At 43.0% G+C, this 241,213-nt stretch overlaps 18 protein-coding genes across 27 annotated transcripts; 9 read left to right on the top strand and 9 right to left on the bottom strand.

The window, feature by feature from the left end:
- Positions 1–4,849: 4,849 nt before the first annotated feature.
- Positions 4,850–22,487, bottom strand: lrrc9 (leucine rich repeat containing 9). The gene is made up of 32 exons (XM_071527778.1): positions 22,431–22,487; positions 21,699–21,917; positions 21,309–21,449; positions 20,957–21,020; positions 20,787–20,857; positions 19,386–19,568; positions 19,094–19,249; positions 18,781–18,989; positions 18,521–18,652; positions 18,223–18,402; positions 17,878–17,995; positions 17,380–17,515; positions 17,169–17,286; positions 16,937–17,057; positions 15,475–15,630; positions 15,248–15,367; positions 14,441–14,632; positions 14,175–14,300; positions 13,623–13,763; positions 12,507–12,684; positions 12,117–12,337; positions 11,860–11,982; positions 11,619–11,749; positions 11,337–11,445; positions 11,104–11,243; positions 10,353–10,489; positions 9,649–9,866; positions 8,743–8,811; positions 7,649–7,774; positions 5,450–5,636; positions 5,005–5,161; positions 4,850–4,889 (listed from the first exon to the last, which is right to left on the bottom strand). The coding sequence occupies exons 1-32, from the start codon at positions 22,485–22,487 to the stop codon at positions 4,850–4,852; spliced, it is 4,476 nt and encodes a 1,491-aa protein (XP_071383879.1).
- A 1,200-nt stretch (positions 22,488–23,687) lies between these two features.
- On the top strand, positions 23,688–44,743 carry rtn1a (reticulon 1a). Of its 4 annotated transcripts, XM_071527727.1 has the most exons (9): positions 23,688–23,910; positions 32,377–33,069; positions 33,249–33,977; positions 41,599–41,806; positions 41,955–42,093; positions 42,253–42,322; positions 42,979–43,025; positions 43,132–43,190; positions 43,289–44,743. In XM_071527727.1, exons 1-9 carry the CDS (start codon positions 23,688–23,690, stop codon positions 43,329–43,331), a joined length of 2,211 nt encoding a protein of 736 aa, XP_071383828.1. In that variant the 3' UTR covers positions 43,332–44,743. The 4 variants fall into 4 exon arrangements, with proteins under 4 accessions (XP_071383828.1, XP_071383829.1, XP_071383831.1 ...); XM_071527728.1 differs by lacking the exons at positions 32,377–33,069; positions 33,249–33,977; XM_071527730.1 differs by lacking the exons at positions 23,688–23,910; positions 32,377–33,069; positions 33,249–33,977 and adding an exon at positions 36,853–36,980.
- Positions 44,744–44,823: 80 nt separating this feature from the next.
- tdrd9 (tudor domain containing 9) lies at positions 44,824–70,096 on the bottom strand. The gene is made up of 37 exons (XM_071527742.1): positions 69,969–70,096; positions 67,055–67,317; positions 64,512–64,517; positions 64,324–64,410; positions 64,112–64,182; positions 63,326–63,547; positions 59,729–59,851; positions 59,246–59,326; positions 58,994–59,158; positions 58,798–58,901; positions 58,559–58,678; positions 57,285–57,369; positions 57,149–57,206; positions 56,954–57,058; positions 56,751–56,848; positions 56,491–56,622; positions 55,698–55,860; positions 55,504–55,567; positions 54,307–54,370; positions 54,152–54,196; positions 53,589–53,642; positions 52,707–52,823; positions 52,067–52,174; positions 50,479–50,579; positions 50,176–50,346; positions 48,754–48,865; positions 48,311–48,526; positions 47,844–47,933; positions 47,457–47,714; positions 46,543–46,710; positions 46,101–46,171; positions 45,899–46,008; positions 45,707–45,803; positions 45,476–45,614; positions 45,253–45,371; positions 45,070–45,142; positions 44,824–44,922 (listed from the first exon to the last, which is right to left on the bottom strand). Exons 1-37 carry the CDS (start codon positions 70,094–70,096, stop codon positions 44,824–44,826), a joined length of 4,287 nt encoding a protein of 1,428 aa, XP_071383843.1.
- rd3l (RD3 like) lies at positions 67,051–68,378 on the top strand. The gene is made up of 2 exons (XM_071527732.1): positions 67,051–67,364; positions 68,015–68,378. The coding sequence occupies exons 1-2, from the start codon at positions 67,051–67,053 to the stop codon at positions 68,376–68,378; spliced, it is 678 nt and encodes a 225-aa protein (XP_071383833.1).
- Positions 70,097–70,534: 438 nt separating the features above from the next.
- On the bottom strand, positions 70,535–84,087 carry kif15 (kinesin family member 15). The gene is made up of 35 exons (XM_071527754.1): positions 83,981–84,087; positions 83,497–83,527; positions 83,013–83,199; positions 82,753–82,829; positions 82,107–82,144; positions 81,916–82,013; positions 81,590–81,769; positions 81,239–81,448; positions 81,025–81,150; positions 80,270–80,392; positions 79,989–80,142; positions 79,263–79,354; positions 78,946–79,155; positions 78,341–78,518; positions 78,095–78,236; positions 77,161–77,302; positions 76,569–76,745; positions 76,319–76,447; positions 76,047–76,152; positions 75,795–75,960; positions 75,487–75,637; positions 75,295–75,380; positions 75,101–75,179; positions 74,900–74,986; positions 74,688–74,792; positions 74,392–74,514; positions 73,874–74,020; positions 73,664–73,759; positions 73,408–73,572; positions 72,651–72,754; positions 72,481–72,547; positions 72,362–72,399; positions 72,084–72,216; positions 71,313–71,444; positions 70,535–71,210 (listed from the first exon to the last, which is right to left on the bottom strand). Exons 1-35 carry the CDS (start codon positions 84,012–84,014, stop codon positions 71,136–71,138), a joined length of 4,188 nt encoding a protein of 1,395 aa, XP_071383855.1. The 5' UTR covers positions 84,015–84,087; the 3' UTR covers positions 70,535–71,135.
- Positions 84,088–84,370: 283 nt separating this feature from the next.
- Positions 84,371–91,363, top strand: tacc3 (transforming, acidic coiled-coil containing protein 3). Of its 3 annotated transcripts, none has more exons than XM_071527763.1 (17): positions 84,371–84,478; positions 85,345–85,504; positions 85,964–86,091; positions 86,176–86,222; positions 86,309–87,455; positions 87,595–87,646; positions 87,738–87,915; positions 88,209–88,267; positions 88,366–88,496; positions 88,619–88,706; positions 88,801–88,950; positions 90,006–90,073; positions 90,160–90,203; positions 90,313–90,473; positions 90,622–90,728; positions 90,821–90,941; positions 91,050–91,363. In XM_071527763.1, the coding sequence occupies exons 2-17, from the start codon at positions 85,346–85,348 to the stop codon at positions 91,113–91,115; spliced, it is 2,706 nt and encodes a 901-aa protein (XP_071383864.1). In that variant the 5' UTR covers positions 84,371–84,478; position 85,345; the 3' UTR covers positions 91,116–91,363. The 3 variants fall into 3 exon arrangements, with proteins under 3 accessions (XP_071383864.1, XP_071383865.1, XP_071383863.1); XM_071527764.1 differs by having other exon boundaries at positions 85,345–85,510; positions 88,822–88,950; XM_071527762.1 differs by having other exon boundaries at positions 85,345–85,510.
- Positions 91,364–92,375: 1,012 nt separating this feature from the next.
- Positions 92,376–119,095, bottom strand: LOC139650957 (fibroblast growth factor receptor-like 1). Of its 2 annotated transcripts, none has more exons than XM_071527770.1 (7): positions 118,843–119,095; positions 117,981–118,076; positions 102,550–102,822; positions 96,260–96,346; positions 95,602–95,886; positions 94,548–94,901; positions 92,376–94,058 (listed from the first exon to the last, which is right to left on the bottom strand). In XM_071527770.1, the coding sequence occupies exons 2-7, from the start codon at positions 118,063–118,065 to the stop codon at positions 93,616–93,618; spliced, it is 1,527 nt and encodes a 508-aa protein (XP_071383871.1). In that variant the 5' UTR covers positions 118,066–118,076; positions 118,843–119,095; the 3' UTR covers positions 92,376–93,615. The 2 variants fall into 2 exon arrangements, with proteins under 2 accessions (XP_071383871.1, XP_071383872.1); XM_071527771.1 differs by having other exon boundaries at positions 119,027–119,071.
- A 1,931-nt stretch (positions 119,096–121,026) lies between these two features.
- Positions 121,027–147,888, bottom strand: zfyve28 (zinc finger, FYVE domain containing 28). The gene is made up of 15 exons (XM_071527751.1): positions 147,600–147,888; positions 130,853–130,993; positions 128,232–128,369; positions 127,792–127,994; positions 127,549–127,638; positions 127,282–127,371; positions 127,063–127,164; positions 126,735–126,934; positions 125,327–126,692; positions 124,916–125,011; positions 124,002–124,165; positions 123,781–123,897; positions 123,433–123,534; positions 123,132–123,235; positions 121,027–122,976 (listed from the first exon to the last, which is right to left on the bottom strand). The coding sequence occupies exons 1-15, from the start codon at positions 147,633–147,635 to the stop codon at positions 122,845–122,847; spliced, it is 3,081 nt and encodes a 1,026-aa protein (XP_071383852.1). The 5' UTR covers positions 147,636–147,888; the 3' UTR covers positions 121,027–122,844.
- A 1,102-nt stretch (positions 147,889–148,990) lies between these two features.
- On the top strand, positions 148,991–153,423 carry cfap99 (cilia and flagella associated protein 99). The gene is made up of 15 exons (XM_071527784.1): positions 148,991–149,104; positions 149,223–149,367; positions 149,485–149,579; positions 149,714–149,826; positions 149,926–150,103; positions 150,308–150,388; positions 150,936–151,004; positions 151,238–151,327; positions 151,444–151,532; positions 151,787–151,991; positions 152,202–152,343; positions 152,429–152,580; positions 152,667–152,872; positions 152,978–153,167; positions 153,316–153,423. The coding sequence occupies exons 1-15, from the start codon at positions 148,991–148,993 to the stop codon at positions 153,421–153,423; spliced, it is 1,977 nt and encodes a 658-aa protein (XP_071383885.1).
- A 1,167-nt stretch (positions 153,424–154,590) lies between these two features.
- LOC139650966 (cysteine repeat modular protein 1) lies at positions 154,591–162,480 on the top strand. Its single transcript, XM_071527782.1, has 9 exons — positions 154,591–154,761; positions 156,042–156,215; positions 157,007–157,145; positions 157,277–157,365; positions 157,960–158,023; positions 159,556–159,644; positions 159,832–159,944; positions 160,029–160,185; positions 161,676–162,480. Exons 1-9 carry the CDS (start codon positions 154,713–154,715, stop codon positions 161,831–161,833), a joined length of 1,032 nt encoding a protein of 343 aa, XP_071383883.1. The 5' UTR covers positions 154,591–154,712; the 3' UTR covers positions 161,834–162,480.
- Positions 162,481–163,222: 742 nt separating this feature from the next.
- mrpl35 (mitochondrial ribosomal protein L35) lies at positions 163,223–165,113 on the top strand. The gene is made up of 4 exons (XM_071527783.1): positions 163,223–163,275; positions 163,636–163,792; positions 164,158–164,302; positions 164,863–165,113. The coding sequence occupies exons 1-4, from the start codon at positions 163,245–163,247 to the stop codon at positions 165,049–165,051; spliced, it is 522 nt and encodes a 173-aa protein (XP_071383884.1). The 5' UTR covers positions 163,223–163,244; the 3' UTR covers positions 165,052–165,113.
- Positions 165,114–165,286: 173 nt separating this feature from the next.
- Positions 165,287–173,181, bottom strand: reep1 (receptor accessory protein 1). The gene is made up of 8 exons (XM_071527761.1): positions 173,150–173,181; positions 171,280–171,352; positions 171,070–171,146; positions 170,794–170,914; positions 170,262–170,375; positions 169,816–169,978; positions 168,238–168,506; positions 165,287–167,567 (listed from the first exon to the last, which is right to left on the bottom strand). The coding sequence occupies exons 1-8, from the start codon at positions 173,179–173,181 to the stop codon at positions 167,496–167,498; spliced, it is 921 nt and encodes a 306-aa protein (XP_071383862.1). The 3' UTR covers positions 165,287–167,495.
- A 1,460-nt stretch (positions 173,182–174,641) lies between these two features.
- Positions 174,642–177,952, bottom strand: chmp3 (charged multivesicular body protein 3). 2 transcript variants are annotated; one of them, XM_071527760.1, is made up of 6 exons: positions 177,781–177,952; positions 177,204–177,264; positions 176,687–176,796; positions 176,262–176,342; positions 175,904–176,018; positions 174,642–175,702 (listed from the first exon to the last, which is right to left on the bottom strand). In XM_071527760.1, the coding sequence occupies exons 1-6, from the start codon at positions 177,823–177,825 to the stop codon at positions 175,563–175,565; spliced, it is 552 nt and encodes a 183-aa protein (XP_071383861.1). In that variant the 5' UTR covers positions 177,826–177,952; the 3' UTR covers positions 174,642–175,562. The 2 variants fall into 2 exon arrangements, with proteins under 2 accessions (XP_071383861.1, XP_071383860.1); XM_071527759.1 differs by having other exon boundaries at positions 174,643–175,702; positions 176,262–176,383; positions 176,617–176,796; positions 177,781–177,943.
- An 889-nt stretch (positions 177,953–178,841) lies between these two features.
- Positions 178,842–187,960, top strand: hspa4l (heat shock protein 4 like). Of its 3 annotated transcripts, none has more exons than XM_071527739.1 (19): positions 178,842–179,201; positions 180,400–180,457; positions 180,651–180,791; positions 181,060–181,182; positions 181,274–181,373; positions 181,943–182,076; positions 182,153–182,397; positions 182,498–182,574; positions 182,673–182,824; positions 183,186–183,292; positions 183,444–183,577; positions 184,109–184,305; positions 184,788–184,862; positions 184,993–185,133; positions 185,787–185,912; positions 186,049–186,156; positions 186,403–186,522; positions 186,838–186,999; positions 187,107–187,960. In XM_071527739.1, exons 1-19 carry the CDS (start codon positions 179,095–179,097, stop codon positions 187,293–187,295), a joined length of 2,496 nt encoding a protein of 831 aa, XP_071383840.1. In that variant the 5' UTR covers positions 178,842–179,094; the 3' UTR covers positions 187,296–187,960. The 3 variants fall into 3 exon arrangements, with proteins under 3 accessions (XP_071383840.1, XP_071383839.1, XP_071383841.1); XM_071527738.1 differs by having other exon boundaries at positions 184,990–185,133; XM_071527740.1 differs by lacking the exon at positions 184,788–184,862 and having other exon boundaries at positions 184,990–185,133.
- Positions 187,961–188,531: 571 nt separating this feature from the next.
- Positions 188,532–195,167, top strand: plk4 (polo-like kinase 4 (Drosophila)). The gene is made up of 15 exons (XM_071527769.1): positions 188,532–188,647; positions 189,445–189,540; positions 189,885–189,980; positions 190,322–190,436; positions 190,600–191,578; positions 191,671–191,762; positions 192,078–192,424; positions 192,549–192,653; positions 192,834–192,936; positions 193,023–193,172; positions 193,290–193,518; positions 193,611–193,713; positions 193,823–193,960; positions 194,063–194,169; positions 194,799–195,167. The coding sequence occupies exons 1-15, from the start codon at positions 188,618–188,620 to the stop codon at positions 194,911–194,913; spliced, it is 2,805 nt and encodes a 934-aa protein (XP_071383870.1). The 5' UTR covers positions 188,532–188,617; the 3' UTR covers positions 194,914–195,167.
- A 562-nt stretch (positions 195,168–195,729) lies between these two features.
- On the bottom strand, positions 195,730–226,216 carry itpk1b (inositol-tetrakisphosphate 1-kinase b). Its single transcript, XM_071527772.1, has 10 exons — positions 226,109–226,216; positions 221,328–221,352; positions 213,448–213,573; positions 209,666–209,783; positions 203,800–203,898; positions 203,360–203,400; positions 202,819–202,984; positions 199,572–199,639; positions 199,277–199,439; positions 195,730–198,860 (listed from the first exon to the last, which is right to left on the bottom strand). The coding sequence occupies exons 1-10, from the start codon at positions 226,201–226,203 to the stop codon at positions 198,529–198,531; spliced, it is 1,233 nt and encodes a 410-aa protein (XP_071383873.1). The 5' UTR covers positions 226,204–226,216; the 3' UTR covers positions 195,730–198,528.
- Positions 226,217–230,047: 3,831 nt separating this feature from the next.
- LOC139650961 (putative E3 ubiquitin-protein ligase UBR7) lies at positions 230,048–233,401 on the top strand. Its single transcript, XM_071527774.1, has 11 exons — positions 230,048–230,170; positions 230,528–230,661; positions 230,810–230,870; positions 230,975–231,070; positions 231,197–231,250; positions 231,376–231,481; positions 231,594–231,748; positions 232,217–232,414; positions 232,616–232,772; positions 232,951–233,012; positions 233,286–233,401. The coding sequence occupies exons 1-11, from the start codon at positions 230,048–230,050 to the stop codon at positions 233,367–233,369; spliced, it is 1,230 nt and encodes a 409-aa protein (XP_071383875.1). The 3' UTR covers positions 233,370–233,401.
- A 3,276-nt stretch (positions 233,402–236,677) lies between these two features.
- Positions 236,678–240,786, bottom strand: LOC139650959 (BTB/POZ domain-containing protein 7-like). Its single transcript, XM_071527773.1, has 7 exons — positions 240,713–240,786; positions 240,115–240,275; positions 239,863–240,006; positions 239,205–239,394; positions 238,193–238,371; positions 237,595–237,999; positions 236,678–237,464 (listed from the first exon to the last, which is right to left on the bottom strand). Exons 1-7 carry the CDS (start codon positions 240,723–240,725, stop codon positions 236,688–236,690), a joined length of 1,869 nt encoding a protein of 622 aa, XP_071383874.1. The 5' UTR covers positions 240,726–240,786; the 3' UTR covers positions 236,678–236,687.
- Positions 240,787–241,213: the final 427 nt, after the last annotated feature.

Here is a 241,213-nt window from a genome sequence, read left to right as displayed (position 1 = left end):
ACAAATTAGGGATTTAAGTAGTTGTCCAGAAGAACAATAAAACATTTTGTTGCTGTTGTGATGTAGGGACCCATTTTGGGTTCTGAACCATAAAAACACTTCATAAAGGCAATCAAAATGGAAAATAATATCTAGGGAATAATATCTAGGGGTTGAGATTTCTTTTATCAATATTTGAGTAAATCAAAAATTCATAGATAAGTGGAGGTCACCTTACATAATTCAGAATTAAAATAAGGCTGTCAATATGATAAGATATGAGAAGGTAATGCTGTCAAGTCAGCCCAAGAAGACACATTTTACTGTTAATGTCAGAAGTGAAAGTGCAAATTAAATTCACATGTATTGTATAGCTCCATTAGAAGCTATTGTAATGAAGAGTTGAGAAAAATAGACGATGAATACTTTTTTCTGTCCTCCCACAGACAACAAAGGGTTTTACCACTACAGCTTTCTTTCTACTGAACAATGAAAAGAACATCCCTCTTTGCAATTATAACGACATCAAATGACACACCACATGCGACTGTTTATGGTCCTTATCCTAAGTATTTTTCACCTTGGCACTTGCCAGTATCTTTAAATCCTGAAGCTTAAGCGCTTAGGCTACCCCAAAAACCGACATAGGATTAGTAATATTAATATTACATTCTAAATCCTTGTTATCATCTTTTTAATACAAAAGAGCAAATCCTAAGAGTATTTTATTATTTCAATATAATGAAAGTGATTGTGGTTAAGTGTCTCTGCCTCTCCCAAATGTTGATTTACTTTGAGTGACAGAAAGGAGGAGGGCAAAGAGGAGGATCATAAAGTGATCAAGTAAAAAGGCCACAATATCAACACAAAGAAAGACAATAATCTGGAGCAAAGGAGATTAGAACTGTTGTTGTTGTTGTTGTTCTTATTCTTGGCTGGGGCTGAGGGGATAAGGGTGGACAGGAGGTTATGCTCCCTTGTCATCTTGAAAAAAGCAATTTCTGCTGTGTGTAGGACACGATAAACAACAATAACAAAAAAGCTCATCAGTCACGACAACGTACACTACACCCTGTAATCCTCCCGCAGCACCACTTGTGTGTATCGTTGCTCCAATTGTGTTAGGACTGGCTGGTGAAGAACATCCACTTGAATTAAGACTTAAGGGTCGTTAAAGGAGAAACACAAATGCAAATATTGTGGAGTGAAAAGGCCTACACACCATATTGGCCTATCCACAAATGGCAGACCATTTCAGGATACTCTGAAAATTGATTTCTGATCCACAACCAGAGAACTGCTTATTTGTCTATTGCTTTGTTATTGTGTTATCGTGTTTCTGCAATTTCATCTGAGCAACAGGTTTTGTGTGATTGCAATAATGTGATAAATAACACACAAGTCCAATAATGTGATAATCACACACAAGTCCAGAAATGAATAGCGGTTAAGATTTAATGTGTGTACAAGGTGTAGCTCGTTCTGCTCTCAGCAGAATGTCTACACAAAATAAAAGCATTTTCCTGCTCATTCTAATTATTACTGTCACTCCAATCTTTTATCTGTATTTTCCCCTCTCTCTCCTTCTTTTCCTCTATTTTATTCCAGGGAGCCTGACAGGAAACAAATTACAGGAAAATGACAAGCGACAAGGATAACTCAATGACATATTTTTAGAGAGGCAATATGGCAAGATTGTTTTTGAATGAAGAATGTATTTGTGGGGCTGAAAAATGAACTTGGGACATAATATGCACCTTCTGAAAACAAAATCATTCGCATTTTGATGATGACCCGCATTCGGTCGTCCATCAGCGCCCAAAAGACCATTTCATGTTCACACTAGCAATTCTAAGCCAAGTGATTGATGTTGATGTAATTGCAACCTCTCCTGAAGCCCTTCTTAAAGTTAATGCAAGCCGCTAAATGTGTAATGCATGTGCGGTGTGTTGCTGTTCATATATTACTCATACATAATGCCTGGATAATAATGCACAAGACACTGTATTATCTTTGTGACTGGCCTCAAACATCAATCAACGTCCTCATGCCTCTCACTTCACCCACAACCTCAACCCCCAACACTGGAACCTGAGTAGATAGCAGTGAAAACATGGTCCATTCAGCAATTATTCACAGAGTCTTGGACTAATGGCGCTCTGAATGCACAGACACAGCAGAATGTAGGGAGTCAGTGGACCAGTAGTAATGGCCCCATACAGAGCATGTGTTTTTGTGTGTGTGTGTGTGTGTGTGTGTGTGTGTGTGTGCGTGTGTGTGTGCGTGTGCAGTGGGGTTGGGGGAAAGAGCATCATCTCTAACTGATGCACAACAAGCGCAAACATGTCTAATTATGAATCCAGACTAGAATTGTAGAGACTAACTCAACCTCTCTCTCTCCCTCTCCCTCTCTCTCTCTCTCCCTCCCTCCCTCCCAGGCTAGGCTCCATATCAGGCAGATGAAAACATAACCTGTCACATTCCATCCCATTAAACCAGCTATGAACCATGTGGTCTACTCACATGGGGGAGAGAGAGGGGAGGGAGAGATAGAGAGAGAGAGAGAGAGAGAGAGAGAGAGAGAGAGAGAGAGAGAGAGAGATGGCAGCCCAGTGCATCTGGGTTCACTCAAGACTAATGAATTATTCACAATCTTTATGCTAATGTCATTTTAATGTTAAAAATACTGACAGATATGCAGGGAGAAACATACTGTATGAGGTAGTGTTCTCGCTACAATCCTACTATACGCGCATAAATATAATTCCATGAAAACAGTTACATTTATCACATATCCATACTGGACATACTGTACACAAATATAAAATGTGTAATTATCCTTTGCAATACCTAATGCATTACAGCACTCTCATTGAGCCCCCAAATCTGTGCATTAGAGAGGTTTTTTTTTTTTCAGCGTGAGTCCATCAGCTGCCATTTGATGTCAGGCAGAGCAAGGTAATGACAGCGCACTCACTTGCACAGTCATTAGCCCCGCTTAATGCTGGGAATTAACACAAATTGAGTGAAGTTAAGTACATGCATTAGAGGAGCTCGTTAGGGGAGAGCCTTTCACTGTTGCTGCCTAGAACTGGCTGTCGCTCCACATGTTCAGCAGAGACGACACTAGCTGGAAACACAACCTGGAGCATAACCCTGAACCTGAGCTTCAGCTGATACATTACTACCTCAAAAACAAGAGGTAAATTCATTGAGGGCTGATTAGTTGTGTCATAAATGGAAGAGCTAATGGCGCACTAAGGACACCTAGTGGTCAGACTGACACCGCCGATGCACAAAATCAGAAGTTGAAGTTGGTGGAAGGGATAAAAAAGAAAAGCGTACCTCTGCTTCCAGGTTTATTACTGTGTCATGTAAAGCAGTGATTCTCAAAGTGGTTTCTGGAGGTGTTGTGAGTGAAATGCTGAACAATTCGCTTTTGCTACTATTTTATCTTATAGTTAGTGCAAAGGGTATATTCCCCCCAAAACTGGGTCCCAAGCCAATTATTCTGTCGTTTTAGGAGTATGAGAAAGTCCAAGTTCATCGGCAAAATGAAAAATATTTAAACTTATTCAGACAGATAGCAGCAGTCTGCACAGTGTGAGAATGCATGAGACTGGCTATTTCCATTATATATTTCTCTCTCCCCACAATAATATTCCCACCTGTAGGGTGATGGATGGGTATGGGTGTCTCATTGTCAGAATCTTTTCAGATGGAGGTCTCTAGCCTATTGAATATCAATTTGAAGGTCCTGGGATGAAAAGGTTTCAGATCCCCTAATGTAGGCCATTTCTTTCACATTTAAGACTAAGGCAGTTTGGCTCGCAGTATGGCTCGGACTGGTGTTTGTGTTAACCACATGACTACAAGGTTAGACTGACAGGAAGACAGGGGGGATTATAATGTCATATTCTGCAGAACTAACGTCATCCAAACAGTCAAGTGGAGTAGGTGACTGGTTCATTTCCCGTTACTACACATGCAGTTTGCCCATTAGTGGGGAAATCGTGGTGGGCTTTTTGAAAAGAGGCTAACATGATGAAACTGACAATCTCTGCAATCCATTTGGACCTCATTCAAGATTACATCTTTATCTGAGTGACTGCAGATTATTGTCCACAGAGAGGTGTGCTAAAGCTGGATTATCCACTTGTTGGGGATCCATTTGACCCGATGGACGCAGCATGCCAGCCTCACACGCCCTTGCATCTGTGGGTATTTTTTTTTCACTTGTTTAGGGGCAAGGATGGGATAGCAGTGGAAATGACACCAAAACCTCTCATCCTCAGATTACCATGGTTAGTGATCCACATATGTGGATAGAAAATGGCAGTCATAGTCATTATACACGCATTTACAAGGGATGTACTGCATGGCCCCAGCAGTTTTAACCAGAATTCAGCAAAGCAGCAATGTATGACTCATTAACATGTACATTGAGACATTTTTTAAAAAGTCCACAGCAAGTCTTCTGTCTTCAAGTCAGAAAACAAGACATTAGGCACTTGTGCTGCCTAATGTCTCGCCATTTTTCCTCATTAATATGCAAATGTATGCAGCGAGGCACAAAATCTAATCAGATCATCTACTCTGTAGGGGGAACCTGTGGTTGAAGCATGACGTTTCTATCATGTATTGTTCTTGAGTTATGGTGTTCACAAGAATGTGTCTACACACTGAGAGACACGGGCACCACCACATGTACCATGGTGGCAGTACATAAAAAGTCTATGACAAAATAAAATGTAAGGCAGTTAGATAGCTACAGTCATGGCTATTGCACATGTGTTCGCCTTTGGTTTGTATTAACAACGAGCATCAGTGTGCTCCACCTCTTGGTACCAAGGCTTTCCTCCCAGGGCCGCTACATGGGCGGGGGTTTAGGAGCAGCACCATTCGGGAATCTGCAATAGAACAACATGTGTGAGGAAACAGTGTATTGTATCTTCTTTTGCACAGATCTCTAATATTTTAAAGAAACGTAATCACAGAAACCCAAATCTCTTGAGCTTTACCGACCTGCTGTCTTGCTCCTGATTGGGGTAAGTGATGATGACTCTGTTTCCATCAGCGAGGAGACCTGTGGTTGGCAGGCTGCTCCCTGTTCTTCTCATGTGCCTGAAGGTGATCTCTGCTTGGCTACTGCGGGCGGCGCTACCGTGTTTGTGCTTCTTATCTGAGATTGGGAATCAACACAGTGGTGTGGATTAGAGTGCCTGGACCAGGGTAAGAGTGTCAAATGTTGAGTGGAGGGATCATAGAACTTAAATAATCCCATGCAGAGACTGACCTCATGCACTCTCTGGACAGTTTTCGCTATCGGTATATCATAGCACTGAAAAGTCAGCTTCCCTCTCCCCATTTCAAAATAGGCTATACAGTGCTTCTCTACAGCTTGGTGTTATGCCCAATCATATATCAAGACACTCATCATGAGCTGTGGGAGTAGAAGTGTCACACTCACACTTGGATACGTCATGAGGTTGGGCCTCGTCCGCGTTACACGGCAGGATGTCATGCACCAAGAAGTTCTGCAGTCCTCCACTCAGACCCATTCCTCTTAGAGGGGTGTTACGAGACATGAGGGGTAGCAGTCCAGGTAGGCTTAAATCCATGGCAGGCACAGAAGCCCCGGGGCACTGGGAGTATGGCTATGTGAGAGATATCACATAAGGAGGGAAAGGGAGGCAGAGTTAATACTGCAGGAATGAGCTGGAGAGGATGAGCACATATTCAGATAATGTGATAGAATGATCTCTTGTTCACTCAAGGTCTTTGGCCTACTGATATGTGTATCCTTGCCCTGTAACGGTTTGTATGTCTCCTGCCTCCTATGGCTCCCATTGTCATCACTGTGTGTCCACTGCACCCACACCCGTGGAAAGAGTACGGATGATTAAATTGCTGTTGTTCCAGATATATAAGCATCTTACAGGGGAATGATAATGACTACTCATCAATAACACTGTTCAAATTAAAACAAAAAAACAGAAGCAGGCCTAGGCATATGGCTGAACTGACAGGGATATGGGGGTCAGTGGGGGAGGTTGTGTGTTTATGTTTTTAATGAGAAAGCCCAGGATCTCTGCTCTGTCGTTCCCACATCTACTATTAACAAGCAGAGGGGGTCGTGTTGACCTGGCTAATAGGGGGTAAATCCACTGGTGCATTATCGGCCGGGCACATTTCATCTAATCAGCAGGATGAAGCCAGCAGGCTTAGGCTGCTTTTAATTCAGAGCTGGAGGAGCATTACTGCCCTGCTCTCTCGTTACGTGGACATCAAATCAGTCAGACTGAAAGAGTTTGATCCATGTTTTTTTGTTTTTTTTTGGTGGCTGCTGTTTGGTTGTTGTCTCTCTGTCCACTGTGTGATTTCCAGTTGGATTGCATTTCACATGATAAGGCCCATTATGGGCTTTTACATAAACGAGGCCTTTGTTGATTTTTAGGTCAGTCACATAAGAGTTATATAGAGATAAGAGCTTCCTTTTTTGCAAACTGTTGTAGAACGCTGCAGGACTCTAGTACTTCTGTAACAACTCACGACACAATACATGATACAGTATCATAACTCTCTCTGTTCTATATTGCATGTATTTTTAATCTGTCAATGCACATCTATTTTTTCCTTAGCATTATATCGTAATATAGTAAAATGTAATAAATAAAGTGTCTGCTGCTTTCACTGTTTTTATATTTTATATTTTTCATGTATTCTTTTTCTTTCTTAGTTTTAAATGCAGTTAGTTTTTCCTGAAACTGTATATGAAATCTGGTACATAAATGAAGTTTACATTAATGAATGTATTTCCAGTATCCAAGAGCTAATTATTACTATCATTATTATTATCATTATTATTATTATTACAGACACAGAGAGTACCTCTATGACTGTAATAATAATAATAATAATAATAATAATATAAAATAATAAATTATTTATATAGCACTTATCTAAAAACAGAATTTACAAAGTGCTTCACATAAAAACAGAAGAAATAAAATAAAGATAACTAACAAGGAAACAAAAGAAGTAAAAAAGATAAAAATGAATAAAAAGAATAAAAAACAAATCAATATAAATCATCACATAAAAGCCAGTCTATAAAAATTAGTCTTAAGCATAGTTTTAAAAGATGCTATGGCTCTAGCAAGCCTGAGTTCCTCAGGCAGGTCGTTTTACAATCTAGTTGCCCTGATGGCGAACGCCCTGTCAGCTTTGGACTGGAGTGCAGACCGAGGAACCATCAGCCTTGCCAGAGGGTCTCAGGCTGCACTCTGGTTCATCGGGGGTTGACAAGTCTGTAATCTAACTAGGGGCCAGATCTTGCTGGGCTGTAAAACTAATGAGTAAGATCTTAAAATCAATTCTAGCTCTGACTGCAACCAGTGTAAATATGGTAGAATTGGTATCAATATGGTCTCTGCGTTTAGCAGCAGTTAAAATCGTAGTTGCTCACGTTCTATACAAACTGAAGATGAGAGATCGACTTTTGACTGAAGCAGGTGTAAAGGGAGTCTAATCGGGATGATACAAAAGCATGAATGACTTTCTCCAACATGGCTGAGGATAAAAACATACATTTTTGATATATATGTATGTGTGCATATGTTTCTGAGTGTGTTTCTGAGTGTGTGTATATGCATGTGTAAGTTCTCACTGGTGCCTCTGTACAGAGGAGTTCAGCCCTCGTCCTTTCCTCCAGGGTGACCATCACTCCATCCAGCACCTGCAACCTGGAGAGACGTAGCACTACTGTTGGCCTGTGGAGGGAACGCCGGGCCACCTGGGAGAAAAAAACAAACACCTGTCCAATGAAACAACCTGGAAATAACTTACACTGACCCTAACTATCATCAAGCAAAAGCATGTATGGAGCCTGAATGAAGCCTGTCCTGAGACATCTGGTGTGAGTGTGATGCTATGTGGGTCCCATGCACCTCCCTGAGGCCCCCAACCCCCGGAGACCATGTTCCCAACAGCTATTCCAGTGACCCAGCTGATAGCTGCAGATAGCCGTTCCCTTCTCCCTGCCCAGCTGAGGGCACCCTCTGGCCGGGGTGCACACCCAGCCTGTCCAGTCACAGAACTGCGTGTTCCTGCAGGACACTGCTGTGATCGAGCGAGGAGTGCGTGCCAATGGATGTGCAGCTGAGAGGAGGAGACAGAATTTGGCTAGAGAACACGGGTGAAGCAGTGATCTCATGCGGTCGACAGCAGGAGGTATTGTCTCGAGGGTGGCTGTTGGCTTCTACCCCCTGGCAGGATTAAGCCCCCTATGGGAAGAGAAGGGGGATGGGCGCTGTGGGGTAAACAGGCTACCACAGCTGAGCATGGCCCCACGGATGACAGGGAGGCCCTGGGCTGCGGGCTCTGCACAGGCCTGATCCATGAGCTCCAGATGGGTGCTGTACCCGGGCCAATCGTGCCCTGCCATTTGGTCAACGGATTTGTCTCTGATGCCGGCCAGTTTGAGGCACAGCAGACGGCCCATCATGTAATCGCTTAATTTAGAACCACAGAGTTGCACTGGGTTAGTGTTTTGGTTTGCGTAAGTGAGAAAGTGAGCCCGTGAGCATGCTTTTGATAATTTTTTTGTAAGTGAAAAAGAGTTCAAAGAACATTGTGACCTCCACCAACAGCTAGTGGAGTCAATTCAATTAACAGACCTACAGGTAATCATGGAAAAAATCTATATCAGTTCACAAGGCCTCATTGTGTACTTTGAGGTAGACACACATTGGTAATACTCACAGGATTGCCAACAACAGATAGTTCAGTCAGTGAGGGAAGCACTTCTAGTTTCTCAAGATCTGCGATGTCCTACGGAAAGTAGAGAAACAGAGATTAAATAATAGTGCCCCAGTTATTTTTCATTCCCTGCCTACCCTTTTTTTTTTTTTTTTTTTTACTTTTCTCTCCCACTGGTGGTGACCTGCTGTGTGTTGATCACGGAGACATATGCATTATGGCTGAACCTTTCCATAATTTTGGTGTAGCGAGGATAGAAGCAGCTGATGGGGGAGATTACACGTGTGAGCTCTCGTTAATCTCATGAGAGAGTTTGGGCACGCAAAGGGACATGAGGGTGTCTCTCTCATCCCCAGGTTTATGACTGGACTTGGCCGTGATTCAAAGAAGCCCCTCATTGCGATGACTGGTGTGTTGGGATGATTGCTGTATGTTATGCCTTAATTGAATGCATGAAAACATTAAGAAAGAAGCAACTGGAAACAAAAGTGCAAATCACTCGCCCGGGGTGAGAAGGAGATGTAGACTGAGAAGCTGATTACACGTTGCCTTGATTGTTCCTCTCTCTCTTCACACATAAAGCCCTGACCTTCAATCAAAGTTGATTCTCCTTAATACTACCTCATGCATGCCACAGTGGGGTGGTAACGACTCATGATTACTATGTTTCATGTCTTAGTTTGCAAACGCAGAGGAAAGTAATACCGCTGTAGGTTGAATAAAATACATTCTCAAACATCTGACACATTTTGCATATGAATCAAACAGTAAAAAGTCAGTGGTAAATCAAAAGCTATACAAAAGCCGACTGTGACCTTGGTAGTCTCCTCAGGAAATCAGCATGGTGTAAGTGAATTCCTCTCATTAATGAAAACCTCAATACATAGGCACAGATCCAGGCTGGAGTACCTGTAGCTTGTTCATGCCGAGGAACAGCTTGCGGAGCTCAGTCAGGGGCTCCAGATGGTTGAGCTCCCGGATGCGGTTCTCCGCTAGGTGCAGCTCTAGCAGGACATTCTGGGCTATAAAGGAGTTCTCCGTCAGGACCTTGATCCGGTTCCTGTCTAGCACCAGCTCTCTGAGCCGGTAAAGGCCCTCCAAGCCCTCCACCTGGCTGATCTCGTTACCTGGAGAAAGGGCAAATCTCAAAAAATAAGAAAGTACCAGATTGAGGTGGAATAATGTGAACTAAATATCTGGAGTCTATTTTTTTCTAAAAATGAAATGGAAAAGTAAAATGGCATTCCTCAAACAGTGTGAAAATGTCAGCATTTTAAGGTAATATAAAAATTTGCAGGGTATGTGTTATTTACTCCTTGTGTAAAGAGCACCAAAATGATGAGACATATTTGAAAAGTTTCTAAGCAAAAAGCAAGACCAGACAAGTAAGGTCAGCTTTGTGGGGCAAATCACCCCGATAAAGCAAAACACAATCAAAAGCCATCAAATGCAGTTGAAAAGGAAGTCGGTCTTTCTTTTCTTCAAGCCTCATCTCCCACCTGGCCTAAGGTCTGAGGAAGACTTTGCTCTCTGTGCTTGCCTTTTCACAGGCTCTATACACTGCGCTTTTCACAGGCTTTGTAAGGGAGGGGTGGTACATCGCCCACACGTACCTTGAAGGAAGAGTGCTTTAAGATTGGTGAGCCTGCTGAGCTGCAGATTGGCCATATTGGAGATGCCATTGTGACTCAAATGCAGCACCTCCAGGCTGCCCATCAGTGGCTCCAGGCTGTCCGTGGTTCCAGCTTCCCTTAAACACAGTCACAGAATGGGAGCTCTGACGGTTTGTTGCCTCTGTGGTTAAATGAGCAGCTCTTTCTCCCCCCGCTGCCTCATTTAACTGGTCGGGCCTCACAGGTGCAGACCAACTCAAGGCAATCACAGCCAGGGCAAACAAACACTTGGCAGTCGGTGCAATGCTTATGACATCCACTTTATCTATTGCTTTCTACAATAGGAAAATGCAATTGTAAAATACATTTTTACAACATACACCAAAAATACAGAAAATTAAAATTTTTCAATTTATTTTAGGGATAAATTCTTCAAAAAGTTGGAATATTGCCTCCATTGAAATTTTCTATTTTGTGAAGAGAAATGGAAAATAGTACTGCTGATGCTGCTATGACACTGACCTCGCGCCCTCCAGCACTTCAACTAGTCTGACAAAAATCTTCATTGTCAAGAGAAAGTAAAATATGTGCTGGTCAGTGCTGCCCCCTAATGGTTGCAGTCTGCAAATTCAATTCAAAGTCCATACTCCACACACAGCTGCAACAATGTGAAACAGAGAAATAAACTGGCAGGTCTCAGTTTTTTCTGGAAAGCCTCTTTGTCACATCCGAATGAGAACTGTGTCTGTACCTGTTGCCTTTGGATGAGCTCTGCTGGCCATAGCCACTGGAGTTGACTTTGTGGTAAAGTATCTGTCTGTTAGTCAGGTGGGCCTGGGCTTTCTGCCTGGGCAGGATGGACTCGATGTGGTTATGATTCAGACACAGAGCCTGCAAGAAAGAGAATGGAAATAATTTATTTGTCCAAGGCCCAATCCCTCATTTCAAGCCAGCCTGCTGAGTTGTGACATTTAGTCTAATTACCTTGATGTTGGGCAGGTAGATGAGGCCCGAGAAGGAGGTGAGATTGTTGTGCTCAAAGTTGACGCTGCGCAGGTTGTGGAACAGGTCTGCTGGAGCCAGGTCCACCATCCTGTGGGAGAGGAAACCGCTTTTTTTACTAGCCTTGTCTCTCAATTTGAGTGAGGCACCTGTACCTCACTGTTATTAGTAGATACTTTTCAGCATAATGAAAAATTACAATCACGTTCATTTCCGCTCTTGCCTGTGTGTCGTGTTTAGATGTCTACTGAGCCAGGTCATTACCTAATAGAGCAGGACTGCAGGGTGAGGTTGGTAATGTCTGAGTAGTTTGAGTGGCCCAGCTTCTCTGCCACCATGTCAGGGGTGAGTCGTCCCCCAAACACATCCTTTGCATTCTCACACTCAGTCACTTCCTACAGAAAACAACCAGGTCTTTCAACATTAACTGTGGGATAAAAACTCATTATATTACCACCACTACAACATTTGATCAGTTATATTGGTTGTGGTTATTGACGCATACCACCGCAATCCCATCCAGTGCTTTTAGGGAGGGCAGTTGGAACACCACGTATATCCGATAGTTTTCCAGTTTCTCCACTAAAGGATTCCCATAAAGATCCAGAATGATGAGGCTTGTCAGTCCCTGTAGAAAAGGAAAAGTATATCTTCTCAGACAATACTATAAAAAAAGCAAGTAAATTGAAAAACCTACGGTCCTAATTTATCTTCAAGGTCAGAGTGTGCGTTTTTTTTTTTTTTTTTTCATCAGATACTCACCTTCAGATAGTAGATGTCTCGTGTGGTAGAAATGTGGTTGCCGCCGATGTAGAGCTCAAGGAGGGAGCGAGCCCTCTGGATCCCATGCATGGATCTGATATAGTTGTTCTCCACCGACAGAAAGTGCAGGTTGGGCAGCTGGTCCAGGACTGAGGCATTCAGACAGGACAGCTGGTTCCCATTCACCCTCAGCCTGTTCAGACAATGCAGTTTTGACAGTCCTATGGGAAACACAGAGAGACAAAATCACTATCTATCTATTTTACAGGTGATTCTACTGTAAACCAACAGGGTTCTGAATAACATCGGTGTTGAATTGTTGCCCTTCCTCTCTGTAATGTCGTTTTGTAATGTCTCCACTTTCATGCTCAAATTGAGAGTGTGACTGACCGTCCAGTGTGCTGATACAGTTGTTGTTGAGGGAAAGCTCCTCCAGGTGCAGGCAGTTGTCAAGCCCCTCCACTTTAGAGATGTCATTGTCATTGAAGGAGGCCCAGCGCAGGTTGACCAGCTTGTCCAGATTGGTCAGCTTGGAAATCTTCTGACTGTCCAGGTTCAGGGCTGTGATCTGCTCCAAAGTCAGAGGTCACAACTGAATTCAAAATGTATACAATATTAAAGACGCAGTTTGTAAGATTTTATGTATTGAAGTATCTCTAAAATGATGATTCAACAGAGCTAAATAAATCAAGCACCACTGTGGAAAGCCTGTAATCAAAGAAGGCTGCTTTGTCTTGCTATAGTTTATATAGTTTACTTCCAAAAGCAGCTGCTGGTGAACCTTGTTGTTTCTGTAAAAATAATGAAATCACAGCATTGACTACTGCAATATCCAAATTACAGGGGGCTTTACAGAAGGTTTTTTTTCTTAGGGGAAAAAGTGTTTTAACCAGTCAACAAATCAAGTTGCAGGTACACAGCAAAATTGTCATTGTTAAAAATGAACACTATGCCAGTGTTAATATTAGTCCACACCCATCAGTTTCATCAGAGTTAACTTAACACTTCATCGTTTTGAACACCCAGCCCAGAGCCATATCAACTTCTATGAGTGGACAAACTCTCTAATCAACACTTGTCGACTCCAAATTATAGTCACTGAAAACACTTATGAACAATGGAAAATTTACTGTGGATGTGACTTTTATGCTGATTACAGCCACAATTTGGCCTCATGACTGATTTTCATCATCAGTGCTCGGAACAGATCCGAATCCATAAATTTTTTCATTTTCAAATTGAGGAAATTCTAAGCAAACCACACAGACACACAAAATGTGAGAATTTTGAGAGTTTTGAAAAATAAATTCTTATATAAAATAAATAAATAAATAAATTGCCATATTATCAGTATCATGTACCTGTCATCCCCTGGAGGTAGCATTTTCCTAAAAACTTCTCTTTAATAAGTAGGCAGATGTACCTTTGTAATCACTCCTTCACAGAGAAACCAACATGCCCGCATTGCTTGTACAGTGAAGAAAGTTAGCTGTGGACAAAGCTCACCTTTGCAGTCCAGCCTGGTTCCAGCTCTCTGTTGAGGCCCCAGGGTGCTGGACTGAGTTGACACAGGAGCTGGGCTGCTGAAAGCAGGCTGAGGCTGCGGGGACGTTCACTGTTGGTGCGGGAGTGAGCCAGAAGAGACGCCTGCAACCAGAGTGTCAACAGGTCTGACTGAATTACAGCCGTACCAGATTGTCACCTACTGTGTCCTTCACTGGAGCATGTTACTAATCAATCAAAAATATACGCTGTCTCCTTTACAACTTAAAATTTTCCCCACAGTTAGAAAAATACACATACAAGAGAAATTCATCATTTGGCCTAGTTGCTCAGCCCCTAGTTGCTCAGCCCAGGACCAGGAGCAAACCTGGGTCTCAAAACCAAAATTACCCCCAACACCTACAGGAAATTCTACAGGAATATGAAATATGAAAAAGTGGGATATTATATTTTCTCTATACTTGTGCTCATATGAATTGAAATTCATATTCACAATTGTTGTCCACAGATATAACCATCCACACATGCTGCAAAGTGACCTGTGTATTTCCTAACCTGGTTAATTTTGGACCCAGCAGCCATCTGAACAGCAGCAGCAGCCTCCTCCTCTGCTACCAGCACATCATCCAGGTGTGTGAGGGTCATGAGACGGCCCAGTATTGTCATCCTGACTGACTCCGGCTGGAAGAAGAAGAGCAGCTTCACTGTATCAACCCACTGTGTCTTATGCAGTGTCATTCATTTCAGGTCATTGATAATACTGTTGAACCTAAACCTGATCATATTTATAGATTTGATTAATTTTCGCTCACAGCACGTACCCGGTGCCAGGGGTTGTGTCGGGTGTCCAGCTTCAGCAGGGCAGGCGTGTGTTTTCTCAGCACAGCCATCTCCTCCCTTGCCTTGGTCAGCTTGTTCCAACGCAAGTCCAGCTGTTTCAGCCGTCCCAGCCCCCTCAGCCCGTCTAGGGTCACTAGGTGGTTAAAGCTAGCATCCACAAACTCGAGGTTGGGCTGGAATTTCAACAACACAGGAAATGCTTGTTAAAGTCACAGTGAAATAAAAAAACAAAAACGTTTTCCCCTTGTTCGGCAATTCTCCACTTAACAATGTATTTTATTTTTATATCAAAATCCTTTTACTTCCTGGTAAACATATTTTTAGTGGTTACTTCATTGTGTACCAGTACATATACATAAAAATCCCAACAATACTGTCAGATTTTTGAAAAATCCCCCTCAGCCACTCTCATCATATAAAACCTGCAACTTCACAACTTTCAAAGTCACAAGAGTGGCAACATGGTACAGTGTACAACATAGTACACCATAGTTGCGTCCCACTAACTGTAATTTATTCATTTGGACAAATCTGGAATTTTTGACAGTTCAAGATTATGCACAAAACTTTTCACAGTGGATTGCTTCACCAATTACACCAAGTTACACTGCGTTTCTCCAAACTGCCTAATCTTGAACAGTCCCTCCTTTCCCATCCTAGCATCTTGCTTCAACCGATAATATGTTGCATTACAGAAGCAAGACACAATCGAAATGCCATTCCCTTGTGACTTTAAACACAGTATGTAGTTTCAGCACAGTAATTTCATTATCTTCTCTCACTCTCACCATGTGTGAGATGTCATCCAGGCGTGTGAACTCATTGAAGCTGATGGTAAGATGCCGCAGAGCCGTCAGGCAGGAAATCTCCTTCAGCTTGTTCAGACTGTTGCCATGGAGGTTCAGCACCTGGAGGTTCAACACATCAGCAATAACTCAGGGAAGTGCTAAATTCATTGTGAGTGCATGATATAGCTTCAAAATCAGACTCTCAGTTTAAAGGCCCAAATCCTTACAGTGATCTGACTGAGTACGTTGGCTCTGGCCACATTAAGCAGAATTTTCTCATCCAGGCTCAACATCTTGGGCCGTGGTTTCAGCATGGGCTCCATGTTGAGGACCTCCTTGTCCAGGCTGATATCATTGGGAGGAGGTTCATCTGTGCCGTGGTCCTAATAACATAGCACATATCAAAAGGTTTAAAGTAGTATTTTTGTCTGTTGAAAAGCCAAAAAGCATGTGTATTGTTGTTTATAATAATAATAATAATAATAATAATAATAATAATCTTTATTTATAGAGCTCTTTCTAAAACAAAGTTACAAAGTGACAGATAATAAAACAGGAAGAACAATGAGGTAAAACAGCAATAAAGCAAAATAAATAGTTTTTAAAACAAATGGAATAAGTAACAAGTAGTAAGTAATAAGTAATAATAGACAAGGCAAAAATGATAAAAATGAGTAAAAAACAAAAAACAAAAAAAACAGCGGACCCTGAAATACCAATGCACTTCCTCAATCTATCAGTGAGAATAGCATGGTCTACAGTATCAAATGCAGCACTAATGTCAGGCAGCATTAACACAAGTATATCAGGATATTATTTACAATCTTGACAAGGGCAGTTTCAGTGCTGTGCTGCTGCCGGAAACCAGACTGGAGTTTTTCAAGTATGAAATTACTTTCCAAAACTTCCAGCAATGTCTTGATAAAAGCTTTTCCACTACTTTAAAGATGAAAGGTAATTTCGAAATAGCAGAAGCAATAGCAGAAGGATCAATACTGGGGAGGCTGAACACAAGCAGTGTTAAAGCATTCAGGGACACAGACAACCAGAGCCAGAGGACAGAGAGCTGCTGTCAAGGAGGGGCTAGAAGACAGTCCCATGAGTGAAATAGGTCTATAATCTAGGTCTAAAATGTCTATTAATTCCTTAAGAGAGATTAGCCTAAACTGACTCAGAGTATCTAGATGAAGACAGGATACATCAGTAAAGAAAATGGGGTGGGAAATCCCAGACCTGATGTCCTCAATCTTATCTTAAAAGACAGTTACAAAACTTTTCACATTCAGCATTTGAGAGACACCAGGGCAAGCAGGGATAACAAGGCGATCAGTAGTACTAAGCAAGATCTTGGGATTATACTGATTGGCAGAGATTAGCTCAGAGAAATAATTTGCTCTTGCATCTTTAATTTTTTGATATTAGGATAGTACTAAGTTCTTCATATGTTGGTAATGGACCAGGATCTTAGTAATTTTCCACATTCAGCTCTTCTACAATCTCTTTTTAGACAATAAATGCTTTGATTTATCCAAGGTTATATACTGATAGATTTGGATCTGAGGATGAAGAACAAAGGTCACTGAAGAAATTGAACAGATCATTTGTGTGGGAAAAACTGAGCTAAAATATGACAAGAATTTGCAAACATTGAGGAAGGTTTTTGAGCACTTTAACCTTTGAATTCATTACCGTGGCGATGTACTCAAAGTCAATGATGTACTCAGGCAAGACCAGCTCACGGTCAAACACAAACCACTGTCTCCGTCTGGGACTGCACTCAGGACCACTGTGTGTTTTGGAGGAGTTAGGTCTCTCTGAATGAAAAACACACAGAAGTGCAATGTCACTGTGCAATGTTCAGTGAAAAACGGTTCCAATTTATATCTTTTGACATATACCTTCGCTCATCATAGTTCTGCACTTAGTGTTCATATTGCGATACACAGACTGGGCTTTGGGATAGTTGCTGCTGTCCACTGGCTCTCCTTGTCGGACGGGGAGGCTATGGCCCAGAAACACTTTGGAAACGATGATCTGACCTACAAGCAAAAATAAATACCAGTTCAGTTATTCAACAAAAGAACACAGCACAAGAGAGGAATATAAGGATGCGATGAGCAGAACTCACAGACCGTGTCTGAAGGGGATTCTGTCCACACTTTGCTTGGAGTTGCCTTGGCTGGCCTGACGCAGCGTGTACTCAATCTTGGGCTGTTCAGTCACACTCAGGCTGTTGGATAAGGGTACAGCACTCTCTCTTCCCAAGGCCTGGTACAAAGACAACATGGTAAAAATCTGCAAAATTTGGAGCTCATGTGAAAACAAAATCAAGTATAGATTCTGTTTAGTCCTACAGCGATGACGTGTAGTTCTTTCTGAATACGAGAGGAAGGTTTGGGAGTTTACTTCCTTCTTTAATTAATTAGATTCTGCTCAATAAACAACAGACATGATTTGTAGAAAATTATTTTCTCAAATGCTGTTCATTGTAATAAAAATTAAAAGTTCACAGGTATAGAGTCTCACATGTGACTGACTGCCCTGAATTTTCCTCATGATGCTCACAGTGCAGTAGCATAAAAACGCTGTGGGGAAAAAAAAACTTGGAGCTGTTGTAGTAATATACATACCTTATACTTTTCTGCTGTTTTGAAGCCTTCCTCTGGAATGTACAGGGTTTCGTTCCTCTCACCGGTTCTTTCAGGGTCAGATACGTAGAACAGGTACTCCAGCCAGCGCTTGTAATTCCTGCTGGCAAAGTTTAGATTAAATTCAAACAGATGTCTTGTAGCTATTACCACAAGGTTTCATTTTGGGTACCATTTTGTCTTGTAATAACATGCTCCCAGTTGGTCATACTGAAGACATAACTTTTAACCGCATTGCTACAGTGCTGATGATAATACACAGTTTAAAATGTCTGTTAACCCACTGATAAATAACTCTGTTTTTTTTTTTTATTACAGTTCACTCACTGTGAAAACACAGCAGACTCTTCACTGGCTAACAGGGTATGAAGTTTGTCCTCAAAACAAAGCCTCAAAGCACGGTTGTGGATGCGGATAATACGATTGATCTTGATGCCAGTGATGCCGTGAACCTTGTAGTCCGTGGCAGAGAAACGGGACAGCAGGAGGTCGTAACAGGGAATAAACCTGTTGGGCACATAACAAAAAAACTATAGAGTGAATTCTGCATTTGATTTCACATTTCTAATCTCAAGTTCCATGGTGTTTTTAGTTATAATTACTATAATAATGCCACAATAAATACCAGGGGTCTGTGGAACAGCCCTCTTCAAAACGAATATTTCCAACAGTCTCCAGCTCCATTAACAGAAAGTGGACCATATACTCCTTCCTGTTTGTGGCATGGGCCAATTCCTGCTCATACCACGCCTCAATCCTGAAGAAAGAGAGAGCATAGAGTATGCTTTACTGGTCAGAAGCTTATGTGTACAGAAAGGTATGAGATTGAATTCCAAAAAGACTTGCTAAATTCTCTCTGTATCTTCTCCAAATACACAAACTCACTCCTCCAGTCTCCTGCTCCACACTCTCAGCCTCTCCCTCAGCGCTTCCATCTTGCTGAGCATTTTGTGCTCTAAGGTGGGATCGCGGCTGATGTCAGTGGATACGTCACCGCTGTCCACTGAACCTTTCATCAGCGCGGACGCTCCATCCTCACATGTGCGGGCAGACGTCCTGCAACTGGCCTGCACCTCTGAGAGCTCACACTCCAGCTGGGAGCGGTCACAATTAAAATGTATGTCAACTTTAAACAAAGCTGCAACTGAAGATGACACCTAAATAACTAATCTGCACATATTTCCAGGATTGTACATACATTTTTGAGGGCATAATTGAGTGTCCTGATGCACTCCTCAGGTAACTGCAACAGAGTCTTCTTCTGCTCCATCAGACTGGCCTGGGTCTCTGCTAGGTTCCTTTGAGCAGTGCGGACACGCATGTTGTAGTACATCATTTTCTTCATTACTGTGGACTGGGAGGGGAAAGCAGAGTATGCTAAAAATCTAGCAGGCCAAACATACTGTATAGATAGGATGGAATGGAATACTCAAATGAAGGGCCAGAAAAACTGTATTCTCTACTCTAGACCCTACTGGTCTTCTCAATACCTCAGCTGCTTCCTTCACTTGCTTGCTTGAGACGTCATAGGTATCGAGTCGCTGGAGGCCTGGCATGTGGTAAAGGACATGTGTGGCGTAGTTACACAGCAGACACACTGGGTTTGGGGTTGACTGGGGGTCCTTCAGTCCCAGCTCTCTCAGGTGAGGTAAATGGGCCAGGAGGGTCAGCTCCTATTACAACAACCACAGAGGAGACAGGCTAGTTTGTTGGTAGGGGCTATTTCATCTCTAAGCACTACTGTTCCTCAAGAATGAATCAAGCCTTTACATTTATGTTTGACTGTATAAGAGCCTACAGATGTAGCAATCATAGAAGTCAGAATTTTATTGCACTGCCTCCAAGAGAAAATTGTTTGGAATATTTTTTCTCTCTTAGGCTGTCAGAAGGCAGAAGAATGATCTGGCAACCACTTGACAGACATGAGTTTTATGTTACAATATGCCGAATCAATCATAGAGCATAGATGCATGATGGGGAGTTTTACGATGGCAACTTCTGTGGGCAAAACGGATGAAAAGAAAACTCAAATTGGTGCATTGTGTTCAACGAACTACCCGCAATCCCAGACTTGTTGATTGCACGCTGCAAAGGAAGCATACAAATTGGACACATGCCATTTACATGGCTCAATAAGTCAAACACTCCTTCTGGAAATTGTCTTTTCCTTTCTTCTTTTTTTTCCATACTCAGCAGCTAAAGAAGAATTGTCACATCATAATGACAAAGAGAGCAGAGACTTTGACGAATTGAAAAACACTTAAAAGCAGCACATCTTTGAATCCACAGTTGTAGCAATATACTAGGCACTGAATCCATTGAATGACTATAATTTAATTCTTTACAGCAAAGGCTGAGTTGGGACAAAAAGGTGGATTGCAAGAAGATGAATAAGATTTGAGGTATTAACTCCCATCAAGGCAAGACTCACAAAACCTCTAGTGTCCTTGACCAAGACAGTGACTCTCTATAAGCTGCTCAGGATAAGAGCGCCGGCTATATGTCTAAAATACTAAAGAAAATGTAAATGAAGCCCACATATCAAAATCACCAACATAGTCTTTTTAAGATTCCACACAGATCAGAGTGATTATCAGAGTGATGAATTTTTTAAACAGATGCAATCATGACTGCATATCACTCTATCTGGAATAAAAAAAAAAAAAGAAATTATGTCGCTTTATACTTCAGTGAAGGCCTTGTCACAGAGCAGTGGACCCAGCTTACTGCAGAAATGAATTAAAAATCTGAACTGGTCAAGACCCTGACATTTCACAAGAATTTTGAAATACTCTCTTTTAAGACCAAGGATTTTAATAATACTTTTTTTATATAATAAACAAGAAAACTTTTTAAAGAAGGAATGTGGAAAACATTTTTTTCTGTCTTACCTTAAAGGAGCTGATCTTGTTCCCAGACAGATTAAGGTTTTGAAGGTTGACATTAGGATCAAAGCTATGACCTTAGAAGGAGTTAACAAATGATTCAATTATTTTTTTTTCAAAACAACTCAATAACAATCTAACTTGGCAGAAAAAAAGTAAACAGTTCCTAAACATACCAATCTTCTCAATATTGTTGTCAGCAAGGTTTAGTTCTTTCAGTTTTTGAAGAGTATTCAACCCCTTTAGGAAAAAACACAAACGAGACATCTGATCAAAAATGGGAGCATGCTACTTAGACAAAACACACACAGTAATAACACTGTAGTAGTTCTTGGCGAGCAAAATCAATCTCACACATTAAAAAATAACGTACATAGGCTAGTGTACAGTATGATAAACATAAAAACTGATAGACAGACAGACAGATAGACAGATAGATAGATAGATAGATAGATAGATAGATAGATAGATAGATTCTCCCTTCAACTGTAGTTGTTGAGGGAGGGGGAAACAATTCAGAATCCAAACCTCTATGTGAGTTATGCAGTTGTTGTTGAGCCACAGCACTTGTAGGTTGATATTCAACTCCAAATTCTCAATTTCACTGATTTGATTATCATATAGGTATAGTTTATGTAGTTGAAGGCAATTCTGTAGTCCAGATATTCCCTGCAATATAGAGAAGGCAGAGCAAATTAGATGTGTCTAGGGTTCACTAATACAGTTTTTCTTAAACTGTGGGTTGTGACCCAAAATTGTGGTTACGGTCTGAAAAGGTTTAAGAACCTGTGCAATAAAACAAAGTTGAAATCGCAAAATCAGCTATAATGAACCCTAATGAATCTAAGAATTGGTAATTATTGTAATCAATGGAACCAGTTATTCTTATTATAGTTATCATCAGCGTGGCAAACTCACTGTCAGTCGGCATTCGACCAGCCAGAGCTCCTGGAGCAGAGGGCAGCAGTCAAGGCCTTGAATGTGGCTTATGTTCTGGCCTACTACAGTGAGCTGGCAGAGCCTGGGGAAGAAGGAAAGCCCGACCATGCGGGGATAACCTGAGAAGAAGACCTCCAGGGAGCTGACGCTGCTCCCATCTTGTGCTATTTTTTCATAGGACACTCCATTGGCCATGCACTGTTGGGGAAAATAATAATGTTCCAAGATGACATTTTTTGTAATTAATCATAGTTTGGAAGGAAAAATCACCACCTGCAATGGAATAGCTGTGCAGAGAAGAGGGGTGGATGTAGTATAGAAAATAAATATGACATAGTACACTGTATATTTAATACATGCCCTCATAATACTGTATGACATATGTTGCCATGCCTTGTCAGTGTTTTTATTTAGGCTGTATTGCAAGGCTGTAAATGAAAAACCACTTGTATATTTTTTAATCAAATGACGGTCTTGAAATAGTCTTTGAAAGAGTCCTTTAGTATGGAAGGCCTTTCATTTGGTTTAGTAACCTAAAAGTTTTTTTGGTTTTTTTTATTGCTCTGAGGCCATTGTTTAAGATTTACACTGCAGTCAAATCAAACAAACCAAATATTATCGCATATCAATCGTACAATATGGCGCAGTATTGACTATTAACAAGGCATACTGTACTTCTTCATGAGTAATGAGTCTGAATTTCAAACTCACCAGTTCTTTGACGACCTCCTCGTCACCACGGAGCTTTTGCTTTTCACTCTGTATCATAACTTTCTGCCCTGAAATGGACAGCAACGAGTAACGTTAACTTTACACCAAGGGCTAACAACAAACAGTTATATTAGAGGTAACTCATATTTTTTGGACAGCAAACCTAAATTTCTAACGTTAACCTATGTTAATTCATACATGAAAACATTATAGCTTGCAGAAAGCTAACATCGAAAGTTAACGTTTAAAAAGTTGAATTTATCTGTAAGCTCATAAATTAGGTTTGCAAACACAGAGTTAATGAGTACAATGATGCTAACTTAGCTAGCTAACGTTAGCTGTTAAGGTTCTGTTACCCACTGTGCAGATAGCTGTGTTAGCTTATGTTAGTTATTCTAAATTACTTAACATGTGTTGTTGTGTAATATTTCAATAAATTGAAATGTTAAACCCAACCTTGCATGGTAAACAAAGTTAACTATTTTTTCCAGGACGGAGGCCATAACAACTGCGAACATCTGCTCGAAGTCTGTCCCAGATCAGCTCAGCAATGTTTGGCACAGGCATCAGTCCGTTTCTAGGCACGAGCGTCTGGTTGCTAGGGAGCCATGTTGAAACTTTTTAATCCTGATACTTTGAGCTACCACACGAGGGCGCCACGCTGCAAGCCAAATCTCCACAAGAACGCCAAACCTTTCTTAAATATATTGTTATTTTTTTAGACGCTCGGTTATCAAACATTACACATAAAATACCAGTTTCCACCATTTTCCATTCTCATTCCCCAAACCTGCAATTTGCATGAGGTTTATTAGTGCTATTACTCTTGAGCCATGCCTCCAATTTAATTGATTTGTGCGAATACATGTTTCACATCACAAAGCGTCATATCGCTTGATGACAGCGTACGACACTGTCACTGTCCGATACTTAGCTTGTTTTGCACGCCGCAGATGAAATGGCTTTCAGAATTGACTCTGCCCCAAATAAGTGCCAACCATGAGCTACACGGACACCATGACGTCAGCGTTGAAGCACTGAACTAAAACAATCAACCTCACTCCTCTTCTGCTCCCCGACCGGACCGCCTTATCTGTGGCATTTAGAAACAACAAGCCGAGTATCTACACAAGAGAAGGCAGTCAGGAGTTGCGTTATTTGTTTCCATTATCCAGCCTAGCGCAAGGGTGCCACCGCTCATTTACAGTACAGCCCGCGTTACAGAAGCCTAGTATATCCTCTCGCCAACAAAACAGCATGTCTGCTAAGCCCGGTGAGGAGCTAGGCTCGGAGGGGAAGTGGTTCGGGGATGACTATGAGAGAAACGGCCTGTTTGGGAGCACACCGCCCCGGTTCGACGAGCTACGTGAGGAATTGAAGCCGAGAGGCGGCGAGGTGGCGGGCGACCTGGATCAACAATTTCATCGTTTTCAGGACGACGGGAAAAGGCCTCCCGTTGCTATGGAAACTGCATCTACAGGTAAAGCGGGCGATTGATAACAGTTACTACTTATATCGTAATAGATGTACCACTTCACGATATTTTGGACACACTGGGATTCGTTCTGTTTTAAGAGGAACCCACATACACATTCCGGGCGCTGTACTGTGAGAAACAAGCAAGTGGGGCCATTTGTCACAGATTTAACGTTAGCGTTACAGATTAGCCTGTGTCTTTCTTTGGAGTTTAAAGTTGTGGGTTTTAAAAACCCAGATAAAATGGTACAAGTGAATAACTTCCCTAATTTGGTTTTAGGGGAATTACATCAACGTTGCCACAATAGTGATAGCCAACTTAAAAGGAAAAACACATTGAAACTTAGTCCATGAAGACTTACTTAACAATTCCAACCTATGTTAGTTATGAAACATCACACAGAATCCATTATGCCTCCGATTAGTCTGCACAGTTGTTTTGTCGACTAGATGAGCCTGTTTCCTGTGTGGAGGACTCGGGTGGGATGCAGCATGCATTACCAAATAGCCTGTTGAACTTTGAATGGCCCACTACTGTACCATCTCCCACATAGAGATGTTAAAATGGAAAATAAGGCATAATCTGCAGTCTTGATATTGCATGGAGATAAAAAGATTATTTTAATAGGTTGCAGGAAGCTGTTTAGCTTTCATAACCAGTGACTGGATAGAAAATACATTTAGGCTCATATTAAGTAAGCAGTTTCCCCATGTGTAACGCAATCTCAATTAACTTGAGAGAGCTGATCAGAAGCTTTTATTAGACCTAGAGTAGTCTGCGTGATTATGACAGGATTCTTCTATTCCTGTAGACAAGGCTGATCAGTTGTTGTGGTTGCTGGCTGCTGGAAGCAGTATTTTCGTGGGAGCATCATTCATACTTCAGTGCTAAGTCCGTCACTCTCCTCAGCAGAGCTCAGCTCATGCTGCTATTTTTAATCCTGAAGAAACAGGGCTCACCATTCGCTCGGCGAGCAAAACTGGAGCCCTGCACTTTCATTCACGGGTCCACTGAAATATTCATAAGATGGTGTTTCAAAAAACCACTGCCTAGTTTCCTCTCTTTTCTGCTCAGGCCTTTCTCCTTTCATTAGCTCCTTCCGCTGATACAAAACAAGCAAAAATTGTCTCTTTTTGGTACATAAACAGTAAACCAGAGTGTAATCTCAGTTATGTAGTATGAAACTGAGCATTGTAAAATTCAAAGCAAAAATGTTATGAGTGTAGTAATGAAAAAAAGGCCTATGCAAAACTGGTCTATAACATAAAAATTGCCCTGTTGAACCAGTATGAGTGTTAAATATATGTGAAATGATGAATTGGCTACTCAGTCTTTGGCTTCACATTCTAGAAAGAGTCAACAAAGCACGTGCTCTACTTTCACAGTAATGTGCCGGACATGCACAAACTTGTGCACACACACACACACACACACACACACACACACACACACACAGGTTATCTTTTTATCACTAAAAGAGAAAAGTAGCTGTCTCCTATTCCCGTGGCTCCCGCTGAGCCGTGCCCACACCAGGGAAGTAATGCACTCTGTCACTTGTGGTCTTGGTCGGCACAGTGCAGATCTCGTCATAGCTTGCAGGACAGAGTGGACGTTTGGCTCTGGAAAATACGCTCTAGTCTGCCCTGATCTCTGTCAAAGACCTCCGCTCCAGACAAGCCCCTCTGCAACAGTTCACTCATCTTGCCTGTTCTGCTTTGCTCTGGATATCCTGGTCAACACAACATTATAGTCCAGGTTTGAAAAGCTTTAGAGTATTTCACTAAGGCTACAGAAGGTGTTTGGCCTTGGGAACAGTATGAGCAGCGAAATTGTACCCCTTCAAGATGTCTAGAATTGCCTCTTTAGGTAATCGATCCATACCTGTCCTAAATCTTCACAACAGTCATCTGCCCCCAGGCCTCTGATAATGCTGATTTCAGCTGTATCGAATTACCACTGTTTAGCTCCAACAGTTCCCATCCTGTCTAAGGTTCATGAAGCATGAGTAAGAAAGATGTGGAGGATATTGCTGCATCATGACCAGGTCTGAGCATGCTGGGAAAAACCCACAGAGGATATTGTTAATAGCAGACGGTGCGTCTAATAGGCCCTCCAGCCCTCAGACATAGAAGAAAACAAATAAATAAAATAAATAAGTGAGGGTGTGTAAATATCTATTTACTTGCACACAAACAATGACACGTCATTTTGACATCCTTCTTTTTCCAACAAGCTTCTTATTGTCCTCTAATAATACATTTAAAAATTTTAAAGGACAGCATCACTTTATTTATAGCTACCATCTTTTGACATGTCGAGCACATCAGTCACGGGCAGCAAGCTCTCCCACAATCCAGTGCCTGATAGGTGGATTAGGTTTTAGCCTCTCTCCTGTACAGCATATCATCAGAGACAAGGATGAGACAGCATAGTGTCTGGCTGGGTCTTTTCCATATCTTAGAGATACAGACAGCACTTAGTGGACTCCGCTGGACTGCATAAGCCAACACAGTGCATTTGCGTCTTTAGCTAGTGAGAGCTCTCCTCCTGTTCCCAGGGGGGCAAGCAGTGCTCCGTCTTTTCAGAGTCGATGATAAAGATGCAAGATAATATGGGGGAGGAGGAGGGGAGCCGGCTTGTGACGGGAAGGCCACCAGTTCTAATGCATAGACTGTCGGGCAAAAGCAACATGGAAACTGATTACGAAAAACTGTCTTTCCCTTCACATTCACAAATACCTTCAAAGCTGCTCAGTGGCCAGCAGTGCAGGACCGGGCCGCTCCCAGGTATGAGCCGGTGTGTGCAAACCTGTCTTCCTCTGCAAATACTTCCATCAGCTATTAGGCTTTCAGGCACCTAGCATGATTGAGTAAGACTTAAACTATATACAGTATATGCCAGTGTCTCTGATAGTGCTGCATTACAGAATGATTTGGACGTCACTGCTCATCCTGAGTCTCACCTGCCAGCTTTCCAATCTCATTCATCTTCCCCAGCTTCCAGGACCAATTAGCTAATGCTGAGGGAAGGACACAGATAAAGGCAGGAGGGAGCAAGCCAAAAAAGCCCCACTGCAGGAGACAACAACAGAGAATGACAGCTATCATGATATCCGTACATAATTATTTTGAATGTCATTTAGTCTCCCTCTGTTCACCCCAAAAAACAATCAAAACTCAGTCCAGTTCACTGGGTTGTGGATATACAGTAATCCCCATCCAGAGTCCTACGAACATGCTCATTGATTAGACCTATCAGCAAAGGCTCTTGCAAACATTGTAGTCCATCCAAATGTGTGTGTATAGATTACTCTACACGTGCCTATCTGTCTGCCTCTGTATTCTTGAGGGCAAGGGTCTGTCTGTACAATGAAAGTGAAATGCCAATCCAAAATCATAGGTAATTGACAGCTTTAACCCAAAGCAGACAGCTTGCAGGCACTCAGTCTGGATCCTCCCGCATCCTGTCCATCCGTCCATAAAGCTCTATCCAAGCAAGAAAAATAGGATCGATACAGTGGAAGGCAGGTACGCACCACGGCTTCAGGATCTGAATGGGGACAGATTAGCCTTTATTCTACATACTTTAAGATGGCTGTACTTTGATTTTTCCTTGTCAAAGGCCACTGGAACAACAGCATTTGTCCTGTGTGGACTTCAGTAAGTTTTAAGGACAGTGAATACACTGAGTTTTCTTACAATAATTGTGTTTCATGGATCAATGTAGTTCAGAGCAATTATATCCACCCCCTATCCCCCCATAGCTGTTTTCCCATCGACCTCTCCTGGTATTCATGCTTTACCTCAGCTCTCAATGTGGGCCTTCATTTCTTTTTCCTTACTGACATTAAAGTAGAATAGTTCTTATCACACATATTCACATATAGTATTACTGCGGCCTAGGATAGTGTAATCAATATTTTGTGAAAGTCAACAACCAAACCCAAAGCGAACTAGAGCACTAAGACTCAGACCATTGACAGTAACTTAAGTGCTGAATATAGGGCTGGGCAATAATTTAATATTTTAATTTGTCTTTCAGTAGAATAATATTGTGATAAAATGGTATTGAGTTTTTGCGATACACAATTCTATTGTCTAACTTAATGATAAAAAGCAAACACAATTAAAAAATCTCACAAAATGAGATGTGAGTTTTATCGTACTTTATATTACCATGCAGTTTAATGTGATGAACATCAATTATTGATTATTTAGCATGTGATTTTGTGTAATAGCAGATGTCATTATATATTGTGATATTCATTTTGTCTTGCCCCAACTGACTATGAGGACTGTTTTTTGTAGTATTATGTGTTGCTTGGCTTAACAGTTCTACACCCCAAAATATATTCCACTTTCTGAATGTTTTATTTATTTTCAAGTTCAAAATACCTGAATGTACAAGAAATTGAATATAAAAGTGCAACAATACAGAAATAACACAACAATAAGAGCGTTGTTACAGCTAAAAAAAAAAGAAAACTATATTTGAAGTCAAAGGCACAGTTAATTCTTGTAAGAGGAGCCCTGTTAGCATCTTGGTGGATTGGCTTTCTCTAGGTCAAGGAGTGAAAGAGAACTCCTGTAAGGTGACACCAAAATTGAGAGGGTCATGTATGGATTAATGACATCATTACCAAACGCATTAGATTGGCAGATGTTTACGTGTAAAGTATCATGCTGTAATTCTGCTGGGAGGAATGACGGTGTAGGGCCTGGACAACACAGCCTGACAAATATGGTTCATTTGAAAGTCAATACAGCTTGTTGTTGGAGAGGGTTGTAGAGGTCTCTGACCTGCTGAGCCAGCAGCGTCTCTTGTGTCTCTGCCTGGGACTGATGGAGCAGCAAGCCTACATGCATGTTGTTGAGACTAAACAGAGGTGTGGGAGAGAGATTTAGTGGTGATGCACAGATATATCGGTCGAATATCAGAAATGGCCGATTTTTGCATTGTTGACTACAATCGGCTCATCAGCCGATAAGATTAAATCCACCGATGGCAGTGGCCGATACTCATTAACATATATTGCGTCACTAATCTGTTCCAAAGACGTTCAAGTTTGAGTGGAAGGACAGCCTATCAGCGTGAGGTAACAAAATGTTATTTGTTTATTTTAATTAAAAAAGGCATTTTTTATTATGTGAAAGAATATTACAATAAAAGATGTTCCTTAAATCTATATGTTCATTTGCTTTCTATTTATTTAGTTCAATTTCGAAAAGGGCATTTTTGGTTATGTGAAAGTTGTTACAATAAAAGCTGATCCTTAAATCTATATTCATTGCAAAGTATAATGAAGGGCAGAATGTAGATTATTTTGGCAAGGCACAAATGGGTCAATACGAAACAAAATATCGGCAGGCTATCTGTATCGGCCGATTGTGGTGTTTGAAAAATCGGTATCAGCCCAAAATTTACATATCGGTGCATCCCTAAGATTTAGCAAAATTCCTCTTTGCACCTCCCCCTTGGATTTGGAATCCCTTTCTGTTGTAATTCAGAAGAAAAAAATGTAAACATTAAAACTGCAGTAGATCAATAAGTGTCTTGTAGAAGAAAACCCTGCTGTGCATCGAGTCCTCCACGCAACTCAGTAAACCCTTAATTAAGCTGTAATATATTCCTTTTGCCACTCCAGCTCTTTTGATATCGTCTGCGCTCACATGTTTTTGTCTCTAGCCTGATAATTAGAGGCCCATGCCTGGCTTAGCAGAGATTGTCAGGCTGCATTAGTTTAGGAGCTGCACCGGCTGCATAGAGGACAACAAAGGGACTGCCCCTTCGCAGCACATCCACCAGGACTTATTTATTTAACTGCACCATCCTTTCAGTGGCATGATTATGTTATGTGGCAACAATGTGAGCTGAGAATTCCTCTGTTGTCACGTCCAATCCCATCTGAATGGAGTAAAGCATTTGTTTCGGCCTTGTGGGGTTTTTCCAGTGCTACGCCACATCAGCAGATTCAAAATGCCCTCATCTCAACACGCCAAGTTTGTTAAGTAGCTTCTCCGAGCTGCTGCCCTCATGGCAGTTAACGACAGGCATCCATCCTCTTCATTTGTGCAGATGCCCCAGGCAACTGCTAGTTAGTGTACATTATAGAAAGGGTTGATATAGAGAGGGAGCGTATTACCTGCAGCTGGGAATCAACAGGACTACTGGCAATTCACAGCTCCAGAGATCGCCCCTCTTCACAGCGTGTAGTGGCTCTGAGTGCTTCCCACATCTGCACAGTAGGTAGTTGTACAGTGAATCAGTGAGTGTTAGATCATGCTGGTGTTGCCAGGGTGATGACTGAGAGGACCTATACGATGGCAGTACCCTAAGAGGATTATATATTCGCTGGGCTCTAGCAGCACGTCGAGGGCCTTCATGTCACTGAACTCAAATCGGCCGGACAGCTGCTCCCATCTGCTTTAGAAACAGCTTGGATACATAGGCAGAAGCTGCTTTGCCACACATTTGAGTTATTATTATTATTAAACACAAAAGTTAACCGAAGCTCAAGAGTGCCTGGGCCTGCTTTGCTTTTCCACCATGCCATGTCTCCCCTCCCCTGTGTCCCAGCATGGGTGTGTAGTATTTATGCCATTGTGCTGCGGTATGATGTATTGTTAATGACTGTGTGCAACAGCGTGAGGAGAGGGAGCAGCAGCAGGGAGGAGAGCAGAAGGGAAGGGTGGTAGGGATTTTCAGAGGAAGGAGAGGGAGGGACGGGACGTCCTGACCTGTAGGGTCCTCTGTCAGTCAGCCCGCGTCCTCCAGGGCTAGCCCTAAGGTTGCTATTTTAAATCTTCCCCCTCACCCGGCCCAGCAGCTGGACCCAGCCTATTTATAGCTCCACCGCTGCCCTGGGAGAACAGGGCTGGAGAGCGGGAGGAGGAGCCCAGTTTGTGGAGGTGTAAACTACGACTTGTGCACAGCAAAGCAGCGACACAACACAGATTTTAGCATCGGGTGTCTCGTGATGTATAGGCTACAGCTGTGTTTGTGTGTGTGTGTTTGTGCATTTGTGTGTGTGTGTGTGTGTGTGTGTGTGTGTGTGTGTTTATTTTTTGTTTTTTTGTCTGTGTGTGTTTGTCAATGGAGTCACATGACTTGGACCACGTCAGACAAGAAATAGGCAAATTTTAAGACTTGAGACATGACTTGGTAGAAAGGACATTGCCTTGACCTTGACTTCTGACATGATGACTTGAACATAATATTTCCATCGAGTGTGTCTCTTCCTGTGTAGCAGATCATGTTTATGATTTTCCTTAATGCTTCTCTGCTGCACTGTAATAAATTATTCAGTGAGACATTAAGTGATATTTCACTTTAGCAGACACAGTCAGGCACTAGTATTGACTGTACCTAGGCTAGTAGTGATGCCACTCTGTTATTTTCATTTGGAAGAACTAGTTGAAAAAGTCCACTAACACAAATATTAACTACGATGTATGACCCTGATTATTCACTGTTTTTTTTCTTGGCACTTATCTTCAGCCTTGAAACATGACTTGAAACCAACTTGTGATTTGATGAGCTGTTCCCTCTTCTGTTGTGTGTGTGCATGCGCATGTGTGTATACACCCACACACTCGTGCACTGAATACAGCACTTATTTAGCATGCCAAGTTTAAAATAACATTTATTTTTGCCTACCTTGTTGAGCAGTTTTATCAAGGCTAAGTGCTCTGTGTAAATATAGCCTAGCCTAATCCTATTTTCATATTTCATTTTTGGATGGGCTAGATGCCAGCTTGCATGCATACTGTAGCCGACACGCAAACAAGACAACAGATGCCACTCCGCGCTTGGATGTTAGACGATGTTCAATTCATGTCTTTACTGCAAGACCTGTTCCACATGGATATCGCTGTCAACAGACAATATGTACCGAACTGTTTCACAAAGACACACAGTCATATATGTGTGTGTGTGTGTGTGTGTGTTTGTCTTCATGGCACTTGTGTGACTTGTCAGGGGAGATGTATGACTAGTGATTACTGAGCAGACTAGAGACAACCCATTGCCTGCATGATTTAGAATAGACTGGCCATGGCACCGTGGTTTTTGGGGTCTGAACAATCTCCCTTTGTCCAGTGCCGGGTACAAGTGCCCTCTGTTACTGCTGCCTCACTGATCTGCACAGCCGCCCCACACATACACACACGCCCCCACAAACACACACACACACCCCCACCCCCGTCTGCCACAGCCCCTCTCCCTATCAGCAGCACCGGCTCAAGCACAGCCTTGTTTATTGAGCTGGCCGTTGTTATTAATTGAACAGCTCGGGCACAGCAGGCTGATGTGATCTAGCCGTGTGACGCAGACAGTGCTGTCATTTGTTAGTTTTCTTTTATTCACATAACCATCCAATTAGAAAATGCGGATAAGCCTATTTGTTGTGTGATTCTGTATTGTGACACTGTGTTACCTCACTGTGTTTCATCTCTCTCTCTCTCTCTGTAGATGACCCCATGTCTGGCCTGTTTAGGAAGCCTATGAATGATGATGGTGATGTGTACACCTCCCTGCTGTCCAATCAGAGCTTCTCGTCGAGCCAAGAGGCCTCCTACCTGTCGGATGACCTGAAGCCCACCAAGTCTTCCTCCCAGGACCCCTTCTCCAGCGACTCCTATGGCATCTTCAGCTCCAGCACCAAGGTGACCTCCGACCTGACCGGCCTGGTTGATGACATGCCTAAATCTCTGTTGGGCTCGGAGAAGACAGAGGGGTACAACTACATGGACATCAGCCACGGAGACACAGCCTCGTCTGGCCGTGACTCCCTGGGCGGCTACATGGACAAGACCCCCGGAAGAGATGAGGAGGAGGAGGATGAAGAGGAAGAGGAGAACCTAGGTCCGGCGCTGGGCTCACACTCCTTCCCGTACGTGGAGGAGCCGTCTGACGAAGAGCTGTCGGACTACCGCTCCTACAGGAACCTGGGTGGCACCCCGCAGACAGCCAGCCCAGTGAAGATCACCCTGACCCAGTCCCAGCCCTCCGGCGCCAAGGCCGAGCCGCAGCAGCGCCCCTCTCCGGTCAACGTGTCGGACCGTGAAAACGTGCTCAGCGTGGGCTTGCAGGGCGTTCCCACCGTGACGCTGTCAGAGCCAGAGGACAACAGCCCCGCTTCCACTCCCAATGCTTCACCAACAGGTACACACAGCACACAAAACCTGTTGTGTATCTGATGCAATTCATGTAAATGTTTTTGAGCCCACAATGAATGATATGAAAATCTGCTTCACTACTTGTCTTTGAGAGATATGCACAGTCATACCTGCTTGTGTAATTTGAAGGAAGCAATTTTTCTCTCTCTATTTCTTTGTGTGCAGAAAAAGAATACCCTTCCCATGACATGTTCAAGGCCGATGTGGTGAAGCCCGCTGCTCCCAGCAGCAGCCCAGGAGCCAAGCCCAACAGCAGGGAGCATGATGGCAGCAGCGCAGAGTCTGGAGACTCGGAGATTGAGCTGGTGTCCGAGGAGCCCCCCCTCTGTGAGACCGGCCCTGGCACCAAGGCCAGTAGCAACCCATTTGCCCAGCCTCCTAAAAGCAAGGGTCCTTCCAGCCAGCCTAACAACCCCTTTGACAATCCCCCGGCCGCCAAGGGTGGTTTCGGCCTGACTGGCAACCACGCCCCGCCCACAGCCTACAGCATTCTGAGGGAGGAGAGAGAGGCAGAGCTCGACAGTGAGCTCTTCATTGAGTCTGCATCTGAGGAGAGTCCCAAGAGAGAGCAGGGTTCCGGTGGCCCCAAACAGGGCGTCAGCACCCCCTCTCCCCTGGTTCCCAGCGTCGCCCCTCCCCGCAGCGCCCCGGAGGTGGTGCCGGCCGAGCCCTTGATCAAACCATCCGCTGAAAAGGTCAAGGCCCCAGTGAAGGCAGAGGAGGATCGCCCCAGCAAGCCCAAGCCCCCCACTGCCGCTGTGCCCCCAGAGGTGCGCCCGGAGCGCCCCCCCCAGGATGACCCGGGGAGCAAGATCAAACACACCAGTGAGGGCAAGGGAGACTTAGGCAAACCTGCTGCCTCCATCTTCATGGAAGGCTTTGACAAACAAAAAGGTTAGTCCACTATCTCTTTAGTCCTCTGTTTCCTTTATTTTTGACCATGCTTATCAGTCCTTCGGAGTACAATAGGTAGGTAGGCAGTTACCTTATGCACAGAAAAGTAGTGATAAACCTAGTTGCCATCTCTGTGGGAATATTTTGATTTCATAACACCCTTTTGTAATCTTTTTTATTGTTGCAGTGGTTTCACCTTGGCTTATAAGCCACTATCATCCATTACTGGCTTTCCAGAAATAGTGCTATCAGCTTGTGGAACAGGTAGTGTCGTATCTGCCGGTGTGCCTCCGTGTCTGAGTGCAAGAGCCATCGCATGTGCATTTGCCTTGTGTTCAAAGCCTTTCCCCTCATATCTAAGGGTAAAAAAACAGTGTTTGAAAATAATTGATAGTTCTAATCAACCTGCTGCCGGCACAATGGACTTCCACTAATGCAGCACTTGTGTTTGTTTACCTCCTAATAGTTATCTGCATGGTGTGTTGTTGCATTGTCTTGTTGACAAGGCCAGGAAATGAAAAGGGTTGCTGTGAGAGATGGGCTGTTCCACTGCTCTGTGTGTCTCTGTGCCAGGGGTGGGAGGGAAGTGTCTGTGTTGGGGCTGTGCTATCACAAGGTCTGCTTCCCCCTGGTGGTACACCGGAGAAGAAAAAAAACAGTGAGGACGCATTGATTCACATCATGGCAATCCATGGCGACAGAAACCCGACAGCTACTCTGCCAAAGCTGTACACAGTAATCTCTGCTCTCGGTGGGAAACAGGCACAAGCCAGTCGCTAAACCGTGAATGTCTAGAAAGACCCTCACACTCTCACATCACAACTGACCATCTGTCTCCCAGCATCGCTCTTTAACGTCCTGTGGTCAAATAGCTCAGACATGACATTCACATTCAGCTGGAGTTGATGCTGCCTAAGCTGGACATTTGATGTTGGCACTGGTATTTTGACTTCTATTGGATGTTCTCTCTGTCCTTGTAAACAGTGGGTTTACATAATCCTGCGATGTCAAAACTGGGGCACACTCCGACTTAGGGGCTTTGAACGATTCCATTTGAATTTCAGATGGATCCAGTAATAAAAGAGATCGCATCTGAGTATATATTATATATTATTATTACTTTACATATTGTTCGCACTGACCCCTCTGTGGGCTCCATAGATACAGGTGCATGGCTCTCCTGAAACTGCATACAGTAGTTGATGCTCCTTGGTCCAACTGGAGGGGACGATTTGTCATGTAAATAGTTATATTTGTATATTTGTTTGAAATGTATCATTTCACAAGCTTACGTGATGGAACAGCAGCTGAAAAGATGCTCCTCTTGTTTTGTTTACTAACAGATTGTAAGAAGGTTCTGGAAATGCTAAAAAGCAGGTCATGTGTGTTGCAGAGATAGTGTTTTCTCCGCCACTAGAGGGTGCAGCGCACCACAGAGTTTGCCACTGCCACTTGGTTGAAGACTAGCAGATATCATGTTCATCAGTCTGTGCACTTCCACAGCAGTTGCCATGGCAACAGCGATGGGGGAGCGTGCTCAGGCTGGCTCAGAGAAAAATATTTTTTTGCGTCTTACTTGTTATTGGCAGTGAGGCCTGTCAAGGTTGCAGTGAGCAGAAGGTGTGAGGAGGGGCTCTCTGCAGGGGGGGGGGCACCGAGGGGACAGGACTAATGACTTTGGCAGCATCCAGATTCATGTTAACCCCACACTGAATGTTTAGGAATTGTTTTCTGCTAGATGCTGTCACCACGGAGACTGTACTGTCTGTCTCTGCTGCGCGTAGCTTTCAAGCATCCTACATTGCTCTTTCATTAGTAGATTTTTTTGTGGGTCCATTTGCATTACAAATACATTCTGGGGAGGAAATCGTAAAACACAGACATATACCCATATGTCCTGAAGCCACTAAACAACGACCATTGTGCTATACTGCACAGTGTCTAATCTGTCTATGTTTATGAATTATTAAAGAACAAGCACTTTGGCTCTTCAATAATCAGTGAGGCATAGTTGAAATAGCTATTTGAATCTCTGGCTACAAGCTTAAATAGTGTTCTGTGCAAATAAATAACAGTGGAGTTGAACGTTTGCCTCATTTTCCGTTAGCAGCGCATGGTCTCAACTGTAGCCATACAGAATCGCCAGTAAACATTGCTATTGCGCCCTGTCTGCTGTGCAGCATGACGTCAGATTGTTAAAATTATTCTGTTGCCATTTTTAACAACAGGCTATTGTATTCTTTCTGGTCATACAGCTGTGGCAACATACCATATTATTAGCCTATGTTGTATATTACACTGATGAATATAATTTTATCACACTGATAAAATAACAAGCCACAATGAAAGCCAGAGGGGCATGCTAGCAAGTATATGACAGTGCATCCGCCTGCTTTGGTGTCTCATCAAAGGATATGTGGGGTAACCCTTTCACTGCCTCTACCCCCCCACACTATTACCAGTCTATTCTGAGGCTCTGTTGGGACTTTTATTGTGAAAAAGAGCTTACCTCCCCTTTTAAGAAAAAGCTTAGCCTCCGTCCACCACCCCCCACCTCCCCCAGGCTCTTAATCATTGCATGGATGGTTTGCTGCAGTAGCAACTGTGGTGTGGTGTTTACAATTCAATCACCCCCCCAACACACACACACACACACACACACATACACATACGCACTTTCTCTCCTCCTTCTGTTCTAGCCAGCGCTGCTCCACAGCATCAGTCTGTGTGCTCCGCGAGCCGGCAGCACCTTGGAAACCTTACCTCCCTCCCTCCCTTCCTCCCTCTCTGTCATCGCAGCCTCTCGCCCGCGTCCTTCCGACCATTCATGCCTTTCTGGGATGAGTGAGTGAGTCAGTGCTGCTGAAGAGGGAGACAAAGAAGAAAACGGAGAAGATACAGAGAAAGAGAGAGAGAGAACAGGGACATAATTGATCACCAGCATGCAGGCCACTGCAGACGTGACCAAGAAGGAATGCTCCTGGAGCAGCTGGAAGGGCCAGGGTACTGATGTGTTTGCTGTGATTTATGTGTCGATTGTCTTACTGTGTGTGTTTTGGCTGTGAAAGACGAGCTGTTATCTCTGCATGTAGGTTAAATATGCGTGGCAGTGGGGGCGGGGTGAATTTGTGTGTATGTGCGTGTATGCCTTGCATGTATACATAGTCACCAATTGTACTGGTTTTGCACGCATGGGGAATCAAACAGCGCTGTTTACCTGCACCCTCTTTCACACGGACACGCCCTGATGGCAGATCCTTTCTGCTGTGTGTGTGTGTGTGTGAGACAAAGAGGTGAGGGTGTGTGAGACGGTGGTGGGTGTTAAGGAGGATAAATGTATACACACCCGCACGCTGTGAGGCGTCTGCTTTGTGTGCATGTTAATGTGGATGCCAGTGTTGAATCAAGGCGTGTCATTGTTATCGCCCTCCCCGTCTTGCGACCCTGCGGGGGAGCTGGTTTTATATGGCGTATGGTCTGAGCCTGTTTTTGTGTCGAGGCAGTCAGAGCATCCGGACGGCACTGACAGACTGTCTCCATGGTAACCAGGGCACACCCATCCTGATTACATCAGCCCTCTCTCCTCCACGGCTGCCATGGCACCTTGCAGAGACTGGGCCGGAGAAGAGCATCCTCCGTCTGTCTGTTTCCATAGCATGGAGGGCTGTTTCACTGACAGAAAATGGCTCCCCTTCCTCCTCACTGTGTGTGTTTAAGTAGCTGCCACGCTCTCTGGTTTGGCTGGGGAGCGGAAACGCAATAGAATGGTCTGTTCATTGTATCCCAACACAGGCCCGAACAGTTGTTGATTTTAGGATGCGAGGCCTAATAAAAATATGACGACCCTCAATGACAAAACCCACAGCACATTCCTCTGACTCATTTGGCTTTTGATGTGGCCTAAATGAGTGTCTGAGACTGTATGACATAATAGCCTATCTGATGGGGTCCGTCCAAAGCTGATTCACTCTCGCTTTATTCATCACCCGTCATTAAGTTTATACAGTCAGCACACCAGAGGGTGAATTTGAGCAGATATATTTTCTTTCACTTGTATCTTGGCACATCACATCATTTTGCATGCTTAGTCATTCCCATTAAAAGCATAGTTTGGGGTCCATTTAATACTGATTCACTGCCCTTTAATCTTCATGTCTCTGAATTAAGGTTTTTACTATCAGCACACCAGATCAGTTGAGCTTTCAGCACAGTTAGAGAGTGTTAGTCGCAGTCGTCCCTTTGCATGTTTGCTCATTCTGGCTGAAGGCTTGGATGTCTTCGGTGATTTAATGGGGTCAGGCTAAACTAGTTTCACTCCAAAAAAGGAGGGTGGGGGGGGGGAAATCATATCGTTGTGATCAGTGCTAAACATTTGCTCTGGTTTTTGCTCTGTGTGTGTTGAATATCAGAGGCTAGGATCATACCAGCAACCAGGGCTTGGCAGGCAGCATCTGTACTTCCTGTACGCTCTGATTCAACATCCTCTGTTCTCTCTGTATGGGATTGAATTCCTCAGGGCTGCACTGAACCAAAAAGCCTGACGTAAAAACCTTGACCATGTTGTGTTCAGTCCTCGCTACTGTCAAAAACAAACTGGGTTTTCTATATACTGTGCAGGCCATGGAGAGGGACAACTGAATGACACCCTAGCTATCATCTAGTTTAAACCAATTGCACTAAACAAATTAAGTACTGAATTATTTGTATGCACTGTTGAGTTCAATCAATTAGTAACCAGACTCAATTAGGTGAAATCTAAGATTGTAATGTCTGACTCGATCAGTTCTTCACTCTTTAAATCCTTTCTACATGATTTTTCTCACTTGTTTACATAGACTTGACAACTGCTGGCCTGGTGTCAAACTGGCCATTGTCCTTTTGTGTTCCACAATAAAGGGAGTGGCTGTCTGGGTCTGTTGGGGTGTGGAGACACATTATGTGCTGCTGATTCCCCAGATTCAGAGCAAATGAGTCTCTCTCTGTTCCCAAAGGAGCGCTCTTTTCTCTCCCTCCCTCTTCCTCTCTCAGCCCCTCCCTTCCTGTCTGTCTCCATCTCTCGGTGAGCAGAGGGGAGAAAATGGAGCACGGTAACTATGGTAACTGCATCAGGCAGGTGCTCAGCAGATCCTCGCCACTGAAGCATTTTAATGGAGCGGTAGAACACAGCCACGGCTTGCATGTTTCATCGCCGCGTAACGTCCCTGTAGTTCTCTCATCTGTCTCCACGCGAGGCTCTGAACAGCCAGCGATGGATCTACTCACATGATACAGACTTTACACACACAGAGAATTATTAAAACGACTGCAAAGGACTCCAGCTTCTTCTTCCCATCCACCATTTTGAATCGGATGCACTGTCTTTATTTTAGTCCTTGCTTGGCAGTCTTTGTCACTTGTCAGTGGGGCTGTGCTTAAAAGCCAGAGCATAAAAGAGCTCACAGAGAGGGTGTGTGTATGTATGTGTGTGTGTGTGCTGGATCGCAATGTGGTTCTTTGGCAACCGCTCCCCTCAGCCACCCCCCTCCTCCTCAGCCCCCCCTGCTCAGGCGGATGATGATTTGCTGGTGTGGCTGTGGCCCCTCCCCTCCTGTGCAGGGGGGACTCCCCCTCCACTGCTCTCCTTTTGTCTGTGGATAAAGCAGCTGCCTCTTTCCCTGTTCAGCCATGGGAGCCGCAGGTCAGTACACGCTTCTACCGCACTAGCTAAAGCTTTTCAGTGTGCGCGCAGCCTGTGCAGCACATCACCGGGCACATTTTGCTGTCGCTGGTCAGCGCCCGTCTCTCCTGCAGAGCTGTGCTGTCTGTCTGTCTGTCTCTCTGTCTGTCTGACTGATGTTACAGCTGCTTTATCTGCTACCTGTGCCTGCTTGTGTGTGTTCCTCTCAGAGCATCTCCTTTTAAATCAGTGGAAACATGAGCAGTTTGTCAGTGAGGACGGCTTCTGTGGGGAATGGTACTCCAACAGCTGTGTAGGGAGAGATGTTAAGGGCACATGGATCCAGTCCTACGGAGTCCAATCCCACTGCTGGTGAATGAGTAGTGTCATTGATCGGGGAGGGGAGGGGAGGGGAGGGGGGCAGATAGGTAAGTCACTATTGCTACTGATAAGGGAGGGGCAGTCTATAGGTTTTATTCCACAGTATAGGAACAGTCAGTAGAGAGCAGAGATTTGTTCTTACTCAAACGAGTGTCCTTTCACCACCTAGTTTTAGCTTGCCTTTTTGGCATCCATAGATGCCTTTTGGTAGAAAGTAAAGATGGCCGTCATCACTATGCTGCTCACAGCTCCACAGCTAAAATTAGAGCAGGCAGGCAGGCGGACAGGCAGGAGGGCTTAGGGAGGAAGAGGAAGACACCCAAGGGAGCCCGGCAGCGATTCACTCCTCTGCACGGGCACAAAACTCGCCGGAATGTACCGGTTCTGTTCTCCTACCTCCGTGACACGCAGGATGTCCAGGTGTCCGTATCAACAGATGAGTGGTGAATTAGAATGACTGCAAAGACTCGCTGTGAGCTGCAGTCATGGTGGGGGAGGCAGTTAGTCGAGCAGAGGTGAACCAACCAACCGACAGTTCTCATGGAAACAGGCCCGTGTTTCCAGCCAACACAGACTGCTGCCAGAGGAGGACCATGTCGGCCACTGGAGCTGTAATGGTACACTGGGCTAATCCTTAGTTATCACATCTCCCTCTCGTCTTTGGTAGTGGCTTTGAATTACGGCTCTCGCCTCCCAAAATAAAGAGGGAACGTTGTAGCTGAATGGAACATTCAAATTTTATGAAAATAGTTGGCAGCAGGATGTGCAAGAGCCTGGGTGCTTATTTGATATTGTAAATTCTAGTGGTTAGTTACCACTATGCTGTATGGGTGAGGTGATTAGGCTGAATCACATGGTCTTTCAGTGCATTAATGGGATATTGCACTGAAGCGTCGTCATCCTTCAACGCTGACCACAGAGTTACTTGTCTGACCAGGTCACTTTGAGCTGTTATCTGTGAACTCTGCTGATAGTGCGTCTATTTCTGCCACTGTCTTTATAGGGCTATAGGTTACTCATTAATTCAGCTGTGTAAGCGGGCAGTGCAGGTGTACCTTGGTTGTAGTAGGGTTCTACGGGTCTGCTTGTATGTATGTGTTTGTGTATGTGTGAGACCAGACCAGGTGCTGGCCAACAACGATAACCACACGTCAGATGCAGATAAGAAGTCCCACTGGTCTGGAGTGTGGCACTTGCTCAACAAGTGAGAGTCAGCTATTATCTTTTGGAAAGGTCGCACTATATATAGGGGTAAAGAAACCGAACGAACGAGTTCTCACTCTGACACCTTCACGCCATTTTGCAATTCTGCAGCTCAATCAAACCTAGTGAAAAGCTAGGTTAGGAAGCTGGGTTAAAATAGGATCACGTGACTGCCAAGGCTCTCTGAGGACGTCGAGTTGTGAACAGCTTCCAGTTATTTGACCCAAATGTGTGGTACGCAGGAGCCTACTCCACTTTGAAAGTGACGGATGCCCAGGCCTACGTCTCATCGGGTGGGGGGTTAGGTCATGCTGTCACAGTGTCAACGTTGGGGCTGTGGGTCCTAACCCTGCTGTCCTTGTTCTGTCCCCCTCTCCACAGCTATTGACCTGCTCTACTGGAGGAACGTGAAGCAGTCGGGGGCCGTGTTCGGCAGCGTGCTCCTGCTCCTCTTCTCCCTGACCCAGTTCAGCGTGGTCAGTGTTGGAGCCTACTTAGCCCTGGCAGCGCTCTCCGCCACCATCAGCTTCAGGATCTACAAGTCTGTGCTTCAGGCTGTGCAGAAGACCGATGAGGGACATCCATTCAAGTGAGTAAAGCGGAGGGATGATGATGAACAGTCTGTGCCCCCAGGAGAGTGTTTCTCATTGAAAGGCATACGGCTTTGACCTAATGAGGGTTTCACATTTCCATTAATCCACTTTTTTTTCTGTTTCTGTGCCTGCATTTCTCATCAGAGCCTACCTTGAGGTGGAAATCGCTCTGTCCCAGGATCAGATTAGCAAATATGCTGACAAAATCCTGCTGTACACCAACACCTGTATGAAGGAGCTTCGCAGGCTGTTCCTGGTACAGGATCTGGTCGATTCGTTGAAGGTTCGCCTCACACACATACTGTCAACTAAAATGATCATTTATGCACATATGTCATAAAACTCTAAAATGGCAGAATGTCAAAAATCTGATCATGGATACATACTAAGTCACACAAGCAGGTTATTCGGATTAAAACCATGTTGTGTTTTTCTGTTTCAGTTTGCTGTTCTGATGTGGCTGCTGACCTACGTGGGCGCTCTCTTCAACGGCCTGACACTGCTCATCCTAAGTGAGCCTCTTCCTGACTCCCTATCCGTCTTTTACTCAGCTGCCAATCTCTCTACTACAAACTTTCCTAGCGCTGTCAATTTGACTCGCACACACTCGGGCATTTCAGTTTCACCTGGTTATCTTTTCTGCATCTGAAGCTCAACGTAAACCTCGCAAGACTCTGTGACGGTTCATATGGTGAACAGCATGCACATAACAGAGCCCTTTTATGTCAATCATTTATGAGACCAGGGCAGCATGTTCCCCGTGTATTGACAAGATCAACGCAAACAGGCAAACTTGTTTCATTACAACATATGGTTCATAACCCAAGAGCAAAATATGTCTCATCTGAGGTTATACTACATACAGTTTTGAGAAGGAAATGTATGTACATCAAAGCTGATTCTCTAAATTTGTTGGACATGTTTAATTCACTGTCAAACATGTACAGTATCAATTGACTTTTCCTGTTTACTCTAGATAAGGGTAGTGGTTGGGCGGGGCTGGAGGGCCTGTTGACACAAGCGTGTTCCTATTGGAGCATATTCCCACTGTAGGTCAGAATACTGTAACATGCCGTCTCTCTCTCTCTCTCTCTCTCTCTCTCTCTCTCTCTCTCTCTCTCTCTCTCTCTCTCTCTCTCTCTCTCTCTCTCTCTCTCTCTCTCTGCAGCCGTGGTTTCCATGTTCACCATGCCTGTGGTCTATGAGAAACACCAGGTAGGAATAGCAGCTTCACTTTCTCTATATTGTGTTATCTCAAGTCAATCCTGGTGTGGGAAATGTAATCCAATCTCTGTCCCCTTCCCTTTATTTCTGCTTTCAGGCACAGATTGACCAATACGTGGGACTAATACGGACCCAGGTCAACTCTGTGGTGGGGAAGTGAGTGTTTGTTTTTCATTCATGTGCAGACACACTTGGATAATCACAACTTCATCAAGAAGATTGTGTCGATATTAACACCTGCTTTCTGTTTGCAGGATCCAAGCGAAGATCCCCGGGGCCAAGCGAAAGGAGGAGTAGACCTGTCTGTCTCACCGTAAGCTCGACAGTCCAGTCCAGCTCAGAGGCAGGCAGCTCGCTCGCTGTTGGAGAGCCCAGTCGTCATCTGTGGGGCGTAGTGCTATGTCATCTTGGTGTTCTCTAAAAACCATCCACTGGAGAAGCCCTCACCCTAACTGTCTATAGCAGTTAACACACTAACACACACACACAGTTATTCACAAGTACATAATCCTGTTTCTAGGTAGACAAGTACACAACTCGAAACAAAAAAGAAACAAGACTTTTTTTCTTTTGTGTTGCTTGTTATGAAGTGCATGAAGTCAAGCCTTGGGTAAATAATATTTGATATCTTTTGTGCAGTTTTTAAATCACGCTACATTTTTGTTTTGCAGTGCTTACAACAAACTGGAAGGTTTGGCACAAAAAAAGCTAAATGCCCACAGAAGTGCTCTGCTGCCAATGTTAAATACTGCTTCATGTTTCTGAGTTAGCTGGTGGGGCTTCTCTCAGTATATGTCAATATATATAAATATCAAAAATGATTTCCTTTTGGTGTTTTCAAGCACAAAATAATTTGACAATATGCGTCTTAGATGTGGTAATTGTAGGGTTTTTGCTTTTGTATAACCATAAGGAACAATACACAAGCTCATGTTTTAGGTACTGGTGTTCGACTACTATGAAGACAAGGAGTATCTGGTGATATTTAGCTTGTTTGAATAACTGTCCAACTTTGTACTATGTTCAACTATACTCAATGTAGTTCTTAGACCCTGGACTCTTTAACTATTTGCACTTACAGTATGTATTTTAATTACAAGAATAAGAAAAATAAATGTACCTTGATGTATAACATCTCCTCAGACACCTTACTGAGAAGGGTTCACTGGTTGGGGAAGTTGAGCTTCTGTATGAGGCCACAGCTAACTTTGAGGTGTTAACACCTAATGGGGGTAAACAGCGTGTGCAGTACAGAGGGGAAACCTTTGGGTGGGGGAGCTATAAATACATGCTATAAATACAAGCCAATTCTTACTGGCACAACCTTCACTTTAGGTGTGTGTGTGTGTGTGTGTGTGTGTGCTGAGGTGACAAATTTAACTTGGCTCTCAGGTCACAATGAGACTGCTCCCATGTTTGAATGGAAACTGACTGACAAGCCTTGTCTGCTGCAAACAGAAGTATTTTTATTGACCCACTGCTGAAGCACAGTTACAACAAGCTATACAGCAACATGAACATATCAGCAAACTTTAGCATTCTTTAATAACAGCCACTCATTTAACCTGGGAAAGACCAAAACGAGTGAGGACCACTAACAACAGAGGTGTATGACTGTGGATTTTGCTACTGAAAGCTACAGTCCCATTTGAATTTAAAACAAAAAAATACTTCTCTCAAAATAATCCAATGAAATTAAATTCCAGACAATGCCAGTATGATTTTTAAGGTTGGAATCAGTGTCATAAATAAAAAATAAATAAAATAAAAGAAGAACCACAATGGCTGTTTAGTTGTTGAGGAGAGTGACTGGATGTAGCTGGAAGAGAACACCTTTGGTCTTTCCATCTCCAGGCTGAACAACATCCATCTTCATAGTGGGATCCACCTGCAGGTCCAGTACACACACAGACACAGACACACACACACACACATACAAAGAGCTATCATGCTTTGAAGTAAACAACACGCAGCAGGGGTAATGTTCAAATGCAATTACCACAAATTAATGAATGAGCACTAATGTCCACCAGACCTGGTTCCATTTCTCTGGTTTCACATAAAACACTGGAACGACATTTTCTCTTGGCGGTGACTTGGCAAACAGCCTGCATAACACAAAGTTAAGTGGAGATTAATAACTGCCCGCTTACATTGTTTGGGTATTTACAGTTATTAGTGGTTTCAGTGTGTGTGTGTGTGTGTGTGTGTGTGTGACCTGACGACGCGCTCTCGACAGTCTTCCTGCAGGTGGGCGGTCCTGTCGGGCCCCAGATGCAGGGTGCCACTGGACCCCTCGCACGCCAGACGGTTTATAGCCACTCGCAAGGCGTTGATCTGACCAGAAGGAAAATACAGCATTATATTTATAGAATAGGTGTAGTATGTTTTCATAGAAAGGGTAAAGAAGGACCATGACTGCTGACCATACTGATTGTTACCTCAGTGATGTCTTCAACGTCGAACTTGACATCGAAGGCAACCTCAGTGTCGTGCTCAGGTAGGACGGCCTCCTGCGTGTGACTGTTCCACCCCAAGCCACAGAGGGCGCCGGTGTAGCAGGTCCTCTCTGCGTTGGTGCTAAAGAGGGCAGAGAATATCAACAAAGGTCTCTTGAATAAGTAGGGCCTTTCTGAACTGGTGATAAATGGTAATCTGTGCATCTGACTGACCGTAACTCCATCACAGGGGTGAAGAGCATGGTGATGAGTGCAGGCAGGCCGGGGATGTCTGGCATTAGGGTGGTCTCATTCAGCAAAATACGTGAAGCTGCAATACAACCAAACACACACAGGTTGGGAAGTAATGGCCATTTAGCCTCCATCACAGTGTTTGTATGTATGATGAATTGATCTGTCTGGTACCTGTGCTGTTGACAGCCACAGATCCGGCCACCAGCATCCTCTGATGTTTGTTCTGAGGGTTTTCGTTCAGGACGATCGAGTTGATGCTGCCCCTCTCTATGGTCACTGTCCTGGGAGGAGCGCACACTCGTGAGCAATGAGGGAAGGCACATGGTAACTTGCACTCTGAGTTTAATCTGATGTCTGCAGACATGATGCTTACTTGTAGTGGGTGACGTGGCTCAAGCTGTGGAAGGCGATTTTATGAGGACTGCTTGGTCCGTGCACATGAGCCTGGGGGTATCAGAAGCGAGGCAGAAGTGGGACATGGCATTTAACAGCAAAATCATATCATCACAGGATGTATTTGTGCACATTTCATTTATTTTGATTAACAGGTATAAAAACCCTGCTGTCATTGTTCAGGGTACCAGACAGAATGGGTGTGGCTCTGGCTTACAAACAACAAAATGAACACCAGCACATGAGCTGAGCTACTGAAATGGCTCCATCTGCTGGACAAGCTGAGACCAACAGACAGTGCAGACATGATGCCATCGTGTGGCGAACCCCATTAAAGACACCATTTCCATCAGGCTGACAGGCCCTAATGATTTGAGGGCTAGTGAACTATCAAATCGACTGTAGGCTGTAGCGTGTCTTGCCTTGGTCTTAGGACTGGACTGGGAGCTCTTGGAGAAGTAGGTGAGCAGGCTGTCAATGAGCTGCTTCTCCTCCACCTTGCGGTCCTTCCAGGAGCTGCTGGTGGCATTGGGGATGTATGTGCCTTTCTCCAGGTCCTTGTACAGGGACACCAGCACCTCATGGCTTTGCTGCAAGAGGAGCACACAAACATCAGGCATCCAGACTGTGAAGGGCACATAGCATTGGCCTGGATCTTTCTGGATCTGGGTTAGCATGACTGACATCTACAATAGGTTTTCATCAAATGTCATAGTTGAATGTTTTGTCTTATCTACACCCTCAGGGTTTCCCGCAGTGCTTTATAGTGAAGGTGGGCTGCCTTAACTGGAAAATCCTAAAAATCCATAATTCTATTATTCATGCTTTTATTATCATTGAGAGCAAAGCAATGTTGATCACAGTGTCCAAGCGCAACATCTGCTGGGGAAAAGTGGCATTGCGACCACTGAGGAGAATATTTTGGGAGTATCATTGTGTGAGAAATGCAACATTGTTAGAACACACACAATGCCATAATATCACCAGAACCTGTCTAAAATGTTTGTAGTAGCAAGTAAGATAAATATCACAAATGATTTATTTTGTGCCATTACAAACCATGACTTTGGCTCTACCTTATTCTCTGCATTGGTAATGGTATCTGAATGGTAGCCGTCATTAGCCTCCAAGTAAGCTGCTATGAATTTGACTTGTCAAACACAATAAAAACTAGTTGATTGGAGTTTATTCCTTTGCATATTAAACAGAAATGGCAGACAGAACGCATTAAGTTGTGCATGTTATGAATTTTGTTTAGTTTACTCCTCTATCACCCTAACTGATACATTTCCTGAGGGTAACTTGACCTTTCCACCCTTTCCAACTGTTGTGCTACCTTGGAATCATAGCTCTCCTCAGCCTTGATGGCATGTCCCTCCTTCACCAAGATGTCGGTCACGCTGCTGTTTGCTGTCTCTGTGTTGATGAGCAGCTCCACGCGCATGACACCGTGGAGGATGGAGTACAGGGACACAATGAGCGAACGACCCTTCACCAGCGTGATGAAGCGGTCACGGGCGCGGCTGCTCCACTGGTTCCCCAGGATCATGGACTGGGCTGAGGGGTGCATGCCAGCAAGACGGAACTCCTGCGCCTGGGACCACAAGTAGGGTTTAAGTGTGTGCGTTACTGTCAGCTCACATTTCTGGGGGTGGGATGACATTGTGTAACTTATGTATGCAACGTTTTTCTTCATCAACCTCGCCATATGAAGTATTGCTACCTGGAATGGGTGTGACATGAGGTCAAAAGGGAGCTCCCTAAGGCTGCTGCAGGACACCAGCGTTGTGTTGCCAAAGTCCATAAAGAACACCTGCAGGAAGACAGGAAACATACTGTGCACTGGTCCATCATGTATGATCCACAACAACTGCATCACACTCCTCTCTCAGTTATTAATAGTGATTGGTCTATGTTCACATTTACATTTTAGTAATTTAGTTGATGAATGACAATGAGTGCAACAGTAGAATACACACTATAAACACTATAAGCAACCAACTGTAAGGAGTGCACATGTGAAAGCGTGTGTGACCATAGAATGCTCATGTAAGCGACAAGTGCTAAGAAAACAAATGAGAAATCACAGAAGACAGAGGTAGAAGAGATTTTTTTAAGAGAACACAGGGGAGCGGGTGCTGTGAAGTACATCTTGACACAATGAGTTTTCTATGTGTGAGCGATGTGCACCTCCACTGAGTTGCCACGCAAGTGCAGGATCTTGGCACGGTAGTACAGGCACTGCTCGTTGCTCTCGGAGTAGGGAGCCAGACACAGCAGGTTGGGGTAGAGGGACACGGTAACAGGAAGCAGCTCACGCATGTTAATCTCTGCTGTCAGATGGCGCTGCCTCTCCATGCTGGCCTCGTCTGCCTGGAAGCCCCAGAAGTGACCCACCTCCACCACCTGGAGCACAGACCCAAATTAAGAGAGGATGAATCCTTAATGGCTTCAGAAGTTCAGTCAACACAACCTCCTATAATTTTAAAACCCCAAACGTGAAGCTTTATGATAAGATGGGGCAACTGCACACAATCATGTTTTACTGGGATTTCTCATTCTTGAAAATAACTTTTAATGCAACTCCTCTGAAATTTAGCTGTGTAGGACCAAGTTAGAGCTGGAGGACTGACCTCTGTAATGCTGACCACAAACAAGCGGGTAGGAGGCAGCCTGTCTGGGTCAATGGTGCTGCTCAGCACTCCCATTGGGCAGACGGAATGGCTCTGGAAATCCACATTCACCCTGCACAGCAACAGCACACAGAGGACTAGGAGGGTCAGGGCTTTAACATTATGGGTAGATTCCTTTACATTTCTCCTTGTAGTCTTTAAAATAAAAGTTAGAGACAGCTGGGAAGCTTTGAATGGCTGTAATAAACCTTGTTTATTTTGCACTTGCCAAGTAAAACTGTTGCTCATGGAATGAAATCAGATTGGTAGGGAAACAAGGAAGCACACAAATCTGATTGGCTGGGGATGGCCGATGACAGCAAAAAGTTCAGCCGTGGCCAACTTTTCTCGGCCAACAAGCTTGTTGGCTCTTCACACATCGGCCGAGTTTCTCTGGTCACTCGGCATTACAGGAAATGAATGGACTTCTGCAGATTTGTTGAGCATGTTGCTCGCAGTGTGAACGCACGGTCAGAGCCCTTTTATAAACTGCAAACATTCTCTTCCATAAACATTGCCTTGGCTCTTCTGATGCTGTGCATGTTCATAAGAAACTGAGTTACAGCTTTAATACTAATAGTGCTGATACTTTATTGATTCCCTGAAGGAGAAATTCTGTTTTCGTTTGCCCCATCCACAGGGAGTTGAAGCACAGGGTCAGATACAGACCAGCACCCCTGGAGCTGGTAGGGATTCAGTGTCTTGCTCAAGGACACTTTAGCAGGGTGGATACTCATCAATATGGTGGCTGAAGCCCCGGTCCTCTAGTTGAAGGGCGGTCTCCCTTCTCACTACAGCACCCTGCTACCCCAAATATTAGGCCAACGAGTAACAGTGGAAAAGCTAATTGAGATATCAAAACATGCCAGCAGCTTTAGTTTTAGGTAAATGGAAGTATCACTGTTAGAGGAAAGTAATAGGTCAGAACAGTCAGTGTGCTGCGTCATTGTTCTAATGGCTGTGTGCCAATGTCACCCCGTCTCCCAGTGATGACAGGCCTGTCTTCGGGAAGGAGGGAGGAAGAAGCTGGAGCTGTCTCTGCCTAAAACCTCCCCTATCTGAGTCCAAGTGATTGCTGTGGAGAGTCATGCAGAGTGCTAGGATGTCAGATTACATTAAGGCTCAGTGCAAGGGCATTGAGCAGTGCAGCCTGTGGGTGCAGGGGGTCCCACTTTCCAAAAATCCAGACGGTCACTGATGGGACATCTCGGCCCCCAAAAGACAGAAATAGCCGAACGTTTGTGCTCTTCTGAAATTTCCTGCTCATTGAGCAAGGGTAAGAAGGGAATGTTTTAAAATCAATGCAGCAACTGTATTCACTCACTCAGACAGGGAGAAAGCTACAGTGCTTTTCAATGATGTGTGACTAGATAAACTCTGTACCGTGTGTATTTCATGTGAGATATGGTTCTGCCCCTGGAACAGATTTCCACTGCTTCACTGGGGTACACAGACAGATCCAGGGGCAGCTTCTGATTGGACAGGAGGAGGGCCAGGGACACCTCTGGCAGCACCGCAGAGTCCTGGGATGTCCTGTAGAACTCCAAATAAGCTCTGAGGACACAAACACACACACAGTTATACAATGATGAGTTTGCCCTTTTCATTGTTCTTTGTAAGAAGACAGGTTAAAACAGATGAAGCGCTGAGGCATGATGTCTGATTTGCTGCACTGGTTCCAGGTACCTGGAGCCGTCAAAGTATATGGCTTTGACCTGGCCACACTGCCGGAATAGAGACTGCAGCTGCTTGTAGTACAGGAAACTGTATGGTGGGAGGTTCCTCACCTGGGACCGAACACACAGCCTGACATTAGTTTGACAAACCCTAAACTTATCATGTACTGTATATAAAAAGAAATTCATCACATATAAAAACAGAACATATACAGTGCTACACAGACACATTCATGTCAGACACAGTTGATGGGGAAGGGGTTCCTGTCAGTCCTAAACTAAAAGGATCCTTTGTTTCCGGAAGCCACTTGCCCAACTATCCTAGATTGAGTCCTACTTCTGGCCCCACACCCTGTCTAGGGAATCGGTGCAAAGGGTTAATTCATTCAGATAATGTCATTAGGGCTGGGAACTGGTTTGATTTGATCAATTCCAGTTCCAATTCTTATTCATTTCACTCCTTATCAATTCTCAATACCAATTCTTTTGATGGTGCTTTTTGTAAGAATAAAATATTTCTAGAAAAAACAACATTTTATTACTTATATAATTAGTATATTGTAAATCATAATTAGGCCTATAACAAATAAGTCTCTTCTCACTACTCTTTTAAAGGAAGCTGCAATTGGCCAAATCAAGCGAGTAATAAAGATGGTAAAATATTTGTGATGCTTTTGCTTTCAGATAAAGGCTAGCAATTTAGGTTAAAATTTCCCCAAATTGCATAATTGCCTCTGTCCAGCTGAAGTGAACAGAGTTTGCCCTTCAGTGCATGTGCAGGAGGCGGAGCCTAGGAAGTTGTAGCTGCTTGGCTATCTAAGGGCGTTTTCACACCTATAGTTTGTTTGCTCTGGTCCGAATCAGTGGATGAGTTTGTAAACTTGGAGCGTTTTCCCCTTGGTTCGGTTTCTTTTCACACGGACAAAAATCCACATGTAAAGGAGTCGGCATTTGCTCATAACTGTTGTAATTATCTGGGCAATATACCAGGTAAAACTGTACCAGCAGAATGCCGAATGCACTTCGAGGAAACGTCTTGAAAATGCTATACTGGCTATACCTGGCTATGTAGTTGGGTCGGATCACGTTCCCACCACAAATTAACCGCTCCAGAGTTCGTTTGGGACCGGACCGAGACCACCTCCTCTAAAGGGTCTCGGTGCGGTTGTTTTGGTCTGCACCCGAGTGCGATTACTGTGTTCACACTTGCCCAAACGAATTGCACCAAGGGGGAAAGCGAACCAGAGTTAGATTTAACTGGACTAAAAGCGCAGGTGTGAAAACGCCATAAGAAAAATACGTACCAGTGGAATATGTTAATTCATACTTGTCACTTACTTATCTGCATACAATAACAAAGGCGTGGGATTTTTCAATGTCAAGTATGTTGGAGGAAGCTCACTAGCAATGCTCTGGTTACGCGCTACAGTTCTATGGTGACGTGAGTAGATGATGACTGAATGTTAATTTTGGGGTGAACTATTTGTTTAAGTAGAGATAAACAGAAGAAAAAGTCACAGCTTTTTATGGATCCACAATTCTATGAAATTGATTCCAAATTGTATCCGGCTCTCGGATCCCAACACTAAATGTCATACCATCACTGTTGTTTTGGGGTCATAGCCATTCAACTCTCTGGAGGCCAGCTCCTCATCCATTTCCCCCTGGGCAAAGTAATTGGGGTAGTAGGCACCAGCGATGACCACCTAAGACAAAGGGAGAGAAGATGTGTCCCGAAACAGGTTGAGGGTACCAATGCAGCTCTTGTTGAAGTTTAGGTGATTATATACGACAAATAAATATTTAATCAGGGTTCATTAAGTTGGAAAGTTTAAAAAGAGAGCTTGAAGAGATGTAGGTTACAGCCTTGCTCGCAGAAACTTTTTTTGAAAGACTGTTCAAAGTGTGATGGATTTGCAAGAAACCAATTGTACAAGACACAAGGAAGCAAAGTCAGAGGAACCCCCGACTTCACTGCCCCCTCCAAGGATCTGCCATGAGATATGTGAGCACATCAGAAAATACTTCTGACTTAGTGGATTGCAATTTGTTATTTTTCAAGATAGGGCACTGTGAAGTACGAGTCTCTGCTCTAATTTAAGAACAGATTATTTAGCTGTAGTTATAACATATTTCACTTGGCTAGGTTGGATATGAACATTCAGCCTAGTTGTAAAAACTATGCTAGGTGATTGCATGGGAAATTCTTAACATGGCCATCCCTGCAGTAACACTAACCTGAAGGATGAACTTCTGTTTGTGCATGCTGGTGTAGTCCATGGGTTGAGGGTTCTCCGTCACGTGCATGTTGAACATGGACACACGCATCTTCAGGTCATCATAGAGCTCTGCAACCTGCACAGTCAGTCACTGGTTAGGAAGTCTGGGGCTGCATTATTTTAACCCTAACCACAAAATTAACAATGCAATTTGACATTTTTGCCATTACATGAGGAAAAGTCTGCTCAATTTAGCAGCTTATCTTTAGAACTACTAAGGGCTATCAGAACTGGCCACCAACCAACTATAATCACAAGCTATTGTATTCAATTTCACCTAAAACCTGTCACTGAACCAACAGACTTTCAAACTTTGTCAATACTACCTAGATGATCAGACAGAAGCATAGTGCCACAACAAAGGTCTCTTGCTCGGTTTCTGGGTTAAGCTTACCTAATATTGTAAACAAACTACCTACTGTCGATAGATATCATTGTGGCAATTGCTATTGAATACAACACTGTGGCAATTTTTCAGGTTGGTTTTATGCACTATTGCTACTGAAAAATGGCACTGCCTTATACAGACAACATACTTTATCTCCAGTGCTACTGTATCAACTTCACTGAAGCATGTAAGTCACCATGACTTTGCCTGTGAGTCATTTCCCAGAAACAAGTTCCATTCTTGCTAACCCCTGACTACAGACATTACAAGTAGAGTAAGTGAGGATGTCCTAAAATGAAGACAATGATTTCCTTCTGTAACGGCAGAATGGATTTTTCCCTTCTTTGGCTGATAATCTAGGATGGGCAATTAAAAAATGATCCTGTAATGTGGTTCCAGGAACTCGTGTGACACAACTCCATATGGTCCTGATGCTGGGAGTAGTCGCCATACCTCTCTGATCCTCTTGATCTGAATGAAGTTCTCTTTTCCCCAGTCCAGCTCGTCCTAGGACAAGCAAGCAGCATAGACAAAGAAAACATATACTGCAAGCTCACTGTAGACATCAATAGAAAATGCAGATGAAAGAATACTAGACAAATGTATAACATTTATTGAAGAAGTTAAAGTATTACTCTTGTACAAAAACTCCTGTACATAGAGACTATCTCAAATTTAAAACACACTATCCACAATTAGACAATCTCATGGCTTACAACATATTATTTCCCCTTAGTATTGGCTCTCTGTGCTACAGTAATTTTTTACGTCATTCACACGGTGCTATATTAATTCTTTACCAATGCGACAGAGAAATCATGTGCAGTTTGATGTTAATTTTGAAAACAACTTAGGATAATTAAATTCATTGTTAAATGCAGTGTTAAGTGACTTGTTACAGAACATTAGTACTATGTATTTCTTTCATATTACTTTCCACCTCTGAAAATACACTGTCCAAGTTTTAAGCATGTGCTTTTACAAGGAGCTCATGTTTGACTGTCGTCTTTCCTCACCTTTGGGTGTCTCAGCTGTCCCTTTTTTTTGGATGAGTGCCACGCCTAACAGTAAGAGACAACAGGAAAGAGACTTGTAAACAACAGCTATTAGGCTAATATGTAAACCCCTCAAACAACATAACATGCTGTTGAGTTAGCATCAAACATATTACCTTGAAGGCATTGACAAAAGCCATGGCATCACTTGGGGTGCCACGGGCAAAGGCCAGCTTGCTCCTGGAAATTCAAATATTCATTAGACAACAGAAAAATAAACATACCATAAATGGTGGCTTTCTGGAGCTGATGCAGGTTGGTTCTGGTTAAAAGGATTCATTCACATGATATACAGATAGTTCTTTGGCCTGAGAGTAGGCTATGAACCAGGTGAAACTGGAGTACATCGCTTGGCTCTATTTCTGCAGAAAAATTAACCACGCTGAGCTACCACCTTCTACACCACATCAAACTTGTGTTTGTTAAATGGGGATGATGAATTCTGTTTCAGATGTTATATTTCTCAAGTAATAATTCTGTTTGTTTGACTCTTTATCCTCACTGCAGTTAGATCACTTAATTTGCACATGACATGATGTAATGTCTCATGCCTGTATAGATACTTTGCATTTTGCACTCATGAGCTTTTCTGCACTATAATGAGCTACCGACTCCCTGTCTGGTCATGTCAGCTGATGTCTGTATGCTATATGGGGTCTGCTCCAGCTTGCCAAAACATACTCGCCAAGATTTTGAGAAGACAGAAACTTTCTACTGACCAGCTTGGACGGTCACTTGCTCTTACTTACTAACAGTCCATTTCGCTGAGTGCTGGGAGTGACTCTATTACAGTAACGCATACGTTAGAAAATGTATTTGTCAGAGTTTCTGTTCCCATAATAATGTGTAACGGATCCCTTTGCTGTTAATTGATTTAGGTTGAAATTAAATATATATCATATATGTCCTGTCATAATCATGATATATTAAACATAACCAGGTATGCTAATGAGAACATTAATTAAGCTAATTAATTAACAAATTAACATAATACTAAGACTTCAATGCTAACATACTTGTCTTCACATTACACATGGGTGGTATAAATATGAACTCTGAATTTTAAAGCATTAAGGAGTTATAGTTATAGTTATACTGTAGTAGTTTCAAGAAAATCAGTTGTTTCTCATTAATATGTAATTTATGCAGCGAGGTGCTCCGAGATCTAATCAGATCAGCCAAACCCACTGGGGAGCTAAGACTGGAGAATGACTGTTCCTGAATTCTTACAGAGATGCACATGCAAGTGAAAATGTTCTACCAAAGTGAAATATCACGTTACTGAGTTAGTGAAGCTGCTGGGTGTGACTCACCTGTGGCCCGCCAGCTGCTGCAGGGATGGGATGGCGAAGAAACTCTTCAGGGAGTGCGAGGCAGCTGAAGAGATATGAGAAGGGTTCTTATTATGCTTTATAAGCAAACACATGCACAGAGTTGAGTCTCTGGAACTATAAACATGCATGCTCAGTAATTGAGGCCCATTCCAATAGTATGATGACAGACTGACCTATGATGAGGCACTCGTCCAGACAGCCAAACACGTGGCCCAGCACAATCATCTTTCCTAGGTGCAGGTCCACCGGGAGGTGAGCCAGCACCAGGCCCAGGAACGTCAGGTCACCGTCCTCATTTTGACCTCTGCCCTTGTTTTTCACAGATAGCGCACCCATCTACAGAATGAAATATCCATCCAGTGTAAAGATGATGGGAAATTTTCATTTTTTTCCCATTTGTTCAAGTCTTTTATAGTCTGTTTTCGCAAGGCTTTCTTGTTAATATTCACAGATATTAAACTCCTAATACCTCAACTCATTATACAAGTTTTTAAGTATGAAACCAATACTTGGGCACATAAATGACTGATTTGAAATTAAGATGACATCTGATCACACCAACATTTCATGCAGAGAGCCTAAATCTCTTTTTCTCAGTGACAAAGCAAAGTTAACACACACTTGTCCCTCTTTCCCTTACACACACACACACACACACACACACACACACACACACACACACACACACAATGCAATGACACAACACTGCCCTACATTACTCTCACCTAATAGACTTGCAAACCCAGTGACAGTGCTAACACTGGCTGACACAAAGCTCCTGACACAGCACTACAGGTCACCCTCTCTAATGCACTGTGACAGAGTTGGGTGGTCAGCTGCCCACCCAAATACCTAACACTCATCATTACAGCACATGTTTATCTCTACTTGAGCAGTGAGGATGACATTAATGGCACTCTCAGGAGGGGGGAGGGGGGGATTCATCAATCTGCAGTGTTTCAGGACCTCTTTGAGTTGGAGCACGGTCCTCACTATGTCGCTGAGATTGGGGGGTGAGAGGGCTGTGGACAGGAGGGCGCGGGGGTCTCCCATGTCCAGCAGCTTCACTTTCAGCATGATGCTGGCCAGGGGGGCGCACTGAGAGGAAGGCAAACAGCAGGGCATGGATCGGTATCAGAGGTGGGGTCAAAGCGGCTTTACAGTCACTACATATATCAATAAGTGCTTCTTCTGGAAAATCTCTGGTCATCGGCACATTTTCTTACCAGCATCTCGGGGATCATGTAGTCCGGGATCTCATTCTTCCAGAATTCTTTGGTAACCAGCCGGTAACAGAAGCCCTTAGACACTCGCCCTGCCCTACCTGACAGAGACAAGGAAAGAGGGAGAGAGGACAGAAGTGAATAGATGCTTTGTTGTTCGAGTTCTGGTCCTCTGTGGGCATCTGCTGCACTGTAAGGCGTCATACCTCTGCGCTGGTTGCAGTTGGTCTTGGATGCCCAAGTGAGACGTAGGGACTGGTAGTTGGTCTCTTTGTCACAGACCAAGTGACGGGCCAGGCAAAAGTCAATCACTGTAAAAACAAATAAACACTGTGAAGTTTAACCAATTGTGATTTTGTAAAACCACACACTGAGCAGAGCAAAACCCAAGCAGCAACTACCATATTTGACGTCCGGAACGGTGACAGAGCTCTCTGCGATGTTGGTGGAAAGGATGATCTGTGGAGATGAAGAGATCATCAGTACACTGGGCACTGAGGGCACATTGTGAGGCAGAATAAGGTAAAGGGCTCTTACCTTCCTGTATCCAGGGACAGGGACCAGAAACACGCCGTTCTGCTCCTCCAGAGTCACAGTGGAGTGGAGAGGATACACCTGCAATCTGAGGAACAGCAGCACATTCACCATAAATGTATTAACATTCACCGTGTAGGTAAAGTAATGTAGGTAAACAAACAAAATGAACATCAGAAATGCTAATGCAGACTGATGTTCAAGTGAAAGGTTTGTAACTGACTAAAAAATAGAAAGCCAGCAAAGCAAGTGACTAAAATATAGAAAGCCAGCAAAGCAACTGACTAAAAAATAGAAAGCCAGCAAACCAGACATAAGTGACAGGTATTACCCTCTGTGTGCACCGGGCACTACTGTTCTAGATAGCATGCAGTACAACAGATGCTTCTGTCAATATTATCAAAAAGTTTGCGCTCTTGACTCAAGGCTTACCAAGGAGTGGGCCAGGTGCGAGAGGCCAGCATAACAGTCTAATGTAATCAGAAAAAGCCTGCACACTGACAAAAACTACTATGATTTATTTACATAGTGTCATAGATTGTCATAGATTATTTTGTATACTTGTATAGCTGCCTATTGTAATATGTATTCATGGAGTAAGTCCTGTATGTGAATTGTATCTGACATTCTTCTATAAGCCAACCTATTTCTTCTTAGTATAGTATAACAATGTTTGATCTATTCTTAATCTATGATTATCTGTATATATATTTTGTATGGGTTGTGTGTATTTCCTTGTAGGCCTCTTGGCCACAATATGGCTAATGGGCAGATTGACTGATTGATTCCACCCATCAGCCTCATTCCTATTGGCTACCGCTAATAGGCTGGTTGCCTATTTAGAGCCAACATGAAAAACATGGTAGTGCTGATGATCGTCTGAGGACCGAAACGTTCACCTTTATTCTCACTTAGTCACTTTTTCTCACTATGTAAATAAATCATCTATTTTTGCATCCAATGAGCCTCAATAGTTTTTGTCAGTGTGTGGGCTTTTTCTGATTACAACAGATGCTTCTGTGAAATAATGGTTGTGGCTCCGGCTGTTGCTATGCAATTACTGAAAAACACTCTCACACTTGGTGCTCTGAACACTTAAAACATGCTAAACTCTCAACACTCTCTAGGACACTCAACAGTGTGCCCTTTCCATTCAAAGTAATGAGAAAAGGCTGCTGCCGCTGTGAAGAGAGGTTGTAACCTAAATCATTCCCATATGTGCTCAACATTGTACAATTCATGATCAAGAGAATAAAGAGGCAAACTCAAAAGCTCACCTTTTGCGGACCAGCTTGGCCAAGGCCTCCTGCATGTAGCCTATCTCCCTTATACCAGGGAGGAAAACCAGAACACTACCTCTCTCTGACAAAGCCATGCCGCCCCCTTTCTCTGCCTTGCTGCTGGCACACACACACACACACACACACACACACAGAGTGAATGAAAGGGTGACAATTGTGTGTCTGTTTGATTGTTTAAGCAGTCAAGTGCTCAAAGAAACTGGGAGAGTCTTCACCTTGGGTCTTTGCCCTCCATCTCGTCAAAGCTCTGGATGAGACTGATGGCCAGGTTGTACATCTCCACTGAGATGTTAGGGTCATCTAATTGTGGAGACTGAGCCTGTCAAAATAGACACATACATACAAACTATTGGGCTTTGCAATATAGAAAATAACAGCATCAGCATCAGCAAACGATTACCTACTCCTTACCCTGTATGGAAACTGGCTGTGAAGGTCATCAAGGTAAAACTCTTCAATGGCATAGGGGGCCCCCTCGACTTCAAACACATAGGCTGGGTTCATCGTGCCACGAAGTGGGGTGCCAAAGTACTCAGCAAACTGTCTGCAGTTTATGGTGGCTGACATGAGGATGATCTGGGAAAACACGGACACTGTGAGTGACAGTTCAACTGCCAGCGACAGAAGCTGGAGGAGGGAACCTTATTCGGATCTTGCGAGTACCTTGACGTAACGAGAGTTGGAATGGAGGAGCTTTCTCAAAACCAGCAGGAGGAAGTCCATCTCCTCAGTCCGCTCGTGAACCTGGGACACAGAGACAGACAGGAATGGCTGATTCGGGACCAAGTTGTCAAGAACGATTAGGTAAGATTAGATGAAACTCAGATGATCCCACAGGGAAACTGAGCCACTGCAGCAGCACAGAATAGGATATAGATAAAAAGCGCAAAAGAGCAAAAAAACATATTAGGCATAATATAACAAATAATTACAACAAATAAAATATAATGAAGGTGAAGACATGACAACAAATAAAACATACTGAAAATAAAGATATAATATAGTCACCTTTAAACACTGTACAATTAGTGATAAAGACAACAAACACACAGACTCAAAAGCTCACTTTTTGGGTACCAGCCCATAATGACAATGCTACGACAGAGAGATCTACATTAAAACTGATCTTGTTCATGTTTTTTGCACCTCGTCTATGAAGATGTGGGAGTACTCCGTGAGGACCTTTGCTGACACCAGTTTCTGCAGCAGCACCCCGGTAGTCATGTAGATGAGTCGAGTGTGCTCAGTAGCCATCTTCTCCAACCCCACCTGAAACACAGATATGCGGAGTAGTGCTGAAAAATTTTAACAACAACACACATATCTTTAGACCTGTGCATAAGATAGAAACAAGTTGCCAGTGTAACCCTGCTGTGTCTGAAAAACTACTGTCTGCCACTGCAACATGACTATTGACAGTCAGTCTTGGAGAGAAAACAAGTGACCTGTAACAACATCCACCGCTGCCCCCCCCCCCCCCCAGGGAAATAAATACTCTCTGGTTCTCCAACTCTCCGAGCACAAAAACTCCCTCCGCTCACTGACGACATGACTTTCACAAACTAAGAGAAAAATGGGAAAGGGAACGAGGGAAGAATTGGGGAGTGCAAACATCCACTCTACTCCCCTTGAGGCAAACAGAGATAACAGTATAAAAGCCGCTCTCATGATCATACTGAAAGGGCAAGGTCACTGTGAGAGAGGATAATACCATACTACTCTCTTCAGCACTTCAAAGCTGATATTCCATCTACTAGTGCTGTTTTGTCCTGCAGCTATTACAATGTGCAGTGTTGCTACTCTATGAAGGAAAACATGCACTTACTCTGAGGTAGATGGATAGCAACCATAACCTGTCTGTAAACGAATAACACATGATATACACTCACCGAGCACTTTATTAGGAACACCTGTACAACTGCTTATTCATGCAATTATCCATTCAGACAATCATGTGGCAGCAGTGCAATGCATAAGATCATGCAGATACAGGTCAGCAGCTTCAGGTAATGTTCACATCAAGCATCAGAATAGGAAAAAAAATTTGATCTCAGTGACTTTGACCGTGGCATGGTTGTTGGTGCCAGACGGGCTGGGTTGAGTATTTCTGAAACTGCTGATCTCCTGGGATTTTCACGCACAACAGTCTCTAGAGTTTACACAGAATGGTGCGAAAAACAAAAAACATCCAGTGAGCGGCAGTTCTGCGGACGGAAACGCCTTGTTGATGAGAGAGGTCAGAGGAGAATGACCAGACTGGTTGGAGCTGACAGAAAGGCTTCAGTAACTCAGATAATCTATTTACAACTGTGGTGAGCAGAAAAGCATCTCAGAATGCAACACATTGAACCTCAAGGCGGATGTCACTTTGGTAGCCGGTTGACACTGAGCTGAAAGCTGATACATACCCAGTATTAGTATGGTATTCCTAATAAAGTGCTTGGTGAGTGTATATTTTCAGAACAAAGATACAAAATATTTTACTATAAAACAATACAAAAAAACCATAGCTTGTTTACAAAAGTGTATTTTAAAAGATAAATACTTTAACACTGTTAAAGAACAGTTATTTGTGATGTAACTTGCATTTTTGGGCCCATTTTGTTGTTTGGTGATGTATTGTTCTTATTTCTGTGGATAACTGGCCAAATGTAGATGACATGGCGCCACATCAAGATATTTCCAGTACAACTACAATGGAGTTGGATAGCAGATTTATTTTTGCCATTTTTATGCTTCATTCAACAGAGTTAGTGAGAGAGAGACAGGAAGGCATGGGGAGGACGGGAGGACGGGAGGACATGCAGCAAATGACCGCGGGCCGGATTCAAACGGGTCGCTGCGGGAAGCGTGAGACTGAGCCTTATGTGGTACGCTCTCTACTCGGTGAGCCACCAGGGCGCCCTGAGCAGATTTTTTTTCAACCATCTAAAACATCAAAAGTAAAAGGTGATGGTTTTGGTGTCAGCCCCTCAGAATCAAAGAGCAAGAGGTTCTTTCTAGACTCAAATCGATTGTAGAAGGGGAAGAAATACCAATTTCTCCACTGATGTGTGATGATGAATATGTCACGTGTGAAACCAGATATTTCTATTTTGGTTACTACATCAAACCAAGTTAGCTAGCTAGCACCTAGCTTGCATATATAGGCCCACCAGCTAGATAGTGGGACATACATTAGCTTCTTCACATCGATTGTTACAGCTAGTTAATGTGGGATACTGCAGCAAAGTAACGTCTAAATCTACTTACTGTAAAAACTGGAGAGAAGAACCCTAAAAGTATCTGTTAGTGCAATTTACTGCAGAGCAAGACACCATTTCCCTTCAAAACCTCTCATATGAATGATCTAGCTAATCACGTGCACTGGACTAATCTAGAATTAGTGTGTGAGACATCTATGGAAAAAAGAGCATTTCTGGGACTGGCCTGAGAGTTCACTGAGAATGACAACCAGCTGTCATTCCAGGATTGACTTGTCCTGACACGTCCATTTAAATATCTTCAAATATCCTCTACATAGCACAATCACCCAAGGGAAAATCTATTTATTGTATTGGCTTTGTATTTTGACACAGACATTTGGCCCGTGCTCCGTTCGGTTACACTGTTGTTGGCGGGGTTTAGAATTGTAGTGAAACCAGCCTGAAGAGGGCAACAGAGCCCATATGGCTTCAGGTTTAAACCACGGATTCCATCGCCCTGGTGAGACTACGGTGACTTAAAAACTGTGTATACTGTAATTCCTATAAGCAGTACGCACCACAAAATGCGTTACGCACGAACGCAGAAACAAATAAACATACAGAGCCTGGCTCTTTTAATAGCTCCTGGAATGCATTGAACACCACAGATTGATGATATATAACAGTGTAAGAGCTTCTGAGGGTGGATTATTCCTTTAAGAATTTATTTAAAACATGACAGTGACGGTGCCAGCCTAAGCTTCTCAGGCAGGGCCTCCAAAGCCAGTGGGCCTGGATGGCAATGGCAAACACATTTAGTCTTTAGCCTAGATGGGGGACACGAATAAAAAAAAAATGCCCATGAGGTATGCAAATAGGGCTGCGCTATATGCTGCATATCTTAACCCTATCTTCACAGTAACTGTGATCGCAGTCCTGAAGTCTGCAGGAGCAGGCGAGCAGAGGAGCAGACAGTTATAATTAGACACACTGTTTCAGAGCTCCACACAATTCAGCCAGACAGCCTGGTAACAATGCACACACACAAGAGCGCGCCAACACACACACTGCTAGAGTTGTGAGAGAGATGTCAAGTGTGCTTTTTGTACAGAGCCTCATCTAAGGTGAATCGCTCCAGGTTCTACGCTCAGTCAGTACACAACTATTGTTACACAACATCTGCACAAAGGTCTCTGTACAGTCTTTCTCTACTTGCCATGAAAAGACAGAAATTAGGATTGTCTTTGGTAGCTGGGTGAAAAATAGATGTCCTCCTTCAAATCTGTCTCAAGTAGTTATTGTTTCTTGCCATAAACCAACATCACAGCCCTCTATGGGATCAAAACGAATTCTAGAACATATAGGTTTTCTCAAAAGGTCTATCATTATTGTGCTAATTTATCGATTATCTTTTGAAATTATAATCTTTGAAACGATACATTTTTTAATCTTTGAAAGGCCAGTATAGGCTGATATTATTTGCACACTAATATATTCACATGTATCTAATTGTTTATGCAGATGAAGTAAATCAGGTCCACCAAAATTTTGCACCAACCTGATATCCCACCAAACTACCCAGGGTACACTTTCGCTCTGTGGCAACCCATCGGGCGATGCTGGTGGCCCCGATTTTGCGTGGCTGGGTGACCACGATGTTGCATGCGGTATTTTTCTCAGTGTAGTGGTCCAGGATGAACTGGGGCAGCTGGGTGGTCTTGCCACTGCCTGTGGCTCCACGGATGATCACTACAGAGTTGTTTTCTATCAGGGAAATGAGCTAGAAGCGCACACACACACACACACACACACACATACATGTACACATAGACATAAACACAGATGCACGCACATGCATACAGTTGAAACAGACACAGTGGAAACTATATAAAAGAGAAGCCCCGTGCCATATCAGTGTCATAAACAATAAGAATAAGAGCAAAAACTAATTTTAAAAAAAGTAAAAGAAGAATTTGAAATTACAGAACAGATGGATGTGCTGGCTGGCCAAACTAAGCTGATTTGTGACAGGCAGTACAGACTGTATAATCTGCCTTAAGTGAGTGCAGCTTAAATGGCACTGCAAACTCCTAAAATATACACAAACCACTCACTGCTAGTCGACAGGCTTTTGGACAGGTGAATTTAAAGTTCCCTGCTTGTTGTCCCGGTGGCAACATTACATAATATTGTGCTTCATCTTGAGCAAACACAAAAAAGCTTGAGTGGAGTAATGACCCGAGGAGGTGATGACGATCTCTGTAAGACTCCTGACATGAGACTGTGCACTTTCAGACTGTGTGTGGTTATGTGTGGGTGTGGTATATGGACAGTCAACTTTTACCTCGTGCCTGTTTTTGGTTATGGGTAAGCTGGGGTACTCATAGCTGGCTAGTGGAGGAGGAGGAGCAGCACCTGAGAATTCAGAATTGAATGTACATGAAACACAATGTTGTATGCAAATCCCTGTACATTCATTTTGCTTGACAATTTTTGTACATGTAACATAACAGAACTTTGGAATTAAAAAGCTCATATTCAAAGCGATTCAAATACTTACTCCCCCCACGTTCTGTTCTTTTGGTCCGCAGTCCTCCATCTGAATTTTTCTGGCTGCCCTGATCAGCAGGTCCTTGCGATGGGCTGAAAAGAAACAACATTAAAGGGTCATTAAGAAATGTATGACATGTGGACCTCTATCAGCGACCAAGGAATTGTAACAACAGTCCTCTGACACAGCTTACGATAGCCTGTAATGGACAGAAATATAAAAGTCAAATTTTCACAAAAGAACAAATAAGCTAGCTAGTTAGAGCTGAGACCCAACAAAGACATCTAATAAAGACGTAATATATCATGATGCAGAATAATACTTTGTCATCTGCTCAATCTCAGCACCTGGATAAGTAAATTCTGAGTTATTGGTACTGAGCAACAATCCTACCAAGCCCTGTAGATATATTATGGCCATTTTCTGCTATGGGATAGTAAAATCTTACTTCACGCACATTTATGATTAAAATGTGTGTTCTTTCAATATGAAACTTATCCCTGAGTATTACTGATATTGATAGAAGTGCCAAAAGTTAAGGGAGAGGAAAAAAATATTTTAATCTCCAAAATACTTTGGCATTGTACAGTGCAATTATTTGAAAAAAACCCAAACTAATAACCAGTGGGCGGCAGAGTTGCTCTGCCCCTTCGTTTGTTTTTTCCCCCCCGTTAGCGTGGGTTTCCTCCCACATTCCCAAGACATGCAAGCCAGGTGGATTGGAGACTCTAAATTACAGTCTCTCTAAATTAAGGTATGAATGTGAGTGTGAGTGATCGCTGTCTATCTGTATTATTCCTGTGATGGACTGGCAACCTGTCCAGGGTGTTTCCCTGCCAATCCGCCCAATCCATGCTGGGATAGGCTCCAGCCCCCCGTGACCCTGAACAGGAATAAACGGTAAAAGAAAATGAAGAAAAAAAATAACAACCACAGAATTAGTGTACAGCAATCTATTCACTTTCTGCTCATATGTGATAGCCAAAGCTTCTTCTTAGTTTCTGCTCATATGATAGTCAAACCTTCCTTCTTCACCTATTCACAGCATTGAATAGGTGAAGGATTCAGTTTGACACTGGCTTAGCTTACAATTACAATTACAATTTCACATTTGGCAGACGCTTTTATCCAAAGCGACTTACACATGAGAGTTTCATACAACCATGCTGGGACAGCTTACACATGCATGTTTAGTCTCAGCAAGCATGCTAGCCAAAGGTAATACTGTGGCTCTGTCACTGTGGGCAAAAAATAGTAATGCTAATAGTGTGCTTCCTTCAGGTGCATTTGCGCTCCACCAAATAGCAAACTCCTTCTCACTCTCTTGTCTTCATTACCCCCCTCCCCCACCCCCACCTAATGCCATTCAGAACTTGCTCCGACTTTCTGCCTTGTCTCGTCTTTTCCTCTGGCCACCTCGGCCAGGCCCGGAGCACTGTTGCAGGGAGAGCATTCCCATTTGTCTCAGCCTCTCTCTCTCTTGGTGAGGGGAGGACTTTATCAGCACAGCAGGCAGAAACCCTGTCAGAACTAAGAGGAGCTCAAATACAACACAGACACACACACACAAACACACGAGGCTTGTGCGCACACACGCACTCTCGCCCTCTCTTTCTCTCGAATGCACACAATTCGTGCAAGCTACAAAGCAGCTGACCTTACAACAAAACTGCACACTGCACAGAGGAGAGTGGGGTGAAAGGAGAGGAGAGGTGACAGCTCTTAGTCAGAGAGCAGTGTGTGACTAACTCTCCTGGAAACAGTCCGCATGACAGGAGCAGTGGGAGGGATGAAAAGGACAAGACAATAACTACAACAGAGAGAGAAAAGCGTTTGCTACAACCACGGCAGTGGAGGATTGCTACCGCCACTCAACTGATCCACTCCTTTGATGGCATTTGACACAAGAGGATGCAGTCGACAGCGAGGGAAGGAATAAAGTTCACATGGACTGACCCATGGAGGCAAGGAGCTAGAGGCTGTACTCTATGAAAAGCTAATTTTTCCCCTTGACATATTCTGAATATCTCACAAAAGCGTCAGCAGTGCAGTTCTCAATTGTAAGTACTGATCATTCATCTTTTCTTCCACTTTTCAGCCAGATGTTAGTGTGATGATTCCTCTATAAACATGCAAGAAGAGACACACAGTTGCTCAATTACTGGTAATGTTTTTGAGTATTGGAGCAAGAGCCAAATCAGATACTAGAAAGGCTATACTTTGCAACCTTACAGACAATAAAGGGGGTTTGCTTCCTTGCCAATTGCATGCTGCCAGACATACAGTTTCAGCAGCATTGTGTTTAGTGAGGCTGACCTCTGACCCTTCAGGCTGTGTAATCCGTCTGAAGCCCAGGTGTGAGCTGCGTTGAAACCATCAGTCTGAAAAAAGAGCTACGTACACACACCTGGGACATCGTCCTCAGTAGAGCAGGAATAGAGCTGAAGGCAATCATAGCACCGATCAGACGGGGACCAGAGGTTAGCTAGTGAGGGGGTGAAGCATTGATCATCTTCCAGTGTGTCAGATCGTTAACTTTAGTATTTTAATCAGCACTTCAGAAAAAAATTGTAGAATCTAGCAAGGCTTTTTAATGAAACTGTTAAATATAGACTAAGCTTTGAACAATCCTATGTTTATGAGAATAGTGCTGGAGGGAAGTCATGAACCCATCATGTTACAGAATAACACAAATAATTCTAGTTTCCCCAGGATCGTCTGTGGTGTCCGCCATGCCCCTGTTCAGCTGGATGAAGTGGTCGCATGAAGCGGGGGAGCAGGCGCAGGACGAAGCGGCATCTCTGAAGACCCCGGGGGTTGTACCCAGCCGCATGCTGATCAGAGAGCTCCTGTGGCATGTGGAGGAGCGCGAGCGGCTGGCGCGGGAGCTGGAGCGGGAGCACAGGCTGGCCCACAGCGCTCTGGGTTTCCACTGGTTCCAGAAGTACCCCAGGTTACGGACCCTCATCCCCACATCGGAGCTGCACCAGCTGGAGTGCCTGTGTGCCCAGATCCCACCCATCCACACAGCCACCGTGCTCTCCAGGTGTTTGGTAGTAGCCGTACCCATGCTCCGTCTTCACATTAACATGCTGTCAACAGTGGCTAGCAGACACTGCACACACAAAGGCTGACAGTAGGCAAAGGAGAAAAGACCCAAAGGGAAAGGGAGGCAGGGCAAGCTGCCAAGGAAGCCATTATGTGTTACTGTCACAGAGGCAGGCTATGTAGGGTGTGAACATGTGAAGGTGAAGGATGCCCTATAAGGCTGAGAGAAGCCAGACAACTGCCAGCGATTACACTCATCAACATCAGCCCCATTTTAGCCATACTGAAGTAAAAAAAAATGGTTGTAATGTTGTTCTACATGGTTGATCATTGTGACCTACTTATGACCCACTTATTTTCCATAAAACGAAGGGCTGCTGAATGTTTGCATAACATTATGAAACAATATTTTTTTTGATTAGATACATGTATTTAATAGCTTGCCTTGCGTTTTTCTACATTTTTCTCTGCTCTTTCACTAAAGAGTGGAGTGAGAAAATTACAAATTTTGAAAATTTAAAAATCTTATAATAATAATAATGTAAATTTTTTATACAAACTAGGAGATTTAACAGTTGGAAGAGCATAATTGTCCTTGTTACCTTAACAAGTTTATTAATGAATTCTATCCTTTGAATCCTTCCACAGGTTCCGAGAGGTGCTTGCAACGAACAACATACTGCCCTGGGAGCTGGTGTGTGTCTTCAAGCAGGTGCTGAGGGACTTCCTGAACAAAGAGGATTGTGAAGAAGAGGAGGAACTCTCAGTGCAGCCAGCACGGCTCCGACCGATGGAGGCTTGGACCAACCGCTACCAAATGAAGCAGGGCTTCGTCACACCTACAGTACCCAACTGTGGAGAGCACCCAAGAGAGGAGATCCCAACAATCTCTGGATACGTGGACCGTGCCATGCGGCACTCCAGTTCCTTCACAGCCCACAGGGAGTGGGATCTTCCATATTACTATCCAGTTCCTCTCAGGCCCACAGGGGCGTACAGCACTACACTGTGAGAGGACACACTCCTCACACTCCTGTGGTTTTGTGCTTAATCCCGGAAAAGACCATTTTACCACATCCAAGGCATGGAGATTTCATGCAAAGACTTCTAGATTGGTTGTATTAGCTTTAGATATCTTGTAGCTTATAGCTATTGCAATATGACCCAAAAAGTGAAGATGACACTAGGCTACATTAAAAATGTACTGAAATACTTAATTACAAGAACTGGTCTGTAACCTGCTCTTTATAATGCCTAATTAGTGGTATTCTAGTCCAGGCTTGCATATGACTATTAAGCTTTCTGTAGTCGGGTGTATTTCACAGGTACTTACTTTATTTGTTTATTTAACAAATAAATAGCCGGCTTGCCAGAGTAATGTCAAGGTGGTGTCAAGGAAATGAAAAACAAACATGCAGTAGAACAACATTTCCCTGAGGTTGTTCTGAGTCAGTAGCCAATCAGCTGGGGATATAAACAGAGAACAAAACACTTTAAGGCAACAGCCTTACTGATTTTCTCCATTGCCTTAGGCAAATTGTGCAAACTAGTGTTCAGTAAATCCTTCATTCTGTTTGTTTTGCATATGTATCTCTGCAAGCTCCCTTTAGGGGCTTTGAGGACTGGGGGCCACTATAAAATCACATGAACCAGGAGAAATCCAACTTCAGATTTTAACACCATTATGATAATAACGACAACTTCAACATGAATCCATATTACCATCCATATGCTGATACTGTAAAAACGATTAGTGTTTATAATAAGGACTTATGAATGGTTAACTTATTCCCTTATTTACAAGCTGAAAGGCCTTGAATTTGTTTCAACTGATCCAGCCATCATCTATAGCTGGCTACCACACACTGGAAATCATAAGGCTAATGACAGGCATATAGATGCTGGATGTTCATCACAGCACTGCCACTGGGTTGCTGGGCCTGAACAAATAGCCTACTTGACGTTAGAAGGTTTCAATTACAGGAAGGGAAAATGTATGTGATTGGGTTAAAAACTCAGTGTGAAAATCCATGAACCCTCCACTGGCAATTTGCCAAAAAATTATATTACAAAGTGCAATTCAAAGCATGTCTTTAGCAGGCCACAGCGACCAGAAGGTGCGCTAACACAGCTAACGTAACGTTAGCTGGGAGACTTTGCTTCCACACAGGTAGCTATCCTCCTATCTGTAACTTCTGCCACGGACACAAGTAAACTTTCTGTCAGTTAGCCTAACCTAGATCCATTTAGCCAGTCAGGTCATGCTTCTATTTGTGGCTACAATAAAGAAAGCGACACCTACAGAGAAAAATATTTGTGTGAAACTACAGAACTGGAGAAAATGTGTATTGTACTGGATAAGACATAGCAGTTGTGTGTGTGTGAGCTGCTTGCCTGCAGCAGAGTTCAGTTTTAGCTGGTGACATCACCTGCTGCTCTGTCTGAGCAGTCCATCATTAGTGTGTGTTGGGTTTTTGGAAAACAGTTGGTTAAATATTTTATAAGTAGTTGCTACAAGATGAAAGTTGACAGGGAGAAAACGGTTTGCAAAATTTAGCTAAAGTTAACTAACCGCTAACGTTACTAGCTAGCGCTAACTTACCTGATCTGTGTCGATGACGGTTCATCCAGCTTTTCTTTTGCAACTTCATCTGTGAGTTTAATGTTAGCAAACTTAGTCCCTAGAATGAACCAATCCGATATCTGTTCTGCGGTGATGACTTTCTTCATGTTTTAGTGTTTTGGGGCATCTTACAAAAAGCACGTGTTGGTCGTGTTCTGCTCCTGGTAGCTAGGAAAGATTGAAGTAACACCTGCACGTGAAGAGGGATGGAAACTCTCATGTCGCCCCCTGGCGGCTGGGTTGAAAACTGGAGATAAATACTTGCAGTAATACAGCCCATACTAGTTTACTGTGTATAGCAGTGAATGAAACACCAGTGATTCTATTAAATGAAAACACATTTTCTGTTGTTTTGATAATGTGAGATGTTTATGTCAATTTTCTGACGAGTTTTCGTACCTACAGATAAATACAGACTTAAGTTTATATATTACAATCACTTCAAAAACTGTTTTGACAAAGAAACCACAAAATATGAAGAAAAACTAAAACTCACTAGAGGTAAAGAAAAAATAATTTCTTTATTAAAATGTTAAAAAGACAGGATAACATTTAATTATGCTGGAAAGACATTTGTCTAGATACCTAATTTTGGTGGGAGAAAATACATCAAACATAATACCTTGGATACAAATCGGATAGCTCAATCACAGCATCATCCAGACAGACATCACAGAACTAAGCACCTAAAAAGTTATAATCATGTAAATGTTTAATTTAGTTTTCACATGAAGATGTTATTCAGAATTTCTGTAATTTCGCCATTTAGTCTGAAAACGAGTTCACCCCAGCAGAGGTCCAGGGAAAGGAGGTTATTTTTCCTTTCAAGACGGCGCCATACTGATGGCTAGTCCATCTATGCCGCTGTAATGCCCAATCAATGCATAGGTATGGTCAAAAAAGGACTTGGAAGAGTAAACATTTAGAAATATAATCAACTGTAAAATATGACAACAATATCATCAATGTACATCCCTTAAAAAAATAGAAAAATACAGTTTTATGAAGCAAATGTCTCTGTTTTTGTAACCATTTGGGGCTGAACAAGGCCCTATCTATGTCAAGTTGGTTAAAAAAGAAAGATGAGATATTTTCTGACGGGAGAATGCGAGTTCACCTCCATTCAAGCAGTCAAAAATCAGGGATTCACATTGTCTCTGGTGGAAGACATCCAGCGTTGTCTTGCATTAAACCAATTTCTGTTCGGAGCTTTTCATTTTCCTTCAGAACAAAAGAAATGCAAAAGGTAGATTGATCTGATGTAAGTGTGTAACTATTTACATGATCAAAGAGAAACTTCCTGTGATGATAAATATTAGTTACCTCTTGAAGTTTGGTGTTATCCTTTTTCAGCTTCACCAGATATTCAATCCTCTGTTTATGGTTCTTATGCCCCACAAGTTTGCCATTCTCCTCTGACAGCTGAACGACCTGCTTACGGAGAACCTCAACCTCCTGTGAGACAGAAATATCAGGAGAATATTGTCAGAAAACTTATCTATATTATAATTTTGATAATTTAGTTATGTAAAAATGCCAAACATTTGCTGATTATAGCTTCAATGCTAAGATTTGCTTGTTTTTGTCAGTTTCATATTATAAAATGTAAACTTTGTTTTTTTTTGGCTGCTTGCCCGACTAAGTAAGCAATTTTAAGATATCACTTTGGGCTCTGGTAACTTGTGGTGGGGATTTGTCATTATTTGTGACATTTTATAGACCAACTCATTTGTTATTTGCAGCCCTAGTGTAGGAAGCAATCGTCAGTCGTCTCCCATGGAGTGTCTGGAAAATGGTTAAGCCTTCAGAGAAACAATCATATAAGTGAATCATTTTTTGAGCAGCCCACATGCAGATGTACCATCAATCCAAATAATTTTGAGTATGAATATCACACACTACCTAAATGTAAACAATATATCTTTAACTATAGACCAATTTGGTCTTTACATAATAGGTTTGAAAGCATCCCTCATCTGAAAACTTACAAGTTATTTGTCTTTCAACAACAGATCACTGTCTGAAGGCTTCCATTTCATTTGAGATGAACGTTGCATCATCCTAAGATGTTTTTTGAGACAAGGATGTTCTCACCTGGAGTATCTTCTCCTGGTCCTGCTCCTTCTGGCTCAGCTCTCTCAGCTCCAGACAGCGGTTCCTCAGCTCAGTGGTCAGCTCCTGAACGCAGGTCTGAGACTGGGCCAACATGGACTCCTCGGCCTGGAGTCTAATCCACAGCAACAAGATAGAGCAAACAAAGAAAGATAGAGCTTCCTGTCAAACATCATGCCTCTCTGAAGGATCAGAATAATATACAAAATAAAAACACAGATTAACTCACTTGACTAAACTACTCCAAAACAGGTACTTACTTCTTTTGAGTTTCTGAGAGCCTCTGCATTATAGTGCTCTGTTAATGAATGACAGGGGAACAAATGAGTAGAGATTCTTCTATTAAGAGTAAAAAAACTGCAGAGTTATAGATACAAACCTTCTCTGCCCTCTCCTCCTGTAACTCTCTAAGCATGGACTGCTTAATAGCCTCATTCAACACCTCACTGCAAATCACAAGATAAAAACATTAATTAACCATTAACCATCATGAGGATCTGATTTACTTGATGCAGTTGGTGGCAGAATGACTGGATGAATGGACTTAACCCATTTGTGTCTCCAGTCTGATCCAGCTGGTTCTGCTTGGTGTAGAACTTGTCAAGCAAACCCTGGATCTCCATTCGGACGATCTCTTTCTCATTCAGCTGGATCTGAGGACAGTGAAAACAGACTATCAATATTGATGGGCTTCATCAATGTCTGTTATTGTCATCTACCTCTGGCCTGGTAGTTAGAGAGACTGTCTTGCAACGTAAAGGTCACAGGTCCAATCACCAGCCAATATGTTCTGTCTAAGTGTTGAGCAAGATACTGAAAATCAAACTGCTGGCTCACTGCAAGTCTCTCTGAATAAGAGCATCCACTAAGTACCTTAAACAGAGTGACTGCCAGTTTCTGCAAATTAAAAGTTGAGATTTTTAAAAGACCTCTTAATGCTGTTTAGAATAACTTTAAGACCTGAAGAGTAAACAAAAAAAATCAAAAAACAGTATCAATATCAAAGTATGTTCCCGTAACCAAGGGGATTTCTCACTGGAAAATCAGTCCACCAAGAAAAAGCAACACTTGTAAGACCTCTGAAATTGCAACATTTATCATATTCAAAACACTTTAATACCTTGAATTTTGATAATTCAATTCAAAACATTTCAAGACTTTTTTTAAGGAGCCTATAAAATGAAGAAGGTATAGTGCAAGGAGAGATTCTTAAGGGACCTACAGCAACCACTCTGAATGAGCATTGATGAATATTATGATGAATGGCTATAGCTTTATACAAGTCTGTCAAAACACACAAATATACCTTGAGCCTTTGGATCTCATCGTTCTTAGCGGTCCTCTCAGCATTCAGCTCTGCTAGGAGAATCTCCATGGTCATCATGGAGGAGCGCCGACACTCCAGCTCCCTCTCCTGGCTCTCCAGCACCTGTGTCACATCTGTGTTGAAGCTTCTTGGGGTGCAAGGTGTCTTGAGAAACAGACATAAAACAGGATTAGCCTTTAAAGGCACATGTTCCGATGCAGATTAAAAAGACAAAAGCGCAGAAAAGTTGAATTACTCGAGGTAATGATTTAGGTGTGACTGATGACTCTAGAAGGGGATTGAAGTTTCCATTCCTGACAGTTTTTTCAACGGCTTCTTCCTGTCGTTTCAGCTGGTACAAAAGAAGAGTTTCATTAATTAGCACTTTGAATATTTGTTGTCCTTCAGATTTTCTTTACCTCAAATTCTATGAGTCTGCCCTGCATAGGGGTGACTGAAAATGTACCTTCATCTGTAGCTTCTGGATTTTGACCTCCTTCTGGGCCGTCTGCTCCTGAGAGGCTTGAAGGAGACCGTTCTGCTCATCCAATACCTTGGTGAGTCTCTCAACCTCCTCTGTGGCATAAGCCACCTCCTCCTGCAACACCTCAACCTGAGGACAGCCACAAAGGTTGTGTTAGGCTTTACACAGCAGACTTTCATGGACACAGCATTTTCTTTTACATTAATTTAACTGCAGTGGCCCTCAAAGTTGGAAGATTGTCTCTAAAGCTAGAAAAATGCAAATACTAATTGCATTCCCTAATTGCAAACCCTGGTCTCAAAACAAGAATGACCTACATCTACAAAAAAATCTGGATGGACATTATTTAATTATAGCAAAGTGGTGAATTCAGAACCATTCACATACAGTATGTGTCAACAAGAATTATGTATGCTAGAACAGAAACAGGAAAAAAGTCATTGCACAATTCCCACTGCTACCTAAGCAACGAAGCTAGTGTTTTTGATGTTCAATCTTACCTCTATCTGGTTGGATGCCCCCTTCCTTTCTATAGCTTCCTTCAGGTCACAAAGCTCCATCTGCATCCTGGAGTATTGCTCCCTGATATCCTCCCTTTCAGAGCAGGCAACATTGTACTTCGCCTGGCAGAAGAAACACCATAATGCATTATTATTATTAAACATGCTCTGGCTGAGTCAAACTAAAGTATGTCTTAAAAGGTGACAGAAAGGGTAAAGGAATATGTGACTAAATAAGCAAACAAGGAAGTTATGCAAGGCTTATAAAAGGGTGAAATGAGAGAAAATAAAAGTACTGTGATGTCTTTCATATCTCCAGACAGGAGGGTGAGGTTGTGGTCCTTCTGGCCCAGCTCGCTACGGAGGTCTCTGGTTTGGTTAATCAGATCCAGCACAACACCCTGTCAAATAACACAAGGGGTATTCAGGAGCAGCAGAGCAGAAATATTGCAATTAAACTTGAAGAAAAAAAGAAAGAAATACGAGGGAATGAAACACTGAGGCTTACTTTGTCCTGTTCAATTTTCTGCTGTAAGCCATTTATGGTTTCATTGGCAGAGGTCAGATTTTGCTCAAGATTTACAAGGTTAGAGGCCTTTAAAACAGGAAAATCAGACAAAACAGATTTAGCTATTGAGCTCAATTCACTATTACACAAAACAGCATCAGGCTGGTATAATTTGCAATGCGTACTGTGCTCAGGACTGACCTGTTGTTGATTTTGTGCTGTCAGATCAGAGACTTGTTTTCTTAGCTTTGTATTCTGCTCCATAGTTTCAATAAGTTCTCTGAAGGCATACACCAACATCAATCATATTAATATTATCATACATGCACAATTTTAAAACTGTTGTAAGCAATTTATAAGACATAATTATAGACGTCATACTGTGCAAAACTCACTTTGATGTACTTTCCTTGTTTTCTCTTAACTGGGAGGTCAGGGTGCTTGTGTGTTCTTGCTCAGTTTTCAGGGTATTTCTCAATTCCTTCAATACAGGCAAAAAAATTAGGCATACGGTAAAATACAGACAATTAAGACATCACAGGCTACATAAAAAAAAGACCTCTAGTTTACGTCATGAGCTCACTAACCACGATTTCTCCCTTCAGACCATCGATCTCCTGCTGCCCGTCCTGCAGCTGCTGTCTGGCCTGATCAGCCTCAAACTTGGCCTCTGCTTGCAGCTGGTCGAAGGAATCCTGTAGGGTCCTGTGCTGCTCCAGAAGCTGCTCCCACTCTAGTCTGAAATTAGGACATGGCTGTTGTTAGTACACTAGAAAGGACAAATTCTGCCTGGCTTAATCACTAGCTGTGTATGGAAATAATCAGCTGAAGCACATAAATGCAAACACGGGTGAAAGAAGAGCCACAGCGCAGAAGTGTTAAGACTCATGCGTACTGGACTTTGTCGAGCTGGAGCTGTGTGCTGATCAGACCGCTGGAGAGCTGGTTCATCTCCCTCTGCTGCTCACTCTGACCGTCCTTCAGCTCCGTCTTCACAGCAGCCAGTTCCTTATCAGACGACTGCAGCACCAGGCGCAGGTCATGGATCTCACTCCTCAGAACTGAAAGAGGGAGAGAGAGTTGGCACCTCGGCACTGTTATGTTATTGGGTCAAGCGGAAACAGAACCTCCATGTTCAGGACCGTACCTTCCCCAGCTTGCTGTTCAGTCTTTACAGTCTGTTGCAGGTTGTCGATGGTCTCCTGCAGGTTGAGCTGTTCCTTGTTCCTGTTAGCTCGCTCAGTAGAAAGTTGCTGCATCAGGTGCAAAAGGAAATTAATTAGGAAAACAGAGCAATAAAGTATATCATTATGTTGTATGTGAAGTATCATATTCCTCCAACTTCCCACACAACAACAGTAGAATGAAAATAATTTTGTACTACTGGGTTATCACGATAGAAACGTGAAAATATCCCACCTCATCCTTGCGGTCAGACTCTTGTGACATCACAGCTATCTGCTCCTCAAGCTTTGCGATCTGCTGCAACAGCTTGCTGCTCTTTAGCTCCTCCTCATCCAGCTGCGTCTGCACACGACTGGCTTGCTCCTGGGAAGAAGAGAGAGAGAGAAAGTATTTAATATGTTTAACCAAGACGATGAGAGGTACCGACTGTATGCCTTTTAGTTTATACATTTGATATGATTTGGGATAATCCGCATTGCTGTACCTGCACTTGTTGAAGTTCCTCAGTCAGGGCCTCGCAGGCCAACTCGGTCATCTCTGGAGGAGGCTGCTCGACCCGGATGTCGTCCACATGTTCCTCTATGCCATTCAGGTGGTCTGGGCTGGAGAGAGGCACCAGCCGGGACCGCAGGTTGTATGTCTTGGTTGGTGTGGTGAGAATCTGTAACAAGAGAGATTGACAGTTGATAATCATGTGCATACAATCCAAAACCGCAGGAGAAAAACACAAAAATATATTTAAAAAAATCCCAAGTGATGCAAAAAAAAAAGAGTGGTGATTATTTACATTTTATAAGACAAGTGATAGAAAAGGGGTGCAGAAGAAAAAAAGGGCACCAAAGCAAGACATTTCCATCTTTGGACCAAAGAGAAATTACTAGTCACTGTTCCTTGTCCTCTCTGTTCCCTCCCATGTGTCTCCTTATGGATCACTATCTAAACAAACATCACTCTTTTTTGCATGAGTTGGCCTTTTTAGATTTATCATTTTCTTAATCAGTATGCTTCATCAATTCCTCTTGTTTTGCTAGATATTGAGGAAAGAGGAGTTTGATTGATTTTCAATGTCCCCTCACCTTGATAGTTTCAACATGAAGTCTATTCAGCTGAGAGACCTCCTGTTTTTTGTAAGCATTTGTGGCTTCCAGAATGTTTTCCAAATGCCTGTTGGACTTGTCAAGGTATCTTTTCTCAGACTCCAACTCAGACATCTGTTTCCTAGAACACAAAGCACCATCCAAAAACCACATAAGCTCTGCAGAACTCATTTTATAAGCCTATAAAGGCACTGCATCTAAAACGGCATCTTTTACTAACATCTTAAAACAAATCCACCTTAAAATAGAACAACACATGTTATTCCAATGATCTTGGTAAACATAGCTCTCTCCTAAAGCTGGGAATCAGAGCTGGACATTATACCAGTAATACATCCACACAACTTTGTGTTTTTAACAATACTGTTGTAAATTAATTTGTTTAAACATATATTCATAGATATTTAATTTACAGGTATTTATTTTTCTATATATCTGTTTTAGAGTTTCTAAGCACAGTACAAGAAGCAAACAATCTAAAAGGGGGTGCAACTGAACTTATATGAAGTCAATATTGTTACACCATCAAAAGGCCAAATTGCCCAGCCCGACTGGAAATCAGGGAGGCACTACTCTGGTGACAAAGCCTGGAGCTGCTCCAGTTACAATTCTTTTAACAGTTTGTATGAACTTTTACATCCACTGAGCCTTATTTCATTCTAGTTATAGACAAGGAAATGTGCCCAGGTCGCATAAAAACAGCCTGGCACTGTGTGTCCACAAAAGTGATCACCCATTTACTGTCACTGGTGCTGCTACAGGATTTCTCCCTTGATGACATTGCATCTTGGCTTACATTTCTAGCTTTTGGAGAGGCTTGTTTCTAAATCTCTGCTGAGCTTTTCAGGATCATGCAAATATCCTATGTGAATTTGTTTTTAGAATGGATTTCCCCATTGAATACCCTCCTTACTTGGTGACTTCCTTGTACTCCTCGAAGGCCTGAATGGTGGCTGTGAGCTCCGACTGTTTCTGAAGCAACTGAGCCTTCAGCCTCTCCATAGAAGTGGCTGAGACGGTTTCTGCAGTCACAGGCGTTGAAAAGGCTGGCTGAGCTGTGGAGCATCATGAGATTATTACATGTATGTAGTCGGCATGTTCTTTTAGATTTACTAAACCTTTGTTCAGTTTCTCTGAATAATGAAAATTGTCGTCTTACCCTCTGTGGGCCTTTCTGTCTCCATAGCCCTCTGGAAGGCCTCTTCCAGCTCAGCAGCAGCTTGGCCTGCAGCCTCCTCCGCTCTCCTCACTGATTCAAGGGAACGGAGCTGACGGTTCTCTTCTCTCAGGCTGTAGTTCTCTGCTGCATATCGAGTCATCTTTGGGTGATGCTCAATCTAAAAGGGCAGAAGTGTGTACTTTGAAAACAGTCTTAAACAGATACAAATTCAACTGAAATTACATTGAGGCAAGTTAGGGAGAACTTTGGAGCTTTATGTCTATTGTTTCCAGAAATACGACAAATACAGAGGATGTGATGTAACTACCCAGTTGTTTCAGGGTGAGCGTCTATGTAGAAACCTAGCTTGGATGTTGGAGGAAAGAGGTGGGTGACAGCGGGTATGTCATTGGGGTTATCTAGTGGACACATCCCATCACAGATGTTTGACCTTTAGAAGGTTCAACAGGAGGTTCTGGCATCCAAGAACTACTCCCCCTCACTAACCTGAATCTCCACATCATACAGAAGAATACACATATGCGGTCATCACAGATGCTTAACCGATGGGTTAAGCAGTGTTCAAAGGGCATTTGCTATTGTACCTGATCTTTAAGGATCTTAATCTCCTCCTTCAGCTGGTCAATCAGAGCTTGACTCTCCGTGTCTGATTGTAAGCATTGTCCTCCCTTCAATTTTTTCTCCAGCCGAGAGATGTGGTCCTCTCGAAACTTGACAATCATGCGGCTGGAGTGGATGAACTTCTCTTTCTGAGCCCAGGCCTCCTCGAGCTGAGCCACCTTCTGGATCAGCATCTGAGTGCAGAGTCAACCATACCTCTTAGTGTCCCTGCACCAACATGACGTCCTCACAAGGAGACCGTTTCCAAAAATAAATGACAATGCATAAGATTTCCCCATACCCTCTTCTCCTCTTCTCGCTTCCTCCACAGACGAACAGCTGCCATAAAGTTTGTCTTGTATGAAGCATCAGGGTGGATTTCAGTGGATGGACCTGGCAGAAAAACAAATGTTGCTTTACACTTGTGCAACATACCACACAGGTTAACATACAGGTACCACACCCTAAAATAATTAACAAGTGAAAGGATTTAAATTAAAAATATTTAAAATATATTGATTACTCAATATTCCATAACCACAGATGAATGCATTCCAAAAATATTACCATCTTAAGGAAAGACTAAAGATAGCTAATAACTTTGATTATATTGTATAATAGGTTTTCTTTCACATCAGCAATCATTTTGTTTTTTCACATCAAATGTGATACTATTTGGATTTACCATTTGGAACAAATCACTTCATTTGTTATTCCAATAGATTTGGACAGTTCAGTCAATATTTGTGAACGGCTTTTAACCACAGCTAGAATTCAAAGAACTGAGGGTTATAGAGTGGGTGGTTGGCATTATAAACCCAAATGTGGTCAAAGGAAGCTCTAGAAAGTATTGCTTAATGACATGACAGGCTTCAGTCTTAGCTAAGCTGTTTCTAGCACAGACTGAGGATTCAATTGTATTGAATTCTCAGCCAATGAACAGACATCTAGACTGAACCTAGACTTCTACTGTAGGGTGGATTTTCATCTGTGAAGCACACAAAGGTTAACATGTAATTTCTCTTACCCATGGGGAGCTGGGGTCCTCCTGGCGCCACGTCTCTCCCATTGTCCGTCATGTGCGCCTGAGAAGAGAGTGCCTGTGCAAGCTGCTCCTTCAGCTTCTTCACCTCAGCCTGTAACTGCCTCACATTTCCCTGTGTGTCCTCATTGATCATGGCCTGGTAAAGCAGAATAATTTCATAGGAATCAGCTAATAAAATGATTTTGAAATCACTTGCTCTTAGTTAAGTCTAATCAGTTTAAATATGCAGAACATGTTTTATCAGTGTTTGACAGATAGCCTACCTTGTTCTTGATCAATTTCGCTCTCTGGGCAAAATGCAAGGTGGACAACGTTTCCCCAAAACACTTTGAACCAGGGTGCACATTGGCTATGATATAAGTCTTCGCATTTCCTCCAAGAGAGTCCTGAGCCAAAAAAAAATGTTAATTGTGCATAAATGGAGTCAACTTGAAATCCCTCTAAACATCAGCATTGTGATACGTAGCCTAGCCATGTGCAAAAGTTTGTGCATCACTTAACATCTTGATCAATATAAAGCATTCTATTCTACCAAAGCGAAAAGAAAGTTCTACAAATGTATGTAAAGGTATCAACTTCAAATAAAAGAAATATTGAGTGTGCAAAATTAATACCTTATCGTTTTATTTTGAAACAAATCTCATCCCTAGTATATTTGTTCAAAATTTAGGTTATAGTTATGAGTTGTGAATAGAACAATATCTTCTATTAAAAACAGTTTGACTTATGCTTTTGTGACAACAGAGGTGATACCATTCAGCAAACATAAGGATAGCATGGAATGTGATTCAATTAGGAATGACAGTGAGTCCATTTCCTAAGGTTTTAGTACCACCTCCACGCTACTATATGTGAACATACATATAGTCCACTTTCAGAAAAGTTAAATTGTCCAGTTTACCCACTGACTTCCACAGTAATATAAGACAATTTCCACTAAAATCACACCCCAGATGTATTTTGTGCATAGAGTCAAGGATGCAAAAACCATTGCACATGACTGTAACGAGTCACTCACCCTTAGCAAGAAGGTGAGTTTGGAATCCCTGTAGCAGATGTGTCGGTTCTTCCCATTGGACACATCCACCAGTGCCATGATCACCTGACCAAGGCACATGAGGGAGCGGTTGATGCTGCTGGCCTCCTGAAAGAGGAGAACATAGAAAGCAGCTGTCAACAAATCACAAATGTAGAACCTCAGTGTGGGCTTCCATTCTGGGACGAAGCCTCACCTTGAGTCTGGAGCCTTCTGTGTGAGTGTCTTTCTGCCTCTCAGACCCTGCCAGATCCACCAGGTTCAGCTGAGACATTCGAATGTTCACCACTTCGTTGATGGTCTCCTTGGACTCCAAAGCCATGGTGAAAACTGCATGAGACCTTGAAGACTCACGGTTCATGGAAGTGGAGGCTACCCTTCGATTACGCCAGCCCATAGACAGCACCTAAGAGGGAAGAAGTACAGATTCCTTGGCATATTTGTTATGGTGACATATAGGCCTAATTAATTATCAGGAACAATGACTTCAATGCTTCCAGGTATCATAATAACTTTCAGTGAATTACAGCAGACAAGGAATTCCTACCTGGTACGCTTCAGCAGCTGAAGTGACAAACTTCTCCACAGCACCCTCAACAAACACACCCTTCTTGATGTTCTCCCTGAGGAAAAGGCTGGCTGAGGCACTGTCCAGGAGGTCGTAGATTTGTTCATTGTAGATCTCAATGAAGGAACATTTGCAAAGGAAACTCTTCATCTTCCCAGACTTTTTTGGGTGGGAAAAAATCAAAGCAACAAATCGATTAACGAACAAACATAAAATATTCTGTACACAATCATTTTGCTCAGCATTGTTGTTTTAGAACCATGGTGATGAGAATATCCGGCCGTATGCTCTAAGTTTGTACTCACCCTTTCCACCTCTCTGTTGATGAGAAAAAACAGGTATTCAAAACTTCGAGGTATAACACCCCGCAGTTCATCTGTGAAGTTATCAAAGTCAGATGGGCCTAGAGAGAGAACATAACGTCAGTACAATGATTCCATTACTGGATCTTAACAAATGTGCAGTACATAATATAAATAGTAAAGTGAATTCTCACCGAGCATGGTGAATGTTTTCCCTGAGCCTGTTTGTCCACTGCAGAAAAAAGAGAAGAATCTCAGGTAAGGAACTGATCAACATCTGCTTAGGGCTGAACGATTTAAAAAAAATTATCTAACTGCGATTATTTTGACTGATATTGCAATTGCGATATGATTTGCGATATTAGAGGGAACGATAATTTTTACATCATTATTCTCATTTTCAATGAAAAACGTATTAAAATGATTATGGTGTGATTTTTGTGGGGATCTGTACCAAACAAAGATGTTTTCTTAAGTCTGTAGAATATGATGTGTAGGCCAGGACATCTCTGCAGCATGACAATATTTAATTTAAAATGGTATTTTGAAGGGGGGGGGGGCAGGGTGGATATATTGTAAAATTGTATTGTCATTTGTATACCATTTGTAAAATAAAAAGACTTTGAACAAAAAAAAAAAAGGTATTTTGACACACATTTCGCCTTTTACAAATATTGCGCCTCCTGCGATTTGAAAATTGCAGTAGGCCATATTGCGATTTGGATCAAATTTTGATTAATTGTTCAGCCCTACTGTACATGTTACACAATTCAGGGTGGTTGTACCAAAAGACATATTATTGATATTATACTGTATGTAAACAATGTAAACACCACTTACTAGGCAAAAATTGTACCATTGTATCCATTCATGCATGACTCAACAATATTCTTGGCCACACTGGAGAATACAGAGTCCTGTTGGACAGTGAGAGATAAAGTGAGATTTAAAAGAGACAGAGTGCATCTAGCAGACACAATTTCCTTGAGTCATATAAGCTATACTATCCTACATTGCTGTGTGTCAGGTTAGTTATTCCAGCTAGTTTTGTCCATGCCTGTGATAATTTCATGTAATACAGTAGACCATGAGCCACCAACCTGAGATGTGTCCATATCAGCAACATGATCATAGGTGAAGGTTCGCGGTTCTGGCTTTGAGTGCAGACGGATGGTGTTGGGTGAAGTGACTGTGAGACACAGACCCTGATCTCCATCTGTGGTTAACCCAGTGCCCTGGGTCAGAGGTCGCACCCGCACAAACACTTTGATGGAATCACTGTCTCCACTGCATGACCAGAAAATATAAGATGTAAAACATGAATATTTAGCTGATAGCTGAAGTTTGGATGACACAGAGGGGTGTATTTTTATGTAACATAGTATTTTCTGGTAAAATTAAGACCGTTAAGATCGGAATCCACTTAGCAAAGTGGAGTTAGGAATAAGGTTACGCATGTAGGATACAAGCACACTGTCTTACTTAACCAAGGTTAGCTTTATTATCACTGTGGCAGTCTAGTCCCCCACCGTGATAGTGTCTGTGTGTGTGTGAAACAAGCACAACATCCTGACGTTACGTTACCTGACGGCAACTTGAGTGGAATCGCCAGATCCTGTCGACAGAATATAAGAGATTGTTAGTTGAGTTAGCGTTAGTTTACTAAACTCGCTAGCTAACTAAAATGCCCTAAACTGAGATGTTAGCTTGCGAGTATCCTTGCGAGAATCCTAACCACTGACAGGGCCTGTCAGTTACCTGGGTAGGGTATATTATCCAATGCCAGCTGGTTTCAGCTAACTTACTAACTTTGACAAAATAAGACAACGCAAACGTTTAGTTGCGAATGTTGTGAATTCTGTTTTAGAGACATTAGCTTTAGCTCGGTTTAAATTGATGTTACTATTAAAGGCTAGCGTAAGCACTGTAGAACCCTGGCTAAAGAGTTAGCCAACGTTAAGTTACCAAATGTAGTTTGATGTTAGCGTTAACAAGTTTACCTGACTACGTTGACAGCATGTCAGTTTACTAATTTAACAAAATATATTATTAGATGAGCTAACGTTACCTTTCCCATTCGCATTCATTGTTGACGAAGACATATTCGCTGTTAGTACCGTCAACTCTCTTCACAACATGTCGATTACTGCTAGCACAACCAAGCGCAACACTGTTTACATCCCTTCGAAATTGGCGGGCAGTGCTGCTTCTACTGCTTCCTCTTCTTCTTTGGTATTACACCGGCAGACTAAACCGTTGCAGGCGTATTGCTGCCACCCACAGTCCACTTAGCACCTTGCATGGTATCACCCATGGGCGCAGCCGTCGGTTGGGTCATATCCGCCCTTTGACGCTATTGGCTGTTAAACGAGCTAGCGCTTTTCCTTTGAATGGTTCTGACGATTTTATTGGTGCATTTCAAGACTTTTAAATTCGAAACGGCTCTCACCAAGATAAGGCGAGGGATTTTCAAAAGCGTAACACATCATCTATGCCTGCCTGGAGTTGTTTGCGTGGAAGAAAGGAGTACATTACAATTTTAGACAGCTACTTCTGTTGTTTTGAGGTAGGTTGTGAAATTTGGTGATATTATACCACTGCTGATTAACGCCACGCACTAATGTTATGTGTTAAACTTTATATTATTATTATTTAAGTTTTATTTTCTCCCACTTAACCACGTCTCGTTCGTTGCTAAGTTAAGGTTAGCGTTAGCATTAGCGAGTTTAACATGTCTGTTTCTGTGACAATTGACTGCGGCAGTTTTGACAAAAGCCAGGCTAACGTTATGTTTGCCAGGTTAGCCAGTTGTTATTTAATTTTGCTTGCTTACATGTTAACGGAACTGTATTCAATTCCGTTAGTTCGTTAGTCGCACAAAGGGATGCGTTGCCTGTTGCCTGCATGGGAAGTTCAACACTAGTTGCTAGTTACCAGCTCATCAACAAGAGTTGCCAAGTGTAGAAAAACGAAAACACGTCGACTGTCTCAGGTCATCTCGATGGGCTTTGCAGAATGGTGTTCACTGGCAGACGGGTCGATATAGAGTAGATCAATTACTAAGAAATACAAGTACAAGCCAGAGAAATGACTTATTTTTAATACTCATATTTTTGATAACATAATATTGGGGGTGTCTTTTTGCTCTTAATGCTATAATGTAAATCTAAAATGTATCGAGGGAAGCAGGGGAGAAAACACACTGACACGTGATTCAAGAACTTTTACCACTCCACAATGTCATGTGGACAGTGTGTTGCAGTGCCTGCCGTGCACACTTATCAGTGGTAATGACGTATAATATCATGGTGTTCACATGGCAACCAGTGTCTTATCAGTGGGTTCAGCTGTTTAGATGACACCCCCTCCTGCCCAAGGGTGTAGTCAGAGGGTGCTCTAGCCCCTTACTTCTGTGTGTCTCCCTTCATATAGGATGAGTTCAGTTGCTGTAAATGATGAGAATCGCGGGGTCTGCCCTGGAAGAAAGCACAGCAGTTCAAGTAACGACATTTTTGACCTGGACCAGCCGACAGGGAGGCCCTCCATCCTGCGTCAAGCAGAGAACCTGCCCAGCAAGACTGTCGTGAAAGGGGTAAAGGTACATCATTGAGTTCCTTTGAGAGTTATTAAATGTCAGATCCCCCTTTTCAGCCTAGATTCTGTTCCTCTCGCACACTCTAGTGACACATTTCTGAAAATACAATACATGGCCATAAAATGGTCACAAGCTAAGCCTTTTCCACAGCTATTGGTTCAAGTCCAAGTAGTGGGGGATGGGAGTGTTTTTATTTAGTCTTTGAGGGTGTTCACTAATGCAGTGTTCAGGGTTAACAAGAGCAACAAAGGGTATATTCAGATGCATCTCTACAGTGTGAGTGTCTAAAACTTGCAAAGCATGTTTGCTTTTATAGCTTTTTGTTTGTTTTTCCTTTAGGTCACATTGGTCTTGTAATGTATCAGACAGTGGAATGAGCCGGACATTCTTTCCATATGAAATCATTTGTATTCCAGTTAACCATTTTATAATACTGACCGTGGTGTTTGTGTGTAGGTTTGTTTTCAGACTCCGAGAAGAGACCCGGTCACCAAAAGAATCCTTTCTCCCACAAAGTCTGTCAAGATGACAAGCCTGGATGAGTGTACAAAAGCCATGGAGTCCTTACAGTTGGATAAAGCAAAGTAAGCGCTAATGTTCTCATGCTGTAACATGTTACTTATGAAATAATTGTCCATTAGGTAATCAAGTCTCTTGTGTCCTTACAGTACTTTGCCTCAGGACATCACTGAGCCATCCGATGGGCTCAAATCTGGTAAATCATTTAACTTATCTTCTTCCCTTTGTTTGGTGTTGTGACTGCTGAGGAATCTAAATAAATTCTTTTTACCATATCCACAGAAGTGTCATCTTATCCTGATGATGACATGCCCATACAAAGCAAAGGTGGTTATCAGTTGGATTTTGACAACCTTGACACCATCGATCCATTTCAGGGGTCTAATAAGATGATCCTCTCTCCAGCAAGGCCTGCTGCTGAAGACTCTCCTACAGGACAAAATGAGTCTCAACACTTCAAACCAGAGAATGTGTTGGAGGAGCCTGCCAAAACAGAAACGGCACTAGATGAGACACTTCCATTCACCCCCTCTGTGGAAAATTCACTGGTTGATGTCTCCACTGACATAGGCTCTACAGATAGCAGTGTGGTCACAGTGATAAAGGTTCCAGCTGTTGAGGATCAAGATTCATCCACTACCACACCTGATGAAGAACCACCTTCTACAATGTGTTTGAGTGATGATCAAGACAAGGTGTCAGCCAGTTCTTTTGTGGAGGATGCTCCCCTGCCATCCAAAGGCTCCTACAACTTGGATTTTGACAACCTGGATTCAGTCAACCCTTTCCAAACTGGGGGCTCCAAAATTCAGAATTCCCCTGTCCTCGGGAGAAAGCTGCCATGCGAGGTCCCACCTGTTGAAGTATCAGAGATAAAGGAAATTGCACCTACAAATCTTGTCAACGTACCTGAGGTGGTTCAAGAAGCACCCGTCCAGCCTGAGGCGAAGCCCATAGTTGCTGTGGCCCCTATTTCCAGCGCTGCCACTAATCTCTCAGATGCTGAATCCACACCCCAACCTGTTGTTTCCCCTCCCAGTGAAGGCCCAGTCAAACTTGAGTTCAATTTTGATGATGGCGGTGAGGTCAAGCGGAAGCCCCCACCCAAGAAGTTTGGCAAAAGGCCGCCTGGTCTGAAATCTACAAAGAGACAGCCTGCACCTGAAAAGGACTCCAAACCACCAAAAGAATCTCCAGTCAAGCCTGTTGCGAATCCTGTTGATGAGATTCCTGTTCCCAAGGGCTCCTACGAGTTTAACTTTGATGACCCAGACTTCAATCCCTTTGGCACAAATGCAAAAATTAACAATTCTCCAAAGTGCAGCATGAAATCCAGTCCTGAAAGCAATGCACCATCTCTGGTCCAGGAGACTGCCATTCCTGAGCAAGTGGCCAAGCCTGTGGAGAATGAAGCTGTGATATCAATGTGGTATGCTAATGTTTTTTTTGTAAACAAGTGTGTTTATTTGTAAAAGGCATTCCACTTGTCAGACCCCACAGAAGCTTTGCATTACAAAACCACCAACAGTGTATTTAATCTGAAACTTGTATGCATTTGCCCTCTGTAGTGCTGGAGAGTCTGTCCCAAAGACTGAACCCACTCCTGCTGCCTTAAGAGAAGTAATGCATGTTTAAATTTTAATACAGTTTTCCATATCATTTACATTGAGGTGTGTGTTTCCTTCACAATAAACGTTTTCTCTCATTGTAGAATAAAATGCCCCAGGATGAAGAGCCCAAGCCTGCCTGCGGTCATGACCAGGGATTTCAACCTGAGATTGCGCAGCCTGGGCTGAGTCTTCCTGAACCTTTTGAACTGGGTCAACCTGAACAGAAGTCACAGTCTGGTGTGTCAGAACCCAGTGAGGAGTTTGTTCCTGGCACCATGTGTAAGTCAACTGGCCGCACAGTTGTCATCTCTCTAGTTGATCTACCTCCTCAGTTTTGTAAGGATTACCGAATTTTTCTGTCCTATCCTAGTTGTTTATTTCAATGATGATGCAGCTCCTACACCATATTGACCATATGGAAAAATTCAGTACTGCCACATTCGAGACTTGGGAAGCTGTAGATGTTATACAGTCACTGTAGCATTGAAGCCTCATAACATACTGTATGTCTGAACCATTACCATCATTTAAAATAATGGTTCTTTAGAAAGTAATATGATCTTTTTCCCTAGTCATGTCCAATGACTTTGATGGACAAATCGACTACCTGGAGCAGTTTGGGTCCAGCAGTGTGAGTATTTACTCTTTGTATGTTAAATAATCCATATTCGTTTTTTATTGTCAATGCATGATTTCCATTTGTTTCAATTTCTAATCTTCTCTTATCAGTTCAAGGAGTCTGCATTGAGGAAACAATCCCTGTACCTCAAATTTGACCCCCTCCTAAGAGAGAGCCCAAAGAAGCCTGGAGGCCCGGCTGCTCAGAACAACCTCCCCCGCCCTGCTGCCTTTGTTTCTCGGTATGATGTACTTATATTTTCACTTACTTTGTTTGCTGCTGTCACTGGTAGATGAGGCTTAATTTGTTCTGCTGAAATCAATTCAACCACTTTACATGTGGGTGTTTTTCTCTCCACTTCAGTTTGGGAGCTCCACAGATGGCAGAAAAAGAGGCAGCGCATGGGCAGCACAACGATAATTTCAAACTATTTGATGATGCTACAGCACCAGTAAGTCATTCTTGGGCTGCCACCATTGATTGACATCTGATAAAGATAAGTGGAAGTGCTTATGCTAACTGTATTTCTGACTTGCTTTATTTAGCCTGTAAGTCCTGTCATCCAGAATCCTCCAGTGCTGCAGTGTCTGGGCCCTCTTGTCCCCCAGTTGGCAAACACAGAGGATGCGATTATTGAAGTGCTGAAATACAGTCAGAAAGACATGGATGCAGCCATTGCCAAGGTCCAGGCAGAGGTGGGTCTTGCTCAATCTTGAAATTTTGTGATTTGCAGTAGTCAACATTTTGATTGGAGTTTAGTTACTTATTGGTGTTATTGGCTGAGCAGAATGAGTTGGAACTAGCTAACTTGTGTTTGCATGTTTCACACTAGGAATACGCTTTTGGTCCAGACCTTTTTGGTTTGGACCAAAAGGTTGAAACTTTCTTTTTTTCCCCCATCTCTCCCCATTTGGTTTTGGAGGCAGGCCAAAATCATGCTAACTGTAAATTGGGTTTAATCAAGTTGGTTTTCACACCCAGTTAAGAGCAGTCATTTTGAACCCTGGAACTCATAGTTCACTTTGTTTGGACGTATGGGAACATGGCACTCCAGCGCGAAGCAAACCGATCGGAAGAGACCTTGTTGACAGGGGGGCCTGGGTACGCTTCCAAACAAACCCTGGAGCCGTTTGGAGTGAGAACATAATCTGACCCAACCACAGAAAGCACTATGCATTGTGGGTTAACATGAAAATCTAATATCACAAAAACACGTTTAATAGGAAAATGTGGAAAAACCTGCAGGAGTGTCAGCAGAATCCCTGTCTCTACACACTGTATTATAAAACCAAGAAATTAGGTGAAAGGTATCAATTATTTATTGAGAGACTTATTCCATTATTTATGGAGAATCTTATTCTGTAAACAGTGCGATAATCCTTGGTTATACATGAGGACCACAGAAGGCACAATTCCCACCGTTTGATAGCAAATGCGATCATCAGAAGCGCTGCTGATGCTCCTCCAAGTCCTTTCCCACACCAAATTTGTGATGAATGAAGGAAATGACTCTTCCACATGTATGTTGTTGATAAATTATGGTTTGCTAGGAATTTTGCAGTGTGAAACATAACCACACAAATGCAAGAAAGTAACAACTCATCTCCTGATTTGAACCAAATGGACTAAGGGTTTGAAAACACCCTTAGTATTAACTAATAACCTCTTGGCATTTGAGAGGGGATTCACTAAATTTAGTTTATACTCCAGAATAATTACTTTTTGTTTGCTTTATCTTTTCTTTAAATAGGCAAAGGAAAAAGAGGAGCAATGGAGTGTAAAGTATGACAAGCTGTTTGAGGAAGGTCTTGAAATGAGGTGAGCCATGCAGTGTTTCCATCTTTTCTCCCACAATTTTATTTGAGGCATTTGACTCATTGACCTTTTTGTTTTGTTTTTTAAAGGAAACTCATTTCTGAATTTGAGCTCACAATTGAAAAAATATTGGGTAAGTTAATGTAACTCATTGTGTGTACATTATAGTCTCAACATTCAGAATCATTGATACACTAGTGAGTTAAAAGTGACTCTCCTCTCAATTCTCTGGCTTTGCTCAGCTGATAAGGAGAGGGAGAGGGAGATGGCCCAGGCAAAGCTTAGTCAGGCTCTGCTGGAGAAGGAGCAAGTATCAACGGAGCAGAATGCCTTGGAGAGATCTTTCTCCGACCTCTTCAAGAGACTGGAGAAGTACAAGGAGGTCATTGAGGGTTACAAAAAGGTCAGGATTCATGGAAACATGACGACCATAAACCATTCTCCCATAAACCACAAATGTGGGACATTTCTTCTTTTAATATGATTCTAGTTAAGTTATGGGGGGTTCAAATGTTAAATTGTGGTGTGTGTGTGTATGCCCCACCCCCCAGAATGAAGAGACTCTGAAAGCCTGTGCTCAGGAATACCTGGCAAGGATCAAAAAGGAGGAGCAGCGCTACCAGACCCTTAAAGCCCACGCTGAGGAGAAAATTAGTCGGTAAGAAACCTCTCACTACTACCCTGTGTGTTTGTCGTATAGACACTTGCAGGACTTTACAGTGAGTGTTTTTTGATTTTTGTTGTCTTCAGTGCTAATGAAGAGATTGCTGAGGTCCGGGCCAAATACAAGGGCGAAGCATCAGGACTTCAAGCCCAGCTGCGCAGGGAGCAGCTGAAAGTGCAATCTCTAGAGAAAAACCTAGACCAGAAAGTAAGTACAGCTATGAAAGAGATGGTGAGCAATCGCAGTGGTATGAAGATATGTTAAAATATTGTCTGTCTTTTTTTCCCCACTGATTGAGCTTTCTCTCTCCCGCAGGTAAAAGAGGCTGAAGAACTTACCAACCTTTGCGACGAACTTATCGCCAATGTCCAGAAGGGCTGAGTTCAACAGTATATTTGTTTTTTCTACGTTTGTCTTGTCTTTATTGCTGTTGTCCAGATTATTTTAAAAATTTAAAATATGTGTATTTCGATGTTCGTGTACAAATAGTGCTTTGTAAATATAGTTAGTGGTGCTTCTGATTGAAGAGCTTGCACTTAAACAATACTTCGTTCTCTCCCAAGATCCAGTAGATGGTGGAGTATGTTGTGTGTTTTTGCCCAATTCCTGATATACTGTAATATAGTTAATAAAGCTGTTTTACAAATTAATTTGTAGTTTGTGGTAAACTTTAGACAAATATTTGAAGTTAATTGTGATGGTTACTGCTGCATTTCTGTATGGTTAGGTTAGCCCTCTTTGAAACCACATGGGGGCAGTGTTTACCTTGGTAGCGTTCTCTGTTTCTGTCCTACCGCTCTCATCTGGGCTTTGGACTTGAAAGCCTTATTAATGGAAACTGAAGTAACATTGCTGGTTCATGAAGGCTAAAAGAAGAATAATTCTATGAAGACTGGCTAGTTTATATTCTGTGCACTTTTACTTAAACACTTGAGCTATTCAATATATCCTCCCCTCGTCTGTCTGGAGCCAAAGCTCATCCCATCCTGCAACGCTTACAACAAAACAAGAGCTCGCCTGATACAAAGCTCCCCTTCTTTCCTGAGCAATCACAGGGTCCTGTCACATCACTCCCAGCGCAGGACAATGCACTTCCTAAATGGTGAAAGGAAATCCTACCTAGATTGCAGTTGAATGAGGTGGTAGTGTGGACGGGGGGGGGGGGAGTGGGTCGATTCACTTAAATGGGAAAAGATGCTAGTCATTTGGTGTAGTCTTGCAGGGGCCATCACTCATCTAAAAAGGACTGAGAGAGTGCTCTGTGTCTGTATGGTATCTATTCAGTCATTCATCCCGCCAACTGCTGTCCCTCTGCTGGCTGCCCTCTGCGTCACCCTCAGTAGACAAGTCAACTAGGCTTTTCTCGCCATGTCAGGGGGAAAGCCGACCTGCCTGTGCCTGGAGCCTCCCAATAGCCCTTATCTATTAGGATAGGGAACTGTCACTGAAGCCATCTCATTCACAACGGCTTCTACGCCTTCACCGGCATGTAGAGCCTTTGAACAGTATTCAGAGGCATCCTCCAGATGTGTAAATACATAATGTTTGTGTGTGTACATTTAAAAAAAAAAAAAAAAAAAAAGGTTTAAGAGTTCAATTTGTGTAATACATTGTGTGAGGCATGCAATTAATCAGTTTCAAGTCATTTAATCAAACTGCTAAATCATCAAACTTTAGATGATCTAGTTTTTGAACCTTAAAGAGAATACAAGATTGTCAAATATAACCAATTACATACAGAAATACCTACATATTTGCTTGAACTAAATGTGATTAAACTGGGTGGCAAAGTACTCAAAAATGTACTATCAACTACTACAGTATACTTTAATAAACTTACATAGATATGTAAAACGCCTTACTCTGAAAAATAAACATTTGATACATTTTCTTAGCAAAATAAATTAAATATTCATGACTCAATTTGAATATAAATGACTACAGCTTCATAAATTGTGTTTGGATAGGGTTGCAGTCCAAAATACTCATCATTTTCTGGTCATTGATAAGGGTATTGTTGGAAAACATTTAGCTAAACATGCTACTGACTAGTGGTGGAAACCTAAACAAACGTTTGGTTGATAATGAAGACCAATTCTACAGTTAACATGGAAACAATTCTCCCATCCCTTGCAGTCTTCGGCAAGGTTTGCGTACCTCAAAAAAAGGCTAACTTAAGCATACTAGTCTATTTCATACCAGTATTAACAGAGGGACAAAAGTCCGGGATGGAGACGGGTAAGGTAAAGGATAGTGGTCAGCGTTAAATGTCTGTGCATTCCAAACATCATGTAACGTTAACAAACAAAAGGACTACCTGAGTAGGAGCATAAAACCAGCCCTTTTGTAAATCTTCAGTACCATTTTCATCATCATGACCAGGCAAAAACATACAGAGCCTCAGCTCTACAACAACTGACAGTGAAGGGTAAAACTAACCTCCATTTTTCAACTACACCTCAAGTAGAAATGGGAAAATGGCAAAACTTACTAACAAGAAAGACCTTCTTTCAGTTAGCCTGAATAGCTGCAATTAAACACACACTGCAGAATTCCTTGGCCTTTTTGTATTAAGTGCACAACCAGGATTAATGGATTTTAGTGGTGTGAGCATTTGACAGGTAAAAAAAGCACCAAATATGGCAGTTAGCATGTAATAACCCACGTTTTGAATCACTGACCACTGATATGTTTATCACAAGACTGTGCATACACACTCCCAACAATGTCCAGCTATAAGAAGAGTTTGGCACAGGTTAAGTAACAGTCTGAAGAGCAATGCCAGGTGAATATCACTGAATAGCAGTTCTTGGATGTTCGGTCCACAGCTCATTGTCCCTTTGAGGTGCTGGAGCAGTTACGGGGGTATTTGGCACTAAGGCTAACACTGAAAATGAATGTGTTGATGCTGATGTATTTTCCCGTCCACGTGGGAGTGAGTGTGTGTGTGAATGTCAGTGTAGATTTTGGGGTAGATTTTGGTGGGGAGGGTTGACCCCCCCTGGCTGAGGAGGAGCTGCTGCTGCGCTAGGTACTCCTCATAGTTTATGGAGCTCATGCAGTCTTTCTCCGGGCTGGAGGAGGTGGAGGACGGGGCCGCACAGCCCCTGTCCCGCTCTCGGTAGGGCATCCGGTGGGAGCTCTGCAGTACCTGCGCCGCCGCCGCCGGGGCGCTGGGAGGGGAACAGTGCTTTTTACTCTGGCAGAACCACAGCAGCACTGTGCCGAAGATGAACACCATTCCAGCAGGGATGCCAATGATGACGGGCCAGGGGAGGGAGTTGGAGGCTGGTGCAAATATGGGGGTGATGGGAGGCTTGGTGTCTGCAAAAGATGAGGAACAGAAAGGGAAAGATCAAAACAAGTTAACTCTTACATCTTACATCTGTTGCATACACTGCATGTTATGAAGATTAAGTGTTATTCTCTCTTCTTAATTAAATTGGAAATTATGAATTATGAATGGAAAAACTAAAATGCCCAGCCCAAAGAAAAAGGATGGTTGAAAACAGCTTGTAAGGCTACTGAATTTAAAATTTTCAGGTCTCTTTAATTCCTTATTTAGGACAATTGTGGTGCTCACAGTACGTATAAAAAGAACACAAAGAACAACAACAATAAAAAAGAATTACCCTAAAATAACAAGACAAAGACGCCAGACAATGGACATCTGGCATATGGTGTTATAACAAACTGACGGACCAAATTCTTGTCAAAGCTGTTCATTTGCGAATCTACAGTATGTGTACAATGTCAGCTAGTACTGCGGGAGTGATATCCTATAAGAAGACCTTCCCCAGGCCCAGGCCTCACCTGGCAGCACAGTGAGGAAGGCGCTGCGGAAGCTGTAGCCCATGGTGTTCGCGCCTAAACAGATGTACATGCCAGCGTCCTCCTCCTTGGCGCGGGTAATGAGTAGCTTGTTGAGGTAGGAGCCGTCGGGCCGCGACCACACCTCCCCCGTGGGCAGCACCACAAACCGGTGGTCCCCCACCTCGATGGTGGAGTTGTAGCGGCTTTCCTCGTTAGACTCCACGCGTTTGAGCCACTGAATGACCGGCTTAACGTCGCTCCTCACTTTGCACTGGAACGAGGTGGTGCCTCCATAGTCCACTGTCGTGTTGACTGGGTGAGTGCCCGTTAAAATAGGCTTGGAGTTTGTTCTCTCTGCGTAGACACACAAAGAAAAGCTGTCAAGACACACACATGCATCTTCTGACAGGACAGACCTTCTGCACATACAACAGGTCTTAGTTGTCCATACTGTTATTAGCCTCAGGCTTATAACTTATAATTGACAGAGAGGGAGAAATACCACATGTAACACAAGAAGTATGTGTGATTAGTTTCCTCTCTCTCTGTGCTCCTGGTTGTACAGCACACATTTCTCATGGGAAGGGGGAGCTGGGGGTCTGGCAGACAGCTGGGCTTTAATCAGCTCCAGATTGGGCGGAGGGTCTCTGGGTTGAACAGCCCCCCCCCTCCCGAACACCAGAACACAAGCCCTCACTCTCAGGCCTGCTTCCTCAATATGCTTCTCATATACATGATTACACGAGCACATTCATCCATGGAGCAGGGGTATGAGTAAGACCTGGTGATCAAAATCAGAAGTCGGGAGTAGGTAGATCAGAGGGAGGATCTTTAAAAGGTTACGGCTCTTCCTCGGTCAAAACCAGATCCACCATTACAGTGATTACACTCGCACTGTGTTAATGCAGACCATTTTGATCTCCCGCTACGACGTCCAATAAGACATCACAAAAATGATCCACAAAAACAGCAGTAAGCACTTAATTTAATTCACTTTACCTCATTTATTAGCACTGAAATATTTCACAGCTCAGCCTCTCTGTGGGATACTCACGTATGACCTCAACTTTGTACGTGGCGTTGATCTCCCCTGCACGGTTGGAGACCCTGCAGGTGTATCTGCCGCTGTGCTCCGGCGTCAGGTTCTTCAGACTCAGAGTCCACTTCTTCTGACGGCCCTCGCCGACCTCCCGCTCCGTCAGCGGCCTGTCGTCCTTCAGCCACACGATCTCTGGCCGAGGATTTCCACTGGCTGTGCATTTGAGCCGCACTGAGCTGCCCACGGGCCGAGCTATCACCCTCTTCCTCATCTTAGCAGGCTGGGTGAAGCGGGGACGCACTTTGGGGAAAGGAGGACAAAATGTTTAGAGTTACTTTTCAAAGGATACCTGGGAATTGCAGGGGTTGTGATAATGTGATAATGAGTTGAATATACCTAAATTATAAGGAAATCATGAATCTTTATGATATAAATTCATAGTTTACATCATGGTAAGTAGTATCAAACTGATGTAAGCTATGTGAAGATGGGGTCTTTTAAGGAGAAATGCATCAGTTAATCCTTAAATCAATGCGTTTCTGCATTTTCTGAAAATATACTTATATAATATACTGTAATTATTTGGCTTATGGCGATCACCGATTGGAGGTGAGTTTACCCACCTTTTTATTTATCACTACATCAATTGATTGCATGATAACACAACTCCTACCTAGTTTTCCTGATAGTCCATCGGGGCCCAACTCGGACTCTGCTCCATCTGCTGCCCCTGGTCCGGCCTTATCAGAACCAGAGTCATCTGTTGACACAGCAGGAAAACAGTTGGTCACTGGAGGGCTAAACAGAATGTCAAGGTGTTCGTTCTCTAGATAAACAAAAGAAAAATTGCATCACAGAATTCAAACTGGTGTAAAAATGATGGAGTTGCTGTGCTTAATCAGCAGGCAGTGACGGCCTTAGAAGTTTTAAAGAAGGGTGATGACAGAGGTAATCCGATTATAGTTTCAGTTGTAGTAAAGACTTCTGTGGCCATTTGGGCTAATATCAAATATTAATATAAAACTTGCAGATCAGATGGTAAACACCTTCTGAGATAGCACAGAAACAGACAGATTACAGAAAGTGCCCTATGTACATTTCATGACTATTTATTTAATTTGAAGGGTTATATAATTTAGTATTAGTCACATGCTCCTTAAATTACTATAAATCCATTCCTCAATCAACAATATCAAGTGCAGAGTACAGTGTTGTTTTATATTGATATTTCTAAAGCCTGTATTAACTTTCCATTAGAATTCAGTCCTTTTGGGTTTTGACAACGTTTTTGACAACATCATGGACACAATACTTATGGCAAAGACACAAAGCCAAAAAGGCCCTGTAAAGTAGTCTTGGCTCTATCCGAGTAAATTTAGCATTTATAGATAGGCTCCTCTAAGCGGGGTGCATGCTAAGGTCATACACTGTAGCATTTGGAAGTAATATGATCAGTTTTCATAAGCCCAGTTCCAGGAGACAGCTGTGGAGTTTATGTCATTGGCTGACATCATGCAGTGGAGCTAAGACAGGGCTTAGAGAAAATATAATGAGTGAAACCTAATAGACGGTTTGTGATGCGTATCGACTTTGTGAGTTAAGCATTGATGAATTAATAAAGCGTATCGGATTCCTTGCCAATCCCTGCCGCGCTGTGCAATGACAGACATTAAGCATACAATTATGAAAGATCAGGCAAAGGAGAGCAGGGTGTTAAAAGATTTCACATGATACTACTGGGGTGTCACTTCACATTAGATATGGTACTCAAGTCATTCACAATATTTCTGACATTATTAAACATACCAACTATATACATTAGTGATTTATCCTTCTTGCTGGGGGACAGATACAGTTCATATTTGACATTTCATAAGTTACTGATAAAGTACTGAACTATGCCCAGATGTGTTAATAAAACCAACCAACAAGTTCTGTACCTCACATACTTCGTTTTGAATTAGAGTTCAGTGCAGCCTCAAGTTGAATTTCTCTAGATGCGGTTTGGCAGTTGATTCGCTCTCGCTGTTCGATTGGGTCAGGTAGAGAGACCAGATGTGACTTCTAACCCCCTAGTCCTGCCGCCCTCCAAGTCCCCCCAAACCCCTCAAAGCTCTCTAGGGTTCTCCGGGCACAAACCCTCCATTGTCTGTCCCCTGCAGCACCAGGCCCAGCCATGATGTCATGGCTATTTGAAGGGCTTTAACTGGCCAACTATAATAACCCATTCCTTTAAAAAACAGCCTCCACTGGAAGAAATATTTCTCTGTTGCTCACTTGGGCTCTCCACATTCCTCCCGGTTCCTGAACCTCCCAATCCAAACAGAACATGGTCCCACACTGCCGGGGTTTTCTTTTTGACGTTTTTTTGGTTCCTGAATCTATTTCCTCTCTACTTTTTGGCGATTCCAGGGAACAATGGCGCCCTTTATGCATCTGTGCCGTTGCAACTATCCACTAGTTGCTATTGTCTTTACACAATGTTGGCTCACCAGACTGCAGACAGGGGGGAGGCAGGACATCTCATGGCTGCCGTATGATTGCTATTTTTGGAATACTGAAAAAACACAATTATCAATAAACGGAAAGGGACTAAGACGCCTCCATGTCAGGCCTTGCTGTGTCTCCTCCACATAAGAGGGACCTATCCATGTGTATCAAAAAGTTACTAAAAGCTGGGACTTATTATGGAACTCTGACCATCAAACAGAAGCCCTTACACATCGAGCAGTGGAATTGAAATGGAGGCTCATTATGCAAACGGAAATGCAATTACAGGAGTCATGACTCAAGCGTGTGCTTACGTATAGAAAATGCTCAAAGCGAAACTGTCATGTTGTTTAAAAAGCAATCAGCCTTCAACCATACAGCAGTCATCAGCGTGACTCCATTCATAGTCTCGCTACAGTGCTTTGGAGTCTGATGCCAACCAGCTCCCTTTTCATTCACAAATCCAGCCACAGGAAATGGGTCGCCACACTCCTCCACCGGCCTTGTGTGCCAGCTGAATCACAGGAAAAGGCCCCATGATTTTGGGGGTCACAATGAGCTCCAGATGTTGTTGGGGACATTCTAATGTCCAGGGAAAGTTATGCGTAGTGGCCTTGCATCACACTCTGGAAATCTCCAAACAGCTACCACATGTGATCAGTCACACATGGGGTGGTTTATGCAGCAGTTGGCCTAACATCTCCAGAGACGGGCAAAATGAAATGCGCACTGTGAGCGCCAACATATCCATGTAGAAATTACCAGTACCCCGAATCAACCCTGTAGTGTATCATCTGCATACACATAAACATTAAAATCCAATCCCATAAATGTTAATATGACAATCCCATGTTAATGCTGATATGATGCCTGCTCTAGTCGGAGCAGCTGAGGAGTGAGAGGTGCTATATGCATCAGGCAGGAGGGGAGGAGGGTGACTGGGAGGTGATGGGGCCAGTTGTCAGGAGACCACCCCAAACAGGGCCCAAACAGCCAGCTGGAGGGATTGAGGAGGCGCCATGTTGCACTGACTGACCAGATTCTTCAGATAGCTCAGGGGAGGACAGGCTGTCCGCTGGCAGATGGGGAGAGGGATATCTCTCCAGCCGCTGCGGAACCCCCCCCTCCTTACATCACCCTGCAAAACCCCTCACTCTCTCACTCTCCCTCTCTCACTCCATTCCTTCACCGTCTCTCTCCTGCTTGGCTTCTCTGCTGTACCTCGCCTCTCCTCTTTGGGTCCCAGGCGAGGTTTAAAAAATATGCTCTTCACTTCGGGCCTTCAACTTGAAAGGCTGCCAGGATTTTGTCGACCCCGCTCCCCTGAACGGCACTATAACTGACTGCAGTTGTTTCTCTTTCTTTTTCATTCTGTGATCCAGTAAAAATAATAAACTTGACATGATGGATACTGTATGTAGAGCTATGCTGGAAGTTACTCCTCATTTACAGCATTTCAAATAAATAATCCCTCTCCCTTGCTGTGTCTGAGCAACATAGCCGGTCAATACCAGTTACCTACATGCAACAAAATTAAAATGACTGACAATTAGCCGACTCAAGGTTAATGGAAAGAGTTGCTCATGATAATTGCACACTATTTGGCTGTTTTAAGCTGCCAGTTCTCTCAGCCCATGACTTCAGTCCTGTAAGTATTTTGAAAATGAGGCTCCCCTAATCTTCATGGCAAAAAAGGTCCTCTGAATGCAGTGCACCCCTGATGGAACAATTATCTATAAAAACAAACATTATGGTGATGGCTGCCAGTCCCTGGCCGGGATGACGGACGAGAGGGCAGAAACGGGGGGGGGGGGGGGGGGGGGCTGTCTCTGTGGTCTTACAAAACAGAGGTGCAGAATGGCTGTTGAGAGGCTAGTGTTTGTCTGTCACGCACTCAGCACCACCAGAGGACAAGAAGGAAATGGAACAAACCAGATCAGGATTAAGAGGGAGGCCAAATGCTCTCTAGCTACCTCCATAAAGGGCAAAAACACCGCTGATAAAAATCTCATGGAACTATGCTTCTAAGAAAGACTCATGACTGAACTTCCAAAGGTTTTTTTTTTCCTAACGTACTCGCTGAGTGGGAGTAAAGCAACGCATGCAGTCAGGTTGAACTGATCTCCCAGCAATCCCTGCTAGCTTCATCACAGCGGTCTGAAATGGTTTTCACTGAAGTCTTCATTCTCACCCGGTCACGCTGCAGCAGAAGCCAAACCAGACAAATCATTTGTCACATAAACACACCGCAGGGAGAAAGTTGTTATCAATCATTGAGATAAATTGACCATGTGTGTTTGTGTGTCTGTCTGTGTGTGTGTGTGTGCATCATTCTTTATCTCCCAATTGTAAATCAAAACTTAAGTCAAAAAATACATTCAATATGCATGCATTTGGTATCACTGCAGAGACAAATATTTCCTTAAATAATCCTTCTCACATGTTAGAAGGGGAACCCTCCCCCCATTCCCTTGTTTATATTTGCTTATGCTTACATAAACTCTTTCTCAGTTTACGGTGACCTGTAAGAATGTCACAGCCAAAACTGTGAGCTAATTCCCACTCCTCGGTATCAGTAAAAATATAAAATATAAATAAAAACAAAATATAAAAACGTTAGGGAATCATAAAGTTACACAAAGGTGTAATAAATGTGTTTACATGAGATACACCGCTTCTGAGTTTAAGGCAGTCAAATGGAAAGTCAAATGGAGGTGTATATCTTTTGAGACTCAGCCGGTGTTATCTTATCCAGTACACTTTATTTCTTGGCGTCAGTATTCCACATATGTAGTCATGATATGTTACCGTTTACCCTGAAATGCCCAGATTAGGAAGAAACACTCTGTACTGTATTCAGAACACTACAGTCGTCATTAAAGACAATGTTAGTAAACAGCAAACCTGATATCAGCTGAGCTTGCTCTGTCCGTTTCATCTCTGCTTTGATGGAGAGCTGCAAATGTGTTCAAACTTGAATCAAACTTGATCTGCTGTCTCAACTCTGACTTTATTGTGTTTACTCACCACTGAAGTTTACCTGCCAACTCTTTTCCAACCTTGAAAGAATCTACATTTACTTTATGCAGTGGAAAATTAATAGATACAACCATCAAAAAGTGTAAATGCGTCAAGAATTGCAATAATATCTGATCAGGATCCCAAAAACAAATTAAAATGAACTATAAGGTCCCACCTGGCAGTGGTTTTGCCATTACATGACTCATGTTCCACCAACACGCATTCAGTGTATGTAATGTACAGAAAAAATATATTGAGAATCCCTTTGAAGTGCAAAACAGACACAGACATAGCCACAACTGACTTTCATAATATATGGCACAGCTGTAATGTGAACTTTGACATTACAGCTCGCTGGGTGTCTCTATCTCCAATCTTTCATTTCAGCTAAATCAGCAGATACCCTCTCTTTGAACTCATTGAGGGGGGGGCCCTAAAATAACTTTAGTCCACTCTAACTCATGAGCATACAGAGCTACTGTACTATAAGGAGCACAGTTTTCTGAAGTGCTCTGTGTTTTCCAGATCTGCCTGATTAAGGGTCTTCTTCTGAACCAAGGCAGCAGCAGAGAGGCTGTCACAAGACTAGGCTGCAACTCCTCCATCAGGCCCCTGGCCTCCCCTTCCCTCCCAGAGACTCTGGCCCTAATTAGGCATCTTAGAGTAATTAGACTAAACACAGCCTTCACGCTCCACTCCGCTCATTCATCATGCTCTGCTCTAGAGCGGAGGAAATGTACTGTACGCACACACGCACAAACACATACACACATGGAGAGAGCACGAGTAACACGCTCTTGTGCTGGGTGAAAAAATTTGGTCAAAGTTTGCTTAATCCTCCAGGTCCTGTTCAAGAGCTGTGTGAGACTTTGTAGACAAACCGCCACTATTACATTGAATGTGTTTCTTATTGCGGCGCTGCAGACCTCCTGCCTTTACTGAGTGTGGCCTAAGGAAAGGGAAGAACTTCAGATCCAACTGAGTCACAGAGGATGAAGTAGTATGAAACAATATCCCGTGCCGCTGTTGACTTTGGGCAGGGAGAGGTAGGGGCCGTAACACATACAATAGATGAGAGGATCAACCACTAACCCCTCCGTAAATCCACTTGTTTTAGACCTTGACCTCCATGAGGGATGCTGTCTTTTAACATCTGAAACGTGGCAAGATTTGCGATTGCGGGGAAGTGTTACAAATTGGACATTAAAACGTTTCCGTTGTGGACGATGATGTGGTCTGACTCACCGCCATGGTCTCTGGTCAGAGTTACTGGACAGGTGACTTCACTTTTTATAGATGCTAAATTGAGCTTAACTTTTTAACAAGTATTATTTTTATTAGCCTCGATGATCTCATCAGAAGGACCCGCAGAGCAACAGATTACACAAACAATTTAATTATACCAGTTGATATGACGCACACACACACACACACACCTCCATCTGCACTTACCAATGACGATGAGGGTGTAGTTGATGTTAACGCTACCAAAGCCGTTGGTGGCTTTGCAGATATAGGTCCCCGTGTCCTCCGCCTCCACCTCCTTGATCTTCAGGCCCAGGCGGAGAATACGGAAACGGATCCAGCCGCTGTGGATGTTGCGTCCGTCCTTGGTCCACATGACGAGGGGGGGAGGGTCTCCTTCCACGGGGCATGGCAGCTTGATGGCGCTCCCCAGCCGGGCGGTCTGTCTGTGAGCCACCTTCTCAGCCACCCGCGGAGGACCTGGAGAAACACACACCGCAACAATGGTGGATTCAGGTTGAGCAGCCATATTGAATTAATACAGTTTCAAAAAGGAACACATCAAATCATATGGCTGAATCTGCAGCCTACAATGGGTTTTTGAGGCCAATACTGATATTTTTAGATGTTATTCATTGTTTTTATTTGACCATTTTCATTCCAAAAAACTAGCAGTATTCAGTGTTTCCCCAGGATATTATTCTTGTCAGGGTGGAAAATCCTCTGAATCAACATTTAGACCATGTGACACTAAAACACTCGATTGAAACCCAGACTAGTGAAATTCTTTTAGGTGGGTTGGCAGCTCCTTCAGGCATGGTGAACCATCCTGCCTATTCAGTGGTAGGGGAAACTCTGGGAAACATTAAGCCTTTCAATGAAGAATTAATTTATGAAAAAAACATAACTGAATAATTAAATTAATACATAAAATGTGCAAAGAAAATCACATTTTATTGAAGCTTTTACAGGTTTTTTCTGCAGCTGTGGAACCGCCATCATATCGGCTCTGGACAACACTGACTCTGATGTTCAATATGTAATAAAAGGCCAGTATCCGCTCAATGTATCAGTAGAACAGTATATCAGTCTAACCTTGTCCTACAACATCCAAAATATTGAATTAGCCTCTAAATTGAGTGGGTTTACTGACCAACTGATACTGACATGGTAAAAGCATGGGATATAATGGCACACACAGGCAAGCAACCTAGCTAACAAAAACTCACCCAGATCATTGAATGAAGTTACATCTATCTCTGAATTTCACTTCACTGACTCAAAATAACTTGGTTATGGGCAGATGGAATGAGATAGAGGCAATTTGTCATCCTTTTGTCTGATTACCCAGAAACGTTGAAACCAGATTGTAATAATTGGACAAGCCTTGTCATCCATTGCACAGAGAGGGTCAAATGTTCTGGCTCTGGTTTTGCGTAGCGTGCAAGAGATCAAAGCGATGAGGGGGGCGGGCCACAGTGAGACGGACAGCAGCCTGCTCTCCCTGCTCTTAATTGGCTCAGGTCTGCTCCCTCAGATCTAGTGAAGTGGAGCGGGCCGAAACGCCCTATGATGGTGTTAGAAGGCCTGCGCCGCTACTCACACTGAGCCTGGAGCACCAGCCATGAACTAACCCCCACCAAAAACTAAACAAAACCCCTGAATTACTGAGCAGACGAGACACTCTGAAGGGTAAGAGGAGAGGGGAAAGGGGGAGGGGGGGGGGGGGGGGGGGGGTGCAACCAAACCCTATAGCTACAACAGCCCTCAAAAGTACACAGAGCGCAGCCTGTGTCTCAGAACAAATGGTCAGTCTGGTAGCAGTAAAAACAATGGGGAGGGTAAATACACATGGCCTCTCTCAACACACACACACACACAGAGTCACATTCCTTTGGCGCATTTCACACATATGGTAAACAAGAACTTCATTATATTGATGGGGTAGAGTGTGGGGGAGGGTAACTCAGGTAACTCCATCTGGCCATTTTATTCATCACATTGCCAACAGATGTGTCTCAACTGCAGGTATCTGGACTGGTCTGGGAACCTCAGCTAGTCTGATACTACAAGAGCTGAACTTATATAAACTCATATATTCTGTGGGACTCAAAAATAATGTCCTTAAATCATGATGCACTCCCAGCGTCATTCCATACACCCAGAAAACAAACCTTGTGAGTGTTAAATCCCTCCCTTTGTCTCTCTCTTTCTCTTACACACACACACAGTGTTCAGAGTTTTCCTTCCTCTCTGTGGATGGCCTTTCCTGGTCCACAGCATGCACAGGAAATTGGAAGTGTCACTGTTTATGTCTGCGGGGAAAACGTGACCGCAGTCTTTTTGGCTGTTGTCAGCTGGCCCATATCTCGCTCCTCTGCTACCAGGAGAGCAGAACAGAGGCGCTCACTGTTCGTTTCTGCACTGCAGACTCTGCTTAGGACCACAAACAGGTCACAGCTCTGGCTTGGTGCTGGGCTCATATGGACCGAGTTGATCCTGAAAGACCCAACCGCCTACTGAAAACATAAATACGTTTCTGCCAACTCCTGAAGAAAGAGGGTGCAGTTATCTCCTCTGATATATCTTCACAACATAGTCCACAAGCCACTTAACCAAGTGCTCCTATTGGATTACAGACGTAATGGAGGAGAGTGACATGTTATACAAAAGACAAGGCCCGATTCATGCCAAAGGTCTAGCTGCAGCTAAGCGTCAAAATGTATTGACCCAACATAGGTGCTGCCTCTGCCAAACAAAGCTTTCTAAAAGCCATGGACATTTCTTGAGTATAATATAACTCTTGAGAAAATAACAAGAGAGAGGGGAAAATTTGAATGGTGTTTTTAAATAGAAAAATACATTACTGTGCAAATGTCTCTGCAGTGCTGTTCTGAGAGCACTCAGGACCACTCCAGCTCCTGAGCTTTGGGCTTAATAAACTGGGGGCTTTGGCGGCTGCACCAAGTGCGTGGAATGTGCAACAAATGATTTCCTCCCTCCGTCTCCGCTCTTAAAAAAACCTTTTGAAGTTCTTTTGAAAAACAAGGCATGGAGAGGTGCTGAAATCAAGGCCATCGTCTGAATAACTTAATAAGTATTTGTGCTGTCTGCATGACCACCATCCTTTCTTCAATAGGGACCCTCCTCCTCCTCCTCCTCCTCCTCCTCTCCTTCTCAAGGACAGGTTCTCTTAACCTTGGAGTTGAAAGCTCAGAAACCACAGAGCCCCTCTGTGGGAAATCACACTCTGAGAATAATTCTGGGAATATTGCCTTATCAACTTGATACAGATATGCAGTTAAAGACTTCCGGATGCAATACGCAATCACACCTAGAGCTGCAACGATTAATCGATTAGTTGTCAACTATTAAATTAATCGCAAACTATTTTGATAATCGATTAATCTGTAAAATAAGTCAAAATTCTCTGATTCCAGCTCCTTAAATGTGAATATTTTCTAGTTTCTTTACTCCTCTATGACAGTAAACTGAATATCTTTGGGTTGTGGACAAAACAAGACATTTAAGGACGTCATCTTGGGCTTTGGGAAACACTGATCGACATTTTTCACCATTTTCTGACATTTTATATACCAAACAACTAATCGATTAATCAAGAAAATAATCGACAGATTAATCGACAATGAAAATAATCGTTAGTTGCAGCCCTAATCACACCATACAAGAAAGTAAAATCTACTGTAGCAGTACTTTACTTCTCCATGTTGTTTTACTTCCAGGCTTCTGAGGCTCTCTCCCGTTTGCTGAACTAAGCATTACCTTCTCCTACAGAGGCCATGATGAATGGGAATCTGGCAGATTTATGACAAACTGCTGAGCATTTCAGAATGTTTACTCAAATTGTTAGAATTGTTAGCTCCCCTGCAAATGGAAAATGATACACATGACCATATGGGCTTTCCCGTATTGCAGCGTTGGTGCGGGTCCTTATTTTAGCCAAGCTCCATGTGTGAATGGAATCTTTCATAGCGCAGGAAGAGGAGGAGGCGGCCTGGCGACTCACAGAATTAGCTCTGTTTTTCTTTGCTCAATTTGGTGATGGATTATTTTAAGAGAAAGGGGCACATTCAACAAGGGGCATTCTTGTGATTCAGAGTAAATATAGCCATTTTACAAACCGTTCTAAGCGGGTTAACGAACTGTTGATCTGACATGCAGGCATCCATGAAGATAAATACATTAGGAAATGTCAGAATGCAAATGAAAGAGAAAGAGGAACACACACAAAAATTCAGAAAAGACTACAAAGGCTGCCAGGTTTAAGCAATGTTCAGATGTGCTGGCACCTCGCTCATCATTTATTTTCTCTTTTTTACAAAACACCTGTGGATTTGTAATGATGTGTACATGCATTTTTCCCTCCATACAAAGTGCTTTGGTCTTTCTAGTCATTGCAAACACGTCAATAAAGGGTTGGCTTGTCTGCTGACAGGCGCTCCAATAGAGAACACCTGGATCTCAACCAACCACAATGAGAACGACTTGATGATGCACGCAACGCAGTCTGCCCAACGCAGGACACGGCTATTCAAACAACACTATAAACATCTACTCATGAAAAAGATTTCGTCCTTAATCTCTAGCCAAATGTGAGATTTTCTTGTACATCAACAGCCCTTTACACGCCATCAGACCGTAGTGATTCATTACTTATGTAAACACTGATCTGGGAAAATTTGTTTTCAATATGTAGTATTTACATAAAGAATTACAGACAGGGAGAGTGATGGAAGTTGGAGAAAGCTTGCTCCTACTCAGCAGCACTGGTGTGTTAGTTCAGCAGACTGTACAAGAGCAGACAGACAGACAGACGAGCCCGACTCTCTCTACACAGACAGCCCAGCAGCGTAAGGGAGGAAGGAACTGGAGTTTAATGGACCCTGCGCTTCCAGGGAAATATCCTATCATGCATCTCTTAAAACCTCAGGGGCACTTTTATAATACAAGCCAACTAAATGGATGGCAAAAAAAAAGCGGCCTTGCATGGGACGCAGCTACAGTTCAAGGAAGGCGACGCGGAGGAGGAGGAAAAAAAATGACACAGAAAAAACTACATGAAAGCTAAAGAAACCAAATCCAGGGCCAGTGACTTCACTTGAGACTTGAGGGGTTGGGTGAAGGGGAAAGGTGAGGCAGTCACCATGGCTTGGGGAGTGTGTGAAAGGCCAGTGCTTCTGTTCAGAGACCACTGTTGCGCCGGGCTATACATTTCACAAGCAGAGATAAAAATCGCCCAGAGAGAGAGAGAGAGAGAGAGAGAGAGAGAGAGAGAGAGAGAGAGTGAGAGAGACACCCTGGCAATTCAAGAACGGAGGCCAGGTGAGAGCGAGGGAGGGGGGCAGTGACAGGGTGAAAGGGGAAGACAGAGAGAGAGGGAGAGAGAGAGAGAGAGAGAGAGGATAGGTGGAGTGGTGGAGGCTGTTCTGACAGCAGCGGGGCAGCGGAGGGTAAAGAATGCCGTCTTTTCTTACCCCTCCAGACGTCCTGCCCAGCAACTTCACCCAGTGTGGTAATCAATACCTGTTATTTTCCCCTCTCGGCTTTCCAATCAATAGATAAGACCGGGGTAAGACCAGCCAGGACAATGGCTCTTTCTTCGGCACCATCTGATGTGGGCTGAATAGCAACTGCTTCAGTGGTGGGAATGGTAGAGGAGTAGCTATTGGGTGACATGAGAGACCATGGAGACTAGAGAAACAGCGAGGAGGGGGGGTATAATAAAAAGAAAGGGGTAAAGAGAATGAGATGCTCCAGTCAATCTATCTGATTAATGCAGAATCACAGGAATATTGCTGCCGGGGCCTCAGCGCTGAAAGCAAAGCTGCCTCTCTCGCTTATTATGACGAACATCAGTGAATCTGCCTCTACTTCCTTTCTTAATGGCCCCAGAACAACAGGCTCCTGCCGACTCCATCAAAAGAACAGGAAAAAAACAGAGAGAAATTACTCCAGCGTCATAAAGCTTCTGGCAACATCTCCATCACGCGGCCTACCTTTAACAGGCCCTACTGTGGAGCCTTTGAACTCTAAGCTGCTATATTTCATTAGACTTGACTGCCGTCTCCCAGGCCCAGCTGCCTCGGCATGAGGAAAGGTGCGTGTGTGTGTGTGAGTGCAAGTGTGTGCGCATGTGTGTGTGTTTTTGTAGCAGCCTCCACAGACCGCCGTCTATGGCTATAGTGCAACACAGGTCCAGGCTCCACCCACAGCATTGAGTTAGACACACAGTACGTATATAACAGTCTCCCAATGTATCAGGTCAATATTGACCTTTTAGTAAAAATTGGACATCAGGCAGTCCTCCTTGTCCTCCTCTGATATTATAGATATGATGATTACTTGATTATATTTTTATTGTATTGATCAATACTTCACTGGTTAAGCATGGGAATCCCTTAACCTGAATTGATTATAATGCAACATTTTGATCAAATTCCACACATGTATGTACAATGTATCATGACTATTATTGTTATCATTATTATTATCATTATTATTATTATTATTATTGCTGTTTCAGAGTTTTTTCCACCCTGCAAAGAGTAAAATTGTTTTTTGGAGAATAAAAATGTTTTTTGGCATTGATTTTTTGGCATGAAAATGACCAAATTTAATGATATTGCTTATTGGTACAATATTGGCTATCCGCTATTGGCCTTCAAAAACCCATATAGATCAAACCCAATGACAATCCTATCATCCTGTCTGAAGGATTATATCAACTGCATTAAAGCACGAGAACATTTGTGAGCTTTCAACTTACAGATCTTAAAAAATGTGATGTTAGGATACACAGAAATTACTGTTATAATGTACTAGCATATTAGATATACAATGACAAATTAATATTCTCAGTATATAGAAAACACACTGATTTAATGACATCATTTTTGTGCCCATCTGAGTCTGTAATTCGCTGGCCTTGCCCTATCATAAAGACTGCACAGTGAGTGGCACTCTAGTCGCTTTATCTCACTCCATTAGGCTAAGGCATGGTGCACACACAGGGGCCGAGTGTGGCTTAGGGCCATTTATCAGGGAGGAGGTAACAGGAGGGAGGGAGAGAAAGGCAAGATAGGACGGCAGACAGGGAGGAGAAGAGAGAGAGAGAGAGAGAGGTGTTAGGGAAGGGGAGCTAGAGGACAGAGGGAACGCACATAGAAAAAGCGAGCCAATGGAGGAGAAGTAGGGTGAGGGTTAAAGAGAGGAGGGTTGATTTAGAGAGTGGCAGGGAGCAGAGGCTAAGATGGCAGAGAGGCCTCCTTTAACACACAGCTCATAAGGAGAGGAGGGCTGGGGGAGTGAAGGGGATTAGGTGGGCCCAGGCGGCAGTAACCAGGAATCTCAACAATCTCACACCCCACTCCCTGGCTTGGGCTCAGCCTCAGCCACATGACACAGTCAAACAGGCCTCTCTCTCTCTCTCTCTCTCTCTCTCTCTCTCTCTCTCTCTCTCTCTCTCTCTCTGTCTCTCTCTGTGTCTCTAGAGTGTGTGTGGTGTACAGAGCGGGGCACACATGAGCACCTGTTTACTGCCGTCCTTCTAATATGTTTGGAGATGGACTGAAGGCTTGGCACTAAATGGGACATTGTGGGAACACTCGCACATGCACGGCTGCTCTCGCCCGCCTGCCTGTGCTCGCTCTCTCTCTCTCTCTCTCACACACACAGACATACAGAAACATGAGTTTAGAGGCAAACAATACAGAAACTCATTAATCTGCATGTCATTTTAGTCCACCTGCCTTACATACCACAGTGTGTTAAAGATTAAACCCCTTACTTTATTTAACCACACGTTCCGTCCTCCAGAGGATGCTTGTTTGACAGCCTGTTACTCCTACTATCTACACTGCTCCCTCTTCACTGCAAGATCTTTATTCTTCGTTGTTTCATGGGCCTCTGTCAGTCAGCAGAGCGGGCTGTCTGTGCATCCTGCCACTCCCTGCACCCCCCCCCCCCCCACCCCACCCCCCCTTCCTCCTCTGACTCCCCTGCATTCCAACCCAATGCAAGGGAAACTAACTATCCAACCTGCATTCAGCTGATTGTGTGTTGACACAGTCGGAGTCCAGCCTGGAGGTGTGCAATGGGATACAGATGTCGTATTAAGTAGTCACCATTGCTTGGCGTTGGTCTGATGTTCTACTGACTGGCAGGCAAGCATAAAGACTGTAAACAAGGCCATTCTGAGCCAGACATGCTGTCACCAGCAGACCAGTATGTGTGTGTATGTCTATGACTCTGTGTCTGTGTGTGTGTGTGTGTGTGTGTGTGTGTGTGTGTGTGTGTTGTGGTCACACAGAGCCCAAGTCACATCTGTGCGATGATGCCCTAGCCTAGTATGAGCGCTCCTCCATTCTCTGCCTCCAGGAACCCTACACCGCCGTACAGTCTGAGGATCGGCCAATCTCCATGACACTGGGAAGCGCTTTACACCAGCGCCTTTGTCAACAAGGTCTTTTCAGGAGAGAGCCAATGACAGAATGTGATGTAGCAGGAGTGTTTGGGCAGAATGGGGCGATTCAGGCAGGAACAGGCGGGAGGGAGGGCACAGGCTGGGAGGAGAGGGGGTGAGGGAGACAGAGAAAGCGGGTGAGACACAGAGACGAGACAGAGCGGGGAAAGGGGGAGAAGCAGAGGGAGACAGACGGAGGGGGTGGAGGAGCTGGTGACAATCCAGGAATATTGTCTGAAATCAATCTGTCATCGTGGAGCTGTTGAGCCTGTCATTACGATGTGGTACTCGCCCTTTCACAGTGACAATTTGTTCAGCGCTTTCCCAGTTCACCTTACTGCTCAGTTGCACAGAGGTCACTGCCCTCTATCCATCTCTGTCTGCCAGTCTGTCTGTCTCTGCCGCTCTCTCTCTTTCCCTATCTCCTTCGGTGCAACTTGCAGGTAAAGTTATACAGTCCTTTGATGACCTGCACAATGACCTGAACAAGGAGTTGATGAACAGAACAGAGGTATTGTTCTAATTGTAGCGGTATTTATACGCATGTACAGCATAATTATGGAAACAGTACATATAAAAAGAACAGTACGTTTAGCTAATAGTCAAACTTGATACAGAATAACTCTGAATCATAATAAGCAGTCCCCCAGTCTGCCAAACCTCTAACTCCAAGTGCATCCAGGCTAGAGCTCGATCCAAGGCCCAAACTCACATCCCTCTGCATGAGGAAATCAAATCAGTTTCACTGCATGGTGCAGAATTCCAGTCTGGGATAGCAGTAGCCCTGCTATAAAATATGACAGATTATACTCTCTGCTTCTGAAATGATTTTTCCTCCCATGTCCCGTTCCACTCTTCAAGTCAAAGCGGGGACACATTTTTCCATTCATTACAGATGCAACGGGTCCCCTTGAACTAAAATTCAGGCCCTCCTTGCCTCTGCTCCGCTGTTGCGAGAGATTGGTACTGAAAATGAGTAGAAATAAATTCCATCATGACAGCCTTACACTACTCGCATGAAAAATTCCCATTTTGACGTACTGTGACTAGCGATCACCCGAACCAGACCCTTTATAACCTCAATCAATAGGGACAATGCACAGAAGAATTTCCAAGCTCTGTCAAAAGAATTCCTAATGAAAAACAAAGTGGAAGTGAAAAAGCCAGAAAGCCATGTGGGGTCTCATTGAAGCTCATCGGAGGTGAACTGAAAGAGGGGGGCAAAGGTGGGGGGTGGAAACTGGAAGGAGGGTCCGGGGTGTGTGTTGGTGGCAGCGGAGGCCTCATTCAGACCTCGTTATCCCAGCCGTCCCCTGGCTCGGCTTTCTTCAGGCCCAGCCAGCCATCGCTGTTGCCACCATAACTTTCAATCAACCTTTTAACTGCAGAACAAAACACATGGAAGGGGGAGGCAGTAGATGGGGTTGGGGTGTGTGGAGGGGTGGAGGGGGTGGAGGCAGTGGGGGGTTTGTCAGGACATCAAGTGATTTCTAATGAAACCCTCAGAGAAAAGAGGAGGTGTGAGAGGAAATCAGGAGAAAAACAGAAACCAGAGAAAACATTCATAATCCTTTGTTACTCAGCACTGTACTGATGTATTATGGTACTATTATGGTACTATCGTATTACAAAGATGACTAACACCTTTATACAACGCACAGAGAGACAACTGCCAACCAAAAGCATAAACAGCGGTAAATAACAGAATGTCTTGGTGACTGGAGGCACGCAGAAGGTGCAAAGTAAGAGAAACTGAGAGAAGACATTCATCTTCAAATTATATGCAACAGGTACCCGAGTGATTTGGTATTCTGATAAGCAAGGATGAGACTGCAGCAGCCTACATTCAAGCAGGTTGTGGCAAGTACGGCAAATAAGAGCACAAGACAGGCCAGATAATATTTCTGCAGTTTAAATCATCCCTTTATTCACCAACACCACAATGACAACTCCTTAACTTGCCCAAACCTGCTTAGTCCAAGCAACATCCAAAAGTCCATCATCAAGTAAATATAGCCATGGTTACTCTTGAGGGAAAAAAGGGAAGAGAAAGCTAATCCGTCATGGCGCATAGCCTGCTATACATACTGTGTTTCCTTTACAACATGGCTCAATACCAAGGAAGGAAGAAGGGGCAAAAGATGGAGATCAACCCAAGAGTAAGAAGAAAAGACATGGATGGAGAGGCAGAGAGAGAGAGAGCAGGGAAAAGAAGAATGAAGGGAAGGGCAGAGTGGGAGAGAACGAGAGGATGGGAGTTCTGACTTCTGCCCCGTCCGCAGCTGTATGCCGACCCCAGGTCCCAACCATAAATCCACATGTTAAAATCTACAGGAAAACAAGACAGGCTTCTCCTGTTGAGGGGTGAAAGAGGGGTGCAATTGGATTCTCATCATTTCACTTACCAAGTGACTGAGTGAACAGCTGTGGAACACAAAACGGAGGAGGGGAGGGGGGGGAAACGGTCGGGAGGGGGAAGGAGGTCTCTCCACAACTTGGCTCCTCAAAAGAAAAAGAGAAAACAGAGCAGGGCAGAGCGGGAGTGGAGAAATGAAGGAGGCTTAGAAAGAAGGGTTGCGCAAGACAAACACTTCCCACTGTGGAGCTGAAATGTTATTGTAAGGTCACTTGTAAGGTTCCAGCGAGGCGGCCCCTCACCCCCACCTTCTACAGGCTCACTTCCAACAGCTAAGGCCCTTCTCTCTGGCCAAGGGTGTAACACAGCAGCCCTACCTTGGCTTCCACAGACACACTGCGGCCCAGTGCGAATGCATCGCATGACGACCTTGAGCCTGAAAGGTGTCCGGTATCATCACATTATAATTTAATGTCGAACAGCTGTCGATTAACCAATATTTGCTATTCGTAAGTCTGGTAAACTGTGCAAGTCAAACCGAGGAAGCAGCACATAAAGTTGATTATCATCTGAATGGTGACGGACTGACAGCTCTGTGGCACTTTGTGAGGGGCTCTATGGGTTTTGCGAAGGTTAACAGGGGCAAAAGGAATTCTATTTGACTGAACCCAAAGCCATTCAGCCAGCAGGAAGAGTGTGTGTGGTCTGAAACCACATCCAGAGCCAACTGCCCAAACAAACTAATGAGTATTGTATACAGACAGACCTTCATATTATTCAGTCAGATTTTCCAAAAATCCTCCTCTACGCATCCCAGCATTAGCATACAGCTGAAAGTGGCAAACACTGAAAACAGACAATGGCTTGTTGAAATTCCACATGAATGCTAACTGAAGTGGCCATTAAACTCGGTCAATGAGGGAGTGTTGCTCTCAGGGATTATATGACCCTGCTTAAGTAAACACCAACTGACCTCCATTATGACTACTTATCACAGCTTCCCTCCTCACTACAACCCTTTCCTTTCTTTCCCCTGTGAGGGGTGAAGTTTGACACATTCCTCTCCCCGAATGTTTCCTCCAACTTTCATAGACCTGATGGGGTCAGCAGTGTGCGCTGATAGATGGGGAACGTGCATTGTTGCGGCGGTCGCAGCGGTATTACCGTGGCAGAAGAAGAAGGAACATGGCAACAAGAATATTATTTCCACCTGGTTGTAGTAGAGATGTAGTTGGAGAGGGAATAGTTGCTGTTATACCTCTGAGGTTTCCAAATTGCCCTGTGCTCCATGGATGTCTCATTATCATGACTTTTCTCAGGGCAATTTCAGACTGCTTAATAAAACACACACATATATTCAGACGCACACAAAAAAACGCTGCTCATTCACTCTCATAACTTCTTCTCACGCACCTCTAAACGGCAGCGCCTCAGTAAAGTGAGTCCCTCGTTTGCAGTGTACTCTAATAGATGGCAAATAAGCCCAGTCTACAGGGATGAGGAGTGTTTAAAATTAATTACTGCTGCCATGTCCAACCTGGGGGACCACTGCACATAATAATCCATCCATTGTTCTCTGCAAATGGACCCAGACTTCATAAATAGGGGGCTACGGAGAGCTGAGAAAGGCCGGGTGGGAGTAAAGGTCAGCTCATGCCTTGTTTTAACGACAGCACATTAACTTAATTCACTTCCTTCAACTTTACACTGGTAATAAATGGGAGGAAATGCAGAGAGAGGCAGGGAAAAGAGAAGGGGGACGTGTGTGAGGGGGACGGCAGGCAGCGCTGGTTGTCTGGTCATAAACTGGTTTGGGAAACGCAGCAGCAGCGTCACAGACAGAGATCGGAGTGTGCTGTATGGAGCAGGCACACCGCTCAGAGTTGAAGCAGAAGGCAGAAAGCTGTTTGTTCCTGCAGAGAAATGACTTCCATTGAGTTGTGTGTTTTTTGGTAAAAGTAACATGAAACTGATTTTATTTCTAATATCTAAATCGAGCATTGCAGCTATTAAAGTGCGGCTTAAGCAAGGATGATAAAAAAAAGTATGTTTTAATAGCAGCACTGCCTGACTTTCTCTATACAGCTCTCTCTGTTTTTCTCTCTCCCTGTGCCCTCTCCCCCAGTCTCACCGGATTGGCCCGTGTGCCAGAACACCACTGCGTTATACCTTCTTACTATTCGGGCCCTATTTAAAAAATAAGAGGACTTTGGGGCATTTGGTTACTGAGAAACTAGCCTCATTATGTTTAAAGGAAATGGAAAACTGTCTGGAAGCCAAATGGCCTTGTGATTTTAAAGGCCCTTGGCATACAATTTATCTCATAGTACCGTCTTGTTATGAAACCATGATGTAACTCTGCTATAAAATGTATATTTTCCAAAGGGGTTACAGAGCAGTTTGTATGCTCTAAATTTCTCCAGATGGCTCCAGAGGTGTAGAAAAGTAAACATGTGCCTGGCGTTAAAAACGTATTAAACGGATTCACATACATGCCCAAAAACACCGGCTTTTGTCTTTAGACCAAAAAAAGACACAACTGCATCTGATGTAATACCTGCATGTTTGTAATTAAAATGCATCAAAACAGTGCCGTTCAGTGTGTGTGTGTGTGTGTGTGTGTGTGTGTGTGCGTGTGTGTTTGTGTTTGTTTCTAGCACGTCTCGTTCATTGTTAGTCCTGGTACATAACAGAGACACCTTGTGCGTCTGTTACTCTCCCAGGGTGCCGTTCTGCAGAGCACACAGCAGGTCCATATGTCCGGCCCGCTGCATTCCTCCTTTAGTGGAGCCCAGTGGTCCCCTGGCCTGTCACCACATTAGAGGCTCTGCTGGGACAGATCACCGAGCACCTCCTCCAGCTGCTGGGGGTGCTGGAGCACCAGAGGGGGAGGAAGTGTGGGGGTCCTAGGGGGTCTCAAGACATAATACTTGCTCAGCCAGTTGTAGGAGGCTTTACAGTGTAGAAAAGGAGGCTCCAGATGTGTGTGTGTGTGTGTGTGTGTGTGGCAGGAGGACAGGGGGGCGTTAGGGTCAGATGTGATGTGATGACTGACAGCAACAGCCTTGAAATTGTTCACCCTAACTTACTGTCCTCTCAGGTGCATTTGTTGAAATGCTTAGATAACGGCAGTAAAATAACACTTCCAGTGCAGTTTTACTATTTCACACATAAGTCAAAGGGGCCCGTGCTTTATAATTTCATTTGCATTTGTCAAAGATGTCATCATACATTGTTAAATTTTATAGGGACAGTTTTACAGCTTTGTTGGCCTCAGCGTCTCCATAAAAGCACAAGTCTCTAGTCAGAACCACTGACTGTATTTCACAGGATGTCAGAGTCAAGCTGTTGTATTTGGATTATAACGTAGACCTTGCTGTGTCATCACTTCTTCTGGGCAAACTCTTGAATATTTATACTTCATGCACTGTCAAATCAAAGTATCATTCAATAACATCTTACTTGGACTGTCTGCCAGCGACATATCTGTTGATGTGTCTGTCTGTCCATCTGCAACTGCTTTCAGAGAGAAACTATGAAAAACAGGCCACATATTCCTCTTGTTTTCTGCGATTAAATCAGTCTAGAGCCACACAGATCCACCATCCATCTGATGAGACGGACTATTTACTCTCCACCGTTGGATTCCCCTGTTGGGTTTCTCCTCCTCTGACATCTGTTCATCTGTAAACATACATAATTGCCTGTCTAATCTTATTTAGCCTTCACGTCTTGTTTACTTTTGGTTTATCCGTGCCGTGAAGGCACGGCTGCCACGCTGTGAATGAGGCATTGTCTGCAGACCCACAGATCTAATCTCCCCCTCTAAACCGCTGCCAACCCCCACCTGCCCCTCCACCACAAGCCCTGATAGCCACATGCAGGTATTGTACCTATCAGACGCCTCTTGAATTCACTACCATGCTGAGTAAGAGAATACAGAGAGAGCTATAGAGCCTGCTTGTTTTCCCAGTGAGAGGTCTTCCAGGGAAATCTGTCTGGCTTTCAGATTTCTCTCATTAAACCTGAAATTTGTTTTCAAATATTGCCTTGGCCTTTCACTCAAGGAACTGGATTGCATCAGACAGGTTTCGGCAGTCAGTGATGGCGGATGAAATCATAGAAATTGCCCAGACAGTTATTCATGACCTGTTGACAAGCTCATTGCAAGTTGTCTTTGTAATACAAAGTATTGATACTGGCACAATAAACACTGCTGTGAATTGTGGTCAAACTAAGGTTCCCCCTCTCCCCTCACTCTTTCGGTCACTCATGAGCATGCACACGCACACGCACACACACACACACACACACATATATACACACACAGGCTGATGTGAGACAGTCCCTGGGCCAACCCCGGGAGAGCTGGACTCTAACACTGACCTGTGTTCTTTCACCCTGGGAAGCTGATGGATATGTTTGTTTGGCTTAGCTGCAGTGAATGCACACACAGTCTCTCTCTCTCTCACACACACACACACACACGGCCATGACTGGGTATGGGTTGGCTTGCCCTCTCTCATTCCCCTCTGTTGATTTTGGGCTCTGTTTAGAGAGTATTTTTTTCTAGTTTTTAGTTTTTCCTTCTCTTACTTCTCAGTGCGAAGACGTTAGAGCCAACTGAGATTTTCTTCATGCTCACAACAAACCACAGCCCGTCGACTTAACTTATACTAAGCAATGAATCCGGTAGGCCTACTACATGCAAGATTTAGACATGCTATCTTATCACAGCAAAAAACAAGAGATAGCAAAGAAAGAAAGAAAGAAATGGGGGTTATAAAGATTTGTCCTCACCTCGTGCGCAGTCAGTCAGCAAAACAGCCTCAAAGATGAGCAGCACAATCTTCAGGACTCCCATCCTGACCAAAGACAACTTCATGTTCCCCAAATCTAAAAGACACGTGGTCAAAATGACACACTGTAAATTCACATAGCAGGACTCGCACCAATCCATGGGGAATAATGCTGGGCTATCAAATTATTTAGAAGGGGGAAAAAAACACATGTTCTCCAAGTCACTTCTACATACAGGGCCGATGTTTGAAAAGTTATTTCTCGCCTCTATGAAATATATACATATATATAATATTATCTATGTCCTACACAAAAAATATATAGGATAACTGCAGTGCCTATGGCAGGATATATAATATATCTTAAGTTGACCTCAGTGGTTCCCAAACTGGGGTCCATGGACCTCTGGGGGTCCTTAAGAGGGTTCCAATGGATCCCCAGCAAAATGAGGAATAACTTAATTTCAGTATTACTGCATTCACTAGAAGATAAAAGGTTCCTCTCTCTCCAGCTACAGTACATACAGACAACATTAGCCTTCTCAGGAGACAAACCTATATCAAACTGGGGTCTAAAGTGCTTCTACTCGGGGTCCTTGCCATAAAAAAAGTTTAGGAAGTCCTGTTTTATCTCATAGTAAAATTACTTATGTAGGCTAACTGTCCAATAGGCTAGTCTAGGCCGGGGATAGCAAAGTTTACATGAAAACGTTTATGTTGCCTGGTTATCTTGGCTGTGCTTACAGTAAAAAAAAAAATCACTGCTGCTACTCACTCGTAGCTTGACTGTGCATGCAAATAAATCAATAAAATATATTTTTAAAAAGCTGAAAAGGCCTTCTATTAATATGTCGATACCATACCTGAATATTCAATGAATGAAGTCAACCTTGTATCAACCTCTTGACAGAAATGCGTTTAGCTAAAGTCCGTGGAGAGTCCATGAATCAAGTGACAGTGGCCGAGTTTTCACCGACCTCTTCCACACGAGCACGCGCTTGCCTCTGAAATAACTAGCGAATTCAAGTGGAAAATAAAACTACTCACGTCCATTAATCACATTAAAAGTCCCATATGCTAATTTTAATACAGAACAGCCCCACTCCAGTCCGTGCGGTCCACTTCATCCACCAAGTGACTTTTCCAGTGCGCACTGCAGAGGCTTGTTGTCCGTCCCAGCTCTCCAACTTCGGGCCAATCACAGACTATAGGCTGGACACATTTATCAGCAGTTAACTCTTTCTCTCACTGACTCAACGTCATCACAAGACGTTATCTCACACTGCCAGGTCCATGTATACCAATAAAAACCCTGATATAGCAACTGTACAATAGGAACAGGAATACTGCAGGAATATATTTATAAAATACAATTTATAAAAATTAACGACAACTTATGGTAAGATCGCTATAAACTCACTATTGAGTAGATATACACTCACCAAGCACTTTATTAGGAATACCATACTAATACTGGGTATGTATCAGCTTTCAGCTCGGTGTCAACCGGCTACCAAAGTGACATCCGCCTCCAGGTTGGACGTGTTGCTTTCTGAGATGCTTTTCTGCTCACCACAGTTGATGAGAGGTTATCTGAGTTACTGAAGCCTTTCTGTCAGCTCCAACCAGTCTGGCCATTCTCCTCTGACCTCTCTCATCAACAAGGCGTTTCCGTCCGCAGAACGTGTAACCTCTTGAGACTGTTGTGCGTGAAAATCCCAGGAGATAAACAGTTTCAGAAATACTCAAACCAGCCCGTCTGGCACCAACAACCATGCCACGGTCAAAGTCACTGAGATCAATTTTTTTTTCACATTCTGATGCTTGATGTGAACATTACCTGAAGCTGCTGACCTGTATCTGCATGATCTTATGCATTGCACTGCTGCCACATGATTGTCTGAATGGATAATTGCATGAATAAGTAGGTGTACAGGTGTTCCTAATAAAGTGCTCGGTGAGTGTAAGTTTTCTATAGGAATATTTTCGTTAGAGAATCTTGCTTTCAATGTTGTGGTCAAAGAGAAAATGGCTGCTCAAACCACGTGCTAAACACTGAACTTCCAGCGGGGCTAAACTATAATTTAGGGCATTTAGTGGTAAATTGCAATCATGAACAATTAATTACAATATAGGCTAGTGTACCTCCCTGTTACCTTCTGATGACGGAGGAACAGAATTTGTTAATGATGAACTATTGCTGCCACCCAGTGGCCACTATGTTGATTTATCTCATCAACAGAGGAAGAGATGGGTTCCCAAAGCGGGGTCCAGTGGTTGCCCAGCAAAATGAGGAATAGTTTCATTTCACTATTTCACTCACTAGATGTTAGTACAGTGAGAATGTATAAGGATTCCCATTGTTGTTATTGCCCCACCTCCAGTATAGACAGCTATAATTATGTAATAACACCAAATATCTTCTTAGATGGGGTAAATAGTGACAAGATCTTATTAAATGAGGGCTTGGTTGTCTAATGCATCTATTCGGAAAAAAGTTTGGGAACCTCTGCTGTAGTATAGTGTAGAGTAGTTATCAGTAGTATTTTGTTCTTAGCAGAGTGGAAAATCTGGAGCTGTATTTAGATCATGTGCCACTAAAACGCTCAACTGAACACATAAACTGTTGCTCTAGGCGGGTCGCCCATCCTGCCTCATCAATGGCAGAGAAACATAGTCAATAAAATACCCCCAGGCTGTGGATCAGCATCCCTGCTGAACATACAGCCGATATTCAAATCATAACATAGTGAGCCATTACCACAACCTCAACCAGCTCAGTGCTCTTTTATGTGTCTCTTAATTTAAATTTAAAAATATTAGTATCCCTACGGCAGTCCAAGCAGCATTTGAAACCAGAGGACCAAAATGTCTTGTCTTGTCATTTCTACCTACTGTCTGGAGCTGTTACATTGATAATAATTGGAAAACAGACTTTTTTGACACACAGAAAATATCTTAGCATTACTCAAACGTCTATATTTCATAATGGGATCCTCAAAAAAACACATCAGTCACCATTTTTGAAACAGGAAAAAGTAATTTATTTTAATATACATAGCATTTAAAACTATATAACATTATTTCTGTTTTTTAAATATTTTACACAGCTCTTATCATGGAAATGTACTGGCTTTTTACAAAATAAGACCAAGCTCTGAAATAACAGGATAACCTGCCCTTTAATTACTGCATGATTCCATTTTTTTTTTTTTACAGAAAAGTAGTTATAGCTTCATACATTATTTCTTTTTGTTCTTTATAAAAGAAAAAAACATACCTTTTCAAAGTGAGTATACAGTATATGTTCTTTGCTGAAAATAAAAGTGTTCCAACAGTAGTGATTTAGACAATGTAATGCCTGAGAAATTGCTTTAAGTCAGAGCAGAATGGACACACTGTAATATTATGTCCTTTATGCTTGGAGGTCCATATTTGTAGATTGGCCATTTCAGCTCAGTTAGATGTTACAAACAGAACAGAGTATGAGCATGGAAGATGCTTTGAACGTGTTCATTGCAATGGAAGCAGAGTCAACGGCACAAGGAAGTCAAGTGCAAATTAATTCAGTATGGGAACAAATGGTCTGTTCCAGTCTGACTGTACCACCAGAACCAAACAGGGATGGAAAAAAGGTCAGTGTAAACACAAATCAGCACAGGTTTGCTCTTCAGAAATAGTTAGCCTATAACTACAATTTAAATAGCACAGGTTCGTCTCTACTAAAATGTGTGGGACCATTGCAATTAGTAGTCACAATATTGCACGATAAGTACTGGGAGGAAGAGAAAACCAATGGGCAATAATCGGCCTGTAGTCTGTAGGCCAGCACCTGAGAAGGCCTCTGGTTCAAAACATACTGTACACATCATGGTGCTAATGAGCGGACTGAGCGAAGAGAGCTCTACTCTCCACTAGAGGGCCTTCGAGACCTGACAGTGGTGACTCATGGAATCCCTTTTATCCATCTCAGTGTGCAGTGGAGTCCCTACAGAAAACTTTTAAAACATGCCATGGTGCAACTGTAAAAGCAATGGGCACAGCCCATAATCATTGTTAAAAGGCTATCTGTCAATCTTGGTAGAATCAAGACCCCATTTCACAAAGTGATACAGAATTACACATTCATTGCCATTAAAAGCATGAAAGAATCTCAATATAAAAGCTGTATGTTTTTTTTTTTTTTTTTGCTTCGCTGAGACTGGTAGCCTGGTGAAGACTGCTTTCCACTTCCCATATATATAGCATCCATTAACTGATGACAGTGTAGTGTAGTTATTATCGCCATAATTATCCTTATTTACATGGTTATCATGACTTACATTCTTTTGAGTAATCCGAGTCCCGTGGGAGCTCTGGCACAAATGTGGGAAGCCCGCTAAAGCATAGGAAAATATGTCACAAGGCCTTTCATATACACCAAAAGCAACAAAACAAACTAGGTGGCCTGCTCTTCTTATTTTGTGCTGCAAACTGCTACAGAAGACTGTTGCAATATGCCAGTTCAAAATCTGTTATTGCCTGTTTGTTCCCTCTCCCTTTTCCGCCTCTGTAGTCAGACAGGCATTTGTGAATCATTTGTGAGGGGTGGGACACAGAAATTGGACCCTTTGGTTCCCAGTTAGGCAGCAGCATCTCCAAAGCAAAAAAGGGTCTTAATTATAGTCTGCGTGGCTGCGTGTCCCGTCTCTCTGCTCTCTCATCCATGATGGCCTTATTCCCAAGCCTTGCTTAGCAGGTACAATGAGGACGACCATAACGGTTTACCAGAGCAGTTTCACGTTCGCTTTGTACACAGCCTTGGATTTATCCTTTGCATATGCTCACGTTGAGGCGGATTGTGTGCTTTCGGTGTTTATCTGGGGTCAGATGCCGGTCTTGTCACTGTAGAAGGGCGTGACGTGGAACATGTAGCAGTGTGTGCACACCCTGACTGGCTTCACTTGGCCGTAGCGGGGCAGAGGAGCAGAGTGGGAGGAACAGCGAGAGCAGAAGATCTGAAATGACACAGAAACACACGCACATGAAAATTTGACAGTTTATAATGTATGATTCACTATATGATGACGATCTATAATCTTACAGACGTCTATTTGATCGTCAACTGATACACATTCAACTGAGTCATGAGGGAATTCTGACACGATTGTACCTTTCCACAGCTCCTACAGTGATGCTTCCTGCGGATGACGGTGAAGGGAGCCTTGCAGGCGATGCAAGAGTTACAGGCTTCGTCAGGGACCCAGTCAGGAGGGTCTGCATGGAGCCAACAAGAGACCGTTAATACTAAGCAAGCCTGTCACCATCAGTATGTCTGCTGCTGAGGGAAGGGGGAGGAGAAAACTGCTGACATTTCTACTGAACTCTGTGTGGGTGTGTTTGCGTATTACTAGTGTGCGTGTGTGTGTGTGTGTGTGTGTGTGTGTGTGTGTTTAAGCAGTGGACTTGCTGACCTTCGAACTGGCCCTCCCGGGCCTTGGCTGCCAATTCTGAGGAGGAAATGGTCTCCTGACAGAGAGCACAGTCCTCCAGCACTGCACTACGCAGACCAGGACCTGCTGCATACCACAGAAGAAGAAAGAAACAATGCAGTGTTACATGGCAGAATTTGTATCAACATCCCTGCCTAAGCATTTAGCTGACATTCCTGTCCAAAGTGAATGCAACACTAGAATAAGCGTCAGTTCCTAAATAATCATCAAGGAAAGACATAGAAGGGATTTGTTTTAGTTCAAAATATGAGCATATTAGAGCAATAAGGGAAAGACGATATAGCAACATATGTAAGACATGTTTCCCACCTTTCTTTTGCTTATCGTTGTCCCCCTGCTCACACTTGGTTGCCATGACTTCAAACAGCGTCTTCAGGATGCTGCGGAGGTCACTAGCATAGTTGGTCTGCAGCTGGTCAGCAACACCTGCATTTCACAGGAACGCATAACGGACATCAGCATGAGAGAGAGAGGGAAGAGACAGAGAGGATGGAGGGAGAGTGACCAAGAGAAAGAGTAGGGGCTCTTACCCGATATACAAACAAAAAGACGGTGGATGAGGTCACTACTGCTGTGGAAGCGCGATCGGATCTTGTTCCTGGCGGCCATCTTGGCAGCTTGCAGGGCCAGCTGGATCTCCTGATGGTCCAGGTCTTCTGACGTCCCCGAGCTGGTGGTCAGACTGCTGACTGGGCTGCAGCGAGAGGGGAGAGACAAGGGAAGACTGTCGTGTTCATCATTCTCAAAAGCATATATATTATTTATGCGTTACATTTATATTCCAACCATGGAAGATTTCAATCTTTAAGTGAAGAATGATGACTGCGGAATATAAAGTGGAGATTGAAAAGGAAACGACTCCACAACCCACTCCCGAGCCATTTCCCCACCCTGTGATCAAAATGTCTGAATGTCAAATCTCTGACTACGGTTCCGCTCAGGCAGTGGGATTATCTCCATCACTCTCAGTCACAATCAAATGATGTTCGGTTTTGTAGCGGGGAAACTCATATCACCCTAGACCTTTTTCAGCATAATGTGCAGAGGGATCAGCAACCCAGTTAGCTGCTTTGCTAGCATTAAAAAGCATTCAGTGAAAATGCTTGTTGTAACTGCAGTGGGAATCTATCCAACACAATAGCACATGAAAAACAGGCCTCAACTAGATGTAAAGCTGCGCTAGCTATTGTAGTTCATTTGCAAACTGACTTTCTTCTTCACTGTTGTTCTGATGCCGACCTGTGGAACGAGCATGGATTGACACAACAATCAATAACCGCTGAATGTGAAGACGAGATTGCATAAAAACTGGTATATTAACAGAGTCATCTTTTTATCTATGCATGTTAAGAACTTAATCAAATGATTGTCATTATCAGAGTCTGGGCAGGAAAAGATCACACACACACACCACTGATACACATTTCCATGAGTGATTGGTTACCTGGGAGTATACGCACTGCTTGACAGACTACATGTGGTGACTGACACACTCTCACAGTCGCTACCTGACACAGAGCTGAGGGGAGAGTTCTGAAAACTAGAAACAACCAAAAAAGAAGAAACAAAAGAATTACAGAACAAAATGAAAACAAATATGCAATGGCAAAATAAAAAGCACAGATATTGTTATCATTAAGGCAACAAAATGAAAAAACATTTGATGAAAGCAACAGAATAATTTAAAGTGAATGATGAAATACGGTGAAATAAAACTTAAACAGATGTTTATGTTGATGCAAGACTGTGATATAAGAGCATCGAGGCCAAATGTCCCCCAAAGAAAACTTGATGACAGATCATCCAAACATAAATCAAACAGCCAGTAAAATGACTCTTAGAGATGACAGCCCACCTGGAGCTCTTTCTGTTGTCCTCTTTGGTGTCCCCCTCCGAGTCTTTATTTCCTGGCTTGTCCCTGTCCATCTCCCGGTCCCTCTCCCCGCCTCCGCTGTCCTGCTGCCTCTTCCCAGTCCTCAGCTGGTGGTGGCAGGGGGACGATCCGCCCCCTCCGCTGGAGCTACAGTCCTGTGGCTGGTGCCTGGGCCCCGGGGCCACCACCAGGCACTTCTCACAGAGCTGGGGGCTTCCTTCCTCTACCAGGGCTTCAGCGGAGCAGCGAGAGGAGGGAGGCGTCAGCTGGGAGGGCTCGCCCTTACTGTGAAGCTCATGACCTGGGGGGGGCAGGCGGCAAGCAGAGGACTGGATGACCGCATTGGGGGTCTTGCAGTGTTTGTCCAATCCCAGGGAGAGGCCCAGCCCGAGCCCGGTGCTCTCCATGGTTATGGCTTCCTCGTGGCCGTCCTCACAGCTGCCGCAGCAGACGCAGGAGTTGAGCAGGCAGTGAGTGGCCACCAGGGGGCCGCAGGGCTCGACGTCAGAGGAAGTGGGCCGGGGCAGCAGCAGCTTGTCCACGGCCAGCTCCGTCAGGCTGGGGGAGCGAGGGTTGAAGATGACGGTGGCAGACAGCTTCATCCCACCCATGCGGTGGGCGATGACCTCGGCAGTCTCAGAGGCGGTCCCCTCCAACCCCACCTCCCAGCCGTTGGTGTAAGGCAGGGGCTCAGAGCCGGGGGCAGAGGTGCAAGGGGAGCGCTTTGCACTGGGACAGTTTGGGTTCTGGCCGCGTGGCTGTGGGCAAGGCTCCTCTGATTGGGCCTCAGAGTGCCAGCCGTTCCTGGCGGAGTCTGACAGGGGTCCTGGCCTGCGCTGCACAGGAGGCTCTGATGCTTTGGAGGGCGAGACCATACGACTACAGGCCTCTCTTGAGATGCTGGTGATGCCGTCTGCTGCTGCGTCCAGGTCCTCCATGAAGAAGACCTTGTCCTCCTCTTCTACGTAGAGGCCTGCCCTTCCCCGGCATACCAGGAGCCTGTGGGGAGAAGCCTCAGTGCTGGAAACCCCACTGGAGCCTCCTGCCTCTCCTCTGCGGGGGACATGGGCCGGGGACTGACCCTGGCTGGGGGGTGACAGCAGAGTGGACATCTCGTCTCCCACGCGGTAGACCATCATATTGAGCTGCTCCAGTTCCTCCTCGTCGTACTGCATGGAGCAGGCCAGCTCAGCCTCCTCTGCCTCCTCACACAGCAGGCCCTGCTCCTGCTCCTCCTCCCCTCTCTCAGTTTCCACCTCCTCCCAGCCCTTTTCCACTTCCCCCAACACCTCATCCTGGCTGGGAGAGACAAACAGAGCCAGATGCTCCGGCTCCCCCTCACTCTCCCCTTTACTCTCCCCCTTACTCTCCCCCTTACTCTCCCCCTTACTCTCCCCCTTACTCTCCCCCTTACTCTCCCCCTTGGGAGCGTCATTAGTGGGGCTGCAGGATGAGCGTTGCTCTGGGACTGGTGCTGGTACAGTGCTTTTGGCTTGCCCCTGGCCCGTGAACAACTCCCCGTCCTGAGAGATGCAGAGGTTCCTCTCCAGCGTCAACAGCTCCTCCTCAGTCAGGGTCTGCAGCAGGTCTCTGAAAAGCATCATAGCACTGTTGTAACATAGTGACACATATGGTATTTTGCATATTGCCACAATATGAGGATAGATTCAGGTTTTGCAATGTTGTTTTGACCCACATTTCATACTCATGGACTATACCTGATTTTCTTCAATAAAGTGCGGAAAGGCCGGAAGAGCTCAGACATGTCCTCTGATTTTCGATCGAGGTTGAGAGGACCTTCTGAGTACACAACCAAACCGCTAAAAAAAATAAAAAAAATAAAAAATAAAACATGTTTGAAATTCTGTTAGTGTAAGAGGGCGGGGAAGAGGGGAAGAGAGGTGGGGAGAAGAATGGAGGGGAGAGGCAACACTTACCACACAATGGCTAGTCTGGGAATTGTAAACATCAGTGCGGGCTCATAGTCATCGATCATGTCTTGTGTGAGATAGCCCATCTTCAGGGCCCTGAGACAAAAGCATAGCAGAAAACACGCTATAAAAAAAAAAATCACCGCATTTCCTCGAAGCATTACTCAGATTTAGGTCCCGGAAAATTCCCTCCTTCAATCTAATCAAATCAGCAGCACTCCATGGGCTTATCCCTTCTGTTTTTCAAGATTGTTTGTTCTTCTGTACACTCACCTCTCCACAGTCTCACAGAAGAGCACAATCACCTCCTGCTGTACATAGTATTCTTTGGGAGACTTCACAGGCACCATGGCTGACACATAACTGGCAATGGAAGACAGGAAGGAAGTGGAATGTCAAGTTTTTGGAAAATCTATACCAAAAAACCAACAGAGAGGATGATAAATGTGGATTCAAATTAAGCTAATATCAAATTTAATGATGCTAAAACTGCCAACATGTCCAGTCCTAACTTACCTGAGCTCAAACTCAGCAAAAAGGCTGTCGAAGTGACGCAGTGCATCCTTCATGCGGTCTGTGTACAAGTTGAGGTCTCTCAGGGCCTGGTCTCTGGTGATGTTGCGAACCTCCTCCAGGCTGCGTGTCAGGTCCTTGGCCAGAGGCCTCATGGCCATACTCTCTATCTCCCTGTTCATGATGATGGAGCCAGCGGCCAAACACTGCACAGGAGCATGCATCACAAATGATCTTGCCGTGTATAGGAGATTAGGTAATTATAATTGGCAAAATTATGTTTAAAATGGGACACTTGGCGGTAAAGAGGTTGTGATTGTAAAATGAATTATAATATTTTTGCTGCGCCTGCGTGTGTGTGCGCACACAAGTGTGCAACTGTACGTGTGTAGGACTTGTGCAAGGTTGTTTTCTACAGATTGATGCTGGAGGGAATACACTACCTCAGCCCCAAACCACAGCTGCCCTGCCAAGTTGTCATGACGAATCTCCTCAGGGAACTTGACACAGAAGTCTCTGTTGGCCCGGTCGTTGGGGATACATTCATCCATGATCTGATTGATAATATTCAACACATTGTCCTGCAGATATGGAGGAGAGTGACAGAAAACAAAATTGAACAAACTAGTTGGAAGGATAAAGCTGAGGTGCATTCTAGTGAGTGAGCGACTGAAAACAGGCTGATGGATGAACAAGCCTGTTCCTGAAAAGCAATTTTCTCAGTGTTTACTTTGATCCACTAATGTTGCTTAATAATGCATGCTGAAAAACCTGTCACCTTTTCCAAGAAGGCCATTGTATTGCAGCGTCTTGAAGACCATTGATTAGGAAATGACTGAAAACAATTAGACAAGTACATGGGACCATTATGGCCCTCGCAGCTCCATTCTCCCTCAATAAAAACACTAAACTAAAGCCCATAATTCCAGCGGTGCAAACGCAGTGTCACGCACAGCAAGAGCTAATCAAGAGCTTATGTGCCGCTGGCATGTACAACAGCCATAACAATGACTTACAATGAGCCTTTCACTCAGCTGCGGCTGTACTGCGCGCTGTAATCTTGTCAGGCACAGCACTGCGTCTTTCTCTGCTCGCCCCAAGGAGAAAGATTAAAAAGCTTTGAGAGAGAGAGCTTAACCACTGACTCCTTTATGGCTGTGTGCTGTGCGTGTGTCTTGGCCCGGTCTGAGTACCCCCCCTACTGTCTCTGTGCTTCTTCCGGCTGGGACACTGGCGATAACCTTCACTACTGTCAGTTTCAAATCATCCCGAAGGAGTGACTTTGGCATGGTACCTGCTCCATCAGCATCTGACAAAAGACTGGCTTCCATTCGTCTTTCATCCTATCACTTACTTGTTTCACCGTCTATCTTTCACCCTCCTTCTCTCACTCTGTCTCTTGTGTATGCCATCTAGCTTAATCTTTTTCCATCTCTAACACACACACTCACTTGCCTGCTCCAGCAGGCCGCACTGTGAGAACAGCCGTGCCAACATAATATGAGCAGCTTGCCAGTACCCCCCACAGAGGCCCATGAATAAGAGCTGATAGCGGCAGTGGCAGGTTCAAGTGCAAAACTTTGGCATGAGAGCACTTGCCTTCTATTCTTGGGGCCTCGGGGTTGTGGGGTATCATGCTGCTTAAATTGTGCTCCAAGTCCTTCAGGAGGTAAGCCACTGAAAAGACTCCTCTCTGACCATATAACTAGGGAAACAGCCTGGAGTTTGCTGTTAAACATTTCACTGCAACTTCAGTGAAAGGCAGAGTTTGAGATATGGACACAGTCTAGCCAGGATTGTTCATTCACAACTGCTGCAAAAGCTCTACTCAGCTAAAGGCTTGGAGTTTGCATAACGCAAACCTAATATCCAGCGCTTCACGGCCCGGTCAATTTGGGATGATAATGAAGTGAATAAGAAAACTCAGCAGAGAGCAAGCGAGGAAGGAGGTGAAATAAAGCAAAAGAGCGAGTGAGCAAAAGAGAGAGGAGGTTGGAGAAAAGAGAAAGAAATGGGGAAGAAACACATGTGACAGCTTGGAAGAGAGGAGGATGGAGGGAAAGAGATGGAAAACAGTCGGGGATCAAGTGATGACCTTATTAAGTGACTCTCCCCTGTGTGCCCAGGCGGTGGGGGGAGGCTGAGGCACACCGGGCCAGCTGATGACCTCCCTCCACCACCCTCAGCTCGCTCAGCATGGTGCAGCATGGCAGCCATCACTCATGCACAGCATCCTCCCTTCAGCTCCTCTCAGCCATGACCACAAAAACACCTACAAACAGTTCACTATACCATCAAAAAATACTTAATTCACATTCAAATCTGAGGCTTCAAACTTAAGATCTTTACTACAGTCAGTGATTCTTTTAGCAGCTAAAGCGCAAAACTTTTGTCACAGAGTAAATTGGGTATTACCCAATCCAGTTCCAGTTGATTAATATTCAGAGGACTAAAACAAACCGACATATTTCTAAAATAAAATACACAAGTTTGATCTCAACCCAATTACCTCAATCAAAGCAGTAGTTCTGGAGTGCCTCTTCCTAAATAAGCCACTCTTGTAACCATTTACTACTAACCTACATAACACACAGCCCGGTGTTATCAAAGCAAGATGACTGTGCCCAGTGGCTGCTCCCAAACAAAGCCTCCTTATCTCGTCTTATCTGTGAAACTGCTTGATATAAGAGCTTGGCCAGGCAATGTTTGGTGAGGCACTAGCCATATCACCATGCCTATGTCCGGGGCAGGGTGATATGGCTAGTGGCTATTTTCTGCTTCCAGGTCAAACCGAGGTCCATTCAGGTTCATTCCACAGCAAATGAATCTGTAAACAAACATACGACCTCCTGGCTCAGTGTCAAATCCCAGCTGGGCCACAATACAACTTTATTCCAGTTTTAGTCCCTTCACTTGGCCATGAGAGACTATTTCTGTGCATTCTTTAATAATAATGGCTTCAATCAACTAATTTGAATATATAGAATTTCAGAAGAGTAGCCAAGAAGTAAATAAAAAAAAAAAAAAGGATGATGGGTGTTGTTTTTGTTTTCGCCCTACTGACCTGACAGGAGCGGAACTGGTTGACCAGCAGGGTGCATCTCTGAGGGTCCTTCCTGCCGTCGAGGCTGTCCAGCTCTGTGGCCACCTGGTTCAGCTCCTCATCAGCATAGTAGAACTGGGCCAGGAGCTGGGGGTCTGTCCTCTGCACAGAAACAGAGAGAAATACAGGATTCGGTTACTTTACTGTTACTTTATAGGCATGGCAGTTTATCAGAAACAACATAGCCAAAGCAGTGTACAAAATGTAAATTTGCAAAACCCACAAACAACAGATTATACATTCAAAGCATACTGAGATGATTAATTATTGGGCTTGAAAATATGCACTATACAATAGTACATAATCAACAATATCTATAATTACAGAAAACAGTTCCAAAATTGAGAACATGTATACAAATCATTCAAAAGCCAGTAAAAGCATATCAGACATTGTAGCAAACATTGTTTGTCTTTGTGTGTGAGTGTGTGTGTATTGCCATGCGTGAATGTCTGCTCACGAGAAGATACTAAACCCTTTAATGGCTGTTGACCTGGGTTAAGTGTAAAACTTTTACTACCAAGGGTTTTAATACTCTGCGCCTTCTGTGTGTGTGTTTGTTTTTGTGTGAGTGGGTGTATATGTGTGCCTTGGTCACTCACTGACATGCTTTATTTCCCACACCTAGAAATCAGACTTTTTGAAGCATCTCTCTCTCTCTGATGCTTCGGCGCTTTCACATTTTAAGAGAAAATGAAACTCTGTCCTAACCTCACCTGTCATACACATACTATGTTTTTGGTTGTCAGGATTTCATATATCTCCCTTTTTCTATCACCAATTGATGGCCACTGAGCCTGCACTTGGTAAAGATCTCTGCCTCTGCTTTTTGTCTCTGACATTAAAGAGACATTCAGCCATATTTTTTTGGTCATGATAACATCTAATTACTTTAAGTTTGGTTTCTGCATCTCAATGTTCCGAATGCTTGATTCTTTGCTTTGTTTCATAATTTGGTTTATTTGACAGTGTTGTACTGTGAGTGTATAGTCCAAATCAGAACGTTTGTAAACAAACAGATTGGCTATACTTCCGAAATCGGGTTGTGTTTGGGGCTGTAATGCCAAATATAGCTTGGTACATAATGGATTAGGTTTAGGCTTTTTCCGTTTTAAAGCAACCTAACGGAATCGGTGGATACAGATAATAGTTTACAGGCTGTCTGCATCTACAGAACTGGGGACAGGCTGGCAGCAACCACTCTTCATTTTCTTACAGGTCAGTAATAATAATGATAAACGTCGCTGTTGGGTAGCATAACGTGCAAGCTTGCTAGAGTGACAGTAACACAGTCTCTCGGTTTTGCTAGTCTCGTTTGGGTCTAGCACAGCAGTAGCTCCGTTGTGACTGGCACTGCACTGCCAGTCCCAAGGCGTTTCATTAAAAACCGTTCGGGTAAAATCTTTCACTTCATGTAGGTAAGGTTTCCTTTTTTTTTTCTGTTACACGAGTAAAACATATTGTCAAAGTGCCACAAATGTTTTATCCGCACAGTTTTTAATGGACCGTGGTTCTAGCACAGCACAAGTAGCACAACACATGCAGTGGTTTGTGATCTGGCTTTGCTATCATACCCTGCTTTACAGTCAAGATGCTTTACGATCGAGTCTGAAAGTAAATAACAAACAGTCCACAGTTTCTACTATAAAGCAAAACACTAAAAAATGACTGGTTTGAGGTTGCTTTGTTAGATCACCACTTGAATTTGAACTTCTGCTCGCTGAATCACACTAACATAGCCTACTTTGTGTCACTGGCTGTCACTGTTGGCTATATAACATAATATAAAATAAAAACAGAAAGTTATGGTTAATTTGTTGTAAGACAGTAGCCAAAACAGAAATTTTAAGCATTTTTAAACATTTTGGTAAAATATAGTTTGTGGACACATGCTTAAATAGGCTATATATTTAGGTTATGTTAGGTTATACACTAACAAATATCAACAGCAACGATATCAGGAATGTCTCGTTTTCAGTGGACAGCCAGAACTACATAATTTCTGTGTATTTCTAATCACAAGAGCTTAAAAAGGGGTCTTACTTTGGTTAAATAACACGAAAAATACTGTAGTGCCGATGCAGCACCACCGACGTTATCCACCCGGAAGTAAGTTCTTTGTTGTTGTGATGTCACGCTGATATAGCCTTTAAGTTTGATCGATTAGTGTTGCTCAGTCTCAGCAACAGTTCACTGAGGGTCGTCTGTTCAGACTTAAATTGGATTTTGAACGCTTTAATATGAAGCGACTCTTGAGCGAATTTTGTGCTTTTTTGAATATTTATTACCAATGGAAACCGGCTTAATTTTGACCCACATGCATTTGTTGGCATTTTTGTCCGTACATAATATATTATTTCTGCATATATGGATGACTGAGTGGACCCCATACCCATACTTAAGCTGTATTATGCCATCAAAGATTTTGCACAATATTTTGGTTGGGATTCTAATATTGTGGAAGCTTTGTTTTACTGCATAAAAAGCTCTACAAGGCTTTCCTTATAATACATTCGCTGCCATGCTGCTCCTTGACGCCCTAATTGTTTGGCCAAGGTAACTATAACTCATTCTGTGCTCAAGGACAATGCTACCTAGACTGAACTGGTGTCACTTTGTACACTGCTTTGGCAATATTGTTTATGACAAACAGACATGCCAATAAAGTAACTGAACCAGACAGAGAGAGAGAGACAGAGAGACATTGAGAGAGAATGGGCAAGAGAGACAGCAAGAGAGGTCTGATCTTTGCTGATGATCATGTTCTTCTAGAGGGTTTTCAACAGTTTGAACTAGGGCTGCAACTAACGATTATTTTCACTGTCGATTAATCTGTCGATTATTTTCTCGATTAATCGATTTGTTTGGTCTATAAAATGACAGAAAATGGTGAAAAATGTCGATCAGTGTTGCCCAAAGCCCAAGATGACGTCCTCAAATGTCTTGTTTTGTCCACAACCCAAAGATATTCAGTTTACTGTCATAGAGGAGTAAAGAAACCAGAAAATATTCACATTTAAGAAGCTGGAATCAGAGAATTTTGATTTATTTTTCTTAAAAAATAATTCAAACTGATTAATCGATTATCAAAATAGTTGCCGATTAATTTAATAGTTGACAACTAATTGATTAATCGATTAATCATTGCAGCTCTAGTTTGAACATCATTTCAAGTTCAGAAAAACATGGGCACTGACTGTGAACGTAAAAAAAGACCAAAATCCTGACCTTTCAAAATACGATCCAATTCTCAGCAACACAAATTTACCCTAAAACTCATATAGGTTTAGGTTTGATTAGTAACTCCAGAAGACATTTTGGCAAGGCTGTGAATGAATTAAAAGACATGGTTTTTACACAATCAAAAGAAAAATTCCAGTTGGTATTCTGATTTGTTCCTGGCTCAAAATTCTATACTCTGTAATACATTCAATTGCATTATAGTGAAGTTTAGGGTTACAAAAATATACTAAACATCCAAAGGAACAGAGCCAATAAATCATGCAGGGCAGAACTCAGCCAATATCCACTCATTATCAAAATTCAAAAGCAAGCCATCAAACATCTCTGATCCAGTGAACCTCACTCCTACAATTACAAAGCCCCGTGATACCAAGAGCTGAACACAGATGAGTGTCCTAGCTGGTTCTGAAACTCTGGCCATAGACATAAGAGCTTCAAAACAGCCCTCAATCCACCTGGCCCAACCAAACATCTCAAAACAAAACAGAAATTAGGAAAGAAACCAAATCTCAGAGCAAAGTAGACTTCTGTTTGACCCTAAACAGAGAGCACAGGGTGGCAGGATATTTGACCACTGTGACTGAGACAGAATCTCACTTCTTACGACCCTGTGAGATATGAAGAAAGTCCTGTCTCCAAAAAGTTCCCCGTTTATGTTGTGAGAAGATAAGTGAAGGATAACACTGTTAACGCTGCTCTTATTCAGTCGTTATTAGGTGCTATAAGAGCCGGGCTCCATGTGTGTGTGCGTGTGTTTGTTCATTACAGAATTACGCGGCGCAGTGCCCCGAGACCCTGCATAAGGGAAATACAGTGTGCGCTCAAGCCACAAGCATGGCTAGGGTCTTTGCTGCAGCCTGTGGACGTTCACATAACAGGAAGTAGCTCAACAATTTTCTAACTGTTAACAGGTGGAGTTTTTAAAGTCGGCGTAGTTCCCCTCACTCCAATCATGCATATCCTGCCCTGAGCACCTAAAAAACAAGTGCATAGTGAATGTAACTCATTTTGTCACTTTCTGCTTTGGCAAGGTATGGGATCCTCATGCCATGCCAATAAAGCATTGAGTCGAGAGAGAGAGAGAGAGAGAGAGAGTGAGTGTGAGAGTGAGAGTGAGAGAGAGACAGAGAGAGAGAGACAGACAGACAGACAGACAGAGAGAGACAGACAGACAGAGAGAGACAGAGACAGAGAGAGAGAGAGAGACAGCAGGAGAAGAGAGAGAGATGTGGAGGGAGCGGCCAGGTCAAGGCAACACAACACAAACATGAAGGTAGCATAAAACAGCAACATACTGACAGTCTTAAGGGAGAAAATAAAACCAGGCAAGTAGGGCATTGTATAGGCCAGCTCAACAACAGATTGCTCTCCTTTTTCCCAAGGTCTTCTGATGCTTTATAAGCAAACACAAAACATCACAGTGTATGTATACAGATTCATACATGCACGAATGCTCAACTCAAGGACGGGGAAGCAAACGATGAATGAGGCGCCGATCCTGACAATGGGAGTTAACATATGGTTAATATTGTGTGAAAGCTCCCCGGAAGAGCAGGTGTAATTAGAGAGCCTGGCCCTGGTAAAGGATTTGTGTCATTATCTCACACCATGCTCTTCAAACCGTGGGGAAGAGCACAGCGCAGCAGATCAGTCCACTGCTGAGTGGCGCACATGTACAGCCACAACACACAGGATAGGGGAGAGGTGCTACTGAGGCACAGGGAAACGAGTGGGAGTGTGTGGAGAGGGGCTCATTTACATTCATGCGGCTGGAGAATTGCCCCCACTGCTAAAAATAAAATGTAAACACAACAAAAATTAATCACCTGGCCTTATTGCTCAGGCCGCCCCAAAATAAAATAACAATTGGAATTAAAATTGTGCATACATCATGATTTGAATATCAAAATATGAGCCATTCTTACACTCCAACACCTACTGGAACTGATCCTGGAATGGGTCCAGGTACAAACCTTAGTTAGCTCACACATACGTACACACACACACATACACATATATATCCTGGAGAGGGCTTAAGTTGATTGAAAGGTTAACGGTGAAAATGGCGACCACATGCCGACGTGCATCATCACAGACCACAGAAACCCAATGACAGTGCAGGAGCTCAGCCTCATAACAGACAGCGTGACTATGCAGACTGAGGAGGAGAACCACACCGGTAAACATCCTCACTTTGCCATGCGTCACCTGTAAGTGTTTCATTAAGTCAAACTGAATAGTGCCATTTACTGAACAGACTAAAGGCAACCTCTCATAAGACGTTTTCCCTGAAGTTCGCTCTGCTCCCGGTTGCGTGAGGCTCTCCCCATGGGCTCTCTCTCTCTGAATATGATACACGGTGCTGTTCCCTCACTCTCTCTCTCTCATCAATAATGAAACAAACAGCATGGAGAAAACAGAGATATAACCTACAGCCGGGGTACATGTCGCGTCTATTTTATTATTAGTTATTACTGTGTGGGAAAAAATTACTTTGAACCTCTTTTGGTCTGGTTTCTTTCTTTGAATCCTAATTAAAATATTGATGTGATGATGTTGATGTGTGGAAATTCCAAAGTACTCAAAAATTGCTGATAAACTCCAAGATTACAGGACACACATTTGCAGTTAATACACAGATTCCAACAATTGACTAGGTCCATAAAGATGGATTTGATGCAGTGTAATTTTTGTGTCATAAACTATGGTCATAACACACATTTGTGCCCAGCACACATATAGGGAGGTGAGTGACACAGACTTGTTCTGGTGGTCATCAGGCCACTGAGCTTATTTGCTTCTAGTTATTTGCTTCTAGTTAGCTTGTGTTGTGTTTTTCAAATGACAAAGTAAAACTGACTTGGTTGTCTCCTTTTCCCTTTCTGCAATTTGCTCTTAATGTGTGATACTGCATTGATCCCTGTGGGGAAATTCTCTTTGCTTGCACCTCCCCATCAGAGGGGAATCAGAGCTGGGGTCAGCTGGAGCGAATAGGGATTCAGCGTCTTGCTCAAGGACACTTCAGTAGGGCGAATGTTTGCCGACATGGGGGCATGAACCCAGGTCCTCCAGCTGAAGGACCAGCTCCCAACTCAATACTCAACCCTGCTGCCTTTCTCTTGCCAATTTGCACTGAGTAGAAGAAAGCCAAATGAGCAAAATCAATAGTATTCCTGCATATTGTGTTTTTTATTCCTTTTGGGTTAACTAGCCCACACAGATGTGTGAATTTTGGACAAATAAGACTCTACTGTGCCATGTTTACTGAATAGGCCTACATTTGGAAGAGGGGCACAGAGAAGCCACCTTATACACACTAATGCATGCAACCACGCAATCATACGCAGTAATGATAAGTATTAAATCTATTACAGTAGGCAAATATACTAAGTGTTTCACACTTATCTCAAGTGCTGTTTCTTAACAAGGTCACGTACAGCTCTATCTATATAGAAATCACCTGTGATGGATGGGAATACAGAGAGCCACACCCCACTGCAATGATACCAAGACAAAAAAAAGCAATAAAAAGAAGACTGCTAAGAGCCTAGGCCTAGATGGATCTACCACAAACTTTAATATCATTATTCCTTATAGGTCTACATCAAGCCTTGAACAGAATTAGTCATCACTGACTGGACATAAGATTATTCATCACTGTCTATAGCATTACTGTAATGGAGAGAAGTTGCAAAATGGGTTTCTCTGAATGTGTAATGGGAAATGAAGACAAAAGCAATGAAAGCAATCCTCTGAATTACAGGCATGGGAGCAAACAAACCACAATGAAGAGATGAGCCATGCAAACATCTTCAAATCTAAATTTAATCTCTCAGCAAAGAGAAGAGTTAAAAAGGTGATGACATGCCATATCCAGTCAATGGGGTAGATTTGACCGGACATTATACGACTGCTCGATTATGAGTGAGTCCATGCTACAAATGTCATGAGCAAACAGGAAACCAGAGTGGGCCACAGCGAACAGCCTTTTCCAGCAGGGGCACAACACAGTCTACAGAGTGGTGGCATTCCTCTGGAGATTTCTGTAGCATATAGGCCAAGTCTAACTGAGGAAGAAAAGAAGCCATTGAGACAGACGCCACCCTATAGCCTCCTCCTGCTGCATTCCACACACAAGAGGGAACATTCCTGCAGCGTTGCATCATGGGGAAGAAGTCAATAGTAGGCGATGTTCTGGACATGCCGATCTACCTTTAGATGGAAAGCAACAGTCTGGCCTTGTTGCTTGGTCTACAGGCGTGATGTGTCTTGGTATCAAAATCAAGAAATAACGTATAGAAGGATGAAGTCAGTCCTGACAAGCAAACAGATGCCTGAACATTTCAAAAGGTAAACATCAATCCCACCCCCGAATATGGAAACTTCATAACCCTGACCCATAAGAACAAGCTCTTGCTCTTGCTGAAGGATCCCTGCCATTCCTGACACCAGCATGACAACTTCTGTCTCAGTACAAGTCTGAGGAGGTCAGGAGGTAGATGTGTTACTTAAACACCACTGGTGAACTGGGCTACAATTAGAGCAGCTGTGTCTGAGATGATACGTAAATGCAGACTAGTCCTTTGTTTGAAATGGAAATCTAAGGCCTCTAATGGTAATATTTGCCTTGTTATGTGGACTATGAGTCAGTGATGATATTAGGCTACATCTCTCAAAGAGATCAGAGTCAAATAAGGACTCGGCTCTGAAAAGAAAAAAGGCAACCTGTCACTGCTAAAACAAAGTGCCTCTCTTCATCTCCTTACATAACATGGTAGGCACAGGGTAGGAAGTAATGTAGACAACGGACTGGACATCTAGTATGAGTGTTCAGTCCCTGGTTTGAAAGATTTGGTCTCTGTGCACAAAATCTCTTAAAAAATCTCAAACTTTAAAACCGTCTTAAGTGAGACTGAGTAAAGAGATGAATGCAAGCCACCCAAAAATGACATTCTTAATATTTATTCTCACTCTTGAATGATCAAAGCAAGAAGCTGAAAACAATAATTTTCAGCCAAGTTTTATCAAGGCAGCAAAAATGTTTTAGGAAAGTAAGTGTGTTAACATCTGGGGATGAGTTGACTCCTGAACTTCCGAATTGCGTCATCATGACCAATGACAACCCCTACCTTGCATAAGTGAGAAAATGATTCAGCAGATTCAGCGTCTGTCCCCTGTGGCCTGCCACTCTCCTGTAGCTACTACTGCTGTCAGTTGTCCCTGATGCCCTCTCTTTGAGATGACTCAAAAATCCTTATCCGTTGTGGTCTGAAGCCTATCATTTCAAACCATTAAGCTCCCATAACTTCACCCAGAGTGACAATTACTCTTAAACCCTCTCAATCACAATCATTTGACAATGACTCAGTGAAATAGCTTTATCTTTTTTTTTTTTTTTTTTTTTTACAATACATGAATAACAGGCAGTGACATTTTGACTCTTATTGAGGCATGCTGATGATGTCATTCAGAGTGTGTCAGCTTGCCTGCCTCTGTGTAATCAACTTATTCATCTCCATCGTCTCAGCCAGCATTCTCCTTGAGCTACTGATTCTGGGCTTCATTTCCAGTCAGACTGTGCGGATGGGGGAAGATGACTGGCTAATGCTTCATGAACTTCCATAGCATTGGTGCGTGCGCACTGAGCCCACTTAAGGGACTTATGAGAAACCTTGCCTCTGCCCTCCACACTCTATTCCAGGCTCAATTTGCTGCCTTGTGGCTGCCTTCCAAGGATACCTCACTCAGAGCAGAGGCAAATATTGTGGGGGGGGGCCAGTTCACTCTGCTTCAGCCAGTCAGTTACTGGCAAAACGAGCAGCTGTATACAGTTCAATGCCTTATTTATTATTCAGGACTCAGCAAAAACACCCTGGCCAGAATGAGCCAAGCGTTTTGGTAACAAACATGGAAACTTCCTCAACCATTACTTAGAAGATTAGCCATAAGACCCTCCTTGGTTGATCATATCAAATTTAGCAGATGCTGTGTACATCTATACATGCTGTGTTATGCTGAAGTAGTTTCAGTTGTGCCGAGTCATTCTTTTCATGTTCAGCCTGCATTAGGAATTGCTTTCCTTAGCTCTGTAGGAGTTTTTCCTGTGGTTACCCAGTTATCGGCAGCGGCCTTTCAAGCATGATACTAAAATCCTCTCAAATTCATTTTGGTCACATTCTGGGAAACTCTGGGATTTTCTATGGAGTGAGTGCATAATGGAAACAGTTAATGGAATTTATCACAGACTCCTCAGAAATATTTCTACAGATACATTTTATTCCTACTAGCTAGTGGCTGAGTTGGATCCATACAAGTAGCTGGTAGACTTTACTCAATTCATTGACTGACTATATTCAGAGTGATCTGTCCATCTGGATTGATGGCGTCATAATCTGACTGTGTGTTTGTCTCTTGTTTGAGGACTGCCTTAATCTGGCGTTTGAACTGTGTGATGAACGTGCATGTGCCTGGCACATGGTCCAGCAGGACAGGCCGAGGCAACACAGGGGGGCAAAGAGGATTTAGGTGGCTGCGAGCATGTCCAGGGTCCCCTGATGGGAGTGTGGCACGTGGGGACACCCCTCTCCCCTTTAGGACCTGTGACTGCTGGGAAGTTATTATGCAAGAAATAATCCAGTTATACAATCCAGAACTGCCTGCTGGTTCAATGGTGGCCACAGATGGGAGGGAATTTTAGATTTGCAAAAACAACAACAACTTGACATTTATGCCATGAAGTAAATGAGCCCTGATAAGATGACAAGGATGGTGGAGATGCATGCCCCCTGTCCTTATACAATAATACTGGCAGAAAAAATAGTCTACATTTAAGAATTTTATTAAACCAAATGAAAATTAAACAAACACACCCGAGTACTGTAACGGTCCCTCCCTGCAGTTTTGCACCATAACCCCTCTTTACTGTTGTGAATGTGCATGATTCACAGCTCACAGTCAGCCTGATTCTGTCCACATACAGGTGATTGTTATGGACAATGACTGAGGGCAGGCATTGCTCAGGCTGTCCCAAATCACATATAATGACAGTCATGAACTGAGACACTGCGCCAATGTGCGCGCGCGCGCACGCACGCACGCACGCACGCACGCACACACACACCACTTCATTTCTATTGGACACTATCTGTCCAGTAGAGCAGACTTTGGTGCTCTCTGCCATGGTGCCCACTGTCTGTGGAGACGATATTTAAACAAAGCCCACAACTGTGGGCAATTTTACAGAGCAGAAAATTGTTGAAATGCAAAGAAGCTAAATCACTAACTTAAATCAGCATGTTTCCATAACTCATAACATAGCTTTCTTTTGCCTAATAGTACTTGGTATGAAGACTGTATTTGGTATGCAATCATGTATTTTTACTATTGTAATAACAAAATGAGCGCAGCATAACCTTATCTGCTTGCTAAGTTAAGCCAATATATCACAATTTGGCAAAGCCACCTTAAGGAGCTAACCAAATATGCTGTGTGTTATTTCACTATGAATCCAGTGAGAAGAAACACTAGTGTATGAAAGCTGCTAAAGACAGGCATCCTTTCATCTTATCTCCTGCCAACTGTATCCAGGGCCAAAAACTAATCCCAAAAATACAGGCCTACTGTTCTCCTCCTCTCCTCATTCCCCTCCCTCTCTCCCCTGCTGGAGAGACAGAGCGCAGAACAGAAGGGGTGGAGCTGTGCATTTCATATAGCCTTTTCGAGTGCAGTCAAAGACCGAATACATATACTCCAGACAAAGGGCACCTTGAGTGCATGCTCTGTGCACATCACCACTGACAATGAACAGAGCAATATATAAAGCGTGTGATTATGAAATGTGGAGGCTACCAAGTATTATCATTAAGACACGAGGTGTGGAAAATCAATGCAACTTCTCTGTCATTATCAGGACTAGCTGATTCTCTGTGGTACCTTTAAATCCCCCTCTTCTTCCACTGCTACTTTCCTTCAATCATCGCCTCCCCACACCTAGGACAGTGGGCCCCGATTCCCAATCCTGCAATGAATTTAAAAAGGCCTTCAATCGCCTGGCCTGCCTAGATCTGCACCAGGGGTCAGCTCTCTAAATCCAGGCAGCTGACACCAAATCAATTACCGCATGGCTGTTGGGTAAGCAGAATGGAGACATCCATAAAGAGCTCCAGAAACCAGGCTAAATATGCTGCCATGCTGGCCACTGCTCAGCAGTTTGCTGTTCCCTCTTCCCTCAACTCTATGCCAACTGTGCAGAACCCGCTCTGGGAAGACAAGCCCCTAATTGTTTGGCTACTCTGTTCTTCCACTTGCATGTTAGCAATATTCACAAACAAACCAGGCTAGTGATGAATGACAAATGGACAGCACAGCAAAGATTTGTTTTCAAATTCTGAACTAAATTTCTGCATTTAAAGCAGGGCCCAGGGAGCTAGAAACAGAGGGAAAACTGGCTCCAGTGTAGAACACACGGATGGGATGATTTGTAAAAAGGTGTATTTGGTCAACATTGTCAAACGTCAACTATCAGGTTTTCTGTTTCATGGTGCAAATATCTCCAAAGCATCTTTTATGATGACTTGACAATAATTTATGATCATAGTAAATTCCAATACCCCTTGTCATGTTTCATCAACATGTGTACTTAAACATAATTTTCTCATCATTTTTTCCAAATGCACATAACAGATACGCTAGATGGTCCCTTATTACGAGATTTGATGTACACTTGTAACCACTAAAAGCATGTAAATTAAATTAAATACTTTGTAAATTTGGACTTTATGCACCCAGATACTACTTTTTAAATCTGACAACCTATTATTACCTATTATTATTATTATCGAATTGCATAGTAAGGGCTGTCAAGTCAAAGCCTTTTTAATTCTTGTTTAAGTTGTTTTCAAGTATTAAATTTGATGGTTTACATAATCATTTGAACAGGAATCAAATGAGTGGTTAAAATACTGAAACTCCCTCCCTCCCTTATTTTTTCTTGTTCAGCCAAAAGTGTTGATCTATTAAAGCATTTACCTCTCTAAACTTCAAAACAAGCTTTTTGATGTTGTAAATGATTATCTTATATCTTTCAATACTGACGATAAAGTGCATACGGTAAGAGTTTTAAAATGGGAAATATATTTGGGATTTGCCGTAATAAATAAACAAAAGTCAACATTCAACATCTAAATGCACATATGTGGAGTTGATGGGCAGAAAGTATGATTCTGAGGCTCTAAATCTGTTACACAAAATAACTAAAAATAACATGCTTTTTCTTTTCTTTTTCTTGTGTCTGACGGTGCTGAAACAAAACAAGTAATGATCGGTTATCAAGAATCAAGTGAATTGTTAGACGTTAGATGACGCCATCAAGGTTATCATACATTAGCATACATACAGTATGTTCATACACTTTCTATCCAGCTACATTGTTACGCATTGATATCCGTTTGACATTTAGATGTGAAAGAGCCCAGAATGTATCAGCTACCCTCCCACTAAACAAGGAGATTGTGTGGGCGCCCGGCACAGTGAAGACGGCTCCTCCAAAGTGCGTTCTAATATGCTTGTCCAGTGGGGAGAGGGGGAAATGGAAGGCAAATTAGTAGGATCCAGCAGATGGAGGCGAGCACACCCAGCCTGGTGCTAGCTGTGGGCCCGTCACACTGACAGATGAGGTGGTGTGGAGCTGAAGGTCAGTTCCTGAATGCCTGATGGAATAACACCAAGGAAGGAGCAAAAGCTACAGGGGAAATGTACAGGTTTAGCCTCCTGACATCTCTCTCCATCACTCACTCTGCAAGTCTCCCTCTGATGAATGAGAGGCGAGGAGATAGTGGCCATTTTGGCTGCTTGGAAACCTGAGCCAGGTCTCGTCTGTGTCTGTATCCGCAGCCATGTGCAATCAAGCAGGTTTTCATGAATACTTCTCCCCTTCTCTCACCCTCTCCCAGCCCGCATGCTGAATTTTATCTTGCTTCTTTTCATACCAAAAACTTTGCCCTGCAAAATGTACAGTCAAAGGGCAGCTAATGAGCAGTCAAAAAAACAGAACAACCTAAAACGAGTAGGAGTTCTCCTTTGTTGCTGTTTTGGGAAGGATAGGTTAAGTATTCACACAAAAACCAGCTAGACCAGTTTAAAGGGCTAGAAGGAATGTTTGAAATCTCAACCCAGTACATTCTAAATTTGGGTCTGTTAATTATTCCAACCTTTGCCCTACGTGTCACAACCTTCTAGCAGTCCAGGACAGCCCAGTCATATTGAATGACGTAGTCTTTTACCAGGAGTTGGCACTTTGATAACAGAGTCAGACAGAATAGACAGGTACATTATGTCCCTCAGTGTTGCACAGTGCTCTCCAGAGCACCAGGAAGGGATTGTGTAGCAGGGGCAAAAGAAAATCCTCCTCAGTGGGACTTATCTGGGGAGGTAAAGAGCAGCTCTGGAAATATCAATAGCTTTGCTTCAGTCAAGGGAACATGCTGATTCGACGCTTTTCTATCTCCAGGAGAACATAGTTCAATAATAAACGGCTTAGTGTTGATGCAAAATGACAATGCTACGCAGTGTTCAACAATAAATGCCAGAACACTCCGTGGGCTGGCCACAGATTTCAATTAACACAGAAATACTGTTTCTTCCAAGCAAAAAAGAATGCACTTGCTAACTTAGCTGCTATTCTATTGCAGGAGCATAAAATGATCTGAAGCTTCCTTTCATTACTGTTCTCTTCTCATGCTGATTGGCATAATTACTAAGGCTTTTAGCGCTTTTCTCTTTAGTCCTTTTTGGCAGAATCTGTTGTTTAAAACCGCAGGCTTATATGTAATACTGTTAATTCTTACCAAGGCAGTGATTTGGCAGAAAAAGTACTGATGTAAGAGCTCAGCGCTAAAGAGGCAGTAGTCATTCATGAACGTGACAATACCCTGGTGAACCCCAACACTTAGGCCTAAACCTAACAATAGACCACAAAAATGCTGTGACAGCAAACATGGTTAAAGAGTGAAAAGAGAAATGACGCAGGTGTGTGTGTGGTAAAGAGCAAGGGGATTATCTATAATCAGAGGTATTTCATTTTTGCCTTTTCTGACATTACTGCTGCAAAAACTCAGATTACTGCCATTGTCCCCCAAGTGTCTTCAATTACTGGCAAGCATCAGCTCAAATTAACAATTCAATTTACAATTTTTGACCAAATTTCTTTTTAGGCACTACAAAAAATTATTTGCTATGATTGAATACGACTCTAATGTGCAACTTTTTATTGATTTTGACTTGAAGATGCTGGTGGGATCGAAACATTGTCATTTTTAAATAAGTCACTAATTAAAAGGTGTGAGTGTTATTTTGGTTGTGCAGATTTCTCTTCCTGTTTTGCAACTGTTCTCGATCTGGCACCAATTGAACATGATGTGCGTATGCCTACGTTCTAAACTTGTTATGTGGACCAGGAATTCTGCAGAGCACCACAGTAAGCAACTTGTTTAGGAGGTTGTCATCATGTCAGTCATGTTTCCCTTGTGATTCTCTAGTCAGTACTGTAATTTCAATGTTTTCATTGTATTGTGCAGCTCTCACGCCAATATACTGGAATGGGCTTATTCCATTAAAATGCACTATTCAAATATAAAGGAGGTTCAGATGTACCACAAAAACTGCAATGTCAGACCAAACACAAATGTTTATGTTTATGTTTATTATCATTTGGTCCTTAGTTATATGATTATGTTATGTACTGGTACATGTCTGTCTTGAAAAAAACCCCCCGCTCAATCCAACTCTGTGTCACATTAAATGCCAAACTGGACGCACAGCCTGCACTTTTTTAAAGATTTCAATACTTAAACCACCTCAACAATAAAATCCTCACTGGCAGATAGCCTGTACAGTTAATGAGTTCATTCTGCTGTCAATTACTGGCCTTGACAGTTAAGTTAATAAAAGAATTACAGGAATTGATATTGCCCCAAAAGTCTGTACTCTACTTGCACCAAGCTAAAGTTTGTGGACTGGAGTGCAGAACTTTTTAACCGTTTTAGCCACTAGTGACACGTAGCCCTCTTTATCAAACGTCAAGATGCAAATATCCAACAGTCCATGATAACAACCGTTTTGCAGTCAAAAGAACCACACACCCCTCTTCTCGGACAGGCCACATCAGAATATTGTAAGTGTGGAGTAAGTGCAGAGTATTGCGAATGGTCTGTGGAATCCAGCATCCCTTTTCAAAGGGATTTTTGCTTATAGTTGAGCAATCTTAATTGCAAATGCCCAACTTTCCTCAACAGCATATGAGTAATGGGGACAAGGTGATGGGTGGATGCAAGTTGTAAACCTACCTTAAAAATTACAATAGCCAAGGCTCAGAATTTCTCTCTAGTAATAGGCCAGGTAGGATTTTATCAATCTAACTTTGGCATTTAACAAAAGCTATGACTCTCTGTGAATCTCTGAACGTATACTGAACACTATAAACACAATAAATGACATCATCAATACCCCACTGTTCACAATAACCTGCCTAGGATTATGGAGTGATGTGTGAGTGCAAGCTGTTGAAGAAAGTAGTCTATGCCCACAATTTTCCTCCTTCAACTAGGTTACCAAGACTTCTCTCCATGGAGGAATCTTCACATTCACTCACCCTAAAAAGTGCTGCTGTTGGCATATGGAAAACTGTTCATTTAAAAGGCGTCCAAGCCTTCAATATTTTCTCTGCTGTGTCAGGCATGTTTCCACACTCTGCACTTGATTTAAAGAGTCAGAGCCCATCCATTACTTGCTCGCTCTAAAAATTGATGTTGCTCACAAATCCACCTTCTTTCCATAAAGCAAATATACAAACTGTAGTGTGATCTGGGCCTGAGATATGGATGCAGCTGATTCAGTATGTTTTTTAAATCCTTATAAAAATGGATGACTATTCTATCTACTTTTCCATTAGAAATTATTTTTAAAGGTAATTTATTTCATTCTGTTAAAATAAATCTGTGCGTTCACAAAGTAATAAAAAAATACTCTAAGCTAAACCAAAATTGTTTTTAGACCCCTGCCCCTACGTATTACTGTCAGTATATCATGACATGCTTGCCCTTCCGTGAGTACGGGTAGTTATTAATTCAATAACTTCAACAATATTTAAAATTAATGACAATGTCAGACCAAGACTCGGCAGTGAGTAGCCTAATCCAGTATATGATGCCAGGTTGCAACGTTGTTAGCCAATACTAGAGCTTGATTAAAACAGCAGCAACAACAAAAGGGTAGCTGTTGGTTGATACAGTGTAACATCAGGAACCAAGGCTAACGTTAGCAGATGTGTGGCAGTGTATGAAGTCGTCAGGCTAGCAAGCTACATTGATCGCTGTTTTGCTAGCTATCTCGAAAGCTGATTTGTTCATCAGTTATGCAGAAAAGAACTGACTGTAAAGCTGACACAGCGGGCGAAATCAAGATAACTTACCTTAGGCTTATACAGCCACTTTCGAAAGCGATTCATCGTTACCTCGCCACCTTCCTTTGTCACCAACCCCTCCTCTCCTACCTGTGTGTCTGATAGTAACAGCGATAGGTTGCTAAGCTAGCTAGCAACGGGGGAATCTAAAACGGAAAATGTACAAAACACAAAGCGCGGTATCCCAAATGTTGAAATACGGTTTTCAAACGTCCCAATTAATTATTTAAAACAGCGTTTTATTTCCATCTTTCCTGAATCCCAAGGTTGGCTGTCTCCCCCGCCCGGCCACTTTCCAAGTCCCGACGATACAGACAGGCAGAACACCGACGGCTCTGCTGTTCTCTGCCCCTCTACTTGATGACAGTCACGTTGACAACATTCACCTCCCACTTTCCCAGGAAAATGCTGCCTTCAGTGCTCCTGCTAAGCTAGTAGTAAATACATTTTGCCGTGGTCGCTTTTGGTCGGAAATAATAACGAATTGGACACTGTGACAAAAGTACCTTTTGGGTGGTTGCTGTTTTATTTTGATGTTTATTTTCATTTATCATGTGGCATAGAGCTACATTATGCTGCAGTGGCAGAACTGAGAGGGGGAATGCGCATCAGGCATGTGATGCTTTTGTGTTTTGATTTATTTATTCAAATATTTTAATGTATTAATTTAACAAATGTATTTAAAACATGTGTGACAGCTAAATATTAAACAAAGACTGAACATACAAACATACACAGCATGCCAAACAGTAAGACATGTTAAAACGTCTTCCATGCTCTCCACCCCCTAAACATCACATTTAGGCAACTCGGGTGCCACAAAAAAAATCCCTCTTCTTTCTCAGTTGTATTTACCACTTTGATGGGTCATAATGTGCTCAAATCGTAAAGTCAATATTTCCGACAGTAGTTGAAGGCAGCGCAAGGCTTGCACGCACGTCACAATGAGCTACGTAATAATCATTGTTATGGCAAGCAACAAAGGATCAGGATGTTGCACATCCCAGGGATTAAAATATTGCACGGATTAACATGTTAACCAAACTGTATACGAAATAGCCCCCATCAATACAATAAAAGTTAATATTTTCACGATTTGGAAAATACCAGTCATTTAACGTTATGTGTTTGAGATTGGATACATTTCTGTTTACGTCTGTGTGTTGCTAAGCAACGAATGAACATGGCAACGGTTCGAGCTAAAAACAAGCAGCTCAGCTAATTTCTCAGGAAAAGTTACTTTCTCGAAGAAAAAAATGAATCTATTCTTGAATAACAACTAGGTCGCTACCAAGAAGTCGAAAATTGTGTAAACTCGCTTTTAAATTGCCTTTTCTACGTGCAAAAATAATTTAATCACAACCATCAATCACCACCAGGTTTACGCTGGTCGATGTAAAATGGCATCAAGGTATGGATTACTTGTCAAGGAGGCTACTGTGCTGCTTGATAAGTTCAGTTCTGGCAAGCAGTGTTTGGATGACTTCACTGAAGATGCCTCAAAGGCTCTGCAGGTAGACAGTTCAGCCTGTGTTGTGTTGTGTTGTGTTGTGTTGTGTTGTGGTGCTGGTGGGGTTGACACCTGTCTGGAGAATATCATTTGTTATATTCTTCACTTGTAATTTGTTGCAGAACATGGATACTCAGGATAAGAAGTTCATACTTGATGTTGTTTCTGGATGTATCGAGCACAAAAAGTTATTGGACATAGTCATCAGTGTCTTCTATGCCCAGAATGGGAAATGCTTATCCAGAGGTGATCGCAACCAGTTTGTCAGTAAGTTAATTAACTAAGCCATCTCCACTAACTACATCTTGGACTGTGTTGATGATTTTTAGTCTGAACAAAGCAAGGCTACCATCTGAGTTCTTATGTTGCTACATTGTTCTTCAGTTATCTGTTACCTTGCCACATTCATCCTCGATGACCTTGGACTTCAGTGTTTCAGCAACATTGTCAGATGTCTGGACATCAAGAAGATGCACAAAGTGAGAAACTCAGTTTGGAACGCATCTGTTTTGTTGCATTGCAAAGAACCAATGCTCAATAACTCTACTGTATTGTGGTACATGCAGCAGTGTAAAAGGCTAAGTGTACAACTGTGCATTGTCTTTGGTTGTAGTTCCTGAGTTTCTTCTTCAATGTCACAAACCTCACCACGTGGATACAAGGGGAGTGGAGTCATATCTATGATGCTGCCTATGTGGAGAAAAACTGGATTGCCCCTCTGCTAAGGTGAAAAAGTAGAGAACACGAAAGTCATTTTCAGGGAATGACATTCATTATCTCCAATGGTAAGGACTGAGGCATAGGTCTATTGTTTTTGTCCATTAGATGGCGCCCTGAGATAGATATTCTTATGGACCAGCTTGCTGCCAGACTGTCCAGTGGGAGTCAGGTCAAGAAAGCTCCCACCAAACCCACTGAGCCCCAGGAGTTCTCTCTGACCAAACCTAAACCTCGCCCCCTCCCCCAGCCTGAGCCCATTCCACAGCAGGAAAAACACCAACCAGTCAGTCTCATTCACATTCAAATAAATAGTATCTTTCAACTTTTGCTGCACAACCTTTGCATAGTCTGTTACATGTATGCTATTGTTTTCTATTCTTGTGTACTAGCCAACAGAGATATCCTTGAGAGATAAAGCAGGCCATTATCCTATATATTGTGTTGTGGCTGTCATGGCTGCTCCAGTCATGAGGCTTTTGTTTTTCAGGTACCAAACAGCACCTACAAGACTCCGAAAGAGGTGCAGGCCATGGAGGAGATCAAAAGAAAGAACCGTCAAAAGGCTGAGGTACGATGTCAGCTTTTTCCATTAATTATCATTAAAAACATAACATCCAGAGGAGGGCAGCAGTGGTCTGTGATATGATCTGAGAGACAGTGAAAAAAAAAAAAAATTCTGAATTAATTTATGTTCTGTTGTCCTTTGTATAATGAACTGAGAAGTGTGCCTCATGTAGCAAAAGGATTCTATTTCTACTCATTTCTTTTGGTTAGATGATTATGACAACACAGATTTGAGTTATGCTTCAGAAAAGGTGAAATATATGGTGCAAACTGTAAAGACTGGGCAAAACTACAACATACTTTAGATGTGTGATACCTGACTTTGTTTAGGAATGCATTTGTTATACACATATATTGCAGCATGATGTATGGATCTGTCTTGTATGGCCATGTGGGCTGGGCACCTAGAGTGCATGACATCCATCCATCCATCCATCCATCCATCCATCCATCCATCCAAAAAAACTGTAACTTTTTAAAAGTGGTATAGAGTTATTATCATCATCATTATTACGTCATTATAATGATATTTCATGTGTTTTTCACCAAAGGAACTTCTGTATGAGGCAAATACGAAACAGTTCCAGTGTGTAAATCCACAGAAGTCTGAACGCACTAAGGTAGGGTCTATAAATCCCTATGTCCAATGTGTTATGTTTAGGTTTACTTGTGTAGAAAGAGTAATAATAAATAAATAATGACATGTTGCTTACTTCTCAATCCTCACACTACATCTCACCTCTCTTGATAACTAAATTCCAACATATCCTTTTATTTAAGCCCACATTTGCTTCTTATCAGTGTCATCATTTATATTTATTACTTTCTGCTGAACCATCACCTGGTATTGCAGAATGTGATGTCCCAGATTCAGGAAAGCCTTGATTCCAGGCTCAAGTTCAATTCATTTCAATCGTCTGGAGTTCCAGCCAATCACAAGATGGTGAGATACAATTATTTCCCCCGCTTTAAGGGGTCATTAATCTTCTGTGTGATATTGATGAGTATCATCATTAACTGGCGCGTGTATATCCACTGGCATTTGTCTGCTTCTGTCAGACTAACAGCTGGTCCATCAAGCTCAACAACACAGCCATCCTGAGACAGGGAGCGCTCTATAACCGCCAGGTGGAGGAGGAGCTGCGAAGGTACAGCACACTGTCTACCTGTCAAATTCCTCAAACTGCATCTGGAACCAGTTTCAGGGGAAAGCTGAATATATATGGAAAGCCAAATGGGTCAAAAATACCTCAGAAATGCATATACATCTTGACATCAGCAGTTTGCACAGGTCAAGGAAATATCAAGGAAATGTCAAGAAAAACAATGGAATTTTATCCTTCTTACTGCACTCTAGTATTAAAATGTGTGTGTGTGTGTGTGTGTGTGTGTGTTGAGAAAGAATGGAGCGTCTGGTAGAAGGGGCCCGTGAGCCCTCCTCTTTCCTACAGTGGCAGAAGGAGATGCGGGAGCGGGACCTGCAGGAAGAGTTGGCCCAGATTGAGCGCAGGCGTCTGGAAGGACGCATCAGCTATGAGGAGGCAGCTATGGCCCGCACACGCATAGTGGAGCGCAACCAGAAGACTGCACAGCTTCAGAAAGAGGAGGTGGGCTACAGTCACCCAGCAAACAGAACAACTGAGAAGAAAAGGCAGTTTACAAAACGTTTACACAGTACCTCAAGAGTGTTTAAAGAGAAGTGTGAAGAGAAAGGCCATTACATAACAGCATGTCTGTAGAAAAAATTCTTAAGAGAGAGAGATTGATGGTTATTTATGAAGAATGTTTTTTTATGGTTGGTTTGGTGTTTCTCATAGACAGCTCAGCTGATGCAGAGATATGCCAAGAAAAGGCTGCAAGAGGAAAAAGAAATGAGAGACTTGGTGCAACAAGTGGCAGAGGGGCACAAGAACTCAAAGGCAGCTAAAGTGAAGTTGCAGGAAATCAAGCAGTGTATAGGTACATCACCTCACCTGACATCAGATATGATTCTCTTGCCCTACAGTTTTCACAGTACTATGATAATTGTTCTTGTTTGTCACAGTAAAAGAAGTCTTGGAGGAAAGCCGAGAGCTCCTTCGCCAAGCGCTGGACGAAGCACAGGCCGAGCTAAGTAGGAAATTTGAAATCATCCGTGAAATCCAAGCAATCAGATCTGTTCCTCACATCAGACAGAGGTTTTTGGATGAAACTGAGGTGAGTGCAGGAACGACCGGATATCATCTCATCTTACTCAATGCATATCATATAAACCCATGACCGCGTGGCTCCCTGTGTCTCAGACAGCGGGCCACGACCTGCTGGGAGAAATGTCCCTGGCCGAGCTGAAGGAGCGCCTGGCCGTCCTGAAGGAGGCCGAGCAGAGCGAGCAGCAGGAGAGACGGGAGCGCATCCTGGAGGAGAAGCAGAACAAGGAGCAGCTTCTGCTGGAGCAGCTGGACGCTATCGACCTCCACAGGAGAACACTGGCACAGGCCGCTGCCAGCAGGTCGGGGACAAATTAGACTCTGACTTCTGCAAGACTTTGTTATGGCATTAGACACACGTATTATACACACACACACACGTTCATGATGATTCTACTGTGTGGCAGGAAAGAGGAGAAGAAAGCCGGGCTGGGTTTGCAGCAGACGGTGCTTGAGGATGAGAGAGTGCTGGCCCTGCAGAGGAGGCTGGAGGAGAAACAGCAGGAGCGCCAAAGACTGAAGCAAAGTGGAGTGAACAAGGCCAAAACCTCTGAACAGGCAGCAGCGCACTCCGTTAGCAGTGGAAAACACAACAAAGTGAGTATGGAATTCATGATAAAGTGGAACTGGGTTCTTTCAGTAAGTGGGCTGTAAGCTTTGTCTGTTTTGTTGCTGTTGGGTTTTTCATTCCATTAGCAGAATATAACACCGTTCCTCACTCAGCTGTCTGTCCCGATTTTGGCAGAAACCCCTGGAGGAGAAAAGTTGGGAGGATTTGGAGCGAAGCTTAGAGCGTCAAGTCCAGAAGGAAGCACCTTATGCTGCTTCTCAGAGGAAAACACTCAAGACATAAATATGTGGAATATTCTCCATTGGCCTAGCAATGTTTATTTACTTTAGATGAGAAAGATGAATAATACATCAGTCATAATTTCTGCCAGAAAAAAATGAAAGGGTTGAATAATTTGCATTGCATTTTTGTTACAATTTGAATTTGACATACTTAGCATTCAAATAACTGCAAAAAAAATAAATAAATAAATAAAATTGCCTGACTACCATTGTGATTTATTTCTATGATTTTATTTATTCATGCCATTACTGTTTCATCAGTTTAGATTCCCTGCACAGTGAGACCATCCAAAATGATTTATCTTCAACTGTGAACTTGAATCTGCTGTATGACAATGTTGCACTTTGTATAGTCTAGCTGTCATGCTTCTGTTCACTGTTGCCATGAGGTTTGTTATGCTTTGTAAATATCAGAATATCAGAGAAACCTTTTGGTTTCTAGGGGAAGTGAATCCCGCCCACTAAGCAGTGGCAAAAGAGAAAAAAACAAAAAAAAAACAAAAAAAAAGGAACATGAACTTCAACTGATGACATCAGGAAATTTCCCTCCTGCAAAAATAGCATTGGTGTTATTTTTGTTTATTGTATTTTCTGTTGCTTGAACTTGCCAGTTCTAAACTATTATACAAAAATCTGTGAATGTTTAATTGATTGGTCACTCTTTACTTTACTTAAAATGTGCAATGGTTGAAATATACATTACAAAAAAGAACTATAGTAATCCTATAATAACTTTTATACAGTCAGTATACACATATCACAGCAAAATTGCAAAAAAAAAAAAGCAATTGTATTTAATATCCTGTAGGAATATTAGTCACTATTGAGAAACACAGACACATATATATAAGTCCCCATATGAATATAATAGGCAAATTGCGATCCTATAGACCTTTAGTATTATTATGTTTGTATGAAATGATCAATGGTCTTTTCCATATGTATTGTAATGGTTTACTATTGGATTTTAACGTTTGCCAATCTATGAATCCACACACTAACTCTATGACTGTTACTGTACAGGGAACAGCAGCGCCCCCACAGGCTGCTCCGTGTAACAAACATGAATTCATTCTGCCCAGATCCAGCCCATTTTGCTCAGTTCTTTCCACCAAAGTAAAATCACATGATGTGTATTTTGTCATATGACACTGAGGAGAAGACTGACCCGAAAAAGCAAGCAAGCTATGATTCACTGACAACCTCTGTAAAAACAAAGGCAACTTCACCACTTGTCAGGGATGAAATGCTCTAAACTTGTTCGGTGGTAGTATTTCTAATAGCTGGAGGATGGATTGTTGGGGAGTTTTGCCTGTGATAGCCGCCGCTTGTCTCCTAGGTAAGGTCTGATATACTGTCTTTTACCCTACGAAAAAGAGCTACAGTAATCCTATAATGCATTTCAGAAGGACACTAGACACGCGTCACAGCAAAACTTTAAGTCCCTATTGGAATATTATAGGGATACCATAGGAGATAACATGAAATACCATAAAGTACAGTAAGTTCACATAAATTCACCATTGAGTGCCACAGATACACTAGAAGTCCCGATAAGAGTATTATAAGAACATTATCACAAGTATTGTGGTTTGTTTGTTTTTTGATATGGAGCAGGCGCAGGTTGACAGTATAATAAGTTATGAATGGAAAAATTATGCCATCAAATACATTTGGATATATACTGACAAATGGTTTCTGCAAGTGCACCAGTTGTTTTCCTTGTAGTTGTAGTTAAGCTTATTTCAGCAGCAATCATCACGACCATATAAAAAAAGCTAAATCTTTTTCTAACCCATGAAGTTTAATGTTTGTATGTAATTGGTTATAGGTATATAGGTGCATCAAAGTCTTGATTTTTTTACAATGAAAAATCACTATAATATTCCTGTATGGACTTCTAGTGTGTTTGTGTGAGTTAATATTGACCTTATCTTACTTGATAGTATCTATTTATCAATTTATATCCTATGGTATCACTGTACTAGTCATATAGGAACTTTTTGCTGTGACATTGTATTGTATCCTTCCAAAATGTATTACAGGATTACAATAGTTCCTTCTTCCAGTTTAACTGATGTCTAAGATTTTGAGGGAGAAATGTGCCAACCCAGAGGAGACTGAACCTGGGAAATCATATGACCCCGTTTCAGAATAATTGCATTTCTTGAAGAGGATGGCTCTTATTCAACAAAGCAGTTAAGCACATGGCTAATGTGATTACTACCACAATATGGGCTCTGTGTTGCTGATGTGGCTGCACATGTTTCCCCCCTTTCACTCAGAGGTTAGACAATTTTAACTGAAATACTTAAGTTTGTGGTGAACGATTCAGGATGTCCACAGCTACAGTAGAATGAAGAAGTGTCCCTCCTGTATATGAGGGAGTGTTATTTAATCGTGTGTTAGGCTTCCTGTACTGTGTTAATCAGAAGGAACTAGATAGCATGCCCCAGATGCCAGAGAGAGATTTGCATGACCTCTTTAGTGGGTCAGCTGATGGCTATATGGTCAAATCAATAATTCACTTATATACATTTAGACCTGTGGCAAATGAAATGGTTGCGTTTCCAGTTTTTTGTCCTCCACTCACTGTTAAATTTCACTTTTCTCTCCCAGGCATGGTGGTGAGCCAGACCACACTCGCTCCTGCTGTGATGAGCACCACAGTCAGTGAGAATGTGACCGATGTGACCGCGACTCCCATGATCCTCAGCACCACGTCGCCAGGCTGCTCCGCCCTCAACACCTCCACCTGTGAGCCCTGTGTGCCTGGATCTCACTATGACAACGGTGAGTCTGGACATCCCGCTGCCTCTGACTCTTTATGAGCTGAATCTCTGTCATCTGTCCCGCTCTGTGTGACATGCAGTCGTTCTCTGACTCAATCACAGACACAGCTGAATCCTGATATGTTTTAGGATCTAGCTGATGGTCATTCTTGTTTACTAGATACTTGTCTAGTCCCTGCTGACTGAAAAAAACCTTGAAGTTGCTTCTTGTAGTGACTGGAAATGTAAGAATGGACAATAAAATTTAAGATAGAAGTTGAAAAAATGTTCCTCTGGTCTTCCACAGTGGGGTTATTATAGTTTGGCATAATTAATTAGTGTTTATCTTTGTATAGTTTTTAATTTTAAGTATTTTAAGTTTAGTTTAGTTAGTTTTCAGTGTAGGTTTGGTAGTTTTAGTTTAGTTTTTTTGCTTTGTTTTTTTTTTACAAATGTTTAGTCTTAGTTTAGTTTTTATTTAGTTTCAGCTCTAGATTTAGTCTTTTTGGTATTGGTGGTATTTTGGTATCATAGAAGTTCAGAACAAGTAGGCCAATTTTGTATGTATGTCTGCAACAGATGTTGTATAATACAAACAATAAATCATCTTCTTCTTCTTTAAAAAATGTATTTAGATGAATTTGTCAGTTACTGTTCAGTAAAAATAGCCTATAACATTTTCCACCCAAAATTCATTCTCTCTGCACATCAACCAAAGGACGAAATCTAAAAACATTTCACGCATATTTTCATTTGATCTTAGTTATACAAGTAGATAAGTTGCAGTGTTTACTGTGATATCCTGCTCCTCAGACACACTGCTGTGCTCCTGCTGTGCCGACCCGGGGCTCTGTCTGTTCTCTGGAGCCTGTCTGCCGTGTTCCAGAGGATTCTTCCAGCCGCTGGCCGGTCAGCAGCAGTGTCGGCCCTGCAGCCAGGGCTTCTACACTAAGTGAGATCACCAGTTCCACCAGCACACCTCTAATATTCAGAAATGCAAGGGTTTCTTTTTCCTCTAATGGTATGAACTGTTCCACTATCAGTTCACTGATTGTCTGTTTCTTGTGTAATTCACACCTGCAGTTTCACTGGAAGCCCTGTGTGTCAGTCCTGCCCTCCTGGATCCTTCAGCAATGATACTGCTGCAGAAACCTGCAAAAGCTGCTCCGCAGGTTTGTTTATTTAGCCGTACACAAAAAATAGCAGTATTCATGCAGACAACAGCAGCAGTAGACAAAACATTTGTAGTATTCTTATAGACAAAGAAAATGTAGTCTTCATCTATTATTATTCAACTATTTTAAAGACAGTTCCTCCTAAATGTGTAATTTTTTCTATCATACTTTATGCTGAGCAAAGACTAGCATAGATTATGCTGTACTATTGGCAAAGGTATTGTGAAATTTATCTCTGCATTGTCCCAGTGTCTCAGGTACAAATATCCCCTAGCTGCCTATCTAACCTCTAATAACAAACTGGTCAAATCAATTATTCACTAATCATACATTCAGGCCTTCTCCAGTAAAAAGAGCTTGAACTTGAACTTGCAAATGAATTACAATAATTAGAGTTGCTGCCACATTCACATATCTCACAAAAATGATCCAGACAAAAACATAGCATTTAGGGTCATTTTTATTTTTATTTTAAAATTTGAGCACAAAAAAAAACACACTTTGGAGTGCCTGCTCACATCATCCAGTTGTGAGTGCATGAGAGGAAAACAGGCCAGAAGTGTTGAGTTAAATTATGTATGCTGTTTTCAGGTTTCTTTTCATCGCAGCAGAATTCCACTTCATGTAATCCATGTGCACAAGGAACTTTCTGCAAGTAAGTTGTCCTTCAACATCACCCTGTTTCTGTTTCTGTTTCTGTTTCTGTTTCTGTTGATGTTTGTACGGGGATCCAGAAATCTGGGAACTTTCATAACCATCTCTGTGTTTGCCCAGCCGCTTGTCTAAAGATCTAACATCACATGCTCCCATCTCATGGTCCTGTTTGCCAACACACACACACACACACACACACACACATACAAGCACTCATAGTAGGCCAGCTGCACAGTCACTGCTTTTATTTACAGGGAGTATCCATGAACATTTCAGTGGCATCCATGAACAACAGATTACAGAACTACAGAACTACAGAACTACAGAACTACGAACTCTGAATGTGCCTGGGGAAAAACATTTTCTTGGGTCACGTTAATTAAAATCTTGGTCTAATCTTTATTTGGCCTCTGTTGGTGCTAAGGGGTTGTAGCAGTCGTAACCCATTCTGCCTCTAACCTGAAGTTTGACCTGCCTGCTTGGACATTTAAGACCTCATTAAATCCTGGAGTCGCTCTAATGATTCCCTGTGACACCAGTTAAGTCAAAAGCAGGCTAAATCCAGGACTATTTCAAGCTATGTCAGTGAAAGTTGATTTGAGTTTCTCTTGTTAAAAAGGCTGTTTGTGATGAGGCTTCCTCCATGTCTGCACCACCAGCCCTTTACATTGTGATTGTCTCTGCTGCCGCCACACATGTCCCTTTTGGAAGAATTGAATCAATGCTCTGGAGGGTACGCCCCATTAGTTTGGATTAGATTTTTTTTTTTTTTTTCACTTTAGTTTTTATTGAGTTCAACATTTATAAACATGTAAAACCAACAGTTAAACATGTACACAAACAAAAAAAGAAAAGAAAAAAAAACAGGGTTTTTGTTTGGGATAGTTTGGATTAGATTTGAGGGAGTAAGAACATGCAAGTTGAACTTTGGTAAACACCAAACAACAGTTCCTTTGTCTGCCTGAAAGAGGTGATGTTGGGTTACGTCCAAGTGAACCCTGGAGTGATTTGTTTGAAGTGAGAATGTAGCTGGTCTAGATACAGGCAATATTGTAGCTGGTCTAGATACAGGCAATATCCCGGCATTTAAGTGACCTGTTGGGCTACTTTTCACTGAGAATGTCCCTTATTGTCCTTGATTTAAATGCGTTTTGTGTGCATCGTGGTCATCATATTTGACCTTTAGTTTGATGGAAATAGTGCATGTCTTAATAATTTTGATAATGTAAAGTACGGTTTGTATTAATTTTTTGCCAATGCTGTATATTGTACATGGAAAGTGAAAATCAAAATCATGACATTCTGTTTGTTAAAGCTGCTGATTGAGGTTCAAAATTCCAAAGGCCAAAGCGACACACCTAGACTGAAGTATGTTTGCTCATCTGTCTGTTATCACTGTGAAACAAACTGCAACAACTTTAAACCAAATCCGCTTTACCACAGCTGAGAAAATGCCCTAAAGTGGTGGTAGCTATGACATCCATAGTAATTTGTCCATTTCCAGTCATAAACAAGTGTCTGTCTCTCTGACAGCTCCTCCAGCTGTGCCCAGTGTCAGATCTGTCCCGGAGGCACAGAGTCTCTCCAGGCTGCTGCTAAAGAGTGCACACCGTGTCGGCCAGGTAACTGACATCATGTTAACTACACAGCTCTAAGGAAGTATCCTCACAAATTCAGTATCTAAGTAGTTTCACAATTTTGCAACTTTTTCCAGCTTAGTCATTTTCATGAGTGCTGCAGCCCATGGTAATAGAAAAGGGGATGCATGGATGAGATGCATCCATCCAGATGATATTTGGTTTTGGACAGGCATGCACAAGGCTCCCCGTCAGACTATGTGTCAAATCTGCAGCAGTGGCTTCTTCCAGATCCGCTGGGGCCAGGAGAGCTGTGATGTCTGTCCTGAGAATCACTACTGTCCTGTGAGTGCCGTTCCCCCTTCCAGCAGATCAGAGTTTTAATGATGTCCTGTGTAAGTTTGGTGATAGAGGATTTCCTCCCTTCAGAGTCCAGATGTGAACCCCATCCAGTGCCCCAGTGACGCCTTCTGTCCAGAGGGCAGCACAGCACCAGGCTACTGCATGGAGACCTTCTTCCGCAAAGCAGGGGACACTTGTGAACTGGCTCCTGTCACTATTGCTCTGTTAGTCATTGGAGGAGGGGGTGAGTAACAAGGCTGGAAGAAGTGCACAAATCCTTTAATTAAGTAGAAATACTCCGATAGAACAGTAATCTGGTACGTTTTCCACTCAAAGTTCTTTTAAAATCAAAGTATTACTGAATTAGATATCCAGGTACTTCAATAAAAGTACATGGCCAGTGTCATTTTCAGGTATTTCAGAGCTTCTTCAGTAACGCCATCCATTAACTTAATTAATACTGTACTGTATATTGAAGTTAAAGGCATTGGATTTCCAGTTAAGCTTGCTCCGACTGATTCCCGTTAAAGATGGCTAGCTTGAAGCTGCAGTGATCTTTATGATCTGATTACATGCAAAACCATTTTCTTCAAAGTAAGTAGTAACTGCGGGTGTTAGATGTAGTAACGGTTCAAAGCTGCCTGTGGATGACAATATTTCTGCCCACTTTCTGTGCAGTTTAATGTCCTGGATGCACTTAGCATCCTTCCTCTAGACTCTGCTCACCAGCCCAGCACACTGTGTCCTTCCCTTCAAAACAACTGATAAATACCAAGCTTGTCTCATCGCTCAAGAAAGCAAGTTATTTTCCAACCCTGACTAAGCATTAGTGGGTGAAAAATGTACAAAAAAATGGAATGATATACAAAATATCTTTTGTATGTGCAAGTGGGTAATACTGAGTTGTTTATTTATAAATATATAAATGCAAATGAATTGTTGTGTTGTATCCAAACCTCAGACTTGAATAGACTGAATAAACTGGTCTACTCAGCAGGCATAACAAGAAAAAAAAGTTCTAATGTAGAAATATATTCAATTGGATGTGTTTATTTGCAATTACCTTCTTGATTCCAAACTTAAAGTGACTGTATAATGCATTTCTGAACGCATGTATGTGCTTTTCATATTTTAAATAAGAATCGTTCAGGCAATTTAATATATTTCTATGTATCAAAGGTTTCATTCGCTTGGAAAAGCCCCATTCCAAAGGGTTCAGATGAATGAGGATCTGCTGCTCTGCAGTAATCTGTTTTACACGGTCTGGGTCAGATTTGTCATGGTAACTGGTAGCAGCAGTCTGTGTCCACCTGACACGGCTAAGGAAGAGCTTTCATACTTTTAGTCACCAACCCATTCTTTATTTTACAACATTTCGGTACAAATTTGATGTTTTAATAATAACTTAAAGTAGTATAAAGTTTTATATTTCAAATACATGTATTTCAACATTGTGTTGTAAGAGCCTCTTGTATTTTTTGGCATTATAAAACATGGTAAACAATTTTTTTTTGCACACTGGAAATATATATATATATATATTTTTAAATACTTTTTATTACACTGGCAATATTTCAAGATTAGATTATCTTGTTTTGTCTTTGTACTCAGACCACATCATGCACAAAAAGGACATAATGAAGATAAATAAGAATCATCCTCATGTATCATGGTACCTACTGTAGATGCTAATTTCCAACAATGTTTTCTGGTGTATTCCTCTCTCTCTTCCAGTGGCCTTGCTCTTTGTCATTTTGCTGGTACTGCGTCGAAGGAGAGACGCCGACGGAGAGCTGTCTGTCGCTCGAGCGCCATTATTACGCAAAGAGCGGCCTCAGGGTCGATACTATGGGATTCCCTGTGATGCAGAACCTGTGTATGCTGGCTGGTGAGCCGAAGGATCGTCCTCAATTTAGTATTCCTAAGTGCTGGGCAGAGCAAAACGCAGAGCAAAAAGTCTTTTTTTTTTTTGCATATGTGCCTTAACTGTAGACAAAAGGACTCATAGAGAAAGACTGACTCTAAAATCCTAGACAGTCATATTTTAGTACATGATGCCTTCTGACTACTGATAATCCACCAGCTCTTTTATCTGGTACATTTGAATATATTATCGACAAGCAGAAGTTCACTCTTTTGTGTTTTGTTGTTGACTGACACTGTTACAGTTGTTCTATCTTTAGGAAACGACATTCCTTTTGTTAACTAGGTTACTGGATGAAGAGAGGTACACTAGGATGTTGAAAAGGTGATGCGTGGATACCTCCCTCTTGTGAAAAGCACTTTTTTACTGATGCAGTTGATTTACTTTGCACTGATATGTTGGTAGATTGGTATGCGCCTCTATTAAGCTTTGTAGAGTAGTTCCTCTGTTATAGAAAGTTGTGAACTGTGGTTGGTGCCTTGTGTTTTTTATGCATTTGATTGATTAAGGTACATTGTGTTGTCTATAGTTTCATTGATACCTGTTTAATGTTTTTCACCTGTCTTATTTAAAAAGATTATATTTGTATGTTTTAAAGGAAAACAAATAAAAATGATCAACTCGGGTCTGACCTCTAACTGCTTTATACTATGAATTGCAATACAGACTACAGTTAAAGTTCAACAGGGTTTTAAATTCAATTTCAGACCTTACAAATAAAAACCTGACACACAGGACATAGGAATGCTTCATTGGCTCTCTGTCAAAGTATTAAGGCAGTCTTAAAACATGCAATAGTCATAGGGAGATGAACTCGGTTGCCTTGTCAGTCATAAAAAAAATGATATCCAATGAAGTGAAAAATAGTGGAAATGTAACTTTTTACTCAGAGTGCCTTGGACGTCAAATTTGTATTGTGTATTTTTATCACTTGTAACTAGGAATGCAAACTTGTTTTTATCTCTATGAATATTTGGCTTAAGTAAGAGCAGGAGGGATTAAATCAAGTTAATTCTCCTTGGCAGAGTGGGCAACCCTGACTGAGGTAAGTAATGATGATTTATAGGCTTCTCAATGTTTCCTTTTGAATTGTCTGAGGGGATAGTGTCTCCTTGTTAACATCAGATTGTAGAGGGACCTAATGGAGGAAATGATAACTTTGCCAGCCACCAGTAGTAAATCACTGCCAGCTATAGCATTATAATGTCATTCCAGGTAGATGGACTCCCAAAACAGCAGATTTGAAGGAATTAGTTAGATAGGCAAAATAAGTTTGTTCTATTCACTGAAGACGCCGCCACCATAGCTCCTACACAATCGCGATCGTGTACTGATTGTCCTAACGGCGCTCCGTAGTACAGTGGCGTACGCGAACCAACATGGCGGCCGCCTTGGCGAGGAAGGTCCCCGGTGTGTATAGCTTGATATTTGTATATTTTCGCTCTCTTCTTTTCATAGACGTTCAATATTTTATCCATGTTGACAGTTGTAATATAGTGAAATGGCCAAACTATGAAGCCGTGCGTGTGGCTGTCTTTATCTCGCCATGCTAAAGCGACCTCGCTAAATATGCCCTTTCCTCCAGCCGCGATATTAACAACCATGAAGAACTTCTCTATTATCTTAGATAATATGGGAACGTGAACTCGGCATTATATGCATGTGTTATCCCCTTTCCTGTGACTCCATTGCTAACACAGAGTCGTATCTTGGTTGGAGGTGAACTTCTGTGTTAAAATGATGTTTTGCTGTTGTCGCTGTGTGTCGCAGGGCTGCTGAGGCCGCTGCTCCTCTGCTCCAGAGCACCGAGGATCTGTCAGTTCTCCTCCTTCGGTCGTCTCCCGCTCCAGAGAGCCGCTGCTGCCCCGGGATGGGCCTCTCTGTCCGCTAACATATGTCCGACACCACAACACGGCATCCTGCAACGGTAAAGGCCAGGGGGGATGCATCTCATGTGTTTACCATAAGATGTTGTCATTGAGCCACACGCTATCTCTAACACCCAGGGTTAGGAAAAAGGTCAGAGCGGGGTTAGGGCTAAAATGGGGTTAGGATTAAGATAAAGTCAGGGTTGGGTTACATAGTCTGTAGAGATGCAGCAATAAGTCAGTAACTTTGTACAACATCTACTTTTTGTCACCTGATGGTTGAGTATTAACATTGGACTATCCAAATAAAGTGTTATAATGTGTAATAATCACCTTTTTGATTAGGATTGATTAATTAAAATCTTTATTATTTAGGTAACAAATATTGTGCCTTAATTTACTTTTCTAATTTGTTGTGTTGCAGAGTGTCGGCACTTATTCCCAGCCTGATGCAGCAGCCCAGCAGAAACCTGACGTACTACAGTCTGAAGAAGGGGAAGAGGAAGACGGTGAAATCTGTGCCAGAACGGTTCTTGAGGCTGCACTGCGGCCTCTGGGTCAGACGCAAGGTACAAAGCTTTTACTCATTGGGGTAACTGGGAATGCCAAAATGACACATTAAATGCTAAAGCTGGGTATTGGCAAGGACCTCACGATACGATACGTATCACAATACATGGGTCATGATACAATTGTATCATGATACATTGCGATACGATACATATTGTGATTCATTGCAGTACTCTACATAATTTACTGAAAATTTAAAAATAGAGCTGAAAATACAACTTGCTGTGTACCACCTGGGTAGTCTAATATGTACATCACATTATATTGATAACTCAGCGGACAAATTGAGTCAGAACTATTTAATTCAAAGGGATTTGAGGGAAATTTAAGGACATTTTAAATCTGTTTAAAACATGCATAATTTTTTTTAATGTATCGATACGAGGGGCTGGAAAATCGATTCAGTATCATGGAAAAAATATTGCAATACTCAGCTGTGTCAATTTTTTTGCACAGCCCTATTAAATGCAGTATATCCATGTTGAGGTTGTTGTTGAAAAGCTATATTCCATTCCGCATAGCAGCGATCTGACTGTTACGTCTTTCTGTCTGTGAACAGGCCGGATACAAGAAGAAGCTGTGGAAGAAGATGCCTGCCAGACGGAAGCGGCTGAGGGAGCATGTGTTTTGTAACAAAACACAGTGCAAGCTTTTGGATAAAATGACAACTTCCTTCTGGAAAAGGAGGAACTGGTACCTCGACGATCCATACCAGAAGTACCACGATCGGGTCAACCTCAAACTGTAATTACTGATAAACGTATGGTATTTTTGTTTGTGTTTGAATATCATGTAATAAAGTCATGTCTCTGAAATGATTTTGCTGTATGTCTCTTTATGCTGAGCTCAAATTTCTTTTTAACGTGTCATGCTTTTAGCTGCTCTTTAAAATAAGAGATTGAAACACACAAGCCGTGTCAAAGTTTTGCTTCATATTTAATGGCTGTATGTCAATTCACCAACAGAAGTAATTAACTGAGTGTAAAGATAAATTGATAGCCATAAACCGTCATGTCATCACATCACTCCTTTAGTCTTATAATTCACAATCAAGTTGAAGATTTAAGTATTTAGAGATTCTGGCCTGCCAGAACAAAAAATTTCAGCATAACTTAGTAAAGTGGTATTTCTTCATCGATAAAGTGAAAGTGGCTAGTTTATCGGTAAATAAGACTTGTTCCTCATACAGATGAATGGCCAACTGAAAGAGTCAATATAACATTTTCTGTTCTTTCAGCAAAGCACTTGAAAATGACTGACAAATGAATTCAGTGTTTATCAGCAAGGCATCAGCTTCACACAAAATCACTTAAGAAAACCATTTTCATACTAATAACAAACATCATGCAATGATGAGTTTATCAATCTACATACAAGTATACAAATCTGCTACTTAGCAACAACATATTTGTTGTATTTTTCTCAGTTTGTATGTTTTTCTAATAGAAGGAAATCACTTCCAATACTAACACTGAAACCACTAATGCTGCAACACAGATTTCAGATCTTCATCACAGGCCAGAATTGTCCTGTTTCATTTTTTTACCATTTACCCATAAGGACATTTCATGTGCATAACAAGTGTATCTACAACATCAGAGTGAATGACGTGTAAACAGAACAATTGTACCTGAGAAGCTTTTGTTTCAAACTTCAAACCACTGTAAATGATACAGTCAGTGAAATTTTTGCCGCTCAAATTCCAACCATCAATAACCACAGTGATACATTGTGTAAAAATGTTGACCAAGATTCAGGCTCAGTGAATAAAGTACAGGATGAAAACATACAAAGACACAAGTGTATCCCCTCGTGCTACTGACAAACACTTCCCCAACCATAACAGCCCAGATGAAAGATTGTAAACCTGCAAACCAATACGTTTACTCACTTATATTCATAAAAAAACAGAAGAAGCAAGTAGAAGGTTAGAACCTAGAGTTGCTCAGTTAACAGCAGAATATTACACAGTGATTTAAAACATGAAAAAATAACTATGTTTATATATCTACTTAACTGACTGAGCCTGTTTCTGTGTGCTGCTTCAGCTGAAAGTGATGTATTCCTAATATATTGGCCTTAAATTGCACAAGCAACACAAATCTTTTCCATAACGTCATATAAATGACAGTTTGACGTGCTGTGAAACTAAATAGAATCGGACAGTAGATTGTCAAAACAGTCTGCTCCACTGAGAAAACTTTTGGTGGTATAGTATCTTATTTCTTTTATGTGTGATAAAAATGTTATTACCTGTTACACAAGTAATTATTTCCTTATCACAGAAGAAATAAACAATAATGAGCTTAAATCATTGGTGATCATATTCAGCTAGAACTTTGTGATGATTAACTATAGTTTTTGGCCATTTCTGAGTATTGAGGGCAGTAATTGTAATTTTAAACATAGTGCAAAAAGTTCTAAAAAAGAGAACATAGTTGTGTTAGTAATACTTATGGCCACCTGGGGAGATATCTTATATTTTGATGTTCTCCTCTCTTTCTTTAAGGCTTTTATGCAGAGGTAAAGAACAGAATATAGTATGCCACTGCTATCTGACATTATCCATTACTAAAAAGGAAGCCTTATCAGAATATGTTCTGGGGTCATTACCCAACTGATTTTGTAATACCTTGTTGTGATAATTCATCAGTGCAGATTGCATCGGCTCAGACAAACCAAAGTTAGTAGGGGTTAGAAAACAGCCGCGCCTTTCCTTTTGATCCTTGGCTTGTAACACATTCTCAAACGGTCACTCACGGTGTCACTCACAATGCCAGCCGTAATATTCAGTGACAATACATTCTGTTTAATAAACTGGGGACTAATGACTGGGAAGACACACATGCACTTATCTCCCCAAACCTGATATAAAAACAATCAAATCAGTAAAATGATAAACACACAAACTGTACATAAATACAAAACATATTCAATAACCCGCAAACTCAAAATGTCTGTCAGCATGGAACCCATTCACTCTCGTGTCCTACCTTAGTGTCACAAACCTTATTTTTCTTACCATGAGCCACAAGCTATATACTAAATATAGAGGGGTCATAAGTCACTTTGGTTACACCTTATTCCAAAACAAGGCTGCTTTAAACATGTAGCTTTTGGCCATACAGTATTTTAATCTATCTTCTTTTCCTTGCAGCGAAAGGCAGCTGAAGTAGTCTTGAGGACACAGTTTCACATGGCTTCATTGTGTGAAGAAAGGGCACTCCTGGATCTTGTGAGAGGCCTTAAGACTCTAGGAGGAGGCTGTGCAGAGGAGCGATGGAGGGAGATAAAAGGAGAAAGGGAGATGGAGTTTAGTCAGCTAATAGCCATCATTAATGTGGAGGAAATCACACACTGTTCAAACTCTGCTTGTTCATTCGGTCGTCCATCAACATGCCGAACAAATTTACGTTTAGATTTGGAAATTTATGAATGAAAATCTTGGCAGAGAACACAGTCCTGGAATTTAATTTCTGGTTATTCCAGGGACTGTGTTCTGATTTAATGGAGTCCCTTAATTTGAATTTGGCACCAAAAGTAAAGGTCACATCACTCGTGAAATACAATGGAAAGCAATCCGTGTCCATTTATCCACCTCGCTGTCATTGGGTGTGTTTGGCCTTTTCTCATTCCTCATTTCCAAACACGTGAGCCACTGCAATCACACAAGACGGGCCCAAACCAAAAGCACACATTCATTTGCACTACATTTCCATTCCACTGAAACCAATGCATGATTCAGCCTCATCAGTGTAGAGATCCTATTAGCAGCCAGATGAGAAAACTTTCCTCAGCGATAAGGGTCTTGGCCCGTGATGATTCATTTAGATACACTGCAGTAAAAAATTAGTGAATCAGTGAGTTAATCGCCACTCTCAAGGGGCAGTTAGCGCCAGGCAGCAGCTGAGCAGCCATGTTTACAAGGCAGTACCTCAGGAGCCTTCCTCTTACTCAGCCTGAGCTGCGGCGAGCTCGATGCTGTCTGCACCCCTCCCCTCACCTCCTCAGGCTGCTCTGGAGTTGGAGGAGTGGGGGGTGGAGAAGGAGTGGAGGGTGGAGAAGGAGTGGAGGGTGGAGAGGACTGAGGTGTCAGTGAAAAGGGTGTAGGCTCAGAAGACAAGAGAGTCTGGGACAGCAACTCCTTGGCGTCCCAGTGGTCCAAACCCAACACCTCATATTCAGTCATGTCAAAATCCTGCCCTGCACCGTGGAGAAGGACGGTGGGAGGAGTGAACAACAGGCTTGCATACAGAAATCCTGTCTCTGGTCTACTAAATTGGAAGCAGCAGCCAGATATTTTACTGTAATTACTGATTTCAAAACTAATTTTAGTCTGTGGTGCTTATGAAAGTTCATATCATTAAGGCTTATTTACTGCACAGAGCAGAGACCATTTGAGTAGGAATTTCAGGTTAGAATGAAACAAGGAAACATCCCAGCCACAGACAAATGAGCCTAACAAGCCTAACAAGCCTAGTCCTACTAGGGCTCCTCTGTGCTATTTTGTTTTTCAGTGTGTCCACTCAAGTCAATTTCCATCTCATGTATAATAATGGCATGACAACTGACAGCAGAAACCCAAAACAAACATTTGACAACACTGTTCAAATGGCCTTTGAAAATGGCCTTAGTATTACGGTATCCTTTAGTTACTGAGAATTGAGAAATCATTAATAAAGAGTATCTATGTGGAGAATATACTCACCACATATATTCACAGAAATATTTACTCAATCACCAGGATTCCTTGTTAAATAAAAAGGTTAGTTATAGCTCAGGTTTACAGATATTTCTATCAAAATGTAAAATATAAAATATGTATAACATGTAAAATAGCTGTCGTGTCAACAATTAGTGCACATGTGAGTAATTCAGTTTACAAAGCTTGATGCAAAGCATTTTGCCACATTTGAGATTTCATAGCTTTTAAGTGCCTTGACTAATATTTGAACTGCAAAGGCATAATCTCAACCTGAAACAATAATTTTATGACAACACAGTAAAACAAACAATAATTATTTCCTCTTGGAATGAAACTGTGGAAAATGACACAAGCTACATCATGTGTATTTTTGACAGGAGGGTTGGGCTGGCAGCCCGGCGGGGCCCAACCTGTTCCAAACAGGAAGGCTGATCTGAGGTTAGGGGCGACTCAGGAAAGCGAAGGCACTGAACAATATCTGCAGGCTTAAACAAACTTGAACAGGAAGACAGAAAACTGTACGATAATGTGCGTTACACTGACGAGACGGGCGCTGTTACTGCAGTGCAGACCCGCTATGCTGATGCTCAGGCATTGTAGCTAATATGCTTGGTGAACCATCTGCATGTTACCGCTTTTTATCAATGTGCCATATTATCAAAGCAATGTAATGCATCCTGATATATTCTCAAAAACAGTACAGCACTTTAATACAGCTTCATAACACTATATCCTTGTATGCTTAACACGTTGATCTCTTGTGGCTTTTACGTTTTTTACCTTTGAATGCTGGTACAGTCTTCTCACCCTTGCTGTAGCTCTCTGACTTGCTGCGCATCATGGGCCGGGCCCGGTGCTGTGCTGCTGCAGGCTGGGTGGTGACAGAGCCGGGGCTGGAGGGGTCAGACTGGTAGGAAGACAGATCCTGCATGCTGAAACTTCTCAGTCTGTCTGACAGGACGCCTTGGCTCTAGAACGAGAAACACCAGGTATTCATATTAGTGTCAGTATCAGAGAGAGCAACATGTGGGACAATTAGGGCATGGATGGTGATTAGGAGGTAGAAATAGATTTTTCTTTCATTCTTAGCTTGACTGTGTGAAAAATATCAACATTCCGGTCCTGGATCCTGCTCATACTCCACAAAGACGAGCCGCTCTATTCAACAGGCCTTCTTTACTATGTGAATGGCAAAAAAACACCCTACCATACCCCCAGGTCAGTACAAATCAAATATTCAGAGTCAGCAGTACCTTTGTTGCAGCCATGACGGCAGCTGTGGCTGCAACATTCAGCCCTTTCCTCCCAAAATGCACCAGGGTGTCATAGCTTTTGTCCTTGGCTTGGCAGAGATAGTCATCAATGTCCTGGATACCAAAGGACCAAAAAAACACAAAAACAAACATGTTAATATTCTCTGTTATCTCTAATATTCGCATGTGAAAATCTGGACATATTAACAGGTGTTTCTGACAGTACTGCTTTATCTTTCAACTGATTCTGTGTTTGCTGAACTCCAGCGGACTCTCTGACGCGTTTCCTGACCCAGATATAAAGGAAAAAGGAAAGGAGACATGGGGAATACTATGACACTTCCTTTCTTCTGTCCAGCCTAAACATCTTCAACAAGGAGAAACTTGGCAGAAAGGCCCCTCTGTCCTCTAGATGGCTGATTACATGTAAAACTAATGTTTGAATTCTAACACACAAACTAACTTACAGCCTAGGTTTACTATTTTCACCAGAGGAGGAAGAGGAAGATGAGACAAAGGAAAGGGGTTTCACCTTCTCTTTTGAGGAAAGTGTGGGATGAACAAACTTCCTGTATAGCACGCTGGAGCCTTTAGTGTAAGGAGACAGCAGCCACACCACAAAGGCTATCTTCAGCTCATAGTAGAAAGGAACCCTGCAGTGGAGACATGCAATGATGGAGACATTACTGAAGCAAACCTTCATGGCAGGTCACATGTTAAGTTTCCCCATGTTCACCAACAATCAAGAAGGAATCCATTTTCCAACAAAGAACTGTATTTCACTTACACAACGGAAAAAATCACTTACCAACAAAGAAACATATCTGTAAATACTTCCACTGTGGTGAACATGGCAAATATTATCCAGTACATCATCCATTTCACCTGAAAATGGAAGTGAACAGTGAAAGATAATTACATTACACCTTGTACAATCATATCTATGTGGAGCAGAGGTCGTGTCCTTATATCACTACGTCACTGTAAATGACATGCTGTGTAAAAACAATGTACTTACATATTCTTTCACATCTTTTGACTTCACAGCTTTATAGGATGAGTATGCAGGATATAGTGTGCCAAACACAAGTCTAGAAGACAAAGAAAAATGTGTCCATCAACCCCATGAGCAAAACAATATACACCACAGAGTCTGACATATATTTCAAAACATAAATAAATCTATTTAGGAATAAAAATATATCCTAGTAAGCTATTTCAAAATGTAAGTAAATATATGTACAGTATGTATAATGCATCATGGGATAAGCCAATATTTCAAATCATACTCTTGGATAATATGTGCTGGGATAAGATACATTTAAAAACAGTCAAATGCATTTGTGTACCATGTATGTAAATCCATGTAAATGTATGCAGACAATCTATGAATGTGGATTTTTATAGTATTGTCATACTCCATATTGGACATATTTGTGGTTAAAGGATCCAAGCTTTTTTATACATGTGGTGGTTTCTATATATGTCAATAGTCAATACATATATTTTTCTCTGAGATGTAGTCTACATGATGGGAATGGAGATGAGGTGAGAAAGGTCGACAGGTCAGAACATGACACATCAGAAAATGTACAACAGCCTCTACCTTCTAGAAAAACTATCAAATCAAAGCATGCCTAAAGTCAGACTTTTACGCACGGCAGGGCTGATTTGGCTAAGCCAGTTTAACTTGTCCGGAGCTAAAATTATCCCACATATACGTTTTCATTTATTTATTTATCTATTCTAGAATTTTCTATTCCTGTGCAGACACCTGTGCTGCTGACTATACAGTCGCGGACGGGACCTTCTTGAAGTGCCACAGCCAGGCAACAGCTGAGTGTGACCTGATCAAATTACTGACCTACATAATGTTGCACCAGGCTGGCCTGGCCTGTAGATAACTGTGCTATTATAGAGTTTAGAGACACAAGGACACTCAGAATAAATATATCAGGTCTAGGTGAAGCAAATGTTCCTGTTCGAGACTGGACATCCCAAATGACAGCATGCATGTAAAGGTTGCAGGGGTATCGCAACGAATTCCAAGACAACCCATCTATGTAACAGGATATTGTAATCTAAATTTAATTGGCTCACTATTTTGAGGTTTGGATCTGCTATTGGTCTGCTCCACACCGACTGTAATGGCGCTGACTCATATTTTGTGCTGGTAAAAATGGTCAATAGAGTCATAAATGGGATCCCATTGTTTCATTTTGGGTAAATTCCTAATTCTATGGGCATATAGGCACACAAGTCTTAGGATCATGAGTAACACTTGCATTGTAACCTGAGAAGGCTGACCCATCCCTTTTGTTTTCCCAATACAGGACATCAACACAGAACAGCTCCACTCACAGCCGCTCCGGCTAATTCCGTCACCTCGCCAATGAGTGGGATTCGCGGTTTCTGGCAGTAAAGGACGCCGCTTAATTCTAACATAGCCTAGCTGTGTCTCACATTATCCCCCTTATGAGTAATATACATAATCTGGCCAATCACGTCACCTCTTTGTCTAGAATGAAAAAGGCACTTGGTAAACACAAAGACTGTCAGGCTACTGAACCCTGCCAGTCCATTTAGAAATACTGTAGGTCTACAGGCCCAGCTACTGCATTCCTGCTGAAATGGCAAAGTACCATCCTGTTGAAATTGGACTGCATTTCAGTCAAAATGACAGAGCAGCTCGCCCCCTCACCCCCTCCCAATCCACGGCTGATTCTGCTTAGAAATAAGACCTAAATCGGGGATCTTATACAGCGGGCTGCTCGTGCACCTGGTCAGTGAGCGGCTCAAAAAACGCACAATAACCTGGAAACGCTATTTTGTCATTCCTCTGCTATATCACAGAAAGTAAAGAATATGATTTTTTTTTAAATACTTACACCACAAGTCTAGAGATAATCCAGGAGACCATTGCGCTGGGAAGGCGACAGGACGCGCTGTCTGCGGGGAGGAGTTTCTTCCAGATGACAGGCGCGTCAGGCGGCAGCGTCCGGACGCACACAGGCAGCAACGTGATGCGGGATAAACAGTGAACAAGCTATAGCCCTCATCCATAGATGGCAGCAGTTGCCTTGCATGGAAAACAGTGGCTTCCAAAAACGTGCAGATATGCAGCATGCAGGTTGGCTAAAACTGTGACTCCCTGGCTTGCGTCAGATTTACTTTTTGTTAGGAGTTTATACCAAATAGAAGGCAATGAGCGAAATAGCCCAGAGTGAACAGTTAAAGGAGTGACAGTGTAGGTTAAGGGTAGTGATGTAGTGGTAAATCAAAAGGTGGTGTGACTGTGATCTCCATTTGGTGATCATCATAACAAACAACTGCCAGTATAAACAGAAATCAATTATATTCTCAGAAAAGTATTAATTTGTGCTTTTTACCCCTTAAAAGAAGCTATCCTCATATAACTTCCAGTTTGATACTATCTACTATGATCTATACACTGAATTTACACCATATAGATTAATGTCAGCCGAAATAAGTTAACGTTACCCTCCACTACATCCCTAGTTAGGGGGCAGAAAAACAGAGAACACCTGCTGAAAACTGGATAAAAAATGCTCAGGAGTAACATTTTGCTTGGCCTAGAGATTTCTAGGCCAAAAGACCTGTACCATTAGCCCAGCCTCTAGCCTACATACTCCAGCCACAGAACAGAGTCAGGGTTTTGTTACAGTACAACAAAAGCTGCTGAGGGAGGGCTGTGGCTGGTAGAAATCTAATCCTTTGTCCACTTTAAAACCAAGGGGAAAGCTCCAAAACAGAGGAGGACCCTAAACGCACCACCTCAGACTGAGAGAGTGAAATGCTTTCAAACTCTGCTCCTCCCTTCCTGCATCTCACAGGTAAAAGATAAAAAGGGACAGTAATTAATAATTCACCTTTGTTTCTGAGCCCTCTCTCTGATTACTGGTACAATGCAACCTCTGAACTGTGGTTAAAACGGTTAAAGTCTTAGACATTTAACCCTTTACTGTCGATACAGTTTGGTTTCAGAACTGCTGAGCAGACCGTTTCACCTGCCAGGATGGGTGTTTGTCTCAACAGCATCAGATTGTTGGTACAGTACAGTTTCTGAACTGCTGAGTGGGCTGTTGCCTGCCAGCAGGCTCCACTGTCCGAGCGGCTTATTCCTGATGAGACTGAGGGTGTAAAGTCTAACAATTAGTGCTTATTGTGATGCTGAAGGGCCGAATGTAGGTTTGTGTGCGTGTGATCAATACTGGAGCGGGGAAACTTACTGTTGAGCCTTCTGGAAATGTTGTGGGCCTAATTCCCCTGGTTTACTCTAATAATATAGCTGCGTTTAATTAATTCATGCACAAGAACCCAACCACCCAAGTTTATGGCATCAGGGACAGTTACAATACATCCTTTGCATTGGCAATTGTCATCTTTGTTCTTAAAAGTTTATTTCCATATTTTCCCCACCCACATAGAAAAGTATACACACGATAATTCCACAACACACAGGTTCTGCAGTAACCGACTATTTCATTTCCCCTGTAGCTATCTTGCTGAAATGTAGCAGAAGGAAATCACTGTGATGCCGAGCCAAATGTTTAACAGGCTGAACCTTAATGTACAAAATCGGTTAGAGCAGTATGCGTGCATTTTTCTGACAAGCCTACTGGTATACACATAGGACCACGTATAATATAGATACATTTTGACTGTACAGAAGAGTAACGACCAAAAGAGAAAACTCCACCCCTTACCTCTAGTGTTTTGGATAATATAGACTTTAACAGAATCGCTGTTTAATGTTGCTACAGATGTTTAGTAGAACAGATTAGCCCTAGTTCTGATTAGTGATCTGGAGTGTGAATTGCATTGAACATTTATGTGCAGGGTGGGTCCCATGAACGACTGTTCCATCTCTTGTTTAGAACAATATATACCCAACTACCTCCAACACAGGTTCACAATTTAGGACAGAAGAAGAATATGATGAAGCACTGTAGGCACAGCAGGCTTTTCATACTTACATAACATACAACTGCCTTATATCTTGTGTTTTACTTTGGATAATATCAAGACTTACCTGGGCTTACCCCTGATAAAAAAAAAAGAAAAAATAAACAAAACAAATCAAGACAACCTTTTGTTCAGGCTGACTAGACCAAACATTCCAAAAAACTTTTTTTTTTTAAACCCATAACTGTCTTAGCACAAAGCTAACCCAAAACGATTATGTGTAAAAACTGTAATGAAGCAGAGGGGATGCTCGGTACTGTAGACCCTACACCAAAATTGTCCATTATTGGCTTTGACAGAAGAGAAGAGACCACTTTAGCTCCTCAGAGCCGCCAATCTCGACTGCATCTCTTCAATGTCTTCCTCTGACTCATCCTCCGAAGCTGCAGTGGCTCCAGCGGGCTCCGGTTCAGGCAGGGCGTCTGTGACTTTGCTGGGCGCTTTGCCAAGGGCACCTAACATAGCAAAACAACCATGAAATAGGAGGTATAAATAATATGTGGAATAATTCAGTGGAAATTCATAGTATTTCAACATGCTGCTTTTAAGAGCTAGAAACCAAAACCACAACAAAACAGACATGTGTATACTACCACTTTAATAATATATAACTATTAATTCCTGGTCGTTGTGAAAGAGTTTAAGAGTCTCTTCACCTGCTGTGATCTCGAAGAGGATCTTGTCAACCTCCTCCTCTGCCGCCTCCTCCATCTCCTCTCCATCCTCCATGCTTTCAAAAGTGTCTTCCAGCATTTCCTCAATGATGCCAGCCTGAGACACGAATAGGTACAACACACAAACTGTGCTAAATAGGTAATTTATTGTACAATTCCTAATATATAGTTGTAAAAAGTCACAAAAGTGTGCACAATGACATGAAGTATCTACGTTTATTTCAAGAGATATAATGGTAGCTGGTGATCTGGAACTAGGGCAATGAACATCAATGAGTATTTCATTCCTTGTAGTTGCTTGGGTGTAAATGGGAGCCAGTTTATGGGAGACAGTGCTGACCTTCATCATCTCCTTTGATAGGTCCCTCATGGTGGCCTGGATCTCAGGTATTTTGACTAGGCTCTGCATGGCTTTCATGACCTCTGTGCTCTTCTGAAGGGCCCCAGCGACACGTAATACAGCTACAAACACACAAACACCATCACTTTACTGACATTGGATCGAAACAAATTGAGTTGAGATCCATTATAGTTTAAACACCGAAAAAGCTAAGATGAGCACCCATGCAAATGCCGGAGCTCAGTACATAATAGAGCAAAGTAGCCTAATAATGACAATAAACCTATTTCTGTTGTAATGCAATAAAGCCATTTGCCCCGATCTAATGACCCAGTTGCGGCCTTCACACACTCACAAAGCTGATTCTTCATGCTGAGTAGTACAGAGTTCATGTGGGCTTTGGAAGCGTAAAGTTTGCTGATCGCCTGTCTTGACTGAATCAGCTCCTTTGCAAGAATCACACACACGTCCCTCTGGCCCTTTTTAGCAGCGTCTTTAATGGATCGTTTGACTTTTTCTTCTTCCCTCTGAATGTCTGAGAAACAAAACAGCATGTCATTACATTTTACTACACAAGACCAAATATAACCAACTAATATTAAGTCATAGACTATGTTGTGTATTAAAATATAAATACAAATACAAAAGTATCCATCTTAACAAGCCAGCAAAAAATCTGCAAATGAGTGAGAAAATTCACTTGTTTCAAGAATCTTCTTGAACCAAGTGTAATTTCTTCATACTGGTGAAGTGATCTGCCTTTTTCTGTTTTGTTTCAAGATATTCCACTTGACACAAATCGGATTTTCTCACCCCACTTGCAGGTTTGTTCACTTGATTTCAGAAAATTAAGACATTTAACACTTAATATGAGACTAAATTGATAATAGGATTTCATTTTAACACATTTAGAAGTGTTGTCTACAGTAACAAACATCTCACCTCGAATTTGTCTGTCAATCACTCTCATTTCCTTCCTGATTTTAAGGGACCATTCATTGATCTGAAATTATAAAGAATTATGTTTGGGTTTTTTTTTTCACAAATTGCGTATATGTTACGTTGACATTGTATGGTTTCTAATGGGAACTTTAATATACATGTTACATTAGACTAAAGAAATGTATATACGCCTGAACAGATCATGATCTCTGCTGAAGCCAACAAAATCAGAGTTTGTTTACATCCGTGCGACTGACAGCTGACTTGTGTTAGCTTGTGTGCTAACTAGCTAACTGTCTAACAGTGATCGGTTGTTGAAACACAGCGACGCATATAGAGAATAAGCAAAGACAAACACGTATTGTAAAGTAATACAGGTTAACGTTAGCTAGCTAATGTCATAAGGATTGTTCATCTAAAGTAAGCTAGAGTAGCTATGAAGATAGGAGCAGCAACAGTTAGCTGGACTGACTGCTAGCTAGGCTAGCTAGCGGCACCATCACATTCTTACGCAGCTTCTCTATATAAAAGACTAAACTCCCAACGACATTTCTGGTGTTCAGCATCCTGCACTCACCAGGTCTTTCGGCGGTTTCTCGCTTGATCTCCCGAACAGCCCCATTGTAACTTCTGCGTTAAATTCCTAGCTAGCCTACCTAACTAACTACCTAGCTTGTTCAAATGCCACTTCCTGTTCCAGCGTTTCACGGCCCAGGCCCAGTCCGAATACTACCACACATATCCCTCCTTCCCCCTTTCCTTCTGCTTTGACAAGCATCCAAAAGACAGCCTGGCTACTAGATCCGCAAACAGTGGTAGAAAAGGGCAAAGCTGGGTGCGTTATCACAGCTAGTTGGAATTTGGACACCACAAAGTGAGAGGAATCACCAACTTACAAGGTTTACTAAATTCCCTTATTTAGTAACCTAGGCCTTCAACACATAAGTCAGTCATTATAATAGGATGACATGGAGAGAAATATCGCTGGCCAAACTTCTGACAAGTAGAATACTAGACCTTGAAAATGTTTCTATAAACTATAGGCTATTCTAGTCTACTCCCCTTCTCTTTATCTTCTTCTTATATATATATACGTTTCCTCGGTGCACCTGTCACTATGAACAGCGGCACATAGACCATATTAGAATTAAATACAGAAATGAACAAGCAAAATAGTGGCAACATTTTAATATATGTACATTATACACAGCCAAAGCCATGGGAGAGAATTATTCTAAGGGAAGGAGCGATGCATCTATCCCATCATCACCTGCTCAGGATGGCCACAAGACGTTTTTTTTTCCTTTTGATTTACAGAGAAATCATACAATAACATGAGCAGCAGGCTGTAATTTCCACAATGATATAACTTAGACATTAAATATAGATGCACCGTTCATCATGGACGGTCACCCGACCACTCCTGTCCCCGCTGCTCGTGACGTACACCTCGCTCCGCTTTCCAGGGGGTTCTAGATTCTTCTGTTATTGATTGGTTGTCGCGCGAATCACGTAGGGTCTTCGGCGCGACAAAACCAATCACAGCCGACCGGGGGCGGGTCTCACACGCATCCTTTACAATTGCGCAAGTTTGTTAGAGCCGCCGGGTGATGTTTAGACCGCCTAGGAGTGGGAGAATCCTCTGGACATCATCGCTCACTGGGATTAGATTGAATGAGTTTGCTATAAACAGCTTGTCTTACATAACAGCTAGTAATTCAGTTAGCACGCTGTGAGCTAGCTGTCTCATTTATTTTCAGAACAAAGGACTGTCTTAATTACATTCCTATTTCATTGTGGAATAGACCGCCCTGGTATATATTTTTTTCCTCGTAAGTGTCAAGTGCGGTCGTTACGGAGTATTACTGAGGTGAATTGGAGAGCGCTCATTATGTCAGTGGTAGGCATTGATGTGGGTTTCCAAAACTGTTACATCGCTGTGGCCAGGAGCGGTGGCATTGAAACCATTGCCAATGATTACAGTGACAGATGCACACCGTAAGTATATCATTGACATCACCGTGAAATGTAGCTGTGAGTTTGTTACGCAATGTTTGCAACTGGAGGCACACTGACTGAGCAGAGATGGCACGGAGACGGTGATGGTAGTAGACGTGGATCCAGGATGAGGCGTGCAATTAGGCTACTGGTTTATTCGCTGTCGTAGCAGTTTAATGTGGGCCTATACGTCAAAATGTCGCATGTCTCGACTGCACTCTGTGATGACCTTCTCTATAGGCCGAAAAGTGTCTCTAAAACTGCCACGGTCAAACACGTTGAATTGTCTCATGATGCCGTGACACGCACTTGGCTTTGAGAGCGCATTATAGCGCTGCGCAGTGCGCGTCAAAGTTGGCTGAGATAGGCAACTGAAAGAAGACATGAGGTTATTTATACGGACTGTTAAGATGTTAGTATATGTGGCAGAGGAAAAGTAAAAAGGTTTTGACATGATGTGGCGATAGTGCGTCTGTTCTGGCCTGTACCAAAAGGCTGCATCCTCTGAGGAACCCTCTCAACCAGAACCAGCCCGCGTAAACTTTATTGAATTAAAGCATATTGTTTATCCTATTGGTAATATTGTTTGAATGATAGAGGACATTATGAACCAATGATTTGTGTCACTAATAAATGAATAACCAATAACAAGGAATACCCAGGCTAGGCCTCTGTTTCTGGAGAGACAAGTGGCAGACAAACTGGAATGCGTTTGCTGCAGCATCCATACTGAAAATAGACATATGGAGCTGGGGGTGGGAGCCTGGGCATTGCACCTTTAATCCCTAATGAACTGACTGGGGACATTTGTGTGGAAAGGTGGAACTAGGGAGTGACCTGTCACTGTCAACTGATGTGAAATGGATCCCTCAGCCCCGTGTGACTAGAAGGATTTGTCTTTGTCAGTGGCACAATGAACTGCTGTTGGTGTGGAAGTGTTAAATGGGTTTGGGAGGTGATGTTTTAGGGGAGGATCAGCTTACTTTTGAAGGTGAACTGTTCTGTCTCACTGCCCTAGTTTGTAGTTCTTCCTCAGACTCCCTTGTGCAATTCCCTAAATCGTGAGCTATCTCTCAACGCTCATCTTTTAATTCTTTCTACAGCCGTGTCTCCCTGACAGTTCTGCCACATCTGCCTCATCGATCAGCAGGATTATTATTGTGAACCTAATTTGCTGATGTTTTCGTATTCCCTCTAGGGCTTGTGTGTCTTTGGCCTCCAAAAACCGCATCATTGGAAATGCAGCCAAGAGTCAAGTAAGATCAACCATGGCAGTTTGTCTGATTTCTGTAATAAAAGGAACGTTACACATTAAAATTGTTAAACAACCATTAACTGTTTTCTTTCTGTTTGGAGAAGTTCTTAACCCACATAATCACATTTGCATAATTCACATTCACATAGTAATCATTGTAAAAGATGTCTCTAATAAGGATCTCCTTATTTCAGATTATAACAAACTTCAAAAACACAGTCCATGGCTTCAAAAAGTTCCACGGCAGAGCGTTTGATGACCCATTTGTCCAGGGAGAAAAACCCAAACTGCCTTACAGCTTGCATAAGCTGGCCAACGGCAACACTGGAATTAAGGTAAAGCACTGTACACATTTCCAGTGAGTTCTTTTTCACTGCTTTTCTGTTGTGTCCCTTTCTCTCTGAGCCCGACTGTGTACTTGTTCTGTTGTCAATATACGCTTTTGTCCTTTTAATTCAATTGTCATGGTATTTTTTTTTTTTACTGTACTTCACCTCAAAACAACCTATTAGCAACCATTCCTGCTTTGGCTTCTAACTTGCTGTGAATTTGGTTTAAATTCTTTAACAATTCTTAAACAACCTAATTGTGTCTGATTTCCAGGTGCGGTATTTGGACGAGGACAAAGTGTTCACCATTGAGCAGATCACAGGAATGCTGATGACCAAGCTGAAGGAGACGTCCGAGAGCGCGCTGAAGAAGCCGGTGGTGGACTGTGTCATATCTGTGAGTGATGGAAACATCACATGGGGCCATTCAATCAGAATAATTTATGAAACACCCCATTGATACGTATTGATTTGCGTCTATTTTACAGGTCCCAAGTTTTTTCACAGATGCTGAAAGACGATCTGTGTTTGATGCGTCTCAAATCGCAGGGCTGAACTGTTTGCGCTTGATTAATGACACCACTGCAGGTCAGTGTTCCTGTGAAAATTGCTAGTGGTGAAATTTCTGGAATGGGTGCATAGCAGCAAGTTGGAAGGGTGCTGTGAGTCTCAGCATCTGTTTCCAACTTTGTGTGGATTGCACCAAAATATGTTAAAGCAATACCATTACTGTAAAATAAGCAGGTGCTCCCTTTAGACCCTTTAACTCTGGGTTTTACCTTTTACTTTAAAATTATGACAGTTACTTAATTGTATCTGAAACCTGCAAGAGATTAACAGTGAAACAATGTACTTCATAACACGACAAAAACTAAAATGTCTTTGCTATAAACATTTGAGTACATGTTAATATCAAGTTCAAGTTTGTTTAATTATATAGCCCTTCATCACATGCATGTCTCAAAGGACTTTACAGAGAATGAGCCTAACTAGATCCAACTGATCAACAATCAACCATAGGACAAACATCTGGAAAAGCACAAGACACACTATTCTACATAGCCTAACCTACCTAGACCCTCAATGCATACAAGGAGAACATAATATACAGTATTTGCAGAATGTGACTTGTGTGTTATTTGTTTTTGGATTCACAGTGGCTTTGGCCTATGGGATCTACAAACAGGACCTTCCCACTCCAGAGGAGAAGCCGAGAAACGTGGTATTTGTGGACATCGGACATTCATCATACCAAGTCTCCATCACCGCCTTCAACAAAGGCAAACTTAAGGTCAGCATTTCTATTTTCCATAAACACAACACCTACATCCTTAAACCCCAAACTCAACGGCAGCTTGTTCTCTCAGGTGCTCGCCACGGCGTTTGACACTTACCTGGGCGGGCGTAACTTTGACGAGGCCGTGGTGGATTACTTCTGCGACGACTTCAAGGGCAGGTACCGGCTCAATGTGCGGGACAACCCCCGGGCTGTGCTGAGGCTCTACCAGGAGTGCGAGAAGCTGAAGAAGCTGATGAGCGCCAACTCCTCCGACCTGCCTCTGAACATAGAGTGCTTCATGAACGACATTGACGTTTCCGGCAAGATGAATAGGTACATACGTGTTTTTTCTCCTCCATGTTGCATCTTTATGATGCAGTTGCAAAAATGTCATGGAAATTAATGCTTCTTCACTCATACTTGTCAACATCAGGGGCCAGTTTGAAGATTTGTGCGCTCAGTATCTGTCGAGAGTGGAGCTGCCGCTGAAAGCTGTCCTTGACCAATCAAGTAGGTCTTTCAGGTTTGGTTGAATTCAGTCAAGAATATTGTTTGAATGGCAGAAAAACAAAGAACCCAATGAGTCGTGTGTGTGTGTTTTGTGACAGAGCTGAGCCGGGACGAGATCTATGCAGTGGAGGTGGTGGGCGGAGCCACGAGAATCCCAGCTATCAAAGAGAGGATCTCCAAGTTCTTCGGCAAAGACATCAGCACCACGCTCAACGCAGACGAGGCTGTAGCTAGAGGCTGCGCACTTCAGGTATGATCCTTCTGACACAGGTGGGATTTTAGAGCTGATGGTTTTTTGATATATTTGTTTTGTGCCTTTTATTTTTGCAGCATTTTGTATCTAAAGTGCTGTACAAATATCGTTCAGTAATATATAATGTAGTAAATTATGATAGTATAGTAAGATATAGGATATTCTTCTTCTTCAGTTAATATTCTTATTATTGTTTGATACTGTACTGTTTTTTATGCAAGCGCTGCATTTGAGAAAGCACATACATAGCAAATTTTGCATGTTTCTCTCTTGATGTCTGTGTTTATGTTGTAATGTGTGTGTGTGTGTGTGTGTGTGTGTGTGTGTGTGTGTGTGCGTGCTTAATGTTCGGGTGTAGTGTGCAATTTTGTCCCCAGCGTTTAAGGTGCGTGAATTCTCCATCACTGATGTGGTTCCCTTTCCCATTACTCTGCGCTGGAAATCACCTACAGACGATGGAGTCGGGCAAGGACACTTTAACTTTATTAATTCATATGAAACAACAAGTCGTGAAATTTGTTGTGTGGTAAATCAAGCTAGGTCATCTAGCTTGAAGATAAGTGCTGATTGTGTTTCCACAACGTGTGACTTTTCTTTTACTGCCTCCTTGTCACAGAGAGTGTGAGGTGTTCAGCAAGAATCATGCCGCTCCCTTTTCCAAAGTAATCACTTTCCACAAGAAGGAGCCCTTTGACCTGGAAGCTTTCTACAGCAGCCCTCAAGACCTCCCATACCCGGACCACAGGATAGGTAACCGCTGCTGCTGCCCTCTGAACGTCAAAGAGCCTGCCTGTGAACCAGTGATTAGCCCTCGCTCAGTTCTGCCTCCATAGAGAGCGATCCACAGCATTTTAAGATGCAAAACTGTCCAGATATTTGGCTCCGTTTTCGAGCCGCTGAAGTGGCTGGAGTGTGAGAGATGAATGATGAATGTGGCCTAGGTAGAGTTTCTGGGTGGCCCAGTTGTGTCTGAGTCCCTGTAGGGATCTGCAATCTGGATGGTAATTAGGAATAAGGCATAGTGTCCCACAGAACACTGATGGGTCCTAATGAGTCAGCCAGCCATCGTCATAGTCTAGCTTTTTCTTTACATTTCTGTGTGTGTGTGTGTGTGCGTGCAGTCTCAGGTGGGATTTCAGTTTGCAACGTGTTCCTTCATCCTCTTCCTCTTCTCTCTAAAGGGAATCTGTTGAGCGCCTCTAAATTCTGAAGTGTGCTTGTCAAATTGAAGCTGTTGAATAAACCACTCACTCTTTCTCTCTCTCTCTCTCTTTTTCCCAGGATGCTTTTCTGTACAGAATGTGGTTCCCCAGCCAGATGGAGACAGCTCTAAAGTCAAGGTCAAAGTGCGCGTCAACGTCCACGGCATCTTCAGTGTATCCAGCGCCTCTCTGATTGAGAAGCAGAAAGGAGAGGGAGAGGACATGCAAATGGACATGGAGCCCATGGTGCAGAATGAAGGCAGGCCAGAGGACCAGGTAAGATGTTTTATTTTTTTTTTTAATAGATTTTCCTCATCTAATCAGCTTTTGTGCCCTTTTGTGAAAGTATCACACAGCAGCAATCAACTGATCTCTATGATTCTCACTTAATCTTCTAATCTTTGTTTTTCCGCCTGATAAGACAGTCTGGACTTTTTTAAAGCCCATTTTCCATCCATTCTGGGCTTTTGAGTCTGCCTCCCTCTGCTTTTATTGAGGAAAACCCCTACAATTTGCTTATCCTGATCATAGCATTATAATTACCATATTTTAATATTCTACTGTCTTTTACTGCCATTCATGTTAATAGGAGGGGAGTGCATCTTAAATCAAGCTGGTTTAGATCCTTTAAAAGATAGTTCCATCACACACGTTTTGATGTAACTATCCCTTGGGCTCTTTTAAAGATAATTCAGATATTATAAAGACAATTTGTGAGACAATTTGGATAAAGTCACTGAGTGTGTGTTGTATTTCAGACCAAAATGCAGGTGGACCAGGAAGGCCAGGGCCAGGGGGACCAGCAGAACGAGGATCCCAGTTCCAGCAGTAAGGTCAGTTGGGCTAGAATTACATAGAACCATATTCATTAGTCTAAAAAAATAGATTCATATCAGTTGGTATCAGGTTCTAATAGGACTACAGCTTGGACTGATTTGGTTTTCTGGTTCATAAATCCAGGAGGGGACTGCGGGGGAAAAGCAGGACCCAGCAGCAGGGGGAAGCAAACCCAAAGTGAAGGTGAAGAGCACTGATCTGCCCATCCTGACCAACACCATACGACAGCTGGACAGGGGCGTCCTCAATGACTTTGTGGAGTATGAGGTGAGGTCCCTCGGGTGGCCTTTGGAAATGCAGAGTCATGGTCTTGGGCCCAGAGGAAAGAGAGCCATACTGGGAGATGTCCAACTGTGGCGTGGAGTTTTCAAAAAGTGCTTAATGTTTTGACATCTTACAGGTCCACTGTTCGAAACTCAAGCATAATGGTCTCCAAGTGATGTCCTGAGATGTTCCAGGGGGCCTTGAGGGGTTTAGGAATTAGGAATAGTTCAATTTTACTATTAATTCAGTGAGCATCATGAGAGAACTTACAAGGATGACTATTTTGACTATAGGTCCCCCTCTCCCTTCTTTTGTCATCATTTCACCTACAATATATAGAGTTATGAAATTCAATGCAAAATCATAACTAACTACAAAAATCTTCTCAGATGGTGTTCCACAGGGCAAAAACTTATCAAACGGAGGTCGATGGTCTAATGTGTATCTATTTAAAGGTCCATGACATTAAAAACCTCCTGCCTCTGTCTGTATACTTTCAAATAAAGCAGAAATGCTATGAAAATCATTTTTAAAAAGTATCTAAATGCCTTGATTTGATTTAGACACCTGACAGTTCTAGGTGTGTGCCATTAGGCCATTAGACATGTTTTGGCACAAATAATGTGTGTGTGTTTGTGTGTGGCTTTTCCTTTCAGGGCCAGATGATTGTCCAGGACAAACTGGAGAAAGAGCGGAACGATGCTAAAAACGCGGTGGAGGAGTATGTATATGACCTGCGGGACAAACTCTGTGGGCTGTATGAAAAGTATATCACTGAGGAGGTGAGGGCTGATTACTTGCATATACCTCTGTTACCTAATAATATTCACAGTAAGGATTAGTATACTGGGTGCTGTCGCTGCAGAGGATGCACTATATGTTACTGATGTCTGTTTGATGCCCGGCCCGCACCAACAGGACGGTAACCGACTGACACTGATGCTGGAGGACACAGAGAACTGGCTGTATGAAGAGGGAGAGGACCAACCCAAACAAGTCTATGTGGACAAGCTGGACGCACTCAAGGTTTGTCTTTGTTTACTGCGCGAGAGTTTCTATTTTCAGTTTCAATTATTTGCAGTTGACTGAAGTAAACTGAGACAGATGTGCTTTCACAAACTACTGGAAAAGCACTTATGAGCACAGAGGGCTGGGTTCAAATTGAGGTTCTGTCTTGACAAGCTTCCCAACTGGCCTCGAATGCCACATGTACCAGAAAGTGAGAATAACCATAGAAAATATGCTAATAATATATATTCCATCCTTTTCCAGAGGTTTGGTCAGCCCATTCAGGAGCGGCACAGAGAGCAGGAGGACAGGCCGAGGGCTTTTGAAGAGCTGGGCAAGAAACTGCAGCTCTACATGAAGACTGTGGACTCCTATAAACAGAAGGTAAACCCTCTTGAAAGCAGTAGCCTTTCCGTCTTCTTTAATTCACAAATTGTTTACAAATGAGCAAAGGAGACAGTATGTCACAAAGTTTGGCATTATAAAGTGTTAGGGCACAATTTGTAAACTTTGTACAATTTGTGAAGCATTACTGTGAATGACACCAAGCCTCTATGTTTTGTTCTTTTTTTGAGATGTAATAAAAGTAAAACCATAGAAGTGACTTGATAGATAGTTAATATATAGAGGGTATAAGTAACAAAACTGAAGCCTCTACTCCATGTTAAAGAATTTCTTTTGTCACAAACTCCATGCCAGGATGAGCGATACCTGCATTTGAATGCAGAGGAAATGAGCGTTGTGGAGAAGTGTGTGAATGAAAGCATGGGCTGGATGAACAGCAAGATGAACGCCCAGAGCAAACTTGCCATTACTCAGGATCCCATCGTCAAAGTAGCAGACATTATTGCCAAAATACAGGTACGCAAGTGACAATTCAAGATGCAATTCTTTCTTTCATTAGCGGTGATAAGATCTGCTGATTTCACACTAGACTCAATACTCACTCTACACTTCATACTCACCAGGAACTGGAGGATATGTGCAATCCAGTGATCAACAGGCCAAAGCCCAAAGTAGAGGAGGCGCCGGAAGAGAATGATAAAAACAGCGGAGCTCATAATGGCCCGACGGCCAAGCAAGGAGCAGAGGGGAAGGGAGACGCCAAGGGGAGCCACCAGACAAAGTCTGCCTCGGGAGAGATGGAGGTGGACTGAGACCTCTGTCCCACAACCAAACTCTGCAACCATCACCATCCGGTTACCATTGCTGACCATTTAGACAGTAGAAACATCAATACCTGGGACCATTTCTCCATGTTTACCAGCCACTCAGCAGGGTGTTGTGTGCATTTGTTTTTTGTGTTCCCCTGTTGGACTTCTCCTTTTGAATTTTTTGTTTCACCCCTTCACCCTTGTGTGTGACAATGGTGTGCTTTACTCTCTTAAAGGTTTGACATACCTAATAAATGGAAGAATGATCATGCAATAGATTAAACTCTGATTCTGAAGTAAAACTGTTTTCTCTGTACCATTCAGGTAGGTAAGCTTTTGCGTTTGCATTCCATGTCTCATAAGTGTCCAATATCAGCAGTAAATCCTATCACTCATAACCTAAGAGAAATAGAAAGTGCTGTCCAAACAGTTGCTATGGCTGATTGATTTATTAGTATGTATGCAATAATACATATTAAATATATATTTGTATTTAATGAGTTTGAAATGATGTCCATGTCTAGAAACTGTAAATACTATTTTAGTAATTTAAAGCAGCCAGCATATAGTATATGTATATAAAGAACACATTCCTAGTGTTAAAATGGCAATGCTTGATGCACCGAATCTCTTAGGTAGTGATTGGCTGCCTATTTCCTTTATTTATTTTCATGCATTTTCCATATTTAAGTCATGGGATTTAAAGATGGTAAATAATAAATACATTTGTCTGTAAGACAAACTTTCTTTAGTCTGAAATTGTTTGATTTTCAGCTACTGACGGTCAGGTCTTTCAAGAAAATGGCTAATTCTCTGGGTCAGTGAAGCTTGGGCATGAGATTGGGACAGCTCCAAAAAATAGGAAATGATGAGGTAATTGAGATTTGATTGTCCAGGAAAACAAATGCAATGGGAGGGGAACCAAAATCACATCCCTAATAGGTATACTGTAGTCTTGACTGCTGTTTAGAACTGCAAAAGCTTAAAGGGTAGGGCTATGGATCTTGACACAGCATAACAAGTTTTGACTGAGAATAATGGCTAGGATGTTGTTTCTTCATGAGGAATCGAACGAGGCCGTGGGCGCGGCCTTTAAAATGGGCGTGGCGCGCACGGCTTGTTGTCGTATGACGTAGTCCATGACGTTGGCACGAGAGTAACGGGCGGATATTTTCAAAATGGAAGAAATTGCAAACTTTTGGAGGGGAACAAAATAATAATATTTAATTGCCCGTTGAGAAGCCATATAACGACTCGATGCACGCAGTTGGGGAAAAAATACGGATATATACCTACATGCATCTGCAAGACCGAACACAAGCAAGATGAGTGTTTCAATCGGCGATAAAATTGAGGTGAGTGGTAACAGAAGCTAACACCAGCCAGCTAACTTTAACTAACGTTACGCTAGAAGCTAATGTTAAAGTTGGTCAGCTAAGCTAGTCGAGGGCTGAACGGTGTTTAGCACTAAGTAAACTTTACAACATGTCATGGAAACATTTAATTCAGTGTATTTAATTGAAACGTATAAAATGTACAGTTGGCGAGCTAACGTTAAGTCGATCGCTACGGCAGAGCGTTAGCTTGCAGCCTGGTGCTTGAGTGTGTGAGCTCACCCTGCTCTCTGGGGACAAGTGTTGTTCCCTCTGCATCAGTATAACGTGCTGCTTGGAAACGGGCATAAGTGGTCCTCGGTAGCGGGAAGACAACCGGGATAATTAAAGGTTTTGGTTGGCCATATGACAGCGTCAGGTGTAGATGGCTTGTTTGTCAGTTAACGTTGCTGTGGGAGGATTTCCTATGTGTCCTGACGACCAAAAGCCCACACTTCTAAGGCTAACGACAGTATTTGGCTTGACTTATTACAGCCAACATGTCGCAGGCTAGAGGGACGATGTTTGATCAAGTTATTCACTATTTCTTTCAAAACATCTCCACTGAAATTCTAGTCAGTAAAGATGAAGAGAGAATTTTATCATCTGCTCAGGAGCTGAGGATTGAGGTATCATGCTTTACAGGCTCCTGTCTAACTGACGGGATCAAAATAGTATTATATTTTATTCAGAAATTATCCTCACAATCATATTTACATGATGAATTGAAGTGTATTGCTTGCAGACACCTTGATGTTTTTTTCTTCATTCTCATTTAGGATTTTAAAGTCCTCACCCTCCTTGGAAAGGGTTCCTTTGCTTGTGTTTACCGGGCAAAATCAGTGAAGACTGGTGTGGAGGTTGCAATCAAAACGGTAAGAATTCCTCACCCACCATTTGTTTGGTTTGTCAGTTGTACAGGGTGATTTTGGCTTACTTATTGTAATAAATGTGGGCACTTAAAAGTGGTAGATTTTTTAGATTTATACCCTCAAGCTGTTGCCATCCGCCAACAGCTGAAGTGTCAACGGGGACTGTTGGATTATTAGACCCTAACTCCCTCCCTGGGGCTCTTGTGGTCCCTAGACGCCCTACAGAATAGACCTGAAACAGATTGACTACTAACCACCAGACCAAAGTGCCAGCAGCACTGTACCACATTACTTGTCGCGCCTAGGGGCGGCAGGTGTGTAATTATCTCTATTGTTCCCCTCTGCAGATTGACAAAAAAGCAATGCACAAAGCTGGTATGGTCCAGCGTGTGATAAACGAAGTGGAGATTCAGTGCCGTTTGAAGCACCCTTCAATACTTGAGGTAAAATTGGTTGGACATCACTAATTCCCTGTGATTGTTTACAATTTGGTTGTGTTTATTGTTATTACAGCCTTTCAATTGGCTGATTTTCTGTAAAGTGTATTGTGACAGTTTTGTTGTGAAATGCACTTTGAATATAACCTGATATTTCTGTGTCGCCTAGGACAGTCCAATGAGTATTTCTAAACATGGAAAAACTCCAAAGCTACAGCTGTGCCTCATTTACACTGAAAATCTTTTGGCCAAACCATGAAAGAGTTTTCAGTCACATTTTCTTACACTATCCTCACTTTGACGACTCTATCAGTAATGCTGTGTTATTTTGTCTTCTTTTTTTGAAGCTGTACAACTACTTTGAAGACAGCAACTATGTGTACTTGGTGTTGGAGATGTGCCATAATGGAGAGATGAGCCGGTACCTCAAAGACCGGAAGACACCTTTCTCTGAGGATGAAGGTCAGTCATGATTTGTACTTGAAATAAAGTATTTGAATTTTGAAATTTGTTTTACTTCTTAGTAAACTAAATGTGAATTATGTTGTAGTAGATAAGCGTACACCTGCTTTGCGAGCCACCATCCCTGTCTTTTAAAATTTGTTGAATTGTTTTTGTTTCACAGCAAGGCATTTCATGCATCAAATAGTAAAAGGAATGCTGTATTTGCATACTCATGGCATCATGCATCGGGATCTGACCTTGTCAAACCTCCTGCTGACCAGCAACATGAACATAAAGATAGCTGACTTTGGCTTGGCCACTCAGCTCAAGCTCCCAAACGAAAAGCACTTCACCATGTGCGGGACACCCAACTACATCTCCCCGGAGGTGGCCACCCGCAGCGCCCATGGCCTGGAATCAGATGTCTGGTCACTGGGGTGCATGTTCTATGCCTTCCTGATGGGTCGCCCTCCGTTTGACACGGACACAGTCAAACACACACTCTCCAAAGTGGTTCTGGGGGAATATGAGATGCCCGGCCACGTTTCTCTAGAGGCTCAGGACCTGATCCACCAGCTGCTGCAGAAGGACCCCGCCCAGCGCCCCAGCCTGTCTACAGTGCTGGACCACCCGTTCATGACCGAGAGCCTGCTGGTCAGGACCAAGGAGCTGGGGCTAGGGGATGCAGGATCCATGGACAGCGGCATCGCCACAATCTCCACAGCCTGCACCTCCTCCACCTCAGCCAGCAGCAGTAACCGCCTCCAGAGGAGAACCAGGCACATGATAGGCTCTGCTTTGCCCAACCGCATGACACCCGTCCCAAGTCTTCCACGCCAGCCCAACGGCGCCTGTTTTGAGGATGGAGACCAGTGGCAGCAGCAGCCCGCTGACAGAGCTCACAGAGCGGGCAGGAGCAGGGCGGTTTATAGTGAAGAGAGCGGACAGCCCCACTCTCGCTACCTAAGGAGGGCTCACTCCTCAGACCGGTCCAGCTCTGCTGCACTGGGCCACGGGATGGGTCATGCTGAGCTGGGGAGATGCCACTCAGAAGAGACTCTAACTGGCTCAGGAAGACCAGTGTTCCCCATGTCATCCACTCCACATCCGTTCTCAGAGCATGGAAGGCTACCTTCGCCCCCCGTCAAACAATCAGCCAAGTAAAATATCTTTCAATTATGTTCTTTCATTCATTTTCAAATATTGTCTTTGACTAACTTTGACTGAGTGCAATTTGTCTGTTTTTTTTCAGCTCTGGGTTTTCATTATCCACACAAACTGTACATCCACCAAGCTTGCAGTTCCAAGACCCGGAGGAGGTTTCTAATTGGTTCAGTAAAGATGGTAAAGTCACTGTTCTGTTGTTTAATTAGCTGTGTGTGTGTGGTTGATTTCAGAATTATATAAATTTAAGCATTCAACTGATGCTCTTATCCAGAATGACTTGCAGTGAATGAGAAGGTAGGGGTTCAATGTCTTGCTTGAGGACACTTGAAGGGACACACCTGTTCATGGACTCAACCTTGGCTGTTGTGTGGATTGAACCTGGAATCTTGCCATGGGTTAGGCATCTTGATCTTGGTATGGGTTAGGCTGTCTAACCACTAGGCAACCCTGCCTCTAAAACAAATCTAACAAATGTTTTCTTTCCTTGCTCAGGTTCCGGCCCGAGGCCCACAGACAGCAGCGCTCACAGCAGCAGTGGGAGTTTCCATAGCGGCAGAGGGCCTTTAGGGGTTCACAACTCCTGGACAGACAAGCCACCGGGCCGAGGGACCAACCCTTACCACAACCAGCACCACCTGCACCACCCCCTTCCCCCCAGCCCCGACTCATACAGGGAGAATATACCTGGAGCCGAGTTCCAGCCTCCGCATGGCAGAGAGATGAAGCTGCCCTCAGCCAAGCACAGTATGGATAAGGAGAAGAAAACTCTCAGAGACGCAGCCCCACCTCTGTGCGCTTCCAGACTGAAACCTATCAGACAGAAGACCAAAAATGCTGTTGTAAGATGTTGCTCATGTTGTTATTATCTGCTGATAGGCTCTACTGCATTTCACTGTGCATGATTGGTTCATAAAAATGTTGGTCTCTAACCTCATATTGTTTTACGTTCTTGTCTGTCTTCAGGTGAGCATCCAGGACACGGGTGAAGTGTGTATGGAGCTGTTAAAGTGCCATGGCGGTCAAGAGAGGGTCAAAGAAGTCCTTCGGATATCCTGTGATGGTTCAATGGTGAGTTCCAGTAACTTCACCAGTCTGAATATCACTTACTAACTCCCCTTCTAAATCTGTTTGTACCTCTCTTGTAGTGGGTGGTATACCAGTATAATATAATGCAAACCTAATGGCATAATGCAGTCTGAATTGTAATAGTTACCACTCCTGTAAATCTCACCTTTTTATCCCATGTAGGTGACAATATACCAACCTAATGATGGAAAGGGTTTTCCTGTGCTGGACTGCCCCCCTGCCCCTCCAGAAGATATTCTGATTTGTAGCTACGAGGATCTGCCAGGTATGCTGTTGCACCACATCTGATAACTGCTGATACAAAATAATAAACAGTATCCTAGTAGATTTTTATTTTTGTGTCATTTATAGAGAAATATTGGAAGAAGTACCAGTATGCCTCCAAGTTTGTGCAGCTTGTGAAATCCAAGACTCCCAAAGTGACTCTTTACACCAAGTATGCCAAGTGCATGCTGATGGAGAACTCTCCCAACGCAGACCTGGAAGTTTGCTTTTATGACGGTGAGTCAGAGGTTGACACATTGTGATCCCACTGCACTGACCCTTTTCTGTCTGAATTTGTCTGCTTTCTTTACATATAATGCTTCATAAACATCATTTGACTCTGTGTTGACACAGGAGCAAAGACCCACAAGACGTCGGAGCTGGTGCGAGTGGTTGAGAAGAGCGGGAAGTCGTATACGGTGAAGGGCGAGGTGGGGCTGAGCGGCCTGAGCCCAGAGAGCAGGCTGTATGTGGAGCTGTCAGATGAGGGCCACAGCATGTGTCTGTCTCTGGAGGCTGCCATCATCGCAGAGGAGCAGCGCAGCACCAAGAACACTCCTTTCTTCCCCATAACTATTGGCAGGTGAGAGGAACTTGCTATCATTTGTATATTTTCAGTTCTCCTGTTTGGTCTTGTGTGGCTAATCTTAGTTCTGTGTATGTCTTCCCTCCTAGGAGACCTGCCAACCCAGACTCTCCATGCTCATCATCGCTGCCGCCCCACCCGGTGCCTGCTGATGCAGCCTCACCTCCCCAACCTCCACACATCACTCCTTCGGTGGGTGTCTCACAGCCTGACAGATGGACAGATGTATTTAGAGACTTTAACAGGTGGACTATGATTAGATATTTTTTTCCTGAAATCTCTTTTTATTTTAAATCATCAGATGATCTCATATGATGGATCAGATTTCACCTCGGCCAGCCTGAACAAGAAAAGCTCCCCAGTAAGACAGGACCTGTCGCACAGCGCCGGGAAAGTGGTTAAGTCGATATTCGTGCCCAACGTCGGATGGGCATCCCAGGTAATTGATAAATGCTTACCTTAATATTTTATAATCAGCTATAGAATCTTCTCTGGTGTCAGAAGGTTGAATATCAATGTGTTTGTGCCTGTGTGTCTGTAGCTGACCAGTGGAGAGGTGTGGGTGCAGTTCAACGACGGGTCTCAGCTGGTGGTGCAGGCAGGAGTTTCCTGCATCACCTACACATCTCCAGAGGGGCGGATCACCAGGTACACAACACTTTAAACACTAGTTCTGTCCTTCTGTTGCCTTGTGTGTAGATTAACTAACTATTTTATTAAAAAAAGTAGAGTGGGCAGTCTGCTCTCCTTCAGCATTTTATTGTTCAGACAGTAGTAGAGAGTAGAAAGTAGAGAGGGAGACACGGGAGACAAAGCTCTGCTCGACTATCTGTGGCACTAGCGCAAGAAACTCATGTTTCCAGCTGATGTGGTTATTCAAAATTAATTTGTATCCACGGTTTCCGTTACATTCATTTAGCTGTGGTGCGCCCCCACAGTTAGAAAAATGTAATAACCATGAAAAGTCACCATCTGGCCTCATCACTCAGGCCAATCCTCCCAAAATTACATGGACAATTACAGCACAATTGTCCATGTATCATAATAAAAATCCAAATAAAGAACCATTCTTGTGAACCTGAGTCTCAGATGCAAAATGACAACTCCACATCTAGAAAAAAATCCAGAGGAAACACTGCAATATTTTCACAACTTAGCACAATATACTTCAAAGCTGAACATTTCCAGATCCTTCTGATGCATTTGTTAGCAGAGTTGCAGTTGTGACAGGCCCCAGGGCCCAGTTGCTCACATGGATCTGCCCGTCTTCCTGACAGGTATAAGGAGAACGAGAAGTTGCCAGAGCACGTGAAGGAAAAGCTTCACTGTCTCTCCACCATCTTGGGACTCTTGGCCAACCCGGCAGCTCATCGCCTACACCAACCTCATTAACACTTCCTGGTTAACGCATCCCAGCACCGCAGAGGCCTGGCAGGGAACAGAAAGTAGCATTATAGGCTTTGTACTGTCTTGTCTTGCATCAAGTGTTGCTGTAAATATAGCTCTTTTTTTTTACATGTACAGAAGACTAAGATTATGAAAAGATATATTTTATTTTATTAAGTGCCCCTTTTGTACAATTCAGATAAGTTTGTATGTGTCTGTCATGTTTTTACTGTGTTTATCTCAAACTGTCTCCTCTATGAAATGTCGGATGCATAAAAGCTGAGGCAATAAACATCTGCAGGCTGGGGTGAGAATTGTTGCACTTTATTTTGCTGTCTTCTCTTTGCACTTGATATATTCATGGATAACCACAATGAATCTTTGTAGAAAGGAATTAAAGTATTTAGAGCTACTTTATGGTTTCAGTATACAATATTGATAAACAAACGGCCTTTTACTGTCATGAGAATAGCAGTCTACCACATGCAGAACATCAGGAAAACCTAATTATAAAATGTATTTATAAATCAGTCTGGGTTATATGCCAGTGCTGGCAATAACATCAGTTGAATTTATTTTTAAGATGCCTTCTGGTCCCTCTGAGGAATGAGGCAAGTCTTTGTGGGCTGGTAATCAATTTACAGTGTAGATGAATGTTGTCAGAATGTATTGTGTGCAATATAGAAACACAATTGTAGCATATTGCATCTGAATCACTATAATTAGTGCTGACCTGAGTAAACACTGGAAATGGCAGCAGTTGTCCACAAGTTATCATTTAGAAAAGCAGGGCTGAATTAATAAAAACAGCCAGGTAAGGTTTCACATATTTGTTTATTTTGCCCTCTTGGTTTGGCCATTTAATTAAAAAAAGGTCACAAAATTGTGGATTGATTCCTTTTCCTTACAGAACTGATACAAAACAACATACTGTACGGATGTAGGCCTATGCATATATTATATACATACACATGTACTGTATAATATCCAAGTAAACATTCAGGTGGAAGCCAGGAGCATGATGACACTGTCTGGGTTGCAGAAATGACCAAGGGTAGGGTTAACCATTTATTTCCCATTTAGAAGCACAATAAAGAACACAACATGGGACATACAGTATAGTGGTGTACACAGATATCAGTCTGAAATACACAGGGACACACCCTCCTCTTGGTCCCTATTGCTAGGTGAGGAGCCACCTAGATCGGGGGGAAAAGGGATGTGACAGGATTCTCCCAACTCTGCTGCCTACAGGGACACCTTCACATTTTGAACTGGAGCCACTGTTGCTTCAGTAGACACTTGTCATATCGTTAGGAAATTCAATTTCCCTAAAAATATTTTGCCAACAAAGGACACCTTACTGAAACCAAAGAGCAGTGGAGCATTGAAACCAATGTTCTCCCAATGTTAAAACACCATGTTTAGGTAAATTGTTACCCAGTTATGGAAACATTAACACAACGTGACAAGTGTCTACTGATGGATCAGCTAATTTTCAGAATGTGAATGGTATTCCTCCCATATGTGTCCCAAAGAGATGCTGGTGAAATGGCTGCAGCAACACGGTTATGCACTATCACAGGGCAAGTGGATACAAGCAGACAGTCGGTTCAGCTCCCCAGCCAAACCTCCAACACTGATGGAAGAAATAAAACAGAATGTGCTCTCTGGGACAAGAGAAGAAGAAGCGGGGTCAGGAGAATCCCAGAAACCTGTTTCTACTGAGCTGGCAGGCTGGCACTCGTTCCCACTAGATGCTAGGGGGAGACAACAGTATCAACCACAAGCTCGTTTGTCCCCTTGACACCACCTAAGATGGTTTCGTCATACAACTGGACCCAGCATTTCACTATCCCTCTGACAAATATCCACTGTTTGTTCAAAACATTGCGTGCTTTCTTTTATATAAAACATTTTTTCCCCATAAAATCTCAATAAAATAAAGTTGCTCTTAGTAGATGTCAGGACAAAGATATTAACAAAATAGGAGTAAAAAAGATCTCACAGTGAACACTGGGAACAAGAGTTGGGACCCCCCCCCCCTCCCCTCAATCATTTTAACATGTGACACAATAACGGACACAAATACAGCAGCTGGAACAGAAGATAGGTCAGGGAATTAAGCTTGAAGCGGATGCACTGACAGGACTATGGGTTGCTTCATTAACTGCATTTCATAAGAGTCAAGCGGTGCTATACGTCAGTGTGAAATTAGATCTGGCGAGAGAGAGGCAATAAGGCCAAACAAATCCCTTAACGATCAAGAATTGTCATTTACTCATTTCATGGTAGCAAAAATAATTAATACCCATTTAGGTGAATATACAAATACTTATTTTACATAAATTTTAGCGGAATAAATGATTTTAATCATCTAACAACCTGAATGCCCAGAGTTTCAAAGTGAAAGAGTAATGATTGGGAGAAGAGACAGTTCCGCATGCAGATTAAGTTACAGACTAGAACAGCCCCAAGTCTGTTATTAAGGTCATGTTCGCTTCAAAAGGAGTAGTTTGCTCACATTACAAATCTAAGCACTGAAGACGTGTGGAGAGTCTGTTTAGAGAGACGGCAAACCGGTGAAGTAACGTGAAGTTAAGTGAGCGAAGCGTCTCACCGAGCGCTGGAATTCAGAAATCATGGAATTCTTTGAAAACACCCACATACACGAAAACGGAATGTGATCCTCGCCTTTCTGCGCCGGAGCGACTCAAACCAGGATCTAATTGAAAAACAAGGACACGGTTTGTTTGTATGAACACTAAACACCTGCACAAACCTAGCCGGCATCTGACATACAACACTCAAAAGGCCTATAAACATTGGTTCAAGAACAGTCATAAAAAAAAAAAAAAAAACTTGGTCACATGATCAAGGAGATTCATCTTTTCTTTTTTAAACCGGTGACAAATGTTTATATCAGCTGTGATGTGGTTTCTTATGAACAGCCTTGCACTATACTTATAACAAAGTCAAAGTTGATGGCACGCGGAAAAGTAAACAGCTTACCACTTTGTTGGAACTAACACAACCCAAAGCTATGTCGCTCGTCATTCATGTACAGAATCGTTGTGTCCTCTGCGGTCACAGCAGCCCCAGACCTCGTCTTCCCCTTACTTTGTACAGAGGAGTGAGTGGTATTGACCAGAATACAAACACACACCACTGGCACGGTCCAGAGTAATGGGATTGTGCCTGTTTGTGTGTGTTTGTGTGTGTGTGTGTGTGTGTGGTACGAGGGTTGATTAATTGCACATCTTTCTCCAGTCCTGACACGGCCATTCCCCCTCAACTACCTCATCTGGACCCTTTCATTACAGAGAATTCACACAGAGAGAAACAAAAAAAAAAAAATCAGCAATTAGGCAAAGTTCCCAAAAGTTCACATTACAGTACTGTTAAGTCTTAGACAAAACGAAAAATACAAAAAGGCAGAGAGAAAAAGCTGACACCCAATCACCATCATCTTCAATATCTACATAGGAAAAGGTTTGTTTTTTTGATTAGATATATTATCGTCATTAACATCATAATTATTATGATTATTATTCATTAATATTGTCACCGTTATCATCCGTTTTTGTTCAGGGACAGAACGGAGCGGGGGGCGGGGATCAGTCACTGGGATGACGCCTTGGTGGCTATCGTGGAGACACAGTGCTGCTGGAAGTTGGGGGACATGGCCGAGTTGCAGCCCAGTCTCTGGCGCGGGCCCTTCAGGCCTCCGTCGCCCTCTACGATCCAGGGGCTGCCGCCGGCCTCCTTCCCCAGCATGCTGCAGCAACCCGGGGCCGGCGGGGCAGGGTTGGGTACCATGCTGCTGGGGGTCTGCGCGCTCACCAGGCCTTTGGGCGGCTCACTGGCGGGGGCGTAGTCGGCGCTGTGGGTCTGAAGCACGGTGGTGATGTGGTTCAGGAGGTCGTTGAAGAACTCCGGGACGCCCTCATAACCTGGGAGCGCGGGAGGACACAGTGAGACCGACTGTTCAGGTTGTAACTCTAATGCAGAGCTCAGAATTACACAGGTCAGTAATGAATAGCAAAGTGTAAATGACACGGAACAAAGGAGAGGCATCTGCTTTTGTTGAACTGGTTGCACAATAGGATGACATCACTACATCTCTCCAGTTTTTATAGGGTGGCACCAGAGACAGAGTGCAACCTGAGAACCATGTCACCATAGCAACAAGCCCCTATCGAGAGTGAAGCTTGCTTAACTCTCCTCTAAACATGCTGATAACATGAGCAACAACGTCTCTTGGTAAAAACTCATTCAGTCAATCTCTATGATAACATACAGTATATGCTCAAGTTGTGTGTGGCAGAACTCTCAGTACAAGCCACACCTGTGGAGAGGCTGCACCTACCAGGGAATGCATTGATGTCAATCACAGCGTGTTGGCCTGTTTGGTTGTTGATAATGACATCAATGCCAAACAGGGACACACCCAGTGACTGCCGCAAGGACCTGGACAATTCTCTGATGACATCATCACTAGGTGGCTGAGAGACTCCTTCCACATTCTCTCTCTGTGGGAGAGATATTACCAAAATTTTTTTTTAGAATATCAACCATATACCGCATTATAAAATTAAATGGGGTTACAGTCAGTGGTATTATAGTCATAGGTTTACTGCCACATGTCAGTGTTTTGGACGTACCGAGGTCAGATCTGAGGAGGACTCTGGCTTGGACACATTGTGACTGTTGAAGAAAATGGATTTCCTGTCTGAAAAGGAAACAAAGTGAAAAAAGGTCAAGCAGGATTTCATAGAGCTTTTACCTACACTTGTAGGTGCTTTCCCAAAATGAATAGTTATCAGTGAGCACTTGCCACCTCAGGCACTAGGGGGCAGCAAAGCCTGATCTGTACCTCAACTGGTTACTTGGTGTGTCACGGCAAAGGGGCATTACAAAATTCATGGCTCAATTTATTAAGATTTAAATTTAACACCTGGCCTGAAGGACCGGAAACTTCAGCCCAAACCAAACTCGAGTATTATCTTAAGCCTTTTTGATTTAACCTCCTAACACATTGATGAACAGGATGTATGAATGTGTATGGATTCATATTACTAAAAATGAATCCATACACACAATGAGTATGGATATGAATTCATACTACTAAAAATGATTTGCACATGCTTCTATAATACTGTAGTAAATCACTAGTCATCTGTGTCAGTCATACCCATGTCATGTGACTGCTAGCCAAGCAGGAAAATAACACACAGCTTAAGTTTCATTTGTATGTCAGCCAAGGGCTTTTCTTCAAACCAGATGCCAAATGTGAAGATTGATTGCTAAATTTATTGCTCCTTTGTTCTTTACTATTATTTGTAATGATTAACATTAGAGAGAAGCGAGAGGGTGGGGAATGGAGGGGAAAAGTTAATTCCACCACTGTCCAAATAAATATGTCCCTAGGCTCTGAGAGCCTGATGAAGTGCTACACAGACGGACGTCATCTTCATTCCCAGGCCTGCTGAACAAAACACTAGGCACAGTTCACGCCAGATGGAAGCATGGGTGGGGGGACAAGATGGTAGCTTATTTATTTATTTATGACAACAGACCCTCTTTCACACAACTAAGGTGGCCATTTTTAAAGTTCTGTCTTTACACAAATACCACACCTAACCTCTCTCTATCTTGGGCAGGTGGTGGAACAGGTCGGGGCTTTCAAATACCTGGGCACGAAGTTAGACAACCTCCTGTCTTTCTCCCAACACGCTGACTCAGTGTACAAGAAGGCCCAGCAGCACCTGCTCCTGCTGAGGAAGCTCTGGAGTTTTAACGTCAGGAAAGACATTTTAACAGCTGTCTACAAATCATTCATTGAATCTGTTCTCACCTTCAACATCACGTCCTGGTATGACTCCCTCTCCATAAAAAAACAAATCAAAACTTTCCAGGATCATCAAGCAAGCATCAAGCAGCAAGTTGAGGGTTCAAACCTTTTTTCGCTTCACAGAAGGAAGCAGCTCAATCGGCCAAAATTAAAGCCGCTAGCAGCAACGAGCAGGTTTCAGGCTACACAAAGGTGAGCAAAGTCACTTCAGCTAGTTTAATTCTGTTTAAAGAAGGAGTGAGACCAGTCACACACTTGTTTCATCATGACAAAGCCTGCAGCATTTCAATAATTGCGCACTCAAAGTTCCAGCATTCATCCCCCCTCCATCGGATTTGAATCAAACTTGGTGTGTATGTTCAGAAGATAGCGCAGGACGTCTCCAGTGAGTTTAATCAGGATTGCTCAAAGGCATCTTGAGTTAGGAGCAAATATGTGACACCATTCCCCCTATGAGTCAGGCTCAAAATGCTTCCCAAACCAAGATTTATGATGATCGGACAAATGGTTAATGAGTTATGGCCAATATTTGCTAAGCCCCGCCCTTTGTGAAGATAATTTTGGTTGATGGCGGCCATTTTCCCCCCCGATAGATCTTGCTCATTTTTAATAGAAATGTGTATGGCAGTCCCCCAAGGCTGTATACCAAATTTGGTGTTGACAACGTCAAAATCCAAAAAGTAGATCACTTTACGGTCACATTACTGTTTTTCACATTATGCAAATTAGTATTATTATTTGTAGAGCACATTGAGCTGGACTTGTGTGTCAAATTTCAAGTCAATCGGACTTACGGTGTGAGGGGCGTGGCCTTTCTAAAATTGCATTTTTGGGCCTTAGTTACAGCGCCACCATCTGGCCGATTGGGCTCATATTTCTTGGGAAGCATTTGCACATCATTTCCAGTTATTGGGCCAAGTTTCATGGTTTTCACTCATTCCAGCTCACGGCAATTTGAGCCGCGGCAGAAGACAAATAATAATAAACCGGCACAAACTTAGAAGGGTTCTACCCCTTCGGGGTTTGAACTCTAATAACCGGCACCCTCCAGCCCCAACAATCAGAACTCTGCACACTGTCAGTCAGAAGAAAAGCCACTCTCATAGCACAAGACCATTCTCATCCCCTCCACAAGACATTTCAAATATTCTCATCAGGCCGCCGTTACAAAGTCCCCCTGGCCAAAATGAACACTTATAAGAACTCCCATCGGTATTTTAAACAAACAATGAAAGACATTGACATTTGCATGTTGCCACATGAACTTTTACTTACTTTTACCTCTAATCTTATGTATGTTTATTTGTTTTTATGTGGTATGTCTTTTTTTCCTTTTTTACAAGCCACGTCAAAGATAATTTTCTGTCATGCTTGTGATAGACAATAAAGTTTCTGAATCTTCAGACCTCACTCATTCATCTAGTCTTTCCCTCCACTTATTGGATACAAAATACAATGTATATCTGTAGGCTGAGGAGAACGATGACAAGTTGCAAGAATGGGTAGACGACAGGTGTAGGTGTGATGCTGTGGTACATTGCTTTATGTGTCTGACACGGGGCTTGTTATTTTGCCGTGCAACTTGTCGTTCTGGGCTCAGAAGAATTGGCCCAGTTCTCTTTGCAGTGCGACACAAAGTAGACAGTTGCACTGACGGTGAAACTGGTTTGCATGAGGGCTACTACTGTACTACATGCAAATAGTGGAGAGCTTTGTATCAGAGGACAACCCCGTAGTTATAGCTGTGTCCTGTGTAATGCTTGTGACATGTTAGTATGCAGAAACAAAACTCCTCCTGTTTTTCCTAAACATGGACAGCATGTACCAACTGGACGAAACTCAACTGCACTCTACTGCACCCTTTTAAAGGGTGAATAGGTCCAATCATGGGGACTATAAAAAGATTTTATGAGGTCTTTTATTGGGTACTTTGGAGAAGTTGTGTGTCTTGTACAGTCTGGCCAGTGTGGTTGTAAACAGCCCTTGGACTCCCCTCTCTCTCTCTCTCTCTCTCTCTCTCTTTGTCTCCCTTTCTCCCTCTCTCTCTCTCTCCTCACCTGCCGGTCCAGCAGGGAAGTTCTTCAGGGAAGGTCTCTCCACCACGGTGTAGGACTCCCCCACCACAAACACCTTGTAGAGCACTGCGTTGTGGTTGATGAAGCTCTGGATCACACAAGGAGGCTTCACGTCCTTCAGGTCCTCTTCACTGAAGATGATGGCCATCTGTGGACAGGAGGACGCAACTGCTGCTTAAAACTTGTATTATTGCAACTCTTAAGTTTCCAGCATTTCCCCCTGATACTTTTAGCACGATCACAAAGAAAAATAATGAAAATAACTCAAACCAAATGTCACCTTTCAATCACTTGTTAAAACCTAACTTGGTTCAATGCTGGAGGAATGATGACTATTTGGCCATACTGACAGGAGGGTATTGATTTCAGCTGGCAAACAAAGACACATCAGGCACAGCACTTTATTTGATTTTGCTGTTTGGAGTCGAGTTAAATGACAACCCAGTAACAAGACAAGTGTTACTGCTTACACAGAGCAAACCAAGGAGGGTGTGAGTGACCTCTGAGCCCAGTGGCCTCTTACCTCGTGGGAGTTGGTTCCGTGGGCCACCCGTGTTTTGCAAACTAAGAGAGAAATTAGACAAGGACAAACAGGCTGAGAATATAGTGAGGAAACCCAACTTCCCCAATGCTGAAAAGCAGTAATGACATGGCAGCAGGGGAACAAAACAGCTCCCACTAAGGCCTTTGTTATGCTTTGACTCTGACCACAATTTAAAGAACCAATTGCACCAATATCCAGACACTGGGTTGGTGCTTAGGCAAGTAGTAGTACTTAGTAGTGGGTAGGCAGTGCATGACAAGTAGGGACAAGTGTCAATCTGTAAGTGGTCAATGACTAGAACATGAGATTTTCCACACCAAAGGATGCCATAGTACAGTTAGTGGTTTAAAGGTACAAAGTAAGGTATAAACAATATATATGGGAGCATATCCAGAAGATAAAGGGGTTGAAGGACTTACTGAAGGGGAATGTGAGTCCGTGCTTCGTGATCTGCTCCAGTGTATCTGGGCCGCACTCTGTGTTCAGGACCATGAATGGAGGAGAGCAAATCCTCTCATCTAATAAAAAGAGAAGTAAAGATGGCAGAGGGGATTTGTAGGTTTAAGAGAAGAAGGGGGTCAAGATTTGTAACGTCATCAGTAGACAAAGCCTGGAGCTGCTCCTTAGGCAAGCAATAGGAATCTGACTTTGTAGACACTTCCTTTTCAGGGAGATGGGTACAATGTCTGGTTCAGAACAGGTATCACTACTATTTTTGTAAAATAAAGCTAATTTTCGTGTCAAGTATCAAATTTTCTACAAGCTCACATAATCAGCTCTCAATTCATTGTCAGTGTGATAGTTTAGAGTCACAGATTAGTGTTGGCTCTCCGGTGTCAGGCTTTAGTTGTTTATATTCCTGAATACTGTTTCAACTGTCAACTGTTCAGTCTATTCCTCCTGTTACCATCCACAGCCTACTTTGAAAAAACAAATGACAGGCAGCACACCCAATTGATGTCTGAGCAAAGATAACCAAAGACCTGTTTCACACACACCTTGTTTAACGTCACTGGGCTATATGGCTTTATTTCCCTTTCATCCCTGTGACAGGATTAGACAACAAACAGAGCATACACAGCACAGAGGCCATCTGAGGCAAGGCCCGGCAGGACGAATGTCTCCTGTTCAAATAAATAAAGCAGGAAGCTACCAGGCCTGTCTGCTCCTCCCAGGCAACACACACATACACACGCGCACTCACACGTGAACATGGTGAAATACAGGAAGACACACGATATCACGGGAAACTACAGACAAGTCAAAGCAGCTCAAGACATCAAATAAAGCTGCCTGACAGACAGACACCTGTACTAATCCTGTGATAGCTCAAGAATAGTCCTATGGCTCAACAAGACAGGTGCATTAACACAAGAGTCAGCATCGAAGACCAAGGAGTGCTGTTGATTAAACGCAGCTGGGGCCAAGACAAACATTCTGCCTAATTGACAGTTTTTTGTTGTCTATCTCATGTTTTGACATCACGTCCTGTAGCGGCGGGTTGGTCAATTCTTTTGATAAGACAAGACTTCCTCTGCGAGGCTCTGCCAGCACAGGAAATAATAGACAAACATCCTGCAGCTCCATCATACTTTACCACATCAGGACCCGCTGCGGGTCTATATTAATGTTCTGGCTTCTGCAATTTCCCCTCTACAATAGGTACATGGGGTGATAAGGCAGCTGGTTTGAGATATCACCGCAGGAAATCAGTGAGGGGGCCAAACCAAGAGCTGGCAAATTGCTAATGACAAAAACACAATAGAAACACGCCGGTGTTTGTGTTCTGTCGGCCTCAGCAGCGGCAGGCCTCTCTCACACACTAAGTGCTGAGGTCAGGAGAATCTCATTTGCCTACATTAACTCCAGTGCTGAGTGTTGAACTCTGGCCATACACTGGGCCCCACAGACATCTACTGCTCCCGGCCAGAGTGGCTGCACCGCGCATACACACAATAAGTTAATGCTCTGGGCCAAGCCCTACTGTGAAAGCTGATGCAAGAGGTGAGGGGGGATTTCGTAAAGCCCAGAAGTCACCAGAGAAACTTATTAAAGTCACACTGAAATGAAAAATGAGTTTTTACCATACACCTATTTGACAATTTATGCAAAAAATGCAAAAAATAATAATTTTATCATATTTTTATATCAAACTCTCATTACTTTTACTTTCTGAAAAAACACAAAATCTTTATTGGTGACTACATTAAAATTTTAACCAATAAAACCATCACAGATTTTTGAAAAGTCTCGGCCCTCTGCCCCTCCCATCAAATAAAACTTTCTTTCTCTCCATAACTGATATCCCATTGGTTTACACTTTTTAATGATCCCTCCTTGCGTTATGTCACCCCAACATCCTGTTTCAACAGGAAATACATCACATTAAGGAAGCAAGACGCCGTTTCATTCTGACTTTAATTGTCATCAAGCTGTGGACCAGCTTTCAGTTTTGTCGGCTCTGCTGAAAACAAAAAAACAAAAAACACTGAATCCCTACCAGCTCCAGGACTGCTGTTCTGTAGCTGACCCTGTGCTTTGACCTCTATGTGGAGGGGAGCAAGTGAAAAAACAATTCCCTATGGAAACTAATAATGTGTCATATTTTTATCATCATTAACAAAGCAGCGCAGAAAACTCCTTCACTCACATGAAAGGCAGAGAACAACTCCACGAAGGAATAGATCCTCACCCTCAAAGCAAGCCAAGACAGATCTGACATAGTTCAAATTTTCCTGTTTTTGCAATAGGATAGACAAGCAGAGAACACTGCTGTACTCTGTCGCAAGCAGACTCTGATTCTGTGCTCCATTACTTTAATTTCCTCGTGCAGCTGGGCCGGTTCCAGTGTTAGCTCTGTAGCCAGTGAGTTTGGGGAATATGGTTAACCCATCACTCATCTCTGTCTGCACTGACTACAACCACTTGTCACACTGCTGTTGTTTTACCAGGACAGGAATAGCAGCTTAATGTCTTTCAGTAAATAACTTGGAGGGGAAAATATCCCCATTACATCATGAACTCTCAAAGACTGATGAATTTTAACTTTGTCAAACAAAAACCATCAACAGACTTAAACCTTGTCAGATGATAAATATCCAAAGGTCCAAGTTAAGGATTTATAATAAAGAGAGTGGCCAAAGAGAGGCCAAGTTTGCCTTAGTGTCCATGCTTGGCTCTGGTCGACTGTGACGCTTTGGGGATGGGGTGGGATGGTGGGGGGGATCAATCTCCGGCTCTGTCTAAACACTGCAGGCTCTCAGCAGACCCAGCGGAGCCGAGGACAACGTTTATGGGACTCCTCGTTGAATTTTTTTTAGCTCATTATCCAATTTGGTTGCTTTTGTTACTCAACTTTTTTTTATCTCATCAGCACATCTGTTATGTTTTCCATTTGTCCATTCTGTGTTATAATTTTGATGTGTGCAAATAAATAAACTCTAAACTCTGTGTAAATTCACAGCAGCACTGATTGGCCCAGTGCCCTCAACCGGCTGAGAATGTATGGAGAAGGAATTCCTCCACGATTGGCCCGAGTTTCTCATCATATCTTCCCTGTGGTTTGATCCATTAGGTGCTGAGAACAACAGAGAGCGAGGTTACATTAAGCTTCATAAAGTGCGCTGCTGTTTAGGCGGAAAGCTGAACTCTCTTGTTGCTATTTAGAGCTGGTTTCCTAGAAACCCCAGCATCCTCTCTCACTGCTCTTCGCCCCTCCATGGCAAAGCAGCAGTATTTTCAATATTTTAAATTGAACTCCAAACACTGTATGTCCTGTTAGTAAACCTGTAATTCTCAATATCGCACTCTAAGAGGCTTACGCTCCAATTACAATTATGAATCATTTATTTGGGAAAAAAATTAATTGGATTGTTTTCCCACAAAAGGTAAATCCTACACTCCTTTGATGAGATGTTCATCATCTAATGATTCTGACATGTTGAACCTGACAGGCAGGTAATTTTATTTTATTCATGCTAGGCAATCTATTGCTGTCTGCCACTTGGCTCATATAACTGTTCTTTACTTGGGACTTGGGTGAGTTTCTCTGATCTTTTATTGTCGCACACTGTTTGTCTTTAATACACCGTGCCTATGTTTTAATATTGATCACTTGCATAAATGGGACACTTGTTATTGTTAGTTATGTTTAAACTGCTGTCGTTGAGACATGGATTAATACTGGTACCAGGCACCAAATACTCACAATCATAATAAAAGGACCTCAACACAATCTGGTTATACAAATAACTCAGGAGAGTTTCAGTTTGATCCCAAGGCATCCGTCTGTATTTATGAGAATTCTTTTCCCCTGAAGTGGAAAAGAATACCCTTGATGAAGAGACAGAGAAGCCTTCACTTTATAGACGACTTGACGACTGTTGCTATCTATAAAAACACTCTAAGATATCAAAACTTATGTATAAACAGAAACCAGTAGATTCCACCAAGTAACATAAACAGCTACCTTGCTCTGGCTCGCAGAGGAAACACAAAACCAAGTTGGACAACAGCGCAGCGCCAAAGTTTCAAAGAGCAGAACTATGAATCACGCACAGTGGCCTATGTCTAACACTAATCCATTAGCGCTGGTGTCGTCCTTGTCTGGCTGTTCTCTATTAAACACAATGTTACGATGAGTTAATTCTTGTTCTTATGTTTATATTCATTTAAACAATTCAGAGAACGGCTAAATGTACCATGACTGAGGCTATCTAACATTATGAGACCACTCAAGAGGTAAAACAAGGTTTGCTTTTCCAGAAAACGCACAAGCGCACCTCAAGTGCTTCCTCCCATTGAGTACTATTCTGAGCCACTCAGGCTGCTGAGCATGGCAGCCTCTCTATGGCCTTTAGTACTGGGTTGCCTTGGCAGCTGGAGCTGCTCCAGGACTCCATGGTCTCTACTGATAAGGAGGAGGAAGTAGCTGTGCCCAAGAGAGCGCGGTGGACTTTCCACACTCTCACACTATCCTCTCTTTTACTCTAACCTTAACTGGAGTTCTCTCACTTCTAAACCAATGCAATCCCATTTTTTGTTGACTGAAGACGCTAAACTAACTAAGCTTGATCCTTGGTCACATGCCGTTTTTTCTCCACTCATGGTGGTGTAATTTAGGATTATAAAGGCTTATATAGTCCATGCTTATGTCTAAACCAACCACAATTATCAGAGACGTTTGGAACGTAGGCTAAAGTGTGAGCAGACAGCACCGCTTGCAATAATGGAAGCAGAGTGGGGAAAAAAGCTTCCTATAAAAGCGATGAGTGAGCCACCTTCCTCTTCAAACCACACAGAGAGAGAGAGGGAGAGAGGGAGAGAGAAGAGAGAGAGGGATGCAGCTTATAGTCTTTGTTATGTAACCATCATCATGTCTGTTTGGATAAAAAGACGTCTTTTTGCGTTTCTATTTTAAGAAACCACTGACACTGCCGACATTCTGAAACGCCTCTGATCCATTCCTCTGACACAAGACTGTGGTGCCTCACAGACTCACAGACACACGGACACACAGTGAAGTAATACTTCCAGGGTTTACGTTCCCTGCCATGTACGGGGGTAAATGAACAGCGGATGAGTCACAGGTGTGATCACTGTGTGTGTGTGTGTGTGTGTGTGTGTGTGTGGGGGGTGGGGGAGGGTATGTGCTCCTGTCGCTAACGTCCTGTCATCATTCCACTGCTCTGCTCCCAGCCAAAAGACATTGGCCCCTGCTGAGTTTATGGGCCCAGTGACAGGGGAAGGTGCTGCTGGCCCGGCTCGATGACAGCCTTCCCCTCTAACTTATGAGACTCCGATCCATCAGTGGGAAGCCTACTGTACACAGAGCCGTGGGCCAGGTTCACACTGGGTTCAGGCAGGGGAGAATGGAAAGGTGCTACTGTCACGTGGAGGGGAGGAATAGAATTATGATATTAGCCCAGCGCTCCGCCAGCGAGAATAAAACATCTGCTCGGAAGCATCAAATAACATCATTCAAGTGAGACGCGACATCCAGCGCTGTCGTACGTTACCCATCTGTCTCCTCTGGAACTGGAGAGGAAAGACAGAGATCCTGCAGTTACCGCAACTCTGCTCTCTCCTCTGAGCTTTAATAACGTACCAAAAGAAACCCTAGTTTTTCAGAAGCACAGCAGGAGGAACAAAGTACCCTGTATTATTTTAGGCATCCTCTGCTTTTTAGATAGTGCAGAGGAGTGGGAGAGGGACAGAGAAACAAATACCATATATCTGATTTGAGCCATTGACATTGTGAGTACATGTTTGCCTGGAAAGCCTTACCTTGCATGCAGCTTTCTATCCTGTGGACAAGCTGGTAGGACTTGCAGCGATCCAGCAGGGTTCGGATGGCTGGAAGGGGGTCCAGGACAATGGTCTCAGGGTGGGCATCAATGTAGTCCTGAAACACACATACACACACACCACAAAAACCACACAAACACACACAGACACACAACACATATAGATACAGATTAGGTGGAATGTTAAATGAAGATGGGTCAACATGTCTCACTGTATGTATGTGCGTGTGTGCGTGTGTGTGTGTGTGTGTGTGCGTACGTGGGCGTGAGAGAGAGATGTATGCCAGCGGGCCTATGGAGGTTACATCACTATATCTCTGCGTGGCCGGCTGTTAGGTCAGCATGAGGTTTGCCATTTTACATAACCACACTCCCCATCTCTTCTCTTGTGTACTCTACACCAACCTCCTCTCCACTTCCCAGCTCTCCATGCCGTCCACATTTCCATCTCTGCTCTGTGGATTTCTCTGCCAGCCTTTCCTTCCGAACAATTTACACTCTGACTCACAAACACTGTCAGGTGGAGCTGGCTGGCCTGCACATTATACAAACAGCCTGCCTCCTCACATCACAGCCCTTTAAAACACCACAGTTCCACTGTCATCCACACTTGCATGAAATAAAACATACACAGCTACGTCAGACATCAAGCTCACACACACACAACGGAAAAATGCCCATACCTGCACAGGGGCACAATACACACATGTGCTTACGCACACAGCATGTTCTTGCTTTGGCATTTAAGTATTTAATGCCAATAAAGCTCATTTGAATTTTAATTTGAATGTAAACAAATGTATTTTCCTTGACATGCACAACCCATCCCATTGAGTGGTTATGTAAGACAAACATGCTGCCGTCAGAAAATAAACCTAAACTAAATCTTCCAGGAGTTTAGAGAAACACACTGTTGATCTGGACCGTCACTTACTGACTTTTGTATCTTAGAAATGTGGTGAAAACACAGACAAAAGAGGGAGGTGAAATGGAGATTAGCACTGGCAAGCAGGTGCTTGGGAGGAAAAGAGCCAGACGTCTGTCATCAAGGGTGAGAGACAGAGAGGGCCACACATTTTCTGTTCGTTTTTCACGGCATATCTGTTTCCATGCAGTAGAAAGTCCCAGAAAATATGGTAGAGAGAGGGTAAAATATGTGGCGCTGGTTGGGAGCTGGGTCAGCATGTGTGATGCCACAGGCATCTAACTTGTAGCTGCAAATAATTCTTAGCACTTGTCTTAGCCTGCTCAGAGTACCAGATAGGTGGAATTTACCACATCAGGATGTTTCACAGAGAAGTATACTAGACTGACTTTCAAATAGTTCCCTGTGATTGTTTTGATTGTTTGTATTGTCTTATGTGGCAAACCCCACCCATCTGGCACCAAGGTAGGCAAAAAGAGTGTTTAGAATTGTATATTGCAATTTTACCTTCCACAATTAATAATCATAGAATGTTGGTATGTTGACAATACTGACATTTTAATTTAATTTACAATGCCTGCTGTAGCTGAAAATAGCCATGATGTTGAAAGAAAAAAGTGCAGTAAAATAATTTTGTTCCTCAAATAATGCTGACTAATAACTGATTACTAATAACAACCACAGTATCTAGCAAGATAAATGTGTTTATCATTTCATCCATAGTCATGCTGCCATAAAACAAATCATGGAAAGTATTTGCAAATTCTATTTGACCTAAGTCTGGTGTGCACATGGCTCACCTCAGGCCACTGAATCACCAGAGCGCGTCCCAGCCTGACATTTTGTTTTGAATAAAGGACTATTTTAAAGAGGAAGGCTTATTCCAGTTACCACAAAGGCAAGGAGGTTATTTATGACGACCTCGGAGTCGAGCTGCTGCTCCGCCGCACCGAAGAGCCAGTTGAAGTAGTTCAGGGACCTGGTGTTGATGCACCACCCTTTGGAGGTGTACTGGGCACAGCCAACTGGGAGGAGACCCAGGACTCACTGGAGGGACTGCAACATCTGTGCTGCCCTGTTGCCACTGTAACCCTGACCTTGTTAAGCAGCAAGAAAATGAATGAATGGATGGATGTTTAGAGGTAAATAAAGTGTGATCTATGCAGTAGCATGGGAGGTACAACAATAAAGTAATGGTCCCAGGAGCCAAGTAGCCACTGTTCCCCTAAAGCATGGTGGCTCTTTCTTGTATCTCTTAAAGTAATGTGGTTAACGTCTGTGCATGTATGTGTGTGTGTATGTGTGTCCCCATGTGTGCATGTGTTAGATGAGGCATCGGGTGTTAAGGGTCAAGGTTCACCTCTAATGTGCCTGGGAGGAAACCTGCCTGCTGCTGGGAACAGACTGGCCCCTGTTTTGTTGCTATGTGGCGTCAGCCAGCTGGGGAGACTGAGTCATGATGCTGCCTGAGGAGGGACACTAAATTAAACCAATGACCGCTGGCGAGTAGCCTCTTCCCACCAATGAGTGCCAGATAAGGGGCGGGGTCTTGCAACAGATGGATGATTCTCTATTGCAAATCTATGATACTGTAACACACTGGAGACACATGACTGGAAACACATATGGTGTTGTATTGTAGTGACTGCCACATTCATCAAAAATATCCACATTTCTGATTCTGTTGGTTTCTAGGTAGGTACAAAGAGGATTAAGGAAGAATTCAACTGTAATTGTACTGGATCATGATTGTTGCTAAATAGATTTTGGGAATGTTCTATAGAGTGCTTGCAACACAGAGTGCTTTACAGAAAACAAAGTGTCAGCAATTTGTTTCCAAAATGGCTTGAAGTCAGGCATCAGTGAATGCAGCTATGCATTAATACTGACTAGGTTTTGATGTTTAAGTAGGCCTAATTTCTCTGTATTGACATCCTGTTTATCCTTCCTAATTGAGCAGTCAGTAACATGTTGACAGAACTACGTGATGCTGATCATGATCGCAGCGCTTCTGAGTCATCCAGAAAGAGAGAGGAAGCGGGAGAGAAAGAGACAGAAAGAGAGTCGGTGGAATAAAATTCGCCTTCACACCATCTTTAGCACTGCCAGATTAGTGAAGAACGCACACGCACACACAAATTCTGAAGTGTGGAGACACCGCCACATTTGGAGCTGTGACCTGCTGTGATGTGATAGACACCAGCTGAACACTTACTGTCCCTGAGAGACATTTCCCACTCCAATAAGAACAAGCAAAACTCTTGAAGAACTTTTAGTGACAGCATTCTGTTTAACAGGTTCTGGATAATTAGTCACCTTGTGCTAGTTTGAATTCAAATATATCCCATTATGTTCTGGTAGTTGAGTCTTGGCTCTGTCTCTCTGGCTTGTCTATCAGCTTCCCCTGAACGTAAATTGGCACTTTAACAATTATGCACATAAATGGCTGTTATCCATAGATGTTCTTTGCCTGCGGCAGTGTTGCTATGTCAGAGAAAACACTATCCACAGCTCCTACATGTTTTCCATTTCAAAATTTCTCTGACTTTTTTCAGGCATTTATCTCTAAACTGTATTTGAAGATCTTTAGTGTAAGATTATTCTTCACTACAACAATGTCAAATGACAGTGGAGTGGATCAAAAACTACATTGATTGTGCAGTCATATGTGCATTGGGACTGAACAACAACATTTTTCCATATATTTCCAAAAATGTGTGTGCAACTTGGAAATGATCACATTCATTTTCAATACTTTTCCAGACTTTGCAGACCTGTGTAAGAGCTATGAATATTGAGGTGATTCCCCGGGGGACAGAGAAGATGAAGATGCCTACCTGTACTCTCTGCACCAGCAACACAGCCTGCGAATCATTCTGGTCAGCCTCCAGGATGAGGTCAGTCAGCTTGTGGATGATGACGTCCAGGGGACCTTGCTCCTCCAGGGGTTGGCTGAGGTCCAGCTAAGGAGGGAACAACAGCCAGGGGTCAAGGGCTATGCCGCAAACAGGGCAGATTCTAAACTCAGGTATTCATTTACTGCATTAGAAATGGATCTATACTTCAGCAAAAACCCATGAGAAGCCATTCGTTACAGAGGTTTTTCAACAGCTAAGACGCGTTGTTATGAAACAGTGCCAAAAAACTCTCTTCAGTGTTCTAAAAATCACAAAGCATTGCTTCTTGCAAATTATTGCTTTTATAAAACAACAATGGCACCCTTTTTCTGTAAATGACTGCCTCCACACCAATGGCTCTGGCGGAGGAGGAGGGAAATAGTAGGATTGGCTGCAGTGGCCCAGTAGTTCACAAGTAGTCAAATCAGCTCTCTATAAGCTTAAGTGTACTGTGCCTTACGTGGGTACACACGCGCACGCACGCACGCACGCACGCACGCACGCACGCACGCACGCACGCACGCACGCACGCACGCACGCACGCACGCACGCACACTTTAGAGAAGATAGGAGAGATGCCAGGCTTTAGGGGCACAATGGCCACTCCTCTGCTGGCTTACATGCTATGTCGAAATCACAAGGGGCCTCTATTGTGGTTCTGACTGAATGTATTCACTGTGATGTGAGAGAGGGAGGGAGGTCAGGATTGGGTCTGTGTGTGAGAGACAACTTTTAAAGTTTGAAATCTAAGAGTGTTAAGGAGTGTGACTATGCATTTATTTCTTCTTCTTTTGTTGGTAAATCACAAAGGTCCTACTGTATAGGTGGAGGGAGGTGAGATACACAAAGAGACAGAGCGAGAGAGAGAGAAAGAATGAAAGAGATAGAGAAAGAGAAGAGAAAGAAAAAGAGACCGATAGTGTAGCCTTTAGTGTGTTGCCTTTAGCGGGCTCGTCTCCAGCAGAGACAATGCATTTCATAATTGCAGAAAAGGCCTACAGGTAGTGAAGGGCTATTTTGAAACAAACAGAAATCAGCAGAAATCTCTGACTAGACTTCAAGCAAAATGCTGTCTAATAGCAGCAATATAGCTGGGGCAGTCTTAATTTATATCATTAATCATACCAAGGCCTTTACTGTGGAAAAAATCAAGAGCAATACAAGAAGACTTCTTGTATTCATAAAATAATGAACTGGGACTGTAAGAGACACATTATAAACATAAACAAACATATATTCATATGTAATACTGGCTTGTCATAGCACATTATGCAAGTGCTTTGGCGAGAGTTAAATGTGTGAGAAGACAGTGTTGTAAGAGCAAATTGTCTTGGTTGCAGTGGGGCTGTTACATAATACAGCAGTACACTGATTCATTACCCACACATAGCTAATCAGCAAATGGAGATCACCAGATCACCACTAACAAAAGACAGTTGAGCAGCACCTGTGCAAACAAACCAGAGTCCGGCAGGACCTCACTGTCCTTTGTGCTGCCCAGACAGTATGCAAACCGAGAACAAACACACCTTAGTCACATAGGTGTGGATCAATGGAAGTTCTGTGGAACTGTACAGAGTCTTGGTTGATTTAGGGCTGGTCAGAGCCAGAGCCAGTGTTACCTGGTTAATCATTCTGAGAGGTGTGACGGATAGATGACTAATTAGCGTACCCTTGGTCCTACCTTGAAAAGTCAATCGCACAGAGTGGTAAATCTGTTAAATATCAATTGAGAGGCCAGGTTCTTTATCCAGGTTTCATCAGAGAATATGCAATAGCCAACTGTGCTCTAGTTTCCACCCAAGTTAAGTGATATATTCTGATGTTAGAGGTATGGTAAAGTCTTATCTAGAATCTCACAAGTGAAGCCGGCATGGAATCTGGGCTTTTCTATAGTGAGCAGGCACTGCAGTCTATACTGCACACCATACAGCATGGACACAGTACACAAACATGCAAAGACATGCACACACACCCTGCAGTGTTCTATTTAAACTGTATCCCCTTAGGAACTCATTATGCTACATCATTACTGCATCTCTCACTCTCCCCACCTTAACACTGTTGAGACTCATTCTCCTCCACTCCCCGCTCCTGTAGCAACATGCCTTAAACCTCACCTATGACATGCCAACGTGGTGCAAAAATGTAAACATCTCAAACCCCTGACAATGAGAAGAGAGTCCAGTGACTTTGCAAACTCCCGTGAAGCTTGCAAATATCTGTACTTCAAAAAAGTATACATATATGCCCAGTTGGATTCTGTTGAGAGAGCAGTGCTCCCTGCAAACTGAGAGGTACGTAGCTCTACAGTGAAGTAATTGATGAAATTTTGATCAGAATCAATTGGCATGATGGCAAAAAGTATGAAACAATCCTTTAAAGGTTAGAATAGCACTGTAAAGGCTCTAGTGAGTCAGTGTCTCCAGCAGTCAAGCCAGTTTATCAGAAATCATGTGGTGGAAAGGCTCACACGTGGGCACGGATATGTGAGCATATGGCAGATGCATAATACACATAAACATGCGGCCATGACCTTAATAGCACTGTGGTGAAAAGTCAACACCCATAAAAACTGTTGTCACTTGTGGATACACTCTACCACTGGGTCTATAACACTAACCGCTGTGACCACCAATGTAGACAGGGCGGCAGCAGGTGAGGTACAGCAGGGCTGAAGAGAACTGAGGTGGTCTGAAGAGAGCGTGGCCTAACAGCAGCCCCCATCTCTCTCTGTCACTCTCGCTTTCTGTCTAGCTAGCAGTGTCTGGGTCTGTGGGGCAGGGCGGGGTGGCAGGGGATTTGACTATGCTCCACTGAGGCACAGCTTTTAATCTCCCGCTTACACAACATAGAGGGCCCATCCACAGCCTGGCCCCTCCACAAAAACAGGACTCTACACCGTGGGGTCAGCACCCACTGGCAAGGACGCATCGCACAGGATGAGGCTCTCCTGTCCCCATGTGCATACACAGTGACCTTGCTTTAGAACTCATCCAAAAACCCGGCGGTAAAGTCACTGATGTTCTGCTAAATGCTAAAAGCAGAAATGTCAACTGACGTCTTTGCAAGTCCCTTTGGGACAGAGCGCTCGCGGTGGGCCATGGCAGTGATGGACAGCACAGAAAACACTGGATCCTGGAGGGAGAGGGTCGGTCAAGGGCAACATATTTTCAGCTTTCATGTAGCTCCACGGAGGGCCTTGGCTGTTCCCCAGGGAAATCTAAGAGCGCTGAATTTGAGCAAACAGTATGGACACTGTTGCGTAAAGTGTAGTGGACACAAATGTCTACTGTATGAACCATTGTTTTATGCAGAGGGTGCAGTTATTTGTCTCTATGGGGTTTGCCATAGTGCTTGTTGATCAATTAGACGGCATTGACTCATTCATTCTAGCTACATCAGCTGGATCTTGTCTCACCTGGCTTTTCCTTTGTTCTCAGATCAACCTAGAGACAGACTGTGTGTGCAGAGAGCAGACAGACGCATGATGAATGATTTATTTTGAATGACGTGTGGCACTTGACACCCTGGTGTAAGACAGCATATGTGTCCGAGACAAACGGTGACTGCTGGCCACATTGCATATAAAGTACAAACAAGACAAGAAACATAAAGGTGAGTCTCCAGCCAAACAGTGTGTGGAGGGTCAAATAGGGAGCTAATTAGGCTAACGGTCGTCTCCTCAGCCTCCCCCGAGTCCATGGAGTAATTAGACTTGTCTAACTGACTCTCTTGTGCGCTGGAAGAATTGGATTATGAGTTAACCGTCTTTCAGCTTTCATCACCATGCATACACTTTGCTGAGGACCATATTAGGATAACCACTACTTAATCTATGACTGAAGTCCAATGATGAGGCAGAGAGCTACCAAAGCACATTTTTATCTGTGTGTTTTAAATGAGAACAGAAGGACTTAAAAGAAAAGGGAGGGTGAAGGAGACAACAGCTTCACTGGGTCTCCTAAAGCCTGACAGAGAAGGAATGAGACAGTGAGGAAGAAGGGAGGAATGCTGCTTCCATGCAAATGTTCCATCGGAGGCTCCATGCCTCTCCCAGGCCTACTGAGAAGGGATAATGGTGGTCAGGGTGGCAAGGGAGGCGCTTTAGGGTTCATCTTGGTCAAACTTAAGCCTCATTTATCATTATCCCCTCCACCCCTCAATAACCCGACCCCCCTCAAAACCTTCACTCCTGTATACATGTCCACGTTCCAAATTCATCATGGTTTACAGCACTTGGGAAATATATTTTCTACAAATCATTTCCATTAGTTAAACAATATCTAATTAATAAAAGGAAGTAAAAGTTGTAATATTCTGAAAATGTAAATTGAGCTAATTAATCTTCACACCTTAACTGCAAATTTTCATACAACTCCCACATTCCTCTTTGCATATTTGTATTCTTAAAGAACTACGAACACCAATTTGGAAGAAAGAAAAAAAAATGTGGCAGGAGATAAGACAAAGATGTATTTATTGTCAGAATACAGGAAAAGTTGTGACAGCTTCAGTGGGAAGGGACAGAAAACTTGATTTTTTTAATATTAGCATTAATGGGAAGTCTCCTTATACAGTGTATGCTTTCCCTTTCTTTCCAGTCACTCATCACTCATCACTTCTGTGTCAGAATTTCTTCTTGCTTATTTCAGTACAAATGTGTGTTTGAAAGGGGCCAAGCAAGGGAGAATGAAAGCAGCAACATTACACTATCCACTCCGAGATGATGTAGTAGTGTTCATGTTTTTTGCTCATAAAATACTGACAAGGTATCCAAGGTACATTTTGGTAAACACATACATTATGGCTTTGTTGTAGTGACTGCCTGTTAACCTCCGCCTTCAAACGTTCTCTGGATTTCTGATCTTCGGCCCCATCTTAGGTTATGCTACTAAACGCAAAATCCAAATAATGTCCACCAAGCAGCCGTCTTTGGAAACTTGGCGCAATGGAAGACCAATAAATGCCTTCTAAAGAGGATCTAATTTCTGTCGGCCTCCACAAATTCAATATGTGGGTGAGATACAGGTACAGGCCGGAAATTAACTTTAAATTCACAAGCACTTACCATATAATAAAATCGGTAACTCAATAACTTTTCTTGGACAGCCCACTTAGTTGGTGGCCATTTGCCTTGATGGGTTCCACTCTCTGAGAGTGAATATTGGCCTCCTCTAAACCAAGCCTGGTGGGTTAATCTCATCAGCTGTGTGATACAGACAGGCTAATGTAAGGAGTTCTGTGAGGACGGCTCTTATGCGATCAGGGCAAAGGGGTCAATATTGATGAGCGTATACAAATCGCTTAGAGGTGGGAGAGGAAGAATGAAGGGGGGTGGGAGGGTAGAGAGAAGGTGAGTGTGATAATAGGTTACCTGAAAACAAATGAACTTGAGTGGGGAGAAGGTAGAGACTAAAGGCAGATGAATTGTATAAAATTGAATAAAAGAACCTGCCTTCTGTTCTTTCTCAGTTCTATCTTCCTGATGGGCGTAGAAGCAGATCGTTTTCCCAGACTAGAAATGGAAATATAAAATGAGCTCCCATGGGCCGCCAGATTTAGCAAAGATCTGCTCACACAGGGTGATGTCAAAGCCACTGCCAAGCCCTCTGGAGATTCCAAACATCTCATGGCAAATATACTCTACATCGCATAATGCACTTCCACATAGGGCAATGCATAGCTGATGGCAACGTCTGGGCCTAAGCTTTGATTTAATAGCATGCTGTTGAGCCAACAAATTTGGGGGTTTGACACACAATGGATCAGAGAATTCACTGCTCTTTAGGCTGCAAAACAACATTAAGTAAGAGTGTCTCCTGCCAGCAAAAGGCCAGGATTAGATGATTAGATGATCTCTTTTATTTATCCTTGGATATCCAAGGTTATCACCAGGATCAGCTAAGTCTGTCAGACCACAAGGACAAGGTTAGGTGACTGTTTGGGCTGGACAGGATAAATCTGCAGCTATATTCTACTTCAGCCTTCTAGAGGACAAGGTTAGATAGCCTTGATGTTCAAATAACAGTAACAACCCCTCACCCACCCAAAAAAAACAACACTCAAACCAAACACTATATCTGTGATGGAATGCCATCTTCTCTCTGGTCATGGTATTAAAAGACAAGTTTCATGCGGAAATGCTTTTTCCATAATGTAAATCCACCCCACCCTCTCCGTGACCTCCCTTTGCCTCCATCTCTCTCCATCCCTCTTATGATCTCTCTATCTCAAACACAGCATCCCTCTTTTTCATTATAATAGGGGGTGACAGCTTTATACATAGACTTGCATAACAAGGCCAAAGCATTACAATGGCTGCCATTGTCTTCCCCTGTGACGTGGCCATGACAGTGCAGACACTGACTGGCACCGGATGCATCTCGCAGGCTGCTCTCTCCGGTGTGAACTCAAAAACACAACCTCCAGGTGTCTGTCTGTATAGAGCTTGTTGAATTGGCAGCGACAGCCCAGCTAAAAATATAGAGAGGTTGTACCCGTTTGAAGGAGGAGAAAAAAGCCAGTGGACAACAGGTAGTCCTGGAAAAGGAGATGATAAGGAGGCTAAGGGTCTGTACAAGCCCCTGGGTGCCCCTAGCTGAGGAGCTGTGAGGATCTGCTGCCTCCCAGGAGGGGTACACTGGGAAACAAAGCCCTGCTTACTTTGGGACTATTCCCAGGACAGGGTTCTACCCAGTGAGGGGGAAAAAAATAACCTCAAAGCGAGGAAAAAAAATAACCTCTAAGAAGACAAGAGACGGCATAAAAAAAGAGAAACACAGCTAAGGATAAGAGGCTGAGAGAAGAGACCAGAAAACCGGCCCTTGATTTCCTCCTCAATCCCAGGGAGCACTTTGACTGACCAGCAACTTTCACCATTGAGAGCATATTGACTAACAAACAGGAGCAAAGCTGTATAGCAATCCAAGCAGTAAAGTAATGTTTCCGCAATCAATTTCAAAGCTTTTGCGTAATTACCAGAAACTTACCTTTCTGGTAATTATGCCATATTTTTGTACCCAGCTTTTATTGGGGACCGGCCTTTATTTATGCATATACACCGTCCCTACTTGAGATCCAGTCTTTACTGAAAGTTTTACAGTATGTATAAATCCAGCCACACAATCACATACACACTACAGTAAATTATGTGTAGCCAAAGCCCCAAGCAGATTCCTCTGAGGTAGAATAGAGTTGAGAGAGTTGAGGTCAGGTGTTGAAATATCCTGCTGGGATGGGTTGCATCACAGCTGAACACTGAACACTGCATGCTCAGGGAGCCTATGATTGGTGACGCTTACAGACTGAGTACAGCACTAGGGCCTGTGAAGCATCTCCATGAGGCATCTAGGAGGTTACAGTGGAAATATGCATGAAGTTAAACTCTCAGTAGTTTACAGTAGACTATCTGCAAAATATCTGGGTGTAGAGAATGGTTTCACCCCCCCCCCCCTTCTCTCCCCAAGAGATGGGTGAAGAGATGCACTGCAGGCTACTAGATGAATGAGGAGAATGTGGGGTGGGCAAAAGGAGGTGGGGGTGTACAGAGGTAGTAGAGCAGGAGAAGCTGGTAGGAGCATGTCTTTTGTTCAGCCCAGTGATAAAACCAGAAGTGTCAGAAACCTTTGACAAATGTTGATAGACTTGTTCTACAAAATTCCACAGTGCTTGGCACACATCATATCTTGCTCTTACGCCTGTCAACAAGGCTCTAAACTTACAACTGCAAACTAAATCAATAAATGACTGCTGGGTATATATATATATTTCTACAACATTGAAAACACTGCCTGACAAAAAAAATGCTGTCCACTTACCTGAACAACTTCTATTCCTCTTTTCCTGAAAGAGAAGACAAAAAACAGTTAATAAAATGAATGTGACAGATCAGAAATTGCATCTTCAATAAAACTGATAAGACTGCCTTGCTTGTATCCATTTCTAGTAGAGAATAAAGACTGTAACATGCATCACGACAAGCACCCTTATTTTTGCTATATGGTCATATGGTCATGTATGTCAAAAAAGCTCCCCATCATAAGAGGAATTAAACAGAAATTCGCCAGTGTTTTTAGCAGTTTGGCTATATGGACAGTCAGCAACACAAAGCAAAGACATTAACTGCTAAAACAGAGAGCAAGAATGAATCATTGGAAAAAATATAGGAATATGGTGAAGTCAATGCTGTGTTGCAATGTTGCAGAAAAAGCTAAATTATTAAATACATTTGTCTGATAGCAGGACAGCAACGTATAATCATTGCGACTGAAAAACCAGATTCCACTCCAGAGCTGGATAACATTCGACTTTTCAGAAACAGCATGGAAATTCTAAGCTTTGGGTAAAAATCAGTTGCTTGGCAACCAGCAGACCCCTACAAGAGTGGAGTCCTCGGCGGCGTTTGACTAACAGACTTCCAGCAGCTCTAACACAGTACACCACTACACGGACCACAAGAGGAACCTGGACAGATCCCTTCTCTTTATCTCTACCTATGCCGAGACAAAGTCATCTGTAAGTACCCCACCCTACACACATAGACGTCTATGTGAGATGAGTTGCATCATGTTAAATACTTTTTCACTTTTCTGTTTCAAGAGGAGCCTTTATGCTTTTCTAGAAATCTGTCAAGACACAGAACGGATAGACATGTTTAAACCTGCTGGTTTGTGGGGAGACGTCAGAATCATATTAGGCCTATTCTTCCACTGAAAGAGAAAGAATTGAGGCCTGCCAGAACACACAGTGGAAGAGAGAGATGGCATTTTGCACAGTTCTGGTGGAGAGGGCCTGTCAAGTGTCCTCTCTTGCTCAGTTCTTCCACAGAATTGTCAAAGACATTCAGAACCATTCCAATAAGAAAAACTTGTGTGGCCAGAACAACACATCTCCTGGCTGAGGGACTTTACGACGAGGAACAAAACCACTCCAACACCACCACTCAGCCTGTCCCAGTTGTTATGAGGTTACAGCCCCATGGTAACAGCAGAGCAGCCATTCGCCGCTTCACAACAATGTGGATATTTAATACTGCAGCTGGCCCGTTTCATGTGGTGTGAATGGGGCCTTTGGTTTCATCCCATCTCCGATATATGGAGAATGTCTGCTCTCCCATATTGTTGCTCAGTCAACACCATGAAAGGGATGGAGGGAAGACTCAACAGACAAGCAGGCCAGGGTCAGCACTTTTTGTTTAGGCTTGACACACAAGAACATGGAGATATGGTGACAAACAAGGCACTTTTTAGTACACCATTTCAGTAACATACTAAGACACAGTATCATGTAGCTGTTAACTCTATGCAATAAGAAAAAAAAAAAAGAGGTTCACACTCCAAAAGATGACCTGATGCACAACTGCGTTCAAAAACGTGAATGAACAGAGGGCAGAAAGGTACAGACGTTTCAGCTTTTGGCTTTCATCGCTGTATACCCCTAAAGATTTATGATACACCATAAACCTGATTGCTGCATGACGATATGAACACTACTTACAAAGTGTACAAGTGGTTGTTTTTCAGACTGCGTTGACCTGTACAACAATGTGATAGTAAGATAGTAAGGAGAAAGGATAAGTCCAAACACAGGTGGAGCTCAATGTCATTGGGCTTTGTGTCCCAGTATGTAGCTTCTGAGAGCTTAATGGCTTTGCCTTGACAGTAAAAAGTGAAAATATTTCCATAGTGTCCAATGATGCTCAGGCTCTTGTCCAGAAAAGCATCTCTTTTCCCCCAATCAGGTATATATCAGTCAGCAGGAAGCCCCTGAATTGCTGTGGCAGCTTATGAATGGGCACAAACATAAACCCAAATGGGTCCAAAGCGCCACTGCACATTGCCTCTGACCAGCAGGAATCTCCCAATGCCCAGCTGCATGAGACAGGACAGCGCTCACAATGTCAGCTGCATGCCACATGGTGTGAGTGAGTCTATAGGAAAGCCTGGCCAGTCAGTATTAGAGTCTAATATTGGCACATTCTATTGAGGCAAAACATTCTCTTTGTACTGGACAATGCTGCCCAACATGTTGGAAGATTACCCATATCAATCTATAACATAAAGCCAAGGTATATGAACTGAAATTTGATCAGTTTGAGAGTGCCAAGGAAGCAATTCCCCTTAATGTCTAGACCAGGAAGTGTCAAACCATGTGCTATAGAGTGCCGAGAGTCTGCAGGTATTCATTCCAAACAAACACTACTCCAGGTGATTTTACTGATTAGCACTTCAACCAGAGAGGAGGAACCAATCAGCAAGATCACCTGGTGTGGTCTTTGGTTGGAACAAAAACCTGCATTCCCCTGGTCCCCTGGCACACCCCTGGTCTAGACCATAACAAGTAAAACTGCTTTTCTTGTTTGAGGTTTGGCAACAAGCTGCCACTAATGCATAACAGCAGGTATGGAGATCCAAGATTACAATACCAATGTCTCAAAGAAGTGCCACTGACAGAGACACCTTGGATTTGTGTGGTGTTGTGCAAGACAAGAGGCCTTTTTAAAATCAGATCCAGTCTATATATGGGAGCCACACATAGGAAGGTTAAGTTAGTTCCATCTTTTCCTTCCTCTAAAGGATGACTTTTGTTTTCTGACATGCTATATAATAAGGGAAATCTATTTGAAAAAGAGAACTAGAAGAGAAAGACTAGTTTCAGTGATATGGTAAAAGCAATCATGTGGTAATCATAAACTTGATTCACATGCGTTGTGTAGCTCTTTGTCATGTAAATCGGATGGCATTTGTTGTCGCTGTGTAAAAGGTTATCAGTTTGACTGTTCCTTGCGAGATCTGCTATCACAAACTCACAAACACCACTTCTTAACACCCGGCCCGCGCCCTCTCTGTTCTATAGACCGCAATCCAGCTTCCGGACTGGGGAGGGGGGGGATTTGGCTGGAGGTTTACGAAGAGATTAAAAATGTTTTGTGGATTACAGTGTGGTAATCTGTCCAGGCTCAATCGGGTTGCTTTGTGAGGCAACAACCCTCTTGGTAAGGTGAAAATCCTTCACCAAAGCCATCAGCTGGGACAATCCACACTGCTAAAATACGTAACCAACAGAAACACATTCTTACTACAATGAATGGCTGAAGGATCTAAAAAGTTTCCTGTTATCGCTCCCTGTTAACGACTGGCTTTTTTACATTTGTGTTTTCAATGTGACAGTGGCCCTGTTACAGCACAGGCAGCTTCAGACTGTGGCAGCAAGGGATGAGAAGGTTGGTGTCATACCTTGGAGCCGATATACCGGACCTTTTGTTATGTAGCCTATAGTTCACTTCTCTCCAAGTCAAGCCTGCTGAGGAAATCTGTGTCCCACTTTACAACACCTTATATAACTCTTCACTCCGCTGGAGACAGATAAGCTACATCATGGCAAGATAATGTACAACATTAAGACACAGCTCCCTCTCTCAAGGCCAGGGAATCACACAAAACCATGCTACACTGGAAATACACCCTTGAACAAAATTCATGTCATGCCTACGCATTTGAACAGACAAGTCTAGTTTCATGTAGATGAACAAAACCTCTCACAACTACAAACAAAAATTCAAACAAAAAAGATTCTAGTTTGTGATATAATGACAATCAGTGGAGCAACTTGATAATATAGATGATACAGATATAAACGAGACAATTTGGATACTGTGACAGTCAAAGGGTAACTTTTTGGGGATATGAGTACATATTCTGGTTTAAAATTGTTAACAATACTACAGAATAAAAATCAAAAGTTAAAACAAACATTCTTTCAGTCCACAAAGTCAGCCTCCCATTTGCTGTCAATGGAATGGCTCCAAACAATGTCTTGAGGGCATCACAGTTGAGAATCTTGTTTTTCTGGATTCTAACTTCATGATTGCTTCAGGTTGGAACCTGAATTTAAGTCTCATGCTTCAGAACAAATAAAAATAACACTCGCTTAAGTTTCAAATTCTGGCACTTGCCCTGTTACAGATGCACCTTAGGCCAAGTCAACATCCCTTCCTACAAACATTACCTCCTCCTGTCTCCTTATTCTCAGCGTCATGTCTCAACAAGCATTGACGGAAGACATAACAAACAAAGGGCATTACGCATTTCACCGACTAAGGACATGACTTTTGTCAGAGTGCCGCCTTCCCTTGGGGCATTCATAAATACAATTACAGAGAGAATCTTTTAATACAGCAGAGAAGGAAGAAGCAGAGCAGCCACAAGCCTAATCAACACTGCTTTAACGGAAACTTCAAATGTCAAACAGACATGAGAGAGCAGCAGGGAACCATTCTCTAATGAGAAAGTTCAAACAAACAGCAAAAGGACCATTCCCTGAAAGACGGGCAGAGGTGATAATCAAATAACAGCGCAAAGCACAAGATTCATAACCTAGCAAGCCTACATGAATTGTAAAATGTCAATCTCTAAGTTTAAAGGAAACACAGTCTGTCAGTGCACCTCTCAACTCACACTCACTGACATCCTGAAAAAAAAGGTTAACGATGTAGGCCTGCTGTGTGCATTTATGTGAAGTTGTTTCTGTTAGTTACTCTTCAATTAGCCAAATAAAATCACTTGGTCTGGTCTGAGTAAGATTGTTTTTCATTACATACCTGCACAAATCAGCAAAGGCCTGAAAATTCAGCTTCTTCATCTTCTTCTCGCTGAGCCAATAGCCGACTCTCCGGCCTTTCAGAAAGGTCTGCATCTCCACTTTGCTCCTGTTCTTCTAAATCTAGATGATGTGACTGGAGGCTCAACCTGGTCAGGCGAAAACAGGAAACCGTAGCCTCTCACCAGCCTACCAGAGCAGTGAGGGGAAAACACAAGTTCACGAATCGGTTTGTAATACGAGAACGCAAGCCACACACAGCTAGAAGTGAAGCTCCCCACTAGTCTGACTCCTGCTGCTTGCTAAACACCAAACGTCAATAGCCTTCCTGTGGTTAACATTAGCTGGCTACAAAGCACAACATCACACAGTGTTTCAACGTTAGCGAGCTAGTAGACAAGCTCATTTGGTACCACGAATTTGACCCCCTTTTGCTAAACTAGATTGCTAACGTTAGCTGGCTAGCTAAGTAAGCGAACTGTGATCTGCATAGCTAACCCATGGCATGCAATAAGGGGTAAGCTAGCTTGCTAAGAAAGCTGACCAGCGTTAACTGGGAGAACAGATTAATGCCATTTTCGAATATCAAATGAGTCACCTAACTAGCGTTAGTTAGCTACGACCAGTTAGCTGGAAGATGCAGCAATTGACTAACGTTAAACTACGAATAAAGCTGGCAACGAGAAGCTGTGGTGAGCTAACCTGGCAGTTTTAGCACAGTTCCTTCGGAATTTCTGTTCTCTTCAGAAACTAGCTCTGATAGTTTCCCATTCTCAGCTCGCCTGGCGAGGAAGAGGTGAAGTTTTCAAACAAAATGACAGATGACAAGCACAGCTGGACTCACGTCGAGATGTACTTAACGTCCCTCTCAATCTCAGAGCTGAACCGACTGCACACACCCAGGATCCAGGAGACTGATGCTGCATTCACGTGCTCCTCGTAAAATCCCCTTGTCGACCTTTCGGAAGTCGGAAGGGAGCATTCAAATGCTTTTGGTAGGAAATAATAACGCCCCCTGCAACCAGTGCAGTTATTTTGTGGGTGTTGTTTTATTTTAGCAATGAAGCGGTACAGACCTAATGTGTTCTGTATGAGTAGCACGAAGAGGAGAAATGTGCATCAGACGTGTTAATAATGTTTTAGGCAAAAATTGTTTAGACGTCACTTTTACCATCAATTGTTGATGCGTTCCCTCAACGTTATGGCACGGTAACTCGGTTATCATTGACAATTACGAGTTTCCCAGTCGTATTTAGCACTTTGTTTGGTCGTTCATGTGGGTTTAACTTGTAACTATGATTCTTCCGTCAGCTCCTGAAGGCAACATGAGGCGGGCACGGTTGCGGTCAGAGCGTAGTTCAGTCTGTTCCCCACAAGAGGAGCGCACCACTTCACTCGCTTTCAACTCACTGTCCATACAGGAAAGATTAAAGCAAAGTATGGAGCAACGAACTGATGTAGACCTATTGCGGTTTACATGATGAACTGATCTTTCAACATACATGTAGGCTTATTGCAACTTGCACAATGAGACCACCCCAATCAGATCAACAGTTTAGTGTCAGCCCTGCAACAGTGAACATTATTTTCAGAGGGTGCTTTCACATTTAGACCCAAAGAAACATATCACAGGGGCGCCATCCTCTGGAAAACGACTGCAACATACTACAGCAGATTTATTATGGCGTTGGCCAAAAACGGACAACTGATTAACTTAATATAGCTTGGCCCATTATGCTGAACTTCATTAAAACAGTTAAAACTGCTTAACAGTGGAAAAAAGGTAAGTGTATTACTCATTTTCTTTACACAGTTAAATCGGGTCAATATATTAGGCTACTAATTTTTATTTTATTTTCTTTAGTATCAAATTTTATTTTCACATGTAAATCGGGTAAGTGTATCACTCATTTTCTTTTCACAGGTAAATTAGTATCTAATTTTATTTTCACATGTAAATCGGGTAAGTGTATCACTCATTTTCTTTTCACAGGTAAATTAGTATCTAATTTTATTTTCACATGTAAATCAGGTAGGTTGTCAAAATGTGAATTATAGCCTACTTGTAAGTCATATGACTTATATCTACAATATGTATTCACACATTTTAATTAATTAATAGGTTTACTGTCCGTTTTCTAACACTGTCACTGTATTTGTAGACTACTTTGCACAAGGTAACGGGGATGACAGGGCAACAGGGTTGACATTTCAAGTTTATATTGTGCTCCATGTAATGAAGAGCATGAGAACACATGGCATTCATGTAGTGAGGGTTTATGTGCATTTATTAAATAACTTTAAACATTTATAAAATGAATTGTATATCCTTTGAAATACAGGGAACAGGATTGACATGTTATGATCTTTAAATCTATTAAACAACATTCAAAGACATACAAAATAGAGCTTGGAAAATTACTTGCCTTCTCGTTGTTTTCCCTCCATGAAAACGATGTCACTTAACTGAAAATCATGACTTGTGGAAAAGCGCTTTATTTTACCGGGGTGTTTCCTTAGGGTTAAAAGTAGATTTAGGGACACACGTGTATTTGATCTTTTTTTATAATGGAAAATGTATTAATTATGATTAATTATATTATGAGAGAAAGAAGACAACTAAGGCAATACACTGTTTATTCAAGTGTTGTATTAATTGTCGACTTTATTACTTTTATTTCTATTCTAGTTGAATGAACATTCGGGACATTGCAAAATGCTTAGTTTAAATAAAAAGTGGTTATAATAAACAAAATACACTGTCAGGTAATACAAATTGTGCTTTATTAAATGAAATAGCCTATGTAATAGTTTGGTCAAGCAACTTGATTGTAGTGTTGGTAAACATTTTACACAAATTATATATGTCAGAGGGACTTATGTCGCCAGTTTGGAGGAATTACTCATATTTAAGCTATTTCGCCAGTAGTTTGTATAAACGAGGACCCCAGCTCGCAAAATTTGTTTTCCGTTTTTGGTTCCATTTTTGGTTCCGGGAACGTTTATTGAACGTTTTTCTGACGTAAAACTAACGTTACCTTGTCAGAACGTTTTGGGAAGATTAGTTGAACGTTTCAGGAAGGTAAGCTGAATGTTTGCCCATAACGTTCCCTAGATGTTAAAACGGAACTTTTTTAAATGTACAACTAATGTTGAGTACAAGTTGGGAAAACTCTCTGGTAAATAAAAAATGACAACCGTTATTAAAATTATCCCCAAAAACTTTATTTTATGTGGTTATTAGAACGTTTTGGGAAAGTTGCGTTGTACAAAAACATTTTGCAACAGCCTTACCCAAAATGCTACCAGCAAGGAACCTCAGGGGAACGTTATTAAAATTACCCCCAAAAAACGTTATTTTATGTGGTTATTAGAACGTTTTGGGAATGCTATGGGAACGTTATATGTTAGCTGGGACGTTATCAGCTTGTCCTCTTAATCAGAGTGGATTCTGATTCTGAAAGCGGAAATATAGGCACCATAAATTTGGCACTTTCACTGGGACAGTTGGTAACGACAGTTGGTAAGGCATGCGTGAACTAAAACCACTATTTTTCCGCCCCGCTTTTGATTGCTGTCTGTAAAGTTTTTGTGATGAACACATTTTGTCATTGAATTAAAGTTGCAACAAACATATGTGTTGTAAAACTACACCCGATAAATAATCATTTTCATCTCCATACGTTTGAGCCCCAAGATGCTTTCTTGAGCTCTGGAAGGCAGTTTGCAGCAGCACGTTACGGACTATGTCGTCCTGGCAACAGGCTGGGATAGCAGGTGAACTATCTTGATTGTTAACCCGGTGCCTTCGCCACTTCCTCCACGTGGCCAAACTCCCGCCCGGAAAAGACATTTGTCAACACTGTTGTGTGCAAACTGGTGTGTGTGTCTGTGTGTGTCTGTGTGTGTTTCTGTCCTCTTTACAGTCTTTTTTTCAAGAATGGCGGTAAATAAAGATGACTCGACTTTATCCCTTGGCGACATTCTTGCAGACGAGGATGAGCTGAGAGAGGCTTTGTGTGTGTTGGCTGGAAGCGACCCTGAAAACTGCTCTTACTCTCTGGTAAGAAAGAGCAGGCTTCACCACAGCAGTCTGCTCGCGTTAGCCTGGGCTAATGCACCGCAGTCATGCATGCACTGGCATTGTTTCACTGTTGCCTAGTCGTGTTGCTTTTTGCCAATAACTAAATATCTTGTACACTTTTACGTAGAGACTTTAACGTTATAGCTGCCGTCCCCAAAGCAAATTCTAATATTCCCACAGGGGCGTATAGTGTGTCTGTGGTACGAGGAAATTTATGGTGACATTTCGCCGTCATTTGAGTATCATCCTCCAAAAATGCATTCAAGAATTAGTTATTTTTCGTAAGGGCCCTGTCATCAAAATGAATCTGTATGCGTGCTGTGCTTCTTGTTGCAGGGCTATGTCAAGAGGCAGGCTGTGTTTGCCTGCAGCAGTTGCACTCCCAGTGGTGCAGAACCCGCTGGCCTTTGTCTCGCCTGCGCCAACAAATGCCACGATGGACATAATATCTTTGAGCTGTACACCAAAAGGTATTTAAGTAAAAGAGAATGTATTTCCCCATGTGTTGTTCTCACAGTAAACCAAACGTACTAAATCAAGCTCACACTTTGTTTTGTCATCTGAGTCGTTGTCATAATTAATAACACATTGCCCATTGTCCTGTTGTTTCTCATATAGAAATTTTCGCTGTGATTGTGGAAATGGCAAGTTTGGGGATTTCCAGTGCCAGCTGATTCCTGTAAGTCTTCTGCTTTTGATGCTGTTTCTAACAGAATTCATATCCAAGCTGGCCTGCTATGCATATGCTGATTATGGAAGATATTCCTTCTCACATCTTCACAGGCTAAAGAGAACCAAAATGCTAAAAACCAATACAATCACAACTTCCACGGCACCTACTGCTCATGTGACCGACCATACCCAGACTCAGAGGATCAGGTATTCCTCTATTTTTAGTCTCTGCCCTCATAATTCAGATACTCTTTTGACTCTGGGATGACAACTTTTTTTTGTCTGTCCTCTGTCACTACATGTTCACAAAACACTTTGCTACTTTCCCACTAGGTCAATGATGAGATGATTCAATGCATCATCTGTGAGGATTGGTTTCATACCAGGGTAAGTAGCAATTCATCTTAAGAAATGAGAGAGAGGCCATGTTCTCAGAGCACTATATTTTCCAGAGTGATTTACAGTGAGTGCAACAGTCGAAAAAGCTTAAATTCTTTGTGTCCCTTTGACAGCACCTGGGCTGCACTGTGGTGGAGACTGAGGAGCTGCAAGAGATGGTGTGTGAGCCCTGCATGAACAAGGCTCCTTTCTTGTGGACGTATGCTGCTCACATTGCAGGTGACTAATTTTCCTGACACAGCCAACAAAGATGAAGCCATATGTATAACGTAGGGGAGCTTTTAGCTGTAAAATTCAGGATTTAACTTTTCCCTCGTCTTTTCCCCTTAAGCACCGCCTGTGATCAAAGTCGGTCATTGTAAGGAGGAGGAGGTGGTAGAGGTCAATGTTGAGGAAGAAGGAGAGAAGGAAGCAAAGAAGTGTGACCCCAGTAAGAATGGGGGCGAGGGATCCTCCACCAGCCTTGACTGTATGAAGCAGGAGAAGGTAAGAAACAGTATTGATGATTGTTATATACCTTTCATCCATGGCAGTATTATTATGAGTGTTACCAGCCTGTCACTAGATGGTGCTGGAGGGCAATGAGCGGATTAGGGAGAGAGAGAGAGAGAGAGCAGACTCCAGCTCCTTTTTATCATGCTTCCATCTCCTCTGGGTAATTAGAGGAGAAATGACCCATGGGGCACAGCTCCTCCTGCTCTGGGGACGGCTTTGGCCAGGCTTCACAGGACGGCTTACTGTAAACTAGTGATTTCATCGGCCAGTCTTCTCATCGTGTCGGTCGCCGTTAAGACTGCCAGGATGAGAGCCTGGGTCGCACCTGCAGTGCCGCGCGGATTTTGTCGAGATGTGTTTTGATGAAGTCCAGGCATCAGCGTCTGCTCCTCCCGCCCAAATAACACAGACCCGAAACGCAGTCCCTTACTCCGTCCTCTGTTGTTATTCACGTCGTAGGCAGCGGCTGCAAACAGGAGTTCTCCTCACAAACAGACTCAGCAGGAAATGGCAGGCAGTCCTGTGAAGTCCACGACCAAAACTGTGGCGTGCCGGCTGAAGGAGCTGCAGGCCCAGGCTGTGCAGAGGCCCAGAGAGGGAGCTGTGTTCTGGCCGTACGGTTGGCGCTCCGAGCTCTGCACCTGTGTCGGCTGCAAGGTGGGTCTCAAAGCACGGCTCTGGCCTCACATTATACTGCTTGCTTTGACAAAGGGCACCAATAAGCCACTGTGCAGATGTTTACTTTGCTTTCCATGCACTCCTGGTTCATGTTATGTAATATCCATATAGTTATTAAACTAAGTCTTAAGCTTTTTTTTGGTTGGATTAATTAATTTTCCCCCACTGTGATGTTCTCAGAGGGCCTATGTGGACGTGGAGGTGCAGTTTCTCCTGGATGAGTCGGACACCGTTCTGGCCTATGAGAACAAAGGCAGGACGGAGCCGTTCGGGGAGGACCTGCTGATGTCATTCCTGGGCTCAATGGACCGCGTGCAGCAGCTGGAGATGATTTACCGTGAGGACGGGGAGGGCAGAGGGCAGAGGGCAGGGGGAGAGATGTGGGGTCAAAATGGACAGCAGATTTTAATAGGTTTTACTGCTAGGACTTAATGATGTAGAGTGAATTTTATGGAAGAGGCGATTGGTTGAGACTGGATGTGGATTGATGAAGAAAGTGTTCTTTCTCCTTTTAGATTACAACGACCTGAAAACTGAGCTCACGGCTTTCTTACAGCAGTTTGCTATGGAAGAAAAGGTAAGAAATAAAGTCTAATAGACCTGATCTAATAGTTTGAATTAAATATAACAAGACAACACGCCTGAGGTATTTCATCCATCAGTATTTAGTTTGAGTAGTTAGTTTCATCTTACCTTATCTTTGTACATGACAAAATACATGATTTATTTAATATCAAGAACATAATGTTTGGTGGAAATTAATTACTGATTTTCTTTTTCATTGAATCCTTTTGTGTTTTTTTTCCCCTTCCAAATCTCAAACCTGAACCTTGCTTTCTGTCTCTATCAGGTGGTCACAGCAGAAGCCATACAGCAGTTCTTTGAGGGGCTGCGGTCAAGAAAAAGACGGCGAACAAATGCAGGGTACCAATAACATGGAGGCAGCGCTGCTACCATCACATGCCTGGTTCATATGGTACCTGGAGAAAGACTGAATGTGTAATGTGGAAGATCACCTTTTCTCCTGCTGAATAAAGGGCAGTTTGCTGCTACCAGTATGACCCTGAAGCTTGAACAATAAGTGCTATAAGTACTAAGTTCCACATGTTGTTGTTGTTAGGTGTTACTTACAGGCGTGAAGGATCATGCATTGTGGGGTTTGAGTCCCAGGCAGTATTTCGTCTTTAGGCATGTTCAGTATTTCCACTGGTTTATAATGATGCCTTAATATTGAAGCCTGTGATGATTCCTTGTCATTCTTACTTGAAACATTCATTCGTGTTGCACACAGATGTGATTTTTTTTTTTTTTATGAATAGAGAAACTGTTTCAGCACTGTATGCTTTAAAAAGGTTTTGTGGTCTGCCTAGAGTGTCTTGAGAGAATATTTCACATGAACATGATGCTGCGGTCAACTTGGAAACAACCATGTGCATTCCTGTGAATGTGTGAAGTACGATCTTCTGACTGAGCTAAACGCTCCTCTGTTTACATGGAATCAGGTTTTCTGATGTTGACCAGTAAACTTGAACTAGTGATATGAAGGAATATCACTGTTATTTGTGGATTAATTATTCCTGACAATAAAGTAATTACATGTTTCTAATGCACAAAACAACCCAAGTGAAATCGATGGAATTCCATAATATCAAACCAGTTTATTTTGAGGATGCCCAAGTTTACCACTGTTATGCACCTTTTGAGGCGACAGTAGAAAAATAGATTCAGTGAAACTAAATGCAACTTAATATCAATCTACAAAAGTGTTTGTATGATACCATACAAGTACAATGTACCTGTTATAAATTCAAACACAAGCAATCACACATTTCAGATGGTTCAATTTCAAAGGTGCTAAATAATAATACTATGTACACAAAACGAGCTACATGAGTTTTCAAAGAACTATTTGATGCAGGCTGGTAAGCTGGTAGAAAAGAGCTTGCATAGACATCAAAGTCACTTCTCCAATAAAAGCCCAGCCGCAGGCGGGGGAAGGCACTGACTTCTCTACAGCAAAGAGCAAAACAAGGACTTTTATTCAATGGAACACTGTCCTGGAAAATAAAACAACTACCCAACATGAACATGGGGAGGAATCTGGAGTTTTGCATTTTTTCCCCATGAAGCAAGCTAGATGGAAAAATGATTTTTCTGCCCGGCAACTTCATAACCACTAAGCAGGGAGCTAATATCTTCAGATCCTCTACATATTCCTGTTACTTTTAAAGTAAAGAAAAATAGGAAAAAAATACATCTAAACAAACATGGTAATCCACACCACCTACAATATTGAACAAACTGCTCTAAATGCATGACATTTAAGAACAAGACAAAATAGATTCTGAGACACAATCTTTATGATTTATACCACACATTCTTAGTGAGATTTCATGACAGAGACAAGTACACAGTGTTGTCCACTACAGTAAAAACACAAACCTTCAACAACCACTAAAATGTGATAGAAACCATTAAAAATTCATCAGAACATGTGGAACTCAATTCGTTATATACAATGTCCGTGGTATACTGGAGATATGACCAGCTAATGCTGAGGCAGCAATCGCCAACTTGTTCTTCAATAAAAGATTCCTTTTGTTCAAAATTCCTTTGTTCTTTTTCCCTTCAACTAATAAACGGGTCGCTCCTACAGTGCAATGTTTCTCGTGTGACAGTTTGTTTAATAGAAAGAAAAAAAGAGTTGTTGGCTGTAACAGGCTTTCATGTGTGTACTTGTAGGTTTCTGTAGCTACAGCTGCTGTGGTTCTTTAACAGTATTTTAACAGTATTAACGCTGGCTATGCACGTCCAGAATCCCCCATGAGGTGGCGAGATGGAGGCCAGATGTATACATGGTATATAGGTATATAGGTTCGGTGAATCCCACCTCTACCCCAGAAAAGCTGTGGTGTCTGTGTCAATAGTGAACAGAATAGTCACTTGAGCGATTAACAGGGGTAGTGATCACGATGACATCATACTTGATTCAATAAAGGTTGCTTAAACTGAATATTCCAAGCATTGATTAAGGCTTTAGATTTGATCATTTGATGCTATTGGAGAGAAAGATCAGGGAGCTCTAGCACATTGACCACTGCACTCTGGCCGGCCTCTGGTTAATCATCTCAGAGCCTAGTGCTGATATGTACATACAGACCTGACTAAAGATGGGAGTGTACAGTACTGAGATTGTTTAAACACCTGTGTGTACCTAACTAGTCCTTGCACACAGACACACACACACACCTGTTCAGCTAAAAGAGCAACAAACCCCCAGCGCTCTGTTTGACCACTGTACGTCAGTTGCCATGGCACCCTTGTATTTTTCACTGTATCTCAGTAATGAACCTGCCCGCAATCCTCCCCTCCCCCATCTCTGAAAACCCCAGGCTCCTGCCTCCGAGCTGGAGGCTCAGAGGCTGTGATAGTTAGCGCCGGACACAATTATAACCCAGAAAGACTGGGTTACTGGAGAATGACACGCTCTCTCGACCTACTTCCTGTCTGATCCAATTCCTGCCTCATGTGACCAAGCCTTGGCCCATTACTCATCAGCACTGCAGAGCCAGGGCCAGGAAGGGGAAACTAGTCAGGTGAGTTGCTATAGGAATGCTACAGGAAGAAATGGAAATACAAGTCAAAGGAGGAAGGAATACAGTCAGACATATTTACATATGATTTTATCACAACGCTATCTCTGTCCCAGACTGTGCTGTTGTTCACTTGCGTAAATTGAGATTCATATCCAGCCCCAGTTCTATGCTGTGAAAAATCAACAGACGATAGAGCCTACGTACAGTCTTTGTTAAACCATCAGTTCATTATTGAGCTACATCTAGTGTTATGACCTACTCAAGCAGGATTCACATAGCATGGCGCTAACCTCTTTCTTTACTACCATGCTCAAGAGACCAATGCTTCATCCTAGTACAGCCTGAGTCATGCTCTAAACCAGCAGGACTAAGGCGGGCTTGAAGAGATCAATTCCAAGCATCGACTGTTGACCTACAGCTCTCACTCTTTCCATACTCTGACTGTGTGATGGATAGCACAGTGTGACAGAGGTAGGACAAAAGGACAGAACCTATAAATAGCAACCATCGACCACCCCTTTTCCCTGCTTCTCTCTCACGAGCACACACACACATATACGCAGACACACAAATTAGTGCTTTGCCATCCATTACAATGGAGGGCCACTCCTCCCATTTTCCATTTTCTTAACTCAACCCCTGGTCCTCAACTGGGATTAAAGTGCAGATTTCTTGTAAGGGTAGTCAGGCTTGCTGGGTGATCTGCGGTCTCTGGCAATGTCCTCGCCGACACTGTTCCTATGAGGCTGCTGGAGGGGCCCAGAGCCTAATGATTCTCCAGCTACAACTATCTCCTCCGGGGCTTCCCTGGGGCCTGAGTGCCTCTCCTCATAGCTATCTATGTTTCCGCTGGGGGAGCGCAAATGGCCCAAGCCATGAGTCAGATCTGTCTCATTTGATCGCCCCCTTGGGATATGCCCAATCCTGGGCTGGGCCCCAGAGGGGCTGGCAAGGGCTCCATCCTGCCTCTGAGAGGTCATACTGAGGACATCCAGCCGTAGGGGGTCCGGGGCAGTCCGCCCCTGGGGGTGGCCCTGGGGCTGAGAGTCAGAAAGGTAGGGGGGTGGGAAGGAGCTGGAGGGGGTGCAGCTGTGGCTGTAGAGGTCTGGCCCTGCAAAGGAGGGCAGAGGGTGAGTGGAGGTTGGGGTTGCAGGTCGGCAGGAGAAGTCATACAGGTCAGGGAACTCAGCTTGGGCCTCCAGCTTGGGCTCAGGAGCGTGTCTCTTACAGGAGTGGCCATGTCCAGGACCATGGCTGTGGCTGAGGCGGGCAGAGGGGCAGGGCCCATGGGGCAGGTGGTGGCCTGAGGGGCCCATGGGACTGTGAGGACCTTCCCTGTCCATCTCCGCCATGTGCTGCTCCCTCAAGGTCATGACTGAGACGCCCAGTGCAATGTCGGGCATAAATTCCCTCATCACAGGCTCCATGCTCATCTGGATTGGGAAACACAAACAAATTCATGACTTTACTGAACAATTCAGCTGCAGATGATCCCAGCCCAAATCCATGCAGCTGTATTTGAATAAACACAGCAGCAGTACAAGGACAGTAACACACACTTACCGCTTGCTGGTCTGAAAGCAAGACTCGGCCCATAGCCTGTGGGTTGGTGCAGTCTGGGGGTTGGGGCCTGGGCACAGAGGAGTAGTCTGAGCTGCCATGCTTGGTGGTTGCATGGCGCTGGAGCAGGGTGCGGTTGCAGGGGTAGGAGAAGGAACGGGTGGGGGTCGGCATGGGCACACGAGGTCGCCAGGCCCCCTTGAGCTGGGCATGGCTGGGTGTAGCAGGGGGGTGGTATGGGGGAGGTGGAGGAGGTAGAGGAGGATGGAAGCCTGCTAGCCCTTCCAGCTCTGTGAACATGCTGTCCATGGCTGGGCTGCTGTTTACCCGACAACGACCCACCTGGCGCAGAGCCAGAATTGGACTTTCATCTCCAAACCGTTCATCGGGGAAGAACTTGTAAGGGTTCTGGAGAAAAACAGAGAAATATATTTAAATTTCCCAGCACATAGATTTTATGTAACACAAAAAAGCCTTTTTTTTGGTCCCAAGATCTGTCTGCCTGGGAATGTTCGAGATCTGTTTTCTGCTGCATTTCCAACCCTGTTATTATCCCATCCTTGGCCCAATCCTCCCCCTCTAGCCCCTGGGGACAACTCACCTGCAGTAGCTCCGTGGCTCCGTCAGCTAGACCAAACTCCCGCAGCACACGCAGCTGCAGCTCATAGCTGACGGTGGCTCCCTCGCCACAGTTGAGGGCATAGGCCCTCTGGACTTGCTCTGTATGCCTCAGTTCCTGCAGCCTCCTGATCATCTCCTTCACCACAGACAACCGAGGCACTGAAAGACACATGCATAAACACACACATTAATAGACCAAATGGATACTGGAAGCTTAGCACATCAGTACAGTAGTGACCAGATGTTATGACAGGCCTTCTGGGAAACTGTAGAAAGTTAGTATTGTGGGTAGTGTTAGGTTTACAGTTGAGGGCGAGAAACTGATGTAAGCTTTTCTGCCATCCAAGAAATATCAACCCCCACAAAAATACATTAACTGAACTGAAACTATCGAAGACCAGGTTTACTCAACAAAGGGCTAATTGAGGTGCCGGGACAGCAGTGGGCGATCATACCCAAGGGTTGCGTGGGCTGGTGGCAGCCAGGTGATCATTAACACGAGTAGTGACTGTAATGTTGTGAGTGTGTGAACTGAACCTCTGTGAGTGGCCCAAATTCCCATTTGGGTTCGGATTAGTTTTACACTCACTAGGAGTACATAGACTCATGTTCACGTCAAATGCACACACAGGGCCAAGTGTTAGTATTGGCTTTATTCCCTATACAGACTGTATCTTAGGTAAGTTATCAAGCCTAGGGACTAGCGAGCTGGAACACCTAGTCAAGACTGAAAATCTTACCAGCTTTGTCATTTAATAATAATCATGTAATAATATGATAACTTGATATATTATTGATCACTGTGGGAAAATTGTCTTGGGCAGGATCAGCCACAGAACAGCGCCTCTAGAGCTGGTCAGGATTCAGGGTCTGGTTCGAGGACAGTTGAGCAGGGTGGGTGCTTGCCAACATGAGAGCTTGAACCCAGATCCTCTGACAGCTCGGTCACCCTCACTCCCCTCACCCTGCAGCTTCCTCAACAATCGTCTTACCTGGAATTTCATTGGCCACCACTGATGGAGCTGTGGTTGAGTTGCTAGCCATTTGCTGGTGGTTGATCATGTGACAACACTGAGGCACGGCGTTGTTGACCATGTAGAGGGTGTCTGGGACGTTGGACATGCGCACCAGTCGTAGACGCACCAGGTCTGTCTGCTCCACCATCATCTCATCAAGCACAGACTGAGAACAGGTAGACAAGAGAGGGTGAGTTGCATCTGAACTCCTAATAAATGGACTCATACATCCAACTCAAGGGGACTGAGTGGGTATGCAAATTAGTTACACTTGATCAGCACTTCATCTATTAATGACCCTCTCTGGTCTATAGATATGGTCATAAATATTCATGGTGGTAGGAGGGCCTAAAAGTTACTAAGCAAGCGTGTAAATGGACATAAAACTGAATATCAGTTAAGAGGATGGAAAACAACTATTAAAAGTGGTGAGTATGCATAGTAAGAACTAGGCATGGATGATTTTAGCACTTCTGAGCTATGAACAGGACCACAAATTTCCCCAAGGCTGTTAATGGTTGGCATGCCCTCTTCATAGAACCTCTGCTCTCTTTGATGATAGCTATATGGGACAGAGATAATCCACTGCTTCCTGCTTTGCCTGCAATCCCCATTAATCAGAAGTGAGTCGTACCTTAGCCTCCTCCACATAAGGAGAGAACAGGCGGGGGCGCACATAGATGCCAGCGTTCTTCTGCCGTAACCAGGCATTGGCTTTCCCCCCCTCAGCTGTGGGCAGCATGTCTGAAGGAGGAGTGCTAATCAGCCCCCTTTTAAGCTGTGAACAGGGTAGATGGGGTGGATCAATGCTCGGTTTATAAAGGACATCGTCATTCAACTACACACACACACACCAGCTAAGAAAAGGCAATGAAGGAGTACTAACCGCGTCAGCAAGGACATCACTGTTGGCAGGAAGGATGTGCTCGGTTCTGATGAAGGGCAACAGGGGGGAGAGGATCTCCTTTAGCTCCTCAACATCTAGGTCTCTCCTCTTCACCCCCCTCTTGTTCACACTGTGGGCTGTGCCGCTCAGCAGGTTGGGCTCTGGGTAAACACAGACATGAATAACTATTAGCAGCCTTTTTATATAGTGCATATAACTATGACTAGGCTTTTCATGTTGTTAAGTCAACCTGTTAGTTCTTTTTCACATGGTTCATCCAAGTTCAATTAAACAAACTATGGTGGATAAATATTCTATTCACTGCTGTTTGGTTTAGCTTTCTAAAACACTCCCCACCCCCCACAATATGATGACTAACAACCTTGACCATAAACGAGTGCTAATAAGGTCAGAGCACACAAAGACATATGAGCAAACACTAAGAAGCCACTTCCTGGCGTCTTCATTTCCAGGGTAAAGTTAGGCTCTTTTTTTATAGTGCTTTTAAGTGTATTTTGGAGGCTCTGGTAAGTGGGTAATTTTCTGAGAGCCATTAGGGGGGCTGCTCAGAGGGTAATTATAGAGTGTATTATCTTACCCCTGTCTGCCATCCTCTTAATAAGCTGCTGCTCGCCCCACTTAACAACGTACTTGAGAATGTCCTGTTCACTCGCCTGTGAATGAGACCAAGGTACAGAGAGAGAGAGAGAGAGAGAGAGAGAGAGAGAGAGAGAGAGAGAGAGAGAGAGAGAGAGAGAGAAAAGATGGAGGACAGGGAGAAAGAAAGATGGGAAAGTGAACAAGAATTATTAGGACAAGGTTAGATACTGTGGCAAGGAACAGAAACGGGAAGCTGTTGAATGAGGATAGGGTGAGAATGCAGTATGTTCAGGCTGCGCCACAACGCAGCTCAAGCCTGGCTGGGGAGTTTGTTTGTCTGGTTGGATTACATCGCTTCACCTCAACCATCCGGTCTGATGCCCGAGGAGCTTGGCAGAGCAGATGACAGCTCAGCTTCGATTAGGTTCTGGGTTTGAAGGCAATTCCCCCAGGGAATGGTCTCACTCAACTCTGGAGACCCTGAGTTAGTGAGTGTGAG

This window comes from Centroberyx affinis, unplaced genomic scaffold (genome assembly GCF_046629955.1).
Source record: "Centroberyx affinis isolate AG114_WGS23_722 - 3 ecotype Tasmania unplaced genomic scaffold, CSIRO-AGI_Caff_v1 ptg001575l_1, whole genome shotgun sequence".
Lineage (NCBI taxonomy): Eukaryota > Metazoa > Chordata > Actinopteri > Beryciformes > Berycidae > Centroberyx > Centroberyx affinis.
This window is presented reverse-complemented; position numbering and strand designations above follow the sequence as displayed.

Coding starts and splice junctions, on each gene's coding strand:
- mrpl35 (XM_071527783.1), top strand. CDS start 163,245: ATGGCGGCCGCCTTGGCGAGGAAGGTCCCCG. Junction 163,793..164,157: donor CAACACGGCATCCTGCAACG/GTAAAGGCCAGG, acceptor GTTGTGTTGCAG/AGTGTCGGCACTTATTCCCA. Junction 164,303..164,862: donor GCCTCTGGGTCAGACGCAAG/GTACAAAGCTTT, acceptor GTCTGTGAACAG/GCCGGATACAAGAAGAAGCT.
- LOC139650966 (XM_071527782.1), top strand. CDS start 154,713: ATGGATTGTTGGGGAGTTTTGCCTGTGATAGCCGCCGCTTGTCTCCTA. Junction 158,024..159,555: donor GCACAAGGAACTTTCTGCAA/GTAAGTTGTCCT, acceptor TCTCTCTGACAG/CTCCTCCAGCTGTGCCCAGT. Junction 159,945..160,028: donor CTGAGAATCACTACTGTCCT/GTGAGTGCCGTT, acceptor TCCTCCCTTCAG/AGTCCAGATGTGAACCCCAT.
- reep1 (XM_071527761.1), bottom strand. CDS start 173,181: ATGGTCTCCTGGATTATCTCTAGACTTGTGGT. Junction 170,915..171,069: donor ACAGATATGTTTCTTTGTTG/GTAAGTGATTTT, acceptor TCTCCACTGCAG/GGTTCCTTTCTACTATGAGC. Junction 168,507..169,815: donor GTCAGAGAGCTACAGCAAGG/GTGAGAAGACTG, acceptor TCCACGGTGCAG/GGCAGGATTTTGACATGACT.
- kif15 (XM_071527754.1), bottom strand. CDS start 84,014: ATGTCTTCGTCAACAATGAATGCGAATGGGAAAG. Junction 80,393..81,024: donor AACTCACCTTCTTGCTAAGG/GTGAGTGACTCG, acceptor TTTTTGGCTCAG/GACTCTCTTGGAGGAAATGC. Junction 79,156..79,262: donor AGCGAGAAGAGGAGAAGAGG/GTATGGGGAAAT, acceptor CTCTGCACTCAG/ATGCTGATCCAGAAGGTGGC.
- chmp3 (XM_071527759.1), bottom strand. CDS start 177,825: ATGGGGCTGTTCGGGAGATCAAGCGAGAAACCGCCGAAAGACCTG. Junction 177,265..177,780: donor AGAAACCGCCGAAAGACCTG/GTGAGTGCAGGA, acceptor TTATAATTTCAG/ATCAATGAATGGTCCCTTAA. Junction 176,797..177,203: donor GATTGACAGACAAATTCGAG/GTGAGATGTTTG, acceptor TTTGTTTCTCAG/ACATTCAGAGGGAAGAAGAA.
- zfyve28 (XM_071527751.1), bottom strand. CDS start 147,635: ATGAATCGCTTTCGAAAGTGGCTGTATAAGCCTAAG. Junction 124,166..124,915: donor AGCAGTGCGTATACTCCCAG/GTAACCAATCAC, acceptor CTCTCGCTGCAG/CCCAGTCAGCAGTCTGACCA. Junction 122,977..123,131: donor ACTGTAGGAGCTGTGGAAAG/GTACAATCGTGT, acceptor GTGTCATTTCAG/ATCTTCTGCTCTCGCTGTTC.
- LOC139650959 (XM_071527773.1), bottom strand. Junction 239,395..239,862: donor CTTATGTGGAGGAGGCTAAG/GTACGACTCACT, acceptor ACCTGTTCTCAG/TCTGTGCTTGATGAGATGAT. Junction 237,465..237,594: donor TGCTTTCAGACCAGCAAGCG/GTAAGTGTGTGT, acceptor TTCCCAATCCAG/ATGAGCATGGAGCCTGTGAT.
- plk4 (XM_071527769.1), top strand. CDS start 188,618: ATGAGTGTTTCAATCGGCGATAAAATTGAG. Junction 188,648..189,444: donor CAATCGGCGATAAAATTGAG/GTGAGTGGTAAC, acceptor ATTCTCATTTAG/GATTTTAAAGTCCTCACCCT. Junction 191,763..192,077: donor TAATTGGTTCAGTAAAGATG/GTAAAGTCACTG, acceptor TTCCTTGCTCAG/GTTCCGGCCCGAGGCCCACA.
- rtn1a (XM_071527727.1), top strand. CDS start 23,688: ATGTCTGCTAAGCCCGGTGAGGAGCTAGGCTCGGAGGGGAAGTGGTTC. Junction 33,978..41,598: donor AGGCTTTGACAAACAAAAAG/GTTAGTCCACTA, acceptor CCCTCTCCACAG/CTATTGACCTGCTCTACTGG. Junction 43,191..43,288: donor GTCAACTCTGTGGTGGGGAA/GTGAGTGTTTGT, acceptor TTCTGTTTGCAG/GATCCAAGCGAAGATCCCCG.
- rd3l (XM_071527732.1), top strand. CDS start 67,051: ATGCCCCTGTTCAGCTGGATGAAGTGGTCGCATGAAGCGGGGGAGCAG. Junction 67,365..68,014: donor ACAGCCACCGTGCTCTCCAG/GTGTTTGGTAGT, acceptor ATCCTTCCACAG/GTTCCGAGAGGTGCTTGCAA.
- lrrc9 (XM_071527778.1), bottom strand. CDS start 22,487: ATGATACAGAGTGAAAAGCAAAAGCTCCGTGGTGACGAGGAGGTCGTC. Junction 11,750..11,859: donor CACTGGATGGGATTGCGGTG/GTATGCGTCAAT, acceptor TGTTTTCTGTAG/GAAGTGACTGAGTGTGAGAA. Junction 7,775..8,742: donor TATCTGTTGTTGGCAATCCT/GTGAGTATTACC, acceptor TTTTTCTCCCAG/GTGGCCCGGCGTTCCCTCCA.
- hspa4l (XM_071527738.1), top strand. CDS start 179,095: ATGTCAGTGGTAGGCATTGATGTGGGTTTCCAAAACTGTTACATCGCT. Junction 180,792..181,059: donor ACGGCAACACTGGAATTAAG/GTAAAGCACTGT, acceptor TCTGATTTCCAG/GTGCGGTATTTGGACGAGGA. Junction 182,575..182,672: donor AGCTGTCCTTGACCAATCAA/GTAGGTCTTTCA, acceptor GTTTTGTGACAG/AGCTGAGCCGGGACGAGATC.
- LOC139650961 (XM_071527774.1), top strand. CDS start 230,048: ATGGCGGTAAATAAAGATGACTCGACTTTATCCCTTGGCGACATTCTT. Junction 231,071..231,196: donor ACCCAGACTCAGAGGATCAG/GTATTCCTCTAT, acceptor CTTTCCCACTAG/GTCAATGATGAGATGATTCA. Junction 231,482..231,593: donor GTATGCTGCTCACATTGCAG/GTGACTAATTTT, acceptor TTTCCCCTTAAG/CACCGCCTGTGATCAAAGTC.
- cfap99 (XM_071527784.1), top strand. CDS start 148,991: ATGGCATCAAGGTATGGATTACTTGTCAAGGAGGCTACTGTGCTGCTT. Junction 149,827..149,925: donor TGGATTGCCCCTCTGCTAAG/GTGAAAAAGTAG, acceptor TTTGTCCATTAG/ATGGCGCCCTGAGATAGATA. Junction 153,168..153,315: donor GCAGTGGAAAACACAACAAA/GTGAGTATGGAA, acceptor CGATTTTGGCAG/AAACCCCTGGAGGAGAAAAG.
- tacc3 (XM_071527762.1), top strand. CDS start 85,346: ATGAGTTCAGTTGCTGTAAATGATGAGAATCGCGGGGTCTGCCCTGGA. Junction 86,092..86,175: donor TTACAGTTGGATAAAGCAAA/GTAAGCGCTAAT, acceptor GTGTCCTTACAG/TACTTTGCCTCAGGACATCA. Junction 90,474..90,621: donor TCATTGAGGGTTACAAAAAG/GTCAGGATTCAT, acceptor CCCACCCCCCAG/AATGAAGAGACTCTGAAAGC.
- LOC139650957 (XM_071527770.1), bottom strand. CDS start 118,065: ATGAAGTTGTCTTTGGTCAGGATGGGAGTCCTGAAGATTGTGCTGCTC. Junction 102,823..117,980: donor GCTGACTGACTGCGCACGAG/GTGAGGACAAAT, acceptor GTGTTTCTCCAG/GTCCTCCGCGGGTGGCTGAG. Junction 94,902..95,601: donor GTACAAAGTTGAGGTCATAC/GTGAGTATCCCA, acceptor GTGTCTACGCAG/AGAGAACAAACTCCAAGCCT.
- itpk1b (XM_071527772.1), bottom strand. CDS start 226,203: ATGCAGACCTTTCTGAAAGGCCGGAGAGTCGGCTATTGGCTCAGCGAG. Junction 221,353..226,108: donor GCCTTTGCTGATTTGTGCAG/GTATGTAATGAA, acceptor CTTCTCTTTCAG/GAAAAGAGGAATAGAAGTTG. Junction 203,899..209,665: donor GATAGAAAGCTGCATGCAAG/GTAAGGCTTTCC, acceptor TCTTTTTATTAG/ATGAGAGGATTTGCTCTCCT.
- tdrd9 (XM_071527742.1), bottom strand. CDS start 70,096: ATGAAGAAAGTCATCACCGCAGAACAGATATCGGATTGGTTCATTCTA. Junction 57,370..58,558: donor GCCAAGCTGGTCCGCAAAAG/GTGAGCTTTTGA, acceptor GCTGTTCCTCAG/ATTGCAGGTGTATCCTCTCC. Junction 46,172..46,542: donor AGTCCAGTCCTAAGACCAAG/GCAAGACACGCT, acceptor TGATACCCCCAG/GCTCATGTGCACGGACCAAG.